Source organism: Mobula hypostoma, chromosome 8 (genome assembly GCF_963921235.1).
Source record: "Mobula hypostoma chromosome 8, sMobHyp1.1, whole genome shotgun sequence".
Taxonomy (NCBI): domain Eukaryota; kingdom Metazoa; phylum Chordata; class Chondrichthyes; order Myliobatiformes; family Myliobatidae; genus Mobula; species Mobula hypostoma.
The window spans coordinates 132,410,431-132,698,788 of record NC_086104.1 but is presented as its reverse complement, the minus strand read 5'-3'; the positions used below and the strand labels follow the sequence as shown (position 1 = coordinate 132,698,788).

At 45.7% G+C, this 288,358-nt stretch overlaps 3 protein-coding genes across 6 annotated transcripts in view; 1 reads left to right on the top strand and 2 right to left on the bottom strand.

Annotated features, from left to right (window-relative positions):
• Positions 1-2,859, top strand: part of tm2d2 (TM2 domain containing 2) — an 8,771-nt gene extending 5,912 nt beyond the window's left edge. The window contains exon 4 of the mRNA XM_063055300.1: positions 2,318-2,859. Within this exon, the coding sequence (XP_062911370.1) occupies positions 2,318-2,531 (214 nt within the window). The 3' untranslated portion in view covers positions 2,532-2,859. The remainder of the gene's footprint in view (positions 1-2,317) is intronic.
• A 5,431-nt stretch (positions 2,860-8,290) lies between these two features.
• On the bottom strand, positions 8,291-47,166 carry LOC134350973 (serine protease HTRA1-like). The gene is made up of 9 exons (XM_063056912.1): positions 46,519-47,166; positions 31,805-31,904; positions 29,072-29,276; positions 27,062-27,256; positions 20,113-20,145; positions 13,676-13,790; positions 13,000-13,057; positions 11,342-11,437; positions 8,291-9,078 (listed from the first exon to the last, which is right to left on the bottom strand). Exons 1-9 carry the CDS (start codon positions 46,913-46,915, stop codon positions 8,913-8,915), a joined length of 1,365 nt encoding a protein of 454 aa, XP_062912982.1. The 5' UTR covers positions 46,916-47,166; the 3' UTR covers positions 8,291-8,912.
• Positions 47,167-145,553: 98,387 nt separating this feature from the next.
• LOC134350972 (pleckstrin homology domain-containing family A member 2-like) lies at positions 145,554-271,122 on the bottom strand. 4 transcript variants are annotated; one of them, XM_063056907.1, is made up of 12 exons: positions 270,523-271,112; positions 237,418-237,581; positions 220,261-220,317; positions 213,157-213,205; positions 202,076-202,173; positions 197,241-197,381; positions 168,278-168,427; positions 165,983-166,051; positions 162,757-162,821; positions 162,600-162,663; positions 152,973-153,056; positions 145,554-146,000 (listed from the first exon to the last, which is right to left on the bottom strand). In XM_063056907.1, the coding sequence occupies exons 2-12, from the start codon at positions 237,556-237,558 to the stop codon at positions 145,617-145,619; spliced, it is 1,302 nt and encodes a 433-aa protein (XP_062912977.1). In that variant the 5' UTR covers positions 237,559-237,581; positions 270,523-271,112; the 3' UTR covers positions 145,554-145,616. The 4 variants fall into 4 exon arrangements, with proteins under 4 accessions (XP_062912977.1, XP_062912979.1, XP_062912978.1 ...); XM_063056909.1 differs by lacking the exon at positions 270,523-271,112 and adding an exon at positions 270,300-270,445; XM_063056908.1 differs by lacking the exon at positions 270,523-271,112 and adding an exon at positions 253,264-253,638.
• Positions 271,123-288,358: the final 17,236 nt, after the last annotated feature.

Below are 288,358 nucleotides of genomic sequence, written 5' to 3'. Positions count from 1 at the left end.
TCAACCTCACAGACATTGGGAATATCTACATTAAGATAAATGGGACATATTTGTAAAGTTATACTTTCCATCCAATGTCTGGACCACTCCGTCAAAATGGTTGGGTATGACGTGTTTCATTGTCAGGATAGATCCATGGGAAACAGCAGTGGAAACCACAAGACGTGAGGATATAGGAACATGAGTACACCATTTGGCCCATTGAATCTGGTCTGCCATTCAATTATGGCTGTTTTTTTAAAAAGCGCAGTCCTCTGTAAATGCACTAACCCAAGAGCAGCTGAATGGCAACTGGCTTGTCTCCTAATTCCTCAAAGCCTTTCTGGTCCTTGCAAGGTTTTCATACATGCAGTTCCAATGTGCACAACCCTTGAGGACAAAGCAGCCCCATCTACCTTGTCGACACAGTCACTCCTCGACTATTAACTGCAGTATGCACCATTTAAAGATTTTTAGTAAACTACCACAGGTTTTTGCACAACTCTGTCAGTGTATGTCCTTGAACACCAAGAGAGAGAGGGACATTGGTGATTCAGATGCCCTGAGCAAAACAATGCATTCCCAAGAAAATGTTATCCTGCCTTGGAAATATTTCACCATTTAAATTTCACTTGTCACTTCTAGAGTTTCCTCACCAACAACATGATGGTCACTGGCCTTTGAACTTGTTACTATAACTAAATCCGGGCTGTGGGAAGCTGCTTAGCTAAAGAGAAGAGGATGCTGCTGTTTCCATCAGGTCCCAGCAGGAGATGCCAGTAGGGATTGGGATCCAGGGTCTGTCAACACATGGAGTAGGTGTTGCCCTCGCTGCTAGCATTATTTGTGTTCCTGAGCCCATAGGCCTTAATGCCAGGTGGTGCGTCACGCACCCTGGGCCACACCCTGCTGTACACCGTCCATTGCTAAGTTTGTTGCCAGTTCCTGGCATGGCAGTGGGGATAGTGGCAAGCTTGGGCTAGGTTCCTGGCAGATGCTGCCATCAGTGAAGTATCTACAGTCTGCAATTCTCTAATGCTGTACAACGGTTCCCAACCCTTTTTATGTCATGGATCCTTTCCATCAACAAAGGGGTGTGAGAACCCCAGGTTGGGTACCTCTACTCTAATGATTCCTTCAGCAATCTCATGCCTGAGAACACATCCTTAGCACTAAGACAGGTACTCGTGAACACTTGTTATTATTTAACTCTTAAAATAATTATGCTTGTTTGAAAAACTTTAAAAAATTGTCTCAGGTATGGTTCATGACAATTAAATAAAACACAATGCATTTTTAAACAGCTTAAGATTACTTTAAGTATTTATGGGAAAAGACCAGGCACTGGGACTTCAGTCTCACACTTATTGGAAATGTATGCACGGATCTTGCAGAACTTTAATGTTCAGAATCAGGTTTAATAACACTGACATATGTTGTGAAGTTTGTTGTTTTGCAGCAGATGTACATTGTAATACATAATAAAAACATTTATAAATTGCAATAAGAAATATATATAAAAAAAGTAATGCAAAAAGAGCAAAAGAAAACACAAAATAGTGTGGTAGCGTATATGGGTCCATTGTCCATTCAGAAACCTGATGGCAGTGGGGAAGAAGCTGTTCCCAAAACATTGAATGTATGTCATTGGGCTACTGTACCACCTCCTTAATGATGGAGGGCATGTCTGGGTGATGGGGGTCCTTAATGAGAGATACTGTGTTGTCGAGGCATCACCTTTTGAAGATGTCGTCAGCACTGGGGAGGCTAGTGCCCATGAGGGAGCTGGCTGAGTCTGATTCACTGCCCTCCCCCATCTCAGATGATGATGCAACCAGTTAGAATACTCTCCATGGTCCATCTGTAGAAATTTGCAAGATTCTTTGATGACACGTCAAGTCTCCCCAAACTCCTAATGAAATATAGCCGACGTTATGTGTTCTTTGTAATTCTATCAGTATGTTGGGCCTAGGATAGCTCTTCAGAGAGGTTGACACTCTGGAGCGTGAAATTGTTCACCTTTCCACTCCTGATCCCTCGCTGAGAACTGGTGTGTGTTCCCTCCATTTCTCCTTATTGAAGGCCAAAATCAATTCCTTCATCTCACTACGATGTCCAACACCACTCAACCATCAACTATCTCACTCCTGTATGCTGCCTCATTTCCATCTGAAATTCTGCCAGTGATAGTTATGTCAATGATAGAGCTGTGCCGAGCCAAACTGTTTAATGTTAATGTATAATCTAATCCACAGATGAAACTAAAGTCTTAGTTGATGAACTGAGTAATTTGCTGTGAGTTTATACTAATCGAGCTCTTGTGTCTGTTGCCTTGCAGGTACACTGGACATTACTTTGTGACAACCTTGCTCTATTCCTTCTTCCTGGGCTGCTTTGGCGTTGATAGATTTTGCTTGGCACACACTGGCACTGCAGTGGGCAAGCTACTGACCCTCGGAGGGCTGGGGATATGGTGGTTTGTGGACCTCATTCTACTCATCACAGGAGGCCTGATGCCCAGCGATGGCAGCAACTGGTGCACTTACTACTGAGGCTGAACTCAAGCTGAATTCCATGACACCTCTACAGGCTTGGAGATAGGGCAGTGTGTAACAGGTGCCTGTGTATCTTGTGAATCCACCTAGTTATCTTTGCAGACTCTTGCCTGAGTCCCAGGCCCTAGAACTTGTGCTTTTTGTTACATTTTCCCTTTCTGATTGATTCCTTCAGGCATGGTTAAGACAATGGACGTTTCTTGTAAGGTGGATTAGTCATGTATATCATTTTTATGAAGTCTGTAAATGATGTAAATTGTGCAATTGCACTTTTCTCTCCTGTACTTTGCTTAACTTACAGTAGGAGAAATTAAGTACACCCACACCAAGACAGATCTCCCTGGAATATTCAAGTTAGAAATCATGATCTACAATGCTTTCAACTTGTTTCTGGGTTTTGAAGCTGGTTGTAGCTGCCTGTAACTTCAGTGATTTCAACACAAAGTTGTGGTGTAAGTTGTGCAGGAATTAAGGATACACAGGGAAGGTGTAACGTGGTCGGAAGAAAGTCTAGAGCTGCTAACAAATTTGTTTTTACCTGCATGATGTCCACCACCAGAGGGCGCAATGCCTCATCATTTAGCAGCCTAGAAAAATACAATAAAATATTGACTTTTTCAGAAAAATGTTCTTATTTTGTGTTCTTAATGCTTTCATTTTGCTATTGTGGTTTACCATGATGGACCAGACTTTAGGAGTTGCAGTGGTGAATGATACGGCCAGTTATGTAAGGGTTCTGTTGCTAAGAATTGACTGCAAACCAATTTCTCTGTAAATCAGAAATGTTTCCGCAGCAATTCATATTGCATACATTTGCTAAAACCTTTTCATTGAATAATCACTCTAATACCACTCATCATTAATGGAACATCTGTTGTTTCCAGTCATTAAATGCCAGGAAATACTTTTTAGCTTAAAAAATGGTATAAAAATATGTGGCAGCATTTCCGTAGTCAGATTTCCACAAGTAATTTGTAACCTGGGAGTCTCTATATACTTTTTATTTTGTTCATTAGTATCAATATCCAATTTATCAACGTGTGCCAGATACATGGTCACTGTCAAACAGCTATGATGCCAACGGGCTTTATTTTTAGCCAGTGTCTGTATTCTCATTGTTGGAGACATTGTCATAACTTAAAAATTGTAGTCACAAAGTCACATACTTGAATGCAAACCTGTACCAGGAGTGGAAAATGATGCACTTTTCATTATTTGCCATCCATCTGGTGTGTTCCTCATTCTCTATCAATTCTGATAGTATTGTCAGACCTTTTCTTTTTGTGATGACATGGCTGTTTTCATGCTGTCTAATGGACCTTACTTAAAGGCCATGTTTTATCTTGGCCACACGAAGGTTAGCATAGTTTCACCGAGAGTGCTGGCTCTGATCCAAATTAATTGCTAAATAAGGGATAGTGATTTTGAAGAAAGACATTGATCCCATTTAAGATACACTAATCATATGCAGAGTCTGGAGATTTTCTGTCCCAGAATCGGGCTGGTCTTCTGCACTGCTGATTTTATTGATAATTATTATTCTGGCTTGTATCAAAGATTTAGTATCATAGCTGTATCTTTAACCTGTAATCTAAAATTTCAACCTTCAGCTAATAGTCATCATTTGTGTGTAACTTTAAATTACCATACCTGTATTGTTTCAATGCTGCAATTTGCAAATTTGATGTGTAGGAAAAATATGAACATTCTAATAAGCTATTGTAAACCAGTGAAATACATTCTTCCCTTGAATTTCTGCCCTAAACATACTATCTTGGAAAGTTCCTATCACCAGTGTTTTGTTTACAGTACTTAGATTCTTGCACCTATGGGACAAAGAGAATGCACAGGAAATTTTGGCCAATGAAAGGAAGGTACAGGGGTGGTACAGGAGAGAGGGTGGAGGGTGCAAAGTGAGTAAGTATGCAGAACAGTAAAAGGAGAGGCTGGGAACTGGAGACAGTTGAAGCAGCAGAGGACAGATGGTCAAACAGACAGGCAGAGGGGAAACTAAGTTCTGAAAGTTAGAGGTATATAGAGGTAGAATATGAGGGAAGGGGGATAGGAGAACCTACTGAATTGCTCAGATTTATTCTGCTGTTCAATGAAATTGGGACATAACCATATACAGACATCCCACCTCTCCCGGAAGTTCCAGGAGTCTCCCCGCATATTGATAGCGGCTCCCTGACGCCCGCAAATGATGTACAATATCCTGGAAATTGATATTTTTGAGAGAGAGCAAGTGACAGATGTAGTGAGAGAGTGACAGAGAGAGCCTCCTGATAGGTCTACTTAGCACAAAGAGAGACCAATCGGTTTTCTCTGTGGGTGGGCTTTACAGTCAACCTCTCTCTCTTTCATTGTCCATCAGTTCAGTTTAGTGTCCTGCAGCACCATGGCAGAGTGTTCCAAAAAAAGAAAATGTAGAACATACTTCACCCCAGACTACACTAAATTGTACTCCTGCCTAACAGGGGTCATAAATAATGACAGTGTTGCTCGCTGCATTGTTTGCAACAGTGTCTTCTATTGCCCATGGTTGGTTGAATGACTATAAAAGACATGTTGAGGTGAGTTTAACAGGTGTCATTCGTTCATTAGCATAACTAACGTTATTTAAACTAGCTGGCTAGCTGCTAAGGAGCTACTCTACAAGGAATACTCAATATGTGTGTGTGTGTATATGTAAATAGTTTCAATATGTGATCAAATAAATAGTTGTGTTCTTTCATAATCAAATATCCTGTACACATACACCCTTGGAGGTCGACTGGAGAGGGGGAATATGGAGTTGTGGGGGGCAGAGGTGGTGGTGCTACCTCCCTGAAATGAGATTTTGCAGGGTGGGATGTGCCTAAATCATATCTCTCAATTAACCTTTGAGCTGGAATCGAAAGCTGCATCTGAAGTGTAAGGTGAGAGAAACATGCCTGCACTGTCACTCACACACGGAGGGCAAGTTGGCCAACGTTGCGGATTTTAGTAGTTCTTGGGGGAAGGTATGGTCCAGTCGAGAAGAGATGAAACAATCCCGTATTTAATGCATTCTGCCAAGCAGAGTAGAGTGAGAGTGAACAGAGAGTCTTTGAGGGAGAAAAAGGTGCATGTTTAATAGCTCAGAGTCCACGATTCAGTGTCAGTATAGATATCTGCAATTTACACCAGTGGGTAGGTCATCCTCTGATACTCTTTCCGTTCTGCACCCCATTCCTTAGCTATATTTATAAGCTGAGTATGTGTGCAGCAAAACACAAATAGAAGCTATGCTTCACTCTGGAAATTTAAGTTTCAGGAGTACTTTCTCTATAAAGGTTATGGTTTTGGGAAGTTACGTAAAAACTTACTAATACAGGAACAAGAATACATTTTTTAAAAATTTCCAATTGACAGATCGTTGTTGATTAACCCCAAAATGCCCAGTTCCTAGCTGACACCCCAAGTGTCCTCCTGTTCAGTGTATATGTTAAGTGCGCAGTCTTTAAGTATATCTCAAGCATATAGGGCTTGATGTGGATATTAATCTGGCTGGGCAATTCTATTACATGTTTAGTATCTCCTCAGTGCTAACCACATAGACGAGGAGCTGCAGCTGTGTATGAAGAAAGAACTGCGTGATCTCGCATGAGACTGGCAATTGAAAACTGCTCCACTTGCCAGAACTGTTGGCTCTTTATTGAAAGGAGAGCCATTGAAAGGAATCTAACTGCTGGCCTGGTCTGTTTCAAGTTTGTGACTTGATATAGAAGTGTTCTCGGAGAATTGTTAGCAACAGTTTTGTCAGCTGTAAAATTATCACAGTCAAACCAATCAGTGCAGTGCACCTCTGTTGTAATTCCTGAATAAATAGCCTGGAAATTCCTCAACCAAACATTGCAAACCTGCGTCTTCAAGGCTCAAGCAGAGAGACAAAGTCAACAGTCATCTGTCTCTGACAGAATCCAATTCCACCTGCAGATGATTTAAGGATGTAAACAGATTGAAAAATAGCAGAAATTCTTCTCAAATTGCAGTGTTGCAATTGCTCTGTAATTTTTGTCTAGCTTTAATTTATTGTATAGCAATGCAATAATTTATCTTGAATGGTTACAAAATTTCCTGTTACCTGAGCCAATTGTACCGAGAGCGAGTTGCACAAATGCAGACCAGTTAACTTGCATACAGGCACGCAAATGATCTGTGAAGTACAGGCTTGTCATAAAGGAGGGGAAAATACAGGAAAAGGTGGAAGGGCCTGGTTCAGAAAAAAGGGGGGTTTTGTTATCGCTTCCATGAGAAATATGTACTTAAACACCATCAAAAACATCTGACTGGCCCACTTTGAAATATTGTGGGAAACGGTGCCAACTTTCCTTCCAGTTTATGGATTAGACCATGTTTATTCAGATGTGGAAGGGCTGCTGTTCATTATTTTATCTTGGATACTTGGTAAGACTCAACAGAAATAATAAACACAAGAGATTCTGCAGACGTTGGAAATCCAGAGTAACACAAAATGCTGGAGGAACTCAGCAGGTCAGGCAGCATCTGTAGAAAGGAACAGATAATCAATGTGTTGGGCTTCATCGGGCTGGAAGGGAAGGGGGAAGGGGAAAGAATACAAGTTAGAAGGTGACAAGTGAAACCAGGTGAGAGGGAAGGTTGGCAGATGAGGGAAAGGGGGGATGAAGTGTGATGCTGGGAGGTGATAGGTGGAAATGGTAAAGGGCTAAAGAAGAGTCTGATGAGAGAGGAGAGTGGTCCATGGGAGAAAGGAAAGGAGGCAGGACACCAGAGACAGGCGAGGAGAAGAGGAGAGCCAGAGTGGGGAATGGAAGGAGGAGGAAGGGGAAGGTGAAAAATTACCAGGAGTTAGAGAAATCTATATTCACTCCATCAGGTTGGAGGCTGCACAGGCTGAATGTGAGGTGTTGCTCCTCCAACCTGAGAACATTGAGAACCCAACAGAAATAAATTTCCATTTTTTTCCAATAGTCCGGGTGGATAATGCACCTCTAGGCATGATTCTCTTTCTTGATCAGTAGATATTACAAAACTTTAAATGACAGTGCAAATTACGTGCTCATTTTTTTTCCTTCTCTGGTGTATTTATAATATTGCTTTCCATTGCCTGACCTCTATCTCTCGCTGGCAGGTCATGGAGAGAAAGCCTCAAGTTTTTTTAAATTATTAAATTTTTGCTAAATGTCTAAATGTCCCTCAGGTAATTTTGATGTGGGATGATCTGTTTGCCTCTCCCACAAAGAACGCACACCCTTAGCAATATTCTCTTGAAACAGGTCATGAATGCCTTCCATCTGTGAAATTATGTGGATGTAAATGTAATCACCAAAGGGAGAAAAGCCTAAAAGACAACACATCTAGCATCTCCAAGCAACTAAAAATAATTAAAATAGTGTGATATTTAGAACAATGCATTGTAAATCTACACTGGTGGTGCCAATGCATATGGTTTTGTTGATCAACAGGTAGTTCTGCCAGAGCGTGTTCTATAACACAAATTGGATATAACAATTGACGAACTGAGGAACAGAGTTTGTATCATGCAGGCCAAGTTGACTATAGGTGATTTTGATCAGGAACTAGACCCACAGTAATCAGCGCAAATTGTGCCTTACACAGGATGTTGGTTTCTTTAAAGGAGGTCACTGGAAAATGATGAACAATTCTGTTCTCACACATGCAATGATACTCTTATTAAACAATGTAACATACAGCTTTTGGAATATTTAGCTTGCAGTAATAAAATAAACATAGTTATTAAAAACGCCTTTATTTCTGAAAATCCTGGAAAAATAACTTTTTTTATTGCAAGTCTGAAACTCTGTGGCCCCAACCCCTTTTTTCTCCCCAATGACAATCATTTTTACAATGCAATTTTTCTAGAGTTTTCATAGCAAAGCATCTATTGCATTACAGCAGAACTACCTGTATATACGAAGTACCAAGTCCAAAGAAAGATGCGAAGAACTGCAAAGTGGAGTAAGCATTGTCGCTGGGACCAATCTTGCGCCAGCAATGAGTTTGGAGAAGAGGCAGGTGAATGCCAGTCAGGATGAATTGTAGGATAGGTTGAGTTAAATTGGCTGACCAAACTCAGTTGCTGCGTTCTGTCACCCTGGACTTAAAAGCAAATGTGGAAGAATACCCTTCGATATGCATCGTCCAATTTTCCAAATGTTGCTTGAAGTGTTTTCAGGCAAGTATGACAGTAGAGTTCACGTTTTTATTTATAACTACAAAGCCCTTAACAGACACAATTAACATTGAAACTTTCTTAAGAGACTATGTATGGTCAACATATTCAAGTAGAACAGCCTTTATATCTGGTTATGCTGATCTGCGATTAAACAGGTTTCATTAAAAAAAGTATCAGTTCTACTCAATGATGTCAGGTACTACAGTGATCATCAAGTCTTCATTTCCACGCCGCACAACAAGGGACAGAGTGTCGTTGTTTTTGATTGCCTCACTGACTTGTTCAGAGGAGGTGATTGTATTTCCGTTGATGCTGATGATAATATCACGGTCTTTTAAGCCAGCACTGAAACAACAGTGTAAGAGTATTACCAGCTTAGTCATCATTGCAGTGAGAGCCACAACAACTAGTATTAAAAGCAACTAAATGCATTGGTGATAATCATGGACAACAAGATGCTGAATAAGTGCTCTGTCCTGGCTCCACTTTCCTCAGAAAACATTCCCCTCATAAATGCCCACGCCGGCCCCCTATGCGTTGGTGTAGTAGTAGTCATAAATGCATCTACTGTTCTTTTTATGGACAAGTGGTGATGGATAAATAAGCTATTTAAATAATATAATCTCATTATTTACCTATGGTTTAAAAGGCAAGTGCATTCACTGAGGTTGCAAAGGACATATTAAAACATTACAAGCAAATATCCATGTTTGAATCTTCAGGGAAAACCACTTATAATAAATCAAAGTATAGTATCTAATGTCACTATTTCTCTAATACAGAGGAGACCATGCCGTGAACACCAAGTGCAGTACACCAATTTGGATAAATGAAAGGCTGTTCGGGTACCTGGACAGTAAGAAGGAATGAGGTGAAAGGGTCTGTGTTGCACCTCTGGCCACTGTATGGCAAGTACCCTGAGAAATGAGGTGGGGAGAGAGAGAAGAGCGATCCAGGGAGCTGGAGGGACAGGTACCCATGGAATCCCGGAGCAGAGAGGAGAAGGGTCTGGAGATGGAATCTCAGTGAAAGTGCTGAAATAATGGTGGGTGATATATTCAACGGTGAAGCTGGTGATACAGAAGGTGAGGAGTGAAGAAGTCATACCCTGGCCAGGAGAGAAACCATGCCAGAAAGAAATTGTGCTTGAGTACCTCATCAATCAAGGTGATGGGAAAGCCATGCTTTATATAAAAGAGAGGAAGTCATCTCAAAGACTCTGGTGTGAAAAGTCTTGTTACCAGTACAAATATTGAAAGAATGGTTTGGAATCCCTGATGGAAGCAGAATGGGGAGGAGTAGTCAAAAGAGCTGTGGGAGTCTGGGCTTGTCAGCATGCCGGTTGATAACCTATTTCCTGGGATTAAGATTATGAAAAGGATCCTGTAAGGTGGGAGGAGGGAGAAATTGACAGCAAAAGTTATAGCATTTGAGTTCTGTGCAGATCCAGTGATCAGCACCAATACATTCATTAACATAATGGAAAGAGTTGAGGGAGGGAGCAAATGAGGTAAGGGAGTCAGTGCGGAAGGGGTGGGTTAGTCCTCTGTTCAAGGAAAAGCCAAAGGGTTTTCAGACCATTCCAGGCATGGGCCAGAGATGTAGATGGACTTGACATGTGACATGAAGATGAACAGTCTGGGATGGGAGCTGGAAGTTGTCAGAGAACAGCAAAGGTGGCCAAACATTTTAATTCCAATTTCCCATTCCTGTTACGACATGTCGGTCTATGGCCACCTCTTGTGCCACAATGAGGCAACCCTCAGGGTGGAGAGGCAACCCAATGGTATGAATATTGATTTCTCCTTCTGGAAAATAAAAAAATCCCCTCCCTCCCCTCTTTTTCTACTCCCCACTCTGGCCTCTTACCTCATCTCCCCTGGATCCCTTCTTCCTTCCCTTTCTCTTATGTTCCACTTTCCTCTCCTTTCCAGCCCTTTACCTTTCCTACCCAGCTGGCTTCACCTACCACTTCCAGCTATCCTCCTTCCCATACCCCCACTTTTTTTTTATTCTGGCGTCTTCCCCTTTCCTTTCCAGTCCTGAAGGAGGGTCTTGCCTTGAAACGTCAACTGTTTACTTATTTCCATAGATGCTGCCTGACCTACTGAGTTCCTACAGCACTTTGTGTGTGCTACTTTGAATTTCCAGTATCTGCAGACCTTCCTACATAGAGTTTTGCTGTGTCTACATCTTGCACTTTCAGTATTTACTTTCATTTCTCCCTTCCTCCATTGACCAGCCAGCACCAGCACTAACCTGGACAACACACTAATTCCCTCAGTTCTCTCCATCCTTGCCCTCCTCCACAACTTAAAACCCACTCACTTACCACTATTTCCAATTCTCGTGAAGGACAATTAACCTGAAGTGTTAAGTGCTCCTCCCTCGACTGAACCCCAAAATACCTTCAGCACTTCAGTTTTTTTCCAGATTCCAGCACCTGCAACTCCTCGAATTTCAATTATCAATACAAACATCATGTAACAAGTTCAGAAACCAGTTAACTTCTGCACTGGCAAGTCCAAACAGCAGGAAGATTTCTCACTTCTAGCCTTCACCCAATGTTTTGATATGATCAGCCACGGGTTAATATTGAATTACTTACCTTGCTGCTGGTGTTGCTGGAATGACTTCAAATATGTAAACCCCAGCGGAAACATCAGGGAAGTCTTTGTCACGCATCTTCAGGTCACGCAAGAGACTGCAATGGAATAGTATTGATTACAAGTTTGCAAACTGCATTCACCAAAATTTTGACAAATCCAGGATCTTATGGTTTGTCACTTCACTAAGTTTTGTGATGTGAGGTTTGCAAAGCAACAGTATGAATCAGAATCAGGTTTAATACCACCAGCATATGTTGTGAAATTTCTTGTTTTGCCGCAGCAGTACATCGCAATACATAAACTGTAAATTACAGTAAGTATATATATATATATATATATATATATATATATATATCTTTTTTTTAAAAAAAAGTTAAATTAAGTAGTGCAAAAAGAGGGAAAAACAGTAGTGAAGTAGTGTTCATGGGATAAATGTCCATTCAGAAATCTGAGGGCAGAGAAGGAGCTGTTCCTGAATAGTTGAGGGTGTGCCTTCAGGATTCTGTACCTCCTCCCTGATGGTAGCAATGACTCCTTGAAGATGTCCTTGGACGTTGGGGAGACACCTGCCCATGATGGAGCTGACTGAGTTCATAACTTTCTGCAACCTATTTTGATCTTGCAATGACTGCCGATGGGAATACTGGGATTAACTTCCCTCGATAATGGCCAGGATTTAGCCTACAACCAATTCATTTTCCCTATAGCTCAAAGATTTAGCAGGTCAGGGTCCACATGGTCCTGATTCAGACCATCATGTTTGACAAATGTGAACCAGGTGACTGTGGTGTTCCAGAACAATCCCTGCCTACAAACTCCTGTGCAAGATTTTGGCAGAGGACTAAGCCATAACAGCACAGCTTTGCCAGCTGTCGTGATTTAAGTGCATCCTACTATCTTAAACATGCAAAATTCAATTCAAGGTTAGTTATTATTACAGAGACAATTATTATAAATTACAGAAAAAAAATTTAAAATGTTAGTTCCTTTCTCACAGATCTAAATGAATATGCTTCCAGATTTGGTACTGAGACTAACTAGGGACGGACGCCAACAGCAGGAGAGTGTTGGAGAGTTTGTATTAGTCCCCCGTTCTGTTGTTGGACTCCACGGGCCAGTGTCAAAACACAGTTAGCAGACTTAGCATGCGTGATCAAATCCGCATCCTTGTAGAGATCCCAAATCTTGTGGGCACTTCATTAAGGAGTTCTGTCAGTTCTTGGTGGAAATGATGGGAAAACTTCCTGTGGCCGTTCACACTGGTTCTCAGAATCACATCATTATCACTACTGAGCAAAATCCATTAAGATTTCATGTTTCCCACATTGGAAAAGGAGGCCATTTGGCCCATGAAGTCTGTGCCATCTCTGAGCAATCCCATTCCCCTACTTACTTCTCTGTAACCTTTTCTATCTCACATGTTCATCAACTCCAATTCTCTATTAACTCTTGGGAATTTACAGAGGCTAATTAATTGTGGCACAGCAGTGAATTGAGATGTGGGAGGATCCCACGTAGTCACAGGGAGAAGGTGCAAATTCCTCTAGGACAGGACCAAAGATCAGCATTGAGGGTAGGTAGATGCAGCCCTAAGGCAGCAGATCTACCTGCCATGCCACAAAGTCGAAGTTAATGCCAGCAGATTCTGGACAGTTACCTTGGTGTTAGGGCCACCATCCTTATCCCCATGTATTTCTTCTTTGGTGATGTGTTTCCTGTTGGCAGAAACTGGAATTAGTTCAATTGTTGTACATGAAGGATTCTGTCCACATGTGGAGATGGTGTCACCCCATTTTCCTTCTGAGAGCATTGACTTTTGCTAAGGCTCAATTGTCACCTGCTCTTCTCAAGATCTGGGAAGCAGCTGATTTTGTAGGCGATCTGGGTGGAATATAACAGCCCAACCTCTTCATAGATGCAATTTGGAATCCCTGTTCACTGGCCAAGTTAATCCCAAATCTACCCTCTCCTTCAACTGTAGCAGACATCTTCCCAACCTTCACCACCCTTCTGCACTGACACAAGAAGAACAAAACAAGCAAGGGGTTAAAATCTTCTCACTTCTGCAACCGTGAATTAATGGCACATGAATATGGGGGCATGGGGATTTGCATTAAAGAAAATAACGGCTTTGCACTGGCACTTTAAAAAGCACGGAAGTGAGCCACAAATATGCAGGGTCTTTCCTTTCTGCTTATTTCACAGTTTTCAGAATCAAAACCAGCTGATGTTCCCCCTTGACTTCGCATTGAGAGCAGCAGCTAATGGTGAACAGTGAGACAAAGCACAGCTGGTTGCGATCAACGACAACCTGCTAACTCAGTGCCTCGTACCTTTCTGCTGCCGGTCGTGGGACTCGGCGAGGAACTGCTGAATCCTGTGTGCGGGGATTGCAAACGATATTCCGGCAGTCACCTTGAGCGTGTTAATGCCGATAACCTCTCCATCCTGCAAAGTAGAAGGGAACAGTAATCAAACAGCCCGGCATTAAACTGCCTGCGAGCTGACGCTCTCTCCACATTGAAAGGCTGAGGACATTGTACTCACTTCTCAAGTCCTACATTTTTACTCCTATGTGTTTAGACCAAATCGAGAAAGGGGTTTGGGTGCAATGAAATCCCCAAAAAACATCGACTCAGGTTGGGTGAGATGAGCTTCATTAGCAATCCTTAGGCTGAGTCAACAGGCCATCTCCGTCCAGAAGACAGGCCCTTCATATACTTAATTGGAGAAGATCCAATGCATCACTTTCTTTCCCCTCCTTCTCCTACAAGAACACCACTCCATTTTTCCAATTTACCCTGTTGTGGCCCTGGCACTGCTGTCTGTAGTGACAGCCCTGTACTCTGTATTTTCATTTACAACCTTGATGTATGATCTGTCTGGCTGGCATGGAAACAAAAGCTTTTCACTGTCACATGATACGTGAATGTAATAAACCAATGCCAACCCATTGCCCTCCTAGCTTTCCCGCTCCGTCCCCTCCTTTCCAAACCTGGACAGACTTCCATCCTCCTCCATTGATCTCTATGAAGGCCCCAAAGACATCTCCAAACATTCTCTCTCTCTTCCATAATCATGTCTTCCTTTCCTACATTCACCAAAATGCCCCCACCATAACCCCTGGCTCTCAATCAATGTCACTTCCAGAACCTTTTCTCCAGCTTCCACCCTGATATTTGTCCATCCATCCCTCTCCCAACTTCTTATCGCTCAGGACAACCACACCCCAGTGCCAAACTCTCATCTCTCCCCTCCTCTCAGCCATGGTCCTCTGCTGACAGTCTCTGGCTCCTGACCTCATTTTCTGCAGCTCACAAGCAACGTCCATGGCAGCAGCTGGTGGGAGCCAGTGATCTCTCAGTCTTCCAGCTGCAAAGTGCCTTCCGCTTCCCCATTTCTACTGGAGCCTGAGAGTCCACTGATCTAGTGGATACTTGTAGTCGTATCCCCTCTTCGGAAACTGGAGACCAGATCCTGTTTCACATGGTTCCCACCACACCCCGTCAACATGACAGTGCGTTAACTGGCAGCTGCAAGTTGACCCAAGATGATTAAGTGGCAAATGAATCAAAGGGGGGGGGGTCAATGGAGAACAGGTACCGTGGTTCTGGGGAGAAAGAGGAAGGAGAAAACCAAAACAAGAGAAAATCCGCAGATGCTGGAAATCCAAGCAACACACTCAAAGAAGGGTGAAAACTGAACTCCCGTTCTGGGGGATGATACCAACCCAAATGGCTGAGTGTGCTTCCGTGCTGTAATATTGAAGCTCAGATATTTTATAGTGCAAAGAGGCTGCCACTCAGTCAAGAGGGGGACATAAATGGAGTTTATTGTCATGTACGCAAGTACAGTAGGGTAAAGATACAATGAAAAATCTTGCTTGCAGCAGTATCACAGGCAGGTAGGTACAAACATCACACAGAATATTAAGGCATCCGTTAGTCTTGCGAGACCATGGATCTACGCCTGGAAAGTCTTCGCTCTCCAGGGCACCCACCTGGGCAAGGTTGTACGGAAGACCAGCAGTTGCCCATGCTGCAAGTCTCCCCTCTCCACGACACCAATGTTGTCCAAGGGAAGGGCACTAGGACCCATACAGCTTGGCACTGGTGCCGTCGCAGAGCAATGTGTGATTAAGTGCCTTGCTCAAGGACACAACATGTTCCCTCGGCTGGGGCTCGAACTCATGACCTTCAGGTAGCTAGTCCAATGCCTTAACCACTTGGCCACGTGCCCACACACACAGAATATAAATTATCCATAAATTGTATCGTGACCAATATTTATCCCTCAGTCAATACAAAATAAAAGGTCACTATCACAGTGCTGTGGTTAGTTGTTGCATTCGCTTACAATAGTGGTTAGACTTTGTAAGGAGTACTTCACTTGATACCACAAGGTCAAGAGCAGATGTACAATATAACGTTATATTAAATCGTCAGCAGATTTTGTGAAGTCCAGTTTGCTGGCTCGCTGCCAGGTGACTGAAGTGGAAGATATTTAAGAAGAGGACAGATTTTCTGGAATAGAGGACAAGATGGACTGCTAGTTACTGGAAAGGGACTGGGCTACTGGGAATGCTGGGTAACTGAAATATCTGACTTGTGCCTCCACTATCTCATAACATTGCTGCTGGCACTCGATCCCCTGGAAAGAGCTGAACAGTTTACCCATTCACGAAGAGAATCTGTTTTCATTCTCAGTATGCACGTGGACATCCCTGGTGTCCAGCATTTAAACAAAGGTTTATTTGTCGACGTGTTTCATGGAACTTCACTGAGGCTCCAAGAAGCACGAGCAAATATTAATAGTTGACCTCTTTGGGCCCAAGTCATTGCTGAATTTTGCTGGATCACTTCTAAATAAACTTTCCCATTCCATGGCTAACCCAGCTACGAGCGTTATAAAAGAGTGAACCATTGGAATGGCATGTGGTGCTGGCTGTCTTACAGCTCCAGTGACTCAGGTTCAATCCTGACCTCTGCTGCTGTCTATGTAGAGTTTCCATGCTCTCCCCAAGACTGACTAGGGCTCTTCTATTCACTCCAGTTTCCTCCCATATTCCAAAAAAAATGCACAGGTTTGTTGGTGCTGCTGTCAATTACTTGTTAGCAGAGATAAATGGCGAAAGAATTACAGACATTGACAGGTATGCAAGAGAGAAATAAGGAGAAAGAATGGGATCTACTGGAGTTGCTGTACTGGGAGTTAGCATAGATCCAATGGGCTGAATGGCATCCTCTTCACAGCGACCCATCAGACTGGAGGTGCAAAAGCCCGAAGTCCTCCGCCATTAAGTACAAGAGCAGCTACTTCCCTTCAACTGTTCGGGTGTTGAACCAGCCGGCAAAGCCCTAATTGCTTTGACACTTTGGGAACAGCTTCTTTCCAACTGTGATAAGACTGCTGAACGGATCCTGACCCGGATCTGGGCCGTACCCTCCAAATATCCGGACCTGCCTCTCAGTTTTTTCACACTGCCTTACTTTCCATTTTTCTATTTTCTATTTATGATCTATAATTAAAACTTATAATATTTACAAATTTTTACTATTTTTAATATTTTTAATGCTTAATATTTGTAATCCAGGGAGCAGGAAGCGCAGAATCAAATATCGCTGTGATGATTGTACGTTCTAGTATTAATTGTTTGGCGACAATAAAGTATAAAGTATAAAGTATTAGTTTGCTCTACAGGGGATTTTGCCTCTTTTTAAAATTGTGCTCTTTCTTGTAAAAATTGTGTATAATTAATGCTTAATTTATACTTTTCTTGTGAATGCTGCTTATATGATGTAACACACCTGTGATGCTGCTGCAAGTACGTTTTCCGTTGCACCTGTGAACTTGACCTTGACCTTTCTGGTGCTATGCGCCTGTGATGATGCTGCCGCAGGTTTCCCACCGCTCTTGTGCATATGACAATAAACTTGGCTTTGGTTGTTTCCAGTTGACACAGGCACTTCCAGTGCTTAACAATTATAACATTCAGGGAGGTCATGTAAACACCAACCATCAACACAGTTTGGTGGTATTATGGAGACCCTGATTAAGACACAGTGGCAAAGAGACAAATCTGCCATTTGCAACAGGAGTGGAAAGAGTCACAGAGGAGCCCTGCAGTACCACTAACCTTCCTAGCAACACTCTGCTTCCCCCACTGCCTCCAGGTAAAAGAAGCACATTCATTAAGGGAATGGTGTCTGGAGAATTTTTTTAAAATAAGAGATCAGTAGTCATAGCAATGGCCTGGTTCCAAGCAGGCCAATGATCAATATTTGCTCTGAGCCTTCCAAAAGTTCCATAAGTGTGTTGACAAGTAATAACTTAGTTTAAGTGCTGGACGCTGAGGTTCTCTATGTTCCAGTACAGAGGCAGATTGAGGGGATAGCCCAACCTGAACCTGCCCTGGTTGGGACAGGGTCATAAAGCCAGTCTAACCAACTGAAGCTCTCCTGCAAGTCCCACAGCAGGGAAAGGTCCAGAAGCAAAGCCGGGCCACTCAAACATCGTAAACACAAGAGGTTGTGCAGATGCCGAAAATCCAGAGAAACACACACAAAATGCTGGAGGAGCTCAGCCGGTCAGTTAGCATCTATGGAGAGGAATAAAGAGCCGACGATTTGGGGCGAGACCTTTCTTCAGGACTGGAAAGCAAAGGGGTGTAGGTTGGAATAAGAAAACAGGCCGATAGGAAGGAATACAAACCAGGAGGTCATTGTGTGTGAGTGTCACTCAGAGATCCTCATCCCTGCCACACACCAGCTCTGGTTTCCACAAGAACGCAATCCCGATTCTTTAAATAAAAATAACCACAGCTTTTCAGGAACGTTTCACACAACAGGGAAAGAACATCAGCTGAATTAAATCTGGAGCTATACATGTGACCCAGGGGATTAACCTCTGCTGTGGGGGTTGCAAGCTCTCATAAACCGCAACTTAGCATGCCCAATACCACACTGCTGAAAATGGTGCCTGTTATTTATGGTCACAGGGGAAGTATTGTTTAGGATGTAGCAACAACACAGAACAATCATAATGGCCCAGCCAACCACATGGTGGCCGTGGTCTCCACTGTATTACACAACTGCTCCTTGAAAACATCAGCAGACTTCACCACAGATCTCACTAGAGATAAGCTTGCCCCAGTATTGCAGGCTATTCCAAACATTCAGACTGACTCCCACATCCTCACTCCTTGCCTGAGACTTAATGATATTGGTTTATTTTGGTTTACAAATGCTCATGATAAATGATCAGCTAATGTTCTTGTTCTAATGAAAAAATATAGTAGCAAAGTTTCAAAATCTCTTGTCCAAGAAGCGTGAGGTATGGGAAGTGTGGTGGAAAGAGGGAACAGAGACTCCTGCCCTCCTCCCCATACATAGAAACATAGAAACATAGAAAATAGGTGCAGGTGTAGGCCATTCGGCCCTTCAAGCCTGCACCACCATTCAGTATGATCATGGCTGATCATCCATACCCCCTGATCCCTTTAGCCACAAGGGCCTTATCTAACTCCCTCTTAAATATAGCCAATGAACTGGCCTCAACTGTTTCCTGTGGCAGAGAATTCCACAGATTCACCACTCTCTGTGTGAAGAAGTTTTTCCTAATCTCGGTCCTAAAAGGCTTCCCCTTTATCCTCAAACTGTGACCCCATTTAATCACTCAGCATGATCCTGAGGTGGGTGTGAATTTGTTTCCCCTTATGGGAGAATCTAGGACTCGGGATCACTGTCAAACTATCAGGAGTTTCACAGATATGACAGACAAAGGGAAATAATGCAGGTCAAGCAACACTGATGGAAATGAATAGATAGTCAACATTTCGGTCTGAGGCCCTTCTTCAGGACTGAGAAGGAAGAGGGAAGATGCCAGAATAAAAAGGTGGGGGAGTGGGGGGGGGTAGATTTTGCTAGAAGGTGATAGGTGAAGACAGCTGGGTGGGGAAGGTAAAGGGCTGGAGAAGAAAGAATCTGATAGGGACCATAGGAGAAAGGGAAGGAGGAGGGGACCAGGGGAAAGTAATAGGCAGGTGAGAAGAGGTAAAAGGCCGGAGTGGGGAATAGAGGAAGAGGGGGAAGAAATGCTTCTTTTCAAGGGATGTGAGAATTAGGAAATCTCTACCTCAAAAAGACAGTCCAACTTTGAATATCTAAATCATAAGCAGACAGATTTGTGATAATTGAGAAAGTTATCATAGAAACATAGAAACATAGAAAATAGGTGCAGGAGTAGGCCATTCGGCCCTTCGAGCCTGCACCGCCATTCAGTATGATCATGGCTGATCATCCAACTCAGAACCCCGCCCCAGCCTTCCCTCCATACCCCCTGATCCCTTTAGCCACAAGGGCCATATCTAACTCCCTCTTAAATATAGCCAATGAATCATAGGCTCGAATGTTCAGATAAGCCTGTGGTCAAATCATCCATGATCTTATTAACTGTTGGAGCAGGATCAAGGGCTGGGAAACAGTCATTCACACCTGTTCCCCATTTATTCGGCCATATTAATATTTGCAAGCAAGTGATTCACGGAGCCCTCAGGTGATCAAATCTAACGTCTGCCTAAAGTGCCTATTAGCATTATTAGCATGAATTTAATGTCTAAATTTCTAATAGCACATTTCATCATATATCACATATGCAATTATAACACTCTGCTGTTTTCTTTACCTAGCTAGTATTAATCTAAAAAACATTTCTTCAAAACTTATACTGTGTGCAAACTTAAATAAATACTATATATTAAAAAGCTGCTCACCAGATTGACAAGTGGTCCTCCTGAGTTTCCATACTGAAATAAAAATGAGAAGTTTCGTGATTTTAATAAATTATTTTATAAAATCCGCCCAAGATATTACTTGCACAGGGTTTATTAAAATGTGAAATGTTGACTTTAAACCCGCAATGTAAAATGTTGCAGAAGAGTTCCTATTTGTTTGTCTTGGGACGGCCTTTCCCAAGGCCTGTAATAATTACCCAGCTCAACGTTACCCAGATGACTAATAATACACTTTAAATGGAGTCTAGTAGCAGACCAAGTCAACACACTACGTAATAGTCTGTATGACCTACTACATTGTAATTCAACATTCATGTTTAGAGATTTATTCAGTTTCTTTTAAATGTCCCTGCACTCTCCACTGACGTCATTAAGTTGCTTCCTTTCTTCTTGTAGTTTATTTACATACTGCCCGTTATGACGCTTGCCGGTTAGAAGAAGCAAAATGCCTGAACTCATGAGAATACTCTGGCTGTGGCCCTGATATGAGGCACTATTCAGGCAAGACGTCAATGAATTGGCTGCAGTGGTGGGAAAAGGTCACTCCAGGGCGTGGAGCTCGTTCCGTGGAGGGACGGGAGTCAGTTACACAAATCCAGCATCGACAGATTTTCGTATGTTAGTTATATAAATCATTTTCTTTTTGAAGGAAACAGGTAAACTATTTCTGGTCTTTGGTGAATCATAGGTAAGGGAACAGAGAGTAAATATAGTAAACGGAGGGGCAAGGAAACATTTCAGACACAGTGGTCTGCTGAAATCAGGAAATTACAACTCAGTTATTTATTTTAAATCAAATTGTAGATTTTGTTAAACAGAAGTATTAAGAGAAAGAAAAAGAAGACAGGTAAGTCACAGATTAGTCTTTCTGCACTCCTGGGTGATGCTGGTGAGGGCTGCATGTGGAATATTGTGTCGCTTGGCTATAGGAAAGATGCCATCAAGCTGAAGAGAGTGCAGAGGAGAATTACGAGGATGTTGCTGTGTCTCAAAGAATTTAATTTTGTGAGGGTGAGCACTCAAACTTTATTCAATGCAGACAGAACAGGCAGGTGACCTTACAGGGCTCACAAGGGGCATGGGTAGGGTGAATGCATGCAGTCTTTTTTCCAGGGTTAGCAAATTAATAATTAGAGAGTACAGTATATGTTTAAAGTGAGAGGGCAGAGATTTAATAGTAACCTGAAAGGCAACTTCTTCCACACAGAAGACAGTCCTTATAGGGAATAAGGAACAGGAAGTGGCTGCAGCAGGTACAGTACCAACATTTCAAAGACGGGTACATGGATAGGAAAGTCTAGAGGGATCTGGGACTAGCTTCAATGGGAAAATTGACTGGCCTGGACCAGTTGGTCCAATAGGGTTTGTTTCCATTCTGCAGGATACGACTCCAGTACCCTAAAAGTGAACAGACCGGAGTTCTCTTCCTTTTTTACTCTCAAGCTAAGCTGCAAGCCAGAGGTTTGCCAGCAAACAACCAGGATAAGTTAGTCCTAAATAATCCATTTTAAATATTAATTTATGTTGTATATACAGAGGCAGCAGGGGAAGAGGGAAACTTTGTTCACAAGTTCAGAATTCAGAAGCTAACATGTGCATGTGAACTAGTCCCAAACATTTGGACATCAGAGCTCTGCGGATTTGGAGGGAAATCTGTCTGCTGAATTCACACCAGGTTGGAACAAAGGTACAAAGGGAGAGGAACAGCTACAAGGGAGAAAGTGCAAGGTAATTTACATTTTTTAATCAAATTAATTCGATTAAATTGAAATGTTTGGCATTTTCTAGTGTTTATAATAGAGTCAGCACAGAAAAACCCATTAGATCCATGCAGATCTTCTGCCCATCTATATTTCATTGGGATTGTGTCCCTCTATGCTCTGCTTATTTATGCAATCCCTAAATAACTCTTAAACATGCAGTAACAACTTATCAGTTTCCACCAACTCCTCTGGTAGCATTTTTCAGATAGCCAGTTTTTAAAAAAACAACACATTTCCGTGTTTGATAGTTAACATTTGTGAATCTCAGAAACTTCCAGAAGCATGGGAGTTCATTGACAGTTTAGGCTGTGGGGGTCTCCCAAGTTTTTCTGCGGACACGGATTACTAGTTATCCCCAATGTCGTGCGCTGCACAGATGCTTTTCTGAGCGGCCTCCTGGAGGAAATGTGTGCTGGGAAACTGACATGAAACAACTTCAGATTTTAATGGGCAGGCAGCAACAAATTAACTTCCCTGGCAAAAAAAAATCATTCGAGTCCTTTAAAAACAAAAGAGCAAATACAAACGGTAGTTCAGATCTAGACAAGGAGCAGTTTCATTCACAAAAAGATGAATCTGTACATTCAGCAAAAAACTGCTTTTGTTCAGTACCCAACCTTGTTAGTAAATATACTTATTTTTTTAAGGTTAAGTGTAGAGAACTGCCATTCAGCCCAAACATCCATGCTGGTAGTTATACCCCATTTTGAGATGTCTCTGGACTTTTACTCATCCAAATCCATCAGCATTACCCTCTATTTCTTTCTTCTATGCATTGTTCAGGCTCCCATTAAATACATCTAGACCACTTGACTAAACCACTGTCTGTGGGAGTGAGTACCAAATTCTCGTCACTCCCTGGCTAAAACAGTGCCTTCCTAATCCTATATTATATTTCCACAGTGAATGTTGTACATCAGTGAGTGTCTGCTCAGCCCCACAAGTGAAAATATTCTCTCTTCATCCACTCAAAAGTTCTGACCATTTTAAGGGCATCTACTGGGAATCTTCTCAGCCCTTTTTTAGTCAAAGGAAGAAATTAAATTTGTTTATCTGTTCCTGATACATATAAATTTGCACTTTTGGTATAATCCCTGCAAAATCTTCCCTGTACTCCATATCCTTTTCTGTAATCTAACAACCAGGTTGGAAGTTACATAACCAGACATGACACAGATTCCATCCCTCCAGAAATAAATCCCAAAGCATGGTTTGCTTTTTAATGACCCTTCTAACCTGAGGCACAACTTTTAGTGATTGTTCCGTATGTTCCTTTACCCCATCTACATTCCGACCAACCAAGTAGTCAGTATCTTTCTTATTCTCCTACCAGAATGTACTCACATACTTACATGTTAAAGGTTATTTGCCAATTAACTGCCCACTCTACAAATTCATCAATATCATCCTGTAATCTACTACAATCCTCCTCCATACTGACCACTCACTCAATTTGATTGCGCCTGCAAATTGAGAAATGGTGCTTTGATTCCAAGCCATTAATGGAAATTCAGAAGAGCAGTCCTTCTGGCCCTGACCCACACAAATCACCCCCACTCATGTGCTCTGTAAATGTCTCCCCCCCAGAACTGCCAGAAATCTACTCTGCTACCCACTCCCCAACTCAACACTCTTTCACGTCATTCATTGGTCCTTTATCGAACACCTTATCAGCAGCCTTTTGGAAGATCAGATGCATTACCTCTCTTTCTATTGGTTCATTATGATTCCAGATGTTCATTATGATACTTTGCCACTAGACGTTCTCCTATTCCATCATTTGAAAGGGATTCCATTGGATTTCCTACTTTAGTTGCCAGACCATGTTCTACTCTCCTTCCTAAACGTAGGGATTACACTAGTCATCCACCAGTCTTTCTGCGTTCACTTTTCTCAAACAAATTAAGTGCCTCTTATCTCTTCCTTGGAGTCTCCTAAAACGGATGCAATCCATCTGGGCCAGGGGTTTTTGTTTCCAAGTTTAAATGCCTTATGTCCTATTTCATTCATCATCTTTCTTTCCAATATCTATTTGTGCTTCTCCCTGGTGAACGCCAAAAGTAAAATAATAATTTAACCTTTCTGTGAACCCTTTTTCTTAATCCTGCACTGTCCGAAATAGGCCCCATTTCCAACCCAGCCTTTTTTGTACTGATGCTGAATATAAAATAGTATTTAACAATCATGGTTTTCTTTGTAACTTAGATTCATACATCCTAATCATTTTAACCTCCTTCCAAATCCCTTTATAGTCTCCCAATCATTCACTCCTCTAACCAACACACACAAAATGCTGGAGGAACTCAGCAGGCCAGGCAGCATCTACGGAAAATAAGTATAGTCGATGTTTCAGGCCGAGACCCTTTGGCAGGACTCACATTCACTCCTTTGCTACCTATGCATTTGGTGAACACCTTTTTACCTGCCCCAACTACTCTGTAAAGTCTTCCTTCATCCATTGAGTCTCACGTCCATTTAATTTCTTTTGTTTTCAGCAGTGCATTCCTTCTCACTCCCTTGAGTATCACTTTAAATGATAAGCTATCGCCCAGTTATTTTTATCCGGTATTAAGCAGATCCATTTGACTCCCATGAAGTGGAACATTTCATTATTCAGCAAAGTAAAATTGAAGTGCTCCTTGACTTTGTGCTAACGAAAGCCAACAGCAGTAAATTCATCGCATTTTTTCCCTTCTGCTTAATACAACTTGCAGCCCAACATGTGGCTTTTGAAACGGTTCCAGCTGCAGCCAGATGTGCTTGAAACCAGAACCAATCACCTCTCTTAATCAGAAATTAGGTTGGTATTCTATTAACTCTAAACAAAACTGTATAGTTTGCAAAAAAAAATGCATGCCGGCAATTATGCAAATGATTCCCTGTCTATTAGAGCACAGACCAGTGATGACCAAAGCTCTTTCCTGCTTATATCTCCCTCAGGCACAACTTGTTGTTCACCACTCTCATACATTTGTCTCCTCTGCTTCCCACTCTATCGCAATTCTTCCCTAGTTTACTCTGCCCGCCCATCCTCTCTCTTTCTTTGCAATTTAAAACCTGCTCTGCCTTTAACTTATCGCAGTTCTGATGAGAAACAGTCCCTCAAAGACCCACACTGTTTCTCTCCCCTCAGATACTGCATGAGCTGACAAGCACTTCCAGCCCTCTGTTTCAATTTCAACTTTCCAGCACCTTTGCTCCTAAATTACCGCGGCCTCTCGGGAGGAATTTAGAGATTTCCCAATTCTCTATCACATTGTTCTCTTTGTCAGTTCACAGCTCACATACACCAGTCACTGTACGGCCAGTGTCATGGATATCCATTGAGGAATTCTCAGCAATGCTAACCATATCCGTTGGTCCCACAGACCTTGTCACTCTCAAGACAAAAAATAATTTGATATAACTCAATTTCAACATGTTCCATTAGTGGGAGTAGGCTGGAATGAAACATTGGTTTTCAACAAAATAAACAAGCTTATCAGCTTAAAAATTTGGGAGTACACTTACAAACAAGGCTAGACACCAGGAAGCAAAGACATATTTTTTCACTCATACTGTGCAGCCTCAGGATATAAGGACGTCTCGTTGGAAAAGAGATGAAGAGGAATTTCTTTAGCCAGAGGGTGGTGAATTTGTGGAATTCATTGCCACAATTGCTGTGGAGACCAATCCACTGGGTATATTTATAATGGAGTTGATAGGAACTTAATTTGTAAGAGCATCAATTGTTATGGGGAGAAGGCAGGAGAATGGGGTTGAGAGGGAAAATAAATCAGCCACGACTGAATGGCAGAACAGTGTTGAAGGGGCGAGTGGCCATATTCTGCTCTGTGTTTTATGGTCTTGCGTACAGATCTCTGCCTTCTCCAAGCAATACTCCTCCAAGCCTAAACTTTCACTTATTTGCTGCTCTGCTGCACTCAAAGTTTTATCCCCATTTTTCCTGAGTTTAATTTTTTAAAATGCGCAGAAAGTTACGTGTTTAACAAGCATAGGTCTCTAGGGAGAGCACCCAAAATAACTTGAGGAAAGCAGCTGGACTTCTGGATCAGAGCAACCCAGACTGCCACCACTATGGCCATACTGTCTGGAGGAAAGTGTGAATCCTTCTTCAGCAGTTGGGGAAATAAGTAACTAATTAAATCTCGAATTGAAAGGAAAAGATTAGACTTGTTACCAGTACAAAGCTATCAGACTGACTAATGTCCCTCGATGGAACCTGCCATCGTTACTCTGTTTGGTGTATGGCTGACTGCAGACCCACAAATGTAGTTGACTCCTACCTGCCCCCTCAACTCAGGGACACAGAGAGGTGGATAACGGCAACACTCACAACACACTGGAGGAACTCAGCAGGTCGGGCAGCATCCGTGGAAACGGTCAGTCAACGTTTCGGGCCGGAACCCTTCGTCACGACTGTAGAGGGAAGGGGCAGAGGCCCTATAAAGAAGGTAGGGGGAGGGTGGGAAGGAGAAGGCTGGTAGGTTCCAGGTGAATAACTAGAAAGGGGAAAGATAAAGGGGTGGGGGAGGGAAGGCAGGAAAGGTGAAGAAGGAATAGGGGAAAACACAATGGGTAGTAGAAGGAGGCGGAACCATGAGGGAGGTGATAGGCAGCTGGGGGAGGGGGCAGTGTGAAATAGGAATAGAGGAAGGGAGGGGGAGGGAATTACCGGAAGTTGGAGACTTTCTATTCATGGTTTTGCCTCCTTCTACTACCCATTGTGTTTTCCCCTATTCCTTCTTCACCTTTCCTGCCTATCACCTCCCTGCTTCCCCTCCTCCACCCCTTGATCTTTCCCCTTTCTGGTTTTTCACCTGGAACCTACCAGCCTTCTCCTTCCCACCCTCCCCCCACCTTCTTTATAGGGCCTCTGCCCCTTCCCTCTACAGTCCTGACGAGGGGATCCGGCCCGAAACGTCGACTCATCGTTTCCACGGATGCTGCCCGACCTGCTGAGTTCCTCCAGCGTGTTGTGAGTGTTGCTTTAACCCCAGCATCTGCAGAGTATTTTTTGTTTTTGAGGTGGATAATAAATGCTCGCATTATCAACAACAACCACATCCCACTAATAAATTCAAGGACAAGTTCTGTTCTATTCATGGATAAATCTTACAGCTTTTGTATCTTTTGTTTACGGGTGTTCTACCCGTCGACCTTACGTTAATGATGGCATCTGTCTGGATGTATTCCATGTCGGAATCCTTTAGTCCCAGCTCCTTGCCGCCTCGCTCGGTCGTGCTGACAATTCCCGTCGTCACCGTGTTCTGCAGCGAGAAAGGACTTCCGATCGCCACCACAAACTCTCCAGGTCGCAGGTCAGAGGAGCGTGCCAGCAGAAGTACTGGGAGCAGACTCTGTTCAGAGGGAACAAGAATGGATTAATGCTCATTTTGTGGAGTGTGAAATGGTCCATCTCAAAGGCGTGCATAGTTTCGAACAGAAGTGATAATTAAGATCAAACTCCAAGGATCAGAGTTGTGATCAGTGACACACTTTTGACTCATTAAAGCCTCTGAGAAGGAATGTCAAGTATGTAATGGAATACACTTGTCTGGACAAGTGCAGCTCATTAAAACCAGGCAGTCACCAGAACAAAATAGTCTACTTGATCATTATCCCACCCAATAACCTGAGCATTCCTTCCCTCCGACCCCATGGCTGCAGTGTGTACTGTTTACAAACTATACTGCAATTATTTGCCTTGAATAGCAATTCCCAAATCTGTGGCCTCCAACCATCAGTCAGGAGGATGAGGGTAGCAGGCACAGGGTGAACCACCATCTGCGGATCACACACAATCCCCACTAGAGAATATATTGTTGTTCCTTTGTTTAAATCTATGGGAGCATCTTTACCAGAGAGGTTCAAGGCAGCCACCATCACCTTCCCAAGGGCCTCTGGTACATCTTCCACAGGCAAAACAAAATAAAAAGAATCTGACCCAAAGGGTACGTAACTGTGCAGAACTATGTCTTCCTCACTGTACAGGTGCCAGCAGGTGGCAAAATTAATAAGCTTGCCCAACTCCTGCAAGCTGCTTCATTTCAGGCACTGTTAGTGAGCTGAAACAAAAGCAGGGCATATTGCAATTAATCAGCAAGGCAGGCAGCAGTAAGGGGAGAGGCAGAATTAATGTTTCAGGTTGACAACCCCAACACCAGTGGGGCAGCTGATCTGTTTCTCACTCTACACAATCTGCCTCGCAGTTTGAGAATGGCCAGCACCCTTTATTTCAGATTTCCAGCAGCTGCAGTCTCTTCAGTCTTACATCATCATCCAGCTCCATTTTGACTGAACCTTATTCATTTCTATCTCCTTACTGTCTTCCGGATTGTAACAAATCATGCATCAATAAATAACCTATTCCTTTGCCAACAATCTAAATTTTCTGTCCCCCTCTCTTCCTTTCCACTTTCAAAGACTCTTTACAATTCATGTTTTCAGTATTACTTTTATTTGCAGTTTGTTTTCTTTTGCAAATTGCATACTGGCATTTGTCAATCTTTGACTGTTTACGTATAGTCTTACCTTGCAAATGCCTGCAAGAAAATTAACCTCAAGGTAGTATATGGTAACCTATACTTACTTCGATAATAAATTTACTTTGAACTTTGAAAACTTTATATTTTGCTTTAATGTTAACTCAAATCAGTTGAAATATTACGTCAAAACCCGAATTAAAAAGAAGCCAAGAAAAATGCGGAAATACAAACAAGTGGAAACCATCATCCCCACAGTTTAGTCTGGGTTTGAATCCAATGTCTCGCTCCTGTAGAGATCATGTTCCAAATCAACCTGTCAACCACCTCCTAACTGGCTCAGTTTCATACTGGGAAAGAGCTATGTTCACTTGAGAGCCAAAATATCAACGTCTTTGGGATTGCAAGGTGTTTTGTGGAACAAAGTATGTATGGGAAAAAAAACTGATTAAATAAATGAAAAAGAAGGTAAACTCTGATAGTCCACCATTTGATTGTTTAGAAATACTGGTGGTTTGATATGCGGTTACCAGAATTCCTTGATCCTCACTAGGTTCATTAGAAATTTCATTATGGTACTGTACAGAAGTTAGTATTCTGGCACCAAAGTCTGGAGATTGCAAGATTTAATTGGAGTTTTACTACACATCACCAATTCGGAAATGATGATCCCATCTCCTGCAGACTTACCTTTGGGTTGATCTTAATTAGGGCTATGTCTGACTTTTGGTCAACGTCCTTGACCTTTGCTTCATATGACTCTCCGCTCTTCAGCTCCACCTTAATTTTCTGCTTATTGCTGAGCACGTGTGCGTTGGTCACAATGAGGCCGTCCTCTGATACAATGAAGCCCGAGCCGCTTGCCACGGAGATTTCACGGCTACTGAAGGGAACCCTGTAGAAGAAACACAATTATCCTCAGAGCAGAATCAGCGCTGATGGTATAACTCCACAACATGTTCGTCTTCCCCACACTTCCAACAATTTTTGTTCCCCATCAAAGTCTACCCTTTTTCCAGATTGCTTACTCTATGAAAATACATTGGAAAAAGTGTGGAGAATACACGGATAGCTCTTCTCAAATTTGGTGTGGTGTACATGGACCAAATGGTGCTTCATTTGGGACATCCTGCAAAGCTATAGTGTTGGATATGGCGGGCCTCGCTGGAAAACACTGCCAGGGAGAGTGGTGGAATCAGAATTACTGGAAGCAGCTAAGAAGCACCTAGACAAGCACTTGAATCGCTCAGGCATGGAAGGCGATGGCCAAGTGCCGGAATATGGGGTAATACAGATGGTCAGTATCGATGTGATGGATCAAATGGCCTCATTCTGTGCTGTAATACTATAAGAGAAGCCATTTGACTAACTCCACCAATCAACAGAATCACTGCTTACCCATTTTCTCTCTCTTCACCATATCCCCTTTAGCATCCAATTATCTTCCTCAGTTGAATATACTCAACTGCAGGTAGATGATTCCCTGAACTTATCCGCGGCACAATATTTTTGTTTATATATATCTGCTCACAGGATATGGGCATCAGTGAAGATACACATTGCCCATCCCTCAACAGCCCCAAAACTGAGAGGGTCATCTACAAGCTAATTTACAATTAGCAGAGGACTTCCGTGCAAAAGGGTGCCCGAAACACAGGTTATACCACAGGTCAGAAAGTAAGTGAAGGGTTCCAAATGGAGGGCCACTCGGAGGCTCACCTACTTATCATGCATCAGTTCCTCGGCCAATTGGTAAATAAGTTTAGTTATGTGCAGTACTTTGTAAGTATTTACATTATTTACATTGTGGCTTACAAGACTTCCAGAGTTGAAACTTTTCAGGAATAAATTTAGTAATAAATTTGAAAGGAAGACTTTCAGAGTTGAATCTTTGAAGGAATGATTTTATTTATCAGTTAGAAAGCAGAAGACATCTTCCAATTCACTGAAAGTAACCACATATGAACTTTGCTGTGTGGGAAGCTGAGAATTTGGAGAGAGCAGGAATTCACTGTAGAGGAAGAAGGAAGTTCTTCCAGTTACCTTGTGAGGCAGTGGTGGTTTGTGGAAGCTCAGGAGAGTGTTTAAAACTAAGATGAATAAGTAAAATTCCTGCAATTTGCCATAATTCTTCATGCTTCTCTTATTCTGTTAAGGCACAAAGCATAATAAAGTAGGAGCAGGAGTAGGTCATCAGCTCCTTCAATCTTGCGACACCATTCAATATGATCATGGCTGATCTACGCTGACCTCACCTCCTCTGTGTCAGTTCCCTCTACTCCGCAATTGATTAATATTTATCTACTCTACTTTACAGACGTCAGACGATCCAGCTTCCACCGCCCCTTAGGCCAGAGAATTCCAAAGATTCACCACTCTCTGCAAGAAGAAATTTCTGTGGTCCTTAGTTTTAGAGTAATAAACCCTTATCTTGTAGATTTGTATTCCTTTTATGATCTATACTTCCACTTACCAAAGCCCAAGATCCTATAGTCTTAGAGACAGAATCACACACCAGAGAAACCAGAGATGGCCCTTCAATCCATCATATCCATACTAACCACTGGGTGCCTAATAAATATCCAATTTACCTGGCTCGAAATTCAAGACTGCAGACTTAAATGGCACTGGAGTCTCTGCCTCCACTGTCTCCTCAGGCAGTGTGGTCCAGACTCCAATCACCCACTGGGTGAAAAAGTTCTCTCAGAACCACACTAATCTTCTTACCCCCAAATGCAAGGCTCCCAAAGTTAGATTTTGAAATAATTTTCATGGTCTTCTGCCGCCTTCAAGGTGCACGTCTTCCGGCCCCAGGTCCCTCAATTTCATCAACCCTTGAAAAGTTGTGCACTTAGTTATGCCACACGTGCTGCATAACTTTAACTTGCCCAATGTTCTGCTGAAGCTTATCCAAATTTCTCTTGACTATTTAGTGCACTTCCAAGTTCTGTGATCCCTAACTTGCTTCCAAGTCCAGTTCCAACTCCAATTCCTACATCCTCATCCCCCTCCAATGAAATGTATCCAGATCGGCCCCTGCGTTACACACCTAGAAGCTCCATGCTCCAAGTTTGAAACTGTCGGAAGGAATACATTGTGAAGGACTCAATTTGTCCTGCACACTGCCACAAGCCAGATCTATCCAGATTTCTGACTCATTGCATATCAATTTATATCTATGGTGAATGTTTCTAAGGTAGGAATGCAAGTTTTTAACAAAGGAATTTGGGGAAAGAAGATTAAATTTTCTTTGGAGACAATTCACATTATCCCATTACACTTGGTCATTCAAGACATTAATAAGCTTATAGAAACAGTGGTCCTTGCACCAAAGCTTGGGGAAACACCACAATATACCCCACTCCAGCCCCAATTATGTCATTGGGCAGTGCGTGAATGTGTGTATAGTTAGTGATTTCTTACCTCCGAAAGAGTTCAAGATGGACAACGGCAGGAGCGATTTTCTCCACCACGTCTGCAATGAAGTTAAACTTGTTTCTCATGCTGTCGGGATGCTGGAGATCTAAAGAAGGCAAGGTTTTAGCATTTAGTGAAAAGAAGCACAATACTGGCAGTCTGCCACTTAGTGGGGTTGGGGGGAGCGGAATAAGAGTTGATCAGAATTATTTCGATTTTGCTTTTCATTGAAGGAATGATCACTGGACTTTGTGCCAGTACATCCAAGCCTTTTGCTTCCTCACACAGTGGGATTGCTGCACATTCCTCTCCCAAGACCTAACTTTCCCTTTCACTGTGTTGTCTAGTTAAGCACCCTCCCTAGACTGGTACCTGTTGCAGAGAATTAAACTACAAGGCATTGCACCAGGCAAAGGTATTCACATAAGTTTCCTCACACACTTTGAAGCCTCATCAGAACTGTGCCGGGCATAGGCGAAGACACATCTGGAGAACTGTGTACAAGTGTGATCTCCTCATTTAAGAAGGGATTGAGTAGATTGAGCCTAGATTCACGGGAATTTAGAAAGAAAGGGGTTCCTTACTGAAGCAGAGAGTATTCTAAATAGGTTCCATTTGGCTGAGTGCAGAGGATGTTTCTCTAAAACGGGGCTGGAGAGTTGAACAGAATAAAGATGTCAAGCATTTGGATGGAAATCAGGAGACAGGAGACTGCAATTGCTGAAATCTGCAGCAACAGACAATCTGCTGGAGGAAATCAGTAGGTCGAGCAGCATCTATGGGGTTGGAAAGAAGGAGCTTTTTTTCTCACAAAGGGCCAAGGTGGTTTGTGGTTCTTTGCTTGAGAGAGCTGTGAAGAAAGTAATTATTGAATATTGGATGTATTCAAGGCTGATGTAGACTTGTGATTTGATTGCAAGAGATGTCAAGGGTTATGTGATCAGGCAGGAATGTGGACCAGGAACCTATGTGGGATCAGCTCAAGAGTTCTTATAGAGAGGCACCAAGAATCCAAGACACAGGGAAAGAACTTGCAACATTCCTTGCACTATTTCAGTAAGAACCAAGATCAAAGAGGCTACAGAATAGCCCAGGAACAGAGAACCATTGTTGCTGCAAAGCAAAAAAAAAACAGAAGGCTCATGACACCTCGTTGTATCTGCCTCTACCACCACCCCAGCCAGCATATTCCAACCACCCACTACTCAGTAGATAAAAACACTTGACTGCACATCTTTACCCCTATCATTTAAATAGAGGCCCTCTGGAATTCGACATTTCACCATGGGAGAAAGATACTGACTGTCTGCTCTATCTCTCCCTCTCATAATCTTATAAATCTCCATCAGATCTCCCCTCAGCCTCCACCACTCCGGAGAAAACAAAGTTCACCATTCCCCATCCCCTTTTTCCTCTCCTCTCCTCTCAGAGGGACCATCGCCTCCCTCTGGTGTTCCTCCCCCTTCTCTTTCTTCCATGACCTTGTGTCTCTTTCACCAATCAACTTCTCAGCTCTTTACTTCATCCCTCCCCCTTCAGGTTTCACCTATCATCTGGTGTTTCTCTCTCCCCTCCCCTTTCTTTTAAATGTACACCTCAGCCTTTTTTCTCCAGTCCCATCACAGGGTCTCGGCCTGAAACGTCGACTGTACTCTGTTCCATAGATACTACCTGGCCTGCTGAGTTCCTCCAGCATTTTGTGTGTGTTGCTAAGTTTGTCAACTTTCTCCATGTTAGCACATGCTCTCTAAACCAGGCAGCATCCTGGTAAACCTTTCCAGCAACTTCTCCAAAGCTTTCACATCCTATAATGGGGTGACTAGAACAGAGCACAATACTCCAGATATAGCCTAACTAGAGTTGTATAAGGTTGCTACAAACTTCCTGACTCTTGAACTCAATTCCTTGACAAATAAAGGTAAGCATGCCATATGACTTCTTTACCACTTTATCAAACTATGTAGTCCTCAGGAAACTATGGACTTGAACTCCAAGATTCCTCTGAACAGCAATACTGTGAAGGGTGCTGCAACCAACAGTGTATTGTCTCTTTACACGTAACTTCCAAAATTCCAGCACTTCTTATTTGTTCCGGTTGAATGCCAACTGCCATTTTTCTGACTGTATCTGCAACTGTTCTGTGTTTCAGTCATCACTGAACACTATACCAGATATGCTCAGGTTTTTCTTACCAAGGACCAGACGGTGTCTACAGTGGCAGAAGTGTTATGGAGAAGTGTTTCACCTATTATGGCCTTCCCATTGCTAGTCCTCTACACCATCCACAGCACCACCAATCTTTATATCATCTACAAACTTACTAGCCTTCCCATCTATGTTTTCATCTGGGTCATTTACATATATCACAAACAGCAGAGGTCCAAGTACAGATCTCTACAGAGCATCACTGATCGCAAACCTGCATCCGCAATAAGCCCTAGTGACCACTACCCCTTGTCTTATAAAAGCAAGCTAATTTGGAAATTACACGGCCAAAATTCACCATGGTTCCTAATCTTCTGGATGGCTGTCTCATGAGGGACTTTTTCAAATGCATTATTAAAGTCCATGTTTACAACATCCACAGCTCTGCCATTATCACATTCTCGAAAGATTCAATCAAGTTAGTAAAACATGATTTGCCCTACATAAGAACAAGACGGTCATTCCTAATTAGGCCATGGTTTTCCAATTGTTTATAAATTCTAATCCTAAAGAACCTTTCTAGTGACTTCCCTAGCACCAAGCCAAGGCTCACTGGTCTATGGATTCCAAAATTATTCCTGTTTCCCTTCTTAAATAATGAAACAACATTAGCCCTCCAGGGCCTCAACCCTGGCTGGAGAGGACATGAAGACATTGGTCAAGGCCCCAGCAACCTTATCTCTTGCTTCACTCAATAACCTGGTGTCCTGCAACATCCATGTGCAATGTCCACCTTAATATTCTTTAAGAGACCCAGCACTACCTCCTTTTTTTTATTTCAAAATGTTCTTGCAACTTAGAATGCTCCACACTGATCTCCCTGCCATCCATGTCTTTCTCTTTGGTAAATGCTGATGCAAAGTACTCATTTAGGAGCTCTTTTATCTTTGAGTAGACCTGCCCTCTCCCTAGTTATGCTCTTGCTCATGATCTATGTACAGAATGTCTTGGGATTCTCTTTAATCATATTTGCCCAGGACTTTTCTGACTCCTCCTGGCTTTCTTAATTCCATTCTTGAGTTATTTTCTGGCTTATTTATAATCCTCAGGGGCTCCATTTGGTTTTTAGCATCCTGTACTTTACAGATGTTTCCTTTTTCTTCTTGATTAAGTTTATCATCTCTCCCAACATCCAAGGTTCCCTTACCTTGCCATCCTTTTCCTTTCTTGTCACTAGACCATACCTATCCTGTACTCTGAGCAGTTGATCTTTAAATACTTCCCACATGTCGGATCTGGACTTGCCCAAAAGCAGTTGTTCCCAATAACTCTGCTTAGTTCCTGTCTAATACTCGCATAATTTGCCCTGCTCCAATGTAATACTCTCTTGTAATCTCCATACTTATCCTTATCTATAACCATCTTAAAACTAAGGAGTTTTGATCACTGTTTAACCCCCCCCCCAAGTAGTATTAATGAATGTCCTGGCCATGACATTGGTTCCCCTCCATTTACAGTGCAACCAGTCCCATTTGCACCGGTCACCACTGCCCCAGAGGAGGTTCCAATTATCCAAAAAAGCTGAAACCCTGCCCCCCGCACCAATTGCTCAGACACACAGTCATCCGTGTTATCATTCTATTCCTGTTCTGAATAGCCCATAGCACTGGGAGTAGCCCAGAGATGACCGGGGAGGGTCGATAAGAGAACATGCCTTGCTGTAATCACTGGGATCTCATGCTTTCCTTACTGATGAATCGAGGAAGAACTGATGCTGGTTCACAGACCGAGGTGCTGAAGGGAATCATGAATCAAGATCAGAACTGTGCATCAGGTGTGGCCCTGAACCAATCCAAGTCTCAGATCTGTACTTTCATTCCTGGGCTCCTCTACGCATCTGCAGTTACCCGGTTGGTCACTTCCACCGCAGTCTAACTGAGACAGCACCAGTGACCCAGGTTCAGCTCTGCTGCTGTCTGTAGGAACTTGTAAGTTCTCCCTGTGACCACGCCTTCTCCGGTTTCCTCCCACATTCCAAAGATGTACATGTTAGTCGGTAAATCGGTCATGTGGGTATAAGTTGGGTCGTGTGGGCCTGTTGGGTTGGAAGGGCCAGAGGGGCTGGTTACCATATTGTGTCTTCAATTTAAAAAAAGATCTCAGGGTGTGTCCTGTCCCAAGTCAGACGAGGCTGTTCAGGCTTCATAACAGGAGCTTGGATCAATGGACAGCAGGGTAAAGTCATTGTACGGGAAGATTAGGGAGGCACAGTGGATGGCTTAGCTGCCTCACAGCTCCCTGTGCGGCAAGATCAAAACTGACCTCAGGTGCTCTCCCCTGCGGCGTTTACATGCTCCTCCAGGGATCCACATAGCAGTTCCCAAATCCTCCCACATCCTGGTTCTGCTGGGAGGTGAAACAACTACTGAAAGGCACTGACGTGTACACAATGAGTCAAACAGCCTTTTAGTGTGTCATTGTAAGACTCTGGCCTCAATATAAGGAACTGCCCGGACTTGCTTCTTGCAGCTGCTATTAAGGTATTTGTGGCTGTGTTTTCAAACACAGGAAGAAATAATTCTTAAACCTTTAAAAGTGTTAATGGAGTGACAACTGAGAATGAAAATAACCCAGATATTACTGTTTCAGTACATTTAATCAGAGGTCTCATTAATAAAAACTTCAGCTAAACAGCAAAATCTTGGCATTCCAAGCTCCATCCAAGAATAATATTCCATTCAGCCTCAGACAGGAAGGTTTTGGCAGGATCTACATACAAGGCTTCCTCCATGTGCTCCAGTAAGATGTGCGAGTCAGTATGTTAATTGGCCGCTGTAAACTGCCCCTATTGTGTGGTAGAATCTCAGGCGGGTTAATGAGAATACAGAGACCAGGGCTCCAGTGGAAAAAAAAACAACTGGTGAATGGGATTGTTCTGAAAACAGACATAGATCGGATGGGCCAAATGGCTTCCTTTATGTGCAACACCAACCAATAACCACCTCCCCTAACTTGACTCTGTCTACAATTCCTATTGCCACAGGGATGCATCAAACGTAATCAAGGACTCTTCCCATTCTTGTCACTCTCTCTTCTCCTCCCCTTTGGGCAGAAGACACAAAAGCCAAAGAGAATGGACTACCAGGGCCAAGGACAGCTCCTATCCCACTGTTATCAATGGACCTCTCATACACCAAATGATGAACTCCGTATCTCCCAACCTACCTCACTGTGGCCCTTTGCATTGTCGATGCCCACTGTAACTGTAACACCATGTATTGCATTCTGAGATTAGAGACATTATCTTTATTTGTCACATGTACATTGAAACATCACCTTACGTTCTCAATATTTATTGCTTATTTATTTATTATTATTATCTCTTTCTTTTTGCATTTGCACAAATTGTTGTCTTTTGTAGACGTGTTGAACACCTAAGTTGGTCTTTCATTGATTCTGTTATCCTTATTATTCTATTATAGATTTATTTGTATGTCTGCAAGAATATGAATCTCAGGGCCGTATATGGTGACATTTATGTACTTTGATAATAAATTTACTTTGAACTTTGAACATTAAAACATACATTGAAATGTGTCTTTAGTGCCAATGACTCACACACTCTGCTGGAGGCAGCCCACAAGTGTTCCAATGCTTCCTGCACCAACATAGCATGCCCACAATTTACAGACTCTAATGAGCTGTCCTTTGGAATGTGGGAGGAAACCAGAGCACCCAGAGGAAACCTACGCAGAGGACGTACAGATAGCAGCGGGAATTGAGCCCAGATCCGTGGACCGTTTTCCTTTTGCTGCCTTGATGTGGTTACAAGATGGTGAGGTGGAGATACGCCTCAGCCAAAGGAGGTGTAAGGCACTCCTCCCCTCTGCTAACCTGCAAGTCACCCTTTGGCAAGGTGTAGCACATGCATAGCCCCCTGATCAGGGTTACTGAAGCCAGGGGGGCAGGTGGTGGATGGTCGTATGAGCAGCTGATGCACATCACAAGTCCTGGTTTTGCAACACCTCTGACGCCAGGCAGATGATCTCTGCAGAGTATTGCTAATGGCTGGGGTCACCCATCTTGTAAAGACACTGCCCAGAAGAAGGCAATGGCAAACCATTTCTGTAGAAAAAAATTGCCAAGAACGATCATGGTCATGGAAAGACTGTGATCGCCCACGTCATAACTATACGGCACATAATGAACAAATGATACGGTTATGTATGGCATGATCTGTGTGGATGACAAACAAACAATAGCTTTTCACTATATCTCAGCAGACGCATTAATAATAAACCAATAGATTACATAGAAGCAGAGTACCCACATCATCTCTGCCTTGCAATGGTTGCTTTTCTCACTGTCCAAAATGAGAACAGCCATAGAAGTAGCTGTTGAACAACTGTCAGCTGGTGGCATAATGGCATCAGCGTCTCCGGAGCGAAGGCTCCCGAGTTCAAATCCAAGTCAGGCCACCCCGCCGAGCACGCTTTCCATCCGTGCCGGGTTGAGCGTCGAGCTAGCCACTCGGCCTCGTAAAAAAAAAAGGGTTGAGTCAGGAACGTTCGTATCGTGACCCGGTTAATCCGAAAGGAGACCAATCCTGACACCACGCGCCAGACAAGAATGGCTGACTGTCTGGTGCGACACGTTTAAAAAAAAACTGACAGGAATTCCACGGCCTGCAGAGGCAGGTGGCTTGCATATTTAAAATACTTCGCTGCTCTCAGTGCTGGCGAATTTGCTTGCTCCCAGATGAATAAGACAAAAACTTTAAATCTTTTTCGGAAGATGTTAAATCTGCGTTCTGCCCGCCTTTCTCTCTCCCGCCATCTGAAATCCCACAGCAATCAGCAAGCGGCGTAAATCTTGCAGAGGGGAAGAAGTCAGAAGACACACAAGGATGAACATCACTGGCTTCCTCGAGACAAGTTCATACATCGAGGAAGGAGTTGTGTCCGAAAGGTAAAACAGCCCAAGGGGGGCCCGTCCTCTGTCCCGTTTTCAAACAAGGGCAATAAAAGAAAAACTTACGTTGGCATGCCTTCTTTGTGATTGCATCAAGGAGAAATATTTCTAGGGATGTACGGTGGAAAGCACTCTAACAGGATTGCAAGGGGCTACAGAGGATGTAAACTCAGCCAGCTCCATCAAAGGCACAACTCTCTCCACTACCAAGAGCATCTTCAAGAAAGCAGTGGCATCCATCAGTAAGGACCCTCACCATCCGGACCATGCCATCTTCTCAGGGAGGAGGTACAGGAGCCTGAAGACCTGTACTCAACGTCCTGGGACGAGCTTCTTCCCCTCCACCATCATATTTCTGAATGGTCAGTGAACACTACCTCATTATTTGTCATTACTCTATCTATCTATCTATCTATTTATTTTAGTAACTTAATGTTTAAGTCCTGCAATGTACTGCTGCTGGAAGACAGATTTCTTGTCCTATAAGACTGCTCCCTGCCTCCCTGGAACAATGTCAATACTGACTGCAGCTGATGAGTGGACTTCACGGGAACATGAGAGATAAAGAGAAAAAGAGCCTGTGGTTTTTCATGTCAGCTCCACCATTCATTGGGATCACAGCTGATCTTCCGTTATTGAGGTATGACCTTCATATCCTTTGAATTCCCAGAATCAAGGTTCGGGACGAACAGAGACTGACCCTTCGTATTCTACGCAGTAGAGAATCTGAGATCCAGCACCACCTGGGTGAAGAGATCTCTTCACTTATTTCCTAAAGAGCTAGCCCTTATTTTCCAGCTGTTTCCCTGGTCCTAGACTCCTCAGTGAGGGGAATCGTCCGCTTTGTAACAAGCCTGTCAAGGCCTGTAAGAAGTTCGGAAGTATTGATGCATCTATGAAAGACAGGTCCCAGCTACTTCTGCAAACTTCCTCACTGCTTGGAGTTTCGAGGGCATGGCAAGGTTATTTTTACAAGGCCACTCTACTTCCTGCTGAAACTGAATAGAAGTGACGTCACGCAGCTGCTGATAATGTCACAGCAATTCCAAGCCTCGTCAGCTAAGAGCCAGTACAATATGGCTTGCTCCCAGCAGCATTGTGAGAATGACATCCCTGCGACTTAACACTGGGATTTAGCTACCAAGATCTCTTTCTACGAAGAGGTGGGGGGGGGGGGGATTCCCTGTTGCACAGTTCCCATTTTTGACAGACGGCGGGAAGCCAAAGACGGCCATTTGCAGTGGTGATCTCTCAGCTGTTGAAAAGTGATCCCTAGCATCACCAGGGAACCACATGCTCCAAAGGACACACGGTCCAGTCACGTGAACAAGTGTCCTTCCTCGGACAAGCGGGTAGAGTGCCTAGAAGTCCTAGGCAGCACGCAGACTGTTGACCAATAGCAATGATCAGAAATGCTTGCACCATGCAAGACTCCCAGAAGGTTAATTTCCAGGTTGAGTCTGTGGTAAAGCCGGCAAATGCAATGTTGGCATTTGTTTCAAAGGGAATAGAATATAAAAGCAAGGAAATAATGCTGAGGCTTTATAAGATACTAGTCAGGTCACAATTGGAGTATTGTCAACACTTTTGGGCCTCTTATCTCAGAAAGGATGTTATTCATTGGAGAGAGTCCAGAGGAGGTTCACGAGGGTGATTTCGGGAATGAAGGGATTAACATAAAAGGAGCGTTTGGCAGCTTTGGGCCTGTACTCACTGGAATTTAGAGGAATGCATGGAGATCTTATTGAAACCTATTGAAAGGGATAGATAAGGTGGATGTGGAGAGGATGTTTCCTCTGGTGGGGGTCTCCAAAACTAGAGGGCAAAACTGAGGGGTGACCTTTCAGAACAGAGGGATGGAGAAATTTTTTTTTACACGGAGAGTAGTGAACCCGTGGAATGCTCTGCCACAGACTGCAATGGAGGCCAAGTACGTGAGTATATTTAAAGCGGTTGATAGTTTCCTGATTGGTCAACGAATCAAAGGATATGGCAAGAAGGCAGGTGTATGGGGTTGAGTGGGATCCGGGATCTGCCATGATGGAATGGCGCAGCAGACTCAATGGGCTGAATGGCCTAATTCTGCTCCTAGGTCTTATGGTCTTCCACAAACTTGAGATGTCACAAGCGGCAGAATCGGGTTTATCATCACTGACATACGCCATGAGATTTGTTGTTTTGTGGTAGCAATACAGAGCAAAACAAAAAATTACTGTAATTTACATTAAAAATTAGATAGTGCGAAACAGGAATAGTGCGGTAGTGTTCATGAACAGATCAGAAATCTGATGACAGAGGGGAAGAACATGTTCATAAAACATTGAGTATGGGTCTTCAGACTTCTGTACCTCCTCCCTGATGTTAGTGATGAGAATTACTATGGAGTTCGGTTGTAGTTAGGCTTGTAGTCCAGGAGGGGTCCAGAAGAAGCAACAATATAATCATTGCATCTGTAGCTGGTGCAATATAGAGGCCTGTGGCATTGATCAGTCCCAGCGCCCTGCCTTTTCTCCCTCGACCCTACAGCTTTCACTCCAAGTACCCACTCAAAGCCCCACAGAGGGCACTAAATGAAGCCGGAGGATCAGCTACAGTTCAGGTTTTCCCAGTGCGAGCTGTTGTCCCCATACTTCCATGCCCTAACCTCTGGCTGTTTCTCTCCCTCCAATTGTTAACTTGCATTGTCTAAATTCCACCAAGCTTCCTCCGGATCTCCCCCGCTTCATGGAAAACATCCCCGGCTTTCTGGAATCAGCATCCTACGAACACAGGTAGAGCCAAGAGGAGGTCACTCAGCCCTCACACCTGCTCTACCTTTCAAGCAAATCACTGTGGATCTTTCAGCTCAGCACCACATTCCTGCACTAACCCCTTCAATTCCCTCAATGCTGAAGGAATCCATTAACTTCTATATTGAATAGACTTAGTGACCAAGCCTTGGTTAGGAATTGAAGGTTCAGTGCCCCTGGGTGAGATTCACTACCCCCTGATCCCTTTCACCTGGAATGAAATAGCTTCTGTGATGAACAGAACACGCATACATCCATCCCATGATGGTGTCTCCAGGACACAAACCTCTAGCTGGGGATTAACCGCCTTTGTGCTGTGCAATTACAAATCCCAGGATTCGTCACTTTCCCAAAAAGACCTGCCACTCCCCATGGTCTGCACACACGTGTACTCTGGTTTCAAAAACTTGCCGTACAAAATCAAGCCCTTTAGCCCATTCCAATAACGAAATCCTTCATGGAAATATTTGTGCCTGGTGACAGCAGATTTCAACTTTGTAGTCTTGAATCCAGTAATTCTGCTTTTGACTTCGACGAACCTAAGCCTCTGACCAGGTCACTTAAAGCAGACTGAGTTATCTCAAGAGGCTGACTCAACATAAAGGGTGCAAAATCTGTATCAGTATCAGTGTCTTTTTGCATTCCTGGCTCGAGCATCATGGCATCTTCATCTGCCTCCTCTACACTCCATGTCCTGTTGTTCTAAAACTTGTCCTGCCATGCAGCATGGACAAGAAAGAAAACTTTTCAGCTTACGTTGTGGGCAACATTTTAATTGACGAATTATGACTTGAAATAACAAATATAGACAATTTCAAAAAATGGTGCGTGATAGGGAAAATTCATGGTGATTTTCACGATCAGCAGCCCAAAATTCAAAAGTGAACAAGAGGAGCAAAATCTTTTGTTGTGCAGTGTAATCACATTAATAACACTTAGTCCATACCTTCTAACCTCCAGTGATTCAATTACTCGTCAAGATGTTATTTAAATGTTGGAATGGTTTCTGTTTCCACCTTCCCCTCAGGCAGTGCATTTCTACCACCAACTATCCACAGGGTGGAAAGGATTCTTCATCATATTCCCTCTATACCTCCTAATCCAGAACCTAAACTTACTTATGTAGTTTTTGACACCTCTACAGTGGAATGGGTGGCGGGGAGGAGATACAGTGTCTCTCAAACAAAGGAGGTGTAAGGTGCTCCTTCTCTCTGCTAGCCTGCGGGTCACCATTGGGCTAGATGTAGCACCTGCTTAGTCCCCCAATCAGGGTCATGTGAAGCCGTGGGAGCAAGTGGTGGATGGTCACATGAGCAGCTGGTGCACATCACAAGTCCTGGTTTTGCGACCACTGACGCCAGGCAGACAATCTCCGAAGAGTATTGATAATGGCTGGGGTCACCCGTCTTGTAAAGATGCTGCCCAGAAGAAGGCAACGTAGAAAAATTTGCCAGGAACACTCAAGGTTGTGGAAAGTCCATGACCACCCACGTCATGCAGCATGACACATAACGAATGAATTTTGGAATAAAATAGATGTTTTCTACTGTCTAGCCTGTATGCACATTGATGATATATACCTCCTCTGCTCCAAGGAAAAAAACTCAGTCTATCTAAACTCTTCCCATAAGTGAGACAATCCTTCCCAGGCAACATGCTTGTGATTCTCCTCTGCATCCTCTCTAGGGTAATTGAATCCTTTTTTAGTGTGCTACCAGAAATGTACACAGTACTTTCATGTCTTGCAGTGCTGAACTGTAACCTCCCTGCTCTTCTACTGTACCTCCCAGTTATTGAAGGCAAGTTACCACATGCCACCTCAGTAGTAGTACGATCACTTGAATTGAGTATAATGTTCTCCTACGGGATTGTCTCCAAGATGTCAGGAGGGGCAAGACTTTGTTTAACATGGAGGGGGGGTGTTGATGTACTGGCAGCCACCATACGTTCCTTGACAGATTGGGGTCAGGGCCCGGTGGCACTGAATACAAAATATGACTGCCTTCAATGCCATTGTGATGTGTCAACGTTTTCTGTCAGCTCCACCACCGGGCTTTTGGATGGATCGGTCTTTGTCTGGACCTTACCGCCATGGGCAACCCTACCAGGAGCTAAGCACCAAATGGCTAAACTCCAGACGGCATCACCCTCGGGATCTCAGGAACTCAGAAGCTTCTCCACCACAACGAAGTGAAAATTCTCGGAAAAGTCCCATCTTATTAACTGCCTTCCTAAAGGTTCTTTGGACTGATACACCAAGAATCCTCTGCTCCTCAGTACTGCATTGTTGGCCTCCTCAATCTTCCCACCCAAATGGGGGATTAATATTCTCCAGAACAGATGGAAGTACTTGCATCTTCAGGATTGCACTTTGGGTTCTTTTACGTCAGCCGGATAGGTGTCTTACTCCTGCATCCATGACCCTTCAGCATACCTACTGGTGCTGCACAAACCTGGATCATATGCTGCAATCTCTAGAATGGGATTTAAAGCAGAAACTGCTCTTGAAGTAATTCCCACTCAGGCACACAGACTGAAAGATTGCTGCATTACAGGCAGGGAGTTAACTTGTTGGACAGCTGACCATGATTAGCTTGTTTAATGCAACTGGCACTACTACTGAGGTCAGACAGATATCAACCATCGGCTGTGCATTTGGCAACTCCTTCCACAGAGGCAATAAAATCGTTATAAACAGCAGATTGGAACTCTGTGGGCTGAGTAATCAATTTGAGTCTGCTCACTGCCAGCCACACCAGATTCTTAAACAAAGCAGATATGTTGGCTTTTGTTGACTTGGCTGTTTACGATGACATAACAGGAGAGGATAACTTTCATTTATTAATACAATGGATACCAGTTAATTGGGCCATCGGTTAATTGGGAAAGTCACTTATTTAGGCCATGTCTTTTTATAAACAAAATCAAATCAAGAAAATAGTTGGGATTCCCTTTGTTTATTTGGGACACTATGCTGATTAATTGGGATAGGGGACTGCTGCAGGACATTTTCTAACTAGCATTAGTTGCGTGTGTTTGTGTTCAAATAGCACAGATTTTTTGTCACTGACATTTGGAGAGAAGTAAGCAGTAAGGCAATTTAGTACTGTTTTGCTCCCTGCAGTTTCAAGCATTCAGGCTTGGAGATGTCAGAAATGGCCGGGAATGTAAATAAAATGATTTTACTACTTCAGCAAGTTAGGACTACAAGGAATTTGAAGGCATCGACAATCATTTTGAATGTTACAATGATAATGAAGATTTGGAGGATGTAATTATCCAAAGAATTGTATGAAGGCAGTCCATTATCTGCACTAGGTGTCTGCACTGATTTTGCTCACCATGTCAGTATACATTGGATGAGTTCCTCAGTAGATAACAATTAGGAACTAATACACAGGTTTATATACTGTAGCAGCATTGGTAGTGTTCTAATTTGTTCTGCATTTCATTTAAATACATAATTTATTACTCAGCTAAATTATTGTCTTTTTTATATACCATTTTAACTATTTCAATGAAACTTCAGCTCACTGGGGCAGCCACTTAATTGGGCCAAAATGTACTGGTCCCAATGTGTCCCAATTAGCCGGAATCCATTGTATAATCTTTAAATGTGTCCCTCCTGATATCCATTCCAAAACCCACTGACATTGCCAATTTAGAATAGCGAATCTGTTGAATTTGGTTCTTGTTCCATGAGCAGAGAGGGGGTGTACGGTCATGTTCATGTGAAGCCAATGCTTAGTTAGTTCAATATGCATCTGTTTGTCTTTGCTGGATATTTGGAAACTGCCTGGTAGCTGCTACCATTCCATCTCAACGTGTTCATCCAATCCTGGAGTGCATCTGCCCATCATTTTCCACAAGAATACAGCAGTTAACTGACCTGGCAGCCTCTTAACATTTCACAATGCAAGAAAATTCATTTCCTCAAAGTGATTTTGGAACTATTGATTTCAAACATTTTTTTTTGCCTCTGATGAAAATAAAAAATGAAGTTTTGTTTCCTGAACTTTTTCACCAACTTATTCCTTCTGGGGTTGAAAGAAGCCACAAATAACAGATTCTGATGCTTGAAGTATACACGGGTCAGCATTGGAAGAATGGCAAGCATGCACCACAAAATATTAGTAGGATAGAGACTTGTAACTTTCAAAAACACAAGAAATTCTGCAGGTTTATTCTTCTCCTTAGACTCTGTCTGACCTGCTGAGTTTCTCCAGCACTTTGTAACTTGCAAGATCAGCCCACTGCCAGCCTCAAGGAGTGGAAAGGGTAATAGGCAGCAAAAGGCTAGGGAGGTGTTGGAAAAAGTGCTGGCATAAACAACTTGGACCTGGGGAAGAGGCAATGTGGGACATAGGATAGTCTTCGGAAGCCTGCTGATTAGGCAGAGTGCTCACGCTATAGTGCTGCTATCAGCACGATGTGCCCATTACCCCATGCCTAGCTCCAACCCTTGGCTTGTCAGTACCCTCCTTTCCCAGGCCTGGCAACCCCTCCATACCAATCTACATACTCAAAACCCCACTCCAACTAACCCTCTCTACTCACCCCAGGCTTGGCACACCTTACACACTAACCCATTCTCTACCCTTTCCAGGCTTGGCATTCACCTCCATACTAACTCCCTTCCACAAGCCCAACCAACGTTCTCTACCCTTCCTAGGTATAGCGCCTCCTCAGTACTCACCCACCCACACACAACTTCCCACTTAACCCTCCGATTAATTCCTCTCTACCCTCCGCAGGACTGGCACCACGCCTCATGTTGACCCACCCGCGGGCTCTAGGACCCTCACCTCTCCGTACCTGCATCGCACGCTCCCTTCTGGATGAGGATGACTGGCAGCGCGTTGGACGCCTGCTGCCCGCGACTGGCCGCCTTCAGGCTGCAGATGTTGCGGTAAGTGCGCCCGTCACTGCCGCACACCGGCTCCTCCTGACTGCAGGCGCAGATGCCCTTCTTGCGCTTGGTACCGGCGAACGCGCACTGGAAGCCCTCGGCGCACACCCCGTGCCGCCCGCCGCAGCTCTCGCCCTCGGCCGCCGCGCACACCCAGCAGCAGCCGCACGAGTCCTTCACCCGGCCCTGGGTGCAGTTCACCAGCATCGCTGAGCACCGGGATGGCTGGCACACGTCCGGGCACGGCTTGCCACTCACCGCCGTCAGGCAGCAGAGGCACAGCAGGATTCCGGCGCGCAGCATTTTCTCGGTCCGAGCCGCGATCGTCCGGCGGTGGTAGCTGGGAGCCGGTGTGCGAGAGAGAGGGTGGCGAATGCCGCAGACCTCGGGTGCCCTTGCGCGGTGTGCAACCTTCGCCAATGCGTTAACTCACAGCCCCTGTCTGTTTTGCAGACTGCGTTAGCGCACTGCCCCCTCTCCGCTTTCCAAAATGCGTCAACACTGTGTGGCTCGCTCCTGCTCCCCACTCCCAGCCCCTGGCGCTCCGCTGCAGTTTGTAAGCTGCGGGAATGCACCAGAGCCAATGAACTCCGTGCCAAAAATCCTCTGCGTCCCAGCTATTGGATCTCTGCGTCAAGTGAGCTTTGGAGATTAGTTTAACCCTTGAAAAGGTTATCCGGCCGTCCGCATAGGCTCGGCCGATGAAGAATAATCGTGAGTCCATGCGAAGATTAGTTGGCCTGCCTAATGCTCTTAAGGGAATGTCTCCGTCACACTTGTGCAAAGGGCAGACGCGAACTGCAGAAATCCCAATGCACCATTTATTCGAGAAACAGGGGTAGGCTATTCGGCCCCTCACATTTGACATTTCGGTCTACTTCCATCAGTGCGACGACAGTGGCTGCACCCGGTCCCGAACTTGCGAAGAACGTTCCAAGTTGGTCGTCTCGCCACTTCACAGAGCCGGACACCCGGGTTCAATCCCAACCCCCGGCACGTTCTCCCTGTGACCCCTTTGATAGATTGGAGCTACAGGGAGGTAGTCACCGATAGGTTGCAGGAGGCAGGTGACTGGGTGACTGTCAGAAGGAGGACAGGAAATGGGCAGCCACTGCAGAGCATCTCCGTGGCTGTCCCCCTCAATTCCGATACTGTTGGCGGGGACGACCTACGAGGGGGGAGCCGCATTGACCGGGTCTCTGGCACTGTGTCGAGCGCTGCGGCTCAGAAGAGGTGGTGAGGACTGCAGTGGTGATAGGAGGCTCTAAAGAAAGAGGAAACGAGGCGAGGTTCAATGGGCGCGATAGAGACACCCGGATAGTATGTTGCTTCCCAGGTGCCAGGCTGGGATCTGGTCCACAGCATTCTCAAGGGTGGAGATTGAACAGCCAGATGTCTTGGTACATCTTGGGACCAATGGCATTGGTAGAAAAGGTGAGGAGGTCCTGAAAATATATTTTAGAAAGCTGAAAAACAAGCCCTCAAGGGCAGTAATCTCATGATTGCTGGCCGTGCCATGCGTCTGTGAGGGTACGAATGGGATGATTTTGCAAATGGATGCGTGGCGGAGGAACTGATACAGGGGGCGGAGGTTCAGGTTTATGGATCATTGCGATCTCTTCTGGAGGAGGTACGACCTGTACAAAAGGGATGGGGCTACACCCGAACCCGAGGGGGACCAATGTCCTCGCGGGCAGATTTGCTAGAGTTGTTCTAGAGGGTTGAAACTAACTTGGCGAGGGGATGGGAACCGGAGTGATAGCGCAGGGAATGAGGTAGTTGGTTTACAAGCAGAAGTGTGTAGTGAGACTGCTAGCAAGGAGAGGCTGATGATAGGGCAAGATTGCAGTTGACAGTAAGAGTTGCAATGTAAAAGGCGGACAAACTCGAAAAAGGTGAATACTGTGCAGGGCTGAAGGTGTTATGTATGAATGCGCGCAGTATACGCAGTATGGCACAGCTACTTACAGCACAGTTGCAGACTGGCATCTATGACTGGTAAATGTCATTAGGATTGGCATATGGTTGGTAAGCAGAGGGGTGGCTTTGCTCTGTTGGTAAAAAATGAAATCACATCATTAGAAAGAGGTGACAACAGGCCTGAAGGTGTTGAGTCGTTGTGGGTAGAACCAAGTAACTGCAAGGGTAAAAAGACCTTGTAAATTGGAGTTATATACAGACCCCAAACAGCAGGAAAGATGTGGTCCACAAATTACAATCCAAGATAGAAAATACATGCTACAAGGAACCATGTGCTGGATCCCAAGAGGGAGAATTTCCAGAATGCCTACAAGGTGGCTTTTTCGAGCAGCTCGTGGTTGAGCCCGCTAGGGGATCAGCTATTCTGGATTAGGTGTTGTGCAATGAGCCGGAATTGATTAGGGACCTTAAGGTAAAGGAACCCATAGGAGGAAAGTAATCATATGATAGAAATCACCCTGCAATTCAAGAAGGAGAAGATGAGGTCAGCTATATCAGTAGTACAGTTGAGTAAAGAGAATTACAGAGGCACAAGAGAGGAGCTGGCCAAGATTGATTGGAAAAGAACACTGGCAGGGATGACAACAGAGCAGCAATGGCTGGAATTTCTGGGAGCAATTCAGAAGGCACAGAATATATGACGTGGTGGCAATGAAGACCACCCCTCCTCCAAATGACCAGGTGTTGTGTCTTACCGTGGCCGATGTGAGGAGAACCCTGTGCAGGGTCAACCCACGGAAGGCTGCTGGACCAGACAATATTCCTGGCAGAGTGCTTAGGGGATGTGCAGACCAGCTAGCAGAGATTCTCACTAATATCAACATCTCCCTGAGCAGCACCATCATTCCTATGTGCTTCAAGGTTGCCACCATCGTCCCCATGCTGAAGAAGTCTTCAGTGTCCTGCCCCATTGCACTCACATCCACCATCATGAAGTGTTTCAAGAGGCTCGTCATGAGGCACATCAAGACCCTGCTGCCCCCCTCACCTGAACCCTGCAGTTCACGTACCGTCCCAACCATTCATCAGACTACGCCATCACCACCATACTCCGCCTGGCCCTTACCCACCTGGACAAAAAAGACACGTACGTTCGAATGCTGTTCATAGACTTCAGTTCAGCATTCAACACAATCATTCCTCAGAAACTGATTGGAAAGCTTAGCCTACCGGGCCTGAACACCTCCCTCCGCAACTGGATCCTAGACTTCCTGACTGGGAGACCTCAGTCAGTCCGGACTGGAAGCAGCATCTCCAACACCATCACACTGAGCGCGGGGGCCCCCCAGGGCTGTGTGCTCAGTCCACTGCTGTTCACTCTGCTGACCCACGACTGTGCTGCAACACACAGCTCGAACCACATCATCAAGTTTGCCGATGACACGACCGTGGTGGGTCTCATCAGCAAGAACGATGAATCAGCATACAGACAGAAGGTGCAGCGGCTAATGGACTGGTGCAGAACCAACAACCTGTCTCTGAATGTGAACAAAAGAGATGGTTGTTGACTTCAGGAGGACATGAAGCGACCACTCTCCACTGAACATCAACAACTCCTCCGTAGAGATCGTTAAGAGCACCAAATTTCTTGGTATTCACCTGGCGGAGAATCTCACCTGGTCCCTCAACACCAGCTCCATAGCAAAGAAAGCCCAGCAGCTTCTCTACTTTCTGCGAAGGCTGAGAAAAGTCAATCTCCCACCCCCCATCATCACCACGTTCTACAGAGGTTGTATTGAGAGCATCCTGAGCAGCTGCATCACTGCCTGGTTTGGAAATTGTACCATCTCGGATCGCAAGAACCTGCAGCGGATAGTGAGGTCAGCTGAGAAGATCATCGGGGTCTCTCTTCCCACCATCACAGACATTTACACCACACGCTGCATCCATAAAGCAAACAGCATTATGAAGGACCACACGCACCCCTCATACAAACTCTTCTCCCTCCTGCCATCTGGCAAAAGGCACTGAAGCATTCAGGCTCTCATGACCAGACTATGTAATAGTTTCTTCCCCCAAGGCATCAGACTCCTCAATACCCAGAGCCTGGACCAACACCAACCTACTGCCCTCTACTGTGCCTATTGTCTTGTTTATTATTTATTGTAATGCCTGCACTGTTTTGTGCGCTTTATGCAGTCCTGGGTAGGTCTGTAGTCTAGTGTAGTTTTGTGTTGTTTTACGTAGTTCAGTGTAGTTTTTGTATTGTTTCACGTAGCAGCATGGTCCTGCAAAATGTTGTCTTGTTTTTACTGTGTACTGTACCAGCAGTTATGGTTGAAATGACGATAAAAAGTGACTTGACTTGACTTGACAATAGGGAAGAAATATTTTAAAGGCAGGATGTGCAACCATGGCTGATAAAGGAAGTCAAAACCAACATAAAAGCCAAAGAGAGGGCATATAATAGAGCAAAAAATAGTGGGAGGTTAGAGGACTGAAGGCAGCTAAATAGTCATAAAGAAGAAAAAGATGGAATATGAAGGTAAGCTAGCCAATAAGTTTTGAAAAGGATAGTAAAAGTTTCTTCAGATACAGAAGGGATAAAGGAGAGTCGAGAGTAGATATCGGACTGCTGGAAAATGATGCCGGAGAGGTAGTAATGGGGGACAAGGGAATGGCAGATAAACTGAATAAGTATTCACATGAACCTTCACTGTGGAAGACACTAGCAGCATGCTGGAAGTTTGAGTGTGTCAGGGGGCAGAAGTGTGTGAAATTGCCATTACTAGGGAGAAGTTCTTGGGAAAGAGAGAAAATTAATTAATTAATCATTTATTAATTAATTAGGGATGGAGTAAGAAGGGGAGGAGGGGTATTAGCGGAAGTTAGAGAAATCAATTCCGTTAATGCCCTTCCTCCCCTTTTTACCCCATCCCTATTTATTTATTTAAAAAAAATTTCTCTCTTTCCTTCTCACAATAACTCCTTGCCTGTTCTCCACCTTCCTCTGGTGCTCCCCTCCCACTTCTTTCTCCCGAGGCCTTCCGTCCCATGTTCCTCCCCCTTCTCCAGCCTTGTATCCCTTTTGCCAATCAACTTCCCAGCTCTTGGCTTCATCCCTCCCCCTCCTGTCTTTCCTATCATTTTGGACACTGTTGGCTTGGCTAACCCTAGTGTACAGGGCAGGGTTAGAATCTGGTGCAAGTCATGGGAGTGTTAAGAGAATAAACAGGATTATTAATGTAGGATAGATGTCAGTGGACTGCAAGGACTAGAGTCATCGAGTCGTACCACATGGATACAGACCCTGAGCCCAACTCATTCATGCCTACTCCGTTGCCCAGTGAGCTTGTCCCAATGGCCTGCATTTGGCTCAGAGCTCTTTAAACCTCCCCTATCCATGTAGGGATGCTTCTGTAGATGGCTCTTAACTTTTGTCGATGTGCCCTCCTTTTTGCACCAGCTCACTGCAAATATGCACCACCTTTTGTGTGAAGAAGCTGCCCCTTTTCAATCTCTTGCCTCTGATCTTAATCGTGTGCCCTCTTGTTTCTTGCAGCCCTTCCCAGAGAAAAAGACAATGTGCTTCCACCCTTTCTATGCCCCTCATGATCTTATACCCGACTACGTGGTCACCCTTCAATCTTCTACATTCCAGGGAATAAAATCCCAGCCCTCGCAACCGCTTTGTGTAACACAAGCCCTTTATTGCTAACTTCTACAGGTCAAAACGAGGAGGCCTTGTTGCTTTTCCTAAATCGGACATTTGGAGGAATATTTAGTAGATTCCGTGGGTACACTTGGGACTACTGTTTTGTCTCTGGCACTGGCCTTAACTGGTCCTCATGTGGATGATCCCTTGGACATGGATAAGGTAGGGGCAAATCCTGTCGAGAGTGGTCAGCAGACTGGATTTTGGGGGAATAGTTACAAATTAACCTGCTTCCTTGGGGTGGGTCTCAATACCAGGGGGTATCGAGTAGGCTGGTCTGTGTTAAGAAGAATGAGTGTCAGCACTTTGAAACTTGCCAAGTTCTAACAGGGCCCAGTAGTGGCTGAGTGGCTCAACATTCCCATGATTGAGGAGTTAATAAAGTTCAAATTTCAAAGTACATATATGTCATCATATACAATCCTGAGGTTCGTTTTCTTCTGGGCATTCACAGTAAATGCAAGGACCGTTCAGGACTTGAACAGAATTGCTTCACCGAAGGCTGATGAATTGTAAAAATCTCTATTCCGGTGGGCTCTGGGGACTCGATCACTGAATTAATTCACAACAGAGGTGGACAGGTCTGAATGGGAAAAATCAAAGGATATAGGGACGGTGCAGGAAAATGGAGCTAAGGTTGAAGATCAGTCATGATCTTGATGAATGACAGAGAAGTTTGAGGGGCCTAAATTCATGTACGGTATGTTTTTTTTCATTCCATAGAGAACAAACTAGGGATTGAATCACAGACATTGGATTAAGCCAAAAAATGAAAAATCATAAACCTGAAAATAATTTCCACTAAACTGAAGTTCAGTTGCTATTTCATCACTCCACAGACATTAAATCAACTGTGAGGACCACAGAGGTGGTTCATCAGTAATGATGTCATGGTAAGATGTTAAAAACACAGTGTGAACTAATTCACTGCGAGTCAGATGATCTGCTGGAGGAATTCAGCAGACCAAGCAGCAGCTGTGATTAGAGATGGACAGACGACATTTCGGATCGAGACCCTTCATCTGGACAGAGCAGAGGGGAGATAGCCAATGAGCGGGGAGGGCTGGAGCCAGAGCTGAAAAGCGATAGGTGGATCCAGGTGAGGAGGGAGTGATTGGCAGATGGAGTCAGGCATGGGAGAGAACGATGGGAGGTGACATGTGGAGGCAACGAAAGGGTTGCAGATGGTAGTATCTGATGATGTGATGAGAGACCTCGGTGAGGATTGTTGGACCAAATGCTGGAGCACCTGAGACTGGAATGAGAACAGAGTACTAACCTAGACGCTAGATGACAATCCAAGTAGAGTTGACGATTGAACACTGAACCCCCATTCAGGTGCTCCTTAAAAATGTAGCTGCCAATCAGCAGGATGGTCCTGAAACCTTAAAGGGGCCATCCAGCTATCCCCCCTCCAGAGAGTTCGAGCGTCACAACCGCAGAAGCTGGCACAGTTGAGTGCGTGTCGTAATGATGGGAAAGGAGTCAAATGGGGGAGGTGGAGTGGGCAGAGGGGAAACTTTTTGGGGGGGAGGGGACCCAGTGTGAGTGACGGAGAGAATGGAGGAGGGAAAGGAAACAGGTTGATGACGTGTTTATGGTGTGAGTAGGAGGACCAGGGTAGATCAGGATGAGAGAGGAGGGACAGAGGGAGAGATGGTTATGTGAAATTGGAGAATTCAGACCCAGAATCAGGCTTATTAGCACCGGCATGTGATGTGAAATTTGTTAACTTAGCAGCAGCAGTTCAATGCAATACATAATATTGAAGAAAAAGAACAAAATAAAATAATAATAATAAATAAATAAATACAGTATACGTATATTGAATAGTTTAAAAATCATGCAAAAACCATAAATGATATATATTAAAAAAGTGAGGTAGTGTCTAAGGGTTCAATGTCCATTTAGGAATCGGATGACAGAGGGGAAGAAGCTGTTCCTGAATCACTGAGTGTGTGCCTTCAGGCTTCTGTACCTCCTACCTGATGGTAACAGTGAGAAAAGGGCATGTTCTGGGTGCTGGATGTCCTTAATAATGGACGCTGCCTTTCTGAGACACCGCTCCATGAAGATGTCCTGCGTACTTTGTAGGCAAGTACCCAAGATGGAGCTGACTAAATTTACAGCCCTCTGCAGCTTCTTTCAGTCCTGGGCAGTAGCCTCCCCGCCCCCTCCCCACCCCCAATACCAGACAGTGACGCAGCCTGTCAGAATACTGTCCACGGTACATCTATAGAAGTTTTTGAGTATATTTGTTGACATGCCAAATCTCTTCGGACTCCTAATGAAATATAGCCGCTGTCTTGCCTTCTTAATTCAATGTTCATGTCAACACACATAAAATGCTACAGGAACTCAGCAGGTTAGGCAGCAGCGGTGGAAGAAAATGAACAGCTGATATTTCAGGCCAAGACATTTCATCAGGACTGGCTCACCTTCCCGGGTACTGTTGTTCATTTTCCTCCACAGATGTTGTCTGACCCATTTAGTTCCTCCTGCCTTTTGCGTGTGTTGTCCATATTTCCAGCATCTGCAGTCTCTCACGCCCCAATGTTCATGTTGTCGGGTTGTAGACTCCCAAGGCAGAAGTTCGGGTGCTGTGTTCGGGATCTAACTCACTGTCCTTCCATTATGAGAATAAGATGGAAAAGAAGTCTGTGATTAAAGAATTTGACTTGGTGTGTGCTGGCTGTACCAGCACTCTCTGTATAAGGCCAAGGTCTCACTGCTGGCATACTCTGAATTCTTGAGATTAATTGCATGTATGAAGACTCTACAAATTCCTGTCACTTTTTCCAAGTAATAATGTCAAAGGATAATATCACATCATTATTCTAAATGCAAATTCTGGGCCAGAGCGAACTCCTCTGTGCACCTGTCTGGTTCAAATGGTCTAAATCCTGCCTCCTCTAAGACAAAGCCAGCATTTCAGTAAAATCTGAGGCTCACAACATCATTATAAAGTAGGGGCATCCCACATTCTTAAGCAATTCTAGTGAAGAAAACCGAAATATTTGGCCATATACACATTAGTTATATGTGGGATCTTGCTGTTTAGTGGTTTGTGGTGGACCTGGGCCTCCAAATGATAGGAAATGCACATCAAAAGTAACATTGGTTGCAAACTGCAATAGAATATTCTAAAGGCTTAAAATAAAAATTGTAACCTATCTAATGCTGCTGCAATTGTTTAGTGAAATAAAAAGAGAGATGCTACCCTGAGTGACCTCTCTACTAGGCACATCTGTACACCTGCTTTTTAATGCAAATATTTAATCAGCCAATCATGTGGCAGCAACTCAATGCATAAAAGCATGCAGGCATGGTTCAGTTTGTTCAGATCAAACATCAGAATGGTGAGGGAATCTGATCTAAGTGACTTTGACCATGTTGGTGCTAGATGGGGTGGTTTGAGTATCACAGAAACTTCTGATCTCCTGGGATTTTCACACACAACAGTTTCTACAGTTTGCAGAGAAAGATGCGAAAACAAAACCATCCAGCGAGCAGCAGTTCTGTTGGTGAAAATGTCTTGTTCATGAGAGAGATCAGAGGAGAACGGCCAGACTGGTTCAAGCGGACGGGAAGGCAACAGTAACCCAAATAGTGACATTTTACGACAGTGGCGTGCAGGGGAGCGTCTCTGAGCACACAGCACGTCAGACATTGAAGTTTATGGGCTACAGCAGCAGAAGACCTCAAACAAGCACTCAGTGGCCACTTTATTAGGTACAGGTGATTCCTAACAAAGTGGCCACTGAGTATATCTTTTTATTTATTTTTCAGGATATAAGCTTTGCTGGGAAGTTTGCCCCTCTCTAACTACCCTGAACTGGGTGTTTTTTTTTCTGGCCCATTTAAGATACAGCTGCATTGGTGGGACCGAAGTTAAACCAGTACAGGTAAGGACAGTAGGTTTCACTTCCTGACGGACATCAGTGAACCAGATGGGATCTCAAGGCAATTCAGTAGCTGTGGAACTGTCATTATCAAGGCCAGCTGCTTTTTAAAATTGCAGATTATTAACTGAATTTAACTTCCACAGCTGTTGCGTGGGACTTGAACTCAGGCCCCTGCGTTCTTTGTTCGGACCTCTGCATTACTCAGCCACAAACTTAACCGCAGTACCATTACTGTTCCTTCCACAAATTCAGGGCCTGCCAGAACATTTGTAACCACTAGAATACATATGGAATATTTTTCAGAAGTGACCGGTCCTCACTAGAATTTAGAAGAATGCATGGGGATCTCATTGAATATTGGAAGGACTAGATAAGGCGGATGTGGGCAGCATGTTTCCTATGGCGCAGGCATCCAGAACCTCAAAACAGAGGGGTGACCTTTTAGAACAGAGGTAAGGAAGAATGTTTTTAGCCAGAGAGTAATAAATTTGTGGAATGCTCTGCCGCAGACTGCGGTGGAGGACAAGCCCGTGGGCATATTCAAAGCAGAAGTTGGTAGTTTCCTGGTTGGTGAGAAGACAGGTGTAAGGGGGTGAATGGGATCTGGGATCAGCCATGATGGAATGGCAAAGCAGACTCGATGGGCTGAATGGCCTAATTCTGCTCCTCTGTCTTATGGTCTATGGCCTTGTTAGAGTCAGCAGCACAGAAAAAGGCTCTTCAGCCCATTGCATCCAAGCTAATCTTTTAGCCAATTTACACTAATCCTTTTTACCCTGTGTTAAAATCGTGTCCTTCTAAGCCTTGCTTAAGCGCCTGCCCAAATGCCTCTTGTTTAATGTGATTCCACCACATCCTCTTGCAATGCATTCTAGATAGCAACCACTCTCTGTACAACAAATTAGATCCTCTTTACATCTCCTTCCATTTACCCTTTTGCCCTTTTGTTTTTGATGTCCCTAACATGGGAAAACAAGTTTGACTATCTACTCCAATTGTATACTTTCATCAGTTCTTTTTTTTTCTAAACTCAGCCCACTCAATCTCTCCTCATAGCTAAACTCCTCCAATCCAGGCAACATACTGGTGAATCTCACGGTAAGCAAGCATGGTTCGCCAATGTTACACAGCAGCGAACCTGCCCCAGTAACAGAGTGGAAGGGATAAGTATTGGCCTGGGTTTCTTGCCCTCCTACACTGTGGTGTCATGAGGACCAACTCACACAAAATGCTGGAGGAACCTAACAGTTCAGGGAGCCTCTATGGAAATCAATAAACAGTTGATGTTTCAACCTGAGACTCTTCATCGGGTCTGGTTGACGTTTTGGGCTAAGACCCTTCATCAGTGTCATGGGGTCTTTGACGTAGAATCAAAGGAGCAGGCATTACCATGATTTAGCAGTTTTCAGTAGCACATCAGGTTGCATCCAAGGTTAAACTGTTGTAAAAATGCACAGATGCCTCAGTTGAAACGTTTTGTCCCGCAGACTGCAGCTTTAATTCAGTGCCAATCACCGAAGATAACTGAGCAGCAGTGCTTCAGAAAGCGTGACCAAGATGTGACTTATGTGTTCTCACACAAACACTGTTGAAACACTCGTCAGCCCAGTAGCACTGGGAGCAGTTTACTGGAAGGGCCAGGAAACAGAGCTGATCTTGCCCAGTCACCTTAGCAGACCGGCTGTGAGAGACACGTTATCCATAGTGTGTGATATAAGGTCGAGGGCCTTTTCCTTTGGAGTGTAGGTGACAGGGAAGTGATCTAATTGAGCAGTATAAGTTCATGAGAGACATAGATAGGGTGAATATATTCATTCTTTTTCACAGGGTTGGGGAATGAAGAACAAGAGGGTATAGATTTAAAGTGAGGGGAGAGATTTAATAGGAACTTGGGGAGCAGCTATTTTACACAGAGGGTGATCGTATATGGAATGAGCTACCAGAGGAAGTGGATGAAGCAGGTACAATAACAATATTTTAAAAAAATAGTTGGACAGATGCTTAGATAAGAAAGGTTTAGAAGGTTGTGGGCAAGACACAGGCAAGTCAAACCAGATTGAACATCTTGGTGGGCATGAACCAGCTGGCTGAAAGGCCTTTCTCCGTGCTATATGACTCCATGACCATCACCTGACCGTTCGCTGTCACTATAACGAGTACAGATGGTGGTTTATGGGCCTGTGGTGTAAGGGTGCCACAGATTGGTTGTTCTGTCACCATAGTGAATGCAGGCCATGGTTTATGGGCCTGTGGTGTAAGGGTGCTACAGATCGGCTGTTCTGTCACTGTAGTGAACACAGGCCATGGTTTATGGGCCTGTGGTGTAAGGGTACCACAGATGGAATGTTCTCTGTCACTGTAGTGAGTACAGGCCGTGGTTAGTGATATCACTGCACACTACCACTGCAGAAGCCATGGCCTGTGTAATATAAACTGTCCTTACTACTCATAAGATTCAAGTGTCGATAGTCAGAAACTAATTTTATGGGTACCGTGACAATGAATTATGAAGAGGAAAACAAAATTTTTTGAACGATTGTTATTAAAAGAAGGCGAACCACAGAGCTATACACTCACAGCGGGTGCACACTTACACTGGGGCATTGCACACACACTGAGGGGGTTGCACACTGATTGTAAGTGTTCTACAATTGCACTTTGGCACATCACACACATTGCTGGGCCTTGCACACTCACAGTGGGTTTCACTGAAGGTCCCATAAAGCCACTGTGAGATTCTCACTGACCGTTAGGTGTGGACATTTAGTGTTGAATGTGGCACTCTCACTGCTGGGTTTTCACACACTCACTTTGAGCATCACATACCCTCTTTGAGATGTTGCACACTCACCAGTGTGTCGCTGCACACTCGATAGGGCTTTGCACGTTCACAGAGTGGCATTGCACTCACATTACTGTGCATTGCACACTCTCTACTGAGTACCACACACTCACTGCGAGGTGTTGTGCATGCACCGTGCGATGTTGCACACTAACTCTGGTTAACACATAATCCTTACTCACTATGGGGCACCTCACACTCACTGCTCGGTGTCACACACTCAATGTTGCACGTTGTACACTTGCTGTGAGTGTTGCACACTCACGGTAGGACGGTCGCTCACTCGCGGCTGGGCATTGCACGCTTGCTGCAGGGCTTTGCACACTCGCAGTTGTGCTTGGCACAGTTGCTGTGGGCTGTTGCACGCTCATGGCAGGATGTCACACACTGCTAGGCTTTGCACACTCATTGTTGGGCATTGCACACTGTCTGTAATGCAGTGCACACTCAATTATTTCTGTGCCATGGCCTTATTCTCCAGTACAATAAAGCATCAACTTTTACTTCTGCAGCTCTAGTCTCTTTAACATATCCACAGAAGTTCTCGCAATCTGTTTCCATGTCTGTTTTCCACTTTTCTCTTCATTATCAACCCCACGGCTCGAACTTCTGAATTCTTTTCCTGTTCCCCAGGCACACAGGACTTCTCTTGGCAGTGATATACAACTTTTTCTTTGATATCTGTGGCCAAACCACTTTTCCTGTTTTCTTCTTCTTGCTGCTAGGGGGAAATATGTTGCTCGCAATCTTTGTAGTTTTTCTTTAAAGGTTAGTCCTTGGCTGGCTTAAAGATATATTCCTTTCAATATAGTTTCCCAAACTGCTACGGCCAACCCAAGTAATATACCCTGTTTTATTCAGATTTAAGGCCCTTACTTCAGATTTAACTTGGTTATTTTAAATCTTTAAATAAAATTCCTCCGAGGATGTTGTGGTTTGGAGGCTTGCACGCTTCAACGATCCAGAAAGCTGTGCTGCCTGGAGTCCGGGCTTTATGCTTCTGCTCTTGGTTGGGTCACCCACGCCAAACAAGCCAAAGTGTAGAGGCCAGGCTGAGAGTGGTCTACCAGACGGGGTTCAGCTCAGGGCTAACCACCCTGAATGGTAAAACAAAATTGTTACCGAGGCACCGATGCAGAATCCTTCCACATCTGCTGTTGTTGTTCCTCTCTGTGCCATTTGGTGCATCAGGCAGCAACTTTGCCATTTCTTCACTATTTGTCTGTTTTTTTTTGTGAGGTTGAGTTGCTAGCTCAACACTCAACTCAGCAGGGATGGAAAGTGCACAAGGAGCCAGCAGGGTTCGAACCTGGGACCACTTGCCTGGAAGTCTGATGTGGATGCCTTGCCACCGTTGGCCACTTTCTACATCTGATTGTGACAGAATTTCCGGCTCTTCACATGGGACTTGCATGACTGACAGTAGTGAAAACCATGAGGAAGTTACTGACATGCTGAGGAAAGCCCTGAACACCACCAGAGATAGAGGATCTAATTGCTGCCCTAAACACCAGTGGTATAATGGGCCGTAAGTAAGTAAGTTAAATAAAGTTGTATCATATTATCATAGATTGATCACAAAAACTCACTTAATGATCAGATACATCCTAATTATATAGATCCAAAGTAGCTCCTTCCCAGATTGGAAATTCCTAATAGGAATTCCCAAATTCCTGAACATGCTGAACTACAAATCTCTTTGTGAATTCATCCACATCCTTCCATGCCTGTGCATTTTGTTTTCTGAGTCCATCTGTACATTAAGGCTGTCCACCCTTGTTACATGAACCTTTAATTTTACACTATGCCCAACATTACCCCCATTGTTCTAGGACGTTGTATATATACAGGTAGCCTTCCCCTAGCTCTCTTGAACTGCTTGATCTCCCGAGTTAGGAATCCTTCTCTCTTCTGCCCTTATTCCAGTTGTTTTTTTTTAAAATCCCGACAGCCCCATCTCTTTTTGTCAGTAACACAAGAGATTCTGCAGATGCTGGAAATCCAGAGTAACACACTAAATGTTGGTGGAACCCAGCAGGTCAGGCAGCATCCATGGAAATGAATAAACAGTCGACATTTCGAACCAAGACCCGTCATCAGGACTGTTATTTTATAGGTGCTGCCTGACTTGATAAGTTCCTCCAACATTTTGAGTGGGTTACTCTTTTTTTTTTAGTTCTGTCTTCTAAAATATTTAATTCCAAACCTTACACGAGGAATTAAAAAACCCCAACCTTGTTCACCTTGCAACTATATCTCTACAATAACTCGCCAGTCTTGCTTCTAATGTTGCCCACGTTCATGTAAAGAGCCTTCAGTTTTGCCCTTGCACCATTTTTCTCTGCTCTAACTGACTGGAGATATAATCATTGTTCATAAGCTCTTTCCCTCCCTGACGAACTGCCCATCATTACCCATTTCGCTCCCCTGCACCATCACTTTGTCCTTTCTCTTTAACCTCCTAAATTTGGCCTCGTCAGAACCTACACCACCATTGCCTAACCAGGTAATTAGTTTAAAGCCTTACCTGTAGCCCAAGTTATTTCATTCATTGCGATATGGGTCCCAGCATGATTCAAACAAAGCCTGTCCCAGTGATCATCACGGCCTTTCCCCATCACTGATACCAGCGACCTATGAATTGAAACCTGTTTCTCACACACCAGTCTTTGAGCCACTCATCCAATTTTTGGATCTTATTGACCCCATGCCGACTTACAGTGGGCTCAGGTGGTAATTGCCTTTGTGATTTTGCTTTTTTAATTTGGACCCCAGCTGTTCATATTCCTCAGCTGAACGTCCTTCTTCATCCTCTCCATGTCGTTGGTTCTTGGGTGGATCTTTCCCTTCCTATCCCGTTTCTCCTTAACTCTCTGAAAATGTTCTGATAATTGGTAATTGGTTTATTATTTTCACATGCATCGAGATACAGTGATAAACTTCATTTTTATGCCATCCAGACAGATCATTTCAATAGGTTTCAATAGGTACATTTAATGTCAGAGAAACGTATACAATGTACATCCTGAGATTCTTTTTCTTTACAAACATCCATGAAAACAGAAGAGTGCCCCAAAGAATGAATGACAGTTAAATGTTAGAACCCCAAAGCAACCCCCCAGCACCCCCACACATAGACAGCAGCAAAGCAACAAACCCCGCCTCCCCCACCAGCATAAAATCATCAGTACCCTCCACCAGGCACTCAAGCATGCAGCAAAGCATCAGTAAAGACACAGACTTACAGTACCCCAAAGACTACCCGTTCACCCGGTAATTCGACATAACACAGGCTCTCTCTCTCTCTCTTTCTCTCTCCCTAATAAGGGAAAAAGAGGTGTTTCACAGCGAGAGGGGAGATATAACAAAAACAACTTGCTGATTTATGGTGTTTGAATTCTGTTGCGTCACTTTTTCTGAGCTCTCTGCCCAAAGACCTTGGGTCCCTGGACACACAGCCAGCAGCCAGGTGGCTGTTTTCGATCTTCCGTGTACTCCCATGACACATCAGGTGGCGGCACCGACCTCAAATCCGCCCGCCTCCAAAGTCACGAAAATCTGGCACCCTGAAGGCACGCTAGTCTTCCAGGCTGCATCCTTGGCATGTCGAAAAGTGGCCGGATGTGAAGCCCTGAGAGCGGGTCCCATTTCCGCAAAGAACCAAAGTCAACGTGTAACTGCAGGTCAGGGTCTTCAATAGAACCCTGAAAAGGAGAAAAAAGAGATAATAAAGATAGAAATAAAGCTGTTTCTAGGTAATAGAAAAGAAAACTCAATAACAAAATGCAGAATATAGAACCACAGTTACAAAGAAAGTGCATTACAGGTAGACAGTAAGATGCAGCGTCCATGATCAGGTAGATACAGTGTGATAGAATCTGTCCGTGAACCTGATAGTGTGTGTTCTTCAGCTTTTGTACCTTCTGCCTGAAGGAAGCGGGGAGAAGAGAGAATGTCCGGGGTGGGTGGGATTGTTGATTATCTTGGCTGCTTTCCCAAAGCAGCGGGAAATGTGGACAGAGTTCTTGGAGGGGAAGCTGAGCTCTGTCCACAACCCTCTGCAACTCCTTCTGGTCTTGGGCAGAGCAGACGCCATAAAGAGCCATCACGAATCCTGAAAGGATGCATTCTATGGTGTATGTGTAAAAATTGCTGACAGCCCACAGGAATGTGCCAAATTTCCTTAGCCTTCTGAGGAAGTAGAGGTGTTAGGGTGCTGCTTTAGCCATAGTGTCCTTGTGGTTCTGAACCCTGGCTCCAGGTGGGCAGCCTTGAGCACTCATGACCTTGACTGTGGAGAACTGCATTCTTTGAATGACCACACTGCGTTCCTGTCCATTTCCCAACCTAAATGGCTGCACTGCACCACAGTGCTGTGGTCACTTTGCACAGTGGAGCTGAGGGTGATTCGACACCAATTCTGGATCCTCATACCTGCCTCCTTCAGTCACAGCTTAATGAACGATCATTCCACAGTACAGTGTGGCCAAGTCATACATTCAAGTATCCAGGTACCTCTCCTCTTCACTAACCCAAGCTCAGGCTCAAGCTGCAATCACTTCCTGTGGACGTGGTCACCAAGGGTTACAGTAATTTCCATTAACTCCCACATTCTTCACGCCACTTTTAAATTATTTAATTTAAAAAAATCATTTTATCTAATTCTGTCACCATAGCACTTTCTTGCTTACTAAAATCTGCACTTCCTTGGAGCTGAACTTTAAGCAGTCTGATTTAAATGAGCACCGAACACAACACACATTTTGTTCAGGCCTCAGTTTTATATTCTTAGGTAACAGCCTTCTGTCTCACTGAATTAATCAATTGTGGCTCATTACACAACTACCTGGCAAGTCTGATACTCATTTATTACTGCAGTTTAACATTACTTATCTATAAAACTAAGTGAAATGCAATACTCTATGGTAGCCATGCCCAAACTACATCATTCAAACAATATGAAACATAGTTTACTAACTGCAAAGAATGCTCACCTTTCAAAATTTAATTCATTCTTACCAATGCATATTTCACTTTCCACTAAGTCTCATTCTCCCATAACAAACATCACTCCTACTTCCAATGGGTCACTCACTCACTACAGGGCATCATTCAATGACCTGAAAGCATCAGGAATTCTTTCGAAAATAGCACTCACTTACCAAAATATCACTCATCACTAACAAACTACCAGTTCAGCATTCACCACTAATAGATCATCACTCACCACTAACAAATCATCATTCATCACTAACAAACCATCACTCAAAACTACCAAATCATCATTCACCACTAACAGATCATCACTCAGTCACTCTAAAACATTACACACTCACTGCAAAGCATCAACTGGTCCCTGCAAAACATCACTTACACTGCAATACTTTACATGTTTGCTAAAAAAGCATTGTTCACTCACTGCAAAGAACCATTCACTTAGCACAAAGCAAAACTCCTTAATTGCACTGGGTCAATGAGTCAGGGCAACATATCATTCACTCATTTCAAACCATCATTAACTTCGCCCTCCATTGGTCGGGCTTCACCATAGATGTTGTGTCCCACCTGCCTATGTGTCATGCAAGTCAGTATGCAAACCAAGGCAATACAATATGGAAAGAAAGCTGTTGCGCATGCAGCAAGCTCTCCCTCTCTAAAGAAATGTCAGAAATTGATACAGTTTAGTACCAGTGGCATTGCAGTAGTTACTATTGGATTCTACGTAGGACTGCGTTAGGGACTCCAGCACCAGAGTTTTCCTTGGGGTTTACTGCTGAAGCCTTCCCCATGAGCGGGTGTAGCTGCAAGGCAGTGAAGATGCAAGATCAGAGTTTTCCTTCTCCTAAATGAACTCCCAACCAGAGCTGATGAGTCCTATCTGCTCAAAGTGACTGGTATTAAGGCACTAGTAACCTGCCTTAGCCCTTTCTCCTGTCAGTATAAATGGCTCTGTTGGGCTTAATAGCTAAGCCACACATGAAGGCTTGGAGCTGGAAGTAATTGCCAGAGGCTATTGGAGCTACACATTATTGAGAGCATTTTACAGGTTGTGGGAGATTATCCCGCTACCTTTCCCACTTATGATAACCTTAAGCAACCTTAACTTAGCACAAAAACAGTATGCATCATTTGCTGTGTCAGCATTTACCACACAGTGTTCTTTAGCACTCAGTGCAACAATTTGTTGATTGACTACAAAGATTTTGTTTGTTGGTTTAATAATTACTGATTTATACACACAATTGTTTTGCAAGTTTTGGGGAGCTGGAAGGAGATGTTATGTAATTCTTGGAGTCTGATCTTGCGATAATGTTAAAGGCATAGGCACTGGCACCTGTTGCATTAAATCATTATCAAACAAGAAACTGCAAATGTATCAAGATCACCCATTTAAAAGCAAAGATGCAATGCAGGTGCTTTAGGAGGCATTGGGCAGACTGTACTTGGAGAATTCTGAGCAGTTTTGGGACCCTTGCCTAAGAATGGATGGGCTGGCATTGGAGAGCATCCAGAGGAGGTTCACAAGAATGGTTCTGGGAATTAAAGGATTAACGTATGAGAAGCATTTGCTGTACTCACTGGAGTTTAGAATAATGGGGGGTGAGAAGACCTCATTGAAACCTATCCAATATTGAAAAGCCCAGACAGAGTGGACATGGAGAGGATGTTTCCTATAGTGGGGGAGTCTAGGACCAGAGGGTACAGCCGCAGAATACAAGGATGCCCTTTAGAACAGAGATGAGGAGGAGTTTCTTCAGCCAAAGGTTGGTGAATCTATGGAATTCATTGCCACAGATGCCGGTAGACTATGGTAGGGTCTAAATGAGATCACTGGGTGCAAAGAAAAGGCTGGGAATATCAATAACTGTGGCGCTTCTCTTCCTGATGAACTTAACGTATTCTACGCAAGATTCGAACAGAAGAGGAGCGTCCTGCTCCCCCCAAATGAACCGGACCTGGTGGCATCAAGATTCATTGTCACCGAGGAGGACATTAGAAGGGCCTTCCTGAAGATAAATCCAAGGAAGGCGATGGGCCCAGATGGCGTCCCGGGATGGGTTCTCCGGGCCTGTGCGAGTGAGCTAGCTGGAGTGTTTGCTGACATCTTCAACTGCTCCTTGCTTCAGTCTAAGATCCCCTCATGTTTTAAGAAGACAACGATAATCCCAGTGCCGAAGAAGAGCAAGGTGGCATGCCTGAATGACTATCGACCTGTGGCTCTGACATCAATTGCTATGAAGTGCTTCGAGCAATTAGTTATGGCACAGGTCAACCACAGCCTACTGGTCAACCTCGACACTTTGCAATTCGCCTACCGGAGCAGCAGGTCAACGGCAGATGCCATCTCTCTGGCCCTATATTCCGCCTTAGAACACCTGGAGAATAAAGATGCATATGTAAGGCTCCTTTTCATTGACCACAGCTCTGCCTTTAATACCATCATTCCAAATAAACTGATTCCTAACTCCGGAACCTGGGCCTTAGCACTCAGATCTGCAGCTGGATCTTCAACTTCCTCACAGACAGGATCCAGGCTTAAAAATAGGGGACAAGCTCTCCTCTACAATCACTCTGAGCACCGGTGCCCCACAAGGCTGTGTACTCAGCCCCCTGCTGCACTCACTGTACACCCATGATTCTGTAGCCAAGTTTCCATCGAACCCAATATATAAGTTTGCTGATGACACCACAACAATTGTAGGCCGTATCTCGGGTAATGATGAGTTTGAGTACAGAGAGGAAATTAAGAACCTGGTGGCATGGTACGTAGACAATAACCGATCCCTCAACGTCAGCAAGACGAAGGAATTGGTTGTTGACTTCAGAAGGAGTAGTGGACCGCATGACCCAATTTACATCAGTGGTGCGCAAGTGGAACAGGTCAAAAGCTTTTAAGTTCCTTGGGGTCAATATCACAAATGACCTGACTTGGTCCAACCAAGCAGAGTCCACTGCCACCAGCACCTTTACTTCCTGAGAAAGCTAAAGAAATTTGGCCTGTCCCCTAAAACCCTCACTAATTCTTATAGATGCACCGTAGAAAGCATTCTTCTAGGGTGCATCACAACCTGGTATGGAAGTTGTCCTGTCCGAGACCGGAAGAAGCTGCAGAAGATCGTGAACACAGCCCAGCACATCACACAAACCAATCTTCCGTCCTTGGACTCATTTTACACCGCACGCTGTCGGAGCAGCGCTGCCAGGATAATTAAGGACACAGCCTACCCAGCCAACACACTTTTCGTCCTTTTCCCTCTGGGAGAAGGCTCAGGAGCTTGAAGATTCATACGGCCAGATTTGGGAACAGCTTCTTTCCAACTGTGATAAGACTGCTGAACGGATCCTGACCCAGATCTGGGCCGTACTCTCCAAATATCTGGACCTGCCTCTCAGTTTTTTTTGCACTACCTTACTTGCCCTTTTCTATTTTCTATTTATGATTTATAATTTAAATTTTTAATATTTACTATCGATTTGTACTCCAGGGAATGAGAAGCGCAGGATCAAATATCACTGTGATGATTGTACGCTCTAGTATCAACTGTTTGGCGACAATAAAGTAAAGTAAAGATGTCCATGGTGGACAAGTTGTTAGATATATTTAAAACAATGTTGATAGGTCCTTGATTAGTAAGGGTGTCAAAGGTTACAGGACGAAGCCTGGAGAATGGGATTGAAAGGGATAATAAATCAGCCATGGTGGACTGGTGGAACAAACTCAATGGGCTGAATGGCCTAATTCTGCTCCTATGTATTGTGGTCTTGTGTTTGTTAAACTGAAAATCACTTAATCTTCTGTATTACCTCTAGCAACCTAGCCCCAGAACATCAGCATCAAAATAAATGATACAACTCAGAAATCTCAAGTGCCAGAGTCTCAAGAACCACTCAGAAACAGCTCTTCTCAGACAGCAGCTCAAAAACATTGTGTTGACTCCAACAGATGTGCAAAGTGTAATAGTGTATGGGCTGCCCCGGGCGTCCCACCATTACTGATACCTGTGGAGGCTTTTCTACCACAAAGAACAAGTACAAGTTCATGAGACTGACCTGGAGATCCAGGACCTAATTATCTAGGATGGAAGCTCCACCAATCCCCAAGGGAAGAGAGATATGTCCAGTGGAGATCCTATGGTGTAAAATGAGCTGCTTGGTGGAGAGGGGCAGGAGTGACAACAACTTACCAACAGCTATGATATATTTGGGTTCTTCAGGACCGTCAAGATCATCCAAGGGCCTAACCCACTGGGAACCAGGAACAGGGGGTGGATTTATCTAGGACATTGAGGCAGCTCATTGTCTACTAGAAGGAAAATCTCAAAGACCTCCACAACCATAACTCTGTTGTTGATATGATCTCCCTTCACCCCATCCAACTACAGGTTTAAAAAAAAGTGCATAACCAATTGTGTTGCAGATTGTAGCTCGTCAGTATGAACTCTGGGTGGCCCAATGGCCGCAGTTCATTCCTGGGTGACCCAAATATTTGCTGGTATCTTGCAGTGGAAGCAAAAGTTTTGGTACCTTGGTAGGTTTTCTGTGAAATAAAAGGGTGACTTCTGCTTGAGGAATCAGTACATGCCATCTTTTCCCTCACACACATATAATGCCCTGGTTAAGATTTCTACTGCTATGCTGTAGGTATTTCAATTTAGAAGTTTTTTTGCAAAAGCTGGTAGTCCAATCGCAAACAAGAGAAAATTTGTAGATGCTAGAAATCTAAGCAACACACACAAAATTCTGGAGGAATTCAGCATATGAAAAAGAGTAAACACCTGTGGAAAAGGGTCTTGACGAAGGGTCTCAGCCGAAAACATTGACTGTACACTCTTTTCCATAGATGCTGCCTAGCCTGCTGAGTTCCTCTAGCATTTTGTGTGTTTCCTGCTGGTAGACTGTTTTGGTTTCAGCTAAAAGTAAGGTTCCATGCTGTTCAACTTGCGTATGTTGTGTCAGCCAATCAAGATGGTGGGATCAAAAGAAAGTTCTAGAGAGAGTGGGGCGGAGAGAGTTTGGTGACGGATAGTAGTCCAGTTCGGGGTCTTTTGGCAAGAGCTGCAAAGCAGGACAATAGGAAAGATGCTTCAGAATGCCTTTGGAAGGGGAGTCCCTGTTACACAAAGTGCTTTGTGCAGATGAATGGCTCCAAGGAGGAAGGGCAATACTCCCAAGAGAGAGCCAGTTCATTCGAGGTGGACTTTAAGGGAAGTTCGGAATGTGGCGGGTGCTTTTACTCTGACTGTGGGTCCGGTGCGTGAGCTAAAGATGACTACAGTATGAGCTACAACATTATGTGCACATTTAGACTGGATTTACTGTAATGGGCCTTTTTTTTCTCTTATTAAATGTTTGATAAAGTTGAAATTAGTAAATATACTTCTTTAATAATTTTATGCGTTGTACCATCTGTTATTTCTTGCCGACCCATAATTGTGTATGGCAGTACTTACACAGCATTCGCTCAAATCGAGGTTCCTTTAATCGGAATATCAGAATCTTCCTATTTTGGTTGAACCCCAAATCATATCGAATCAAATTGAATTTCTTTCTTTTTAAATCTTTTTATTGAGTAAGTATACAAAAAAGGTAAGCCATATAAACATTAATACAATGTTAAAGTATAATAAAATTCCAAAAGATATCAATACCAATAAGAAATTACTGCAAACAATGTAATTTAAACATAAGAAACCAAGATAACATAATAGTATACTAAATTTTATATATATCAATGGAAAAAAAAGAAAAAAAAAACCCCAAAAAAAAACCCACCGTGCAGCTAACTAAAAGCAAAGCAAAGCAATGGGCTAACTTGAAACCAAACAGAGTTAAACTTAAAATCACGTCCTCAATCCCGACCTCCATTAAAAACAGTGAAAAAAAAACAAGAAGGGTAAATATTACATTAAATGAAAATATCGAATAAAAGGTCCCCAAATCTGTTCAAATTTAAATGAAGAATCATAAAGGTTACTTCTAATTTTCTCCAAATTCAAACATAAAATCGTCTGAGAAAACCAAAAAAAGGTAGTTGGAGCATTAAGCTCTTTCCAATGTTGTAAAATACATCTTTTCGCCATTAAAGTAAGAAATGCAATCATTCTACGGGCTGAAGGGGAAAGATTACTAGAAATTTTAGGTAGTCCAAAGATAGCAGTAATAGGGTGAGGAGAGATATCTATATTTAATACCTTAGAAATAATATTGAAAATATCTCTCCAAAAAGTTTCCAAAGCAGGGCAAGACCAAAACATATGAGTTAAAGAGGCTATCTGCCCCGAACATCTATCACAGAAAGGATTAATATGCGAGTAAAAACGCGCTAGCTTATCTTTGGACATATGTGCTCTATGAACCACTTTAAATTGAATTAGGGAATGTTTAGCACAAATAGAGGAAGTATTAACTAATTGTAAAATCTGCCCCCAATCATCCACAGAAATGGTAAGCCCCAATTCCTGTTCCCAATCTACCCTAATCTTATCAAATGGAGCTTTCCTAAGTTTCATAATAATATTATAAATCATAGCCGATGCACCTTTCTGACATGGATTAAGGTTAATTATCGAATCTAAAATATATGTAGGAGGAAGCATTGGAAAGGAAGAAAGTATAGTACTTAGGAAATTTCTAACTTGTAAATATCTAAAAAAATGTATTCTTGATAAGTTATATTTATTAGATAATTGTTCAAAAGACATAAGGGAACCATCTAAAAATAAATCCAAAAACCGTAAAATACCCTTAGTCTTCCAAGTTTGAAAAGCGCGATCCGTAAAAGAGGGAGGAAAAAATATGTTACCTAAAATAGGAATCGCTAACCCGAATTGATTAAGATCAAAAAATTTTCTGAATTGAAACCAAATGCGCAAAGCATATTTAACTATCGGGTTAGAGACCTGCTTAAGACGTTTCGAATCAAAAGGGAGAGAGGAGCCTAAAATAGAACCAAGTGTATAACCCTGAACAGATTGTAATTCCAATGCTACCCATTTAGGAATAGATAGTATGTCCTGGTCAAGTAACCAAAATTTCATATGTCGAATATTAATAGCCCAATAATAGAATCTAAAGTTAGGTAATGCTAAACCTCCATCTCTCTTAGCTTTCTGTAAATGTATTTTACCCAGTCTCGGATTCTTATTCTGCCAAATAAATGAAGAAATTTTAGAGTCAACTTTATCAAAAAAAGATTTTGGAACGAAAATTGGTAATGCCTGAAACACATATAAAAATTTTGGCAAAAAAAACATCTTAACCGCATTAATACGACCAATCAAAGTTAAATATAAAGGAAACCATTTAGATGAAAGTTGAGTAATATGGTCTATTAATGGTAAAAAGTTAGTCTTAAATAAATCTTTGTATTTACAAGTAATTTTAATCCCAAGATATGAAAAGTAATTATTAATCAATTTAAATGGAAATTTATAATATAAGGGAAGATGTTTATTAATCGGAAAAAGTTCACTCTTACTAAGATTTAATTTATAACCTGAGAAAAGACCAAATTGTACTAATAACTCTAAAACAGCAGGAATGGATCTCTCAGGATTAGAAATATATAAAAGTAAATCATCAGCATAGAGTGATAATTTATGGGACTTTAATCCCCGAGTTATCCCAGTAATATTTGAAGATTCTCAAATAGCAATTGCAAGAGGTTCTAATGCAATATCAAATAATAGGGGACTAAGAGGACAGCCTTGTCGAGTACCACGAAAGAGAGGAAAAAAAGGTGAGTTTAAAGAGTTAGTACGAACCGAGGCTACAGGGGAGTGATATAACAGTTTAATCCAGGATATAAATCTCAAGCTAAAATTAAACATTTCAAGCACCTTAAAAAAATAAGGCCATTCTACTCTATCAAAAGCTTTCTCGGCATCTAAAGAAATAACACACTCAGGAACATTTTGTGAGGGAGTATAAACGATATTTAACAATGTACGAATATTATAAAAAGAGTAACGACCTTTAATAAAACCCGTTTGGTCTTCCGAAATAATAGAAGGAAGTACTTTTTCTAGTCTATTTGCTAATAACTTAGAAAAAACTTTAGAATCAACATTTAATAAAGATATTGGTCTATAAGATGCACATTGAGTAGGGTCTTTATCCTTCTTTAGTATTAGAGAAATTGATGCTCTATTAAAAGATTCAGGAAGTTTACCAAGTTTCAAAGAAGCCTCAAAAACCCTACCGAGCCAAGGAATCAATAAAGAAGCAAAACATTTATAAAATTCAACGGTAAACCCATCAGGGCCAGGAGCTTTCCCCAGATTCATAGAAAAAATAACATTCTTAATCTCATCCATTGTAATGGAAGTATCTAATAAGGAAGACATATCCTGTGAAATCTGAGGGAAGTCTAACTTATCTAAAAAATCATTCATATATTTAGAATCTCGAGGAGACTCTGATTGATATAAAGAAGAATAAAAATCACAAAAGGTTTGATTAATCCCCACATGATCCAGTATCAATCGATCATTTTGGTTATAAATCTGATTGATTTGAGATTTAACATAATTAGATCTCAATTGATTAGCCAGCAGCTTGCCAATTTTGTCACTGTGAACATAAAAGTCACTTCTTGTTTTCTTTAATTGGTTTACAATCGAGGACGAGAGTAGTAAACTGTGTTCCATTTGAAGTTCAGTTCTTTGTTTATATAACTCCTCAGAAGGAGCCATAACATATTTCTTATCAATTTCTTTAATCTTGTCCACAATTACCATCTCCTCCTGCTTCTGTTTCTTCCTCAAAGCAACAGAATACGAAATAATCTGACCCCGAATATAGGCTTCAAAAGTGTCCCAAAGAGTGTTAACCGAAATATCTTCTGTATGGTTAATTGTAAAAAAAAAGCTCAATCTGTTCATTCATAAAATTAACAAAGTCCGAGTCCTGAAGCAACAGCGAATTAAAACGCCATTGTCTATTATTCGGTATATTGGCCATAATTTTAATAGAAAGCTTAAGTGGAGCATGATCCGAAATGGTTATAGAATCATAATCACATTTAATCACTGAAGGAATAAGACGAGAATCAATGAAAAAATAATCAATTCTTGAATAGGAATGATGAACATGTGAAAAGAAGGAAAAATCTTTTTCCTGAGGATGCAGAAAACGCCAAATGTCCGTCGACCCAGAATCAGAAAGGAAAAAATTAATCAGATTTGCAGATTTATTAGGTAAAGTCCGTAAAGGAGCCGAACGGTCCAAAGCTGGAGACAAACAGGTATTAAGATCTCCGCCCCAGATCAATGAAAACTCGTTCAAATTCGGAAACTGATCGAACAATGATTTATAAAATTCCGGACAATCCATATTAGGAGCATAAACATTAACCAAAACTACTTTTTTATTAAATAGTAAACCACTAACCAATAAAAATCTACCATTCGGATCAGAAATAATATCCTGTTGTATAAAAATAACTGAGGAATCTATAAAAATAGAGACGCCTCGAATCTTAGCATTGGAGTTCGAATGAAATTGTTGTCCCTTCCAGAATTTGAAAAAACGTAGTCTGTCCCCCCTCCGTACATGGGTCTCTTGTAAAAATAAAATTTGTGCTTTAAGTCTCCGGAACACTTTAAAAACTTTTTTCCTTTTAATAGGATGATTAAGACCATTAGTATTCCAGGAGACAAAATTAATGATAGACTCCATAAATCCTAAAGTCAACCCACAACAAGGAGGATTGACGATAGGCGCGACCCACAAACCCGGAGAGGAAACAGAACATACAAAAGATACCGGGAAAAAGGACGCAACCAGTACTTCAATAATGTATATAGCCCAAAGAGAAACAAACTAAAACGTGAAGCCCCTCCCACCACCCCCCACCCCAAGACCCCAAGGCAAAATCTAAAGCAGACCAGCCAGAAAGAAGCAAGCGCTAAAACTACCCCCATGACTTCCGGTATACGCTCCCTAAAAAAAAAGGTATAAATATGAAAAGGATCAGCTAATTGTAAAACAGTAAAAAAGTAAAAAAAAAAGGTAGCTCAATTAAAATACACACAGAACAGAACAAAAGCCGGAAAATATATATTAAAAAAAACCACAATAAACCTCAAACCCATGAATAGACACAGCAACAAGAAACAATAAGATTATTGACATAAAGTGGTTATAAAAAGCAAAACAGAATAAAATTAAAAAAAAACTACAAAATTTAAGGCCACACAGGAAATACGTAAGATGACAAAAGGGAAGTAACCACCCAGAATCCCCTGGGAAAAGAAAGAAATGACGCAGTTAAAAAGAAAGTTTAGCAACCATATTAAGAAATCGAATCAAATTGAATTTAATTGATTTTATTACTTACATCCTTCATATACATGAGGAGTTAAAATCTTTATGTTACGTCTCAGTCTAAATGTGCAATGTGCAATTTATAGTGATTTATAATAAATAGAAAGTACAACAATATAACATAGAAATACAGTTGTATCAGCATGAATTAATCAGTCTGATGGCCTGGTGGAAGAAGCTATCCCGGAGCCTGTTGGTCCTGGCTTTTATGCTGTGGTACCATTTCCCGGATGGTAGCAGCTGGAACAGTTTGTGGTTGGGATGACTCAGGCCCCCAATGATCCCTTGGGCCCTTTTTACACACCTGTCTTTGTAAATGTGCTGAATAGCAGGAAGTTTACATCTACAGATGAGCTGGGCTATCCGCACCACTCTCTGCAGAGTCCTGCGATTAAGGGAAGTACAGGTCCCATACCAGGCAGTGATGCAGCCAGTCAGGATGCTCTCAGTTGTGCGCCTGTAGAAAGTTCTTAGGATCTAGGGGCCCATACCAAATTTCTTCAACCGTCTGAGGTGAAAGAGACGCTGTTGTGTTTTTCACTGCACAGCTGATGTGTACAGACCACATGAGATCCTTGGCGATGTGGATGCCAAGGAACTTAAAGCTGTTCACCTTCTCAACCCCTGATCCATTGATGTAAATAGGGGTTAACCTGTCTCTATTCCTCCTGTAATCCACAACCAGCTCGTTTGTTTTTGCAACATTGAGGGAGAGGTTGTTTTCTTGACACCACTGTGTTAGAGTGATGACTTCTTCTCTGTAGGCTGCCTTGTTATTATTTGAGATTAGGCCAATCAGTGTAGTGTCGTCAGCAAATTTAATTATCAGGTTGGAGCTGTGAGTGGCAACACAGTCATGGGTATACAGAGAGTAAAGGGCTTAGGACACAACCCTGAGGGGCATCTGTATTGAGGGTCAGAGGGGCAGAGGTGAAGGAGCCCGCTCTTAACACTTGCTGGCAATCTGACAGGAAGTCCAGGACCCAGCTACACAAGGCCACCCTAGACACTTATTGTTTTTGAAAGATGCCCTTCTCACTGCTGAGTTCTGCGACTGTCAGCAGAATTAGCTATCGAGTCAAGTTTGCCTAGGAGCCCAGTGAGAGGGTTACACGCACCAGGTGCAGTTTTGGTATTGAAGTGAACTATCACAGTAATTCTAACTGGGGAGACTGACATAGCAACACTCTTGTTGTCCTTCTCACTTGCTCAGGTTCTTCAACCATCTCATCAGTATTCATTCTTCTCCAGGGAAAATTTCTCAATCCTTGATCTGACCAGAGGTGGAAAATGTCCTTACAAAAGCAACCTAGCCTTTGGAACAGGTGGCAATCCTGCTGCAGTTTTAAACTTGGCAGTGAATAGCTTCATTCTTAGTGGACTTGTTAAGGATATACCTGGGATCTCAAAAACACTGTAAACATGATGTGATTGTCAAGAAAGGAGACAAGGGCAAACATCTCAGAGGGTCTTCCAGCTGCCCGTCACAAGGAGGGAATTGCACAGTCAGTCTCAACTGCCTCCGCTTGGTGCTGCCTCTGGCACAACATGGATTCATTTCTCTGCTCTGTGGAGATGTTCTTCACCGTGTGAGAAATGCAGGGAACAGCAGCAACCACAATCTGTGGCCTTTTTCAAATTCTCTGGTGCTTTGGATTCCATCAATTGGGAGCAACTATGACCTTCCTCAAATTCAAGTGCCAACAGGGATTCAATTGAATCTTGAGTAACACGTTCAAAATGCTGAAGACTCTTGACTTGAAATGTTGACTGTTTATCCCTTTCCATAGGTAAGTCTGACCTGCTGAGGTTCCTCCAGTATCTTGTATGTATTACTCTGGATTTCCAACATCTGCAGAATCTCTTGAGTTTTTCATTTGGATCTTATATGCTTCGTGACATTGTGCAAACAATAGGTCTTTCGACATAACTAATGTTTGAGAAGACTGGTATTGAATGAGACTGTGCCATTGTTCCATCACTTTTAGTCTTTTTCTCCACAATGTGGCACCTCTCAGGGAGTCATGGAGACAGAAGCAGACCCTTCAGCCCAACCAGTTCATGCTGACCAAGACGCTGTTCTAAGCTAGTCCCATATGGTCCAAATTCAGGCAAATGGTACGAGTGTAGATGGGCATCTCACATTATTTAAACAAATAACCCACAGGACTGGGGTCAATCTATGGTTGAGTGAACTTGTCCTTTTCTCCTTGGAGCAACACAAGATGAGAGGTGATCTGATAGAGGTGTATAAGATAATAAGAGGCATTGATTGTGTGGATAGTCAGAGGCTTTTTCCCAGGGCTGAAATGGCTAACATGAGAGGGCACCGTTTTAAGGTGCTGGGAAGTAGGTACAGAGGGGATGTCAGGGATAAGTTTTTTATGCAGAGAGTGGCGATTGTGTGGAATAGGCTGCTGGCAATGGTGATGGAGGCGGATACAATAGGGTCTTTTAAGAATTCCTGGATAGGTACATAGAGCTTAGAAAAATAGAAGGCTATGAGTAACCCTAGGTAATTTCTAAAGTAAGTACATGTTTGGCACAACATTGTGGGCCGAAGGGCCTGTATTGTGCTGTAAGTTTTTTATGTTTCTAGAACTATTGGGAAATGATCCAACGACAGTGAATGCACTCCAGAACCAAGAGCACACAGACCTCAGCTGCTGAGATGCTTGCTTAGAGGCCAAGCTCCAAGCCATCGTTGACTTGTTCATCCAAGTATAGAAGAGAACGGAACTTTACACACAACATCCACAGGTTCTCTCCTAACCTGCCCCCACTGTTCAACAGCACACTCATTCGACACCCTCATTCTGGACTGGATCTGCTGAGAGACCCATTCGTTAAGATCATGGCTGGCGGAGTATGACCTAAGATCCAAACAAATCTCTGGAATTTGAGGAAGGAAGGTCCACAGTTCCTCCCAAATGATGGAATAAAAAGCTTTAGAGAATTTGAAAACGGCCACAGATTGTGGCTGTTGCTGTTCCCTGCATTTCTCACATGGTGAAGAATGGCTGCAATTTCCATGGCACGTTGTCCGTTTGCATTGCTTGGGTGTGATTCCAGATCACCTTACTCTTATAGTATAGAAATAGCTCCTCAGAGTGGGCCTGACTTTGAACACTGTCTGCTCCATATCCAGAAAGTGGCAGTCACAGTATTCCCTGCCGACCTGTGGTTACCCTATCCCAGTGGAGCTCTAATGGGAAACCACAAGTTAAGCTTGTATGAGGGAGGAATCTGGCAACATCTGGTACTGTCGGGCTCGCAGAGCCTCACTGATACCACGGGAAGGTCTACAGACCAATTAATTTCAGCGGGATAAATACTGACAAGCTTCTAAGACAGAATTGCAAATAGCAAGGCAGACCCAAAGAGCAAACCCCTTAAGTGTTCTCATTTAGTGAGCACAGTAGATAGCGATGTGCTAAGTAAGATTATTATTTGCTTCCAGTAATATTAGCTTCCGGTGACTATAGGCAGTAGGAGTAATTATTTACATTCTGTAAGAAAATCTAATTGAAGTGCAGGGAGGAAATTCCAGAGTTATTTGTGATGGTAGAAGCTATTTAGTAAGTAATCATTACCACAGCTCAAAGACGTAATTAATTAGGCCCATATCACACAAGCATCGCATATCCTGGGAAAGTGTTTCTCTGTATCCTTACCTCACTTGTTTTTCTCAAACTGTAAGGAAAATGAGAAGGATATTGTCCTCTCTCCCAGGCAGCCTGTGGCCCAGACTATTTGGGAATATGGTATGCATTGGGTCACTGGCCTGTGCAGTGGATGGTGCCCAGTTTTGGGCCTTTCGAGTGCCAACCAGCAGGCAGTTCTGGCCTTATGGTCAAGGAGGCCGATCAGCCCATTGAGTCAATTGTAGCATTCAGAGCAATCCCATCCGTCACTCTTCCTCACTTATTTCTGCATTGGCCTTTTCTCCAGGGGTGGGGAATCAAGAACCAGAGGGAAAAGGTTTAAGGTGAAAAGGGGAAAGCTTGGTTGGGGCCAGAGGAGCTGCTTTTTTTTTTTGCAAAGAGGGTGGTGAGTGTATGGAATGATTTGCCAGAGGAAGGGGTTGAGGTAGGCACAATAACAACATTTAAAAGACAGCAGGGATGGCACTGTACATGGATAGGAAAGGTTTAGATATATATAGGTTAAATGCAGATGAACAGGACTAGCTTGGATTGACATCTTGGTTGGCATGGACAAGATGGGCTGAAGGGCCTGCTTCTGTGCTGTATGACTCTATGCCACTAACATAATGAGTTCTAAACAAAATGATCGGACTCAGGAGGTTAATGACTCCCTTCGGGAGAAGAGGACAATATACTAGACTGATTCGTTCTCAGAGAAGAAGGCTGTTCAGCCTGTTGAGGCTATGCTGGTCTACTGAGCAATCCCATTAATCCCATTCCCCTGTTTTTCTCTGTAACCCATTCTCTCCCACCTGCCTATGAACTTCTACCATCCACCTACACTTGGGTAATTTGCAGTCACCAATTATCCTAACAGCATAAGTGAATAAAATTTTAATGGGGGTTGAATGGGGTTTTATTTTATTCATTTTGAGACGGTTGTGAACAAAGTTATTAGTGAAAGCAGAAGCATTCTGGAGTGGTGATAACCTTATGATGTACAGTGGAGCACGGAGAGAGAAACAGTTTCATTGATTCAGGTTAACACACACAAAATGTTGGAGGAACTCAGCAGGTCAGGCAGCGTCTATGGAGGGGAATAAACAGTCAATGTTTCAGGCTGAGACCCTTCATCAGGATAGGAAAGGAAAGAGCAGAAGCCAGAATAAAGAGCTGGGGGGTGGGGGGGGGGTAGGTAAAGAAGTATAACTTGTTATGCAGTTTTATCTATTTATCTGTCTATCAAATTTATTTATTTAATGAGACAGAATAGGCCTTTCTGGCCCAAAATGCCACACTGTCCAGCAACTAAACAATTTAACCCTAGCCTATTCACAAGATAGCTACAATGTCCAATTAACTTACTAACCGGTATGTCTTTGGACTTTTGGAGGAAACCAGAGCACCTGGAGGAAACCCACGCACTCACGGGAAGGATGTATTAAACTCCTTACAGAGGACACTGGAATTGAACTCTGAATTCCAACGCCCTGAGCTGTGATAGCATCACAGTAACCGCTACACGACTTTGATGTAGGTGAGACCACGTGAGGGGGTAGGTGAGGTTGTGAGGGAGGGGGGAATGAAGTGAAAAGCTGGGAGGAAAAGGTAAAGGGCTGAAAAAGAAGGAATCTGATAGGAGAGGAGAGTAGACCTTGGGAGAAAGGGAAGGAGGAAGGACACCAAGAGAAAGTGATGGGCAGGTGAGGAGAAGAGATGACTCCAATCTGACGCCATGAACATCGGGTTCTCTAACTTCTGCTAATTACTCCCTTCTCTCTTTCTATACCGCATTCTAACTCCCCCCCTTACCCCTTCTCTTGAATCAGGTTTAATATCACCGGCATATGTTGTGAAATTTGTGGTTTTGCGGCAGCAGTACAATGCAATACATAATAATAAAAACTGTAAATTACAGTAAGAATAGAAATACTGTATATACCGTATAAGCTGTGCAAAAAGAGAAAAATATAATGAGGTAATGTTCATGGCTCAATGTCCACTCTGAAATCTGATGGCGGAGGGGAAGAAGCCACTACTGAATCGCTGAATGTGTGCCTTCAGGCTCCTGTATCTCCTCCCTGATGGTAGCAATGAGAAGAGGGCACGTCCTGGGTGATGGGGGTCGTTAACGATGGATGCCGCCTTTCTGTAGCATCACCCCTGGAAGCTGAGGAGGCTATCTGACTGAGTTTACAACTTTCTGCAGCTTATTTCAATCTTGTGCAGTGGTCACACCCCGTGATGCAGCCAGTTAGACTGCTCTCCACAGTACTTCTGTCAAAATTTGCAAGGGTCTTTGGTGACATATCAAGCTCCTAATGAAATATAGTCACTGTCGTGCGTTCTTTGTAACCGCATCGATATGTTGGGGCCAGGATAGATCCTCAGTGACATTGACACCCAGTAACTTGAAATTACTCAGCTTTCAACTTCTGATCTCTCGATGTGGACTGGTGTGTGCTTCCTCATCTCACTCTTTCTGAAGTCCACAGCCAGTTCTTTGGTCTTACTGATGTTGAGTGCCAGGTTGCTGCTGCAACAGCACTCAACCAGCTGATCTATCTTGCTCCTGTACGCCTTCTCATCACCATCTGAAATCCTGCCAACAATAGTTGTGCAGCAAATTTATAGATGCCAGTCTAGTTTCTGCCCCCTTTCTTTCCAGTCCTCATGAAGGGCCTCAGTCTGAAATGTCCCGACCATAGATGCTGCCTGACCTGCTCAATTCCTCCAGCATTTTGTGTGCTTTGCTCCGGATTTCCGGCATCTGCAGAATCTCTTGTGTTGAGGATTCAGGTTGATGTCATTCAACAGTACCTATTGGGATATTCCAGCAGAAACTTTCTTTTTAACTTTTCACTGTTGTTATTAGACTAGACCTTCTTTAAGTTGACAACACCAACACAAACTTCTGCTTCACCTGGGCACCAACAATAATTCCACATCCCAAATTTTCATCATTACATCTGGTAGCTGTGAAATAAGCTATCTAAGCTTGGAGTTTAAAAACGCAAACACGAGGAAATCTGAAGATGCTGGAATTTCAAGCAACACACATCAAAGTTGCTGGTGAACGCAGCAGGCCAGGCAGCATCTCTAGGAAGAGGTACTGATGAAGGGTCTCGGCCCGAAACGTTGACTGTACCACTTCCTAGAGATGCTGCCTGGCCTGCTGCGTTCACCAGCAACTTTTATGTGTGTAAGCTTGGAGTTTTCAAATTCTGCCCTTAAATGTCTCTCCCTCTGATCTCTTAAACTCCTTAATTGTTATCTATTCAGTACTTTTCAGAGATCATCCCCCCACCCCCATTGTTTAATCTCCAGAGCCATCCATACTGCACTCCTCATACTACCCATTAACCTTTCATTCCTGGGAACATTCTCGTAAATCTCCCTTGAACTCTCTCCAATGTCAGCACGTCCTTTCTTAGATGTGAGTCCCAAAACTGCTCAAGATACTCAAAACGTGATCAATGCTTTATAAAGTCTCAGAGTTACATCCTTACTTTTATATTCTAGTCCTCCAACTAGAAGTGGAAAGCGTGAGCAGTTTCAAGTTCCTGGGTGTCAAGATCTCTGAGGACCTGACCTGGTCCCAACATATCGATGCAATTATAAAGAAGGCAAGACAGTGACTATATTTCATTAGGAGTTTAAAGAGATTTGGTATGTCAACAAATACACTGAAAAACTTCTATAGATGTACCATGGAGAGCATTCTGACAGGCTGCATCACTGTCTGGTATGGGGGGGGGGGAGGGACTACTGCCCAGAACCGAAAGAAGCTGCAGAGGGTTGTAAATTTATTCGGCTCTATCTTGGGTACTAGCCTACAAAGTACACAGTACATCTTCAAGGAGCAGTGTCTCAGAAAGGCAATACCCATTAATAAGGACCTCCAGCACCCAGGGCATGCCCTTTTCTCACCACTACCATCAGGTAAGAGGTACAGAAGCCTGAAGGCACACACTCAGTGATTCAGGAACAGCTTCTTCCCCTCTGCCATCTGATTCCTAAATGGACATTGAACCCTTGGACACTACCTCACTTTTTTAATATATATAATTTTTGTTTTTTTGCACAATTTTTAATCTATTCAATATATGTATATTATAATTGATTTACTTATTTATTATTATTTTTCTTCTAGATTATGTACTGCATTGAATTGTTGCTGCTAAGTTAACAAATTTCATGACACACGCCGGTGATTCTGACTCTGATTCACAAAGTGAATACTAGTTGTGCATTTACACTGACCTGCAAGTGTCCCTTTAGGGAATCCTACGTGAGGATGCCCAAGTGCCTTTGCACCTCCGAGTTCTGCATTTTATCTTTTCCTTTTTTTTGATCCAGGGAGTCACATTGGCTGCTTTCCAGCCTTCTGGTATCATAATGGAGTTCAGTGAATAACGAAAAATTTCAGCCAATGGGTCCACCATGTCTTAGTGACCATGGCATTTAGTCCATCGAGTCCTGGTGGCTTGATAGACCTTTAGGTGTAAGGGTTTTCCTGTATATTATCACAATCAGTAATACTGCTGCCACAAAATGGCAAATTTCTTGACGTGTATCAGTGATGGTAAACCTATTTCTGACTCTGATGTCACAGAAGTAACAGTGCAAAAGAGGAACAGTGGGGGTGGTGTTTATGGGTCCATTCACCATTCAGAAATCTGATGGCAGAGGGGAAGAAGCTGTTCCGAAAATGTTGAGTGTGGGTCTTCAGGCTCCTACGCCTCCTTCCGAATGACAGTAATGTGAAGAGAACACGTCCTGGATGGTGAGGCTCCCTGATTTTGGATGCTGCCTTCTTGAGGAACTGCCTCTTGAAGATGTCCTCGGTGGTGGGTGGGTTGTGCCCATGACAGAGTAGGCAGAGTCTACAATCTACTGCAGTCCCTTTCAATCCTGTACACCAGAGCCTCCATATCCGGTGCTAATGCAACCGGTCAGACTGCTTTTCATTGAATATTTATACAAATTTGCAAGGATCATTGGTGACATATCCAAATCTCCATGTGTAGACTCTAGCTTACCTTCTTCATCATGGCATCAATAAGTTGGGTCCAGGATGGGTCCTCTGAGATGCTGATGGCCAAGCACTTGAAGCTGCTCACCCCTTCCACCACTGACCCATCAGTAAGGACCTTTGTGTGTGTTTCCCTGTGATGGGGATTGTTCTGAGTTACAGAATAGGACACAGACAAGCATAGTACAGGTACGGGTACTCTGGGATGTGATGATTCTGCTGAACACAATGCTCATCTAAATTCCATTTAACTGCACAAGATTCCTTTCCCTGTATTGCAGGTCTCTATATATGTCTGTCTATATTCTTCAGAAATGTTAATATCACACCGGCTTCTACCACTTGCCCTAGCAGCATATTCTATAACGTGATTTGATATTGGACCACCTGATATCTTGGGAATATTTGTGATGTCTTTACTCAACATATCTGCCATCCGTATGTTTGCTGCCATTAGTATAGCAGCCTCTTTCTCCTGACGTCCACATTTACCATAGCAGCCTTTTGTTGGAGCCGCCAACATCGCGGCCTCTCTCCCAGATGAGCTCAGTCCCTCTCACGCTTGGTTCGATGTCGCTAACTCTGAGCCTCCGAGGAAAGCCACCACTACAACCTGCAAGCCGGTCACCTCTGAGGCTGGGGTTCACAGATGTTTCCAATGAGTGGACAGTCGCAAAGCTGCGGGACCGGACGGCATCCCAGAGCGGGTACTCAGGATGTGTGCAGCACAACTGGCAGATGTGCTTACAGTCATTTCTAATCTCTCCCTCTCTCAGTGTAGAGTGCCCTCCTGCTTCAAATTATCCACTATTGTTTCCATCCAGGGGGTCAGTGTAGACATGGTGGAGGATTACAAATACCTGGGGATACGAATTGACAATAAACTGGACTGGTCAAAGAACACTAAGGCTGTCTACAAGAAGGGTCAGAGTCGTCTCTATTTCCTGAGGAGACTGAGGTCCTTTAACATCTGCTGGATGATGCTGAGGATGTTTTACGAGTCTGTGGTGGCCAGTGCGATCATGTTTGCTGTTGTGAGCTGGGGCAGCAGGCTGAGGGTAGCAGACACCAACAAAAGCAACAAACTCATTCGTAAGGCCAGTGATGTTGTGGGGATGGAACTGGACTCTCTCACGGTGGTGTCTGAAAAGAGGATGCTGTCCAAGTTGCATGCCATCTTGGACAATGTCTCTCATCCACTACATAATGTACTGGGTGGGCACAGGAGTACATTCAGCCAGAGACTCATTCCACCGAGATGCAACACAGAGCGTCATAGGAAGTCATTCCTGCCTACGGCCATCAAACTTTACAACTCCTCCCTTGGAGGGTCAGACACCCTGAGCCAATAGGCTGGTCCTGGACTTATTTCCTGGCATAATTTACATATTACTATTTAATTATTTATGGTTTTATTACTATTTAATTATTTATGGTGCAGCTGTAACGAAAACCAATTTCCCATGGGATCAATAAAGTATGACTATGACTATGACTATTGTCCATGTACCAAAAAAGATCAAGGTAACATGTCTGAATGACTGGCATCCTGTCACACTCACCTCAATAATAAGCAAATGCTTAGAGAGTCTGGTCAAGGATTACATCTGCAGCTTGCTACCACCCAAACTGGACCCCCTACAATTCACCGACCGACACAACCGTTCGACAGATGACACAATAGCCACTGCTCTACAAACCGTTCTTACACATCTGGAGAAGAAGGATGCTTATGTGAGAATGCTGTTCTTGGACTACAGTTCAGCATTCAACACCATAATTGCCTCCAGGCTCGACAAGAAGCTCAGAGACCTCAGCCTTGACCCTGCCTTGTGCAGCTGGGTCCTGGACTTCCTGTCAGATCGCTGGCAGGTGGTAAGAGTGGGCTCCCTCACCTCCACCCCTCTGACTCTCAACACAGGAGCCCCTCAGGGCTGTGTACTAAGTCCCCTCCTTTACTGCCTGTATACCCATGACTGTCTCACCACCCACAGCTCTAATCTGCTAATTAAATTTGCTGACAACACTACATTGATTGGCCTAATCTCAAACAATAACGAGGTAGCCTACAGGGAAGAAGTCCTCTTTCTGACAGAGTGGTGTCAAGAAAACAACCTCTCCCTCAATGTCACAAAAACAAAGGAGCTGGTTGAGGATTACAGGAGGAATGGAGATAGGCTAACCCCTATTGACATCAATGGATCTGGGGTTGAGAGGGAAAACAGCTTTAATTTCCTTGGCATACATAGCACTGAGGACCTCACATAGTCTGTACACACCAGCTGTGTGGTGAAAAAGACACAACAAAGACTCTTTCACCTCAGACGGTTGAGGAAGTTTGGTATGGGCCCCCAAATCCTAAGAACTTTCTACAGGAGCACAATTGAGAGCATCCTGACTGGCTGCATCACTGCCTGGTATGGGAACTGTACTTCCCTTAATCACAGGGCTCTGCAGAGGGTGGTGTGGACAGCCCAGCATATCTGCAGTTGTAAACTTCCCATGATTCAGGACACTTACAAAGACAGGTGTGAAAAAAAGGCCTGAAGGATCATTGGGGACCCGAGTCACCCATCCATAATCTATTCCAGCCGCTCCCATCCGGGAAATGGTGCAGCAGCATAAAAGCCAGGATCAACAGGCTCCAGGACAGCTTCTTCCACCAGGTCCTCATGTATGTGAAGGATGTAAGAAGTAAAGTCATTTCAATTCATATGTCTTCTCACACCCAGCCACATAGACATCATGTTGAAAAAAGCTTACTAATGCCTCTACTTCTTTAGGAAGCCTGAGAAATTTGGCATGTCTTCATTGATCCTCACCAATTTTCATTGATGCACCATAGAAAGCGTCCAGCCTGGACGCCTAACACCTTGGCATGGCACTGTTGTGTATGTGACCGCAAGAAACTACAGGAAGTTGTTGACACGGGTCAGCACATCACAGCAAGCAGCCTCCGCTCCATGGACTCTGTCTATACTTCTTGCTGTCCAAGTAATGCAACCAGCATAATCCACCCTCCCCCCACTTTAGACATTCTTTCTTCCTTCCTCTTCCATTGGGCAGAACATACAAAAGCCTGAAGGTGCGTACTGCCAGGAACAACTCCTACTCTGCTGTTATAAGACTATTAAATAGTTCCCTAGAATGGCCAATTGGACTCTTAGCTTCCCAATCCACACCGAGTATGAGTTTGCACCTCATTGCTCATCTGCATTGCACTTTCTCTGTAGTTGCTACACTTTATTCTGCGTTGTTACTGTTTAACGTTTTTCCACCTTAATGCACTATGTAATGATCTGATCTGTATGCACAATATGTGATCACAAAATCTGTATTAATCCTCCTTCATTGTATCAGACCCAATATAAAATAGCCCATTCCTGGGTCAGCTCTATAATAACCATATAACAATTACAGCACGAAAACAGGCCATCTCGGCCCTTCTAGTCCATGCCGAACTCTTACTCTCACCTAGTCCCACCGACCAGCACTCAGCCCATAACCCTCCATTCCTTTCTTGTCCATATAGCTGTCCAATTCAACTTTAAATGACAACATTGAACCTGCATCAACCACTTCTGCGGGAAGCTCGTTCCACACAGCTACCACTCTCTGAGTAAAGAAGTTCCCCCTCATGTTACCCCTAAACTTTTGCCCTTTAACTCTCAACTCATGTCCTCTTGTTTGAATCTCCCTCACTCTCAGTGGAAAAAGCCTATCCACGTCAACTCTATCTATCCCCCTCATAATTTTAAATACCCTATCAAGTACCCCCTCAACCTTCTACGTTCCAGAGAATAAAGACCCAACTTGTTCAAACTTTCTCTGTAACTCAGGTGATGAAACCCAGGTAACATTCTAGTAGATCTTCTCTGTACTCTCTCTATTTTGCTGACATCTTTCCTATAATTCGGTGACCAAAACTGTACACAATACTCCAAATTTGGCTTCACCAGTGCCTTGTACAATTTCAACACTACATCCCAACTCCTATACTCAATGCTCTGATTTATAAAGGCCAGCATACCAAAAGCTTTCTTCACCACCCTATCCACGTGAGATTCCACCTTTAGGGAACTATGCACCATTATTCCTAGATCCCTCTGTTCTACTGCATTCTTCAATGCCCTTTTATTTACCATGTATGTCCTACTTTGATTAGTCCTACCAAAATGTAGCACCTCACATTTATCAGCATTAAACTCCATCTGCCATCTTTCAGCCCACTCTTCTAACTGGCCTCAATCTCTCTGCAAGCTTTGAAAACCTACTTCATTATCCACAACACCACCTATCTTACTATCATCTGCATATTTACTCATCCAATTTACCACCCCATCATCCAGATCATTAATGTATATGACAAATAACATTGGACCCAGTACAGATCCCTGAGGCACACCATTAGTCACCGGCCTCCAATCTGACAAACAGTTATCCACCACCACTCTCTGGCGTCTCCCATCCAGCCACTGCTGAATCCATTTTACTACTTCAATATTAATACCTAATGATTGAACCTTCCTAACCAACCTTCCGTGTGGGACCTTGTCAAAGGCCTTACTGAAGTCCATATAGACAACATCCACCACTTTACCCTCGTCTGTAATGTACTGTTCTAAATAACAATCTTTTTCTAAAATTTCATATTTTTTCCTTGTACAATACCCTTGCTAATTTTGTTTCCCTTCCAATCAATATGTAGATTGAAATCTCTCATGGTAATTTTAGTTCCCTTCAAATAGGTCCATTTATGCTCCAACCTATTCCGAGGTGCCATTTTGGGGGTGTAGAGGTGGGTCGCATTCATGTTGTCCTCCCCCTGCTATTCATGATTTCATCTCAAATTAATTCCATTTCACCACCCACTGCCTTTACATCACAACTTAGTACTGCTCTGGTACCTTGCTTGATTAATAACATCACCCAACCTTCCTTCTCCTCTGGCCAAATTTGTAACAAAACTGTGCTTCCTTTAAGTTTGCAAGAACTGCCAGCTAAAGCAGAACATGGCACTTGAATTCCTGAGAAATTATACTAGGAACACCAGTTAACATGGGACATAGAACATTACAGCACAGTACAGGCCTTTCAGCCCACAATGTTGTGCCAACCTTTTAACCCACTCTAACAATAATCTATACAGACCATGTCTCAAATGACAAAGTACAAAGAACCATCGCCCAGCACATGAGACACTACGAAGATCTACTGTCCACAGTAAAGAAGAGGAAACTGAGATGGTATGGCTACATAACAAGATCAAGAGGACTCTCAAAGACCATTCTTCAGGGAACGGTGCAGGGAAAAAGAAAAAAGGGGCAGACAGAGGAAGAAATGGACAGATGACATTGCAGGGTGGACCGGAGAGAGCTTGGCCGCAATCCAGGCACTCGCCAACCGTGAGAGGTGGAGACAACTCACGCAGTACTTATCTGTACAGCGCTCCTATGCCTCAGGCGGGCTGCGGTATCTGTAACCAGGAGATTAATCTAACCCTTCCCTCCTATATAGCCTTCTAATTTTCTATCATCTACGTCACTATATAATGTCCCTAATGTATCTGCCTCTACCACTACCCTTGGCAAGGCTTTCCACACACCCGGCAATCTCCGTCGCTTACCTCTGCCATTCACCCTATACGTTCCTCCAATCACCCCAAACCTATCTCCCCTTGTATTAGCCATCTCCTCCCTGGGAAGAAAGCCCTTGGCTATCCACTCAATCTTTGCCTCAATTAGTCACATCTCATTCTCTTTCTCCTCAAAGTTGTTGCTGCTTTCCAGTTAACGAACAAGCCTCAGGATGTGGGTAAGTTCCACAATAATTCCAAACCAGTGAATCTGCCATCAACACTGTCACTACGCACTGACTCAGACAGACCAGCAATGAGTCAGAAAACCAGCCGTCGCTTGTCTGCATTGTGCCAGCTGATTCAGATCTGAAAAATAAAGACATCTTGTCGGAAAGGATTTCTGCAGAGAGATTGCTTTTAAAAGAGAGCACCACAAACTGCACCAAAACAAAAGTTTTAACATTTGCAAGAACATGCCACTTATCTCCTGGTATTTGGCGTGCCCAAACACAGTATTCCTTTAATCTCTGCTTCCTTGGAGTTATTATGAAACTAATAAGTACATTTTGGTTTCCTTTTTAGTGGTGACCTTTTACATGCTAATCTGTTGGAAGATAAAATGCAAGAGGATAGTACACAAGATTTTATCAGAGGGAGCACTGGGTGCCAATCTATAGCTCCATGAGAGTGATTGATAAACCAGCCATGATGGAATGGCAGAGCAGAGTCGATGGGCCAAATGGCCTAATTCTATGTCTTATGGTCATATGGCAACACTCAATGACAGGATAGTAAGGAAGGTGTAAGGCACTCTTGCCTTCAACAGAAAGGCTATTGAGTATAAAAGTTGGGAGGTCATGTGGCAGCAGTATAAAACTTTAGTTCAATGAAAGGTTATGATCCAAAGTGCTGACTGTCCATCTCCCTCCATAGATGCTGCCTGACCCACTGAGTTGCTCCAGCAAATTGTGTGCCACTCCAGTTCCAGCACCTGCAGTTCCTTGTGTCCCTAAAACTTTAGTTAGGCTGAATTTGGAGTGTTGCATGCAGTTCTGGATTACAGGAAGGATGTGGAGGCTTTGGAGGCGGTGTGGAAGAGGCTGACCAGGATGTTGTCTGGATTAGTAATAAGGAGAATTTGGACAAACTTGGATTGTTTTCCCTCGAACATCAGAGACAGAGTGGTCAACTGATAGATGTTTATAAAATTATGAGAGGTATTAATAGGTAGATGGTTAGAGTCTTTTTCCTGGGGTGGAAATGTCAAACACTGGAGGGCATAAGTTTAAGGTGAACTGGTGAAAGTTTAAAAGAGACTTACAGGGTAAATTTTATTTGCACAGAGAGAAGTGGTTGCCTCTTAGAAGCGGACAAAAAAAAATCAACAATTAAGAGGCATGTAGACAGGAGCATGACCCCAAGGAAATGGAGGGATCTAAAGTTTAAATGGACATCATTGTCAGCCCAGGAACACAGGCATAGTGGGCCAAGGGACCCACTCCACAGCAGTATCCCTTCTGCGCTCTGTGCTCTACTCTCAGCTTTTGAGACCTGGACACTCTGGGAAAGGTTCATGAGATGGTGATGGTCTTTTTGAACTGTTGCACACCCTAAGTGTTCCCATGAAACTGTTCCCCGTGCCCTGCTCGCTGAGGGAGGTTGCAGGTTTGGAGGATGATGTCAGGCTGCCTCCGTAGCTGTCAAGTATTCTGGGACTGGGACATGTTGCGGACTCGGTTGCCCTTGCCGAAGGCAGAGAGCGTTCAAGGTGGTGGACTTGGTGTCCGTCCAAGCAGGTAGAGCCGCATGCATCCAAGCAATGGAGAGTATTCCATCACAGTCCTCACTTGTACCTCATAGATGGGGAAAATCACAGAGTGAGTCACCCACCGCAGGTCAGCTCTGCTGTTGGTGGCTTGTACTCAATCAGCAGTAATCCCACCCCACCACTCCCTGCTGAAGGGTTTCGGCCAGAAACGTCGATTGTACTCTTTTCCTAGATGTTGCTTGGCCTGCTGAGTTCCTCCAGCATTTTATGTATGTTGTCACCACACCCAGGATGTTTGAATGCTTGTTTGTCTATCTATCTATCTATTTATGTATCCATCCATTTATTTACTTACTTGTTTGTTGCTTATTTATCTGTTTATCGATTTATCGGTCTAATGATATATCTGTCTATTTATTTATCCATTTATTTATTTCTTTGCTTGTTTCTCTGTTTATTCATTTTGAGAAACAGCTTGGAACAGGACCTTCAGGCCCAATGAGCCATGCCACCTAGCAACCCACCTATTTAAGCCTCGCCTAATCACAGGACAATTTACAACGACCAGTTAACCTGCTAACCATCACCGGGGAGGAAACCCGAGCAGCTGCAGGAAACCCATGTGTTCACAGGGAGGAAGTACAAACTCCTTACAGATGGCACTGGAATTGAACTCTGAACTCTGACGCCCTGAGCTGTAGCAGCGACTCACTAACTGCCATGCTGCCATGGCGACCAGTTGTGGGGGACTTGCCAGTGGCGGTACCATTGAATGTCAGGGGTAGGTTCAACTTTAGCTTGTTGGAGATGGTTGGTGCCTAACACTCTCACGGCGTGAGTGTTACGTGCTGGTTTTTGGCCATTTCTGAATGCTGTCTAGCTCTTGCTAAGTGCATTTGGTGACTGGTTGATTCAAGATTCAACATACAGGATTCAAGATTGTTTTTTGTCTTTCTTCAGTACACAAGCGTAAGGAGAACATAATGATTGTTGTTCCGAATCCAATGCAGCATGTAAAACTACAACAACATAAGGAACAGACCAAATATAAATACATAAATTTAGCTTATATACATAGATTGATTGCAAGTACATAAAATGGTGCCAGGACAGGAGTGACTCTGATAGGGAACGATAAAGTAGTGGTTGGTGGGTTAATGGGTGGAGATGTTGATCCCAACCTGATAGCTTTGGAAAGAACGACCTTTGAGTCTAACAACCCTGGGGTGGAGGCTGGGTTGCCTCTTCCCTGATGGGGGTGGGACAAACAGCCCATTGACCAGGGTGGCTGGGATTCTTCATGATATTGCTGTGGAGGTGGTGAATGCATCAGCAAGCATTCCTACTTCTTGCCTTATGGGAGGTCATTGAAGCAGCTGACGATGGCAAGAGTCAACCCTGAGGAACTCCCTTCTTTCTTTATTAATCTTTTTATTGATTTAAAAGGAGCATAAATACAATCAAGAGGAGAATTATTTCAGATATACATATCAGTAACAACATAAACCGAGATTAAGATAGACATTGTCAAAATCTTAGATATTGTTAAACTAGTATAAAATATATAATAAAAAAATGAAAATAACAATTCTCCTCTTACCAGTATGTGAAGAAGAAAAAAAACATTGGGTTTCAAATGAAAAGAAGAACACCCCACTACACTATAGAAAAAAAACAAAAAAAAAACAAAAGGAAAAAGGGACTGGACTGTCCATTTTGAGGATACCACCAAAAAAAAAGAAAGAAAGACTTCCTGATCAAATCTAAAACTTCGAAAAAAAAGATTGAAAAGGTAATAAATCAAATTAAATGAAAATATTAGATAAAAGGTCGCCAGATTTGCTCAAATTTAAGGATGTATCAAATGTCCGACTTCTTATTTTCTCTAAACTTAAACAGGACATAATGGAGGAGAGCCATGAGGAACTCCTGTGGTGGTGTTCTGGGGCTGGGATGATTAACCAGATTCACTGACAACTGTGACTTCCCTTGGATAGCCACTGGAGTATTTTCCCTTTGATGCCCAATCACCTCAGTTCTACCAGTGCTCCTTGATGCCCCACCCCGTCAAAGGCCATCTCAATGGCAGGGGCAGTCTTTCTCCCTTTACCCCTGGACTTCGCTTGGACAGGGCAGTGAGGAGATCTGGAGCAGATGGTCCTGGTCAAGACCAAACTGGCTCCAACGAAGTGTGTAAATGTATTGGTGTATAAATGCTCCTTAACAGGCGTGCAAATGATTGAGGATAAACTGACTGGGTGTTAATTAGTTCGAATGGATTTATCTTGCATTTTAAAATCAGGATATCTCTGGCCAATGTTTCATATTGTCCATGTTGTAACTGTACTGGAACAGCTTGGCTGGGGGTGCAGCTATTTCTGGGTTACTACTAGGATGTTGCCTGGACTACCGTTCCCTCTAAGCTGCGCGGCTGCACGGTAACCAAAACACTCTTGCCTTTGTTGCTGCGCAGATGGATTTTCCTTTATGTAATGTTAGTATTAAAATGCCGCACAGTTTTCAGGCTGGGTAAAACGTTCCTGCTTAGAGCAATGTTTGGTCTGCGCAGCTGTAAAAAAAACACAGGGAATGTTGGCTTTGACCCATAACCACTGCTGAATCTAATCTTCTCATCCATTTCTTGATAATGTGCAGAGTGAATTACATTGGTTGAAGCAACAAAAAAAAAAGCACTGGAGGAATTTAGCAGGGCAGGGAGCGACCATGGTCAATAAGCATATAACCATATAACAATTACCACATGGAAGCAGGCCATCTCGGCCCTTCTAGTCCATGCTGAACTCTTACTCTCACCTAGTCCCACCGACTTGCACTCAGCCCACAACCCTCCATTCCTTTCCTGTCCATATAGCTATCAAATTTAAACTTAAATGACAACATCGAACCTGCCTCAACCACTTCTGCTAGAAGCTCGTTCCACACAGCTACCACTCTCTGAGTAAAGAAGTTCCCCCTCATGTTACCCCTAAGTCTCAACTCATGTCCTCTTGTTTGAATCTCCCCTACTCTCAACGGAAGAAGCCTACCCATGTCAACTCTATCTATCCCCCTCATAATTTTAAATACCTCTATCAAGTCCCCCCTCAACCTTCTACATTCCAAAGAATAAAGACCCAACTTGTTCAACCTTTCTCTGTAACTTTGGTGATGAAACCCAGGTAACATTCTAGTAAATCTTCTCTGTACTCTCTCTATTTTGTTGACATCTTTCCTATAATTCAGTGACAAAAACTGTACACAATACTCCAAATTTGGCCTTACCAATGCCTTGTACAATTTCAACATTACATCCCAACTCCTATTCTCAATCATATGATTTATAAAGGCCAGCATACCAAAAGCTTTCTTCACCCCCTCTCCACATGAGATTCCGCCTTCAGGGAACTATGCACCATTATTCCTAGATCCCTCTGTTCTACTGCATTCTTCAATGCCCTACCATTTACCATGGATGTCGTATTTTGATTAGTCCTACCGAAATATAGCACCTCACATTTATCAGCAGTAAACTCCATCTGCCATCTTTCAGCTCACTCTTCTAACTGGCCTAAATCTCTCTGCAAGCTTTGAAAACCTACTTCATTATCCACAACTCCACCTATCTTAGTATCATCTGCATACTTACTCATCCAATTTACCACCCCATCATCCAGATCATTAATATATATGACAAACAACATTGGACCCAGTACAGATCCCTAAGGCACACCACTAGTCACTGGCCTCCGATCTGACAAACAGTTATCCACCTCTACTCTCTGGCTTCTCCCATCCAGCCACTGCTGAATCCATTTTACTATTTCAGTATTAGTACCTAATGATTGAACCTTCCTAACTAACCTTCCGTGTGGAACCTTGTCAAAGGCCTTACTGAAGTCCATATAGACACCATCCACCACTTTACCCTCGTCAATTTTTCTAGTAACCTCTTCAAAATATTCAATAAGATTTGTCAAACACCTAAAGAGTTGACGGTGGATATGCAATGGCAAGCATTTAAAGATCGCATGGATGAACTACAACAATTGTTCATCCCAGTTTGGTAAAAGAGTAAGTCAGGGAAGGTAGCGCACCTGTGGCTGACAAGGGAAATTAGGGATAGTATCAATTCCAAAGAAGAAGCATATAAATTAGCCAGAAAAAGTGGCTCACCTGAGGACTGGGAGAAATTCAGAGTCCAGAAGAGGAGGACAAAGGGCTTAATTAGGAAGGGGAAAAAAGATTATGAGAGAAAACTGGCAGGGAACATAGAAACTGACTGTAAAAGCTTTTATAGATATGTGAAAAGAAAGATTGGTTAAGACAAATGTAGGTCCCCTAAAGACAGAAACAGGTGAATTGATTATGGGGAGCAAGGACATGGCAGACCAATTGAATAACTACTTTGGTTCTGTCTTCACTAAGGAGGACATAAATAATCTTCCGGAAATAGTAGAGGACAGAGGGTCCAGTGAGATGGAGGAACTGAGGGAAATACACGTTAGTAGGGAAGTGATGTTAGGTAAATTGAAGGGATTAAAGGCAGATGGTCTGCATCCCAGAGTGCTTAAGGAAGTAGCCCAAGAAATTGTGGATGCATTAGTGATAATTTTTCAAAACTCTTTAGATTCTGGACTAGTTCCTGAGGATTGGAGGGTGGCTAATGTAACCCCACTTTTTAAAAAAGGAGGGAGAGAGAAACCGGGGAATTATAGACCGGTTAGCCTAACATCGGTGGTGGGGAAAATGCTAGAGTCAGTTATCAAAGATGTGATAACAGCACATTTGGAAAGCGGTGAAATCATTGGACAAAGTCAGCATGGATTTGTGAAAGGAAAATCATGTCTGACAAATCTCATAGAATTTTTTGAGGATGTAACTAGTAGAGTGGATAGGGGAGAACCAGTCGATGTGGTATATTTGGATTTTCAAAAGGCTTTTGACAAGGTCCCACATAGGAGAAGAGTGTGCAAACTTAAAGCACACAGTATTGGGGGTAAGGTATTGATGTGGATAGAGAATTGGTTGGCAGACAGGAAGCAAAGAGTGGGAATAAACGGGACCTTTTCAGAATGGCAGGCAGTGACTAGTGGGGTACCGCAAGGCTCAGTGCTGGGACCCCAGTTGTTTACAATATATATTAATGACTTGGATAAGGGAACTAAATGCAGCATCTCCAAGTTTGCGGATGACACGAAGCTGGACGGCAGTGTTAGCTGTGAGGAGGATGCTAAGAGGATGCAGGGTGACTTGGATAGATTAGGTGAGTGGGCAAATTCACGGCAGATGCAATTTAATGTGGATAAATGTGAGGTTATCCACTTTGGTGGCAAAAACAGGAAAACAGATTAGGAAAAGGGGAGGTGCAACGAGACCTGGGTGTCATTATACACCAGTCATTGAAAGTGGGCATGCAGGTACAGCAGGCGGTGAAAAAGGCGAATGGTATGCTGGCATTCATAGCAAGTAGGATTCAAGTACAGGAGCAGGGAGGTTCTATTGCAGTTGTATAAGGCCTTGGTGAGAGCACACCTGGAGTATTGTGTGCAGTTTTGGTCCCTTAATCTGAGGAAAGACATCCTTGCCATAGAAGGAGTACAAAGAAGGCTCACCAGATTAATTCCTGGGATGGCAGGACTTTCATATGATGAAAGACTGGATCGACTAGGCTTATACTCGTTGGAATTTAGAAGATTGAGGTGGGATCTTATTGAAACGTATAAAATCCTGAAGGGATTGGACAGGCTAGATGCAGGAAGATTGTTCCCGATGTTGGGGAAGTCCAGAACGAGGGGTCACAGTTTGAGGATAAAGGGGAAGCCTTTTAGGACCGAGATTAGGAAAAACTTCTTCACACAGAGAGTGGTGAATCTGTGGAATTCTCTGCCACAGAAAACAGTTGAGGCCAGGTCATTGGCCGTATTTAAGAGGGAGTTGGATATGGCCCTTGTGGCTAAAAGGATCAGGGGGTATGGAGGGAAGGCTAGTGCAGGGTTCTGAGTTAGATGATCAGCCATGATCATACTGAATGGTGGTGCAGGCTCGAAGGGCCAAATGGCTTATTCCTGCACCTATTTTCTATGTTTCTATGACTTTCCATGCACAAATACATGTTGATTGTTCCTAATCAGACCCTGTCTATCCAGTTAATTATATATACTATCTCTAAGAATACTTTCCATCAATTTACCCACTACTGATGTCAAACTCACAGGCCAGTAATTGTTAGGTTTACTCATAGAACCCTTTTTAAACAATGGAACAAATTGAGTAATACGCCAATCCTCTGGCACCATCCCCATTTCTGATGACATTTGAAATATTTCTGTCAGAGCCCCTGCTCTTTCCACATTAACTTCCCTCAAGGTCCAAGGGAAAATCTTGTCAGGACCCGGAGACTTATCCACTTTTGTATTCCTCAAAAGTGCCAGTACTTCCTCTTCTGTAATCATCATAGTTTCCATAACTTCCCTCCCTGTTTCCCTTATCTTACACAATTCAATATCCTTCTCCTTAGTGAATACCGAAGAAAAGAAATAGTTCAGAATCTCCCCCAATTCTTTTGGCTCCATACATAGCTGTCCATTCTGATTCTCTAAGGGACCAATTTTATCCCTCACTATCCTTTTGCTATTAATATAACTCTAGAAACCCTTGGTTTTATTTGGGATTTATTTTCACCTTACTTGCCAAAGCAACCTCATATCTTCTTTTAGCTTTTCTAATTTCTTTCTTAAGATTCTTTGTACATTCTTTATATTCCTCGAGCACCTCATTTACTCCATGCTGCCTATATTTATTGTAGATATCTCTCTTTTTCCGAACCAAGTTTCCAATATCCCTTGAAAACCATGGCTCTCTCAAACTTTTAACCTTTCCTTTCAACCTGACAGGAACATAAAGATTCTGTACCCTCAAAATTTCACCTTTAAATGACCTCCATTTCTCTATTGCATCCTTCCCATAAAACAAATTGTCCCAATCCACTCCTTCTAAATCCTTTTGCATCTCCTCAAAGTTAGCCTTTCTCCAATCAAAAATCTCAACCCTGGGTCCAGACCTATCCTTCTCCATAATTATATTGAAACTAATGGCATTGTGATCACTGGACCCAAAGTGCTCCCCAACACATACCTCCGTCACCTGACCTATCTCATTCCCTAACAGGAGATCTAACACTGCCCCTTCTCTAGTTGGTACCTCTATGTATTGCAGCAAAAAACTATCTTGCACACATATTTGCAAACTCCAAACCATTCAGCCCTTTTACAGAATGGGCTTCCCAGTCTATGTGTGGAAAATTAAAATCTCCCACAATCACAACCTTGTGCTTACTACAGATATCTGCTATCTTCTTACAAATATGTTCCTTCAATTCACGCTCCCCATTTGGTGGTCTATAATACACCCCCATAAGTGTTACTACACCTTTCCCATTCCTCAATTCCACCCAAATAGCCTCCCTAGACGAGCCCTCTAATCTATCCTGCCAGAGCACTGCTGTAATATTTTCTCTGACAAGCAATGCAACACCTCCCCCTCTGGCCCCTCTGATTCTATCACACCCGAAGCAATTAAATCTAGGAATATTTAGTTGCCAATCAAACCCCTCCTGTAACCATATTTCACTAATAGCTACTGCATCATACTTCCAGGTATCAATCCATGCTTTAAGCTCATCCAATAGTCAATGTTTCTGGTGGACACCCTTCATCTGGACCAGTGTGGATGTTCTCAACTGAAACATTGATTATCCATTTCCCTCCATAGACGCTGCCTGACCCATCGAGTTCCTCCAGTGCTTTGTGTGGTTATCCAGATTACAATATCTCCAATCTCTTCTGTCAGCATTAGCTGGAGAATGGCTTCGGCATTGTGGAGATCTTAGATGGTAACTCAGATGAATCATTGGGCTCAATGTGAGGATGAGGTTTTGCCTCAACGAGGTTGGTACTCAAAGATTCAATGTGCATTCATTAGCAAAGTATGTATGCAGAATACAACTCTGAGATCCACCCTGCGGCAGGCAGCCACCAAACGAAGAAACATCATGGAGCCCGTTTAAGAAAAAATCAAACACCCAATATACAAAAAGAAATCGTGCAAATGGCAAAAAAAGAGCCAACAGCAATAGAGAGAATGTCAAACATCAAACCAGGAGTCCAGTCGTATTCAGTTTAGTTCTGTTCAACACTGCGTCACTAGCCTACTGCAGGGAGTAGGGCCATTCTTCGTCAAAGCACCCCGTCTGCATTGATCACCCCGATGAAACTGCTCAAAAACAGCAAATAAAGAATAACCAGAATCTAGAAAGACATACAACATGATCCTCAAGGTTACAGGCTCAATGTGGGTCCCAAGAGTCCTGCACTTTCCTCCAACAGCGGTTAGCAAGCGGAAAGAGGTCAAACGCAGGCAGATAGTGCTGAACACCAGCCCGTATCTGTTCTAGTCCTCATTGCCTTCAGCCTTGCTCGACACCTCAGCCCTGGAGAAACAATGGAATCAATCATGGTCTCCAGGCTTCCAGACTCCAGGCCACATCCTCCCCTCCAAGCCTCACTGAGTTTCCTCAGAAGTAGCAGAGCACCAGGTCGCTCAGTTGGCTCAAAATCACACCAGCAAAACGTAAATCACAAGTTCCAATCGTACGCAGCTCAGTAGTAGAATCATATTTGAAAGAAGAAGTAAAAGAAGTAAAATTAGTTTTGTGATCTGTCTGCAGGGCGCGGTCATTTGTCGCGTTGTTCACAAAGCACCATCTTGAAGATGAAGATGGTAGGTGGTCACTTCTACCAATACTGCCATGAACTAATGCGTCTTCCTAGGGCTGATTGATGTGTGAGGAGGCAATTGGTTTACATTGCTTTGGGGCACTCTCTACCTTCTGCAGAGTTAGTCTGGGACCTGTGTCTCTCAGAAGTGACTCATGATGGTTAACTCTTTCTGATGGACATTGAAATTCCCACTGTGTTGTACTTCTTTCAGTGTTTTTTTCTGGTGTTAATTCAAAACAGCGGAGTATAGATTGATCAGGTGAGGGAGAACATCGGGAGGAGGTTTCCTTTCCTGTGTTTGACCCAATACCATGAGGTTTCAGGTGTGACCAGATTAGACATGAATAGTCAGTGTGCCCACTCTCCCAGATGACTCTGAAGAGGAGTGTGCAAGATGACCGTTGTCGTGTCCAGGTTTGGGGTCAAAGATGTTACCAGGTGGCCCATCTTTCAATGATAGTTATGGGTCAGCCACCTTGCTCTTGGACTGCAGTCGTGTAGAGACTAGATGAAGGTTCTGACTTAGGTGACAACAGGGCTTCGTTTCTAGATGCTTCCTGTGCTCACTTTGACCGTGAAAACTTGGAGGAGTCATCACGAACTTCCACAGCACCTGATGACCCCGTGTTTTCAGTGTCTGCATCCTTCAGGAGGGTGAACCCATAAAAATCACCCGGCCCAGATGGGATACCTGGCTGAGTGCTAAAAAGCTGTGCTGATCAACCGGCTGGAGTCCTCACTGATGTCTTTAGCCTCTTGCTTCAGCAGCCTGAGATATCCCCCTGCTTCAAATAAGCTTCAATTATACTGGTGCTTAAGAAAAACATGGTGACCTGCTGTTGTGATGGAAATGAGACAGATTTCTTGGTTCTCAAGGCAAGGATTCTGGACACACAGTTTTAACAATAAGGAGTTTATTTACAAGGGGAGAAGAGCTTGGGGACAACACAAGCGGCTACAATATTCGCACAAATGTGATTAGAATAGACGAGCGTGTGAACAATCGGGTTGGCAGTACAATACACGGGAAAACGGTGTGGGGTCAGAGTACAGGTACATATACAAGCAAGGGAAAAGTAACTACGCTACCTGCCACCCCTTGACTATGGGCTGGCATGGCTCTCTGTTACAGGGACAACAATAAACGCTCCCAAAACCCTATTCAATGCACAGCTCACCACGGGTCTCCAGCACTGTTCTGCAGTCTTCAGCCTGGATTGAAGCAGGGTGATCCCTCGAGGATGGCAAAAAAGAGAGCGAGCCAAGCAAATGTAGCACCCTTTATAAATCAGGGGGCTGGAGGGTCCAGCCCAGGTGATTCACCAGGGGGTGGCGGGGCAACCGCTTGGTGCTAGACGGGTTAATCCAATTAAGGTGGCCAATCGTTAAGTGTGCATTGATTAGTTGGGAGGGGTGAAATGTTGACTGGCATGTGGTGTGCCTTCCGAGCAGGTAGAGCGCAGTGCTGAGCCGTGACAGGTACACCTGGATACACCTGTCTCAATGACTATCATGCAGTAGCACTTACAGTAACTGTGATGAAGTGTTTTGAGAGGCTGGTAATGAAACACATCAACTCCTGCCTGAGAAACAACTTGGATCACTCCATTTTTTAACCAGCAGAACAGATCCAAAGCAGATGCCATTTTATTGGCTCTCCACTCAACACTGGAACATCTGGACTGCGAAAATGCATATATCAGGATGTTCTTACTCAACTGCAGTTTGGCATTCAATACCATCATTCCCTCAAAACTAATCAGTAAGTTTCAAGACCTTGGTCTCAATACCTACTTGCGCAATTGGATCCTTAATTTCCTTACTTGCAGATCCCAATCAATTCAGAATTGCAACAGTACTTCCTCCGCACTCTCCATTAGCGCTGGTGCACCACAAGGCTGTGTGCTTGGCCCCTTGCCTCACTCGCTTTATACTGATGATTGTGTTGGTAGGCACAGCTACAATACCACATTTAAGTTTTTTGCTGACCCCACTGTCATTGTCTGAATCAAAGGTGGTGAGAAATCAGCATACAAGAGGGAGATTGAAAATCTGACAGAGTGGTGCCACAACAACATCCTCTTACTCAGTGTCAGCAAGACCGAAAAGCTGATTATTGACTTCATGGGGAGGAAATTGGAGATCCATGAGCCAGTCCTCATCGGGGGATTCAGAAGTGGAGAAGGTCAGTAACTTGAAATTCCTCAGTGTTTTCATTTCAGAGGACCTGTCCTGAGCTCAGCACATCAGTGCAATTGCAAGGAAAGCATGTCAGTACCTCTACTTCCTGAGAAGTTTGTGAATATTCAGCATGACATCTAAAACTATGACAAACTTCCACAGATCTGTGGTGGAGAGTATATTGACTGGTTGCATCAGAGCCTGGTATGGAAACACCAATGCCCCTGAATGGAAATTCCTACAAAAAAGTAGTGGGTACGGCCTAATCCATTAGGGGTAGAGCCCTCCCCACCATTGAGCGTATCTACACGGAGCGTTGTCGCAAGAAAGCAGCATCAATTATCAGAGAACCCCACCACCCAACTCACGCTCTCTTCATCAGGTCAGGTACAGGAGCCTCGTTCTCACTCCACCAGATTCAGGAACAAATATTACCCTCAACCATCGGGCCCTCGAACAAAAGGGGATAACTTCACGTAACTTCACTCGCCCCATCTGTTCCCACAACCAATTGACTCACTTTCAAGGACTCTTCATCTCATGTTCTGGATAATTATTACTTACTTACTTATTATTGTTATTTCTTTTTTTTTCTTTTGTATTTGCACAGTTTGTTGTCTGTTGGTTGTTTGCCCGCCCTGTTGGGTGCAGTCTTCCGTTGATTCTATTGTGGTTCTTGGATTTACTGAGTATGCCTGCAAGAAAACATATCTCACCTTTATATGGTGACATGTATGAACTTTGATAATAAATTTACTTTGAACTTTGACTCAAAGCATTGACAGTCCATTTCCCACCACAGGTGCTGCCTGACTCGCCGAGCGGTTTATTGGTTGCTGTCACATGTAGGCCAGACTAAGTGAGAACAGGTTTTCTGCCCTTCTGTGCAGTGGTGAACAGAGAAATATAGAAAACCTACAACACAATACAGGCCCTTCGGCCCACAGTGCTGTGCCAAACATGTACTTACTTTAGAAATTACCTAGGGTTACCCATAGCCTCTATTTTTCTAAGCTCCATGTACCTCTACAAGAGTCTTTTAAAAGACCCTATTGTATCTGCAGCCCATTCCACGCTCTCACCACTCTCTGCATAAAAAACTTATCCCTGACATCTCCCCTGTACCTACTTCCGAGCACCTTAAAACTGTGCCCTCTCCTGTTAGCCATTTCAGTCCTGGGAAAAAGCCTCTGACTATCCACATGATGAATACTTCTCCTCATCTTGTACACCTCTATCAGGTCACCTCTCATCCTCTGTCACTCCAAGGAGAAAAGACCAAGTTCACTCAACCAATTCTCATAAGGCATGCTCCCCAAACCAGGCAACATCCTTATAAATCTCATCTGTACACTTTCTATAGCTTCCACATCCTTCCTGTAGTGAGGTGACCAGAAATGAGCATAGCACTCCGAGAGGGGTCTGACCAGGGTTCTACATAGCTGTAATATTACCTCTCAGCTCTTGAACTCAATCCCATGATTGATGAAGGCCAATACACCATATGTCTTCTCAACCACCAACTCAACCAGCGCAGCAGCTTTGAGCAACCCATGGACCCAGACCCCAAGATCCCGCTGATCCTCCACACTGCCTTACCATTAAAGTCTTACCATTAATACTATATCCTGCCATCATATTTGACCTACCAAAATGAACCACCTCACACTTATCTGGGTTGAACTCCATCTGCCATTTCTCATCCCAGTTTTGCATCCTATCAATGTCCCGCTGACAGCCCTCTACATTATCCACAACACTCCCAACCTTTGTGTCATCAGCAAATTTAATAACCCATCCCTCCACTTCCTCATCCGGGTCATTTATAAAAATCACGAAGAGAAGGGTTCCCAGAACAGATCCCTGAGGCACACCACTGGTCACCGACCTCCATGCAGAATATGACCTGTCTACAACCACTATTTACCTTCTGTGGACAAGCCAATTCTGGATCCACAAAGCAATGTCTGCTTGGATCTCATACCTCCTCACTTTCTCAATCAGCCTTGTTTGGGGTACCTACTCAAATGTCTTGCTGAAATCCATATACATTACATCTACTGCTCTACCTTCATCAATGTGTTTAGTCACATCCTCAAAAAATTCAATCAGGCTCACAAGGCATTACCTGCCTTTGATAAAGCCATGCTGACTATTCCTAATCATATTAAACCTCTCCAAATGTTCATAAATCCTGCCTTTCAGGATCTTCTCCATCAACTTGCCAACCACTGAAGTAAGTCTCACTGGTCTATAATTTCCTGGGCTATCTCTACTCTCTTTCCCGAATAAGGGAACAACACCTGCAACCCTCCAATCCTCCGGAACCTCTCCCGTCCCCATTGATGATGCAAAGATCATCTCCAGAGGCTCAGCAATCTCCGGTCCCAGAGACTTATCCAACTTGATGCTTTCCAAAAGCTCCAGCACATCCTCAAGCTTTCCAGTCAGCTGGAAGTCATCCCGACAATCAATAAGATCTTTTTCCGTACTGAATACTGAAGCAAAGTATTCATTAAGTACCTCCGCTACCTCCTCTGTTTCCATACACACTTCTCCACTCTCACACTTGACTGGTCCTATGCTGTCATGTCTTATCCTCTTGCTCTCCACATACTTGTAGAATGCCTTGGGGTTTTCTTTAATTCTGCTCGTCAAGGCCTTCTCATGGCCTCTTGTGGCTCACCTACGGATTGTTTAGAGTAATCCCCGATGGTTTGCGGTCGTCATTACTCACTACCTTTTAATAGGTTCAGGTAATTATTGGATTTAAGTTCCCCAGCTGCTGTGGTGAGATTTGGAGTCAGTTCCAGGATTGTTGCAACAGGCCAGTGTCGTAATTCAGTTGCTGTTCCATGTCTGTACGCTGTGACTCTTCAATTAACCCCATAAATCCTTCAATATTTATTGCCCTCACCTCGTCTTTCCCCATTTCCCTTACAATCAAAAAGGGCTCATGTTCCTGTGATGCAGTTGCAAGTTGCCTCACAGGTGCTTCAGGACTCAGACCACCAGGTTCAAGAACAGTTACTACCCCTTAACCACCAGGCTCTTGAACAAAAGGGAATAACTCCACTCATTTAAGCACTCTGCTATATTGTTATTTCATGCTCGTTATTTATTGTTAGTTATTTGTATCTGCATTTGAACAGTTTGTTTGCGGTTTACAGATCCTGTTCTGTAGACTTGCTAAGTACGCTGGCGTGAAAAGATTCTCAGGGTTGTGTGTGGTGACATGTATGTACCCTGAGAATAAATTTTACTTTGAACTTTGAAATAAGTTTTTCATGGCACCTGTGTATAGACGTATACGACAATAAACTTGACTTTGACTAATAGAACAGAACAGATTGACAATAAGGTGCTCTAGGACCAAGAAGAGGTGAGAAAAGGTCAAGAGTGGCCCTGGAGTGTGAAGTAGTGATGGTCAAGGAATGGCCTCACACTGGGGGAGGGAGATGGAATTGGTTTATTATTATCACATGTACGGACATACAATGAAAAGCTAATTTAGTATAATGGTCATCTAAATCAGATGCAATTGAGGTAGAACAAGGTAAAACAATAACAATGCAAAATAAAGTGTACTAGTTACAGAGAAAGTGGAGTGCAGGTAAACAATAAGGTGGGAGATCATAACAAGGTAGATTGTGAGGTCAAGAGTCTATCTTATTGTACCAGAGACCCATTCAGTATTCTTATCACACCAGGGTAGAAGCTATCCTTGAGCCCGTTGGCATTCACTTCAAAGGGGTCAGCAGCTAAGAATGAGTGAGTGTGTGAGGGTGGATGGGGAAGGCAGAGAAAAGACAAAGAGTTGGTGAGGAGAGGGAGATGGAGCTGAGGAGGCCAAAGGAGGGAGGGAGAGGGAGGTGGGACAAGGGTTGAGGGAGGGGTTGTATTAGTGCTGTGTGTGGATGAAGTACATGTGCATGTGGTACAAGTTATATGAAAAGATCGTGCAGCCTAGGGTTTTATTCCTTGGAGCTTAGGAGACTGTGGGGTGACATTGTAGAGGTGGATACAATCATGAGGGGCATAGATAGGATGAATGCACACCATCTTTTTCCCAGGGAAAGAGAATCAAAATCTGGATTGGCATCGATTAAGCGGAGAAAGATTTAAAAGCCACCTGAGGGGCAACTTCTTCACGCAGAGAGCGGGGCAAACATGGAATGGGCTGCCAGAGGAAATGGTAGAAGTAATTACAATAACAACACTTAAAAGGCGCTTGGACAGGTACATGGATAGGAAAGGTTTAGAGGGGTATGGGCCCAATGTAGGCAAATGGGACTAGCTTAAGTAAGAACTAAGTCATGGGTGAGTTGGTCTGAAGGCCCTGCTTCTGTGCTATATGACTCTGTGACTGTCAGTAGCAGTGTGGAAGTAACTACATTCCTACTAAAAGAAAGCAACTAACTTCTTAGCAGGATAGTCCATCATCAGCATTTCTAATTTAACCCACTTGCACAATAGTGCCATCTAGCTTTTTACCAGTACTGGCCTGTACCCATTCACACTCACCTTTGGACCTTGTGTGCATGTCTTCAGGTGCCTTGGGCTGACTTACCTTGGTAAGGCCATGTGCCCCAGGAGATGGTTGGCAGGACGATGGAAATAAGTTTGATCTTCATCTCAAGTTCATTCACCTCTGTCCAGAGACCTCCTTAATGAGGGTGGACTCTTGGCTATTGTCTAACCCCCAACCCCACCCCCTGCCACTCCAGGTCCATGAAGGAGACAATAATCTTCCCAGACAGAAGGATGAAGGAATCTAAGGGGTGACCTGATAGATCATGAGAGGCATAGATGGCGTAGATAATCAAAATCTTTTACCCGTGCTAGGAGTATCAAAAACAAGGGGATACAGGTTGAAAGGTGCGAGGAAGAAGATTTGAAGAGGATCTGAGAACTGGATGAGGAGGTGGTGAAATCAGATAAAATACCTACATTTGAAAATATCCAGAACACTTGAATGGACAGGGCACAGAAAGATGGGAGCAAAAGGGATTAGTGAGGATGGGCAAAAATGTCACCATGAATGTGATGGGCTGAAGGGCCTGTTTCTGTATTGCACAAATCTATGACTTCATGACCAGCTCAGGTAGGAAGGGCTGAATGATCTCCTTCTGTATCATAAATTTTCTCTAACTCTACAATCTGTCAGCAGTGTATGACACACATGAAAAGCAGGGTTGTATTCCCTTGGCTAAAAGCCAGAACTGAAGGTGAACAAGCCCCTGAGTCAGCCTGGTGGAGCAGCATGGATGAGACTCCAGATCAAGTCGATTTGCCGATACAAGTGACAGGGAGCAACCACTTTCCCTCCTTGAGCCAAGCCTCCTCACTGTGCCGCAGCTGAGCCCTCCACCCATGTGAGGCAGACACACGGACACAGAGTGGAAATACGTCAATCAGGTTAAAGCAAGGCGTTTACACTGGTCACACACAGAGGCAGGAAACAACTCGAGCTTTACTGAGACATCGCTGGAATTAATAATCAGGGGAGTGACTGCAGGTGGCTCAGTCTTAGATGCAATACAGCAACCTTACCCGGCCAGGAAAATGGAGTGACAACTAAGCTATTTTCTGTAGTTCAAGAGTTCCTACTTGGAAGAAGAACTGAGAGTAGCAAAGAGGCAGGTGGTATTTTGGGTGGGGACATTAATGTTTGTCTCCGAAAGCCAGCCACCACCGTCCCGGCCCTGAAGGGCACGGTTGTCAGATTTAGTCGATCCCGGTAGCGGGTGAACCATTTCATGGAACTCATGCTCACCAGTCACATCACTTCTTTTCCTGGCTGGCAGAGTTGGTAATTGGTTTATTATTGTCCCACGTACTGAGAAACAGAGAAAAAATTGTTTTGCAGCTGTAAGACTCGCTTTGCCTCGTAGCATGGTGGTGACCACTATCCGGCCAAACTTTAGCACTCTCATTTGGGTGGATGTTGCGTGTTGTGCCCCCTAGGTAACATCAGTACCCTGAAATAACATTCAGTCCACAATGTGCGGTTAAATGATTAAGATTTTATATTTAAGTATGGGGTTAGTAGAGAAACAGAAGAAAAAGAAAGCAAATAAAAGGCGCCAATAATCTCATAAACATGTCCAGTGCACAAACGTTGGAGCTTACGGATTCCCTTTCGCTGATCCTCCTTCGCTCGTTGGCCCCCAGGCTCCCGCCCCGAGCCCAGTCCCAGCGGGTCCGGCCACCGTCTCCTAAGCCACGTCTTCTTTCTTCATCCTCCTCGCACCTTCTCCCCGAAGCCTGCGCAAACTAGCAGCTTTCACACAGGCAGAAAGAATAACATCTATCCCAATTGGTTAGCGAATGAATACAAGTCCCGTTATCACTAATTATAACCCAAACATACTGCTATAGAGAACCACTGTCTCAGCAGTTAACAGTACAGAGAAGCCATTTTATTCACCTTAGCAGTAACGTAAAAGAAGAAACCCTTACACAGCCATCCAGAAAGATTTCAAGCAGTAGTACATCAAGGCAATGTCTAGAAAACGTTTCGCCACTCATCTGAAAGGCTACTTCAGCTCTGTTCCACGGTGCGTAGTTTTCTGGCTTATAATCTCTGTTCAGGGATGGGTTTTCCAGTATGACAAAGAAGTCTTTTTTAAGCAACACACATAAAATGCTGGAGGAACTCAGCAGGCCAGGCAGCATCAATGGAAAAGAATACAGTTGACGTTTTGGGCCGAGACCCTTCAGCAGGACTTACCCCTCTTTCAAACCATCTGTCCCCTCTGTCCAAAATATACATATCGTTATCATCTTGTCCATTAGATGTAGATATGGAAAAGCCATCCCTGAACAGAGGTGGGGTGGGGTACAACACTACCTATCAGCTACTTACAATGCAGTCCTAACATCTCTACTCTGGTGTCTCCACAACAGTTCACACCTACATTCACGCAAAGACTAATGACCTTCTCATTACCTCTATGACTCTTAATGGCTCTCATTTGATTGCAAAACTTTTAAACAACTCACAGAGTTTATAAGCCGGAAAACTATCCACCAAGGATCAGAACTGAACAACATCCTCTGATGAGTGGTGAAGTATTTTCTAGACAACACAGCAAGTCCAATTGCCTTGATTTACTACTACTTAATATATCATCAACAATTGGGAAACCAATGCCAAGGACAGGAAACTCTGGCAAGCCATCATCCGAGAAGGAACAGCAACTTTCGAAGCCAACAGAGGTGCAGAATTGGAAGAAAAGAGAAGAAAATGGAAAGCAAGGCAGCAACAACCAAAGCCCGATCTGCCATCTGGAATGACCTGTCCTGAATGTGGAAGAACTTTCAAAGTCAAGATTGGACTCATAAGCCACTTGAGAGCCCATAAATAGATCAACAGAACGAAGACCATCATCCTCGACCTCGACGGATAGCCACGATGACGATGATACAAATCACCTGGATATTGAGAACCTTCAAAGGCATCCAAATAGATTGTTCCAAACATACTGTAAGTACAAAAGGAAAGATAGAATACAGAATTATACTTACAGGAAAGTGCAGTACAGTTAGACAAGTAAAATGTGAGGGCCATGATGAGGTAGACTGGAAGATCAAGAGTTCACACACAAATTGCTGGAGGAGCTCAGCAGGTCAGGCAGCATCTGTGGAAATGAATAAACGGTTGACGTTTCAGACTGACACTTCATCAGGACTGGAAAGGAAAGGGGAAGATTCCAGAATAAGAAGGTGGTGGGGGAAGGGATGAGTTCATCTTTATCATACAAGAGGTTTGTTCAATGCTTTTATTATGGTAGGATAGGAGCTGTCCTTGAGCCTGGTGGTGCATGGTTTCAACTTCTGTGCATCCTACCCAATGGGAGTGGAGAAGGAAAGAGAATATGGAGTGGGAAAGTTTAGCTGCACTCTCAAGCAGAGTCAGTGGAGGGGAGACTGGCTTGCAGGATAGACTGGACAGTGTTCATAACCCTCTGAAATTTTTTGCAGTCTTTGGAGGAGCAGTCGAGCAAGTGGTGAGGCGTGGGATTGATCCTAGGGTTTCGGCCTGATACTATTTATTTAAGTAACTTGGGTAAAGGAAGCAAGATGTGGTGGCTTCACACAGCGGCATTCCTGTTAAAGAGCTGGAGTCTCGTGACCGGAGCAGGACAGGCTGGTGGACTTTGATCAGCTTGAAAGGCAGCTGATAGAACAGAGTCGCCGAGCCAGTGAACACAGGCAGGCCTCAGCATCTACAGCTGTCACAGAGGCTTTCCTGTGGTGTCACTGTCCCAGATAACCTCTTTGCTAAATGTTAATTGCAGTGTTGCAGCCCCTGGGTAATTGCAAGAAAAGTCTGCTAAAACAACATGACTCTTTCCATTACATTCAAACAAATCCACTTCAACTTTGAAGTATGGCCTGTTTGGAACAGGTTGTGGTATAAGCAGTGCTGCTTGCTGCTTTGATCTGTAGGTAAGGCATATTTCACATGAAGCAGTGGTCTGGCTGAAGTCTTGGTTCATTTTTGGCCAGTTCATCACCTCATGATCTCTTTGTTTACACTTTTCCTCCCCAAGTGCCATTCCTGTATCTTCTGGAGCATTCCCTTGCATAGTGACACAGGAATCACAAATCTCTTCCCTTTTGAAGACCAAATCTTCCACTACTGACAGTTGAGCTCTGCATGCCCAATAATCCCAAATGCACATTGGACAGTCATCCCTAGTTGCTGGCCATCTTTTCTGTGTTGTCTCTGAGTACCTCCATTGTTTCATCTGTCCCTGCTGCTGTTCTAATCTTCTCTGTTCTATCAGGAGATACCGGAATGGAGGTGACAATCATGTCAACATAAGCCTGTAATTGGTCACTCTTTTATTTCTTATTGACTGTTTGAGGCAATGCATCAGCAGCAAACATACATTTTCCTGGTGTGTAGGTCATCTTCACATCATATTTCTGCAGCCTTATCAACATGCACTGTAGCCTCATGGGACAGTCATTCAGAGGTTTAGATATAATTGAGACCAATAGTTTATGGTCTGTCTCCACTTCAAAAGTTTGTCCATAGATATACGGATGGAACTTTTCACGTGGATATGTGCTATCAAGAAGCTCTTTCTCTATTTGAGCATAGTTGGCTTCCACACTTGTTGAAGCCCTTGATCTATAGGCTACGGGTTGCCACGTGTCATCATGCTGCTGTGGTAGTGCAGCTCAAAGGCCGTACCTGGATGCATCAGCTGAGATCCTAGTACATCTTTTCAGATCATCAAACCTCAGCAGGGGCTCTTCAGTTGGGGATTCTTTTCAGCCCCTGGAAACACTCCTCTTGCTCATGAGACCAAATCCACTCACTTTGCTGCTCAAGGAGTGATCTAAATGGTGCTGACACAGTAGATTGTTGAGGGGTAAACTTCACCAGGTAAGTCACCATCCCCCAGGAAACATCTCACCTCCTCTTTGTTTCGAGGCCTCTCCATGTTCTCAATGACTGACGTCTTCCATGGGTCAGGCTTCACTCCCTCTTCTGCTATGACATCTCCTATAAAAAGCAGCGTCTTAAAAATGAAACTCGTATTTCTCTTTTATTTAATTTCTGATTGACATTCCATGTCAAGTCGAGCGCCTGTCTTGGAAGAGCATCATGTTCCTCCTTGGTGGACTCCCAAACGATGATGTCATCCATCATGGTCTTGACACCATGCCCTCGAAGAACACGAAGATGATTTTATGGTAGAATACTGATGCAGACAGAATTCCATACGGTAATAAAGAAAACGTCATCTTCCCTGTTGTGTGTTAAAAGTACACAGTCTCAAACTTGACTCATCAATCTTCAACTGCCAAAACCCAGATGACGTGTCAAGTTTGCTAAACCACTTGGCACCTAGAAACTGGGATATGATCTCCTCTCATGTTGGCAATTTAAAATGCTCTGCCTTGATGGCTTTGAGATCTCTTGGGTCTAGACATATCCTCAATGCTCCATGTTTCTTTTGCACAGTTGCCAGTGAGCTCACCCAATCCGTTGGTTCTTCAATTTTCTATATGACATTTATGCATTCCATGCATGCTAGTTCTTATTTGAATTTGTCTCCAAGTGAAAACAGAACGTTCCTGCATGCAGGAACAACAGGAGCCACTGTCTCATCTACATGAGGTAAGGATTCAACCCCCTCAAACACATCCGCGTACTCTTCCATGAGCGAAGTCTGGTCATCTTTGGTCTGTGAAGCTCAGTAAAAACTCCTTTCACCAGGCTGAGCTTTTCACATGCACTCAAACCTAATATTGGCTGTACTCTCTTTTCTACAGTCAGTGGCTCTGCCTTCCTTGTGGTTGAAGTTCACTAAACAGCCCCCTTTTACTGGAACATTCTCTCCAGTGTAGCCTGTCACTTTTAATTTCCCTGGGTGGATCTTGTTCAGACAACAGATTCAGCTGAGCTCTGGTGTCTAGGTTGAATGGAATTACTGTCTCATTCACAGTTACTGGAACAACCCATTCTGTCTTACCAGCACCCGCAGTCTTTGGAGATTCTACAAAGACTTCCTCCACTTCTTCAGCAACCGTATGCACCTCTCCCTTGGTCGCTCCCACTTTGCAACACTTTATAAAATTATTCTTCTTCCCTCAATTATTACAGGACTTTCCGTAAGCAGGGCACACCTTTGGGATGTACCTACGTCTACATTTGCTGTTTGAGCCTACCTTTTTTGCTTTCCTGTTGCTTTGTGAAATGCCTTGTGCTCTGCCCTTCTGTTTTCGCAGCATGTACTATTGTGTCTGACCTGTGCAGTTCCTTCGCTTGAGATCCTGTGGACCCTGCTGCCCTGCATTTATCCACAGCCTTTTCCAGCGTTAAATCTTTTTCACGGACTAATCATTCTCTGATTAGTCCGTGAAAAGCTCAGCGAAGTATTGGTCAAAGCTGACACTTTGCTTCTGGTCATAAAAGAACTTGTATCTTTCAAACGTCCTCATCCCACTTCTGACACCATGTGATGTTTGTTCTTAATAAAGACAAACAGCACGGGTAAAAATGCTAGCCATATCCATTTACAGTTAATGGCTTCCAGCTTAATAGGCGTGCATGCAACCAGTTGCTCATCAACGTCACTTCCGGTCTCTAGTGAACCACCTGCCTTGTCCCCTGGAACAGTAGTTCTTTATTTTGTACATGCGTAATAACACAGGTGGCTCACTTAAGACGGAGGTGTGGTCAGTATTTCTCTCTCAAAAGGTCTCAGGTCTTTGTAACTCTATTCCTCCAAGGGTGGTGGAACTGGAGCCTGAATATTTCAAGGCAATAGTAATTAGGTAAATGTAAGGTGGGAGGGCGTGTAATTTCCTATAATTTCCAATGAGCCCTCCTCCCACTACCACACCTCACCCGGAATGTGGGGGAACTCGCTCACTACAAACTTCACTCAACCCGGCATATCCCCTGTAAGGATCCACACATTCAGTCTCTACTGTAGGAGGGGAAAGCACGATATGTGAGAGGAAGGGAGGGGATAGGTTAACCACCTCAATCTGTCCAGCTTACAGATGGAGAGAGCCTTCCGAGTGAACAACCCATACAACTCCACTCCTCTCCGCTGCATCAGCTAGATTGCAGAGACCTACGATGCATACTGTACAAATGACAACCTTACCTCGTTCGTATCTGAAGGTAGGAAAAGACTAAGGTGTTTTGATAAGTCTGATTTTGCTACAGCTAGGTTATACAACTTTCTTTTGACTTCCACAGCCACCGTGCCTACACGTTTGTGTCATCAGAGGTTCAAGGGGTTGATTCTTGTGTGAATATTTCATCTCTGGGCTATCTGGAACCCAGTGAAGGAGGAGGCGAAGAGAGATTTCATTGCAAAGTGGCAAATCTTTGGAAATTTGCTTCGGGGGGCAGTGGATATTGAGCCAAGGTTTTGGCTAGTAGATTGGTGGACTCTGTGTGCGAAGGGTTATTATAACTGGAGAGAGGAATGCTGTTAAAGTCTAACCAAATTCTTTAAAATTAATTTATTGATGGGATGCAGATGTTGCTGAAGCCAGTATTTATTGTCCTTCCCTAACTACCCGGAACTCAGGAGCAGACATGAGTCAGCCACAGACACACAGATTCTGCAGAATGCTGTGGGAACTCAGCAAGTGAGGCAGCATCCTCGGAGAGGAACAGTTGACGATTTGGGCCGAGACCTTTCAACCACCTTGGTAGAGAATGGAGCAGGTTGGAAAAAGTCCATGGGCATCCTTCTGCATTCGTAAACCAGATGGGTTTGCGTGACTATCCACTATTAGTTTTATGATCATTATTACTGGAAATTTTTAAAAATGCCAATTTATTTAATTATTTTAATGTTAATTTCACGGCTATTGTGATGGGATTTGAACCAACATCATTGTTTTAATGCAAAACACGAGGAAATCTGCAGATGCTGGAAATTCAAGCTACACACACAAAATGCTGGTGGAACGCAGCAGGCCAGGCAGCATCTATCTCCGCCAGAGAAAGCAGGATCTCCCAGTGGGCCACACATTTTAATTCCACGTCCCATTCCCATTCTGATATGTCCATCCACGGCCTCCTCTACTGTCAAGATGAAGCCACACTCAGGTTGGAGGAACAACACCTTCAATTCCATCTGGGTAGTCTCCAACCTGATGGCATGAACATCGACTTCTCTAACTTCCATTAATGCCCCTCCCCCTTCTTACCCCATCCCTTATTTACCTATCTGTTCATTTATTTATTTATTTATTTATTATCCTTCCCCCCCCCCCCGCTATTTCTCCCTCTGTCCCTCTCACTATATCTTCCTCTGGTGCACCCCTCTGCCTTTCTCTCTCCCTAGGCCTCCCATCCCATGATCCTCTCCCTTCTGTAGCCTTGCACCCCTTTTGCCAATCAACTGTCCAGCTCTTGGCTCCATCCCTCCCCATCCTGTCTTCTCCTATCATTTCGGACCTCCCCCTCCCCCTCCAACTTTCAAATGTCTTACTATCTCTTCTTTCAGTTAGTCTTGACGAAGGGTCCCGGCCCGAAACATCGACTGTACCTCTTCCTATAGTTGCCGCCTGGCCTGCTGCGTTCCACCAGCATTTTGTGTGTGTATCATTGCTTTAATGGTTTGAGCCTCTACATCATCATCCAGTAATGTAATCAGTCAGCCCCTCTCCTCTCCAGTATGATCATGGCTGGTCTTGTACTTCACTATCACGTTACCTCATTGAGCCCGTGCTCCTTAAAGACCAAAAACATGGCGACTTCTGTTTGGAATAAACTCAGTGACTGAGCATCCACAGCCCTCTTGCATAGAAAATTGCGAAGATTCACCACCCTATCATAGTGCAGTCCCTTGTAACCACAGGAGACTCACACCTGTCCTTTTATCTTTTCCATCTTCACCATCCAGGGATCCATACAGTTCCTCCTCTACTGATTCACTCATACAATGGCCAATCCATTGGGACCTTGGCCTCTGCCTCTTTTTGTCAAAGCCTCAGTTCCCCACTCCAACTCTTTCCCACTAACACTATGGCTGCTCCCACAACGGCCACTCTACTTAAACCTCATTTTTTTTATGGACCCATGTGAGACTCGCATGCCAGGACAGATGCTCTTTTCAATAATTCCCACAACTGCACAAAGATTGCTCTCGCTACTCCAAGGTGAAAGAGTCTCCATTCTAAATGCCAACTGTCCATTTCCCTCCACAGATGCTGGCTGACTTGCTGAGTTCCTCCCCGATCTCGTGTGTTAAATCACCCGGCAACCCTGGCTGCACCCTCTCAGGGCGATTCCCTTCCCGAATTCTCTCTGCTTAGTAGAGAGAACTTTTGTTTGTCTCTTTCCCAGCCCTGCTGAAGGGTCTTTGACATGAACTGTTGACCGTGTTTTTCACTCTGCTCATGCCCTTGAACCCACTGAGTGTTTTCTTCTGCTTGTTAAGGAATTGCTGCCTCTTCTTTATCTTTTCAGAAGGGCATACTGCTTTCTACAGATGACTTGCTGAAAATTCTATGGCAAAATGTCTTTGAATCGCTTCTACAGGAGTTCATTAAGTCCTGATATCTTGATGATTCCTTTCCTCCCACAGATGCTGCTTGACCTGCTGAATTCCTTCGCCAGATTGCTGGCTCCATTACGTCTACCTGACACTGAAATAACAGTCCCGCTCTTCAACAGGCTGTACCTCAAATTCCAGTGACCTGACCTCAGTTATCACAGTTGTGGATTTTGCATGTTCCCTCCGTGACTGAATGGATCCCACAGACAGTCAGGTTGGTAGATAAACCGGCCACTGTAAGGTCCCCCTAGTATGTAAGCGGGTGACGGGTGAATCGGTGTGTGGGGGGTGAGGGATGAGGTTGGTGAGGGCGCTGGAGTTACTGAGCACGTGAGAGAATAACCAACAGGAAATTAAGAGGTGAAAAGACTTGATTAGACAAACGGCTTCCTTTTTTAAAAAATAAGAGATCGTAGATTAGAGGAATTATTTTAAACCATTACCTTAACACGTGAGCCTCAAAGTTAAGGATGGCATTAGGAATCCAGATTCCTACTTTGCTCTGTTTTAACCGTGCAGGTATTGTTCCCACAGATCAGCACCCCCTCCCGCGTCTCTGCCCTCGTCTCCCTGCGCCAGACCCTCTCCACCCCGTACTCCTCTCCTTGTGACTTCCACCCCACTTTCTAGATGCGAACGACTTGCTGCTGGAACGTACCAGCCGGCTGCAGTCCGTCCAGCTCGCATTCTAGGACAGCACGCTGGCTGCGGGAAGCGGTTCAAACGCGGCGAGGCACAGACGTGCGAGAAGAAGGCGAACCTTTTTCCAGGAGGGATGTTATTCAAAGGCGGAATGCCTTTGTGAAGTCTGCCTGATAGGGCCAAGTTCAATGGATGAGTTTAATATTTTCCTTCCTGTGCTTGGCTCACGCTTCCTTCTCTTTGTCTAACGCGGCCAGATTATCAGGTGGGAATTAGTGAGAGGCTGCATCTGTTGACGATTAACAATGAAAAGTGTGAGAGGTGGGGAGGGGAGGGGAGGGGGGAGAGGATGGGTGGAGGGGTCCCTCTTATTTCGTTAGAAAACCAGGCACATAACCATCAAACCCTTTCCCACAGAGGGAGGGAAAATTAGAGAGTATCAGGATGATATGGGCATTAAGAACCCTTTATGATTTAACGGGTTTACAGCAATCACTGATGAAATCTGGGAGTGATTGAAGGGCGTTTCTCCAAGTTGAAGGGTTCCTGCATTACAGGGGTAGGTGTTGTAATAGGTCCTATCCTGCTGTTATAAGTCTACTGAATGATTCAATTAGACCATAAGGTGTCCTGACGAAGGGTCTCGACCCAAAACGTCGATTGCACCTCTTCCTATAGATGCTGCCTGGCCTGCTGCTTTCACCAGCATTTTGTGTGTATTGCTTGAATTTCCAGCATCTGCAGATTTCCTCGTGTTTGCCGCTTGACCTCACTGTCTATCTTGTCATGACCTTGGACCTTAATGTCTGCCTACAATGCACTTTCCCTGTAACTGTCACACTTCGTTCTGCATTCTGTTATTGCTTTCCCCTTGTCACACTTCAGTGCACTGATGGGATGAAATAGAAGGCAGGCAAACAAATTTAGTGAAGAAGCCTCAACTGCTTCCCTGTGCAGAGAATTCCACAGATTCACCACTCTGTGGGAAAAAGTTTCTCCTCAACTCCATCCTAAATCTTCTCCCCTGAATCTTGAGGCAATATCCCCTAGCATCTCACCTACCAATGGAAACAACTTTCCTACTTCTATCTTATCTATCCCTTTCAAAATTTTCTATGTTTCTATAAGATCCCCTCTCATTCTTCTGAATTCCAGAGAGTATAGTCCCAGGCAATTCAATCTCTCCTCATAGGTCAACTCCTTCATCCCTGGAACAAACCTGGTGAACCTCCTCTGCACTGCCTCCAAAGCCAGTATGTCCTTCCTCAAGTATGGAGACCAGAACTGCACACAGTACTCCAGGTGCAGCCCCACCAGTAACCTGTTTAGTTGCAGGATGACCTCCCTGCTCTTGAATTCAATCCCTCTAACAATGAAGGTCAACATTCCATTTGCCTTCTTAATAACCTGCTGTACCCGCAAGCCAACTTTTTGTGATTCATGCACAAGCACTCCCAAGTTCCTCTGCACAACAGCATGCTGCAATCTTTCACTATTTAAATAATAATCTGCTCTTCTATTATTCCTTCCAAAGTGCATCATCTCACATTTACCAGCATTGTATTCCATCTGCCAGCCTTTGGCCCACTATTGATATCCCTCTGCAGACTCTCCACATCCTCTGTACAATTTGCTTTTCCACTCAGTTTAGTGTCATCAGCAAATTTTGCTACACTATACTCAGTCCTCTCTTCCAAATCATCAATGTAAATAGTAAACAGCTGCAGGCCCAGCAGCACCCCACTCACCACTGACTGCCTACTGGAGAAACACCCATTTATACCAACTCTCTGCTTTCTATTGGTTAACCAATCTACTCTCCATGCCAATACACCTCCTCCGACTCCATGCATCTGTATCTTACTTATAAGTCTCTTCTGTGGCACCTTATTGAATGCTTTCTGGAAATCCAAGTATATGACATCCACCTGTTCCCCTCTATCCACTGCACTCATTATGTCCTCAAAGAACTCCAGTAAGTTTGTCAAACAGGACCTGTCCTTTCTGAATCCATGCTGTGTCTGTCCAATGGAACCACTCCTTTCTAAATGGGAGAGACTATTTAGCCCCGCACATCAAAGTTGCTGGCTGTATGTAGACTTAACCTCTTCCTAGAGATGCTGCCTGGCCTGCTGCATTTGCCAGCAACTTTGATGTGTGTTGCTTGAATTTCCAGCATCTGCAGGTTTCCTCGTGTGTGTGAGACCATTCAGCCCACAGAGTCTATGCCAGCTCTCAAATCAATCCTCTATCAGTCTTACTCTGTTCTCTTTCACATGCCCACTAACTTCCCAGTGTCTCTCCATCACCTGCCTACACTTGTAGTAATTTATAGCAGCCAACTAACTAATCATCTCATTGCATTAGTAAAGCTTGCCTTGCTGGACATGTCCAATAACCCTTCTGTTAGCAACACATAACAGGTAAAGGAGTATCATCGGAGTCTAGCTGCCGTTTGGTCTCACAAATGGTCCAAGACATTCCATTCACTCTGCTTTTCCTTCCTCCATCTCCCAGTTTTGACCAAGAGTCTTGGAGAGAGTCACGGGGTTACACAGCTCGAAAACAGGTTCTTTGACACAATTCATCCATGCCAATCAAAGAAGCCAGACTGATTTAGAGTCATAGAGCCTGAAATTTTAACTGTGTTTCCTCTTCAGAGATGCTGCCTGACTTGCTGAGAGTTTTCAGCTTTTTCTGTTTTTTTTTCAGATTTCCAGCAACTACCATTCTTTTATCCTGCAATTAACCTTTCAACCTGCATATCTAGGTGATGTAGTCAAAATCTGGAGCCCCCAGGGAAAATTCATGTGGTCTCAGGGAGAACATGCAAATTCCACACAGACAGCAACCACAGGTCAGAACTGAATCTGGGTCACTAGAGCTATACAATAATGGCACTACCTGATGTATCCTAACAACTAGACCAGTCAACTAAACACATCATTACCCCCGAATCGAAGAGAAATATCATTACTTCCAAGACTTTAAATAGTTGGAAGATTCTACCTCAAAAAGCAGTGGTTGTCTAGTATGTTTAGTGTTGAGATTGATATCGAGCACCATTTCTTCATCTACCAAAGGGATGTGTTCCTGGAAAACATGAAATGTTGAAAATCCAAAGACTTGGCAAAAAGCATTAGGAGCATTTAGTGCAATTTGTTCCTATGGACGAGATAGTAACAAATGATAGTTTCTGAAAGACACGTGCCCAAATGACACCAATTGAAAGAGACAGTGGGGTTACTGCGATAATTTGTCTAGTGCTTGTAAACCTCTAATGGGAGCATATGGAAACTAACTGGGAAAGCAAATGAAGCACAGGATCCACTCTAATTATCAGAGCAAGCTCGAGGAGATGTCCTGCTCTTGTATTCGAGCATTTGTTAAAGTGCAGCAGCCCTGAAGTTCACGCATTTAGATTTAAGCATCTTTAGTTAAAAGGTGGACAGCTCTACTCAAAAAGATTCATATTTTATGGGAGCAAGCTCTTCAGCCCAATGGGTTGATGCTAACTGAGAATCCCCATCCAAGCTAAACTCATGTCCCTGTCCAAATGTCTTTTAAAATTTATCATTATACCTGCCTCAACTACTTCCTCTGGCAGTTTATCCACATACATACCACCCTCTCTGTAAGAACAAAGATGCCCCTCAAGTTTCCATTAAATCTCTCCCCTCTATACCCTCTAGTCCTTGATTTGCCAGCCTTGGAAAAAAGATTGAATAGGGTAAAGGCACACAGTCTTATTGGTTATTTAGAGCAAGGTTGGTTAGAACTCTTAGTTCGAAGGCAAAAGGTTTGAGGTTTAAATTCTATTCCAGAAAATTTTGCGAAAAAATGTGTATTGATAGCAGACTAGTGTGGAGGGACAGCTGAACTGTTGGCGGTTCAAATTTTCAGATGGGATGTCGAGCTTCTCTCTCTCTCACACATGGACGTACAAATATCATGTTGCCTTCAGAAGCAGAGAAGGAATTTCTTTCTGGCACCCTGGACAATATTTAATCCACACTTCTAAAACTGAACACATTGTCGTCATCTGATTATATTTTGCGGCAGCTTGCTGTACATTAACTGGCTGACACATTTCCTGCATTTCAGTAACAATTCTATCTCATTGTCAGTAAAGTAATGTGGGGTTTTCTGGGAGGTCTTGCCTTCTGTGAAGCTGGGGCGAGTATTGATTACAAATGTGCTTTGTCCTGGTTTTAATAAAGACCTCACTGGTAGGTTTCAGGAAGGTGCTCCCTGTTGCTAAATGCATGCCTTCATTTAAATAGCAATAGAGTTCAAACGTTCCTAGAGATGAAAGAAAGAAGGCAAAGATAGGTTAGCTTCAACTAGTGCCCGTCAGAATGTGAATCACTGTACAAATAGGCTAACTCAGCAATTTGAGATGTGACTGTACTGGCTCAGTTACTCTTGTCCCTGAACATGATTTTTCCACCCAGAGCCAGTAAAATGAACCGTGCGTGAGAAGTCTGCACAAATATAATGCCGACACAGACACAGACACAGCACACACACACACACCTGTCCCCTCCTCCAACGCCCACGCACTCACATGTTACATGTACAAAATACAACTAACCTCCAAGAATCTAGGGTCTAAAGGAAGCCCCATTGTTCCTTACAGTGTTTCTGACTTTCTGTTTTTCAGATGTGACAGTGGGGAGTCTGTTAGTGGCCTGATCCAGAGGGTTGCAGGTTCAAATCCCACCTTGGAGGACTTGAGCTTAAAAGTTCAGCTGTCCAGTGTTATGCTGCTCCAGGAAATCACCGACTGGTGAGCCTCTCGTCAGTGGGGAGGATACTTAGCCATAGGATTTATTCTCTTTTGGAAAAGCAGAGTCTTATTAGGGATGGTCAGGGCAGAGATAGAATGGTGTTGTCTACACGGACAAGGTTTCTCATGTTAGGCTGACCCAGAAGATTAAGATGCATGGAATCTTAGTCGACTTAGTAGATTTGATCCAGAACTGGCTTGGCCATAGAATTCAGAGAGTAGTGGTGACTGGATGTCCGTGACCAGTGGTGTTCTGCAGGGAGCAGTGCTGGGGCATCTGATGTTCGTGATATATATATAGGCACACAGGGTGCTGAATTGCTGGAAACTTTTTAGATTTGGTTTGAAGTTACTTAGCAACAGCAAGAGGAAAATTCCCAGAAACTATAATTATGAGCAATTGATTCAACTTTTTGATTTTTAGATTGATTAAAGCATGTATGCTTGGGTGTACAGGGTATAGTTTCCATGTCAAACTAGGAGTCAGGCTGAAACATGAGGAGTGTTGTTAGCGACTGCAAACTAGTGGATTGGATGGTTGAAGGAAAATGAGAAATGTTAGGTTTTATTTGGATGAACGAAGGGAGCCATTGTAAGCAAGAGGATATAGATATAGATATAGGAACAGAGGGAAGGGAGACAGAGAGAGAGAGAGAGAGAGAGAGAGAGAGAGAGAGAGCGAGAGAGAGAGAACGAACACAAACTGTTGAAAGTAACAAGACAGAGTGAGGTGGCTGAGAAAGAAAGTTGCATCCTAGACGTTATCCTGTACATACTGATCTACATTGGGGCATTGAATCAGAATCTGACTGCCACACTTTAGGAAAGGTAACCATAAGGCATAGGAGCAGAATTAGGCCATTCAGCCCATTGGGTCTGCTCCACCATCCAAAATGGCTGACTTATTATCCCTCTCAACCCCATTCTCCTGCCTTCTCCTCAAAAGCTTTGATGACCTTACTAATCAAGAATCTATCAACCGCCGCTTTAAATATACCCAATGACTTGGGTTCCACATCTGTCTCTGGCAATGAATTCCTTAGATTCACCGGCTTCTGGCTGAAGAAATTCCTCCTCATCTCTGTTCTAAAGGGACATCCTATTCTAAGGTTGTGCACACTGGTCCTAGACTCCCCCACCATGGGAAAAATCCTCTCCATGTTCATTCCATTCAGACCTTTCAATATTCGATGGGTTTCAATAGGATCCCTCCTCATTCTTTCAAATTCCAGTGAGTACAGGCCCACAGCTATCAAATGCTCCTCTGAATGGGAAAGATGGGAAAGCTTTGGGAGAGATTTCCTGAAATGATCCCAGAATGAGGGGTTTTAGGTCCATTGCTGGAGCAAGGAAGCTGAAGTATGTTGGCCTTCCTAGCAAGGGAATCTGAGCAAAAGCAAAAAGGCTGCCTTGTAGGTATACAAGCCCTTGGTGAGACAACACCAGGAGTGCTGGAAGAAAGCATACACTTGCCACAAAGGGACTGCAGTATAGGTTCACCAGTCTGACTCCTGGGATGTCAGTTCTGAGATACGAAGAGACTACATTCAATCGAGAGGAGATCTAATTGAAACATAAAAACTCTGACAGGTTTAGATAGACAGTAGAAGTTGCTTTCTTTGACTGGAGAGAGTTCTGAAACAAGGGACCTTCACCTCAGATTACAGGGCAAGAGGTGTAGGATAGAAATGAGGAGATATTGTCTATAGAGGATAGTGAAATTGTCTACCACAGAAGCCATAGGGAGCTGGCTAAGTATTTTAAAGGGAATTATTGTGGAGCAGTTGAAAGCAGGGTTTAACTGGATTTCTCCTGCGGAAAACTAATATTTAATAGATGGACTAAATGTCCCCTTTCCTGGGTTAAGATTTTTCCATGATCAACTTTTTACTTACAAATGTGTTTGTTTTTTGCTTAGTAAGTTGAAGATTTTCAGAAGTAGAAGCAGATGGTTGTTTGACGAAGCTCAGTGTTTGACAGACTGGTCAGCAGCTTGAAAATTTGGCTGCAGAACAGTTGTTTTGGAAGAGTTTGAAGGAGAACATTAACTGATCTAAACTTTGGCGTGTTACCACTTACCCCTCCTTCTGTGGTGACTGACTCACGTCCTGACTCCCCAAACCCTGAACACCACTGACACAGACTATGATGCAACTTTCTCTCCACTTTATCATCGATTCCAGCTTGAACTCACGAAACCGAACATACTCCCCAAATCCCCTTTGGTTCATCCACCAGAAGCAAGGGGTAATTTAAAGTTGCCAGTTAATTTACCACACCTTGGTTGGATGTGGGATGAAACCAGAGCACTTGCAGGAAACCCACACTGTTACAGGGAGAATGTGAAGACTCCACGTAGATGGCACCACAGTAGTTTAGTGGTTAGCGCAACGCTGTTACAGCTCGTGGTGGTGCGGATTTAATTTCCGGTGCTGTTCTGTAAGGAGCCTCTGTACGTTCTCCCCAGAATGTGTGGGTTTTCCCTGGGAGTTCTGGTTTCCTCCCAGTCCAAGGGTGTACCAGGTAGGTTAACTGGTCGTTAAATTGTTCCATGATTAGGTTAGGGTTAATCAGGGTTGTGGGGTTGCTGGGACGGTGTGGCTCGAAGGATCTACTCCATGCTGAAACACGAAGCAAAACAAAACCCAGTTCTCTGGAGGTGTGAGGCGGTGGCTTTACGTTTCCATTCAGACCATGGCTGATTTTGACTCCCATAGCACTGCGCCAGCCACGGTTAGCTTGATTCTCTTAGTAACTAAAGATCTATTGACCTTTGTCTTCAATATACTCAGTGTCTGAGCCTCCACGGTCTTCAACGATAAAAATAACCCCTCGGAGGACACCCTTAGGGTGAAGAGGCTTCTCCTCATCTCAGCCCTGAATGGCCACACCCATAGTTTTGCGATTGTGACCTTCGGCTCAAGGCACCTTGGCCAGGTGAAGCCTCAACCCCATGTCTATCCCATATATGAGATCCTCCATCATTTTGTGTGTCTTGCCCTGGTTTTCCAGCACCTGCAAAATCTCTTCTGTTTATCATCTTTCATTTTTCTACTTAAAAGAGCACAGGTTCAGACTGTTTAATCCCACTTAATAGAGTCAAAGATTCAAAATAAGTTTATTGTCAACGTACATATGCAACCCTGAGATTCACTTTCCTGCAGGCATTCAGAGAAAGTGAAAATAATAATAATAGTAATAGATAAGCAATAAATATCAAGAATATGAGATGAAGAGCCCTTGAAAGTGAGTCTATAGTTTGTTAATTCAGTTCAGTTTTGGGGTGAGTAAAGTTATCCCCTCAGGTTCAAGCGCCTGATGGTCATGGGGTAATAACTGATCCTAAACCCGGTGGTATTGGTCCTGTGGCTTCTGCACCTCCTTTCTAATGGCAGCAGCGAGTATGGCCTGGATGGTAGAGGTCTTTGATGATCATAAGACCAAAAGACAAAGGAGCAGAAGTCAGCCATTCGGCCCATCGAGTCTGCTCTGCCATTTTATCATGAGCTGATCCATTCTCCCATTTAGTCCCACTCCCCCGCCTTCTCACCATAACTTTGATGTCCTGGCTACTCAGATACCTATCAATCTCTGCTTAAATACACCCAATGACTTGGCCTCCACTGCCGCCCGTGGCAACAAATTCCATAGAGTCACCACCCTCTGGCTAAAAAGATTTCTTTGCAAATGATGGATGCTGCTTTCCTGCAACAGCGCTTTGTGTAGATATGCCACTCACCCCAGGAGTCCATTTGGTGAATCTGCACTACAACTCCCTCTACTGCATGTATGTCCTTCCCTAGGTGGGGAGGTCAGAGCTGTGCTCAGTATTCCAGATGTGGTCACCACAGCACCATGTGTTTAGGGCAATCTCTTGCCTTGTACTCAAGTAAAGTCACACTAATGCCTTTCGCACTAGCTGTGTGATGGTCTGGTAGGGCAATAAAACTGTGCAGGAACTTAAGGGTGTTGTGGACTCTGTCCAATACATCACAGGCACGTCCCTCTCACCCATAGGAGGTATTTACGGGAAACAGTTCTCCAAGCAGACAACATCAATCATTAAGGACCTGCACCATCCATGCCATCTTCTCACAGCTACCATCAGGCAGGAGGTACAGAAACCTTTAGTCTCACACCACCAGGTTCAAACACAGCTACCTCCCTTCAACGTTCTGTTTTTGAGCCAACTCACATAACACTAATCACTGGAGTTTAGTAACACTGACCACTTTGATCATTTTGCACTAAAATAGATCTCTTTTTTCGTTCTAATTGTACCCTGTCTTATAAACATTGTGCTTGATTGTGCTGCATCACAGTCTGGTACGGAAGAAGCTACTGCAAAGGGTCAAAGTAAGCTGCAGAGAGTTGTAAAATTAGTCAGCTCCATCGTAAGACCATAAGGTACAGAGCATTTTGGTCCGCCATTTCATCATGGCTGATCCGATTTTCCTCTCTGCCCTAATCTCCTGGCTTCTCCCCATATCCCTTCATGCTCTGACCAATCAAGAATCTATCAACCTCTGCTATAAATATAGAGACTAGGTCTCCACAGCTTCCTGAGGCAAAGAATTCCACAAATTCACCACTGGTTAAAGAAATTCCTCCTCATCTCCATTCTAAAAGGACGCCACTTTATTCTGAGTCTGTGCCCTCTGGTCTTAGACTCTCTCACCATAGGGAACATCCTCTCCACATCCACTCTATCAAGGCCTTTCTTGATTTGATAGCTTGCAATGAGGTCACCCCTCATTCTTCTGAATTCTATTGAATACAGGCCCAGAACCATTAAATGCTCTTCACATGACAAACCATTCAATCCTGGAATCATTTTTTTGTAAACCTCCTTTGAACTCTCTCCAGTTTCAGTGCATTCTTTCAAAGATAAGGGGCCCAAAACTGCTCACAATGCTCCATGTTATGCTTCGCCAGTGCTTTATAAAGTCTCAAACATTTCATTCTTGCTTTTATATTCTAATCCTCTTGAAATGAATGCTAACATTGCATTTGCCTTCCTCACCACTGACTCAAACTGCAAATTAACCTTTAGGGAATCTTGCACAAGGGCTCCCAAGTCCCTTTGCACCTCAGTTTTTTTGTATTTTCTCTCCATTTAGATAATAGTTAACCCTTTCATTTCTTCTACCAAAGTGCATGACCATACACTTCCCGACACTGTATTCCACCTGCCATTTCTTTGCCCATTCTCCTAATCTGTCTAAGTCCTTCTGCAGCCTCTATACTTCCTCAAAACTACCTGTCGCGTCACCTACCTTCATATTGTCTGCAAACTTTGCAACAAAGCTATCAATTCCATTATCGAAGTCATTGACATATAACATTAAAGAATCGGTCCCAACACAGACCCCTGTGGAACACAGTTATTGGCTCCCTGTATTCCCACTCTTTGCCTCCAGCCAATCAGCCAGTTTTATCCATGCTAAAAGCTTTCCTGTAATACCATGGGCTCATAGTTTGTTAAGCAGCCTCAAGTATGGCACTTTGTCTAAGACCTTCTGAAAATCCAAGTACACATCATCGACCAATTCTCCTTTGTTGATTCTGTTTGTAATTTCTTCAAAGAATTCCAACAGATTTGTCAGGAAAGATTTTCCCTTGAGTTTATCGTGAGCCTCTAAGTACCCTGAGACCTCATCTTTAATCATGGGGGCTACCCTCCATAGTATCCAAGACATCCCCAAGGACTGCTGCCTCAGAAAAATTGTGTCCATCATTAAGGGCCCCCACCACCCAAGACATGCCCTCTTCTCATTGTTACCGTCAGGAAGGAGGTACAGAAGTCTGAAGGCACACACTCAGCGATTCAGGAACAGCTTCTTCCCCTCTGCCCTTCGATTTCTGAATGGATATTGAACCCATGAACACCACCTCACCAACTTATTTCTGACTTTCCACTATTTAACTATTTAATATAAATATATGTACTTACTGTAATTCACATTTTTCTATATTATCATGTATTGCATTGTACTGCTGCCGTAAAGTTAACAAGTTCCATGATGTATGCTGGTGATGTTAAACCTGATTCTGATTCCTGTTTTACTTGTGAATGCTGTTTATCTCCTGTGGGCACGTTGCCAAGTGGTGAAGGCATTCGACTAGTGACCTGAAGGTCGTGAGTTCGAGCCCCAGCCAAGGCAGCGTGTTGTGTCCTTGAGCAAGGAACTTAACAACACAGTGCTCTGCGACCACACTGGTGCCAAACTGTATCGGCCCTTGCTCTTCCCTTGGTCAACATCGGTGTCGTGGAGAGGGGAGACTTGCAGCATTGGCAACTGCTGGTCTTCCATACAACCTTGCCCAGGCCTGTGCCCTGGAGAGTGGAGACCTTCCAGGCGCAGATCCATGGTCTCGCAAGCCTAACGGATGCTGTTTATCCGATGCTGAGTGCCTGTGATATTCATCGTCACTCTTGTGAATACACGTGTTTGTGCTTATGACCATAAACTTGACGTTGACCTTCAGTATGTCATTGGTAAGCTAATACTCCTCCTCCCCCACCCCCAAATAAATATCATATGAGAATAAGGAAGCCTCCTCGGGGACACTCAGTCATGAGGTAAAACTGTAAACTGTGCTGTTAAACTGGAAACGGTGCTAAAAAGATTTACAAGGATGTTATTGCGCCTTCCACCTACCACCCCACCAGCCTCCGGATCCAGCACATTATCCTCTGCAACTTCCGCCACCTTCAACAGGACCCCAGCAGTAAGCACATCTTTCCCTCTCCACCCCTCTCCGCTTTCCGCAGGGATCGTTCCCTCCCCACGGATCTCCCACCCGGCACTTATCCCTGTAAGCGTAAGTGCTGCACCTGTCCCTACACCTTCTCTCTTGCCACCATTCAGGGCCCCAAACAGTCCTTCCAAGTGAGGCAACACTTCACTTGTGAGTCTGTTGGGGTCATCTATTGCATCCGGTGCTCCCGGTGCGGCCTCCTCTACATCGGTGAAACCCGACGCAGATTGGGGGACCGCTTTGTCGAGCACCTCCGCTCCATCCGCCACAACAGACAGGATCTCCCGGTTGCCACCCACTTCAACTCTGATTCACATTCCCCTTCGGATATGTCCATACATGGCCTCCTCTACTGCCATGATGAGGCTAAACTCAGGTTGGAGGAGCAACACCTCATATACCGTCTAGGTAGTCTCCAGCCCCTTTGTATGAACATAAAACTCCCCAACTTCTGGTAATTCCCTCCCCCTCCCTTCCTCTATCCCTATTTCACTCTGCCCCTCCCCCAGCTGCCTGTCACCTCCCTCATGGTTCTGCCTCCTTCTACTACCCATTGTGTTTTCCCCTATTCCTTCTTCACCTTTCCTGCCTATTCCAGCCCTGCTTCCCCTCCCCTATGCCTTTATCTTTCCCCTTCCTGGTTTTTCACCTGGAACCTACCAGCCTTCTCCTTCCCACCCTCCCCCCACCTTCTTTAAAGGGCCTCTGCCCCTTCCCTCTACAGTCCTGACGAAGGGTTCTGGCCGGAAACGTCGACTGATCGTTTCCACAGATGCTGCCCGACCTGCTGAGTTCCTCCAGCGTGTTGTGAGTGTTGCTTTGACCCCAGCATCTGCAGAGTGTTTTGATGTTATTGCACTGGACTGTTGAGTTAGGACAGGCTGGAGAGAACATAGAAAACTACATCACAGGATCAACCCTTCCTCCCATGGTATTATACCAAATTAATTAAAATAGTAATTAAATACCCAAGTAAACTAACTCCTTCTGCCTACACCTTGCACATATCCCTCCATTCATGTGCCCATCTAAGAACCTCTGCTGTATTTGCCTCCACTACCACCTCTGTTCATGCATTCCAGCCACCCACCATTCTGTGTAAAAAAAACCCGTCGCACACTTGTCCTTTAATCCCCGCTCACCTTAAATGTAAGGCAATAGATATTTCCAACCTTGGGAAAAAGATACCAGCTGTCCACGCTGTCATAATCCCATAGACGTCTATCAATCTAAAACATTTTCCACACAGAGGGTGATGGCTATTTAGAACGAGCTGCCAGAGGTAGAGGCAGCCGCATTGACAAAATTCAAGGGGCATTTTGCGCAGATACATGGATAGGAAAGGTTTAAAAGGATGCGGGCCAAATACACACACAAATAGGACTAGCTCAGTTGTCCTGGACCAGCTGAGCAGAACAGCCGATTTCAGTGCTGTACAATTCCATCTCTCCATCTGTGAGCACCACAGAACTAGCAGGAATATGTTGGCCTCATATTTCATCCAAAGCGCTGCAGCAGCTAAATGAGTTCAGCTGAAGTGTGGGCTCCATGAACAATTAAGATAGTTGGAATCAAGTTGCAACTTCTGCTTTTAATCCTTCCAAGTCTCAACTTTGCAGCTTGGAGCATCGGATTTCGGAGTTCAACCCTGGTGTCCACTGTAAGCAGTTTGTACGTCCTTCCACAAAATGCTGGAGGAGCTCAGCAGGCCAGGCAGCATCTATGGAAGAGTACGGGCAACGTTTCGGAGCGGTACTCTGTTCCTGGATGGTGCCCGGCCTGCTGAGTTCCTCCGGCATTTTGTGTGTGTTGCTCGGATTTCCAGCCTCTGCAGATTTTCTCTGGTTTGCTTCCTCCGGCCGCATCGGTTTCCACCCGCAGTGCAAAGGTGAACCAGTCGGTAGGTCAATGGGTCATTGTAAGTTGTCCTGTGATTAGGCTAGGGTTAAAGCGGTGGGTTGCTGGGCGGTGTGGCTCGTTGTGCCGGAAGGGCCTCTTCCACGTTGTAACTCTAAATAAATAGATAAAGCCCCTCAGTACGGCCTTTATAACGCAGCAGGAGTTTGAGATGGACCACAGTTTTCACTTTAGAAGTCTCAGAGCTTCAATCCTAAACTTTAAGCAAAAGGCTCGCATCTCTGACCTGAAATGTTTTACACAGTGAGCAACGCTTCTGCCCCACAGCTCAGAAATAATGGAAAGAATTCACAGCCAGATTGCACGAGTATTAATAACCAACTGTCATCAAACTCATTTTCAATTCATCCGCCAAAGCATAGTCTGGCATGGCATCTTCGGCACCGAGCAACCGGACAAGCAAGAGGTGGACAAGGGTTTAGATGTGTTGGAAGTATCAGCAATGAAACACAGATTCAGAGCCAGATATCATTGCTACTTCCACACCTGAGTTTACAGCATTGACACACAGGTAGGGCATGTTCCTGAGGATGTTATTTTGTGCACAATTATTCAAACCCAAGTCTGATTTTAGCCAGGCAGGTTTGCTGGGGACGGTTTAAACTAATTTTCCAGGGAGATAGGAACCGGAGTGATAGGATAAAATTGCAATCAGTGGGATGGGTTACAGTGTGAAAGGGGGACAGTATTGGAAAGGGGGACAAATACACAACTGAAGGCGTTACATTTGAATGCACGCAGTATACGAAATAAGGTAGATGATCTTGTTGCGCAGTTAGAGATTGGGAGGTGTGATGTTGTGGGTTTCATGGAGTCATAGAACATAGAATAGTACAGGCCCTTTGGCCCACAATGTTGTGCCAACCCTCAAATCTTGCCTCCCATATAACCCCCCACCTTAAATTCCTCCATATACCTGTCTAGTAGTCTCTTAAATTTCACTAGTGTATCTGCCTCCACCACTGACCCAGGCAGTGCATTCCACGCACCAACCACTCTCTGAGTAAAAAAACCTTCCTCTAATAGCCCCCTTGAGCTTCCCACCCCTTACCTTAAAGCCATGTCCTCTTGTATTGAGCAGTGGTGCCCTGGGGAAGAGGTGCTGGCTGTCCACTCTATCTATTCTTAATATCTTGTATACCTCTATCATGTCTCCTCTCATCCTCCTTCTCTCCAAAGAGTAAAGCCCTAGCTCTCTTAATCTCTGATCATAATCCATACTCTCTAACCAGGCAGCATCCTGGTAAATCTCCTCTGTACCCTTTCCAATGCATCCACATCCTTCCTATAGTGAGGCAACCAGAACTGGACACAGTACTCCAAGTGTGGCCTAACCAGAGTTTTATAGAGCTGCATCATTGCCTCACGACTCTTAAACTCTATCCCTCGATTTATGAAAGCTAACACCCCATAAGCTTTCTTAACTACCATATCCACCTGTGAGGCAACTTTCAGGGATCTGTGGATATGTACCCCCAGATCCCTCTGCTCCTCCACACTACCAAGTATCCTGCCATTTACTTTGTACTCTGCCTTGGAGTTTGTCCTTCCAAAATGTACCACTTCACACTTCTCTGGGTTGAACTCCATCTGCCACTTCTCAGCCCACTTTTGCATCCTATCAATGTCTCTCTGCAATCTTTGACAATCCTCTACACTATCCGCAACATCACCAACCTTTGTGTCGTCTGCAAACTTGCCAACCCACCCTTCTACCCCCACATCCAGGTCGTTAATAAAAATCACAAAAAGTAGAGGTCACAGAACCGATCTTTGTGGGACACCACTAGTCACAATCCTCCAATCAGAATGTACTCATCTCTGAGTACCAGGACCCTCTGCCTTCTGCAGACAAGCCAGTTCTGAATCCACCTGGCCAAACTTCCCTGGATCCCATTCCTTCTGACTTTCTGAATAAGCCTATCATGTGGAACCTTGTGAAATGCCTTACTAAAATCCATATAGGTCACATCCACTGCACTACCCTCATCTATATGCCTGGTCACCTCCTCAAAGAACTCTATCAGGCTTGTTAGACACGATCTGCTCTTCACAAAGCCATGCTGACTGTCCCTGATCAGACCATGATTCTCTAAATGCCCAGAGATCCTATCTCTAAGGATCTTTTCCAACAGCTTTCCCACCACGGACGTAAGGCTCACTGATCTATAATTACCCGGACTATCCCTGCTACCTTTTTTGAACAAGGGGACAACATTTGCCTCCCTCCAATCCTCCGGTACCATTCCCATGGACAACGAGGACATAAAGATCCTAGCCAGAGGCTCAGCAATCTCTTTCCTTGCCTCATGGAACAGCCTGGGGAATATTCCATCAGGCCCTGGGGACTTATCTGTCCTAATGTATTTTAACAACTCCAGCACCTCCTCTCCCTTAATATCAACATGCTCCAGAACATCAACCTCACTCACATTGTCCTCACCAACATCAAGTTCCCTCTCATTGGTGAATACCGAAGAGAAGTATTCATTGAGGACCTCGCTCACTTCCACAGCCTCCAGGCACAGCTTCCCACCTTTATCTCTAATTGGTCCTACCTTCACCCCTGTCATCCTTTTGTTCTTCACATAATTGAAGAATGCCTTGGGCCTTTCCTTTACCCTACTCGCCAAGGCCTTCTCATGCCCCCTTCTTAAGCTCCTTTCTTGCTTCCTTATATTCCTCAATGGACCCATCTGATCCTTGCTTCCTAAACCTCATGTATGCTGCCTTCTTCCACCTGACTAGATTTTCCACCTCACTTGTCACCCATGGTTCCTTCACCCTACCATTCTTTATTTTCCTCACTGGCACAAATTTATCCCTGATATCCTGCAAGAGATCTCTAAACGTCGACCACATGTCCATAGTACATTTCCCTGCATAAACATCATCCCAGTTCACACCCTGGCTGAAAGATGTTTGTAATTGCAGAGCAGACTCAATGGTCTAATACTGATCCTACGCCTCACGGTCTTCTGGTTGGGAGCTTAACATCCAAGGATACACTGTCTATTGAAAGGACAGGCAGACAGAGGAGGAGGAGAGGCTCTGCTGGTAAAAAATGAAATCAAATCTTTAGAAACAGCTGACACAGGATCAGTAGATGTAGAATCTTTCTGGGTAGAGTTAAAATATTGCAAATATAAAAAGATCTTGATGGGAATTATTTACAGGCCTTTGAATAGTAACCAGGATGCGGGCTACAAATTACAGCAGGAGATTGAAAAAGCATATCAAAAAGGCAACGTTACGTTAGTCATGGGGGATTTACGTATGCAGGTAGATTGAGAAAATCAAGTTGATGCTGGATCCCAAGAGACAGAATTTGTGGAATGCCTCTGAGATGGCTTTTTGGAGCAGTTTGTGGTTGAGCCCACTGGGGGTTTAGCAATTCTGGAATGGGTGTTGTTTTGAAATGGGTATGATTTGGAGCTTAACGTAATGGAAGCCTGCAATTTGAGAGGGAAAAGCTAAAATCAGATGTATTGGTATTACAGTGGAGTATACCGACAAGAGAGAAAAATTGATTGGAAGGGAACTCAAGCACAGATGACGGCAGAGCAGCAATATCTGGAGTTTCTGGAAGCTACTCAGAAGGCGCAGGATAGATACATCGCAAAGAAGAGGAAGTATTCCAAAGGCAGGATGATGGAACTGTGGCTGACAAGAGAAGTCAAAGCCAACATAAAATCATAAGCAAATGCATATAAATAGAGGAAAAATTTGTGGGCAATTAAACAATTGGGAAATTTTTATAAATCAACAAATAAAAAACTATGAGTGGGGGGAGATGAAATATGAAGGTAAGCTAACTAACAATATCAAAAATACGTTTGTAATACCAAAAGCTTTTTCAGACATATAAATAGTAAAAGAGAGGTAAGAGTAGATATTGGACCACAGGAAAATGTCGCTGTTGAGGTGGTAATGGGGGACAAAGAAATGGCAGAAGAACTGAATAACTATTTTGCATCAGTCTTCACTGTAGAAGACTGTCAAAGGGCAGAAGTATGTGTAGTTGCTATTACTAGGAAGATGGTGCTTGTGAAATTGAAAGATCTGAAGGTAGATAAGTCAGCTGGACCAGATGGACTACAACCCAGGCTTCTAAAAGAGGTGGCTAAAGAGATTGTGGAGGCATCAGTAATGATCTTTCAAGAATCAATAGATTCTGGCATTGTTCCAGAGGACTGGAAAATTGCAAATGTCACTCTACTGTACAAGAGGGGAGAGAAATAGAAGAAAAGAAATTATAGACCAGCTAGCCTGACCTTAATGATTGGGAATATGTTGGAGTCGATTGTTAAGGATGTGGTTTCGGGGTGCTTGAAGGCACATGACAAAAAAGGCCAAAGTCAGCATGGTTTCTTTAAGCGAGAATTTTTGCTGGGATTCTTTGAAGACATAACAAGGAGAATAGACAAAAGGAGAATCAGTGGATGCTGTGTACTTAGATTTTCAGAAGGTCTTTGACAAGGTGCTGCACATGAGGCTGCTAAACAAGATGAGGGCCCAGGGCATTACAGAAAAGATACTAGCATGGATAGAGCATTGGCTGATTGGCAGGAGGCAAAGAGTGTGAAAAAAGGGAGCCTTTTCTGATTGCATGCTGGTGACTTGTGGTGTTCCACAGGGGTCTGTGTTGAACCACTTCTTCTTACCTTATATGTCAATGATTTGGAAGATGGGGTTGATGGCTTTGTGGCCATGTTTTCAGGTAATAAGGTATGAGGAGGGGCAGGTAATGTTTAGGAAGCAGAGAGGCTGCAGAAGGACATAGACAGATCAGGAGAATGGACAAAGAAATGGCAGATAGAATACAATGTTGCCAAGTGTATGGTTATGCACCTTGGTAGAAGGAATAAAAGCATAGACTATTTTCAAAATGCGGAGAAAATTCAAGAAATCTGAGGTGCAAGGGGACTTGGGAGTCCTCATGTAGGATTGCTTAAAAGTTAATTTGCGGGTTGAATCGATGGTGTGGAAGATGAATGCAATGTTAGCACTCAGTTCATGAAGACTGGAATATAAAAGCTAGGATGTAATGCTGAGGCTGTATAAGGCACTGGTGAGGCCTCACTTGCAGTATTGTGAGCAGGTTTGAGCACCTTGTTTAAGAAAGGTGGAGCTGTCATTGGAGAGGGTTCCAATGAGGTTCATGCGAATGATTCTGGAAATGGAAGGAGCAGCCGTCACATGAGCAGTTATTGAGGGCTCCGGGCCTGTACTCGCTGGAATTTAGAAGAACGAGGGGGAGGAGATCTTATTGAAACCTATCGAATGTTGAAAGGCCTCAACAGAGTGGATGTGAAGAGGATATTTCCTTTGGTGGGGGAATCTAGGACCAGAAGGCACAGCCTCAAAATGGAGGGAGGCCCATCTAGAACAGAGACGAGGAGTAATTTCCTTAGCCAGTGGGTTGTAAATCTGTGGAATTCATTGCCACAGACGGCTGTGGAGGCCAGTAGAACACTGGATGCATTTAAGGCAGAGGGTGATAGGTTCTTGATTAGTCCAGGGCATGAAAGGTTATGGGGAGAAGGCATGAGAATGGTGGTGAGGGAAATTAATCAGCTTTGATGAAATGGTGGAGCAGACTTAATGAGCCAAACGGCCTAATTCTCCTCTTATGTCTGATGAAACTTTATCTGTATAGGTGTGACCTGTATGTGTGCATCTTTCACTTTAAGCGTGTGCCGAGCTGCATGTGAATATGTGCATGTGTGTGTGTATATATGTTAATATACATTAATAAGTTAAGAAATCGCAAGGATAAAAGGATCCTGCTGGAAGTCATATACAGGCCTCCCAACAGCAGCTGGGATGTGAACCACAGACTACAACAGGAAATGGAAAAGCTGAGTCAAAAGGACAGTGTTATGATAGTCATGGGAGATTCTAACATGCACATTGATTGGGAAAATCAGGTTAGAAATGGATCTCAAGAGGGCGAGTTTGTTGAATGCCTGCAAGACGGCTTTTTGGAACAATTTGTCATTGAGCCTACTAGGGGATCAGCTATACTGGATTGGGTGTCATGTAATGAACCAGAGGTGATTAGGGAGTTTAAGGTAAAAGAGCCCTTAGGGAGGCAGTGATCACAATATGATTGAGTTCAACTTGAAATTTGATAGGAAGAAAGTAAAGTCTGTTGTAGCAGTATTTCAGTGGAGTAAGGGAAATTACAGTGTTATGAGAGAGGTGTTGGCCAACGTAAATTGGAATGAGCTCAGCAGAGCTGCAATGGAATGTGTTTCTGGGAAAAAATGAGGAAGGTACAGAACAGATTTATTCCAAAAATGAAGAAATACTCAAATGGGAAAATAGCACAACCATGGCTGACAAGGGAAGTCAAAGCTAACGTAAAAACAAAACAAGAGGGCATACAACAAAGGAAAAATCAGCAGGAAGATAAAGGATTGAGAAGCTTTTAAAAACCTACAGGGAACAATTAAAAGAAGCATTAGAAAGGATGAGATAAAATATGGAAGTAAGCTAGCAAATAATATCAAAGTGGATAGTAAAGGCTTTTTTAAGTATGTAAAAAATAAAAGAGAGATGCGAGTGGATATAGGACTGCTAGAAAGTGAAGCTGGAGAAATAATAACGGGGGACAAGGAGATGACAGATGAACTAAATGAGTATTTTGCATCAGTCTTCACTGTGGAAGACACTAGCCGTGTGCCAGATGTTGTAGTGTGTGAAGGCAGAGAAGTGGGTGCAGTTACCATTACAAGGGAGGTGGTGCTCAAAAAGCTGAAAGACCTAAGGATACACAAGTCACCTGGACCAGATGAACTACACCCTAGGGTTCTGAAAGAGGTAGTGGTAGAGATTGCGGAGGCATTAGAAATGATCTTTCAAAAATCATTGGACTCTGGCATGGTGCCAGAGAACTGGAAAATTGCAAATGTCACTCCGCTCTTTAAGAAAGGAGGAAGGCAGCTGAAATGGCTTTGTTGCCAAGTTTGCAGATGGTGTGAAGATTGGTGGAGGGGCAGGTAGTGCTGAGGAAAGAGGTAGGCTGCAGAAGGCCTTACACAGATTAGGAGAATGGGCAAGAAAGTGGCAAATGAAATACAATGTTGGGAAATGAATTGTCATGCACTTTGGTAGTAGAAATAAATGTGCCAGCTATTTTCTAAATGGGGAGAAAATCCAAAAATTTGAGATGCAAAGGGACTTGGGAGTCCTTGTGCAAAACAAGGTTAACTCGCAGGTTGAGTCAGTGGTGAGGAAGGCAAATGCAATGTTAGCATTCATTTCAAGAGCTCTAGAATACAAGAGCAGGGATGTGATGCTGAGGCTTTATAAGGCACTGGTGAGGCCTCGCCTGGAATACTGTGAACAGTTTTGGGCTCCTCATCTGAGAAAAAATGTGCTGGCATTGGAGAGAGTTCAGAGGTGGATGATTCTGGGAATGAAAGGGTTATAATATGAGGAACGTTTGATGGCTGTGGAATTGTACTTACTGGAATTTAGAAGGATGAGGGGGATCTCATTCAAACCTTTTGAATGTTAAAAGGCCTAGACAGAGTAGATGTGGAAAGAATGTTTTCCATGGTGGGGAAGTCTAGCACAAGAGGGCACGGCCTCAAGATAGAGGGGCGCCCATTTAAAACAGCGATGCAGAGAAATTTCTTTAGCCAGAGGGTGGTGAATTTGTGGAATTTGTTACCACAGGCAGCTGTGGAGGCCAGGTTGTTGGGTGTATTTAAGGCAGAGTCTCGATAGATTATTGATTGGACATGGCATCAAAGATTATAGGGAGAAGGCTGGTGAATGGGGTTGAAGAGTGGAATAAAGGATCAGCCATGATTGAATGCTGGAGCAGATTCGATGGGCCAAGTGGCCTAAGCCTCCTCCCATGTCTTATGGTATTAATGTATATGTGTTACTCTGTGTATGTTTTGTGTGTGAGATCACTGTGCAAGTTGTCATTATGAATATGTACATGTCTGTCTGCCTGTGTGTGCCTGCATGTGTCTACCTGTTTCAAATAAAGAAAAACAAAAATATTTTCAGTGCATTTGCGCGATAAGTTTTCAGCACATCTGTGATAATTGGGTGTGGCTGTATTGTTAAAGGTTCCAATTTGGACATTGTGAAATGGGATTATATAGGAAGCAGCTAACACCCAAATCTCTGTCTTTCCCCTGATTTTCACAGCTGCTGACTTCACTTCATTGGGGAGGGAGTGTAAAGCAGAAGAAAGAAATGGAGGTAATGCTGCAGCCCCCTGATCTTTCCACGGAGTCTCTTTTTGCCTATAATCACCAGGACCCTGCCCGGCTGGTGAAGCGAATGCCCTCCACTTGCATGGTCAGAGTGTCAGTGGTTACCCACACTGCCATTCTTCCAGTCAATCAGGCCCCCACTACTGGAATGTGCTTTCGCCAAGCCGCGTTGGTGTTGGTGAGGAGGTACAGGGCTATTTGTTGAAGATTGTTTGCCCTAATTTGTCACACTAACACAGGGCCCAGTGCCATACAGGATGTTCCCCAGGACATAGACTGAGACAAGTGCCAACTTCTGCGGGAAGTTACTCTCTGGTCCACCCAACACTCAATAGCTTTCCCTGTCATTTACTTATTTATTGAGATACAGCACGAAATGGGCCCTTCCAGCCCTTCGAGCAATCCTGCAATATATCCCTAATCACAGGACAATTTACAATGACCAAATAACCTACCAACAGGTATGTCTTTGGACTGTGGGAGGAAACCTGGGCACCCGGAGGAAACCCATGCGGTTACAGGGGAGAATGTAAAGAACTCCTTACAGGCAGAACTGTGTCGCCGGTACTGTAAAGCGTTGCACTACCGTGCCAACCCAATCTTCACAATGGACTTATTCTGAGGTCCTGGACTTTGTGTTGAGAGACATACTAAAAGCTGGGTGTAGCCAGTGAGAAAGCTGAATGGGTAAGGATCAGAGTTTGAAGAGCCCACGTTGTTACACACCAACTGTCTGAGATCTTTCATAAAGTCCCACAAACTGTTTGCTCAAGGAATGTGTTTAAAAGATAACCAATGTCATGCTGCTATTAAGTGGCTGGAAGAAAATGACATGATAAAAATGTTGAACTTCATGTTCTGCATTAGAAACATTCGAAACTGATTTATATTTAGAACTACAAGTCATCAGCAAAATTCACACTGACACAGAAAGATTGTTGTGGAGCTGAAACACATCAAAAAAATTGCTGATACTGAAAATCTGACATGAGAGCAAAGAAGGTTGTAAACACTGAGCAGGTGGGCAGCATCTGTGGAGAGGGAAATGGCTAAAATGTCAGGTCTGGGACTCTTTGTCACTACTGCGAAAGACAGGAAAAACTCTTCTCTTCTTTAAAGTTCTGATGAAACATCCTCCCAAGCTGAAATGTTAACTGTTTCTCTGTCTGCGGTGAAGAATTTCATTCGCAGTCTTGGACTACAAATAATTCAAAGCGAACTGTGTGGTAGATGCTCTAACTGGCCAATCACGGGCTGCTGCATCATTTCGCAAAGTGTAAATGGGTGTGCAACCCCAGAAGCATGTTACTTCAAAAACTTTAATCCTCTCAACCATTTTAGGGTGGAACTGTGGTGTACTGGTTAGCGTAGCACTATCACAGCAACGCGACCCAGGTTCAATTCCCACCGCTGTCTGTAAGGACACACGGGTTAGTAGCCAAATTGGTCTAATGGGTGTAATCAGTGGCCTGTGCTCGTTGGGCTAAAAGGGTCTGTTACTGTGCTACATCTCTCAATAAATAATCCATAAAGGCACTCGATTTTTTGATCGGGGAATACGTCGGACGTGATATCTTCATCTTGCCTCATTTGGAGCATAGCCTGACCTTCCACAGGAAAGCTTTGTTCAGACAAGCTGGCTGCAGTCATAAAGATCACTAACAACAGGTCCAGATGTTCCATATTCAGAGGGCAGCTGTTCGCATATTTCAGACTGCCTCACGGTTTATTATCCAGTCTGTCTCGGCACTAGATCACCCTGGTAAACCTGCAGCGAACTGCAGTTCACAGCCCTTTCCACCCATCCCATTCCCGTTGGCCACTTAGGAGCCAGTTGGCCTAATCCCAGTTACAGGCCCTTACTGCATTGATTTGGCAGAAGAGAACAATTCCAGAGCATTTACAGATACTTTTCAATGTTGTGATCCTCTCTCGCACCCCTACCAGACCCAACCCTCCGACCAAAGTCTTCACGACGCTCCTCCTTCTCCCACTTGACCCGCCATTCGGCCCCTCTGAAGGCTGATATCAGTATTCACTCTGTGCATTAAATTAACCCTGCTAGGTCTGTCAATCTGAAACACAAGCAGGAATTCTGAGAAACTCTCAGGTGCGGAACAGCGAAAGAGAAACAAGAGTTAGTTCTTCAGATCGGAGTCATTCAGTATGGACATCCTATAATGTGGAAGGGTTCCATTCAGCCCATTCAATCCATGCTAGCCTCCCACCAGTGGCGTAATCATCGGTTTCACTCCCCTCCTTATTTCCCTGCAACTTATTTTCTCTCACTTGACCACCAGTTCTCTTCTAGATCATGAGGGCCAAAAAAGGCCCAATGTGCACACTTCTGGGATGTGGGTGGAAACCGGATCACCTGGAGGAACCCATGCGGTGGCAGGGAGAACTTGCAAACTCCACACAGACGGCAACCAAGGTCGGGATTGGACCTGCAGCCCCGGCACTGAGAGACGACAGCACTACCCGCTGCACCACCCTGCCACCCAAAGCCCTGCTGCTTTATAAATTTCAATTAAACTTCTCCTCAGCTGACTCTATTTCTAAGAAAACAATTCCAAATTAGCCAAAGTTTCTTTATAACTAGAGCTCTCCAGTAAGTTTCATCTGATCCCTCCCTGGGCTGATCACACCTTTCTCGTAACTGTGGCTAGACCGGAACACATTACTCCTGCCGTGCGGCTGCTGTTTCCGTTCAGCATCTGGGTACCACCAGCAACGCCAGCATTTATCGCCCATCCCTAACTTGCCTTGACAGAATGCCGGCGAACCGCCTGCCTGAACCTCTACAGTGACAGTGGCTGGGCAACAACTAGAAAGTTCCGGTGGGCAGTTAAGAGTTAACCGCGTGGCTGTGTTTCTAGGGGCTAGGGCCGCAGATATCTGTTCTTGCAACAAGAGTGAATCAGATGTCTTTTCAGACCAAATTATTGAGATGAACTTTTCTTAGAATAAACCTCCCACAGACGCACTGCTGGGAATTTGAACTTGTGTTGCTGGCTTGCTAGCTCAGTGATTTAACCGCTGCTCTGCATTTTTTACTGTTTAATTATTTATTGAGATACAGCACGGAACAGGGTCCTTTCATCCCTTCAAACTGGCGCCGCTCAGTGACCTCTGATTTAACCCTAGCCTAATCATGGGACAGTTTCCAATGACCAATTAACTTGTACGTCTTTGGAACGTGGGAGGAGACTGGAGCACCTGGAGGAAACCGACGCACTCCACGCGAAGGATGCACAGACTGATGCTGGAATTGAATTCCAAACTTTGACCCTCCCCGGGCTGTAATGGGGCAACGCTACCGTGACGTCCAGTGCTGAAGCACAACTTGGATTCTGTGCCGTTTTCCCTTCTTACCCACCTCACCTGCTCATCCAACCCCCATGGATGGCACTTCACAGGTCATCTACACTCCTCAATCTTTCACCATTTATTGTGCATCCTCCCCCCTCCCGCTCGGTTTCTCTTTTCCAGATGCTTTACTGCCCGCTTCATCAGAGGTCATTCCATCCTGTGAGCAAGGCTGGCCATACAGGAGGAGCAGATACCTGCGACACCCACCTAATTGAAACACTTAAAAGAGGGAAGTCATGGCAGGTAGCAAGCATGAACTCTTTGAAGAGCTCGTAGGTACCCAAAGGTGTTTTTGCTTGGGGAATTTCACATCACTTCAGTATTTTTTTTTGCCTTGCTGCAATCAAAAGGCCAGCCTCTCCATTACCCTTTGTCTGAGCTGGTGCACCCACTCGTTTCGTTCTTCCATCCACCAAAGCAACAGAGGGACCGCAGAAGAGGCCAGAAAGGGTATTACCAAGGTTGGAGACATTTGGTGATGTGGAAAAATGGTCCTGGACTGGATAGATATGCTTGGAACAGAGGAGGCCGGAGACAAAGCACAAACTGTTGCCTGAGCTCAGCAGGTCAGACACCATCTGTGGAGGGAAAGAGATGGCAGGCCGAGACCCTGCCTCAGGACAGTTTGGAGGGGAATTTGACTAAGGCGTATGATGTGCGCTCTGTGCAGAGAGATGGTTTATTCCCTCCTGCAGAGAGCTTTGTAATTAGAGGACAGTCATTCAAGACAACTTGCAGCAAAATTAGAGAGGAGCTGAGGGAATAAATTGTTGAGATATTACCTCACAGCTCCAGTGACCTCTGACCTCTGACACGTTCTCCCTGTGAGCATGTGGCTTCTGATAGGTCCTCCGACCTTCTCCCACATCCCAAAAACAACTGGTAAGATTGGATATTCCAAAGTAACCTCTTAGGTGGGAGAATATGGGACAATTTGAAGAGCATTTGAGAGAGATTGCAGGGAAATGATAGAATGGGATTGCTCTGAAAACCAGCATAGATTAGATGGGCTGAAAAACTTTCTTCCATCCTGTCTAGAAATGTTAATTGCAACACAAGAGTCTGTGCTCCCTCAGCTGCCTCCGATCCCAAACAAGACCACCAAATAACAGTCTGTGCTTGAATTATTTTTCTCCGCCTTCCTCAACCTCAGCTACGCTCTTATACAAAGGGCCAAATAGCCTGCACCTGCTCTTTGCTCTACACCTGCAACCACCTTCTGGCGACTAAAGATCAATTAACAACTGCCCAGCTCTCACTTGCTCCTCTGCAAACTTGCCTTCGAGTCGCTGAGATTCTCACAGCCAGTTCAAAGTTCAAAGTACATTTATTATCAAAGTATGTATACATTATACAACCTTGAGATTCATCTCCTTACAGGCAGCCACAAAACAAAGAAACCCAAAAGAACCCTTTAAAAAAAAGACCGTCAAAGACCTAATGCGCACAGAGACAAAAAATAAAACACAAATCGTTCAAACAATAGAAGTAAGCAAACAGCATTCAGAACTGAAGTTTTACTGAAGTGAATCCAGGCGTCACTGCAGCCGGAACAGGAACAGGCCGCAGCCTCAATTCAGCACAGAGCCGAGTAAACGTTGCGGAGCAGCGACCAGAACCGGCTCGTCCCTCGCCTCCGGTCCCAACACCCTGACCTTTTCAATCTGGCATGGGGCTTAAATTGTCCAAACATCCTTGCTCCTGCACCGCCCTGAGGCCTGGCCCTCACCTACACAATTCGGCCCGGCACTTAAATCAACCAAACCTTGGGCCTTTCCTCAACCTCGGGGACAGGCCTGGGCTCTGCCTCATCTCCCCATTGTTGGCAGTGATCGTTTACCAGAAAAAGTGTTATAGTATAGTAAAGTACTTCACATCAAAGTTGCTGGTGAATGCAGCAGGCCAGGCAGCATCTGTAGGAAGAGGTGCAGTCGACGTTTCAGGCCGAGACCCACACTCACTCTTCCTTCAGTTAGTCCTGACGAAGGGTCTCGGCCTGAAACGTCGACTGCACCTCTTCCTACAGATGCTGCCTGGCCTGCTGCGTTCACCAGCAACTTTGATGTGTGTTGCTTGAATTTCCAGCATCTGCAGAATTCCTGTTGTTTGTGATAGTAAAGTACTTAGTTGTTTTCCTTGCCGCTGAGAGTAGTCGCTGGGCTTCACCAACGCCATCTTAAATAGACCCAGTGGTGTAATATTTCCACAATTGGGAAAACATTTATGATGAATATGGATGGATTTGAGGCACATTTATGACCTGTCCCCAGTATTTGAATATTGAGAGTCTTCCTTAAGTTTAATGAGTCAGGGAGTGCGATATGGTGACATTCATGTACTTCGATAATAAATTTACTTTGAACTTTGAAATGGTGATGGAAGGTGAGCTAACAACAGCACATCTGATTCAGATGGGCTGTCTGCTTCACTCTTCTAGCCGTTTCTTAAGGTACTTAGAGTGATTCTGGAGAAGCAAACAGAAATGGAACTGATGGTTTTATGGCCAAGTTGATGGATGATATTGATGCAGGTGGAGGGGCAAGTAGTGTTGAGGAAGCAGGGATCAACCAAAGGTCTTCAATTGGGAGAATGGGCTAAGAAGTGGCAGATGGAATATACTGAAAGGAAGTGCATGGTCATTCATTTTGATACTACGAATAAAGGTGTAGACCATTTTCGAAATGGGGAGATGATTCACAAATCAGAGATGCAAAGGGACTTGGGAGGAATTGTCCAGGATTCCTACAGTTTAACTTGCAGCTTGAGTCGGTGGTAAGGAAGGCAAATGAAATGTTAACAGTCATTTTGAGGGGACTGGAAGATGAGCGCGAGGACATGAAGCTTTACTTTGAGTATTGTGAACACTCTTGGGCCCCTTAGCAAAGAAAGGATGTGCTGGCATTGGAGAAGGTGCAGCTGATTTTGACAAGAATGTCCTGGAAGTGACAGGGTTAATACAAGAAGAGCATTTAATTCTCTAAGCTTTTACTAGCTGGAGTTTAGAAGAATGAGGGGCATCTCAAATACTGAAAGGCCTAGGAGGATAGAGTGGATGTAGAGAGGATGTTTCCTTTAGTGGGGGAGTCTACAAGGCACAGCTTCAGAATAGAAGGATATCCCTTTAGAACAGAGATGTGGAGGAATTTCTTTAGCCAGAGGGCGGTGAATCTGTGTAATTCATTTCCATAGAGGGCTGTGGAGACCAAATCATTGGGTATATTTAATGTGAAGGTTGATAGGTTCTTGATTAGTAAGGGCATCAAAGGTAGGTGAGTGGAGAGGGTAAATAAATCAGTTGTGAACGAATAGTGGAGCAGACTCGATGGGCTGAATGGCCTAATTCGGCTCCTAAGTCTTACGACTCTGATGAGACAACAACGTCCTATCCCAAGTACGAATGATCAGACACAAGTAATAGATCAATGCATACACCTGATTTAGGAATTGCAATGGCTTCTCCACACACCCAATCCTCCAATACGAGGATTGGTTGAACTCTCTGGGCAAATTGATTCACATCTGTTTCTAGGTACAAGAACCAGGATCGCAGCCCATGTGACCATAAGATACGGCAACATATTAAGGCCACTTGGCCCATCGAAACTATGCCAGTGTTCAATCATGATTGACTTCATCTTTTGTCCCCAATCTCCTGCATTGTTCCAGCAAGTACTAAACCCCCACCCCTCACAAATCAAGAACCTATCAATTTCTGCCTTCAATACATGCAATGACTTGGCTTCCACAGCCTTCTTTTGTGACCAGTTCCACAGATTTACCACCCTGATTGGAGAAGTTCCTCACTTTAAAGGGAGATCAGTTTCATTCTCTGGCTGTATCCTTGGATCCTAGTCTCTCCTACTACTAGTCTCCACATGCACTCTATCCGGGCCTTTCAGTATCCTGTAGGTTTCAGTAAGATCCTCACTCATCCTTCTGAGCCCAGAGAGATCAAATAATCCTCATATGGTAAGCCTCTCATACTTGGGCTCCATCTTGTTAACGTCCTCTGATCCCTCTCCAGGGCCAGTAGGTACTTCCTGAGATATGGGGCCTAGGATTGCTCACGGTATTCCAAATGTGGTCTGCCAATGTCCTATAAACCCTCAGCTGTACGTCCTATCTTACACCCTCTTGTGTGGGATGCAGTATCTGCATTGCTGATTCCTCAAAAGACATTCAGTGGCAACAGGGATTTTAAAATGACACCAGCTTTAATACATTCCTTTCAACAATGCATCACGGACACTCATCAACTCTATAAAGGTAGTGCTAGGCAATTTCTTCCCCTGAATTTTCAGGTGGTAAAAAAAAGTGAACATGGTTGTGCAAAAACTCAAGCCACCGTAGGAATGCAAAGTCCCAACAGAAGCTCTTCAGCTTCTCTTTAGCAGTTCTCTTCCAACGCAATGTCACAGTCCTACCAACGAGCGCTGGAGCTCTGGAGATAAGGACGCCAAGCTAAGCGATGTGAAAGCGACACTTTGGCCAGAGTTACTAATCCTAGGAAAACCAAGCGTCAGGAAGGACATCTGGTTAGACGTCTGATGTTCGGATCCCGTCGTCGTCGATGCTGTAGACGAAGTGGTGCTCCTTCTGGGGAGCCGGCTGCGACCGGTGCCTGCGTCGCTTGTCCTGACCGTTCACCCCCGCCAACTGCGGGCCAGGCTCGGCGGAGGGCGCCTGCGCTTCGCTGTCGTGCGGGCTCTCCTCCGGTGCCGACGAGGCGGGCGGCCCGACGGCCGAGGGCACAGGGGTCCACGGCTGCCATGACGACACCATGGAGGTGGACTTGGTCAGAGGTCGCTTCTCCTCGCCGGGGGTGGCCACGCCGCCGGACGGTGGCGAGAGCGGGGCGCCGGACGGGTCGGCCAGAAGCAGCGAGTTGGCCCTGGTGAAGGTCGCTTGAGCCGTGGATGCCTGCAAACGAGAAACGAGAAGGGCAAAGGTGAGAGGTTTTATTTCCACAGCCCTATCAAACAGCTCCTCCCACCGGGACCTGTGGATTCTGCGCACATTTGACCACAGCCAACACCTCTCAATCATGCAAACACGAGGAAATCTGCAGATGCTGGAATTTCAAACAACACACATCAAAGTTGCTGGTGAACGCAGCAGGCCAGGCAACACCTATTGGAAGAGGTACAGTCGACGTTTCGGGCCGAGACCCTTCATCAGGACTAACTGAAAGAAGAGCTAGTAAGAGATTTCTCTGCTTCCCAAGAAGGCATTAAACATTTGAGCACGTTTTGAAATGATTCTAGTTGCGTATAAATTTCTCCAACTTTATCCCCCTGCCCAACTGTGTCACCTTCTCCAGCACAGAGCCCCTCTGAGATCTGCACGCGCCCATGCACCCAAGATTCTGCAGACGCTGCTGATCTTGAGCAAAACACACACAGAAAATACCAGTAAGGCAGCAACTATGGCGAGGAATAAACAGTCGACGTTGCAGGCCGAGGTCCTGATGAAGGATCTCGGTCATAAACGTAGATTGTTCATTGCTCTCCATAGATACTGCCTGACTTGTGGAGATCTCTGTGCTTCCAGTCTGTCCCATGATATACTCAAAGCTGCTGTGTAAGTTGCAAGGGTGGTTAAGAAGGTGAATGGTGTTTTGCCCTTTCTTAGTCGAGGGATTGAGTTCAAGTGCCACGAAGTAATGTCGCGGCTCTATAAGAGTTTAGTTAGACCACACTTGAAGTATTGTGTTGAGTTCTGGTTGCTTCATTATAGGAAGCAGATGTGGAGCTTCAGAGAGGGTGCAGAGGAGATTTACCAGGATAATGCCTGGATTAGAGACGTCTAATGAGGAAATACTAAGTCAACTGGAGCTTTTCACTTTGGGGTGAAGGACAATGAGAGGTAACTTGACTTGTAAAAGATGATTAAAGGCACAGACAGAATGGACAGTCAGCATCTTTTTCCCGGGGCAGAAATGAGGGGGTATAATTTCAAGGTGAAAATTTAAAAGGAGGAACGTATAGACGGGAATGTCACAGGTAGTTTTTTTAAAATAAATACACACAGAGAGGTGTGCATGGAATGCACTACCAGAGGAGGTAAGTAAATTAGAAGAATTTAAGAGACTCTTAGAAAGACACATGCATGAAAGAAAAATGAGGGCTCTGTGGGAGAGAAGCATTATTTTGAACTCGGTACAACTGGGCTTTTACTGAGTTGAACTGTTCTATGAAGCACATTTGGACTTCACTACGCTGAAGACTCAATGCAAATGAAAGTTTGTGGAGAGATATGCATCCAGATGCAGCCTGACCACACACAGAATTGTCAGCACTCTCACCGCCTGCTGGTACTGTCCTGTTGGAAGGCACGCACAGGGTCTGAAGAGATGAGCGTGTACAGTTTCCCTCAGCGTGGGCACCAGTGCCTGGTACAGCCCGTCTCCATGTGTCCCGATAGCTCCTGGCCAAGAACACCACATCTCCGCAGCAGCAGATGTGAATTAATTCAGTTCCAGTGAAAACCATAGCCCTGACTCACCTCCATGACAACTCAGACAGTGGGTTTGTGACTAATCATCATTTACAGAAACTCCCTGCCTCAGCTGACTCGTGGAGTAATCAGACTGCCCATCAGACAATATGGCACTGTTTTCTGTGCCAACAATAGATGGTATACATGGGGGGGGCGGGAATCTGGGGTAAAACCTGTGTCAAAACTTTCTTGCTCCTACTATTTGTCCCATTCATTCTAGTTCTGTCAAAAGACTGGCTCTTGCCTGTTGCCAGTTCTGAAAGAGGATCGACCCCTTTGAGTAACCAGCCTCTCCAGTGCAACATGGTCAGCCGTGGGACCACTGCCGGCGTGCTCAGGTGTGGGAGAGACTGTCCAGCACTGGGAAGAACAGGAGTCTGAGAACTGACCCTGACTCACAGGCTGCCTTGCCAGGAGTGTCAGCGACCGTGTGAATGGCAACGAGCTCACAATGATCAACAACCATTAGTGAGACTTGGTTACAGGAGGGGCAGGACTGGCAGCTCAATGTTCCAAGGTTCTGTAGACATGACAGAGTGGGAGGGATTAAAGGAGGGAGGGGTGCTTGTCCTTACAGGCAGTGCTCAGTTAGGACAGACTGGAGAACTCATCTGGTGAGGTGTTACAGGTGGAACTGAGAAATAAGAAGGGTCTGACTGTGTTAATGGGGCTATATTACAGACCACCCAACACTCCTAGGAACTTAAGAGGAACAAATTTGTAGGAAGATCACAGACTGTTGCAAGAAACAAAGTTGTGATAGTAGGTGATTTTAACTTTCCACATATTGATTGGGACTCCCATACTGTCACAGGGATAGATGGGATAGAGTTTGTAAAGTGTGTTCAGGAAAGTTTCCTGATGTCCTAATGAGAGTGTGTGCGATGCTTGATCTGCTATTAGGGAATGAGACAGTACAGGTGACAGATGTTTGTGTAGGGGAACACTCTGTGTTCAGTCACCACGATGCCATTAGTTTGAAAGTAAATATGTAAAAAGATAGGTCTGGTCTGCAGATTGAGATTCCAAATTGGAGAAAGGCCAGTTTTGATGGGATCAGAAAGGATCTGGCAAGAGTGGATTGGGACAGGCTGTTCTCCGGCAAAGGTATACTTGGTAAGTGGAAGGTCTTCAAAAGTGAAATTTTGAGAGTATTAAGCTCGTGTGTATCTGTCAGCATAAAAGGTAAAGGCAACAAATGTAGGGAACCTTGGTTTTCCAACAGATTGTAGCCCTGGTTAAGAGAAAAAAGGAAATGTATAGCAGCTACAGGCAGGTAGGAACAAATGAGGTGCTTGTGGAGTATGAGAAAAGCAAGAGAACACCTAAGAAAGAAATCAGGAAGGCTAAAAGGAGGCAGGAAGTTGCTCCAGCAGACAAGGTAAAGGAGGATCCTCAGGGATTCTACAGATACTGTATGTTAAGAGGAAAAGGATTGCAAGGGACAAAATAGGTTCTCTGGAAGATCAAAACGGCAATTCATATCTGGAGTCGAAACAGATGGGGGAGATTTTCTTTTTAAATCTTTTTATTAATTTTTCAAAATTATAAACTCAATAACAAAGTTGGTACAAAGAGATTGGAGAAATGTTCAACAGCATATATAAAATGAATTTTAACTAACATAGAAATAAAAGACTTCCAAACTCATAATGAGATTAAACATTAACAAAGAAATAAAAAGAAAAAAAAATATATAAACAAAAAAAAACTCCAAAAGAAAGAGAGAAAAAAAACGCCCAAAAAAAGGCAAAACAGGGCTAGACCAACAACTTGTATCAGACATGATCCATAATGTCGTTAACTCCGCTCCTCTCATCATATAATTTTAGAAAAAAGATTCGGAAAGGTCAGATTACATCATATGAAAATGTTGCAGATTTTAAGTAACTTTTTTTGCATCTGTATTTACTTGGTCTATAGTAATGAGGCAAAGTGGAATCATGGACCCCGTACAAATTACAGAGGAGGAGATGTCTACTATCCTTAGGCAAGTCAGATGGATAAATCCCCAGGGCCTGACAAGGTGCTCCCTTGGACCCCAAGGGAGGCAAGTGCAGAAATTGCTAGGGCCCTGGCAGAGATTTTTAAATTATCATTAGCGACAGGAGAGGTACCAGAGGACTGAAGGATAGCCAATGTTTAAAAAAAAAGGCTTTAAACATAAACCAGGAAATCATAGGCCAGTGAGTCTGTCATCAGTTGTGGTAAAGTTATTGGAAGGTATTCTAAAGGACCAGATACATAGACATGGACTGATTAAGGATGGTTAGCATGGCTTCATGCATGGACGCTCATGTCTAACCAGTCTTATAGTTTTTCAAGGAAGTTACCAGAACAGAGGATGGAGGCAAGGCAGTGGATGTTGTTTACATGGACTTTAGCAAGGCATTAGACAAGGTCCCACGTGGGAGGTTGGTCAAGAAGATTCAGTGCTCAGCATTGAAGATGAAGTAGCAAATTGTCTTTGTGGGAGAAGCCAGAGTAGTGATAGGTGTTTGCCCTCTGACTGGAGGCCTGTGACTAGTGGTGTGCCACAGGGATCGGTGTCAGTCCTTTGTTGTTTGTCATCTATATCAACGATCTGAATGATAACGTAGTTAACTGGATCAGCACATTTGCGGATGACACCAAGATTGGGGGTGCAGTGGACGGAGAAGAAAGCTTTTGGCATATTGGCCTTCATAAATCAATGTTTTGAGTATGTTATGTTGAAGTTGTACAAGACATTGGTGAGGCCTAATTTGTAGTATTGTGTGCAGTTTTGGTCACCCACCTGCAGGAAAGTAGTAAGGAAGCTTAAAAGAGGACAGAGAAAATTTAGACGGATGTTGCCGGTTCTGGAGGTAAGATTTCATGGGCGAAGAGGCAATTTCAAGTGAGGTTGGAGGCGACATTGCATGCACGGCAACTCTGGGAAGGTTTACAAGACATTACTTCCTACAAAGTGAAACCCAATGGTATGAATGGCAGCGATGCTTCACTACCAGATGAACTCAACGCCTTTTCTGCCTGCTGTGAAAGGGAGAATATAACTACAGCTCTGAAGATCCCTGCTGCACCTGATGACCCTGTGATCTCTGTCACAGAGGCTGATGTTAGGCTGTCTTTAAAGAGAGTGAACCCTCGCAAGGCGGAAGGCCCAGATGGAGTACCGGGTAAGGCTCTGAAAACCTGTGCCAACCAACTGGTGGGAGTATTCAAGGACATTTTCAACCTCTTACTGTTACAGGTGGAAGTTCCCACTTGCTTCAAAGATTATACCAGTGCCTATAAAGAATAATGTGAGCTGCTTTAATGACTATCGCCTGATAGCACTCACATCTACAGCGATGAAATGCTTTGAGACGTTGGTCATGACTAGACTGAACTCCTGCCTCAGCAAGGACCTGGACCCATTGCAATTTGCCTATCACCACAATAGGTCGATGGCAGACGCAATCTCAATGACTCTCCACATGGCTTTAGACCACCTGGACAACACAAACATCTATGTCAGGATGCTGTTCATCAACTATAGCTCAGCATGTAATATACCATCATTCCCACAATCCTGATTGAGAAGTTGCAGAATCTGGGCCTCTGTACCTCCCTCTGCAATTGGATCCTCGATTTTCTAACCGGAAGACCACAATCTGTGTGGATTGGTGATAACATATCCTCCTCGCTGACAATCAACACTGGCACACCTCAGGGGTGTGTGCTTAGCCCACTGCTCTACTCTCTGTATACCCATGACTGTGTGGCTAGGCATAGCCCAAATACCATGGATAAATTTGCTGACGATACAACCATTGTTGGTAGAATCTCAGGTGATGACGAGAGGGTGTACAGGAGTGAGATATGCCAACTAGTGGAATGGTGCCATAGCAACAACCTGGCACTCAATGTCAGTAAGATGAAAGAGCTGATTGTGGACTTCAGGAAGAGTAAGACGAAGGAACACATTCCAATCCTCATAGAGGGATCAGAAGTGGAAAGTGAGCAGCTTCAAGTTCCTGGGTCAAGATCTCTGAGGATCTAACCTGGTCCCAACATATCGATGCAGTTATAAAGAAAGCAAGACAGCGTCTATACTTCATTAGGAGTTTGAAGAGATTTGGCATGTCAACAAATGCACTTAAAAACGTCTATAGTTGTACTGTGGAGAGCATTCTGACAGGCTGCATCACTGTCTGGTATGGAGGGGACGGGGTTACTGCACAGGATTGAAAGAAGTTGTAGGTGGTTGTAAATTTAGTCAGCTCTGTCTTGGTACTAGTCTACTAAGTACTCAGGACATCCTCAAGGAGCGGTGTCTCAGAAAGACAGCATCCATTATTAAGGACCTCCAGCACCCAGGGCATGCCTTTTTCTCACTGTTACCATCAGGTGGGAGGTACAGAAGCCTGAAGGCACACACTCAGCGATTCAGGAACAGCTTCTTCCCCTCTGCCATCCGATTCCTAAATGGACATTGAACCTCACTTTTTTTAATATACAGTATTTCTGTTTTTTTGCACAATGTTTTAATGTATTCAATGTACATATACTGTAACTGACTGACTTATTTGTTTTCTTTTCCTTCTATATTATGTATTGCATTGAACTGCTACTGCTAAGTTAACAAATTTCACGTCACATGTCGGTGATAAGAAACCTGATTCTGATTCTGATTGTATTCTTTAGAACATAGAAGATTGAGGAGATTTGATAGAGGTTTACAATATTATGAGGGGTTTAGATAGGGTAAATGCAAGCAGACTTTTTCCACTGAGGTTGGGTGGGACATAGGCTAAGGGTGAAAGGTGAAAAGTTCACAGTGAGCACGAGAGGAAACTTCTTCACTCAGAGGGTCGTGAGAGTGTGGATAGAGCAGCCAGCACAAGTGGTGTTTGTGAGCTTGATTTCTCTGCTTGAGAGAAGTTTGGATAGGCACATGGATGGTAGAGGTATGGAGAGCTATGGGCCCGGTGCAGGTCAATGAGAGTCGGCAGTTTAAATGGTTTCAGCATGGACTAGGTGGGCCAAAGGGCCTGTTTCTGTGCTGTACTTCTCTGTGACTTTGGTTTATGCACAAGGGTTCTTCAAAATAACAATTTAAAATGTTGTTTAGAGAAGAGGCGAAAACAGCAATAATATAAAGGTCTGAAGTGAATAAGGTATAACCGTTCACACTCACCCACCCACTCACTCACAATCATTGTCTAATCCACCTCTCCGTGCCTCTCCCATGACTACTATATCCTTAGCCTTCTTACAGCAGCAAGTCTCAGCACTGCTCACTCCCCAGTACTGCTGTTCGTGGTCACCAATAGCACAGCCACCACGGGCAGTTTTGCATAGCCTTCACGTGGCTCCAACGTCAACCTGCGTTTTTAACAGTAGTGGATGTTTAAGTTTAGAGGTACGTACCATGGCATTGCTCGAACCTTTCCACAGCTTAATTGCCTCGTTGATGGCTTTTATCCAGCTTTCCATCTCTGCAGGACTGTCCGCCTGTTTAAAACAGACACAGGACAACGATCAGACATGTTTTTTATTGCCTTCTCCTGCATACATAAAACAGTGAGGCTCACACAACGCGGACTGTCACTGCTCAGCTGCCCAACGTGCCAGAATCCTTTGCGGAGTCGGAGTTTGGTTGGTCACCATAGTGCACATTGATCATACGGTTTCGGGAGAATCCCGATGACGGTCCGCTGATCACCAACCTTCGGTCAGATTGCGCGCTCTGCCATCAGAAACGGGGGGCAAGGTACACTTGGCAGGGTAGCTCCCCCGCTCTGCCGCTACTGCCTGCCCGTGCCACACTCACAGCTGACAGACCGATCATGCCAGCCTATCTACGTGACCCACCAGAGCTCAGTGCAGGCAGGCCGCTGCACTCGCAGAAAGGCTTGGACAGCTGGTGATGAGCCCAGCCCACCAGCCCGCAGAGCTGTCACCGGTATTGAGTGACTACACAAACACTAAAAGCTTTTTAAACAGATAAAAATGGATGTCTCCTTTCGTGGGAGAACTTAGAACCAAGGGTCACTGCTTAACAATAATGGGTGGCCCAGTAAGGACGTCAAAGATTATGGGAGAAGGCAGGAGAATGAGGTCGAGAGGGATAATAAATTGGCCATGATGAAATGGCGGAGCAGATTCGATGGGCTGAATGGCCTAATTTTGCTCCTATATCTTATGGTCTTATTTCAGACTGAGTGCAGATGATCTTCCCCCTCCCCCCACAGATACTTTGGAGTTGTGGAAGCACAGTCTTTGCAGAAATGGATGAACTCCTGTTAAGATAGACAAGGTCATGTTGGGTTGTGTGGTGGAGGTGGGTGTGTTCACAGTGAACAGAGAACAGTGCAGCACAGTATGGGATCGAAAGCCTACAATGCTGCGATGATCTATGTATACCTACTCCAAAAATCAATCTAACCCTTCCCTCCTATACGGCCCATAACCTTCCATTCTCTTTCACCCACTAGAATCCCTTAAATGTCCCTCATGTGTCTACTCAACCATCACCTCTGCAGTGGTTTCCAGGCACCCACCACTCTGTGTAAGATAATGTACCTCAGACACTGCATTCCCTTTAAACAGCTGCTCTGGGAGAAAGGTGAGGGCTACGCACTCTATGCTTTTAATCATCATCTTACATGCCTCTATCAAGTCACCCTCTTCTCCTTTGCTCCAAAGAGGAAAGCCCTATAGACGCTCCCTGGGCTTCCAGACTGGGTACAGGAATCGATTTTAACTGGTGTTTCGTTGACAAACTGCCTTCTTCGTCAGGGAAGATGGCAGAGTTTGCCATTGGAACGTCGGTTCAAGTCGATACCTGTACTGGGTTGGGAGCGTTTATTCGTCATATACGCTGGGAGAGCACTGTATCCTTTTTCAGGAAAGCTCCAGTTCGAGCGGAGCTTATACTCAGAGAGGTCAGTGTTGTACAGTAAAGGAACTGGCCCTTCAGCCCGACTTTTCCATGCCAACCGAGTAGCCTACTTCAGCGAGCTCTACTTGCCTGCATTTGGCCCACGTCCCTCTAAACATTTTGTATCCATTTACCTGTCCAAATGTCTTTTAACCATTATAATTGTACCAAATCTCTACCACTTCCTCTGGCAGCTTGCTCAACACACCAACACATCATGTGAAAACTGATTGAAGGCAGAGTTAGGGTGTTACTTCAGTAGTGAAGACCCCGAACCTGGTCAGAAGCATCATTTCCAACTCCCCTCCAGACTGACAGGGCTGTTACACACCCACTCATGGGCCCAGGGCTGCGGGCTGACCCAGCCGCATCTCTTCTGTTTCTTGTTACCACCAAGGCTGTTTCCCAAAGGTGAAGAGAAAGGGAATCACAAACTACAGGGCGTAGGTTTATGGTGAGAAGACTTAACGTTCAAGGGAAAGATTTAGAAGGGATCTGAGGAGTAGTATACGCGTTTCCTGAATAAGCTGCCAGAGGAAGTGTGTGAGGCAGGAGTACTAACAACATTTAAGAGATGTGGATAGCTCTGAGACTGGGAAAGGCTCAGACATGGGCCAAATGGGACTGGATAAGACAAGCACACACTTATTTCTTCAGAGATACAGCACGAAACAGGCCCTTCCGGCCCGAGTCGCACTGCCCAGCAACCCACCTATCTAACCCTCGCCTCATCACAGGACAATTTACAATGACCCGTTAACCTACCACCGGTACACAGAGTCACAGACAAGTACAGAACAAGCCCCTCGGCCCGTCTAATCCGAGCCGAGACGTATCGGGCTGTGGGAGGAAACTGAAGCACCTGGAGGAAACCCACGTGTTCACGTGGAGAGCGCACAGACGGCGCTGGAATTGAACTCTGAACTCTTAGGGAGTCCTGAGCTGCAATAGCATCACGCTACCTTGGAGTCCATCTCAGTCAGCACGGTCAAGTTGAGCTGAAAGCCCTGCTGTGGTAGTCTACAACTCTACCCATTCTGCATTACAGCAAGACCTGGACGACATCTACCTTCACTCTGACAGCCACATACTCTCAAGCTTCGTACCCTCAACAGAAGTAGGACGTTTAAAGGGATGGACACGGATTAGATGGGCCAAAGGCCCTGTTTCTGAGCTGCTCTTTTCCATGACTCTATGATAGCCTGGTAAGCGGCAAGTAACAATGGTGCCAGGGTGGGATGCCGGTTGCTTTACTGGAGGCGCTGACAAGTATAGATGGAGTCCATGGAGAAGGGGCTGGTTTCTGTGATGTGCTGGGCTGTGTCCACAACTGTCTGTCTGCTGTTTCTTGTCGTCGAGCACAGAGCAGTTGCCAGACAAAGCCGTTACGCATCCAGGTGGAACGGTTTGTGTTGTAACAACGGAAATGCTCAAGGCTCGATGGGGGCAGGCCAAAGCTCTTTAGTGAGCTTCCTTGTCCACGGATTGGCTCTGTTCACCCGTGAACCTGACCCTCTCAACCTCAGCTCCTCTGATGTAGGCAACAGCATGCGCAATGTCACCCTTTCTGAAGTCAATACCCAGCACCTTGTCTCATTGACACTGAGGGAAGTCGTCAGAATAAAAGTTCATCCTGACATCTGGAGGAGGTATTCTGAGGTAACTGTGTTGGGACTCGTTACAGAGCAGATGATGCGTGGATGACCTGTTTTAAATACTGTTGCTGCCACACACTCTGTTCCACTTGTTGATGCAGTCTGTACATTGGACACAAGCCCAGGTAAAGTGTCCCAAGGTGCTGGTTTATTAAATATACTTTGAGTGGTTTGTTTTCGTGCCGAGGGACAGGCTCCTTGCTACAGATAAAGCCCTGTGCAGCTGCCTACAGAGGCTCAGGGAAACCGAATCTTCCTCAAAGTCGAGTTTCTTCTCTGTGCAGGTGAATTGCGGCAGGATCGCTGGTACACAGCATCACACAGGCAGCAGATGCTCTAAAGTCTCCCTGTAGGGACAGGCTCTCCATATTGATCGAAGGACAGGACCTGGGCTTGAAAACGAGGCACGGGATTCTAGTAAACCTCAAGAGATCACTGTTTCAGCCGCGCCTGCCTACAGTGCCCAGCCTGTGGGAGACACGTGAAGGCAATTTCATACTTCCTTATGACATCCAAGGAGGCCATTTCTGCCCATCAAGTCAATACTGGCTCACAGTGCAACCCCAGTTCCCTGCTAATGCTTCCTGGAATCAGACTCTACACACACCTGACCAATTAATTCCCCGATCAACCTACATGTCTGCTTGTGAGAGACTAAGTCTCCTCAACTGCCAACGTGACAGATTCACCAGGAGTCGGTCTGGGGCACGGCAGTATAGTGGTTAGCACGATTTACAGTAAAGGCGACCCGGGTTCAATTCCTGCCACTGCCTGTAATGAGTTTGACTGTTCTCCCCGTGACCGGCTGGGTTTCCTCCAGATAATCCAGCCTCTTCCCAAGGTCCAAAAGTGTACCACTTGGTAGCTTAACTAGAAATTGTCCCGTAAGCTTAGGAGGAATGAACGCGCCCTACAGCGACTCCTTTGTTTGCATCATTAGATACAGCTCTATTTCTACCTTTAATATCTCTTTTTTTCCCTTTCATGGTTCTTCGGAAGACCCTGACCTGGAGTTACACACAGGCTTCTGTTCTTTGCGGGAATGGGACCCGTTCTCGGGGTTCCACAACTGGTTGCTACTCGACATGCCAAGGGTTTGGCCTGAGAATCTCGATTGTGTTCGGAAGCCTAAGATCTCGGGGCTCTGGAGACGGGCGGATCGAGGGTCAGTGTCACGGCAGGAGACTCGTGTGTCGTCAGGGAGGCCGGAAAATCTTTTGCTGTGGGCCCGAAGACCCAAGGTCTTTGCGATCTTCGGACACAGAGCTCGGAAAAAAGCGACGATACAGACTTTTAAGATCGTAAACCAGCGGGTTGTTGTTATGTCCCCCGATCGCTGTGAAAATGGGGGACACCTCCCTCTCCTTTACCAGGGAGAGAGAGAACCTGTGGTTTGTCAAATTTCGGATGAAATGCGAAGCCTTTGGGGTAACTTTGCTTAGCACACGCTTGGGCTCAGTGGTAGCACTGATGCGTTTTTTTTGCCCGGGGGGAGGGGGGATCGTTGTTCACTGCCGCTTATGTGTGGGGGGGGGACATCGGGGTTCTCACGTTTAACTGTCATTCGTTTTTTGGGGCACTTCTCGACCTTTGAATTCGTGTTCGGCACGTGGCCAAGTGGTTAAGGCGTTCGTCTAGTTACCTCAAGGTCGCTAGTTCGAGCCTCAGCTGTGGCAGCGTGTTTGTGCCCTTGAGCAAGGCACTTAATCACACATTGCTCTAGTGTCTGTGCGAGGAGTGGCGCCCCACACAGACTTCCAATCTGTGCCTTGTAAGGCATGAAAATGCCCGACGCAGGCCTCTCATGGTCTGAGTCGACATTCCCTCGTTTGAACCTTTGATTAGGCTAGGATTAAATCGGGGATTGCTGGGCGATGTCACTCAAGGGGTCAGAAGGGCCTATTTCATGCTGTATCTCAATAAATAATTTTAAAACTCACTCCTTAGGAAGCATAAGCATTTTAGATGATAACAGAATAGTAGCAATGTTCATAGTGCAGTCTCATGAAGACCCTGAGGAACAGTCCTCAGTTACCTTCGACTCAAATGCTTTTATACTAACGGCCAACATACTCGCTACCTTTCTAACTATTAACGCACCTTCATGCCGGCTTCCAGTGATCGAGCTCACAGACACACAGGTCCCTTTGAACATTAACGTCTAGCAGACTCTCACCATGTAAATATATTCAGCAAATACTCGCATTTCCCCACGTTGTAGTCCACATGATGCCATTACCCCACCTCAACCAGCTTGTCCAGAACCCGTGAAGCCTCTCTGCATCACCAATGCAAACCAACAACCCACTGAGCTTCATCTCCTCCATAAAAATCCTCCCTAATGGTCAGTCCTCACACACCTTATCACCTTATCTCTATGGAGACTTTTGTCTAACACTGAGCTCCTTCCCCCAGTTCTGTTTTGAAAACTGTGACATCCCCTCCCTTCTCCCCCAGATGAAGCATTATCTTGTTTCCCTTCGCACAGATGCTGTGGAACAAGCTGAGGTTTATGCAGCATTTCTGCTTTCGTTTCAGATCCCTGCATTGGTGGGTTTTGCTCGTTTTTCCTTCCTCCCTCCCTCTCTCCATGTGCAAAAATGACAGGATGGTATTCTGCAGTGTGTATCGTCCACCGTGAACACTAGCCTTCCCTTCATGGACTCTGTTTACACTTCCCGCTGCCTCAGGGACGTAGCCGGCATTATCAAACTCCCACCACCTACCTCTGAATTCTCTTCTCCCCTCTCCTATTCAAGTGCAAGGTTAATTCTCATTCAACCATGCACAAATACAGACAAATGAAACAACATTACTCTGAGACCAAGGTGCAAAACACAACACCAACAGTCATACACAGCACAAAGCACACATAAGGTAGCAGTAAAATAGTCACACAAAAGATACAGTCCAAGACCCAGAGTCCATGAACGCAGAGAATTCTGCAGTCGAGCGAACACCAGAGGGCAGCACTGACTCCAACTTGGGCACTGCACCCCCGCCCCCCCCCCCCCCGTGGAGTGCACAGACGTCTCTCTCTCTCTCTCTCCTGGGCGGCTACAGACAGGTGACACAGCCAGATGAGGCCCAGTCCTCGCTACAACTGAGACCACAAAGCTCCCCAGTAAGATATAAAAGCTACTGAGCAGAATGTGTGAAAGCTCGAAAGCACGCAGCACCGTGATCAAGTTCAGCTTCTATCCCGCCATTGTAGGACTCTTGAACAGATCTCTTGTATGATAAAGATCAACTCTTGACCACAATTTACCTCATCGTGGCTCTTGCACCTTACTGCCTATGTGCACCGCACTTCCTCTATAACTGAAACACTATTCTGCATTCTACTTTTGCTTCTCCCTTTATACTACCTTGATATACAAATGGTTTGAAATTATATGTCTGAATGGCATGCAAAAACCAAGTTTTTTAACTAAATATGTAACAGTAATAAGGCAATGTCCAACTGAATGTGGCAGCATGTACCTACCCATCCTGTTGGACAACAGTGAACCCTGCTGACAGGACAGTGATATTACAGGAGCTTTTCCGCAGTGTGGCCTCTTCACCACTGTGTGGCGCTGCGGTGCTTTCACAACCACGAGCACACTCCAATTATTTATCATTCTCTTACCCTGCCACTTATCTGCAAATCATACTTCATCTGGCAGATGAAAATATGAGAAGAACATAACAGAGGGGCGTGGCTGTAGTGCAGCAACCTTGGAGGTGCCAGATTGTATAAATTCAATCGGTCTCCCATCACCCCCTGAACTGAGACGTGAGATCGAGGCCACGTTTAATCTCTCCGGTAGGGCGTGCTCACAGGTGTCAGAGCAAATGTTGACCCCCACCCCCACCTCACTCATCATTACCAAGCCCCAAGCCCCAGTGAGCCGCTGTTCGAGCCCGACTTCAGGCGCTGTGTCCGCGTGAGATTCCCTCTCGGTGCTGTACTTGCTCCTCACGTTCCAATGGCATGTGGCTTGGCAGGTTCGTTGGCTACCATCCATCAGAATCAAAAGCATGCTTAAATCAGCAGCATATATCCTGAAATCTTTTTGTTTTTACAGCAGCAGTACAAAGCAAAACGGGGAATTACAATAAAAGCATGTATATATGTACACACACATACATACACACATATACACAATTATTTAATTTAATCAAATAAATATCTATATATGTCGTTGAGTAGTTGAGAATCATTAAGGACTCTTACCCTCTTCTCATTATTACCATTGGGCAAGAGGCACAGGTGTACAGGAGCCTGAAGAACCACATTTCAGGTTGAATTCAACCGTACACACATATCCCACCAAAGGAAACAACATTTCTTCAGACCAAGATGCACGGCACCGGACATATATCTCACACACATAACTCGAGATAACATTACCACATTACGGCACAAGTTAAAAAGTAATTTGTATGATGCTGCTGGCATTTCGTACGCGATGAGACCCGGGTGGTGGCAGGGAGTTCAGCAGTCTTGCAGTCTGGGGAAAGAAGCTGCTTCCCATCCCAACAGTTCTTGTCCTTACGTTTTAGAAGCAGCTCCTTCCCCTCTGCCATCAGATTTCTGAACGACCCATGAACCCATAAACACTACTTCGCTATTCTTTTGTCCAATTTATTGAGTTTTTAAAACAAAAATTGTAACTTGTAATTTTTATGACTTGCACTGTACAACTGGCATGAAGCAATAGATTTCACGATATGTGTCAGTGATAGCGGGACTGCACGGTAAGTGTAGCGGTTAGCACAACGCTTTACAGTATCGGCGACCTGGGTTCAATTCCCACTGCTGCCTGTAAGGATCTCCCCTGGTGCTCCGATTTCCTCCCACAATCCCAAAGACCTATCAATTAGAAAGTTACATTGGTCTCTGTAACTGTCCCGTGATTAGGCAAGGGTTAAATCTGCGGGGGGGGGGTGTTGAAAGGTCTACTCTGTGCCTCAATGAATAATAACCAGCCACCTACACTAGGGGTAACACACAAAATGCTGGTGGAGTTCAGCAGATCAGTCCAGATTAAAGGCCTTGACCTGGAAACGTCCACTGTCCATTTCCTTCCACTGATGCTGCTGAATTTTTCCAGCACACCTGTGTGCAGTCTTAGATCTCAGTTTGTGTGCTGTCTACCCCTGGTGTAGGTGGACACTGGGAGAATAAGGGAAGTGATAGTGAAAGGCAACTGAGACAGGATAGGTCACAATCCGGGGAAATCTCTGAGAGCTGGGCCGAATTGCTCCCTGCTCTGCCATTGAGGAAGTACGATCATCTGTTTAGTGCTTACGAGAGCTTGCTGTACACAAATCCATGGCCGCATCTTCTTTCCAATAGTAACTGCACTTTGACAAAAGTGTCATTGGCTGTGAAGCAATCGGGGGTCTGTGAATGGACATGGAAGTCTCTAAGGAGATGTGGGTGCAATGGGGACTGAAGGAGACAAGTGGGCTCTTTCTGTGCTGCATCTGATTGGCCACAGAAGGTGACAGTGCAGGGGGTGTATGTGACCCCTCAGCCTTCCACGGATCATTGGCAGGAAGAGACTGGCGCTGACCTCCAACTTTCATAAGGAAGGATCCTCCTATCACTCACATATTTCCTTATTGCAGGGAAGGAGACAATTTGGCCCACTGCATTCTTAAAGAAATCCTATAGTCTCACTTTCCCTGCAGTCCATTCTCTCCCACACGTCCTTCAATTCACCTGTCTTGTACCACCACACAGGGGCAACTTACAGCCACCAGCTAACCTACCAACCCACACGCCTTTAGGATGTGGATGGGAGCATTTGATCGCTCTGGGCCCAATACTTGCTGGAGAATGAAGGGAGATCTCACCGAAACCTACTGAATATTGAAAGTACTAGATAAGAGTGAAAGAGGACAGGATAGAGTGGAGTTTCTGACAGTGGAAGATTCTAGAACCAGGGGACACAGCTTCAGAATGGAGATGCATCCCTTTAGGACAAAAAAGAGGAGGGATTTCTTCAGCCAGATAATGGTAAATCTGTGAACTTCATTGCCACAGACAGCTGTGGAGGCCAAGTCATGGGTATATTTAAACCAATATTTAAAGATAGGTTTTTGATTAGTAAGGGCATCAAAGGATATAGGCGGGAAGTCAGGAGAATGGTGTTGAGAGGGAAAATAAATCAGCCATGATTGAATGGCCCAATTTTGCTCCTTTGTTTTATGGTCTTTTGGAAACTGGAGCACCCAGGGGAGCATCCAGTGAGGGACAGACCATGCAAACTCCACACAGACAGCACTGTACGTTGGCACAGAAGCTCCCATTGCTGGAGCTGTGATGACGCACACAGGTTCAGGGTTACTGCTGCTTTCCTAACTGGTCCCATAGTTATGATTGCTCTCATTTTCAAATGGTCCATGCTTGTTCACCCAGCTATGTAAATCCAGCGCGAAGCATTTCAATACTCTTGACAGAATTACCTGAATGTAGAACGTTCTACTCGTCGTTACTAATTCAAATAAATTATCCCTCATCAGTGCTTGGCTGGAAGCAAAAGGAAAGACAAAATGAGTGAAAGAGCAGCTCACAGAGTGGAGAGAGTCTCGAACGGACTGCGTTATAAATCGCTTCATTTACCTGCAGCTGCAGTTCTGAGCTTTCTGAATATCCTTCAGTGGGATCGTCCGAAGTGGTTCTTTTTCCTAAAAATAAAACATCTCTGTTAAACCAGGAGGTGTCTCACAGTCAAGACTGTAAGAATTGCTACAACTGTACAAGATGTTGGTGAGGCTACATGTGGAATATCATGTGCCCTTTTGGTCAGCCTTCTATAGGTTTGGTTGTTGTGCACCGTGGGCGATCGTGGTCTTTCCGCGACCATGACTGTTCTTGGCAAAATTTTCCGACAGAAGTGGTTTGCCATTGCCTTCTCCTGGTCACTGTCTCTACAAGACGGGTGACCCCAGTCATTATCAGTACTCTCCAGAGAGTGTCTGCCTGGCGCCAGTGGTCGCATAACCAGGACTTGTGATGTGTACCAGCCGCTCACACGACAGTCCACGATCTGCTCCAATGGCTTCACATGACCTCGACAGGGGGGAGGGGGCTACACTTTGCCTGAGGGAGGCTAGCGGAGAGAAGGGGCACCTTACACCCCCTTTGGTAGAGACGTATCTCCACCCCACCGCCCTCCTGGTATAGGAAAGATGATATTAAGCTGGACCATAACAGGGTCTCGGCCTGAAACGTCAACTGTACCTCTTCCTGTAGATGCTGCCTGGCCTGCTGCGTTCACCAGCAACTTTGATGTGTGTCGCAGAGTGTTATTATCACAATTCAGCACATCACAGTAACCAGCCTCCCCTCTACTTTATCACCGCCTCAGTAAAGCAGCCAACATGATCATAACCCGGCCTGGACACCCTCTCTCCCATCGGACCAAAGATACAAAAGCCTGGAAGCACATCCCACAAAACTCAATGACAGCTCCTATCCTGCTGTTACCAAACCTGTACGGTCCTCTTACACAACGAGATGGAGTCTTGGCCACGCTATCTACCTAGTTATGATCTTGCACGTTATCATCAGGTGCACCTTGTCAGTAGCTCTCACACTTTATTCCGACTGTTACTGTTTTACCCTGTTCCACCTCAATCCACGGTGTAACGATTTGATCTGTATGAACAGTAGGTAAGACATGTTTTTGCACTGTATCTTGGTACGTGTGGCAATAATAAAACAATTGGAGGGGTGCAGAAAAAATTCACCAGGATTTACTGGGACGGGAGGGTTTGAGTTACAAGGAGAGACTGGATAGACCTGGATAGACTGGGACTGTTTTCCCTGGTGCGTAGGAGGCTAAGAGGTGACCTTATAGAGGTTAGAAACACAGGTAAGGTGGATGGTCCAGTCTAAAACTAGAGGCCGTAGGTTGAAGGTGTGAATGGAAAGACTGAAAGGGACGTTGATGAGCAGTTTCTTTTCTACATAGAAGTTGGTGGGTATGCAGAATGAACTGTCAGAGGAAGGTGGTAGAGACAGGTGCAACTCAAAGATTTAAAAGTTATTTCAACAGGTTCATGGACAGGTCATGCTTGGAAAGATATGGACCAAATGCTGACTAAAGCAGGGCCTTGGTCAGCAGGGACAGGTTGGGCGAAATGTAGATCTGTGACTATCATCAAACCAAGTCCTTGCAGGAGGCAGGCCAGGTCACCCAGGTTTGCTCCAGCACAGCGTGGAGGGGCAGAGCTGGAGAGAAGGCTTGACAAAGACAAGGATCTTGCCAGCCAAAGGGAATGGCAGTTAGACAGGAGCTGGACCGCGAGGCAGCAGATTATCTCAAAGGGCTTGTCCCTGTGCTGTCACTCCACGGGGCGTGCGGTCACCGAGATGGTGAAGGGTCAGATTCCGAGGATCGAAGGGTATGGGCCAGAACACAGAACAGTAGAGCACAGGAACAGGCCCTTCGGCCCATCATGGCTGTGCTGAGCTCAATGCCAATTAAACTAAATCCCTTCTGCCCACATGTGATCCATATCACCCCCCCATCCCCCTTGGCTCACATGCAGGGAATGCATCCTAAGCACCTCCATCAATTCCGCATTCACCATCACCCCCAGCCGCGTGATCCAGGCACCCGCCACTTTCCATACATCTCCTTCAAACTCCCTCCCTCTTACCCTCAGAAAAGGACTGTCCACCCGATCTATGCCCCTCGTAGTTTTATAAATCTCAGCCTCCGACACTCCAGGGAAAACAACCTTAACCTTGTGTGATGCTGGCGACATGTAACAGGAAACGAGGAAGTTACCGAGCCCGGGGTTCAGGGCTGAGGACCAGTTGTGCATTGTGACACAGAGCAGGAGACGGAGCCCGCTTTAAAGGGGCAGTTCCCCAGTGCCAAATTCTATTGGCTGGGTTCGGCTCGCACAGGTGCCCTTTAAGAAAGGTCAGGGCAATGCTGAAGCAATGCTGGTATCTCACCACTGGACGTTAACCCCGGGAGAGGGTCTGGGAGCAGGTGCTGGACCCAAAGATCCACGGCAACTCACTGCCTTAAAGTAGTTGGGCACAGGGAGTAACGTTAGACACTATTCCATTCACAGTTACATGCCCAATCCTGTTTTATTTTACTGATAGTCAGCTCTGTTGATTCAAAGAGCAGATCACGTTGACTTGGCCGGGGGGGCGGGGGTAGGTGGGATCTCACGGAAACATTCTGGATACTTACGAGTGGTCGTGGAGATGATGTTTCCATTAGCAGGACAGTCCAGGATCCATGGGCGCAGCCTCAAAGTAAAGTATTTCCATTTAAAACTGGGATGAGCAGGAATTTCTCCTGCTGCAGGGCTGGTGAGTTTGTCAAATTAATTGCCACAGGGGAGGCCAATCCACTGGCTGTGCTTAAAGCAGAGACTGACTGGGAAGGGGGGTTTACAGGGAGAATGCAGGAGGGTGGCGATGGAAAAAAGAGCCAGCTGTGACTGAATGGCAGAACAGACTCGATGGGCTGAACGTCCTCATTTAGTTTCTCTCTCTTGATGACGCACAGTGTGGATGGTATCAGCTGACTGATATCCAGGAATGCACTCAGGATTAATCCGGACTCTCTGAAGGGAAACGCCAACTGACTAGTCTCCCTCTGGGTCGCCAGGGTAAATTGGAGGATAATTTTTAAACACCAGGTGACTGTGTTCAGCCTGCACCCCTCTGCTTCTGGGCAAACATGGCCCGCCACCTCCCCTGTCATTCCTTTTGCCGTCAATCCAAGGGCCATTTCACCTACGAGACTGCTTTGCCAGAGTTAACCCCCAAGATGCCGAAGAGCTCTCTGTGAAGCACTGTTCCCCACAGAACTTACCATTTCACATTTGAAGTAACTGAAAGAATTTTCATCCAGTGTGAAGTACCTCCTCTTCCAACTTTTCCTCTGCAGCATTAAAGACAAACATGTCAGGCGCGCGTTAAAGCTCCGTGGGAAACATTAAACGCTGAAGGAGCGTTGAACCGATGCCCTGGGGGAGACGACCCTACTGTCACAGGGTCATTCTGTTCACCTTGAGATACAGCACGGGAACCGGCCACACAATTACACCTACCTGACCGACTAACCCACCAACCCGCGCGTCTTTGGGACGGGGGAGGAGACCAGATCACTCGGAGGAAATCCACGCGGTCACCGGGAGAACACGCAGACTCCTTACAGACCCTGACAGAAATGAACCCGAGTCACGGGCGCAGTAACTGAGTTGCGCTAACCAGTTTGCTGCTGTGTCACAGAGAGGGAACAAACCTTTCCAGCTATCCACTCTGTACCAACCATCGACCACCATTATTGTATTGGAGTCAGAACATAGAAATAGGCCCTTCAGCCCAGCATGTGCATGCTGACCTTTGCACCCATCTACACTAATCCTACTTGACTGCATCAAGACCGTTTCCGACAATGCTTTGCTAGTTGAGTGTTAGTTTAAATGCCCCTTACACATAGTGACTGTACCTGATTCACCATCCCGTCTGGCAGTGTGTTCCAGATATCAACCCCTTCTGTTATAAAAAAACTTCCCCTCAGATCTCCCTAAATGCACCTCTCACCTTTGACCTATAACCTTTTATTTTTGACACATTTGGCACAATGAAAAGATTTTGACCACCTACCCTCTCTTAACCTTATGCACCTCTACCAGGTCACCTCTCAGCCTCCTGATGAACTACAATCCCACTCCTCCTCCTCACTGATCCTTGTACAGAGGAGCCTATCCCAACATTGAAATGACACCCTGACGGGGGCTTCCAAAAGTCATAAAGTCTTCATAGTTAAACTTCGAGTTACAGTGCAGTTCAGGCCTGAGGTGTTGGGCAATTGGTGGCCAAGTCCAGCAGCACAAAACACCAAAGCTCAGGAAACCATTGAACCCTAAAGTTATATATAAAAGGCCATTCAGCCCATTGAAATTCCCACAGCTGAGGAAGAGCTTACCCTATCCACACTAATTCCAAGGGATGGCATGTTAAAATATGGGGAGGATCTTCTACCCTTTAGACCAGAGGTCTGCAACTTTTTTTTATACCAATCCCACTAAGCAGGTTGGGCGCAACATTCCTCTGATTTGTAACGACCAGCGTACGCGGGAATCTTGTGCCGTGCACTGTTTTGCCCAGTGACAACAACGTGTGCGCACTGAACTTTTAACTAAAAGTAAACCTGAAGCTATTCTAAGGATAATAAGCCACTCGGCTTTAAATGAACCAGCAATTCCTTTGCGCTTCATGCCCTGTGCTTCTTTGGAATTCGACATAGTGAATCAATAATTTCTTCAATAAAAACAGTTTAAGTAAGCCAGTTCTAAATTCTGCAGCCAAATCATCGCGAACGCCACGTTGTCAACACCGTCCGCATCAGAAACCGGGAAAGGAAATGTAATTGTGTACAATCGTGAACTATACTTAACATGCCAACGAGGCAGAGTGACAACCTTTTGTGTGCAGTTTAAATTCCTTTCCGTGCTGGTAGGAAAAGAGGTGTGCACGCGCAGGCACGCAGCTTAGAGTGAACATTGGTTGGGAGCCCCTGTTTTTAACAGTGAGGGTTAGGTAACTATTCTCTGGGTGTTAAAATGTTTCCTGATTTGCCCTCTGACCCCTCTACTGATTACTTTCACCTGGAACCCCCGGTTTTTGACTTCCTAAGCGAAACAGGCCCACAGCGAGGATCCCTTATGTTAGATGCAATCGTACACACACAGGGCACTTTGCAAACCCCAAGTCCTATGGCAACTTGTCCTAACTGGAGTCCATATTCACATGTTCAAGGCCATTCAGCCCACAGATTCCATGCCAGCTCTAAGGAGTCTCCCGTCTACTCTGCCTATTCTCCTGCCACCAACAATATCCAGGATAACTTACAGCGGCCAGTCAACCGATCTGTACGCCCTTGGGATGTGGGAGGGAACTGGAGCACCCGGGGGAAAAGTCAGGGAGGAAGTGCAAACTCCACATAGACAGCGCTGGAGATCAGGATCGAACCCGGGTCGCTGGAGCCGGGAGGCGGCAGTGCAGCTGTCACCGACATAAAGCAGCGGTACTCTCTAGTCTGGAAGGCGGGACCGTGTGACGGCTGAGTGTCAGACCCAGCTACGAGACCCGCAACACTCACCACAATGCCCTGCTTCACACAGAAGCCGCTCTTCAACACTTGCGGCCCCGACGTCTGCTTGCTCCCGGAGATTGGAATGTAGCTGATGGAGCGCTTCAGGGCGCTGTGTGCAGTGGGCTCCGAGGCCTCCTGACCTTCTCCCCCGTTCACCTTTGGAGCAAAGCAGAAAGACAGAGTACAGAAACATATCCAGCCAAGGTGGGGCGGGGGTGAGGGGTGTGAGCGAACCGCAGATGAGTATTGGCAACGTTGGTCAGAACATGACCGAGCGCTATCACTCCATTCACAGGTCATGCTCTACAGAAGCTTAATTAAGGGTCTCAACTCATCCACTTCCTCCCATGGACATTGCCTGCCCCACTGAGTTCTCCCACTGCGTTTTCAGTTGCTAAGATTCCAGTATCTGCCATCCCGTGTGTCTACTTCAAACTTGTTTGTCTCCTGAGAGAGCCGACCAATCTATCATCCCAGCATCCAGAATGGAACGTGAGGAGGGAGGGATGGGAGAGAGGCGGGGAGGGACGGAGACAGGAGACCGCAGATGCTGGTATCTGGAGCAGCAGTTTTTAGGAAGGTCACGCAGCATCTGTGGAGGGAGAGTAAAGGCTGATTTATACTTGTGCGTACGGGCTACGCTGTAGGCCTGATTTATACTTTTGCGTGGCCCTACGCCGTAGCGAGCATGCGTAGTTGTGTCCGTGTCGCTCTGCAATTCACTGCCAAAACGCTAGTTGGTGGTGGGGTTTCTATGCCACTGTGTTGAGTTTCTCCGTGAGAGACATGGACGAGGAAATGCATTTTAAATATTTTCGGATGCCGGCAGGTAGATTTGACGATTTGGTTCATCGTCTCCAACCGTTTATTTCGCATTGGTGTACAGACATGACGGAGAAAAGCAACTGGAAATGTGTAGGAAGAAATGCAATGCTACCAAGTGGACCAATCACAGTTGTTGCGGTCTGCGTCGCCGCGACGCGTGAGTTACATTTTTGGGGAGGTGCACGTCACCCTACGGCGTAGGGGATGCGGTACCTACAGCATACATTTGACGCAGAAGTACACATTGGGCTTAAGTATCGACTGAGAACTCCACTCTAAAAGCCACTTTGCATTTAAGGAGTGGCAGACCATACTGACTTGGAGGCAACTTCACAATGTCTTTGTTTGCAGATCTCTAACAGAGGTCAGTCTTGATCTACTCTGAGCCGGGTTGCTAAGCAACTGTTCCCATAGCAAAGGTTCTGGACAAGATGCAGTATGGCTGCCGAGGAATTGCATCACTGACCTTCAGGATCTGAGTGACGTATTATTCCCATTTAACTCTGCCTCTCCTCCCCCAACCCCTCCACCGTTACTGACCTCGGTGATCTTTCTTCCAAACAGTCACAGAAGCGTTTAGCACAGAAACAGTCACTTTCGGCCCACCCCGTCCGCGCCGGCCCTGATGCCCCTCTCTGCTAATCCCATTAGCCTGCATTAGGCCCATTCTCCCTCCTTTTTTCCTGTCCACGTACCCATCCCAGTGTAACTATCTCCCTCTGGGAGCACGTTGTGGAGAGGCACCATCCTTTGTTTGTCCAAGTTACTCATCACATCTTCAAAATTTCTTCCATCTCACTTTAAACCTGTGCCCTCTAATTCCAGACTTCCCTGTCCTGAAGAAAAAATCCTGACTATATATCACAGGTCTTAGAATAGTACAGTGCAGTACAGGCCATTCAGCCCATGATGTTGTGCTGACCCATATAGACCTATTCCACGATCAAACTAACCCTTCCCTTCTACATCAGCCTCTATTTTTCCTATTAAGAATGCCTGAAACATCCCTATTGTAACTGTCTCTACCACCACCCCGGCAGTACATTCCAGGGACTCAGCACTCACTGTGTGGAAAAAAAACTACCACAGATATCTCCCCTAAATTCCTTCACTCAGTTAAATGGATGTCCTCTGGTACTGATCACTGCCACTCAGGAAAAAGGTGCCGACTGCCCACCGATTGTCTCACAAAAGCTTCCACACCTCTAGCAAGTCACCTCTCATCCTCCGTCACTCCAAAGGGAAAAGCCCAAGCTCTCTCTATCTTTTCCTCATAAAACGTTCTCTAACCGAGGCGGCATTGTGGTAAATCTCCTCTGCACCTTCTCTAAAGCTTCCACGTCCTTCTTACAACGGGGCGACCAGACCAGAACACAATTCTGTCGGTGTGGTCGAACCACAGTTTAATAGAGCTGCAACGTTACCTCACGGCTGTTGACCATGATCCCCCGACTACTGAAGGACAACACACCATATGCCTTCTTAAAGATTAAAGTCTGTCATGAGCCTTGTGGCCCATCAGGCCACTGCTTATGCTGGTTTCCATGGCGTGAAGTGACTGAGAGTACGAGACCCTCCCACCCACACCCCACCAGATAGGACGCCAGTCTGTCGCAAGGTTAACCCCCAGCATTTTTGCCAGTACTCATTCTCCGCTGGGTAGACTGGAGCATTGTGTGGTTAAGTGCCTTGCTCAAGGACACACACGCCGCCTCGGCCAAAGCTCGATCCCACGACCTTCTGATCGCTAGTCCAACGCCCTACCCACTTGACCACGCATCACATATGCAACATACACTCTATTAACATGTGTGACAACTTTGAAGAATCTATTCACTTGGACCCAAGATCCCTCTGTTCTGATAAGTTCCTGGGTGTCAAGATCTCTGAGGACCTAACCTGGTCCCAGCTAAAAAGAAGGCAAAACTGCAGCTATATTTCATTAGGAGTTTGAAGAGATTTGATTTGTCACTAAAACACTTGAACACTTCTATAGAGGTATTATAAAGAGCATTCTGACAGGCTGTATCATTGTCTGGTATGGGGGGAGAGCAAATGCACAGGACTGAAAGCGACAGAAAGTTGTAAAATTACTCAGCTCCACCTTGGGTACTAGCCTCCGTAGTATCCAAGACATCTTCAAGGAGCAGTGCCTCAGAAAGGCGATGTTCATCATTAAGGATCCCCATCACCCAGGACATGTCCTCTTCTCATTGTTACCATCAGAAAGGAGGTACAGAAGCCTGAAGGCACACACTCAGCGATTCAGGAACAGCTTCTCCCCCTCTGCCATCCGATTCCTAAATGCACATTGAACCTGTGAACATGACCTCACTTTTTTCAATATATATTATTTCTGCTTTTGTACTTTTTAAAAATCTATTCAATATACATATACACTTTCTGTAATTGATCTGCTCATTTATTTATTTTTTCTTCTATATTATACATTGTACTGCTGCTGCTAAATTAACAAGTTTCACGACACATGCCAGTGATAATAAACCTGATTCTGATTCAGAATCTTGGTTTTAACCTTGCACTCTGTCTCCGAGTTTGATCTTCCAAAGTGCATCAGTTACGACGATAAGATATGGGAGCAGAAGTAGGCCATTCGCCCATCGAGTCTGCACCGCCATTCAATCATGGGCTGATCCAATTCTTCCAGTCATCCCCACTCCCCTGCCTTCACCCCATACCCTGTAATACCCTGGCTAATCAAGAACCTATCTATCTCTGCCTTAAATACACCCAGTAACTTGGCCTCCACAGTCACTCATGCCAATGAATTCCACAGATTTACCACCCTCTGACTAAAGTAATTTCTCCGCATCTCAGTTCTAAAAGGACATCCTTCAATCCTGAAGTCGTGCCCTCTTGTCCTCCAATCCCCTACCATGGGATATCTAATCTGTTCAGGCCTTTTAATATTTGGAATGTTTCTATGAGATCCTCCCTCATTCTCCTGAACTCCAGGGAATACAGCCCAAGAACTGCCAGATGTTCCTCATAAGGTAACCCTTCCCACGTTTCTAGATGGATCTCTATCTGCTACCTACATATCCTCTATAAAGTCACCTCTCTTTCCTTATAACCCCAATTCCAGGCGAAATTCTTCTGCACTTTATTGCTGTGGACATTCTACCTGCGGTGTGACGAGCAGAACTCTGCACGATACTCACTGCGGTCTAACCAACGTGGTGTACTCCTACAGCACAACATCCCTACTGTTCTACTCAATATCTCGGCCTGTGCAGGCAAGCACACAAATGCCTTCTTCACCGCCCTGTCCACCAGTGTCGCCAGTGGCTTGGTCAAACAGAAATGTCTGACCAGTCACATTGCCTAAATTCAGTACAAAAATGTCCACATATTTCAAGGTGAACATGCATTGCACCCAATCACCCCATCACACTAAAAGAGCACCTCCAGTGATCAACTAAGCAGGCCCACAAATCCTCTACCACCTTTCCATTTCTGTACAGACTGTGAGGGTTATGTTGCAACAAGGAGTCACACAATCGTCCAGTATTGAACCACGCCACTTGGCCAACACATCCACGCCATCCACATCTACACCAGTTCCATTTATCTGCATTCAGTCTGCAGGCTTCTGTTCCTTAGGCAGTTCAAGTTTTGCTTTAAACGTCTCATGTATGGAGAGAGTCCAGAGGAGGTTCGCGAGGATCATTCTGGGAATGAGAGGGTTAACGTACAAGGAGTGTTTGGCAGCTTTGGGCCTGTACTCACTGGAAGTTAGAAGAATGCCGGGGGTAGGGGGGATCTCATTGAAACCCACCAAATGTCGAGAGGACTAGATAAGATGGATATGGAGAGGTTGTTTCCTATGGAGGCAGTCTCCAGAACTAGAGGGCACAGCCTCAAAATTGAGGGCTGACCTTTTAGAACAGAGCTAATGAGGATTTTATTTTTAGTCAGAGGGTAGTGAATCTGTTGAACGCTCTGCCACAGACTGCAGTGGATGCCAAGTCAGTGGGTATATTTAAGGTGAAAGTTGATAGCTTCCTGATTGGTCAGGGCATCGAAGGCTTTGGCGAGAAGGCAGGTGTATGGGGTTGAGTGGGATCCGGGAATAGCAGAGCAGACTCAATGGGCTGAATGGCCTTAATTCTGCTTCCTATGTCTTATGATATGAAGCTGCTTAATCCATCACCCGGCAGGTGGCTTACTGCAGTGTCCAACCACCCTCACTCACCAACTAAACCTCCTATCTCGCACCTCAAACCTGTCGCCTTGTCCTGGACACCCTGTACCTACTGCCCACTATGTCGCTGGCGTTCAGGGGAGGAATGAAGGTCCTCCATCTCTGACTGTCCATTCCGTCACACACAGATACACTGCAGAAGGACTCTTCATTGCTGTTTCGGTAACAGTTTGCCTTTGACCAGTTAACCCTGAGCTGAACCCCAGAGCCTGGATATCCGCTGGACCGCTCTTAGTCTGGCCTCTACCCTTTGACCTGTTTGGCATGGGTGCCGCTACCAAGAGCCAGACTCCAGCCAGCATGGCTCTCTGGACCATTGAAGCATGCAAGCCTCCAAACCCTACGACGAAAGTTGTGGCTTGGATACCCCTACCATGGGAAAAAGAACTGTTACCATACACCCTAACTACGCCCCTTACAGTTTGCATACTTGTATCAGGTCAACTCTCAGCCTCCTCTGCTCCAGGGAAAACAAACCTGACCACACTGTTTACTGATCAGAATTCCATCAGCCACAAATGGCTTCTGGCTCGGTGCACTGCTCCCCTGCTGAGGTTCCAGACCGCCTGACTTCTTGTCCCCACACCCCAGCGTCTACAGCACAGTCAGGGTTAATACTGGTGGATATCCGGGTGGAGAATCAGTGAAGAAAAGAGTGCGGCAGGAAACCTCAGGCTCTGTGCAGAACAAAGGCATTTTGGCTAGCACTACTTCCACATGGCTCTAGAGGCCCAGGTTCGATCCTGACTCTGGGAGCTGCTTGGATGGAGTTCGCATGTTCTCCTTGTGACCGAGAGGACTCCGGGAGGCAGAGGCAGCGTGGGCGAACCCCGTGGCGAGAGGGCTGCGAGCTGATGTTTAATTCCATTTTGATGATTGAAGCTTCAATTGTTTGCTGATTAAAGCAATGAGCGACATTGAAACATTTGAGGTGAATGCACAAGGTGAACGGCGGCTGCCTTGCTTTTGATCGCTATGGAATCGCTCTGCTACAGAGAGGGGAAACTGCCTTTTGATCACTCGGGGGTCACTTTGCTGTCAGAGGGGGAGACTGCCTTTTTGATCACTGGCTGGATCACTCTGCTGCTGGAGAGAGGAGCCTGCCTTTTGATTGCTGGTGAGATCGCTCTGCTGCCGGAGAGAAAAAGGCCAGCCGCTGCGCCTGAAGAATGCTACTCAGGTTTTCTGCGTTTTGGATATGGACTTGGACTGTGGACTCTCCCCCAACAGACTTATAATTTTTTTAAATATTCTGTGTCTTTTGCCCAATCTTTCTCATTTTTTGTGTGCATGGGGGGGGGGGAAGAGGGGGATTTGGGCATCGATGTGCCTGTTTTATTTTTGATCACTTTTTTGTGTGGGGCGGAGGGAGTTGGGGGTTGATGATTGTGCTGACGTTCTTTTCTTTCTTGGTTTCCTGGCTATCTGGAGAAGAAGGATTTCAGAGTTGTATACTCTGATAATAAATGAACCTTTAATAGCATTAGCCCAGATGGGCCGAGTGGCTTCTATATGCATTATTACAAGGCATTTCCAGTGGTTTAATGCCTACTGGAGATCTGGTGTATGGTGGGATTGCCAGGGTCTAAGTGTCAATGATGAAGTGAACAGACATGAAAGACCAGAGAGCCACAACAGGGCTGGGGGTAGGAATGGCAAGAACCTGAAAGAATTTGAAAATGCTGCCTTTGGGAGGGCGGGTTTCAAGACAAGGAACAAAGAGCAGGTGGGGTGGTGGGGGAGAAGGATGGGAAAGGCTGGAAGACAGAAGCAGAACTGCAGTGAGTCAAGTAGAGCTGAAGGCAGCAGCAGGCCTGGCTCATGCCTGACTGGTTGCCCTTAGCAACCACTCACCCAGTCCCATTTAAGTTCCCAACACCTCCAGGTAAATGCAGGGTTAACACTGCATCTTGGCTTGTATCAAAGCATCAACAGCCCAGCAACATCACAATTAAATAAGGCTACTGTTCAAAGAAAGTCAGGCTTGTCACAATGGGGACACAAGACAGTGAAACACTGGAGGAACATAGCAGGTCGAGCAGAATCTGTGAGAGAACGGGAATTGCCAATGTCCCAGGTCGAAATCCCACAAGAGAACTTTTCTCAATAGCCGCCAAGACATATTATCTGATAATTCTGGTGAGATGTTTTAAAGATGATGTTCTGGAAGACAGGCATGGTATTTGCCCAGGGTGATAAGGGCTCAACACCATAAGACAAAGGAGCAGAATTAAGCCTTGTAGCCCGTCAAGTCTGCTCCGCCATTTCATCTTGGCAGATCCCGGATCCCACTCAACCACATGCACCTGCCGTCTCGCCATGACCTTTGATGCCCCGACCAATCAGGAAACTATCAATTTTCACTTTAAATATACCCACAGTCTTGGCCTTCACAGCTGCCTGTGGCTCAAGGAAGCTCCTCATATCTATTTCGGATGATGCTGTTGCAGGCAGAGCACTTGGTACGATTCTGGGCCCTGAGCTTCAGTACAGGCGTGGACAGGCCAGCAGTGTGGGAAGCAGCTCCCCCCGACCCAAGGTGAAGAGGAGATCTGAGAAAAGCATGATGGCGTAGATAAGCCGGGGATGGCCTGCTTCCGGTTACAGCAACAGTGCCCGGTTGCCGCAGATGTAAGGTGATTGGAACAGAGCCGCAAAGCATCAGGAGGAAGCGCTTTATTTTTGCAAAGCGGATTGTGATCAGGAATGAACAGCCCTGAAAAGGAAGCAGAAGAAACAGCAGCTTTTGAAAGATCAAAACGGCCACTCAGTTTATGTTCGTGGGTCGTCCGCTGCGCGAGCTCATCCACTTCAATGATCGACCTGTTCTGCGTTCATTTTGTTGTCGAAGTATGGACTGTACAATACAACTCTGATATTGGTCCTCCCCAGACAGCCATGAACTACAGAAAGACCGTGGGTGCTGATGAAAGAAAAGGCGTCAACTCTGCAACCCCCGCACGGAAAAGAAAAGAAACAAAACTCTCAGACCCCAAAATTCCCCCCACCCCACAGCAAAAAAACACTGCCACAATAACAATCACCAACCTGCTACACATAACAATTCTCGATCCCCTCACTCGTAGAGAAGAACAGTGGCAGTAGCACCAAACCCCAACTGTTCCCCCCCCGACATACAAAAATTAACAATTCACCCACTTGCCAATCGGCCACAAGAAAGAAAACATAGAGACGTGGAAAAGCTACAGTACAATACAGGGCGTTCGGCCCAGAGTTGTGCCAAACATGTCCCCCCCTTAGAAATTACTATGTTTACCTACAGCCCTCTATTTTTCTAAGCTCCATGCACCTATCTAAAAGTCTCTTAAAAGACCCTATCATATCCGCCTCCACCACCGTTGCCGGCAGCCCATTCCACGAACTCATCACTCTCTGAGTAAAAAACTTACCCCTGACATTTCCTCTGTACCTACTCCCCAGCACCTTAAACCTGTGTCCTCTTGTGGCAACCATTTCAGCCCTGGGAAAAACCTCTGACTATTCACACAATCAGTGCCTCTCATCATCTTATACACCTCTACCAGGTCACCTCTCATCCTCTGTCGCTCCCAGGAGAAATGGCCAAGTTCACTCAACTTATTCTCATAAGGCATGCTCCCCAATCCAGGCAACATCCTTATAAATCTCCTCTGCACCCTTTCTATGGTTTCCACATCCTTCCTGTAGTGAGGCGACCAGAACTGAGCACAGTACTCCAAGTGGGGTCTGACCAGGGTCCTATATAGCTGCAACATTACCTCTCGGCTCCTAAGTTCAATTCCACGATTGATCAAGGCCAACACACCGTGCGCCGTCTTAACCACAGAGTCAACCAGCGCAGCTGCTTTGAGCGTCCAATGGACTCGGACCCCAAGATCCCTCTGATCCTCCACACTGCCAAGGGTCTTACCATTAATACCATACTCTGCACTCGTAGAAACATTGAGTAACTGGAGGAAACCAACAGAATACTGTCCAATAATCATATAAATCTCATACTATGAGAAACGTCTTTTCATCTGCACATGAGGAGAGCAGCCGCACCGACTCAGTCCTTCCGTGAAGGGCGACAGCTCTCCAGACACAGCACCACGCTGGATCGAGTTCCAAACTGCACGTCACGGGCTCCAACAGTTTCCAGAACACAAACAAGATGAAAAGTACAAGCAAATGGTGTAGAAAACGTGACATAGTTGGATAGATTTGCTATCTGAGAGATGTCGCCTGAGGAATTGTTGCTCGCTGGCGCCACCCTGACTGGAAGATCAGAGATGCTCTTCTGAACACCGCTGTTTGAGGTACGCCTGCCTTCCTGTCAGTTTGAACCAATCTGTCTATGCCCCTCCGAGCTCTCTCACTAAGAAAGCCCTTTTGCCCACAGAACTGCCTCTCACTCCATGTGTTCTGTTTTTCCCTCCATTCTCTGTGCCTGTTGTATGTGAAAATCCCAGGACAGCAGCAGTTTCTGAGATACTCAAACCACCCCGTTTGCATCAATCAATCAACCCATGGTCAAAGTCACTTAGATCACATTTTTTCCCCATTGTGATGCTAGGCCTGAACAACAACTGAACCTCTTGACCAATGTCTGAATGCTTTTATGCACTATTGCTGCTAAATGATTGGCTGATTAGATATTTACATTAACAAGATGCACAGGTCTAACTAATACAGTAGCCACAGAGTAATTGGTCAACTCTTTTGAAAAGTTACCACAGGCACAATGGCATCCTTTAACACCTATGATACCAATAGCTTAATTTCTCCTCTTTGGGTTGGTTTAACCTTTGTGGATTTTCAGCTTGACTGCAGTTCACTCTTTAATCAATTTCCTCTGGGCTGCAGCTGTGTAATTAACCACCATCTTCACTTCAAGCTTCACACCCTAACCAACCAGGAGCTTTCAGAGGGTTTCATTTTGTTGGGCCACACCGGCCTAGAGGAGCTTTTAGCTTCTGATATCAACCATCAGAATCTGCCCTGAAATATAAACATTAAAGTGGTTTTGGTGCACTGTAGCACACGCCCACACCATGATAAGACTCTCGACTTCTATCCACAGCCTCACTGGGCCCTCCTGACAGGCCCGTCCATTACCACAAGAGATTCAGCAGATGCCGGAAACCTTGAGCAGCACAGACAAAATTGCTGGAGGGAATCAGCAGGTCAGGCAGCGTCTATGGAGGGGAATAAACAGCTTGCTTCGAGCTGGGACCTTTCAGCAGGACTGAAAAGGAAGGAGACTGAAGTGAGAATAAGGTGGGGGTAGCGGAAGAGGTACAAGTGACTGGTGTAAGCGGGTAAGGGGGAAAGTGGAGAGAGGAGGGAAGAAGCAAGAAGCTGGGACAGGAAAATGCCTGAAGAAGGAGGAGATGGGTAGGTGAGGAGAAGAGCAGGGGTAAGAGGGAATTAGAATGGGGAATGGCAAAAGAGAGAAGGGAGAGGGGATGTAATTACCAGAAGTTCAAGAAATTGATGTTCATGCCATCAGGATGGAGGCTACTCAGACGGAATATGAGGTGTTGCCCCTCCAACCTGAGCAGGGCCTCATTGTGGCAGCAGTGGTGGCCACGGACACAGACACGTCGGCACGGAAATGGGTGGTCACCGGGGAATCCTGCCTTTGGCGGCAGAGAGCACGAAGGTGCTCAACGGGCTGCTGAGTGGCAGCGCCTCACAGAGACCTACCGCTCCCACTTTCAGATGTGGGGAGACCAGCATCCACTGATGATGGCGCCGGGCAGCCCTCTCAAGCCAATGCAGTCGGTGAATTCCAGGATGCAGCAGAAAGGCTCGGCCACATGTTCCCAAGTCGGAATGGTGTGGAGCTTCCAAATCAGAATTAGATTTTTATTACTGATTTGTATGACATGAAATTAGTTGTTTTATATCAGAATGGTACAAGGACATAAAGTTGCTACACATCACAGCCTTGGTGGGTCTGTGGCACAGGCAGGGATGAATTAAGATGGTTGAAGGGAAGCCAGTCAACGGCTAACTTAGCACTGAGGTGTCAGGCAGAGGTGTTAGGGTCAGATCCATGGTTGGGGAATAGAGGAGAATCAATCGGACAAAGCGGGAGAGTGGATGCGAAGATAAATTCTGTGGGGATTCGCTCTCCCCAGCAATTCCAAGCAGAGACCAGTGTACGCTCAAGAAGCACCACGATATCTCTGTCCATCTCCGACCATCGGGGCCAACACTGAATCCACCTGCTTGCTTCAGGCAGATGGCCTTCCTAGTCTGGGTAAAAACTGGCAGATCTGGTAAGACATCAACCACTTGTATCTCAGTTTTTCTCTCCCTCCATAGACACTGCCCAACCTGCTGGATAGGTATTTCTGAAACCCGCTTTTATTTCTGATCCCAGCAATCGCTGCCTTCCACAGCCGACCACTCCAGTGCTGTTCTTCCTCGCCTCTGCCCTCAGCTATCTACCCCCCCACCCCCACCTTCTACTTTTCCTGAGAAATAAGCCTCCATCAACCACACCAGACGCTAGTCAGTCTCTACCTCAGACTAGGCACTTTTCCTGGTCTTTGCGCAAACCACCCCATCTCTGCAGTGCAAAACGCGCTCCACTTTTCCCGATTAAAAAATGGTCCTGCACCCAGAACGATAACCGTTTCTTTCTCCGCGGATGCTGTTTGACCTGCTACGTGCTTCCAGCAGTTTGCTGATATTTCACACTTCCAGCATCTGCGGGTCTTTGCCTTTCAATCTATTTGTCCTCAGTGCCTCTGTGACTATGGGAGGCATGGACTTTAAAGTGGGGGGGGGGGGGAGAGAGTAAGCTTACTAAATCTGGGGTTGGGAAAGAAGGCACAGGGGTGTATGGGTCACACTGAGCTCAGCATCTTCAATGAGCACAGCGTACTGCCCAGAAAAGATACTGAGCACTTCTGAATCAGAATCAATTTTATTATCACCGGCACGTGACGTGGAATTTGTTAACTTAGCAGCAGCAGTTCATAGGAGGGGAAAAAAAACTAAATAATAATAAGTAAATCAATTACAGTATATGTATATTGAACAGATTAAAAATCGTGCAAAAAAAACAGAAATATATATTATAAAAGTGAGGTAGTGTCCAAGGGTTCAATGTCCATTTAGGAATCAGATGGCAGAGGGGAAGAAGCTGTTCCTGAATCACTGAGTGTGTGCCTTCAGGCTTCTGTACCTCCTTCCTGATGGTAACAGTGAGAAAAGGGCATGCCCTGGGTGCTGGGGGTCCTTAATAATGGACGCTGCCTTTCTGAGACACCGCTCCTTGAAGATATCCTGGGTACTTTGTAGGCTAGTACCCAAGATGGAGCTGACTAAATTTACAACCCTCTGCAGTTTCTTTCGGTCCTGTGCACTAGCACCCCTCCCCCCGCCATACTAGACAGTGATGCAGCCCCAGTGAGAACTATGGCAGGATGACACTCTCAAACGAACTGAAGAAAGCAAAAAAAAGCTAATGCAATATTTCTTCACCTTTGACTACAGTTCCCAGCATTAGGAAACTGAAGTGGTTTCACCTTGCGCAGATAAAATCGTGTTAAGCAAGTGTACGCACCAAATAAGGCAAAGATTATTCACACATTTGGTGAGAATATAATTGATTAAACTCAAACTTTTCATTGCATCCTGTGCAGCTGCCCTGAGTCATGCCTCTCACCCTTTCCCACCCCTCCGTGGCGAAAGCAGTTTACTGCTCATACGTCGTGTGCACATTGAGAATTAACAGTGGTTCTGCTTTGATCCCTGCAGGTTGGATTGTCGCCTGCAGAGTGAGGGGATTCTCTCAGCTTCCTGGGGCGCTGTCGAGCACAGTTGTCCCGGTGCCAGCGGGGGCTACCTCACACCGATGCACCTCCCTGCAGGTGATGAAGATCTGCTTATCTGCAGGAGCAGCCCAGCCAAAGATGTAGCTCTCGTGAACTGGTGTCCAGGCCCAGTGACCTGACAGAGTGCTCTCTCAGAGACAGTCCGTCAACAGCGTCAGCGATGTCCAAATGAGCATTTGAATTGCCGAGTGTTAGAAAATGGGATTAACATGAGCATGTGCAAATTAGTCAACGGAGGGCCGAATTCACTCTTTCCATGCTGTACAAGCCTATGACTACAGACCACCAAACAACGCACCAATCCTTCTGGTTCCTGGTCGTGAGGGGAGATAGACTGCCCCCTGGAGAACTGGGGGTCACTCCAGAGCAGAAGAGTGAGAGTAGGCCTCATTGAAATGTACAACAAATCTTACAGGACTTGACACAGTAGCCACAGGGAGGATCTTTGCCCTACCTGGGCATCTAGAACCAAGAGTCATGGCTCAAAATAAGGGGCCGATCACTCAGGACAGAGCTGAGAAAATTGTCTTGACATAGGATGTGAATTGTTAGAGATCTCAGTGCTGGGAGGTTGTGGAGACTCAATAGCTGGGTGTATAAGATCATAACATATAGGAACAGAATTAGGCCACTGAGTCTGTTCTATCATCAAATCATGGCTCATTCTAGTTTCTCAACCCCATTCTCCCACCTTCTCCCTGTCACCCGTAACCCTCTCAGCAATCAAGTACCTATCAGTCTTTGCTTTAAATACACCCAGTAACTTGGTCTCTGTGTCAACGAATCCCACAGATCCATTCTCTAGCTGACATAACTGCTCGTCACCTCAGTACCAAAAGGATGTCACTTTACTGAGGCCATGCCTCCAGATCCTCGATTCTCCTACTAAAGGAAGTGTTCTTTTCATGCCCACTCAGCTAGGTCTTTCAACACTGGGTAGGTTCAATGAGATCTCCCCCTCATCCTTCTAAACTCCATCCACTACAGACACAGGGCCATCAACTGCTCCTCCTGCATCAAGTCTTTCTTTCCCAAGATCATTTGTGTGAACATCCTCCGGACCCTCTCAAGGGCCAGAACATCTTTCCTTAGATAAGCGGCCCAAGTTGCTCACATAGAAACATAGAAACATAGAAAATAGGTGCAGGAGTAGGCCATTCGGCCCTTCGAGCCTGCACCGCCATTTATTATGATCATGGCTGATCATCCAACTCAGAACCCAGCCTTCCCTCCATACCCCCTGACCCCTGTAGCCACAAGGGCCGTATCTAACTTCCTTTTAAACATAGCTAATGAACTGGCCTCAACAGTTTGCTGTGGCAGAGAATTCCACAGATTCACCACTCTCTGTGTGAAGAAGTTTTTCCTAATCTCGGTCCTAAAAGGCTTCCCCTCTATCCTCAAACTGTGACCCCTCGTTCTGGACCTCCCCAACATCGGGAACAATCTTCCCGCATCTAGCCTGTCCAATCCCTTTAGGATCTTATACGTTTCAATCAGATCCCCCCCTCAATCTTCTAAATTCCAACGAGTACAAGCCCAGTTCATCCAGTCTTTCTTCATATGAAAGACCTGCCATCCCAGGAATCAATCTGGTGAACCTTCTTTGTACTCCCTCTATGGCAAAGATGTCTTTCCTCAGATTAGGGGACCAAAACTGCACACAATACTCCAGGTGTGGTCTCACCAAGGCCTTGTACAACTGCAGTAGTACCTCCCTGCTCCTGTACTCGAATCCTCTCGCTATAAATGCCAGCATACCGTTCGCCTTTTTCACCGCCTGCTGTACCTGCATGCCCACTTTCAATGACTGGTGTATAATGACACCCAGGTCTCATTGCACCTCCCCTTTTCCTAATCGGCCACCATTCAGATAATAATCTGTTTTCCTATTTTTGCCACCAAAGTGGATAACTTCACATTTATCCACATTAAATTGCATCTGCCACGAGTTTGCCCACTCACCCAACCTATCCAAGTCACCCTGCATCCTCTTAGCATCCTCCTCACTGCTAACACTGCCACCCAGCTTCGTGTCATCCGCAAACTTGGAGATGCTGCATTTAATTCCCTCATCCAAGTCATTAATATATATTGTAAACAACTGGGGTCCCAGCACTGAGCCTTGCGGTACCCCACTAGTCACTGCCTGCCATTCTGAAAAGGTCCCGTTTATTCCCACTCTTTGCTTCCTGTCTGCTAACCAATTCTCCACCCACACCAATACCTTACCCCCAATACATTTCTCACACATATAAAGGGAATGGAATGACGTACAGTTAGTGCAGAGTAGAGGTGCTGAGATAAAAGATTGGCCGTTATCTGACTTGGTGTGAGGGTCCAACTGGCTTTATCCCTTCTCCTATTGTAGACGTTCTTCTCAGTTATTGTGGGATCAGCACCAGCTTCCACCTCTGTACCCAGATATGTATTGGATGTATTAGAATACAGAAGTACTGAACTAAAGTGACACAAATGGAAGCCATTCGGCCCACTGAACCTGCGTGAACTGCATGTCCATAATTACATGATACACACAGTGGATCTACAAATCACTGAAGGGCAAAGAAAGAAAATCCCAGAGGAACTCAGCAGGTCAGGCTGCATCTACGGAAAAGAATAAACAGTCGACGTTTCGGGCCGAGACCCCTCCTGACTTCCAGCATCTGCAAGATTTTCTCTTATCTGCAGAGGGAACTGGGCCAGATGCAGGATTTTGACCCAAAATGTCGACTGCCCATTTCCCCTCCACAGATGCTGCCTGACCTTCTTGAGTTCTTCCAGCAGATTGTTTGTTGCTCCAGATCCCAGTATCCAGTCTCTTGCGTTTTTGGAAATGTAAGGCTTGTAATTCTGTCTCTTGCAATCTCCAGGCCTAACGGGTGCACCTAAAGCAGCATTGCATTCCTTCAGAGATGAATTCCAGGGTTGAGGGTAATTATGGAACCTGCTGATGAGAAGACTCAGTGTGTACCACTTCGGAGGAACTTTCTCTGTGGCAACTTTCCAGCTGAGGTCCAGATCATGGCCCTGACGTTTACCTTCCGGGCATGGTCTGTTCCATTGGTCAGGTCAGCACCGATTCCAAACTGTCTGGCCCCGTTAGAAGTTTTTGTGAGGAGACATCAATCCTGGGCAGCCTCCTAACTGTCACACACTCTCATAAGGGCTACATCATGGTTTCCGGCAGCATCACTTTAGTGGATCGAAGTCCATTGTGCAGGACTTTTCCAGGGGATCTCCAGCTTGAAACTTTGTGGGCATCCTGACTGGAATCCATCCTTCCCAGATCCCCAGGCACTAATCTCTACTCCTCGCTGACATTCCTTCAAGTTTTTCCTGATTCAGGAGTCTTCCCAGTTGATACATGCTGACATTACATTGAAATGGCTACAAGAAATTTAGAGCTGCTGCACTATTGTCTTTGAGTAGTGGGTGGTCATTCAAAATTTGTGTCTGGAAAAACAGGCAGCAGTTCAAAGCCAAAATAATTTCACTAAACTCTTGGCTTTGGACATCTAGTTTTTGGTGTGATTGTTCTCGTCCTTCAGGAGACTGTTAGTACATCCCCATGACTCTTTCATGTAACCCTGAACCACAATGCCACACTCAGATTATCAACGTCACTCAGATCAAACCCTTGTTGGTCTATGAATTGTCGAGATTACCAGAGGGGAAACAAGCCAAGTTATTCTTAGGTTTACCTGCTGAGTTGTGAGGATTCTGTCTCACAAGACTCAAAAGCAGAAGTTGCAACTTTCAAAAAGGAAGTATAATATTAAATAAGATATATTCGGTGGACTGCAAAGGAAAACAAGGGCTGGCCTGATTGGAGAGCCGGCACCAGCCTTAAGGGCTGAATGGTCTCAACCATTACAGTATGATAAGACCAAAATAAAGAAGATCAGTGTCAGGAAAAGGATGGCACAACTGGCAAAAATTGCCATGTATCACTCCGATTCAATGTTCTATTTATCACTGCTCCAGATATTTGCAGGTTTACATGCGTAATCACCATTTGCAGGTTTACATGCGTAATCACCATGTGAATACAGTGAAAGGTTAGGAAAGCCCGTGCATTAAGCTATTTGGGGAAACAGTGTGAGCGACAGGGGGAGGAGCCTTCCTTAAACTGCAGGTGGGCCGTAAATGAGTGGCCCGAGGCACAAGACAAGGAACTGAAGAGAACGAGAAGGAACTGCAAGCTTAAGGGGAAGGACCAAGGCGTGGGAGTGAATGGAGAACTGGCATGAGTTCAACAGGCCAAACAACCTCCTTTCAGGCCATCTCATGCTGTCAGCCAGGAGGTACAGGAGCCAGGAGTCCAGCCTCTCAAGCTTCAACAACAACTTCTCCTCCAATGCCATCAGGTTCTTGAGCTGACCTGAAAAAGCTAAACACTCCTTTGGACTATAGTTTTTTTCCCCTCTCTCACACAAACATGTTTATCTCCTCCACGTGTAGGACTGTATAATTTAATTTTAGTTTATGTAAACTTGTTTGTCCTCATGTTGTAATTTACAGTACTGCTGCAGCAAAAAGTTATTTTTCCATAACATATATAAACTATTTCTCCATGTCTGTGGCAACAATAAACTTGGCATTAATCTAGCCGATCCAGGTCAGAAAACTAATTTAGGTCCATTGGAACTGATGGGAACAGGTAGACAGAATCAGGGCCTTTGACCAGCCCGTTATCCCAATAATTGAAGGAACAGTTATCAGGCCCAGGAAGAGGCAGTTCATGAGATGTGAATGTCTTGGGACACCAATATATTTATTGCCTCCTGTGGATATAAGGGCAAGTGAGAGTCTCAGGGTCACACATAGCGGAATTGGCAAATTGGTAGGTTATTGTCGCACATATTCACGTGCAGCAAAAAACACTGTTTTGCATGCTGACCATTTCACATCAGTATATCGAGGTAGTGGAAGTGGAAGAAGGGAGATTCCCTTTCTTGTAGGTCAGTGGATGCTATTTCTTTAAGGCAGTGGTTGCATCACAGACATGGGGGGGACCGTTGCACAGGATCTGAAAAAGCGGCAGAAAGTCATAAACATAGCCTGCTTCATCCAGGACTCCTTCAAAAGGTGACAACATTCACTGAGGACCCCATCACCCAGGACATGCCCTCTTCTCTTTGCTACAATCAAGGTGGTGGTACAGGTGTCCGAAGACACACACTCAACATTTCAGAAACAACTTCTTCCTCTCCATCATCAGATTTCTGAACAGACAATCAACCCATGAACACTACCTCAGTAGAGATCACATTTTTTTCCTGCTCGCTTTTTTTGCACAACTTAATTTTTTTTTATATATACTTACTGTAATACATCATTTTTATTACTATATATTGCATTGCACTGCTGCCACAAAACAACAAGTTTCACATTTGCCAGTGATAGCAAACCTGATTCTTGATTAGCAAAGGTCAAAGGTCACCATGGGTAGGCAGCAATGAGAAGCCAAGCTCACAGTCAGATCAGTCGTGCTCTCACTGAATGGTGGAACAGGTTCAAGGGGCTGAATGGCCACCTCCTGTTTGTAATTCATAGCAGATGAACATGTACAACAATCTAGAAGTTTCACTGAGGCTCAATTTGTTATACCGCAGGAATTTTCCTTTATTTAATGATTCGACTTTCAGTTCCACAACTGCTGTGGCGGGATTCGAACTCATGGTCTCCTGGATCAGAGGATTAGAGCTCTGCCTAGCAGCTCAGTAAACTAGGCACCGTAACCCACACTCCAGACTGATGCAGAATGTCCAAACCCAGGGTGTGTCAGAACTAGGGGACAGAGCCTCAAGATTCGGGGGAGTAGATTTAGGACGGTGATGAGGAGGAACTGCTTTTCCCAGAGAGTGGTGAATCTGTGGAATTCTCGGCCCAATGAATCAGTGGAGGCTACCTCAGTAAGTTTATTTAAGACAAGGTTGGATAGATTTTTGCATAGTAGGGGAATTATGGGTTTTGGGGAAAAGGCAGGTAGGTGGAGATGAGTCCATGGCCAGATCAGCCATGATCTTATTGATTGGCGGAGTAAGCTTGACGGGCCAGATGGCCGACTCCTGCTCCTATTTCTTATGTATGTCAAGGTGCCCTGCAAAGCTTCAAACCAATACTCTGGAACCCAAATGGTTAACAAGCCTATCTTAGAAAATTAATGAGGGAAAAGCAACAGCGATGGGGAGCCAAATGCATTTTCTAGATTTGCACTGTGGTCGATTGTGCTGAAGAGATAAGGAAACAGAATTAAGCAGCAGTGCCCAGAGTCCTTAATGACTGAGCCCCACAAATTCTTGCAAGTTGCTTTTAACTTTGCTAGATTCTGAACAAATAATCTAGCCATTGCTGAATTATCGTTTATTGGTTTAAACAGCAGCGAGGTGGCTCTGTCTTGTCCTGAAGACGTCGTCCCCACCACAGTGCCAAGGCCATGGGGTTCTCAGGGGAGGCAAGGAATGACTGTGATGGCAATAAATCAGAGGAACCGGATGCTGGAGGGTCGCCTGTCCGCTACCCTCCACAGATACTGATTGACCCTGTGAGATCCTCCAGCGACCTGTCTGTTGCTCCCAATAGAGGGATATAGGCCAAACACTTGAAATTGGGACTAACTGGGTTGGCATGGACCGGATGGGCCACAGGGCCTAAATCCCTCGGGATCAATAAAGTATATCTATCTATCGCTCTGTGGCCTTCTCCGATTCCAGCAACTGCACTGCCTTCCGTGTCTTCAAAACTGGAACCAACCACAGGGCAGTTGGGAGGTCTTTCTGTATCGATCACCGGATTAGCAGCCCAGGATTAACTGAAGGAAACCAAATTCCATTAACTAGATCAATTTAGAATGTATTTGAAAAATAGTCTCAGTAGCTTCACTTTTACTGAGCTGTTATGTGACTTCAACCTCACGTTCTGCCTAAAATTCCAGACCCACAGATGTGTATGTGACTGTTGAGTGTCCCTGTAAATCACTCCGTTCAAGGGCTGTCTGGTGTGGCCTAGGCCCAAGCCACTGGGGCCTTCCAGTTGTCACCCACACCCCCCACAAGAATTTATGTAGTGCCAGTGCGCCAAGGAAAAAAAAAATCAGAGGACGTCATTCATCCCCACATCAGCCACACATAAGGAGCTCCCAACTTCACAGCCCGACTGTGGGGTAATTACAGATGCAAACATGTTCAGAAGAACTCGGAAAGTGCGGATATGGGAGCGGGGAAGAGGGAAAAGCAGCAGGAGGTACTGCTTCCTCTCAGCCTCAGAGATCCAGTCTTCTCCTGACCTCAGGTGCCCTGTGGAGTCTGCACATCTTCCCTGCGGCCACTTCAGTTTCCGCTCCCCCCCCCCCCGGATGCTCCGGTTTCCCCCCCACATCCCAAGAACGGTGGGGAGGGTTATTAAGCTCACTGGCCGCGGTAAATTGCCCCCAGTGTGTGTGGGTGGATGCTGGGTGAACTGGGAGCTGTTGATGGGATGATGAGAGAGGAAGCAAGTGGGGGCAAGGGAAGTAATGGATTGGTCTGAGGGCCAGCACAGACTCAATGGGCCAAATGCCCTCCTTCACTGTGGTAAAAAGATACAAAACATGTAATGGCCAGTGCAGCCAAATACAAAGTACTTGTTCTAGGCAAAATCCTTGCACCACTCAAGCTCCTGGACCCTGACGTAGCACACAGTCCGTTAACTCACCCTGGGCCTGGCCCTCCCTGAATTTTCTCTCTCTCTGCGCTTATTCAATGTAATGAGACATCACCTTCCACCCGGTCCAGGGGTCCTCCCCCACCAGACTCGCACGACCACTTCCACCATCCACCGAGCACGCTAGACACCCGAGCCATCTGTTATTTCCTTCCTCAGTGGGTCTCCCCAACACACCAAAGCATTCACTTTGCAGCCTTACAGTGACCTGCTACTCCTTCAACAGCCCAGAGCCCGTTACTCACCTTCGTTGGGCCTGGGAGGGAAATTCCTGTCTCAGCCATTCTCTTCCTTACTCATCTACCTCAGCCTCAAGACATCCCCTCCACTCATACTGTGCTTTCCCTTAATCAAGTACATAGCTTTGAACAGAGAGGTGGTTAGAAAGTTTTCTCTTCCTCCTGAAGCCCCTCCTATTTTTTCCTCAGTATTATTTATTTTTTTGCATAATTTGTCTTCTTTTGCAGATTGGTTGTTTGTTAGTCTTTGCTTATGTGTAGTTTTTCATTTTCCCCATAAATGCTTTCAAGAAAATGAATAATAATCTTCTATTTTTCCGTATATGAGGAGTGCTCATTTTCAACCCCAGGTACAAGTGTATTATTGTGAGCGAAGGCCCCAGTGCCAAGACCTGAGCTGTCCCTGTCAAACAGAGAGAAAAAGGAGAGGAATTCACTTCTATAGCATCCCTCACAACCCCAGTAAACTGTCACTATAGCATCCCTCACAACCCCAGTAAACTGTCACTATAGCATCCCTCACAACCACAGTAAAGCAGTCACTGTGCTCACAGGAAGCTCCCACAACCAGAAACCTCGCAATGGCCAAGACCACGTGTTTCAGAAACCTTCAGAATCCCAATCAGTTTCAACATCATGAGCTTTGTTAACTTTGCAGCAGCAGTACAATGCAATACACGATAATATTTAAAAAACTGTGAATTACAGTATAAAAAAGTCATGAGGTAGTGCTCATGGGTTCAATATCAGTTCAGAAGTCGAATGGTAGAGGGGAAGAAGCTGTTCCTAAATCGTTGAGTGGGTGTACCTCCTTCCTGATGGCAGCAATGAAAAGAGGGCTTGTCCTGAGGGATGGGGGTCCTTAATGATGGACGCCACCTTTTTGAGGCACTGCTCCTTGAAGATGTCTTGGATACTACGGAGGCTGGTGCCCACGATGTGGTGAATAAGCTTTACAACTCAGTGCAGGTTATTTCGATCCTGTGCAGTTGCCCTCCTGTACCAGACTGTGGAGGATAAACGAGATCTTGGGGTCCCTGTCCATAAGACAAAGCTGCTGCACAGGTTGACAGTGTTGTTAAGAAGGCATATGGTGTGATGGCCTTCAGCAACCATGGGATTGAGTTTAAGAGCCGGAAGATAATGTTACAGCTATACAAGACCTTAGTTAGACCCCACTTAGAGTACTGTGTTCAGTTCTGGTCACCTCACCGCAGGAAGGATGTGGATAATACAAGGAGAGTGCAGAGGAGATTTACGAGGAGATTTGCCTGGGTTAGAGAGCATGCCTTATGAGAATAAGCTGAATGAACTCGGCCTTTTCTCCTTGGAGTGACGGAAGATGAGAGGTGACCTGACAGAGGTGTGTAAGATGATGAGAGGCATTGATCGTGTAGATAGCCAGAGGCTTTTTCCCAGGGCTGAAATGGCCAACAAGAGGGAGCCTAGTTTTAAGGTTTGGAAGTAGGTACAAGGGGGATGTCAGGGGTAAGTTTTTCACACAGAGAGTGGTGGGTGCGTGGAATGCACTGCCGGCGGCAGTGGTGGAGGCAGTTACAATAGGGTTTTTTAAGAGACTCTTAAATAGGTACATGGAGCTTAGAAAAAGAGGATATGCGGTAGGGAAATTCTCGACAGTTTCTAGAGTAGGTTACATGCTCGGCACAACATTGTGGGCCGAAGGGCCTGTAATGTGCTGTAGATTTTAAAAAAAAAGACAGTGATGCAGCCAGTTAGAATGCTCTCCATGGTACATCTGTAGAAATTTGCTCCAACTCTCCTCAAACCTCTGACGAACTTTGACAATGAAGTCAGTTACATAGCACGTAAACAGGCCCTACGGTCATGCAGAACAAGGTGCCTTTTATACGCTGGTCTCACTCATGTGCCTTTAGCCCGTGTGCCTTTAAATATTTCCTACACACTGACCTTTTCCAGTGTCCTTTAAAACATGAAACTATGCCCACCTCTGTCACTTTCTTTGACAGCTCGTTCCGTACACCCACCATCGTCTGCAAACTAAAACTTTGCCCCACCGGTCTCGTCTACAGACCAAGCTTATTATCAAAGTAACAGACACGACCTTGACTTTCAGTTTTGCAGGCATTTGAGAAAATAACGGAACAGAAAAGCGTGGCAGCCTTGTGGTTAGCACAACAGTACAAGGGAGCCAGGTTCAATGCCCACCACTGCCTATACAGAGCTTGCGTGGTCTCCCTGTGGGATTCCTCCGGGAGTGGGTCATTGTAAATTGTCCCGTGATTGGGCTAGGATTAGATTTACGGAAAGCTATACATAAACAAACATTGACAAACAAGTACTGTACAAAAGGAGACAAGTTACGCAAAATAAACAAAATCCAATACCAAGAACATAAATTGCAGCGTCCTTGATTCTAGGTTGTAGAATCCACTCAGAATTGAGGTGAGTGAAGCTGTGCGCTCTGCACTGTTGCTTTAGACTTCCCTACCCTGGGGAAGCGATTGCCACATTCCACGTTATTTGCGCCTTGAAAGGACAAGGTAGAGCTAGGGCACCATGAGGGTGCAGATCTGGACAATCTCTAGCTGCTAGGCTAGTCCAGTAACTCTTTTTCTAAGCTCCCACATGTCGAGAAGCAATTTCTCACCCCCACCCCGCCCCCCCGCAACCCAAAACACTATTGGAGACTGGAGCCCCTTTGTGCACTGATTGCTTGCATTCACGAGCTTACACATAGGCATTTAAATGCATGAATACACAAGATGAACTGGTTGCTGAGACTGTGCCACAACTAGTGATATCTAACCCACTTCACATGAGATAAAGGCAGCTCTCTCACATGACACGCAATCATCTTTTCTTGCTCTCCTACTGTGTCATATTGCAAAAATAACCATCTGTCACTTTCTGCTAATGCACAAAAAAAAATAACGGTTTCACCTCCCACCTCTTTGTGTGAAGTTCCAATATCTGCTTCCTGTCACATGAAGCCAGTGTACTGAGAAGTTCGACTTGAAATCACCTGATCAGAACTGTTTGCAAACTTGGTGGTGTTTCTGACCACATCACCAAAGCCTCCATAGCATCATCCACCTCCATCCCGCTAATTAGCCCACCACCACCCCTCTATTCATGACCTGTCAACTGCAAACATGGTAAACCATTTGTTATAAATGCTGCTCACATTGTAAATTTTTATCTTCACTCTTTATAATTGGTGAACGTTGTTTGTTTGTTGCATGCCACACCCTGACCAACATACCACAGCAAACTCCTAGTACATGCAAATGTACAGTACTGTACAAAAGTCTGAGGCACATATATATAGCCAGGGTGCCTTAAGACTTTTGCACAGTACTGTAGTAATTTTATGTATTGCACTGTACTGCGGCCACAAAAAAAAAATCCTGACGTATGTGAGTGATGATAAATCTGATTCTGATATGGGTCTCTATTGTGGACTGACAATGGGAAGGGGGCAGAGAGAGTGGAATCAGGGTTGGGAAAAGGGGAAGGGAGAGGGGAGGGAGCAGGAAGCACCAGAGAGACATTCTGTAATATCAATAAACCAACTGTTTGGAAGCAGATGACCTTGCCTGGTGTCTCAGGGCTGGGTGTGTCTGCATCCGTGCCAGCCCATCTCTGCCACCCCTCTTCACTCCTCCCTCACCATTCCCAACATCCTTTGCTCCTGCCTGTTTTACAAACTCGCTCTCCGCTCCACGTTGACCAATACAGTACAGTGCAGAAATCTTCGGCACCCTAGCTATAGGCACGTGCCGAAAACTTTTACGTAGGGCTATATATGGTGAGTAAAGTTGATCCTTAATCCCTCAGGTAAACGGCTGTTGAAATCTTCTTCCACGCCTTTGTTACCTTTGGAATTTGCTGCAAAGCTCTTCTGAACCCATCGAGTAATCACGCTCAAGTTTACTGTCATGGGCGTACGTACCCAGGGTGTAAATGCCATGAAAGTTAGCTTGAGCAGCAGCACCACCACAGTACATGACAAACATAAGCTTAAATTAACGTAAATTACACACTACATAATTACACAAAAAAAAACAAATCTGTGTAAACTGAGGTTATCCGAAATTCCATTGCTGTGTTCCAATAACCCCATCACACCTGTGCTTTCTAGAGTCTCCTGGTTGAGCAATAAAGTTATTGCCTACTGCCGTACAGACTATGATGCCATCTTCCCCCTTTCTCTGTAATCTTCTCCAGACCAGGTCACCCCATACTGTATCCTTAGCTTCTGTTCCCTTCCCTGTCCTTACTGTATCTAATACTGCTTGCGAGCTCTTCTGTTGTGAAGGCCTTCAAGCTTTCTTCCCCTCTACCTCTCTTTCTACGGAAATAAACCTTCGGGCTGATAATCCTCCTGGGATGCCATGTTAAAAATGTCATATAAACAAAAGACAGTGTTACTGAAGCCCCCTTTTAAGCATTAAATCAAACTATCTCCCAGCGAATGACATTCTAACCCCATATTCAGAGTACATTAAATTTCATGCACCTTTATTATATTTTGAAGTAGATTCTACAACGTCAAAGCAGAGGGTTTTGACATTAGATGGATAGATAGATACTTTATTGACCCCAAGGGAGATTAGTGTCACAGTAGCATTACCAGTACACAGATATACAAATACTAGAAGAGAAGTACAAAATAATAAAAGATAAGTTACCACAGTCTATCAGGAGTGGGGGCATCAGTTCCCTGGCTATAGGTTGACTCATTATAGAGCCTAATGGCAGAGGGCAAGAATGACCTCATATAGCACTCTTTGGAGCAAAACAGTTGTCTCAGTCTATACTAGAAGTGCTCCTTTGATCAGCCAAGGCGGAATGCAGAGGGTGTGAAACATTGTCCAGAATTGCCAGGATTTTCCAGAGGGTCCTTTGTTCTATCACATCCTCCAGAGTGTCCAGCTGGACTCCTATAACAGAGCCAGCCTTTCTAACCAGTTTATTGAGCCTGTTGGCATCACCCGTGTTGATGCCATTGTCCCAGCACACCACCATATAGAAGATTGTACTTAGGGTTGCCAACTGTCCCGTATTTGCCGGGACATCCCGTATATTGGGCTAAATTGGTTTGTCCCATGCGGGACCGCCCTTGTCCCGTATTTCCCCCGCTAAGGTAGAGCATTCCTATGAAACCTTTCGTGCCGAAATGGCGTAAAGCAAAGAAGCAATTACCATGAATTTATAAGGGAAATTTTTTTTGAGCGTTCCCAGGCCCAAAAAGTAACCTACCAAATCATACCAAATAACACATAAAACCTAACACTAACATATAGTAAAAGCAGGAATGATATGATAAATACACAGCCTATATAAAGCAGAAATAATGTATGTACAGTGTAGTTTCACTGAACAGAATAGGGAAGATTAAGCCAAAACCAATTTGTAGAAAAAAAATCGTCATGTCACGCATGGGCACATCATGTATGCGTACGTTACGCATGCACACACAGGTGCCCGCGCAAGGCTTCATGGCCATGGTAGTCTTTCTCGGGATAAACACAAGTGTCCCATATTTGACTGCTACTTTGTCCCTTATTTGGGAGTGAGAAAGTTGGCAACCCTAATTGTACTGGTGTCAACAGAAGGAGAGGCCTACATACTCCAAAGACCCTCAGTCTCCTCAGGAAGTAGAAGCCACTTTGGCCCTTCTTGTACACAGCCTCTGTGTTGGTGCTTCACTAATGTCATCCTTTAGGGACCTTCCCTTAATTATCCAGCAGCCAAATAGCCAACATGCAAAGGGATAATAATCCTGGTTCTTCCTTTCTTGGAAGAGTTTCATGTAACTGTGCCAGAAGAATTTGAGTACAGTTTGCATAAACTTTAGGTGCAGGGCAAGGATGTACATTTCACACTCACCCACCACTGCATGCAAATCTGCAAGACCAGCAGTCTGCTTCCCCAGCTGCAAGAGATGCAAGCCTGCAATTATAACAATGCCGGTTTGAAGAACTATAGTGCAGCAAATCCTGTACCTTGGTCCCGTATGCGAGTCAAAGGTCAAATCGACTCCACACTTAAGCTGTGCACCACTGGACTAATGGGAAGTAGCTGGAGCAGAGTAGAAAGCACACACTTTCCAGCCATGTCTGACGCAAGGACAGAGACAGACTCCATTCCACTCTTTAGGCCCTCTGTTGATCAAGTCAACCACGGTTCAAATGATTCAACTTAATATCAGATAATGTATACAGTATACAAGCTGAAATTCTCATTCTCTCTTTTTTTTAAATCGTGTGAGCACGGATGTTGCATCCTAACTATCTACACAGGTACACAAATCAGAGCAGCATGATATGACGAGCCCACATAGCACAGCTCCCATTCTCCACACAGCTGATGAATCCAAAGGAACGGTACAGACCGACACAGTTTGTCTATCTGTGCTGCACTTTTTCGGTATAGTCTGCTTTTCTCCCCAGTTTGAAACACAGTACCTCAAAATCTGTCTGGATGGCACACCAACGAAAACTTTTCACAACTTAGCACATGGCAATAATAAACCAATTACCACCATCAATGTTCTCAGAATGAAACAGTTCCCACTGCAGATCCAAGCACCACTTTCTCTGTAACCTCAGAGTGTCACATGACACCCTGAACCACCCAGTCTCTGAATCCTAGGCCACACTCCCCACCTCTTCCTCAGTGTCACATGACACTGAACCACCCAGTCTCTGAATCCTGGGCCATACTCCCCGAATCTTCCTCAGTGTCACATGACACTGAACCACCCAGTTTCTGAATTCTGGGCCACACTCCCCGAATCTTCCTCAGTGTCACATGACACAGAACCACCCAGTCTCTGAATCCTGGGCCACACTCCCCACCTCTTCCTCAGTGTCACATGACACTGAACCACCCAGTCTCTGAATCCTGGGCCACACTCCCGGAATCTTCCTCAGTGTCACATGACACAGAACCACCCAGTCTCTGAATCCTGGGCCACACTCCCCACCTCTTCCTCAGTGTCACATGACACAGAACCACCCAGTCTCTGAATCCTGGGCTACACTCCCCGAATCTTCCTCAGTGTCACACGACACTGAACCACCCGGTCTCTGAATCCTGGGCCACACTCCCCAGCCCTTTGGCCCAACAACTGTAGGTTCAGCTTTTAGTAAATCCCTCCACTCCAACTCTCCACCTCCCTTCTCAATGCTCGGCTGCGCTGTGTTGATGATCACCTGCCTCTGGGTCAGAGCTGCTGGGCTCTGAGCACAAACATCAGGCCAGTATTTCATGCTCACTGCTTGTCCAGGCAGATGTAAATGAACTTTATTTTGATCACAAGGCAGAGAGATTTGATGGGTGGAATTGCCTAATTTACTCCCATGTCATATGGTTTTATTTACAGGGTACGGACAGTACTGGCAGTGCCAACACTAACAACCCATAAACAGATTCTTCAGATGCTGGAGATCCAGTGCAATACACACAGGATACTGGAGGAACTCAGCAGGTCAGGCAGCATCTATGATGGGAATAGACAGCCTACATTTTGGGCCAAGACCCTTTAGGCTGCGATGCTTTACTACCCGTTCCTAGATGGCCGTGAATTGAGAGTCAAGTAAGAGTAAACCAAAATGACGTGCCTGGAGTCACAAATAGGCGACACTAGGAAAAGAAGGAAGATTTTCACCTTTGAAGGAATGAGGGAACCAAATGGGATTTTTAAAACAATCTGTTTAAATACTCGCATTTCCATGCTGGGATTAGAACTCTCATCTCTGAATCAATGATCCAAAGCTCTGGGCTCCTGTCCTCCAAAGGGCTTCCTTGGTCATTCTCACGTGTTAACTAATGTGGGAGCTTGCTGTTGAAAATTAGCGATAACGCTTCCAGTTTCAACAATTGTGCTGTCAGTTACTACTCCTTGTGGCGAAGGGGCACCAAGAAATTCACATTTGTTTCTCTTCGAAGCCCATTCCTTCATCACTTCTGCTCTCTCTAGTTCCATCTACCACCCCCTCTGAGGCTTCTCCCATTACAGGGGCAATGAAATTCCAAGCAGTTGGTGAGAAAAGGGTTTCTGATCCATCAAGATAAAACTCTGCATGGTCTAAAAAGCACTTGAGTGGGTGGGAGAGGCGAGGAGGGCTTGTGGCGAAGAGGGTTCCTCTCACCTGAGTGATGGGCGTTTGCACTACAACGCCTCCAATGATTTCTGTCTTGTAGGGGATCTGTTTCCGCCCAGTCTGGGCTTCCGCTGGAGGTTTATTAATTTCGGTGCTCGGCTGAGGGTCATTTGCCTTGCCCTTTGGGACCTGCCAACATAAAAGAGGAAATTTACTGAGGAAGCCAAAAGCACCAGCAGCTTCCCCCTTCACTGTTGTTTGGGGGGGAGGGCGGGGGAGGTCCCACGTGGCCTGGCACTTCATCGGGTGTGAAGTCACTGGCCTGGTCAGAGAGGGGCCAGACGTGGGGTCTCGGGAGACTAATACAACGGCGTTAGCAGGAAGTAAACGTGAAGCACTTCACTGCCCCTTCTCTTCCTCTGCCCACCAGAAACGTGCAGAGGATGCATAGCTATTATTGCGGCTCTCCTTTCTCCCACTGAGTTTTCCCAAACCGTACAAGGCTTTCAATCCAAGGAAAATTTTCCCTGAACGTTCAGTGACTTGGGAGTGGTGCTTGCTCACAGCAACTGATAAAAGTATATTGAGGCCCGTGTTTGACCACAGTTGTCTCTAAACTCTTATCAGCACTACACCACAACTCAGAGGAATGAGAACCCTTGTACATGATCTCCTTCAAGGGTAACGTTCATCAGAATTAATCCTTAACCCTCGTGATCCAATTCTTTTTATAAACTGCTCAGCACGGCCACCCCCTTGATACCAACCCCAACACCACCCCTCCCACCCTGCCTCCACTTCTGAACTAGCACAATGGCTCTTTGAAACCCAGGACTGGAGTAGCAGGGATTTCCTAAACGCTGGGACAGTCGCCCTTTGCTCCCACTGCAAGCCCTGTTTCCCAATTTACTGACCCATCCCCGTTCCTGGCAGCTGCCAGAGCTGAACAGTGCACAGCCTCGCTTTGCCCGTGGCAAGGAGATGAGCTGCAGGTCTCACTGAGACCTCCGTGACCACACTCACCACATCAGCCAACTCGGGCTCAGTCTGTTTAAGACCCTCTGTCGTTTCTTTGGCCAAGTCTCCTGATTCCGAATCCCTTATGAACTTCAGCCCCACAGAGCTCTGCTGCCCAAGTCCCATCTCCCACAAAGTTGTTACTCCTGCCCCTCCACTGACCTACATCATTCCTGAAATCTCTCCACAGTCTTACACCTCCCTATACCCAAATCATTCTCCTGTCTCGTAACCGATTCATAATCCCACCAAAAATCCCGTCAACACAAGATCTCCTCCAGTTTCCCGGCGTTTTCTTGCTCCAATCTCAGCAGCCGTGCTTTCAGCCAAAAACTGCTAAGACCCCTCCAAAACCTGCCCCAGCTCTTTCTCTCCCCCACCTTAAAGTTGCTTGTCGTTGTTCCTTTCTGCGCCTTGTGGCGGATCGGGTGGCACTTTGCCGTTTCTTTGGCATTTTTGTCTGCTTTTTTTACTCGAGCTCGACACTCAACCTGGGACAGACAGAAAGCGTGGAAGGAGTCGGCCGGATTTGAAACTGGGACCACTGGCCTCGAAGTCCAGAGCTGATGACACTGTACCACTGGCCGGCTCCACGTTACAGACGTCCCATTAAAACCTAACCTCATAAAGAGTGTTTGGTCATTTGTCTGATGGTGTGTGGCAACAACTTTTCATCTGATAACTGCAACGTGTCTTGAGACATATTCTGATATGTTCTATGTTGTGTAACCTACCATCGTTCTCATGGGAGAATGTCCTGTTCGCCACTCCACAATCACCTGGCCACGATCACCATTTGGCCTCTATGACGCTCACCCACACAAGAATATATCAATGAGGGGAGCAGAGGGAGGCTGAGAACCGGGGTGAGGAGGGGGTTGAGCCCTCTCTTTGCAAATGTGCACAATGCAGAGCAAAGGCCATGGGTGACAGCAGGAAACCAACAGGGTGCAAGAACGCAAAACCACTTCCTGAACATGAAATAGCTCGCTAACGTTGCCCAGGCTGACCTGAACTAAAGACACCAGGGAGTGAGGCTGCTCAGGGTTCAACGTTTCTATGAGTTACCACTATAATGTGGGAAATATGACAGCTGATGTAAACGCAGAGCAAGATCCCCCTCCCCCCCAAAAAACAGTCACCTGTGACTGGCCAGAAACTGACAGCTTTAACATAGAACAGCACAGTTCGGGCGTTTCACCTGACAATGTTGCGTCAGCTTATGTAAACCTACTCCATGATCAACCTAACCCTCCTGCACAGCAGATAACCCTCCATTTTTCTTACGTCCATGTGCCCATCTAAGAGTCTTTTAATTGCCCCTATTATCAGCCTCTACTACCGTTCCTGGGAGTGTGTTCCAGGCACTGACCAATCTCTGTACAAGGAAACCTTCCTCCGACATCTTCCCTGAACTCACCTTAAACACACGTCCTCTGGTATTGGCCATTACCACTACAGGGAGAATGCTGCAGACTTACACTTTATCTATGACTCTCATAATCTTGTACGCCTCTATCAAGTTGCTTCTCATCGTCTCAAAGAATGCTGGAGGAACTCAGCAGGCCAGGCAGCATCTATGGAAAAGAATACAGTGGACGTCCTATTGATGTCCAACATCGGCCCGAAACGTCGACCGTACCCTTTTCCAAAGATGCTACCTGGCCCACTGAGTTCCTCCAGCATTATGTGTGTTGCTTGGATTTCAAGCATCTAAAGACTTTCTCAATCGCCTTTCATCCTCTGTTGCTCCAAACAGGAAGGCCCTAACTCGCTCCGACGTTCTTCACAAGACGTTCTCTCTAATCCAGGCAGCATCCTGGCAACCCTCCTCTGACCCCTCTTTAAAGCTTCCACATCCTCCCTAAAATGAGGAGACCAGAACTGTGTACAATATTCTCAGTGCGAACTTGCCAGATCTGCAAGCTGAGAGCTGCAACATTACCTCACAGCTCTTCAACTCAATCCCCCAAGCAATGAGGGTCAGCAAACCATAGGCCTTCTTAACAACCCCATCAAAAAGCTTTTCGTCGAACTCCTGAGATGGATGAATGCTGGGGAGGACCTTGGAGAGAACTTGGCTTTGGGAAATTTGCCAGCCACCTGGGACTGCAGTCAAGGCCACTGGGTTAACGGCCGGCCTATAATAATGCACCTCCCCTCAATACTGCACCAGAGCGTCAGTTTGTACGTGAGGGCTAGTTACACCCCTGGTGTGTTGGCTTTACTACCACCACACCAGATGTCCTACTCTGCCTTCTTGCAAACCGCGTCCCACAACGAAACTGGAACCATTGCCCTCTCCAGGTCTCTCTCAGTCCTGCCAAATCCCACCAACTATCAGTGCCGCAGAGGCTCAGAACTGCTTCCTTCCCACCCTGTACCATAGAAGCAAAAGATTACCCACACGCCCCACTCCCCCAACAATCCACAGCAGAGCTGAAGCTTACAACTAACTCCAAAACCCCTAAATGAACATTTGGCACAAAACAATCAAGCTGCCTGCGTACACCACCAAATCCTAGACTTACTTATGTTTATACTTGTGCGCTGGGTTAGCAAAGCATTTTTAATACAAAATACAAAGGTAAAGTGCAGGGAATACTCAGCAGGTAAGGCAGCATCTGTGGAGAAGGAAGGTTTCAGGCTGATAACCTATCAGAGTTTTTAAAGGGAGTTTGACTGCTTAAAGCACTCTCTGTGCCACTAACACCCAGATACCATTTGTGGAACGGGCATGTGTCTGTTGAGGAAAGGTTGGACGGACTCTACTGGTATTTCAAAAGAGGGACAGGGACCTCACTGAAGCACTGAAGATAGGGAAAGGGCCTCTCCCTTCCTCCTCAGGAGGATGAGGAGAGATAGTTCCCTCTTGGAGTATCTCAAATCAGGAGACTTGGCCAAGTGACAAGGACCAGCCCATTTAAGCCAGAATGAGACACATTTTCTGAAGGCCACGAGTCCTTGAATTTTTTTAAGGTGGTGATACATACTGTACATGTTTGATAAGTGGGTGAAAGGTCACTGTCAGTGCACAACACCGAGGTGAGGTTACAATCTGATTAGTTATGAACAGACTAAATGGCACAGCAGGGTTGAGGGGCTGAATGGCCTATTCCTGCCCCTAATTAGTTTGTGCATCGATAGAGGAGGCTGCCACGAACAACCCTACCTCCTCCAATCCCTACTGCTCTTGCAAAGTCCGAGAGTTACATCAGCATCACAGGCCTGTCCCTCGGAACAGCTGTGGACACAGCTCGGGATGGGGGAGGATACGTACCTACCTTCCAGCTGCCATACTATGCCGTTGAGTCTCGTGGTGAAAGGAAGCCACGTCCAACATGCAAACCTCCAGATTAGCCTCCCCACACAGTCGTCTTGCCTTTTCCCCGTCCCAACTCTTCCCTGATCCACGTTCATCCACCCCCTTCTCCACTGAGCCACATTTGCTTCATTCTCTGCCCCCCTCCCCACCCACCGCTGGCTTTGTTTGAGTGATGATGATATCAGACACAGGCCGGGGGGAGAGACACGACTGCCATGTCAGGTCAGGACGGGCTTTCTGTTGGTGGAGGGCAGGAAATCAAAGGGGAGGTACAGATGGTTGACAGTTTAACCAAAGGGTGGGGTCATCAGCAAGGGCTGAGCAGTCTTCTCCTGTTCACACCTGCCCCCACTCTTTTGGGGAAGGGTGGGGGAGCTGCCTCCTTGCTCAGAACCCAGAGGTGGGTGATCCAAGAGCGGATTGGTTGGGGGGGGGGTGAAGGAGCACAACTCCCCCACTATGCACAGTCCTCCCACTGCAACCACACAGGGGCTACCCAGGGGTGGGACCTCCACGCGGAGAAGTGGGAAGTAACACCTACTGTAATCTTGCAGGACTTGTTCAAGGCTTCCACCCAGTCCAGCAGATCCTTCCTGTCGTTGGCCTGAAGGAAGTAGCGACGCAAGCCTGCATTTATAACTGCAATCGAAACAGAAATGGTTTTGTTAGACATGTTGGCTCATAGTTCACTGAGACAGCAAGTAGTAACTGGATTCAGCTGGGAGTATGCAGGCGGCGGTTTCTACGAGCAACACACGAGATGCTGCAGCAACTCAGTGGCTCAGGCAGCATCTACAGAGGAAATCGGGCAGTTGGTGCTTCCAGTTGAGACCTTTCATTTGATTTCCTCAAGCATCTTCTACCTCTTGTGTTGCTCTCGATTATACTGTAACACCTCTTCCTGCGGGGAGTCTCTGGCTGGCTAAGTGGAGCTGACCAGCACTCTGCTGTCCTTCAGAACTCCCCAGAAGACAGGACCCGAGTTACAGGGAGAAGTTGAACTGGTTACGACTTCATTCCCTGGAGCGTTAAGAGAATGAGGGGAGATTTGATAGAAGTACACAAAATTACGAGGAGTATCGATGGGCTAGATGCAAGCAGGCCATTTCCACTGAGGTTGGGTGAGACCAGAACTAGAGGTCATAGGTCAAGGGTGAAAGGTGAAATATTTAAGGGGACCTTCCTCGCTCAGAGAATGATGAGCGCGTGGTACGAGCTGCCAGCGGAAGTGGTGGATGCGGGTTTGATTCCAGCATTTAAGAGAAGTTTGGATAAATACATGGATGGCAAGGGTATAGAGGGTTATGGGACAGGTGTGCATCAAAAGGACTAGGTAAAATAATATTTCGACACACACTAGACGGGCCAAGGAGCCTGCATCTGTGCTGTGGTGCTCGATGACTAAGTTCAACTTTATTGCATTTCAACTGTATAACGCCCAAAACAACAATCCTCTGGACCAAGGTGCACAAGGAAGTACGGATAATTCATACACAACATATAAGATAATATTACCTCAAATAAGTTAACAAATAATAAGGTGCATTTACAACACAAGTTATCAAGAGGTGGAGAGGGTCAGCAACTTTAAATTCCTCGGTGTTATCATTTCGGAGGACCCGTCCTGTCCCCAGGACTCAAGTACTTTTAAGCCTTTTCTTCCTTAGGAGCTTGCGGTGATTTGGTATGACATCTAAAACTTTGTCAAACTTTTATAGATGTGTGGTGAAGAGCATATTGAGTGGTTGCGTCATGGGCTGGTATGGAAACACCAATGCCCGTGAATGGAAAATTCTACAAAACGTAGTGGATACGGCCCAGTCCATCATGGGCAAAGTCCTCCCCACCACTGCGCACATCTACATGGAGCAGTGTCACAGGAAAGCAGCATCCATCATCAGGGACCTCCACAACTCAGGACATGCTCCCTTCTCGCAACTGCCATCAGGAAGTGGTACAGGAGCCTCAGGATCCACGCCACCAAGTTCAGTAACAGTTACTACCCCCTCAACCATCAGGCTCTTGAACCAGTGGGGATAGCTTCACTCACACCATCACTGAATTGTTCCCACAACCTATGGACTCACTTTCAAGGACTCGTCATCTCATGTTCTTGATATTTATTGCTTATTTATTTATTATTATTTCCTTCTTTTGGTATTTGCACAGTTTGTCGTCTTTTGAACATTGGTTGCCTGTCCATCCTGTTGTGTGGCCTTTAATTTATTCTATTATGGTTCTTGGTTTTACTGTGAATGCCCGCAAGAGAAAGAATCCCAGGATTCTATATGGTGACACGTGTGTACCTGAATAATAAATTTTCCTTTTGTTGAGCATTTGGCATTGATAGGACGCAGAGCTGGGCTGCAAAGTGGCAAATTGAGTTCAACAGGAAAAGTGTGAAGTCATTCATTTTGGAAGGTCAGTTTCAAAGGCAGAGTGAAGGGTTAATGGCAGGATTTTTAACAGCGTGAAGGAACAGAGAGGTCTTGGGGTCCACGTCCGCAGATCCCTCAAAGATGCTACACAAATTAATTACATTAGATTCAACTTTATTGTCATTGTGACAAGTACAAATACAAAGCCAATGAAACACAGTTGGCATCTAACCAGAAATGCAAAGAATAGTGTTATTTACAAAATAACTGTGAATAAAAAGTAAGTGCTACAGCATACAAATATAAAAGTACTGAGACAGTACAATATGGATGCAATACTGCTTAGCGCTGTAATGTGAGGTTCTGCAGGGTCACAGCCTCAGGGACGAAGCTCTTCCTGTACCTGCTGGTGTGGGAGTGGAGGCTCCTGTAGCGCCTACCGGATGGGAGGAGAGTAAAAAGTCCATGGTTAGAGTGAAATGCATCCTTGATAATGCTTTTGGTCCTGCCCAGGCAGCGTTTATGGTAGATGTTCTCAATGGTGGGCAATTGGGTGCCAATAATCCGCTGGGCAGTTTTCACCACACACTGGAGTGCTTTGCGGTCCGATACGGGACAATTGCCATACCACACTGAGATGCAGTTGGTGAATATGCTCCCAATGGTACAGTGGTAAAATTGATAGGATGGTTAAGAAGGCGTGTGGTGTGTTGACCTTCATTAGTCAGGGTATCAAGCTCAAGAGCTACTAAGTAATGTTGCACTCTATAAATCTCTAATTACACCACATTTGGAGTGTTGTGTTCTGTCACCTTAATAAAGGAAGGACGTGGAAGCTTTAGAAAGGATGCAGAGGAGATTTACCAGGTTGCTGCCTAGATTAGGGAGCATGTCTGTGAGGAAAAGTTAAATGAGCTAGGGGCTTTCTCTTTGGAGTGAAGGACAACGAGAGGTCTCCTGTTTAAGGAGTATACGATGATAGGCGTAGGTCAAGCAGACAGCCAACATCTTTATCTGTGGGCGGAAAAGGCTAATTAGAGCAGGCAAAATTTTAAGGTGATTGGAGGAAAGTGCAGTGTGGGACGTCTGAGGTCGTATTTTGACTTACACAGAGAGTGGTGGGTGCCAGGAACACACCAGGGTTGGTGGTAGAGGCAGATACATTAGGGACACCCAGGAGACTCTCAGATATGTAGATGGATGACAGAAAATGGAGGGTTCTGTGGGAGGGAAGGGTCAGCTCAGGGTTTTCCAACCTTTCTTATGCCACAGACCCCTGCCATTAACTGAGGGGTCCGTGGACCTCATGTTGATAACCCCTAGATTAGATGGATCTTGGAGTAGGTCAAAAGGTCCCCCTAACACTCTGGGTCGAAGAGTCTGTAGTGTTCTATGTTCTAATCGAAAGGAGTCTTAATAATTTTAGATAATCTATGCCCAATAAATGAAAACTGCAATAACAAGAAGATACAAAATATTTTTTTTGGGGGGTAAAAAAAAAGGCCTTCATCTCAACCAAGAGGAAGTGCGAAGGTTTGATGATAACCACAAAATGTTAAACCACTCCCAGCTCGTCAGCAGATAAACCAACCTGCAGCAACACCAAAACACTCGGGCTCGGGTTGGTACATGGCAAGAGAAATTTGCACCCCAAGTGTCAGAAAAATGACCATCCTGAACAGTAGGAAGTCAAACTATCCACCGTGCCAACACCGCATCCGCCCCCCCCCCCCCACCAGTGCTGAATCCACAGTCACAATCAGTTGATTCCATTGGGGCAGGCCACATCATTCACTTGCTTGGCACCACACCCCTATAACAGGGGCTCGTTGAGGCTCCATCACAGCAAGGGACTACCCACGGACAAATTAATTGATTAAGGGATGCTCTCAAAGCTCCATGAAGAAGGGCAAAGCACTCACTGATTCCCTGGGTAATGACCGGCCAGAAGTGGAGGAGGAGCATTTGGGATGGAATGAAGCACCTCAAACCCTTTGCACAAGCACAAGGGGAGGAAGCAGCACACCACCCCCCCCCCACCAAGGAACTCACCCACCAGCTCCTCCTGCCCAGCTTGGGTCAGAGTCTACACGTCTCATGTTGGGCTCAGCATCCATTTCAGAACCAAAGCGGAACAAAGCCACCATCAAGCTCGAGGGCAAGTTTGAGGGAGCATCTAACAAGTGCATCAAGAGCAGTGGGACTGGGCCTTACTCCGCTGTTGCACAAGAGGAGATTCAATTTTCATTGCTATGGGTTATGGAGATCTTGTGTTCAAACGTTACTAATTTGGTACTCTCAGGGAGTACACAACAGTGGGCATGGATAGAGACTGGCAAGCAACCAATGTACAAAAAACAAACCGTGCAAATACTAAAGTAAAAAAAATAGCAATAATAATAAATACATAAGCAATAAATAATGAGAACACAAGTTGTAGAGTCCTTACGAGTGAGTCCATAGGTTGTGGAATCAGTTTAGTGTTGGGGCAAGTGAAGTTATCCCCTCTGGTTCAAGAGCCTGATGGTTGAGGCTGATAGCTGATGCTGAATCTGGTGGTGTGAGAGCTGAGGCTCCTCTATCTCCTTCCTGAAGGCAGCACAGAGAAGAGAGCATGATCTGGGTGCTGGGGGCCCTCCATGGTATACGTTCCTTTCCTGCAACAGGGCTCCTTGTAAATGTGCTCAGTGGTGGGGAAGGCTTTACCTGCGATGGACTGAGCCACTACTTTTCTGTTCAAGGGCATTGGTGTTCCATAGCAGGCTGTGATATAACCAGTCAATATACTCTCCTCCACAGATCCACAGAAGTTTGTCAAAGTTTTAGAAGCTTGTGCTGATTCGGCATGTCATCTAAGAAAGTAGAGTGCTGCTTTCATTGATTCTGTTTACCATGAATACCCACAAGAAAATGAATCTCGGGGTAGTATATGGCAGTGGTCCCCAACCACCAGGCCGTGGACCGGTACCGGGCCGCAAAGCATGTGCCACCGGGCCGTGAGGAAACGATATGATTTGCCGATATGAAATGACACAAGTCAGCTGAACCTTTCCTCATTCCCTGTCACACACGGTTGAACTTCAAATAACCTACCAAATCATACCAAATAACACACAAAGCCTAAAATAACACTAACATATAGTAAAAGCAGGAATGACATGATAAATACACAGCCTATATAAAGTAGAAATAATGTATGTACAGTGTAGTTTCACTTATCAGAATCAGGAAGATTAAGCCAAAACCGTGTTGTAGAAAAAAAAATCGGTACGTACACGCATGCGCACACAGGTGCCCGCACAAGGCTGCATGGTCATGGTAGTCTTTCTCGGGGTAAACACAAGTGTCCCGTATTTGACTGCTACTTTTGTCCCTTATTTGGGAGTGAGAAAGTTGGCCACCCCACTTGAACCTTACTCACCTGGTCGGCCAGTCCGCAAGAATATTGTCAATATTAAACCAGTTCGCGGTGCAAAAAAGATTGGGGCCCCTGGTATATGGTGGCCATATATGTACTTCGATAATAAATTTACTTTGAACTTGGTGTTGTACTGATTTCAAACTCCACTGGTATCAACAGAAGCTACTTCTGAAATCAGAATACGCCACGAGATGCAATATCCCATTGAGTAGCACTGATCAGCGCACAGCTAATCATCTGCACGATAATAAATTAACTTTGAGCTTTGAACATACACACACTTTGATAAAGCAGGTAAAGATGATGCCTTGCAATGGAACCCAGCTTGTTTACCTCTTCCACCCACCAAATTCAACCCAGAAACAAAAACAGACATCATCACAGGATATCAGAAACTTGGAAATAAGGAGCGGATTATCCTTAACGAGTCAGATCATCTCCTTGTGGGGGCAGGGTACACCATTAACACGTCACCCCCTCCAAAGGAAGAGCACCGCCCAATTTAAGCGAGGACAGCTCACTTAGACTGGGTTCTGTGTCAAAGTTAAGTTCATTGTCATATGTATGGCCGTTAGAGGCACAACATTCACAAGAAAAACCAAATAAATTCTACAGAAGAACTAGAACAAAAAAAAAAGGCTCATTGTATTGAGAAGTAGAAGTAGCAGTAGTGACTAGGATTGTTCAGTTGGTTCAAGAACTTAATGGTTGAAGGGAAGTAACTGTTCTCGAACCTGGCGGTATGGGAATTCAGGCTTCGGCACCCCTTGCCCAATGGTAGCTGGTAGAAGATGGCATGGCCCGAATGGTGGGGATCTTTAATGATAGATGTAGCCTACTTGAGACAGTAGCTCCTGTAGATATCACCAGTGGTGGAGAGAGATGTGCCCATGACGTATTGGGCTGAACCCTCTACTCTCTGCAGCTTCTTGCAGACCTGTACATTTGAACTGCTGTACCAGACCGCGATGCCACCAGTCAAGGTACTTTGAGCAGTTGATCTGTGGAAGTTTGAGAGACTGTTTTGTGACACGCTGAACCTACTTAACTGCTTTCTGCACACTTTGTTTCTAGTCCCTGGGAGCATCCTGTCCTCCCCAGAATAACATCCAGCCAGCGACTCTGACAAAGTCGATCTCCAACTTCTACACTCCGACTGTATGAGAAGTATGCAGCCTACCTCTTGGCGGATTTTAAAGCTAGGGCTGAGAAGGGGTTGGGGAAGTGAGAGGAGTCTACAGGTCAGGGGCAAAGGGGTGTTTAACCTGGCAGACAGTTATGGAAGTGGGATCTGCAGCCACCCTGTCTGATTAATGTAGGGCACCCTGCCCAGAAGATGGCAGTACACCACACGCCAGGGCAGATGGCTGGCAGCTGCCTCAAGACCGAGGAGCAGCAGGTGGAAAAGTTGCCACACAACTTGTAAACCTGCTGGTAATCCATCCTGATCTTCAAAACTCGGTGCAACCATAGCAAAAGAATGTCACAACTAAATGCAACATTCTGAGCTTCCTATTTCTTGATCGGGAAGGGATATTGGCTCATATCTGAAATCTGTGTTACACTCAAGCTGAAAGGTCACATAAAGCAAACTGGTGGAGAGAGTTTGGTCAGCTTTAACAACCTGTCTATGTAGTCATTCACCCCTTCTTTTGTGGTTGGTTCTCAACACCTACTTTGTCTAGACTTTAATGCACACTAGTTCAGACACTGGTGTTACTTGAAACACTGGACCTACGGTACTGTGCAAAAATCTGAGGCCCATATACAGCTAGGGTGCTGAAGACCTTTGCACAGCACAGGACTGTAGTAACTTTATGCATTGCACTGTACTGCTGCAAAAAAAAAAATTCACGACCTGTATGAGTGACGATGAACCTCACTCTGATATGGGTCTCTACTGTGGACTGAGAGTGGGAGGAGGGAGAGAGGAATCATGGTTTGGAAAAGGGGAGGGAGTGGAAAGCATAACAGAGACATTCTGTAATGATCAATAAACCAAATGTTTGGAATCAAATGAGCTTCTCTGTTTTCTCAGGGCTGGGTGCGTCTGCACCCGCACCACCCACTGGCACTTCTCCTCCTGTCCCATGCCCCTCCACCCTCACCACACCTAAGATTTCTGCACTGCACAAAGTAATGCGAAATTATAAGTCTTGATCCAACAATCACAGAAACTTGTGGCTCAAGAGGTCTTTCAGCCCACTGTTTCCATACTGGCCAATAATAGATTTCATGCCATTGCCTAACGTTGAGGGGCCGGAAGGTGAGTCACTTGCTATAGAGTGACCTCCCTCATCTCAGTCTCAAATGACTGACTGTCATCCTAAAGCCATCCCTCATTCTAGATTGTCCCACAAGGCAAACGTCCTCTCCCCGTCCACAACCTTAAATTACAATAAAATCATCCTCTATTCTCCTCACAGTGTGTGGCCCCAATGGTCCAACCCTTCCTCATCAGACGATGCCTTCAGCCCAGGAACCTACACAATGAACACCATCTTTCCTCAGTCCCTCAGCACATAAAAAGTGTTATCATAGATACAGACAGACACAGCAAACAAATAGGGGAACAGTGGAGGAACTCAGCAGGTCAGGCAGCATCTACGGAGGGAGACAAACAGGCAACATTTCGCCAAAGATGTCTCCTCAGGGTCTCAACCTGAAAAGTAACCTGAGTATTCCCCTGCATAGATGCTGCCTGACCTGCTGAGTTCTTCCAGCGTTCTGTGTACATTGCCCAGGATTCCAGCATCTGCAGGATCACTTGTGTCAGCCCAGAAAACAGACCCTTGGGGGCACTGAATCTCTGCCACCCATCGATGGCAAATTGGACACCACTCCTACATGAATTCCATTTTATTCTCCCAACATCCCTGTTAGGGTATATAACAAATACCGAGCTGAACAGCAGCCAAGCTTTGACCTTTAACATACAAAATGTCACGTCAGATTAGGTCAAGCAAGTCTCTTCCCTTCTGTATCCACTAGCTTCAGTGTCTCTCCAGTTAATGGATCCAGGCATACATGATCAATAAACTCTTCCCGGGCTTCCAGCTGGGTACAGGTATTGATTATAACTGATGCTTCAGTGACAAACTCTGCCATCTTTGGAGTCTGTCATTGATTATAACCATTGATTACTGGTTATAATCGATATTTGACCCCGGCTGGAAGCCTGAGAAGAGTTTATTAGTCTCCCGGATACTTTGTTCATGTTACAACAATCCCCCAGTACATTTCCCCAGATTCTACCTCTCAGCTACACCCCAGCAGCAATCTATAGCCACTAACTACCTACCAACCCGGTACATCTCTGACACGTGGGAGGAAGCCTGCAGCACCCCGGGGGGAAGCAATGCACTCACAGACTGAACATGCAAACACCACACAGTCAGCAAGCACCCAAGGTCAGGGTTGAACTCTGGTCGCGGAAGTTCGTCCAGGGCCATCCCGATTTCCCGTCTGAACACACTAGCTTATCAGACCGGCTAGAGTGGGTTTAAACTCACAACTAGCCCACATTGGGAAAAGATGGCGGATTTCCGCAGTTAGCCAGATGCTTTTCCAACAATCCAGTGGTTTTGTGGTCATCGTTGCTAATGCTAGCTTTCCATTCCAGTTTTACTTTGTTACATGAACTTGAATGCAGCAGTGACCATGATGAGATTCAAACTCGTGTCACTGCACGAATCTGCCAGGCCTCTGTATGTGGCTCCAACCACTCCAATTAAGAACCGGACATTTGTCTTGTTTTATCTTTCGCCAGTTTGATTCCCCTCCAGCTGGAATAACGTAAGATTGAGACATTAGCTTTCCAGCTCCTATTCCTTACTTATGTTTACAGTATTCCTTTGAGAGCAGCATCTCTGAAAATTGAAGTTGGGCACTCACAAAAGCAAAGCCAGCATACATATAAATACTGCTGATATTGGAAACCCAACTGGAATGGAATGGGAGGGAAGGGGAGGGGAGAGAGGGCCAGGCCGAGGGGAGGGGAGAGGAGGGAAAAGGAAGGTGAGAGGAGGCCAGCCGAGGGGAGGGGAGAGGAGAGGAGGGGAAGGGGACAGAGGGCCAGGCCGAGGGGAGGGGAGGGGAGAGGAGAGGAGGGGAAGGGGACAGAGGGCCAGACCGAGGGGAGGGGAGAGGAGAGGAAGGTGAGAGGGGGCCAGGCTGAGGGGAGGGGAAGGGAAAGTGAAAGGGGGCCAGGCCAAGGGGAGGGAAGGGGAAGCTGAGAGGGGGCCAGGCCGAGGGGAGGGGAGGGGAGAGGCGAGGAGGGTAAGAGGAAAGAGGACCAGGCCAAGGGGAAGGGAAAGGGGAGGGAGGAAAGGGGAAGGGAAAGGGGAGGGAGGAGAGGGGAAGGGTAGGGAAGACCAGACCGATGGGAGGGAAGGAGATGGAGGGTCAGACCGAGGGAAGGGGAAAGAGGGGCAGACAGATAGAGGAGGGAGATGGATGTTTTTCACATGTGGTTTCATAGCTACCACTCATAGTTCTTAATGTATTGAATGAGTGGAACTGAAATCCTTCAGAAGTTGGGGGGTGGGGGGAAATTGAAGCCCATCACCATCATCAGTTGGGATCCCTGGATTACATGCCATCTGGGATGGAACGTTTCAGATGAGAATAGAGACACTGGGTTTATTTTCCCGAGGCTGAGGCTGAGGAGAGACCTGACAGGACTGTCCAAGTTGATATGAGACATAAATAGGGTAAACAGCAAGAAACCCTTCCCCAGAGTGCAGGCATCTAACACCAGAGGGCTGAGCTTTAAGGCAAGGAATGGGAGCTCAGAGCAGATCTGAGGAAGATCTCTTTTCCCAGCTAGAGGATGTCTGGAATCTGAAACACACTGTGAGAAATGGCGGAGGGAACGTCTACCGACAACATTTAATTATCCAGACAAGGACATGAGTCAGCAAGACAGGGGTCAAGTGCTGGAAAATAGCATTAGCATAGATGAGTATTTGATGGTTAGAAAGCAGAACAGAGGGCCGGCTGGTGGTGCAACGACATCGGTGCCGGACCCGGGAGTGGAGGTTCCCGGGTTCGAAACTAGTCGGGTCCGCTCCCGAGTACGCTTTCCATCCGTGCCGGGTTGAGTGTCGAGATCGCAACTCGACCTCGTAAAATAAAGGGAAACTACTGCAAAAATGTCTGTGTGAGGAGTGGCCACACAGTCTCTCTCTCTCACTCCGCGCCTTGGAAACGCCGTGAAAAAGACATCATCACGGACGCACGCACGGACACGCACGCACGCAGGCACATGCCGAAAGAAAGAAGGAAAGCAGAACAGCACAGAGACAGGCCCCTTGATCCAACATGCCTGTGCTTAACATAGCCAAATTAAACTAAATCTCTTCGACCTGTACAGGATCCAGATCCCTCCAATTCCTACGTATCTAAACCTCTTAAACTCCACTCTTATATTTCCTTTCCCCAGCACATTTCAGTAACGAACTTCCCCAGCATCTCTCTTAAACATTCCCCCCTCACCTTAAGCACATGCAAGACCAAAAAATATAGGAGGAGAATTAGGTCTTTTGGCCCATTGAGTCTGCTCTGCCATTTCATCATGGCTGATCCAAATTTTCCCCTTCGCCCCAGTCTGCTGCCTTTCCCCACATCCTCTATTATGGGTGGCACAGACATGGGATGAAGGACCTGCTTCTCAGCTGTACGGCTCTGTCATTCTATGAAGGACTTAAGCCACTAAATTATATCTACCATGCACGACAGCCACTTAGACTGGAACAGGATGCTTCAGAGACCCATGAGATGAGTGCTGGTATTTAATTATCAATGTCAAACATAAGCACTTACCGAAGCAAAATTCAGCTTTTGGTTTCTGCTTTGCTGTGGCTTCGCTGACCTGGAAACCAAGTAGAAATCACATTAGAAAATGTCCAACAGTGCATTCTCGATTTTAAAGAGACTAAGGTTTGGGGGCCTTTGAACAGAAACCGAGAATAGTTGAAACACTCAGCAGGTCAGGCAGCATCTATGATGGGTGTTAACCAGGGTGTTAACTCCTGGTTCTCCTTGCAGTTTGTTTTTATTCCAGACCTACGACAGCAGCAGTGTTTTTATTTCCCGAGCCCCTTTTAAAATCTGCTGTGGGGATGACAAGTGAGAGACTGAAAGGGCATTTTCTCCAGTGGTGGTATCTTGGCCAAGTGTAAAGGATCCAGATTATAACTCAGAATAAAGGACTGTGTATTTAATGTGGAGATGAGAAGGAATTTCTTCTCCCACAGGACTGTGAACCTTTGGAATTCTCCATCCCTGAGAACTGTGCAGCCTGGTATTCACTGGACTGAGAAACACAGATGCTTTGTCTATAGTGGGATCGAAGATTATGAGGATCATGCACGAAACTGAAAATGGTGGAAACCAACCCTATTCTCGCACTTTTGCCCTCAACCCTTAAACCAATCAATCTGTGCTTTGGATACACCCAATAACACGGCCTTCAGTCCCCTGTGGCAACAGCTTCCACAGATTCATCATCTGGCTGAAGAAATTCCCTTTTCATCTCAGCTATAAAGGAACATCCCTTTATTGAGGTTGTTCCGTCAGATCTTAGACTCCCCCACCACTGGAAACATCCTCTTCATGTTCACTATATCCAGTCCTTTCAGTATCCAGTAGCTTCCAATAAGATTCCCTCTCACCCATCTGAACTTCATGAACTACAGATCCAGAGGCATCAAACGTTCCTCATACATTAAGCCTCCACTTCCTAGGAGCATTCTTGTGAACCTCCTGTGGGCTCCCCTCAGGGCCAGCACATCCTTCCTCAGATACGGTGTCCAAAATTGCTCACAATATTCCAAATGCAATCTGACCAATAGCTTTGAAAAGCCACAACAGTAGATCCAATAAGAATGCTCAAAGTGCAAAGAAAATTTATCAAAGGACATACTGGATACCGAGATTCATTTTCTAGCAGGCATCCAGAGTAGAACTGAGAAATACAACAAAAACACTGAAATATTACACAAGCAAAAACTAACTTTGGATTACCTCCATGTTCTTCACTTCTCCTGTCCCTTAAATTTACCTCAACTGAGCTGGCATCTACTGTGATCTTTTAAAAAGTTAGTACCCTCTGACAAACCAAACGCAGGCAAATGGGAAGACCTTGGACGGTCATCTTAGTCGGCAAGGGCAACTATAGGCTGAAGGGCCTGTTCCAGTGTTGTGTGACTGACATCGTGACTATGTAATGGCATCCTATCAGGTCTTGCCCGTTCTCCCAGGAGAAAGCAAAGCGGTAGAGTTACTGCCTCACAACATCAGAGGCCCAGTTCGATCCTGGCCTCAGGTGCAGTCGGTGTGGAATTTGTACATCCTCCTTGACTGTACCCCACATCCCAAAAGGCTGCAGGTTAGCAGATTACTTGGCTGCTGTAAATTGACCTGCAATGTAGTTGAGCGGTAGGAGAACTGTGGAGGGTGGTGTACCAATGAGGGAGAATGGACGACAAATAATTAAAAGCGAATGAATGGCGCTAATGGGGCTCAGCAGCAACTTGATAGCTTCCTTGTGTATCGTAAGAACTAAGCCAATTGGTTGAGCAAGGCACTAGGTGCACTTCAAACCCATCCCAAAATAAGCCAAGCCCCAGCCTCACCCACGTTGGGATACACCCAAAGCCCATTCCACTTTACACTAATCCTGCCACCACAGGCTGCTCTCCGCACTTTGAATTAACCCTCGAGAGACAGGGTACAGCCGAACGGATTAACTAACTCTACTTGGAAGTGCCGTGCAGTTCAGACTGATGAAATCTTCCTCTTGTGAAACAGGCCACGGTTTGCGGCTGTGGGACAAGTTCAGCCACAGGCGAGGTCGGGGTGTCACCGCCCCGACCAGCTCCCTGACCTGGAGGTGCGGCACTTTGGCCAGAGGGGTTACAGCAGCTCACACACCCCCTTCGCAGCTGTGGAGGGGCCAGGACCCGAGCATCGTGGAGGGTTTAGGCATCAAGAGTAAATCTGCAGTGTAGGGCTGTGGGGAGTTGGTGGCTGGAGGACACCATGTTTATTATGGGTAAAGGGACTCCTCATCTCACAGTTCTCCCAAAGCTACTGATTCATTAGTGCAGACAACCGCTGCTCAGGAATAGTGGAAGAAAGGTCGAAGCAGGCCATTCAGCCCATCAGACCCTCACTGCCTTTTTGAAGGAACTGGTCTGCTTTGGAGCACGCCTCATTTCCTTCCTATTCCAAATGCATTTTAGAAAGTGTGGTGGAATGTAACTCCATCAGCTTTCTGGGCAAACCATGCACAAGTCAACCATCAGAATGGTCCATGAAATAACCAGCCATTTGTGCCGGGACAGTTCTCATTTCTCTTCTGGACACGTGGCTCATTTTGCTTTGACATCTCCTTTAGGTCTCCACCGCTCCAATCGCAATCCCCAACATCTGTTTAATTCCTGCCCCTCACCTCTCTACAATCCCAGTAAGTTACCTCCAAACTCTCCTCCAGGCCTCACTAATGAGCAAACTCTCCAGAAGCTGGAACACGATTCTGTGCTCCCCTTCCCTCCCACCAGGTCACAGAGAGCTGAGAACCCGGGGGAAGTTTCCAACATGCCCGCTTTCTTAGCTGGGGTTGCATCTGTCCCACACACGAGATAAGGTGACATGAGTGTACATGAATTGATTCCGACTACGAGAGAATCACCCAGCGATCTCCCAGTTTTGTTGTTACCCCCTTCTTGCCTCTGTTCCATTGCCTGTGATTGGACTCCCCATGGCTTCAGGGAGTGTGCACTACACACAATAGCAACAGCTAGTGATGACGAGTCAGGCACAGCATGTCTTTCTCTTTGTGTTGTTTTCATATTTTCATCAATCAATAGGACTCAGCCAGCACACAGGACCAATAAGAAGGGTGTGTTCAGAAACTGCATTCAGGTATCTACCAGCATCTCATTACATAGAGGGGTAAGTAACAACTAAACAGAGCAAACACTTCCCCTTGATCCAACCACACTTGCACTGAACAGGAACAAACCCCTCAGCGACTGGGTGCTCCCAATCTAGCTTTTTCACTTTTGGAACACAAAAGCCTCATTTATGGCCAATTCCTAACCACAGGTTGGGAAGAGAGTTCCAAAACTTTATCCCCAGGGATGCTACAGGGCCACTGATGCATTTCCGGGGCAAGACAGTGAGCAAACTGGAGGGGGAGGCCTGCAGGTGGTGATGTGCCCGTGCCACTGGCTTTCGGAGGTGTTGTCAGAGTAACCTGAGTGAGCAGCTGTGCCACGACATGGGGGGTGGACAACTTGTCGGTGAAGCTGGGTGACATCTCACATCTCTGGTCTTCGGCAGGTGGAGCATAATTTGTCTCAATCCCGACTCACAAGGCCACAAGGAGGACAATTAGGCTATTTAGCCCATTGTGTCTGCTTCACCATATGATCATGCCTGATTTAGTTTCCCTCTCAACCCCATTAACCTACCTTCACCCCATAGCACCTGACACCCCTACTAATCAAAAACTTGTCAACTTTCATTTTAAATATACCCAATGTCTTGCCCTCAGCCACCCATGTCACCACCAGCTGGCCAAAGAAATTCTACCTCATCTCTGTTCTGAGGGGACATCCTTCTATTCTGAGGCTGTGCCTCCTGGTCCTAGGCTCTCTCACTATTGCTAAACATCTTCTCCATGTCCATTTTATCTAGGCCTTTCAATATTTGATAGGGTTCAATGAGATTTCTATTCACTCTTCCAAAATCCAGCAATTTCAGGCCTAGAGTCATGAAATGACCAAAGTCAGCACAACTTTTCTCAGGTAAGGGTCCCAAAACTGCTCACAATACTCTGAATGTGGTCTAATTAATGCCTTAGAAAGCCTTAGCATTAAATCCTTTTATATTCTGGTCCTCTCAAAATGAATGCCAACATTGCATTTGCTGGATGTGTTTGGAATTGAGCAATGCTCTAGGACACCTCTACCTCTCAGAGGCCTTTATGGTCATGGTCCTTCTGTAGTTAATGCAGTTAAGTTGCTGGTCACTAGTGACTGCGTGAAGAGTGATGGTGGAGGACACTGAATGGCAAGAGAAGTTGGTTAGCTTCTCTCTCGTTGCAGATGGTCAAGTGTGGTTGGGCTGGCATCTACGCAGTCTCTTTCCCAGTTCTAGGGCCAGACCACACATGCCACCCCGGAGGATAAATCTGCTCTATACTCATGAATGTGTAGCTAGACACAGCTCAAACATCACCTATAAATTTACCTAATAACACTGCCATTGTTGGGTGAATCACAGGCATAAGCCTCCCCACCAGCAGGGACATCTCAGAAAGGCAATTTCTCAAGAAGGTGGCATCCTTCATTAAGGACCCTCACTGTGGGGAACATTACCATTATTACCATTGCAGAGAACATAGAGCAGGCTGAAGACAAATACTCAGCTTCCTAGGAACAGCTGTTCCCCTCTGCCAGCAAATTTCTGAACAGACCATGAACACTGCCTTTAGTACTACATATTTTTTATTGTAACCTTTTTAAAAACATCTTGCACTTGTAATTATTTTTTTTAAAAACAACAAACTTTGCGTTAGTGATAATAAACCTGATTGTGATTCTGTTGTCTTTATCGTCTCAAGCACACGATAAGGTGGCCCAGCTTCACTATCATCTCCAAGACCCAACTGGTCACTTGCTGGCCGTGCCCAAAGTGTTTCTTCACCTAGCGAGCTAAAGATGTCTCAATAATATCGGACAATGAGATAAACATCTCTGTCCAGTGCAAAACTGAACTTCTCGCCGGCAGAAACAGTTTACACTCCACCAGTGTACACCAGGAAATTGCTTCATACTTTGTCACTGACCTTCGTCGTCAGTGTGACACGAAAAGTAACTGAGCCACATCTTTCCACGCCAGAGCAAGAAAACCACCAATTGAGGAAAGTCCCAAGTCTAACAGGTTATTTCTTTATGCATAACCCTTGTAAAATTCCCACTTTCCCCTCAACAGGGAATTTAGTCAGGTCCAAGCCAGTGAGAATCCCACAATGGTGACTCAAACTTCCAACCGTCCTTGTGAAGACAATTGTTGTGTACTCCTCAATCACAGACTGTCAACATCTGACAGAAAAATCACAGCTGGCACAGCACTAAAGCAACTGCATCTGGACTGCCAAGCAGTGCACGTCAGAACTGTTTTTCACATGTTTGCATTAGCACGCAATCTATCTTTATCTTAATGGCTGTCGCCTGTCTTAATGCCTCCATCTTTGGCTTCTGGCCAAATGCTATCCAAGTTATGCTCCTTGGGACACTGCACAACATTTAGGGCATTATGCTTCCTTTCTCACAATATGAGTGGCCATCTGGCCCATCCAGTCTCTGCTGGCTCTCAGTGCAAAGCCAACAATGCAATTTCCTCCTCTCCCCCCCCACTATTTTCCCTGTAACCTCTTCTCTATCACATGCCTATCAATTTACCCCCGCCCACTCTCCTACCCAGTGACTACACTGGGAATAATCTATAATCTCCAAAGAAGCCATTTACAGTGGAGGTGGGAGAAGACTGAAGCACCTGGGGTAAATACCCACATGATCAGAGGGAGAATGTGGAAACTCCACACATACACACGGCACTGGAGGTCAGGAATGAAACCATTTCTTTACAGCTGCAGGGCAGCAGTACTAACTGCCGCTAGACAGCGTTGCAGACTAAACCATCACTGCCTGAAGTTGAGAAGAAACTCCGGCTCCATCTTCCTTTACAAAACCATAGGCAGCCGTGTGGCCAACCTGATACCTCACCTTCCCCTCAACTTCAACATCTGATAGGGAAAGAGCTGAAGTAAATTTTCTGCCCCAGTTTTTCCCTCTGAGGACGCACGTAATGCATGGTTCATGCACTATGGTAGCCCTTAGGCATCCGTTAGTCTCCTGAGACCACGGATTGGCGCCTTGGAAGGTTTCCAGGATGCAGGCCTGGGCAAGGTTGTATGAAAGACCGGCAGTTGCCCATGCTGCAAGTCTCCCCTCTCCAGGCCACTGATGTTGTCCAAGGGAAGGGCATTAGGACCCATACAGCTCGGCACCGGTGTCGTTGCAGAGCAACGTGTGGTTAAATGACTCAACACGCTGCCTCAGCCAAAGCTCGAACTAGTGACCTTCAGATCACTAGACGAACGCCTTAACCACTTAGCCACGCGCCAGCACAGCCCTTAGGGCATTGGGGTAAATCAGGGATATACAGTTCTGTGCAAAAGTCTTAGGCACATGTACAGTATACAGTTAGGTTGCCCAAGGCTTTTGCACAGTACTGTAATTTCATGTATTGCACTGTAATGCTGTCACAGAACAGAAAAACAAATTTCATGACGTATGTGAGTAAAAATAAACCTGTCTCTGATATGGGTCTCTATTGTGGACTGAGTGTGGGAAGGGGATAGGGAGAGGGGAATCAGGGTTGGGAAAAGGGGAAGAGAGAGGGGGGGAGTGGGAAGCACCAGAGAACACATTCTGTAATGATCAATAAATCAATTGTTTGCAACCAAATGACTTTGCCTGGTGACTCAGGGCTGGGGGTTTCTGCACCCATGCCACCTCCCACCCCCACCCCAGTACTCCTTCTCTTTCACCTGTCCCATACTGCTCCTGCAAAACTCCACCCGCACCATTCCCAACCTCCTTTGCTCCCGCCAGGTTTACAAACTCACCCTCTGCTCCACGTTTGACAAATACAGTACTGGGCAAAAGTCTTAGGCACCCTAACTACGCCTACGTGCCCGAGACTTTTACACAGGACTGTACAATTAGTGCAGGGAACAAGCACTGAAGTAAAAGGTCACTCACATTCTTACTGAACAGTACAGAAAGCACAATGGATGAATGGCCTAATCCTGCTTCTACACTTTTAACACAAACGAGGTAGATTCAATACCTTGGAGATGTATGGTAGCTGCAGACTGCCGACATTCCGAGCTCCAGGGGGCAGATTCTGAAAGAAAACGAAGCAGAAATGGACATTATTAGCCAGTTGTCCCCCTGTGGCTTCTCACGAAGCAGAACTGAGGTAAGTAGACCCTGGCAGGGTGAAGCGGGCACTCCTGCTGGCACACAGCACTCAGCACCCGTGCAGGCCCGAGGGTCAGTGGGGTGTCACCATTCACCATACAGAGAACACAGATATGTCACTGGACTGGTAACCCAGAGACCTGCACTAATAATCACATCAGGTCAAGTCAGGCATTTAGCTGAAGCAATCAAAGGAATGGCCATGCATCGCCACAGAACTTCCCAAGCCCTACACAGGGTGTTCTCTGCTGCGCTCCCTGTGACTGGTGTTGGCTAAGAAGGGGCAGATAATTTCAGGATAATCTGGTGTTTTGGGGTTAAATTCCAGTGAGGAACCGGGATGAATAAAGCACTGCCACTAGATCAATTATACCCACTCATCAGGGAAACCAGCCACAATCAAATGCCCATCTACGCCAATCCAACCCAAATGCCATTCTCTCCGCAGTCAAATCGACTTCCCTCCAACTCCGATTCTACCACCCGAGACAACACACCGTGACCATTCAACCGACCAACCAACATGCTGTTGGGATGCGAGAGGAAACCGGAACACCCGGAGAATAACCAGGGAGAACGTGCAAACTCCGCATAGACGGGAGTGTTGGATCGAACCTGGGATCCCGGAGCTGCCCTCTGCCCTGTGGGATGGAGAATTCCAAACATTCATTCGCCTCGGAGAAGAAACTCTTCCCCATCTCAAAGAGACCGGGTCACGCACTACAGAGACAGGCCATTCAGCCCACCGTGGCCATGCTGACCTGCTCTGACTCCATTTGCCCACATTAGGTCACCCTCAGTGGGCACCCCCTCATTCTGAGACCCTGCTTCAAACTTCTGAATGCTCCCATGGGGCAAAACAAAGGGACCTAATTGGCTGTGAAGTGTTCAGGACAGCCCTGGTGCTGCGCAAAGTTTAAGCTGAACGTGCGAGCTAAATCAGCTCAGGTTTGGGCTCTGGGTGTGGACAAGGTGTGGCAGTGAGGCCTGTGCCCACAAAGCCTGCTGTCACTGCAGCCACCCCACAAAACAGTGCTTTCTCTTTTTGCAATAAACGTTAACATCAAACAAAACCAGCGAGGAGATGAATGCAGGCTGTTGGTTTATAGATCGAGCTGTGGGGAGAACTTCCTGTACAAAGGACCCCACCCAGGCCTCGCTGGAAGAAAGATGTGCAGTCACAAGGAGCTGAAGTAGAATCAGTTACCTTGTGGCGTCACCTTAAGTTTAAATTTAAATCACCATTCTCGCTGCATTCCAGGCGCCATGACAACCGATCCTAGAAATTGTCTGAATTCTACATCACTCCCTCTGCTGGAAAGAAATGTGAAGAACGAGAGAGAGGCTGGCACCAGTCAAAAAACTAGAGGAACTCAACGGATCAGGAGGGAACTGGGCAGTCGATGTTTCAGGTAAACAACCCTCACCTGTCCAGAAATGACCTGAAGCATGGACAGTCCGTCTCCCCCTACAGACACTGCCTGACCTACTGAACTCCTCCAGCAGATCAGTTGTGCTCCAGATTCCAGCATCTGTAGTCTCCTGCCTCTCCAACAAACGTAAATTTATTATCAAAGTTATGTATGTGTCACCAAATACTATCCCGAGATTCAATTTCTTGCAGGCGTATTATATATACAGCACCATCGTTGCAGGAATTGTGTACAGGAACATCTGTGCTGAGTGTGGATTGGACACTCCCAAGTCCAAATGGGAAACACCCGGGAGGGTAGCAGAGAATGAGAAGAGCTGAGATCCTGTGAGACTTCCAAATACAGACTGATAAGCAGGTACTGGCCAACCAACCAGACATGGTAATATTGGACAAGGAACAGAAGAAAGCAACAGTAATAGATTTGGCAATCCCAAATGACAGTAACATCAGGGAGAAATACAAAAAGCTGGAGAAATACCAGACCTTGAAAGAGCAGATAGAATAAACTGGACAGGTCAAAGAACACTGAGGCGGTCTACAAGGAGGGTCAGAGCCATCTCTATTTCCTGAGGAGACTGAGGTCCTTTAACATTTGCCGGACGATGCTGAGGATGTTCTACGAGTCTGTGGTGGCCAGGGCTATCATGTTTGCTGTTGTGTGCTGGGGCAGCAGGCTGAGGGTAGCAGACACCAACAGAATCAGCAAACTCATTTGTAAGGCCAGTGATGTTGTGGGGATGGACTGGACTCTCTGACGGTGGTGTCTAAAAAGAGGATGCTGTCTAAGTTGCATGCCATCTTGGACAATGTCTCTCATCCACTACATAATGTACTGGTTGGGCACAGGAGTACATTCAGCCAGAGACTCATTCCACCGAGCTGCAACACAGAGCATCATAGGAAGTCATTCCTGCCTGTGGCAATCAAACTTTACAACTCCTCCTTGGAGGGTCAGACACCCTGAGCCAATAGGCTGGTCCTGGACTTATTTCCTGGCATAATTTACATATTACTTTTTAATTATTTATGGTTTTATTACTATTTATTATTTATGGTGTAACTGTAACGAAAACCAATTTCCCTCGGGATCAATAAAGTATGACTATGACTATAGAAAGGATGTAGAAGGTTAAAGCCAGAGTAATCCTGGAGGTGATAGGAACACTTGGAGCTGTGACACCTGGTGGGAGAGTGACTCCAACAAATACTGGGAACAACATCTGAGATACCAGTCCAGAACAGCACGCTACTAGGAACAGCAAGGATACTGTCCTGAACCCTCAATCTCCCAGGCTTCTGGTAGAGGACCTGAGACTGAGGGAGAAATACACATACACACCACCCGTAAGAGGTGAGAAAAAAATACCGAGAACACAAGTTGTAGAGCCCATGAAAGTGAGCCCATAGGTTGAGTTCAGTGTCGTGGTGAGCGAAGTTGTCCGCGCTAGTTCAGGAGTCTAATGGTTGAATCTGGCGGTGTGGAACCCAAGACTCCTGTACCTCATTCCCAATCACTGCTGGAAGGCTCCTCACCTCAGGGATCAAGTCCTGCTCAGATCAAGCAATTCCAAGACCCAGGAATCCCAGCTTCCACCACTTGATGAGACTGGAAGAAGCCTGGTCAGCCGACCCGATTCCAAGTGAACCAGATGTGGGAGTTTGAGTATTTTCACCACTGGACCTGCAGGCTTCTAAACCCAAAGGCTTCTAGTCCCTCACAACCTTCTCTCATATCTCTGTGACCGCACTGGCTTCCTCCAAGTCTCAAGCCCCACAGGAACAAGTCCACCATATTATTCACAGACAAGTAGGCTAGTGCCCACTGAGATGCTGCTCCACGCCCGCTGCCTTGCATGGCCCACGAAACAGGCATCAGCAGCAAAAGATTATGCTCTCACCAGACAGCACTGGCATTTATTACCTATCCCTGAATGCCACCTATTTAAGGGGGAAGTTATACGCAAAGCAAAAGCCACAGTTAGGTAGAGTGAGAAAGTACAGGAGACTTCCTTCAATAACAGCTATTAGTAAACTAGACAGGTTAGTAACAGTATGTGTTCAATACAGAGACAAAATGTTTTTCTTCACTGAACTCCAGAGATAATTAATCACTTGAAAGCAAAATAACCAGCTGCATTGGTGAGATTTGAACCTGCACCTCTGGATTCCAATGGTCTGACATTTCATTTCTAATTTAATTGTCCAAGCTCTGGCTTTTAAACTAGACCAGCCTGTGGGGCGTGGTTGCAATGTTGCAAATGGTGAAACCAGCCAGCAGTGATGTGGCCTGGGGGGTGGTGGAGACAAGGGACCACGGGAGGGAAGGAGCTTCTCTGCCATCTCACAGACAGGGCAAGGGTTTGGGCGCATCATAACATTCACCTCTCCAATCATTAGGAATATGAACAGGTTCGTTTAATGCAAGAACAGTAGTGCATCAGGGTCTGCCGATAAATTAGTGCCACTGGGTGAAGGAAAGAGGCAATGGAGTTGATGAACTGGTACAAAAATACACAAGCTGTTGGAAGGCCTCTGTGGATCTGCCAGGAAATGGACAGCTCCTTTTTTGGACCTTTCACTTGTCCATCTCCCGCCACAGGTATGCCCTAAACGGTTGAATTCCTCTAGAAATGTGTACTTCATTCGCTCCAACTTCCAGAGTCTGGCATTTCTTGCTTCTCCATGAAATGTTCTGAAGTTGACTCCAGTAAGGAAAGGCCAAGCCCGAGCCCGAGTGTGCAATCCATACAACGTGGTGCTACCCAACAGATCCTGCATTGCTTAGAGCTCTGGGGATGGGCCTGAGCCTCACAATCATTCCAGGACATCTTGAAGTTCAAAGCACCATAAGGCCTTGACAGAAGTAGGAGGCAAAACCCTGGCTGCCCGCTGTTTTCTTAAAAGGAATTCTTTTTTGTTGATCAGCTTCAGCTCTCTGAAAGTTGCTGGCTCAGACAACAGTTGATCTGCTCAAAGTCACAACTAGAGCCCAGAGTGGCGGAGGCTGCCACAGTGTGAACCCAACACCAACCGATCAGGAGGGAGTTACAGCAGCCCTCTTCCTGCACCCTTCTCTGATTCTACAAATTGTTGCGCTGATTAATTTCACTTCCTCAGATTCAGATTTATTTAGCACATGTAGATGGAAACACAGCGAAATGTGTCGTTGTGTTAACAACACAGCATGCCTGAAGTAGTTGCTTTGCATGTCGCACACACCGAAGGCACCACTTCACCAACAGCAATGGACCACACAAACAAAAAAATTGCCCACAGGCCCAACACCCACCCACTCCACTTCAGTGCCTGGGCCTCAATAGTTTTGATTTTACTTTCATCACACAATAACTAATGGTAGCCACCTCTGATCCTTCAATGTGGTTTTTCAATCAAGCACTGCTAGAGCACGAGTCAAATCAAGTCACGTTGAAGGCGTATAAAATTTTGGTATTGGTATCGTATTGTCACACGTACAGTGAAAAGCTTGTCTTGCACACTGCTCATACAGATCAAATCATTACACAGAGCATTGAGCTAGAATAAGCTAAAACAGTAACAATGCAAGTGTAAACGACTGAGATAGACTGCAGTACAGGTTACAAGGTGGACTGTGAAGCCAAGAGTCCATCTCATTGCACGCGAGACCCACTGACACTGGGACAGAAGCTGCCTTTAAGCCTGGTAGTTAACGTGCTTTTAAACACTTGTATCATCTGCCCAGTGGGGGAGGGGAGGAGAGAGAATGTCCAGGACGGGAGGGGTCTTTGATTATGCTGGCTGCTTCACTGTATAGACAGAATCCCTGGAGTGGAGGTGCTCGTTCAGTGACATTTGCCGCATCGTGACGCCGCGTTACAGGAAGTGTGAAGACCTTCACCAGGATGGAGCGTATTAGCTATAAAGGAGAAGTTGGACAACCCTGCAGCACTGGAGGCTGTGAGATGGTCTAATAGAAGTTTACACATTTCTGAGCAGCCCAGATAGGCTATATAGTCTTTCTCCCCTCTAGAATGGAAACGTCATAGCTTTAAGGTGAGATTCATAGGGGGATCCATGAGGCAAGTTTCTTTTTAAAAAAAAACTAGGAGCAACAGATTTTTGGAATGGGCTGCCAGGGGAGGTGGCGGAAGCAGATCTGATAGGAACATTTAGACGGGGAATGGACACATACAGACCATGTGTAGGCAAATGGGATTGGTTAGATCAGCGTCGTGCTCAGCACAGATACGATGGCACCACTCCAAGTTCAATGCCCCCAGATTTTAAGACAAAACAAGTTCAGATGTCATGCCGTCTGATGAGTGATGAGGCAACACATTGAAAGCCCACCATTGCAAATGGGTGATTCAAATCCAGTTAACTAAATCAATCTGGAATAGAGAACCGGTCTCGGTGTTGATGACCACAAAACTATTAACTTGTAAAACCCCACTGGGTTCACCCATGTCCCTACTGGAAAGGAAGTGTGCTGTTATGACTCAATCGGCGGGAGGAGAGAGAGCAGCGCGCCATGCGTGCGCAGCCCTCCGGTGAAAAATGATATCGTATCCATTAAATAAGGGCCGTGGACAATTCTGATTTGATGGAGACAGACGTGAAAGCACAGAGGAACATCTGGAGAAATTTCTGAAATGCTCGTTCGCTGCTGTCGTTACTGCGTGGTCGGGAATCTTCCAGAGGGAAGGCCTCAAAATCCCCGGCTTTGCCTGATGTTGGCGACCGAGATTGCGGTCCGATCGTTCGGACAGAGATGGCGCTCAGTACTCAGTGTCGGAAAGCTGATTCGGAGGCTTAACGTATTCAGATGACTTAGAGTCGGATTGTGGTCGGGCATGGCAGGGAGAGCTTTTCTTCCTTCTCCCGTCTGCGTGAGATGTGGGACATTTGAGAGACTTTGAACTTTTTACTGTGCTCATGGACTTCTTCATCAAGTTATGGTATTGTTGCACTGTTGTAACTATATGTTATAATTATGTGGTTTTGTCAGTTTTTCCAGTCTTGGTCTGTCCTGTGTTTTGTGATATCACACCGGAGGAAATATTGTATCATTTCTTAATGCATGCATTACTAAATGACAATAAAAGAGGACTGCGTGTCTTCATCTGTGCAGTGGAATTGACCTGTACGTGAAGTGACCTAGTAAACCCTCCTGTTGCATCAAACCACTATTAATTGCTCGAGCTGGCTTCCCAGCCTTGCTCTCACTGCAGCCACAACAAAACAAAATAGGGCAAACTGGAATTCTCTCTTGCTGGAAATGCACGCAGCACCAACCTGGTCCGCGGGTTACACGAACGATGAGAGAGGGTGCAGAGGAGATTCGTGGGGACGTGGCCAGGATTGTAGCTACCAGGAAAGTTTGGAGGGGATGAAGTGGTTTTCCTCAGAACAGGATGGCAGAAGTGAACAGAATGTTGAAGAGTCAAGGCCATTAGGAAGGACCTACACCTCATCACTGCGGGTTAAAATCAGAGCTTTGAGGAAAACTGGCAGAAACATTCAGAATCAGGTTTATTATCACTGGCAAGTCGAGAAATTGGTTGCTATGCTACAACAGTATAGCGCAATACATAAAAAAAAGTTACAAAAAGAATATTTTAAAAAAATAAATGAGAAAACAGCTCAAAATAGCAAGGACACGAGGAAATCTGCAGATGCTGGAAATTCAAGCAACAACGCACACAAAAAATGCTGGTTGAACGCAGCAGGCCAGGCAGCATCTATAGGAAGAGGTACAGTTGATGTTTCAGGCAGGGATCCTTCATCAGGACCAATGGAAAGAAGAGATAGTAAGAGATTTGAAAGAGGGAGGGGGAGGGGAGATCCAAAATGATAGGAGAAGACAGGAGGGGGGAAGGATGGAGCCAAGAACTGGAGAAGGGACAGGATCATGGGATGGGAAGCCTGGGGAGAAAGAGAAGGGGGGAGGGGAGCCCAGAGGGTGGACGGCAGGCAAGGAGTTATAGTGAGAGGGACAGAGGGCGAGAGAAAGAGAGAGGAAAAAAAAGGGGGGGAAAATAAAAAATATATAAAATAAATAAATAAGGGATGGGGTGTGAAGGGGAGGAGGGACATTAACGGAAGTTAGAGAAGTCAATATTCATGCCATCAGGTTGGAGACTACCCAGACGGAATATAAGGTGTTGTTCCTCCAACCTGAGTGTGGCTTCATCTGGACAGTAGAGAAGGCCGTGGATAGACATATCAGAATGGGAATGGGACGTAGAATTAAAATGTATGGCCATTGGGAGATCTTGTTTTCTCTGGCGGACAGAGCGTAGGTGTTCAGCAAAACGATCTCCCAGCCTGCGTCGGATCTCGCCAATATATAGAAGGCCAATTCACTTTGGGGTGCTCCAGAGTAAGCAGCTCGACCACACCAGAAACTGACTACATCGAAGACACGCATCAGAATCAGGTTCAAAGATTCAAAGTACATTTATTATCAAAGTATGCGTGTGACATTGAACCCTGATATTCGTCTTCCTACAACTCAGCCAGGAAACAAAGAAAACCATGGAACGCTTTCGAAGAAAAACATCAAATCCCCAACATGCAAAAGTACAAATCGCGCAAACACCAAAAAACGAGTGAAAAACACTGAATATTAAACATCAAACCACAAAGTTATTGAAACAGTCTAGGAACGGTCCGTTTAGTTTCGTTCAGTTCATTTTAACTCAGCGCTGTGTCGCTTTGTCTGCTTTGATGAAAATTGCACAAAATGGAAATTAAAAAAAAGGAGAAACCAGTAAGAGTCCAGTCCACGAACCACGTTGATTAAATCTTGCCCAAGACCCAAAACTCCAGCACCATCACATGTGAGGGAGAGAGAGACCAGTTGAACACAGACACCTTCCTCGGGGGAGCAGCCAGTGGGAACGAGAGACACATCGGTCACACGCAGGCACCTTCCTCCGGCAGTAATGAGCGAGAGGAACAGAGTGAGGGAGTGAGGGAGTGAGGGACACAGGCAGACGGCACTGAACACATGTTCGCTTTCCGGTCTTGTCTCATTGATTTCAATCTTCCTCGACATTTAGTCGGCAAGAAATGCAGCCGATCATGGTCTCGCGCATTATATCCAGGCTTCTTGGGCTCCAGGCCACGCACTTCGCTCAAAATCTCACTGAACTCCCTTGGAGACAGCAAAGCTGCCTGATTATTCAGTGGGCCCAAAAACACATCATCAAAATGTAAATCCCAGGTTCCAGTAGTAGCAGAATGATATGCAAGGGGTTTCTTCTTTTATGTTACTGCGAAGGCTAACAAAATGGCTTCTTTGATATGTTATTTTAAAAAATGGCTTTTCTGTAATAATAACTGCGATGTAAGGAGTTCTCTCTCTCTCTCTCTGCTTGTTTGGGTTATAGTATTGATAAGAGAGGGAATGAAACCACGAATGTCCATGTTATTCTATTGCTGGGTGATATTCTGTCTCGTATGGCTGGGAACTGTGTGGTTTGGCGGGCTTTTTCAGGAGGAGACCCGAAGAGGATGGACGCGCTGGAAACGCTCTAGTCAACCACCGTGGTTGGTTCCAGGCAGCGAGTCGAGGGGGTCGGAGGGGATCTCATGGTGGAGAGAAGACCCCGTTAATTGAGCTCCAATAGTTGTGCACGAAGTGGTTGAACTCTGATAAGTCTGGCGCCATTTACTTTCCCTTTTATATTGTATCTCTATTAATTACATAGTTCCAGTAAGATTTATAAAGTGTAATCTGAAAATCGTACATTGTGTGCTGTCTGATATTTGATGTGTGAGTTTGTACCAGGTGGCATTACACAGCAACGACGCAACCGTGAGACACAGTTTGGCGGGCGGATGGGGTTCCCCCTAGATAAACACGAGCCGATAGACCTGAGCGTTACAGATACATGAAAGAAGAAGAGTAAAATAAATAGTTTTGTGAACCATCTGAAGGATGTCGCCTTTGGTCATGTTGTTCGCCGGTGCCGTGTTCTTTGGCAAATCTTCAGATCTATTATCGTTGGGAAATTTGTTGTTTTGTGGCAGCAGTAACGTGCAGGACATAAAATATGCTATAAATTATAATAAGAAATATGAAATCAAATTCAATAAGTAGTGCAAAAAGAGAGCAAAAATAGTGAGATAATGTTCATGCGTTCATTGTCCGTTCAGGATCAAAGGGAAGAAGCTGTTCTTAGAATTTTGAGTGTGTGACTTCTGTTGTTGCTGACATCAAAGTTTATACAGGGCAGTGTGTGCACAGAAGGAAAAAAAGAAGAAAACAGAAAAAAAGGGAGGCACAACAGCCTTCTGCCTGTACTCTGTACCGTGGCAGAAGAGCGTTGAAAGCCCCAGTAAATCAGGCATGGGCTAGCATCCAAACACACACGTGCCCAAAATGGAAACAGCCCTCCAAGCCAACACTGAGTGCTTACAACTGGAGGGAGTTGGCCAGTAGTGTTGTTCTAGACATTAGTGTGATCCACATCTGGCAAACGGGGAATCCAGATGTGTCTAATTACACTGCTGACTGCGTAAAATAAACTGCGTTTGAGATAAACTACCAGTGAGCATCTAAACACCACCTACGCTGGTGAACTTCAACCTCCTTGTGTGTCTGTTGCTAAGAATGAAGAACAAAGCACGTGTGCTTTTGATGTCTGTGAGCTCCTTCCTTTCTTTCTTTGATGGCAGCAGCTGTTAAGTAAATCCATATCTGTGCTGTACAGTTATGGCACACTATAATACAACAGGAACTCAACTAGAAGCCAGTACATACTGACAGGTGGTAATACAAGGAATGAGGAAGATAGTACGCTGAGGTATATAATTAAAACTGCCCCGGATCCAGAGACGTCTGCAGAAACCTCATTTGGACATTAAACACAAATTAGATTCAGACAAAGATGTAAAAGCAACTCCCCAGCCCAACAGGAAGCCACTTGCCCAAACTCTTCTCACCCAACTGCAACTTTGGAGACCGACATTCAAGGTTTGAACTCTGGGCCTGAGCAAAGTTCTCGTCCTCTAATCTTTATCTATTACCCTGCCGAGTTAACACAACCTGCCACTACCGTTCCCCCTAAGCTGCACGAGTGCGCAGCCGCACAGTAACTTAAATGCTCCCGTGCACATAGCCTTTGTTGCCTCACAGCTGGAATTGGACGCAAGTGGACAAAGTTTATAAAACAGGAAAGATTTTCTTTGTTGTCCATCCCATCCAAATTCAATCAGCTCTGGAGGTCACAGTGAAGGAAGAACTTCACTGTGACATTGGGGGTAACAAGACAAAGTACAACACCTTTACTTACTACCAGCTCTAATCCTTAATCACATCCACTACACCTGCAAGAACTCGCTGCTGCTCCTTTCTCTGATTTTTTTTTCCTATTCTTACTTCGCTTTTTACGTTACTTGCAGCCCATACACAAACCCTTTCCCTCTCTCGTACTCCCTACCCTAGTCACTCCTAAGCTTTCTGCGTTTGCCCTGGGTGCTACCGAGCTGACGTTTGCTATAAAGGTGGGAGAGACACAAGAGACAGCTGATGCTGGAGTCAGGCACAAAATCTTTAAGAGTTTGTGCCCCAGGAAGATGACATTCATCATTAAGGGTCCTCTCTGTCTGGAACATATCCCTTTCTCATCAGGAAGGAGGTACAGGAGCCTGAAGACCCACACTCAACATTTCGAGAACAGTCTCTCCCATCAGGTTTCTGGACAGTCCGTGAACCACTGAGTGCCAGCTCTCTACTCCTCTTTCGCACTGTTAATTATATATTTTTTTAATGTAACTTACAGCAATGTCCTGCATCTTGCACTGCACTGCTGCCACAAAACAACTTTCAATGTCAGTGATAAAACCTGATTCTGAAACAATCTGCTGGAGGAACTCAGCGTCCGTGGGGAGACAGGAACTGTCAACATTTCAGGTCAAAACCCTGGGTTTCAGTTGTTGCCCTGAAATGTTGAAAATCCCACAGAGACTGCTTGACCTGCTGAGGTCCCCCAGCAGATTGTCTTTTGGTTTACTGTAAATCTTTGCTCCAAATCATTTCTTCTCTGTTGCCTAGAAGTCCATTCTCAGACATGTCACCAGCAGCAGCTCCATACTGGGCAAAGTCTCCAAAATTTGGTTTTGCTGGAACTGTGAGCAAAACAGAAAGGGATTTTGCCACCACAAAGTGTGCATTATCACTACTGACCCAAGAATTTCCAGGCAAGGCATCTTTCACTGTCACAGAGCTCTGGCTCGGAAATCCCGCCTTCCTCCAAGAGGGAAAGTACTTAATCTGTACCCGAGCAATCTCCCCTTTGGAAGTCTTCACTCTCATTGAATACATTCTTTACCTCCCAATCTTTTGAGGAGTATACCAGATCCACAACTCTCAACTTGCTAACAACAATCCTCCAGCTGATCATTTTAACAACTGGCTTTTTTCCCCTAAATCGATGACATTGTCACAATTCCCCACACACATTCTCACAGAAAAATGTTCCAAATTTCCACTTTTATTCCCCAGTACAGCACCGTTACTGAAAAGGAAGCATTCAGATCAAGGCAATTGCCCTGTACATTGCTTAGAAATTCCCCCCAATCTTTTCCCTACAGCTTCACTTCACTTTAGGATGATTAAGGAGCCCATAACGCCTGCTATTGGGTTCTTGCACCTTTCTGCAATATTTGCTCTTCTTGCCACCTCCCATTGTCTAGGGTCATCCTGTCACTCCAACAGCTCCATACTTTAATTCTAATGAAAAAGTCTGTCTTCAAACCTTTAAGAATATTATTTTTTCCTCTGCTACTCTTTCATCTTTGTTCAAGAATGCTCTATCAGTCCTGACTTACCAATATCCCTCATCTCTCCCATACCATTCAAGCAAACCCTCCCCTTGACAGACCAAAGTCTACCTTACTGCTGCTATATCACAACCCGCTATGCTCCTGGCTCGCCAGCCTTGTTGCTGAGCACTCACACACACTGTAAATCACTCCCCACTTGGCATTGCACTGCAACACAGGCAAATGTTGTAAGTGGATTGCTTCATCATACTTCGAATGTACATTGCCCCAGTCTGACGTCCTGCCCAAATATTAGTTGCAAATGAACTATATTTAATTCTCGGAGCCCGTTCTGAATTCTGCACGGGCAGACTGCTGATAAAACAGTGGCTGACAAGATGCAAAGCTGTGTCTCACACTTCCAGCAGACTGCTGCAATCAGACAGAGAGTCAGTGCTCACACCTTTAAGATCAGCCAGTATGAAAGCCACAAGGTGTGGTACCACCCACAACATGTACTGGGCTACAGGAGAGTGCAGGAGGACCTTCTCACCCTGAAGAACAAGTATTATTTTGCAGCCTAATCTCCACAAGGTGAATGCATTGAGTCATGCACCAAAAGAAAAAGGCACAATTGTAGCAGGGTTTGTAAAACTGCTGAAGAAAACTAGTTTTCCAACGTACAAATCTGTGCTGGGAGTAGGTCAGACCCCTCCATCTTGCTCTTTCATTCAGTGAGATCATGGTTGATCTAAATTCTGCATGTCTGCCTATCTCTGGTCACCTCGCACCACTTTACTTCAGAATCAAAATAATAGAGAGAGAAAAAACAATTACTGTGTGTGTGTGTGTGTGTGCGTGTGTGCGTGCGCGCATATGTACGTATTTACACACAGACACAAATAGGAAATTTAAAAAAGTACTGAGGTAGTAATGATGGATTCATTGGTCATTTAGGGGCAGAAACTGTTCCTGAATCATTGAGTATGTGTCCTCAGGCTTCCTGATGGTAGCAATGAGAAGAAGGCATGCCCTGGGTGGTGAAGGTCCCTAATGATGGACACCACTTTTCTGAGGCACTGTTCCTTGAAGATGACCTGGTTATTACGGGGGCTAGTACCCAAGATAGAGCTGGCCAATTTTACAACTCTCTGCAGCTTACTTTGGCCCTATGCAGTAGCCACCCACCTCCCCCCCACCCCACACCAGACGGTGATGCAACCAGTTGGAATGCCCTCCACGGTACACCTACAGAAATTTGCAAGAATTTTTGGTGAATATAGTATTGATGGTAAGACTCTTGGCAGTGTGGAGGATCAGAGGGATCGTGGGGTCCGAGTCCATTGGACGCTCAAAGCAGCTGCGCAGGTTGACGCTGTGGTTAAGAAGGCATACAGTGTATTGGCCTTCATCAATCATGGGATTGAGTTTAGGAGCTGAGAGGTAATGTTGTAGCTATATAGGACCCTGGTCAGACCCCACTTGGAGTACTGTGCTCAGTTCTGGACGCCTCACTACAGGAAGGATGTGGAAACCATAGAAAGGGTGCAGAGGAGATTTACAAGGATGTTGCCTGCTTTGGGGAGCATGCCTTATGAAAACAGGTTAAGTGAACTAGCCTTTTCTCCTTAGAGCGACAGAGGATGAGAGGTGACCTGATAGAGGTGTACAAGATGACGAGAGGCATTGATCGTGCGAATAGTCAAAGGCTTTTTCCCAGGGCTGAAATGGCTGCCACAAGAGGGCACAGGTTTAAGGTGCTGGGGAGTAGGTACGGAGGAGATGTCAGGTGTAAGTTTTTTTTACGCAGAGAGTGGTGAGTGCATGGAATGAGTTGCTGGCAACGGTGGTGGAGGCTGATACGATAGGGTCTTTTAACAGACTTTTGGATAGGTACATGGAGCTTAGAAAAATAGAGGGCTATGGGTCATTTCTAAGGTAGGGACATGTTCGGCACAACTTTGTGGGCCGAAAGGCCTGTATTGTGCTGTAGGTTTTCTATGTTTCTATATTAGTATGACATACCAAATCACCTCAAACTCCTAATGAAATATAGCCTCTATCTATATTTATAAATGTAGTTTATGAATCTATCTGCCTCCGGTTTGAAAATATTCAAATATTTAGAGTGACAGAGGCAGAGTAATAGAGCAGAGAAACAGGCTCACTTATCCTTGCCGACCAAGCTAATCCATGGGCCTGCATTTAGCTCATACCCCTCTAAACCCCTCCTATCCACGTTCTTACCTGAATGTCTTTTAAATGTTAATATTGTACATGATTCAACATCTTCATTCCATACATGCACTTTCTTCTGTGTGAAGTTGTCCCGTAAGTTCCTCTTAAATCTTTCCCCTCTCACCTTAAACCTCAGACCTCTAGTTTTTGTTCCCCTTCCCTAGTATAAAAGGCTGCACTCGTTCACCTTCCCTCATGATGATCAATCTCAGCCTCCCACAATATAAGAATAAAGTCCAAGCCTGGTCAACATCTCACAAGCCTTTGATTACTAGCAGCATCCTTAAATTACATCTGCACTCTTTTCAGTTCAATGGGATCTCCTTGAACATTGCCAGGACTAGAAGGCAGCAACTGGTTGGGCAGGTTAGGACTTTATTCCTTTGAGCGAAGGTAACTGGGGTGGGTGACCTTGTTGAGATGTCTAAGATCTTCAGGGCCATAGATAGGGTGAATGCATGCAGTCCTTATCCCCAAGGAAAGCAAACCCAAAATTAGAGGATATAGGCTTAAGGTGAAAGGGGGAAAGATTTAAAAGGGAAGCAAAAGGGCAACTTCATACAGAAGGTGGTTGGGACGTGGAATGGTTCAGGCGGGTACAGTAACAACACTTAAATGACATTTGGACAGGTATGAGGTCTGGAGCAGGGGTTCCCAATCTGGAGTCCATGGTTCCCTTGGGTAATGGTAAGGGTTCATGGCATAAAAATGTTGGGATCCCCTGATTTTGAGGGATATGGGCCAAGTGCAAGCAAATGGCTCTAATCTAGATAGGGTCAACATGGACAACTTGGGCTGAAGGGCCCATTTTGTGACCCTCTGTGACTGCTTCCACAACCCTTTGAAGGAAGAGAATCGTACAGGTTCATGACCTTCTGAGAGAAGAAACGAACTATCTACCTCAAACAGGTGATCACTCACTTTTAAAGTGACACCCCTAGGTCCAGATTCTCGTACAAAAGCTCCTCAACACGTGTGTCAAGACACCTCAGGATCTTGTATTTTTGAAACAAACTCTTCTAAGCTTTAAAAGATCCAAATCATCTGGTTACCTTTTCCTCCAATAAACGATCTGCAAAATGCTCTGAAACTTCAATTATAATGTTCTTCCACTGGGTTATTTTAATGCTTCAATGAATAGTGATGAAATTGGTAGAGAAAGGGATCAGAGGACAATGAGGACCTGTTCATTGCAAAGCTTTAATGGAGTGTCTATGTATCAACCAGGCAGGGTTAGTTGATATGGTGATGCTCTGCAGTTGGTTGCATGATCTCAATAAAGACTACTAAGCATTGACTTTGCCACGTTTATATTCTCAGAATTTAATAGTACAAAATTTGACATCTTCCATACAGTGATTCCAAACTAATCCACTGCCCTGCTCTCTGCCGCAAACATTTTTTTTTCCAAATATCCACTCTCTTCCTCTCATGAAAATTGGCTGGAACTTCTTGGGATTCAGAGACTTAAAAAGGATGAACTGACCAAGTGTTTTTTGGACCTTGAAGGAACAGACCACCTTCACATCCACCTAAGATGAAGGGTTCATAACTGCACACGGCACTCCAGATGAGAGCTCAATTAATCATTTTAAACCGGACGCTGGTTGTTGTGTACAAACTAAGCCCAGCGAAGGATAAGGAGGCTTAAAAAGTTAGGCCAGGAACGATCTCACACAGCAGAAGCCAAGTCAAGTCAAGTCAAGTCACTTTTTATTGCCATTTCGACCATAACTGCTGGTACAATACACAGTAAAAACAAGACGTTTTTCAGGACCATGGTGCTACATGAAACAATACAAAAACTACACTGAACTACGTAAAACAACACAAAAACTACACTAGACTACAGACCTACCCGGGACTGCATAAAGTGCACAGAACAGTGCAGGCATTACAATAAATAATCAACAAGACAATAGGCACAGCGGAGGGCAGTAGTTTGGTATTGCGATGGCTTGGGGGAAAAGCTGTTACATAAATAAATAGCTGAACGGCAGTGTCCGCAATCACGTCCGTTTCTGTACTCCTGCCGAGTATTTCATTGGAGTCGGATGTAGTCCAATTTAATGTCCATTGGAGAGCAGAATGGACGGGAGAGCTGGCCGGCTAGGGCTTGAAAGGGGTCAAGTGCTGAACACTCTCCTACTTCTGGTAAAAAAAATTGCATTTAGTCTTTGCTCTAGTTGCCCCCTGCGGAAAAGATCCACCAGGGGAACTTCCACTAAATCATTCTCTAGGCAAGAAATTTAATTAAGCAGAAATGGGAGCATTAAGACATCAAGAAAGGAGTACTCTCATACGTACTAAACAGTTAACAAAACAATGCATGTGCAATAAAGTGCAAACCTAAAATTTGGCTCCTTTTATGTCCATGAACCTAAAGAGTTCAAACAGCTTAAATCACTACACCATGTGCTTTGCTTAGAACCGAGGGGGCCAATTTTCAGATCTTCAGGTCACTAGCCTAGATGAAGGCAAGCGGTAACCACAAAGTACAGAAAGCCAGGCCACACAAAACAGCGCTCATAAAGCTCCTCCCTCCGTTTTATCAAAACGTTACCACACTACAAATAGCTGACGGTAGGGCGCACGTACCTGCGGGTTATCCATGTACCAGAAGAGTGCATTGTCTGATGTGTTCAAGATGAAGTACCGCCGCAGAAACTTCCCGCTGCCTTCCACCTCCTCAATGTCCAAGAACCCACAGACACGGCTGTATCGATCCACATAAGGCATTTCTATTCTCACTGATCATCACACTGAGGGAAAACAAAACCAGGTGTTAAAATGGATACCACTGTCTTAACGGAGAGCTAAATTGCAAAAACAGGAACGCGTATGGTCTTGAAACACAGCAGAGAACCGATCGGCTTTCGGGTCGGTTGTCAAATGAATGAAACACCATTGGCTACTGTCTGAGTGAATCTTTAAGAGTTGAAGTTCAGAGCTCCCTGAAAGTGGTTACACGGGTAGAAAGGCATCTGGCACGCCGGCCTTCATTGGTCACGGCGCTGAGTGCAAAGTCAGGGCGTCATGTTGCTGCTGGATGGTACTTTGGTTAGGCCGTACTTGGGAGTATCATGGGTGATTCTGGTCGCCTCCATTATAGGAAGGATGTGGAGGCTCTGGAGAAGGTGCAGATGTTTACCAGGATGTTGCCTGGATTACAGAGTACAAGCAACCAGGGGAGGTTGGACAAACTTGCGTTGTTTTCTCTGGCGCGGTAGAGGCTGAGGGGAGACCTGTCAGAAACTTACATAATTCTGGGATAGGGTAACCAGTCAGAATCTTTATCCCCAGGGTAGAAATATCAAGTAACAGAGGACATGCATTTAAGCTGAGAAATGGAAAGCTTGAAGATGTGTAGGGCAAGTTTTTGCTTTAAACACAGGCTGCCAGAGGAGTGGTGGAACCAGATACATTAGTGACACTGAAGAGGTTGTTAAGATACTTGTTATGCAGGGAATGGAGAGATATGGATTACGTACAGCTGAGGAGATTGAGTTTAATTTGCGAAGGGCCTGCTTCTCATTCTGCCCTTCGTTCAATCAACAGGACCCAGGTGCCGATGGGGGGGACAACTCATGGGTAAATTACAAGATAGCTATCAGTGCAGATACTAATCTACATTGTCATCTTCATGGGAACAAACGGTGCTTACAGGGAAAACAAATAATGGGAGCACTTTGGGAAACAGTCAAAATATTACAAAGTGCCTCTCCTGGAACGGGACCCTGTTCTCCAACTGTAGCTGAAACAGTGAGGAGCAACACCTTAAATTCTGTCTGAGTAGCCTCCAAACTGACGCATGAATGTCAATTTCTCCTTCTGGTTAACAATTCCCTCCCCTTCTATTCTCCATTCTGCCCTCTTGCCTCTTGCATATCACTTCCCTCTGGTCCTTCTCCTCCTTCCTTTTCTCCTACGGTCCACTCTCCTCTCCTATCAGATTCCTTCCTCTCCAGCCCTTTCTCTTTCATATCCACCTGGCTTCACTCATCACCTTCCAGCTAGTTCTTCTTCCCCTCTCCCCCACCCACCAACTTCTTTTTTTATTCTGGCATCTTTCCTCTTCCATTCCAGTCCTGAAGAAGGGTCTCGGCCTGAAACGTCGACTGTTTATTCATTTCCGTGGAGTGGGTGAGTGAGCTAGTGATTTATTGGTGCTCTCAGACTTTTTCTGCTCATTTCCTGCGACTCTGTTTATAAAGCTGGAGACCTCTGCTGTACATGTCTCTCCCACACTAAAAATAACATGACTCTTCCACATTCTTTTTTGTTTCTTTACCACACTTCCATCCATGATGACACAACAATCCCTACCCCTCGATTCCTCAAGGTTCAACCTTGGCAACAAGCCTACAATGAGGCACTGTATCAAATGCATTTGAAAACTCCATATATTACATCAACCACATTTCCCCTCACTCATCATTTCAAAGAATCTGTCTCCACACAATCTGTCCTTAACAAATAATGTGTCTTTTACAGGCTTTCTTGACACAATCCACAGTTGGCCTCCTTACTCACTGCTAATTCTGCCTGTGGATACTTTCAAAATGTTTCCCAATACCAAAGTAAGTTTTTAAAAGCTGCCTTAAGCAAGAAAGGATTTAAAACATCTGGCGATGAGACTGCTGTTACTGAAATGAAAACTCTCTTAAGATTTAATTATGTATCATAAAAAGGATTAATTCAGAGCTCATGATGGGTCAGAAGTCCAGAATACAATATCCATCCGTTGTTACTGCAGCTACAGTGAGGTTTTAATGTATTACCAAACTGCTGCCAGGCCAATCACCTCCAGTAAACCCAAAGTACAAAAGTTGGGAGGAGATTAACATTCAAGGGAGTGAAAGTCCAATGCAGTATCACACAGAGTGAATGCAAAGTTGCCAATGATTAAGATTGCTTTTTGATGCAAATTCTTGTGCCAGTTACAAATGTGAAAAGGCAATGCTTGTATGAAGGTAGTGAGGTGTGATTTTTAAGTCATTTCAAATACTTTGGTATTAAAATATCATGACAGCAATGCACTTCAAGCCTTGGAAGGTCAGTGTGATTAAAATCATACAAACCTTACAAGGCTGTAGGTGGCCATTAGGCCATCAGTCCAGTCTTAGACTTACTGGAAAATGTTAGAGGCTCCATTTCTAACTTTCGGCAACTGTATCTGGAGATTCAGCACCAGATTTGGTAACTGGTTTACTACTGACATTTGTACTGAGATACAGTGAAAAGCGATGCAGGCCATCCAGAGATCATTACACATTTATGTACATTGGGGCAATACAAAAGGAAAATAGAATGCAGAATATAGTGTTACAGTTACAGAGGAAGTCTAACTTTATCATGGTCATTGTACTGGAACAGCCAGTGACATATGGTCCATGGTGGGGTAGACTGGGAGATCAGGAATTCTTAATTGCACAAGAGATCTGTTCAAGATATGCTGAGGTACTCTTAGGTTTGCACATGGCGGCAGCAGCTGGGAATATTCAAGTGTCTTTTTTTGTGTGGGGTTTATAATCTTAGATGCCTGTTAGTCTTCTAACAGTCTGGAAGGCAACCAAATCCAAATTATCAAAAGACATGGTCAAAGTCTGTCTACGAACAAAATTAGGCTTAGTCAGCTGTTGAAGCTTTCATTCAAGGGGTTTTATGGGCAGGGCTTGTTCTCCCTTGTCCCCACCCCACTGCATCAGCACAGAGGGATTATGTGGCCACACCACACTGCCAATCCTCACTACGTTGAGGGAGACACCCATGGAGAGCAAGTTGATTCTGGCACATCTGGAAGTCCACATATCAGTAACCTCAGATGGTTTACAGTGATCTTGCGGCCCAACCCCAGACATTCAACTACTCATTCACAAATTGTCGGCGTCACCAGCCACTGATTCTCCAGCGTTGGCTGCCCTTGAACTGAGAGGACAGCTATTGTCGAGCGCGTTAGGCTTACTATCATATATGGGATACATCAGTCAAGGTAGGCCCCAGTGAATCAGATGGGTTACATTAGTTACCAAGACCAGATTTTCTTTTTAAAAAAAACCTAAAAGAATATTCCATATTTTTAAAATTACTTGAATTTAAATTTCGCAGCTGCTTCAGTGGGATTTGAACTCTCAGCTCTATATCAGTGATCCAGGCCCTTGGCTGCATCCAGTAACAATCACCTTCCTGCAAAAATGAGCCTTAGTCTCAAGTATATGGAAAATGACCTTTGAACTTCCATATGGATGCTAATCCCTTCAAGTCCATTCTAGGTTATAACACCCTTCTGTGTTAAATGGCTTCTAACGTTTATAAATCCACGCAATTTATTGTTTCCAACTCCAGCACCTATCTTAGGAGGCTAGAAACATCTTGGTTTTGGGTCTGAGCTGCTGCCAAGCCCACTGATCCATGGATGGAAGAGAACATCTGTAATCAGCCATGATTGAATGGCAGAACAGACTCAATGGTTGAATGGTCTAATGTTGCTCCCAGTCTTATCATAATTGTCCTTGAAGATCAAGACTACGGGAGCAAGATGGGGCAAAACAGCCAGGATTCTATTCCTGACAGTGTCTACTGGAATCGTGCCCATGTGGGAGTAGGTACTGTTGTGGGAGATACCCTCAGTATTCAGCCCAGATTCAGTTCCTCCGTCCATCCGAGCAAGGCAGGCATTCAGGAACAGAGTTTTAAAGTGACAACAACTCATTCAGTGATTATTATACCCAAAATATTATTACACACAACCAGTATCGTCCATTTCTAAGGTTAAACGTCAGAGATGAGCGCTGCCCTAACCAATCTCAGAAGAGACCCAGCCTCTGACCTGAAATCCAATCATAACAATGCATCCATTTGATTCAATCACCATGGCGTATGGCTCTGTGACTGAGGGGGTGGATTGTCTCAGGGATATCACAGCCAATCAAAGACATTCCCTTCAAGAGATCACTTGTACCCAATAAGCCTCAGTTCCTCTGCTATCTGTCTGTACTGACCTGTTACATCTCCCTGTGTCACTGCAGAGATTCATTGCTTTAAAGATACACCTAGGATCTGGCTTAAGTACATTGGAGTCTACATCGTATCTCCAGCACGGAGCACACCATTGCAGAGGTAAATTGAACTGGACTGGATAAGAAAGTTGAACCACACAATGCACAAAGATTCCAGTTCCGTCCACTTTACCTGTGGTGGCTCTTTGAATGAAGAGGTCCACTCCTCTGTCTTCATCCAGGGAAGGGCTGCTATTGTCTCACGTCCAACTTGCTTCAGCGTGATAGTTTCTTCTAGATTGCAATACCGCGCACACTTCAAAGGGCTCAAAAGGCTTTTGTGTTTCAGGATGTGTTGACAGGCAGTGATGCAGATTGTCCTCAACTTCCTCTTTCCAGTGTGAACTTCCAGCACTGCACACATGAATCTGAATTACACACCAATGTCAGGCAAGGCCAAAAGGGGATTGGTGGGAGAGGGAGGTTGACCTCTCTCGAGCGCCCACCCTCTCCAATTGATTGCCAGAACAAAATAGGATTTTGCCAGAAACTCAGAGATGACAGAGTCCAAACACCCGCAAGCAGAAGCCTGTTTCAATAGAAGTTCTTCTTCCGCTCAGCAGCCAAGCACTTATGAAATTATAACTAAGATCTGCAAAATCTAAAAGATTACTTTAAGGATGAGCCTACAAAATGACAATAGAGCTTCCTCTTTTTTTCTCCTGTTAAACAGCTATTGAAACGTGTCCATTGTCTAGAACTTTAGAGTAAATTCTGCTAGATCCCACAAAAACGAAGTTTATGTGTTTTAAGGGCTGGTGTTCACCCTTCCCTTTCTTCATGGTTTTGGGTTATATCAGCCTTGCCCTTTCACTCAACTGCTCCAGGAGATCTGGAGGCTTCCACCACCCCCAGCAGACTCAACATTGGCATCCTCCAAGAATGGGGCCACTTAGGGTGCACAGATTGAATGAGGGCCAGGAGATGCTCACGGCACCCCACAACTAATCAACCTTCTACCTTATAGTGCCATTCCCCTTATTTAAGAAGTACTAACCTTGGAAGAAGTCCAACAGATTCATAGGTTAATTCCTGGGGGGAGTAGGCTGTCTTATCATGAGCAGTTTAAAAAGATAACGACCGCAGGTGCCAAATCAGGCCATTTGGCCCATTAAGTCTTCCCCACCATTCTGCAATGGCTGATTTATTATCCCCCTCAACCCATTCTCCTGCCTTCTCCCTGTAACCTTTGACACCCTTACTAATCAAGAACCTGCCAACCTCCGCTTCAAAGAACAAAGATCTATGCTCTTTGTAATTTACAAAAATAAGTGGAGATCCTCACGAAACATGTTGCAGATGCTGGAATCTGGAGCAAAAAACTATTGGAGGAACTCATTGGATCGAGCAGCATCTGTGGGGTAAAAGAATTGCCAACATTTTGGTTTGCAACCTTCAACGAGTCCAGCAGATTGGCTGTTAGATCTTAAGGGGACATGACAGCATAGATATTGAGATGATTCTGCTTGTCTCAAATGAAGGGTCATAGTTACAGGACAAGGGGATGGTATTTAAAACCTGGGGTGCGTGGGAAATGTTTCTCACAGGGTGCGGTGAATTCTCTACCCTAGGGGGTTGGAGGCTGCAACAGAGACAGATAAATGTTTGAAAGAGCAGGAAACTGAGGGTTCTGGAGAATGGGTACAAAATGGACCAGCCATGAATGCACTGGATGGCAAGACAGGCTTGAGGGGCTGAGTGGCCTCCTATTTCCGTAAGTTTATACTGTCCGACTGCTCACAGCCCTACCCACTGACCACGGAGAGTTGGGATTTACAACCACCCCCACCTTCTCCTATCCTCAAGGCCAGAAGTCCAACTGACTCTGTGACCATGCCCAAAGCCAGCTGAGAATCAGAAAAGCCAGGCATATGGGAAGGAAAGGAAGATTTATTCATTTCTCCAACTCCTTAGCTTTAGAAGCATGGCCAGCTACAACGTCAGGAATGACCAACTCCTGCTTCCGATTCCTGATGTTCCTGGAGTGGGACTGGAACTCATGTCATACCACCTCACGAGAGCGGCCCAATAAACTTCAACAATAACAGTGTCAAAGAGACTCCGCTGAACCAAACAAGGTCCTTGGTATCACTGTTATACAGCAAGAAACAGGCCCAAGCAGCCATGAATGTCCAGAGAACATCAGAATCAGATCTAGTATCACCAGCATGTCGTGAAATTTGTTGCTTTTGCTGCAGCAGTACAATTCAATACATAATAAAAAAAACGGAATTACAGCAAATACATATAACTATTTAATACATACAAGTGCTGCACTTTTCTATGACTTTAAGTAGCGCAAAAAATTTAATAAATAGTGCAAAGTAAGTAAGCATCATCACTCCCTAGGTACACTAGGAGCAGAATTAGGCCATTTAGCCCATCGAGCTCTACCATTCAATTGTGGCCGATACATTTTCCCTCTCAACCTCATTCTCTTACCTTCTCCGTGCAACATTTGATGTCCTTATTAATCAAAAACCTATCAACATCCATCTTAAATATATGCAGTGACTGGGCCTCCACAGTTGTCTGTAGCAATGAATTCCCCCAGATTCACCTCCCGATGGCTAAAGAAATTCCTCTTCATCTCTGTTCTAAAGGGACCTCTTTCTCCTCTGAGGCTGTGCCCTCTGAACCTATTAACCCCTCCGTTTTAAATACAAGGTCTCGAACCCACTGCGTTTCTCCAAAAGAGCGAGTGAGGCCCAATGAACTGCAGAATGTCAGCATCAAAAGGCCTCTGCCGAATCAAACAAAGCCCTCAATAATCGCTCTCATCCAGCAAAAAAAAAGGTCCAACCACAACCATGAATGTCCAGGGTGCATCGCCATTCCCCTAGTCAAAGCACTGCGTCATGGTCAAAGCCAAACCACAACATCACTGTACAGTGTGCAGTGTCCGTGTCCATCACAGCCCTCCGCTGATCCTTAATCCTCAACGGGGCCCACCAGCAGGAAAATGGGGGCCCGGGAAAAAGAGGCCGTTGGTGAACTTGGGGCCCGTGAGCCTTCTGTTTTTGGCCGATGGAGAGCTGGAGGCCAGAGGTGGGATGATCGGCAGGCCACAGTCCAATGCCTTGCAGGTACTGGGGACAGAGGGAGGCATGGGGACGCAGATCAAAGTTGTCGTAGGCCCAGTGGAAAACGTCACAGGGTCAGGTTACTGCATTACACAGAGCAGTACAGCACGGGAAAAGTCCCTCCAGTCCACACTGTTGTGCCAAAATAATTATGCTAATGGACACCCAATTCCTTCTGCTTGTGCATGGTTCACATCCTTCCATTCCTTGCACACTCGTATGCCTATCAGAGGGCATCTTAAACACTTCTATTGTATTTGTCTTCACCACCACTCTTGGCAGGGTATTCCAGGCACCCACTGCTCTCTGTGCAACTAAAAAAAACTGGCCCCACACATTTCCTTTTAATTATTCCCCCTCTGACTTCATAAGACTTGCTCCCTAGTATTAGACAGTTAGACCCTTTGGTGATGGTGGGGAGATTCCAGCAGTCTATCCATGCCTCTCAATATTAAACTTTTCCTCAGCCTCCAGAGAGAACAGACCAAGTTTGTAGCTCATCGTAGCTCATGCCCTCTAATCCAGAGAGGGTGTCTTGGTAAACCCCTTCTGAAGTTGAAGAGCACAGGACGGATTACTGTAGTGGGTTCCCAGTCTGACATAACCACTGTGGCTCACCACAGTGTATTGTGGACCAACATGGGCATCGCCCCAATGAAACATCACTGCGTGAGGAGGGACACAACTTCACCAGCACAACATACAATAACCGCGCCAGATACGCGGGTGCAACTCGCGCGGGGGGGGGGGGTTGGTCCCAGAGGGATGCAACACAAGCCGTTCTCGAAATTCACTCTGGGAAAGGTGACCACGTTGAAGTAAAACAGGACCAGGCCAGTGTTCAACCTTCCACTAAATGTTTAACTGTAAAACCAACCCCAATGGACACAGTGGGAGGATATTTTGTCCAACTTTTCCCACTCAACGACTGATCGAACATCTCACATCTGCTGAGCGCAGGTCCAACCATCTTCCCCAGAACTGGAAGCACAGCCTTCTTGACCAGCTGCCAATAAACAGTTAAATCTGGCCAGCAAATGACTTCATTCATGTTAAGATGCAGTGCCTTAAAACATAATGCAGAGGCAGCTCCTGCTAAATACATTAACCCATGCCCTCCAAGAAACAATCCAACCTGGAAGTTTAATGTGAGTCAAACGGAAACCAATTCTACTTGGCACTGTCAACGTTCAGCAGCTCAACACTGTACCTTTCCACAATCTGTGAGAATGCAGTGCATTGTATGGAGACACGAGTTACAGCTGATTATCTGAAAGGGTTCCTGGTAATAGGAGAAGTGTGTTAATGTCATTGTGGCTGTCTTGTTTGATCCTGTATGCACTTCAGCAAAGATTCCACTTGTTTGCTCAAACTCATGACTTCCTAATGTTCAAAGGTCAATCAATATTTACATGGGTTTTTTTTTAATGGTTACGGTAATGGGAATACCATGGAATCTCCCGCACATTTCCCACTTGATCATGTGCAGACATGGGAAGAGCCCTCTTTGAGTGATTTACTCACTGCAATGTGACGATCAAGCACAGGAACACACAGAGTCAGAAAGCACTGAAGCAGACTATTCATCCTGACCATGTTTACCCATCTACACTGATTTTATTTGCCCTCAGTAGGTTCACATCCTTCTATGCTTTGCCTGTTTAAAAGTCAATTTGAATGCCTTCGGGAAGGGAGAAGGAGCCAGCGAATAACGCAGCCAAAGGCGGCCTCCTTCAGGTGGTTCATGAAACTTCTTTCACTTCCTTTACTTCACCTTCTTCTTTCAAACGTGGCTCTGCTACGGCCGGAGCCTGTGATTTACATTTTGGCTGACTGAGCGACCTGGCGCTTTGCTGTCTCCATGGAACGAACCTCTCTCAGGCAAGGTTTCGAGTGAAGCGTGCAGCCAAGAAGCCTGGAGAGCCCATAATCAACTCCATTTCTTGCTGATCCCGCTGATTAAAGCGTTGAAGATTGAAATCAACGAAGACTAGAGCGGAAGGCGAGTGGGTGTTCTGTGCTCTCTACGTGCATGTACGGTCTCTCTCTCTCTCTGCTCCCGGAGGAAGGTGCCGATGTACAAATGTTTTCTCTCTCCCTCTTGCTCAACGCTCCGGGAGGAAGATGCCGATGTAAGAACAGTCTCTGTCTCTCCCTCCCTCTCTTGCACAATACTGCCGGAGGATGATGCTGGAGTTTACAGATCTCGGGCAAGGTTTAATCGACACAGCTTGTGGAACGGACTCTTGCAGTTTGCCCAGATGTGTTTCTGGTTTCTGGATGCTCCCTTTCTGGTTGCTGTTTTGTGCAACCAGCACCGCGGTCTGCGAATAGCGAGGGACGCAGCATTGCATTGAACCGAATTGAATCTACCTAGACTCTTCCAATGCCTTTGTGATCTGATGTTTTGTATTCTGTGTTTTCCCCCTTCTTTCTCTTTTCTTGCCATTTGTGTGTTTTGGGGCTTTTCCTGTGCATTGGGGGTTTGATGTTTTTCTTTGAACTGGTTCCATGGTTTACTCTGTTTTGTGGCTGTCTATGGGGAAAATGAATCTCAGGGTTGTATACTGCATACGGACTTTGACAATAAACATACTTGGAACCTTTGAAACATTCTAGTTGTATCGGATTCCACCATTACCCCTGCAGCATGTTCCAGGCATCAACCATTGCCATGAAAGCTTACCCCTCAAATCCTTTAAAAACTCCTTTCGCTCATCTTAAAAATATACCCTCTTGGTTTTGACCCCCTCCATGAGAAATAGGTGTTAGCGATCTACCCTATCTCTGCTCCTTATTTGATACACCTCTATCAGATCGCTCTCTCAGCCCCGTTCACTCCGGGGAAAGTAAGTCCAGCCCAACCATCCCTCCCGATATCTGAAGTCTTCCAGTCCAGGTAGCAGCCTGGTGGACCTTTTCAGCAGTCTCTCCAGTGCAATCACATCATTCTGTAGAGTGGTGACCAGAACAGAAGGAACTACTCTTAACTATGCTGAGGCTTCAGGAGCCTCAGGACTCACACCACCAGGTTCAGGCGGTGACAGCTACTACCCCTCAACCATCCAGCTCTTGAACCAAAGGAGGGCAATTTCACTTGTCCCATCATTGAAATGTTCCCACAACCTATTAACTCACTTTCAAGGACTCTTCATCTCACGTTGTCAATATTTATTGCTTCTTATTATTATTGTACCTGCACAGATTGTCGTCTTTTGCACAATGGTTGAATGCCCAAGTTGGTGCGGTCTTTCATTGATTCTATTATGGTTATTATTATATTATGGATTTATTGAGAACATCCTCAGAAAATGAATCTCAGGGCTGTATACAGTGACATATGTACTTTAATAATAGATTTACTTTGAACTTTGAAAATAGACTGCATGGAATCATACTAAATTTATGACGAATGACTGTGGACATTTCAGCTTCCTGTGAACTTGCTTCAAGCCTCAACACACCATTCGCTTCTCTCAGGGTTTGATGTTGTTGTGTCACATTTCCATTTTTTGCCATTGGACTGTTTTTTTTAAAACGAGGCCAAGTTGCGAGCTTGACGCTCAGCGCAGCACGGATGGAAAGCCTGCAAGGAACCGGCCGAATTCAAACCATGACCGTTCGCCTCAAAGTCCAGTGCTGATGCCTGTACACCACCAGCCAGCAGTCGATCAGATGACGCCTAGATGTTAACCCAAGGTTGCACTGAGCTGAAAGTCCCTCACCTCTTCTTCATACCACTGCCAACTTACCTCTGCAGAGTCTTTCTAGCATGGCAAGGCAATTCCCCGGAGCATCACTAAGAAAAGTTTGAGCAGTCTCTGCAGGAGATTGCACAGAGTTCAGGAGGTATTTCCAGATGGGCTGGTGGAAGGGTTTAGGGTGGGGGCAGGAGCACTTGGAGCTGAGAGAGCTGTACGAACAAATGCCAATGGCAATAGGATTAAATCTGAGATAATTGAGGAAGTAACTGTTTTTTCATGATTCAAAAGCAAGAGGACATTTTTTAAGATGAGTGAAAGGTGTTTTTGAGGGGATTTGAGGGGTACATTTTTTTTATGAGAACGGTTGATGTGTGGAACGTGCTATGGAGGTAATGGTAGTATCAGATACAATTAGGATGTTTATTATTATCAAAGTCTGTAAGCAGTAAACAACCCTGAGATTCGTCTTTGCCACAGACAGCCACAAAACAAAGAAAACCATGGAACATCTTCAAAGAAAAATATCAAACCTCCAACGCACAGAAAAACAAATCACGCAAATGGCAAGAGATCCCCAAAAAGGGAAAAACCACAGAATACAAAACACCAGATCTCAAAGACATCGGAAGAGCCTCGGCAGGTTCAGTTCAGCTCAAACCAGCGCTGTGTCTCTTGTTAACTGCAGGCCGCAGCGCTAGTCTACCCAGATCACCATTGCACAAAACAGCAACAAAAAAAAAGGTCCACAGCGTATCGTTGCTGACAGAGCCCAGGTCCCAGTGCAAGGGACAACCTGATGCTTGGATGATTTGTACGCCGGCCTGGACGGATTAAAAAGGCAGGGTGCTGGGACCAAAGGCGAAGGTCGGGTTCGTTCTGCTCGCTCCTCCGCGACATTTATTCCACTCCCCGCGGCACTGAGGCGGAGGCTGTGGCTGGCACCAACTGCTCTAGGCTTTGTTTCTACAGACTCACTTTCACTCTGAATGCTGCTGCTTGCTTTTACTGTTTGCATGATGTGTTTCTTTCCTCTCTCTCTCTCTCCCTTTCTGCACATTGGCTGTTTGTTAAATCTTTTTTTTTAAATGGGTTTCCGGTTTCTTGTTGTGAGGCTGCCCGTAAGGAGACAAATCTCAAGGCTGCATACTTTGACAATAAACGTACTTTGAAGCTGTACCAAAATACAGTGGAAACCTTTTGTTTCCGAGTCATCCAAACAGATCATCACTGAGGTAGGAGAGAGCAGAATGCAGTGTTACTGCTACAGTTTCAGTGCAGGTAGACAGGTGCAACTGCCATGACAAGGTGGACTGGGAGATCTGTTCATCTCTTAGCATGTGAGGGGTATGTTCAAGAGTGATAACAGTGAGATGGAAGCTAGCCAGTGACATCAGATCCCAGTGCACGGCAAACTGTCGGAGACAGAGAGGGCTAAAGGATGAAAGAGTCTGAAAACAAGGATGAAGATTTTAAAGCAAGACAATGCTGAAGTGTCAATCAGTGTAATCTAGTGAGTACCGGGGGGGGGGGGGGGGGCAGGGCGGCAGAACTTCAGAAAGCTCCTGGATTACTGCGGGTGGCAGGATCAAAAGATGCCCACCACCTGGGCCATGCCATCTTCTCGCAGCTGCCTTCAGGCAGAAAGTACAGAAGCTGGAAGTCCCACACCACCAGGTTCAGGAGCAGCTACTGCCCTTCAACCAACCGGCAGAACACTAATCACTACAGCTTAGCAACACTACGACCACTTTGCACCGAAATGAACTGGATTTTGTTCCTGTTTCTAACTGCGTTCTTTCTTATAATAATTTGCATTTATGTCTTTCTTGTCAACGCTGCTTCATATGACGCTCCGTACCTACAGTGCCGCTGCAAGAACGTTTTTCATTCTATTGGCGAACACGTGAACTTGTTCACGTGACGATGAGCTCAACTTTGACCTCAGACCCCTTCAGTAAAGCACCCAATCAACCCCAGGTCATGTGACCCAGCAGCTGGTAGTGTTGACCAATGACATGGCAGCCCTGCCCAACTTCATTGCTTTCCTCCATTAACCAGCACTGCACTTCCTCGATAACTTTTACACTTTATTCTACACTTTGTTTTTCTTTTACCATCTTCAGCCTCGGTGCTCTGGCTAGTGACTTAATCTGCATGAACGGTATGCAAGACAAGCTTTTCACTCCATCTTGGTGACGAAGAATGCTGCAGGCCTGGTTCACTGGTGCGACCGACAGCCGGGGAACTGAGCAGCCTTGGTTGTAGCCCACAGACCCAGGCCCTCGTTTCATGGGTCGCCTGTCACAGACACCCAGGGGAGGAGACTCCAGTGGCAGGGTGGCGCAGCAGGCATGCTGGGTAGAGGACTGGCCGTCCTGTTGGTGTTGCTCTCCAACATTCGCTTGGTAGAAGAGCAGCTGGATTGCGTTCATCTGCAGCTGCGCTAGCGCGTGACAATTGGACCGCTGCGGACTTCCTGCTGACAACATCCCAGGCACCATCAAGCTACTGAACATGACACCGAGGACTTGGGTTAGATTATAATGCTTTTTGTGACTGTATGTTTACTGCTAGCATAACTATATGTGCCTTGCTCTGCGTGTGACTGTTGGTGTTGTGTTCTGCCCTTGGCCCCAGAGGAACGCTGTTTTGTTTGGCTGTATCCATGAGCATTAACGTACAGTTGAATTAAACCTAAACTTGTACATGAAACCAATACCAAGTGGAGTTTAAACGCAAACAACAGGAGTTCTGCAGATGCCGGAAATTCAAGCAACACACATCAAAGTTGCTGGTGAACGCAGCAGGCCAGGCAGCATCTCTAGGAAGAGGTGCAGTCGCCGTTTCAGGCCAAGACCCTTCGTCAGGACTAACTGAAGGAAGAGTGAGTAAGGGATTTGAAAGTTGGAGGGGGAGGGGGAGATGCAAAATGATAGGAGAAGACAGGAGGGGGAGGGATAGAGCCAAGAGCTGGACAGGTGATAGGCAAAAGGGGATACGAGAGGATCATGGGACAGGAGGTCCGGGAAGAAAGATGGGGGGGGGGGACCCAGAGGATGGGCAAGAGGTATATTCAGAGGGACAGAGGGAGAAAAAGGAGAGTGAGAGAAAGAATGTGTGCATAAAAATAAGTAACAGATGGGGTATGAGGGGGAGGTGGGGCCAAGTGGAGTTGAAGATTTGGATCCACTCTTCCTGCAGTGATCCCATCTGGAGCAATTCCCCTACTCTCTCCCTCCAACTCTGTTGCCACAGTAACAGGCCTGTAATAGTCAGCAGCACACTTAACCAGGACAGGTATCACCAGGCAGCCTTATAGGCACACACCGGTACCTCTAGATTCCCTACAGGGTTCTTCCCTCCACAGAGAGCAGGATTATAATGACCCGTACGGACAGTGTTCCTGCCCTTCAGGAAAGCAGCAAAATTGAGGCTCAGGCTTCTGGCCTATCACTCTCATGTTATTGCATTCAATCTTAAATACCCAGGAAAGATGCAAGACAAGTCGAGGAAACCCTTAATCATCGCTTGTAGCCTATTAAACCCCGGCACAAACTTACTCTCAGTTTAACCATTTCTTGACCATACTGTAGTTGCCTTGTGAAATGATTCAAAAACCAGCAAAGCCTGTCCCAATTTGCAGAGCTCAACTTTGAGGGAGATAAGGGCTCTAAAATCAGCATGTTGGGTCTACGGGACAACACGTGTTTTACTGGGAACCTGGTTCGCTGTGCTCCATCGCTGCATGTGGTGTAAACTCATAACACACCCTGACAGGGGCATACTCCACACTGTCCAGTCCCAGTTCAAACCACCACCATCAGTTCTCCAATGTGAGAGACATCCCAACAGCGGCCATTTCCCCACAAAGGTAAACCAGTGACCCTGGTTAACACACTGCTGTCCTCATCTGGCTCAAGGCCAGAGGCTGCAATGCTGGCGGCCCAGCGGTCACGGCAGGTGTACATACCCGCGACACGGTAGGATTAGGGGAGTCTCTAGGTCAAACCAGGAGTTCCCAGCGATCCAAAGTAGCCAGGGGCAAGGGCAGTTGGAGCTGGGGCAGGAGTAGGGGCAGAGCAACACGGGGAAGGGGATAAGTATAGGGAGGGGGGCACGGGGGAAGGGCAGTTTCTGACAGACAGGAAGGTCTGTGGGGCAGGAAAAGGAAGACCTTGGGGGCAGGCTGAGCTCGAGGGGCGACAACAACTAGGCCCAAGGAGCAGTGAGGCCGCAGAGCCTTTAGCACTGGTTAGCACCAGTAGCAGGGCTTCGGCCTGAGTGCATGAATTACTGCCCCTGCCTCCTCACCTATCACCTACTGAACCCTCACCGCATTACTGCGCCAGGGAGAGAATGCGGAGGCCCTCAAATATCCAGTCGAACAATGAGGTGTATTCACCTCCCACACCACGCCCCCCCCCCACCACTCACACACAGGGCCTTAAACATTTTAAAAAGTGAGTAAAGTATTTTGACAATGTTGGCCTTCAGTCCCTCTGTTGGAAACCCAGCCTCAAGACACAAGTCTTGGGGAGGATTCACCAGAGTGAACTGACCCCAAGCGGACACACAAGCCAGTGATTAAGCAAAACTTACCTCGGCTCTGCCCAAACATTCGCGGTCTCTGTACAGGCTTGCTGGAGGTTGCTTCTGCAACACCCTGGAACGCAGAGGGGTCAGTTTATCACTGTGTCAGAGCGAAGCACTTGTGACAGAATGGCACTCTCTCAGCTGACAGCAGGACGGGGCTCAACAGGTCAGTGAGCTCCGCGCACACCACTAGCGCCGAGATACCACAGGGTGACGCAGGGCACAGGATCCGCTGGGGAGGCCGGAGCACACAGCCTAGAGCTCAGTTTAAAAGTCAGGCTGCCGGGAGCTGGAGCCACAGCCCAGCTGCCTTCTGCACTTAGTCCCCGCAGAGCACCCAGCTGACTGACGGCCCGACTGCAGGTGCACATGACAAAGGAGGAAGCAGGAGGAAGGGCAGAGGGACAGCTGAGAGGGCGGTGATAATGGGACTTCCCCGTCAGATCAGTCCCTCTCTGAGCACCGGCCGGGTAGGCAAGTTTCACAAGAAGCGGAAGTCGCTATGGCGGGTCTTGTGATGCACCGCAAACTCGCTCGGTCCAGTGAAGCGAGCCTGCAGAAACCCAGCACGGGGATCCTGCTCCACTGAGAGCTGGGCCTCCCACCCAGAACGGGGCTCAGTGGGGCAGGGTTAATGTCAAAAGGTCCTCAGGGTGGCTGAGCAACGACCACACTCTGCAGAAGGGGGCAGCAGCCACAGGCAGATAGAGGGAAAGCCCTGCGGAGAGAGGGCGAAGGAAAAGCACAGAGACAGAGAACAAAGAGGGTGCCAACCGAAGGTTAAGGTGGGGGGGCCCCAGGCAAGGGTCAAAGTGGAGGGCAGGGGTGCTGGGCGAGTGCTAAGGTGGAGGGGGCACGCTGGGTGAGGGCCAAGGTGGAGGGGTGCATGCCAGGCAAGGGTTAAGGTAGGGGGGTTCATGCCAGGTGAGGGTAAAGGTTAAGGTGGGGGGGGGATGCCGGACAAGGGTAAGGGTTAAGATGGGGCGGGGGGGGAACACCGGGCAAGGGTAATGGTTAAGGTGGGGGGGGGGGAGACGCCGGGCGAGGGTAAGGGTTAAGGTGGGGAGGGCGAGCGAAGGTAAGGGTTAAGGTGGGGGGGGCGGGCGAAGGTAAGGGTTAAGGTGGGGGGGCGGGCGAAGGTAAGGGTTAAGGTGGGGGGGGCGGGCGAAGGTAAGGGTTAAGGTGGGGGGGGCCGGCGAGGGTAAGGGTTAAGGTGGGGGGGGCCGGCGAGGGTAAGGGTTAAGGTGGGGGGGGGCCGGCGAGGGTAAGGGTTAAGGTGGGGGGGGCCGGCGAGGGTAAGGGTTAAGGTGGGGGGGGGCCGGCGAGGGTAAGGGTTAAGGTGGGGGGGGCCAGCGAGGGTAAGGGTTAAGGTGGGGGGGGCGGCGAGGGTAAGGGTTAAGGTGGGGGGGGCGGCGAGGGTAAGGGTTAAGGTGGGGGGGGCCGGCGAGGGTAAGGGTTAAGGTGGGGGGGGGCCAGCGAGGGTAAGGGTTAAGGTGGGGGGGGCCGAGGGTAAGGGTTAAGGTGGGGGGGGGCCGCCAGGCAAGGGTGAGAAAGAGAGAGGGAGCAACTATATTGCGGACCTAGGATTTGTCTACTGTCTAGACAAAAAACGATAAATCTTACATTCAGGAGAGGTTGAATCGGGAAATACACCTCCACACAGGTCTTTGAGTTAGCCCCTGGTCTCCAGCAGTTGCTGGGACTGCAACCAGAGGTCATAGGTTAAGGGTGAAAGGTGAAAAGCCCTTTGTGTTGTGGGAGAAGAGTCAGTTATCACCGAGGCCACCCGGGTAACAGGAATCTTGTCTCCTGCAGCACTTCTTTATCAAGCAGCGGGTCTCTGGAGAGCCAGGCAGCCTGTTTCCTGCTCCACAGTCTCACTTTTGCAGGTGTGCACAAGCCCAAGTCACAACAAGGAGACTGCTTCCATTCTGGAAAGTGACATTCCAGGCACGCCGCAGGCTTTGGTTCCAACCCCACCTCAAATATCACAGTCGTCTCCATCTCAATCACCAATGCAGGAGGACGGGTTGCCTCAGAAACCCCAGGACAACCTCCACCAGATGTGCATCCTTGGCGTGAACATCTGCCTTATCTTATTCTAGGGACTTCAGCTGCAACAGACACCTTCTTCCCATCTTCCCTACCATCACCTCTCAGCATTTTCAAGCTATACCATTCCAAGTGGTCCTTCATTGTTTGTCATCTATATCTACGACCTGGATGATAACCTGGTTAACTGGATCAGCAAATTCACGGCTGATACCAAGATTGTGGGTGTAGAGGACAGCAAGGAAGGCCATCATGGTTTGCAGAGGGTTCTGCATCAGCTGGAAAAATGGCAAATGGAATTTATTGCAGACAAGTGCAAGGTGTTACATAGAGAACGGCAGGGCACTGAGGAGTGTGGTAGAACAAAAGGATCTGGGAATACAAGTCTATAATTCGCTGAAGGTGGCGCCACAGGCAGATAGGGTCATAAAGAAAGTTTTTAGCACATTGGCCTTCATAAATCAGTGTATTGAGTGCAAGAGATGGAATGTTATTATGAAGTTATACAAGATGTTGACGAGGCCCAATTTGGAGTATCATGTGCAGCTTTGGCCACCTCCCTGTAGGAAAGACGTAAATCAGACTGAAAGAGTAGAGAGAAAATTTACAAGATGTTGCTTGGACTGGAGAACCTGAGCTGTAAGATTGAAAGGGTTAGGACTTTACTCCTTAGAATGTATAAGACTGAGAGGAAATCTGATAGAGGTATACAAGAGTTTGAGGGATATAGATAGGGTTAATGCAAGCAGGCTTTTTCCGCTGAGGTTGGGAGGGACTATAACCAGAGGTCATGGGTTAAGGGTGAAAGGTGAAAGGTTTAAGGGGAACATGAAGGGTCATGACAGTGTGGAATGAGCTGCCAGCACAAGTGGTGCATGCGAGCTCGATTTCAACTTTTAAGAGAAGTTTGGATAGGTACATCTATGTTAGGGGTACGGAGGGCTATGGTCCAGTGCAAGTCAAAAGGAGTAGGCAGTTTAAAATGGTTTTGGCATGGACTAGATGGGCTGAAAGGCCTGCTTCCATGCTGTACTTCTCTGACTCTAAAATGATGGCCTTTCAATTTCTATCTCTTGATCAAGAAGCCATTTCCTGCACTGGACCAGTTTCTCCATTCTAGACCCGGTCCCTCTTCCCTCCGCTCCACCACACCCCCCATCCAAATCAACCTTCACCCTGGTCTCTCCACCTCAGGGAGGTGTTGGGGGAGGGATATGGAGGATCTCCTCACTGGCTCCATCTCTGTATCCAGCAAGGGGTGGGGGGTTGGAGCTGTTCTCTCCCCTTGACCACTGGCCTGGTCTGTCTACCCTGGGATGGAGCAAGGCTCTCCTCACGAGGCATGATCTCTCCCCCAAACCTCAGCCTGGTTTCTCTGCCTGGAGGCGAGAGGGGAAGACTCTCCTCATGGGCCTGGTCTCTCCCACCACCCCTCCCCCCAAACAACACAGCCAGATTGCTCTGCTCCGGTGGGAAAGGGGGTGGGTGGGGGTGTTGGTTGAGCAGGAAGCTCTCCACACTGGGCCAAACCTGCCCGAGATCCAAGCCAACCTCCTCACACCCTTGCAGAAACTCAGCCTCTCTGTTATCCCTCTTCCCCATGCCTGATGTTCTAGAACAGAGGGCCACAACTGGCTCGAGCAGGGGCTCTACCTTTAACCAGTGCTGGCCACCAGAACTGCAACCAGATTCAAGAATGGTGTCTCCCCCACCGCCGTCAGATTTCTGAACTCATCGCTCCATTTCATCCCTTCCCAGTGGATGCGAACACATAATTCCACCTCTTCCCTTGTCATCACTTAAGCATTTCTTTTTTCAGTGTTCCTTGCACTGTTCACTGTATTTATTGTTAGCAACTAAACTGAGCTTCATACAATCAAGAAATTTTGTTGCACACTTGTGTATAGGACAACAAAAGTAAAGAGAATGTGAAGCTGGATTTCCGAGGCTGTCCAGCGTAGCGAGGCGTTGGACGCCAATGGACAAGCATCAGGCAGGAGGGAGTCACATTGATGGCCACGCACGGGCCCTTCTCCCCCACAGCTCTTCTCAGAACCAACATCTCTAACAGATATCATCCAGCCGGGAAGGCACGAGACATTCAATGCCATTGCATACACATTTCTTCACGCAAGAACAAGCGCCCATCGGGAACTGGAGTCACCCTTGGCATCATTGGGCAGATTTCCTTCCCCAGGCAGTTGGTCTTAACAATCTCACAAACTTCACCTTCACTGGTTCAACTGTTGACTGACAACACCACAGCAACCAACGAAATGGAAGTGGGCCAAGTTTCTCACTCCCATGTATGGAATCAAGTTCCTAGTACGAATACATCTACTTTGGGGAAACTGACTAACGCTTGAGTGACAACTTTGCAGAAAACCTTCCTCCCTGAACTTCAGCTGCCTGTCACTAATTCTCCATCCACACTGATTTGATTTTAAAATAAAAAATTATAAATATATATAAAAACTAAATAGTGTAAAAAGACAGGAAAAAGTACTGAAGTAGTGCTCATGGGTTCATTGTCCATTCAGAAATCTGACCGCAGAGAGGAATGAGCAGTTCCTACAACACTAAGTCAGTGTATTCAGGCTCCTGTACCTCCTCCTTGATGGTAGCAATGGGAAGGGGGCACGTCCTGGGTGATGGGGGTCCTTAATGACAGATGCCGCCTTTTGAAGGAGTCCTGAACGCTGGGGAGGCTAGAGCCCATGATGGAGTTGGCTAAGTTTACAAATCCCTGCAGCTTTTTCCAATGTTGTACAGGAGACTCCCCCCACCCCCAACCAAATACCAGATGGTAATGCAACCACTTAGAATGCTCTCCACAGTACACTGGCAGAAATTTGCAAGCATCTTTCGTGGCTTACCAATTCTCCTCAAAAAAAAGGCATTGTTGTCTTTGGTGGCCTACTAATTCTCCTCAAACCTCTCAATAAAGTATTGTCATCGTCGTGCCTTCTTTGTAATTGTAGCAATATGTTGGGACCAGGAAAGATGCCCGGATACGTTGACACCCAGGAACCTGAAACTGCTCACCCTTTCCAATTCTGATCCCTCGATGAGGTAATAATTGTTCCTGAGCCTAATGGTGTGGGACCCAAGGTTTCTATACCTCTTGCCTGATGGTAGCACTGAGAAAAAGGCATTTTGACCCAAAATGTCAACAACTTCTACTGCAGTTGCCACTCAACCCACCAGAGTTCCTCCCGTCTCTCCTTACTGCTTCAGTGCAATACAGAACCTAGCCTAAATAACTGACCCCATCAGAGACCACAAGTTGTCATCACCCTAACAACGCTGTCCAGAGCAGCACGAGGGAGGGCAAGAGGACAGTGGATTATGCAGCTGTGTTGCTCACACTGTTTGTTATTGGGCAGCCAGGCAAAGACCACTTAAAGATATCACTAGCCTACGGTGAGGACTTCCACATTGGATGTGATGCCATTCATAGTCTGATTGTGCTCCAACTCCTCTTTGAGCCTGGTAATTGAACCCATCAACACCAAGATGACAGAAAGTATGGTCATCTCCAAAAAGACAAACATCCCACAATGTGTGATCGAAAGATCGGAAATACAAACATCAAACAAGTCAACAAATTCAGATATCTTGGCAGCCTAATAACAAGTGATGGCAGGTGCGACACAGATATCAAATACAGAATAGCAATGGCGAAAGAAGCTTTCCAAAAAAATGAAGACTATATTAACAGACAGAAAGATGAGCACGTACACTAAAAACAGAATACTGCAGTGCTACATTTATTCTATCCTGACTTATGGAAGTGAATGCTGGACCATTTCCGCAGCACAACGGAAAAGAGACTAGAGGCAGCTGAATTATGGTTCTACAGGAGAATGTTAAAAATATCACACACACATCAAATAAAGAAGTTCTCAGAAGTGCCCAACCAGTTAGATCACTCATACCAACAATAAGAGAAAGACAATTCAGATTCCGAGGACACACCATGCGGAAAGATGAACTAGAAAAAGTCATATTCTCTGGGAAGATAGAGGGGAGCAAACCTAGAGGAAGACCTCCAGAGGTACATCAAAGCCTAGCCAGGTGGCTACAGATCGAGGAACTGGAAGTCATCCAAAAAACAAGGGATAGATCTGTATGGAAAACCATGGTCATCAACGTCCGCCTCGGATATGGTACCTAGACAGACAGACAATTGAACAAGCACAGCTCCAGAAACCTGGGTTCATTCCCGGCCTTGGGCCTTGGCTGAATGTTGAATTCACAACGTCCCTGAGACTGCGTGGGCTTCCCTCGGTGCTCCGGTTTCCTCCCACACATTCTCGAAGAGGTGGCAAGTCAGTGGGTGAGGTGACCACTGTAAGTTGTCCTGCTGGGTGGGTGAGAGGTGGAATCTGCCGGGGAGTTGATGGGGATGCGCAGAGAACAAAATGGGATTGATGTATAATTGGGTCAGATGAGCTGGTGATGGCTGGCCACTAGGTGGGTGAAGAGACCTGTTTCTTTGCTGTGCAACTCAGAGACTGACGAATTGTGAAAAGGCCCAGCAGCGACACCCAGAATAAAATCACCTGATGAGGCAAGAACAGGGCATTTCGTCTCTCATTCCAAACCCACAAATCCCACTGCCGCCTTTAAGGAGTTTGTACACTCTCCTCCTGATCACATGGGGCTTCCTCCAGGTGCTCTGGTTTCCTGCCACAGACTGAAGATGTACCGTTTGGTAGGTTAATTAGTCATGGTGATTAGGCTAGGATTAAATTGGGGGGGGGGTTTGCTGGGAAGCATGGCTAGAAGGGCCAGAACTGCTTATTCTGTGCTCTAGCTCAATAAATAAATAAACTTTCCTCGCATTACAAAATCCAAGAGACTTTGCAACTGACTGAGCGCGTCCGTAATCACAGCTATTAAAAATACCCAAAGTTCAGCTTGGTGTGGCAACAGCTTTGCCCCAGGCCGCAAGGAAGGGCAGAGAACCGTGGACACAGTCCAGTTCATCAGGCAAACCAGCCCCCACCTCCTCCATTGACGTCAGCTACAATTCCCACTGCATCAGGAAAGCAGCCAACTAATCATGGACACCACCCACACCCCAGACATTCTTTCTCCTCCTCTCTCCCACCGAGGCAGAGGATACAAAAGTTTGAAAGCACATGCCGCCAGGCTCAAGGACAGCTGCTGTCTCACCGGTATCAGAATCTCGAAACGACTTCTCCTACACTGGGAGGCGAATACCCGATCTCCCGATCTATCTCATTGAGGCCCTGGCATTTTATTTGTGCACCTTCACTGCACTTTCCCCTGTAACTGTAACAATACTCTGCATTTTCTTTTCCTTTCACTGCCTCAACCTACTTATATATAGAATAATGTGTGCGAAATTCAGCCAAGCAAAAACTTCACTGTACCTTAGTACAGGTGACAATAATAACCCAATATCACAATATCTAATTTTAATTGGAAAGAAATGATCTTCCACAGAGCTTGAAACATACAAAAGGGAAAGGTATGTGAGGAATAAATGTCATACTCCCATAATGAAAATGGAAAAGGCTACAAACACCCAGACAGCATCTGTGGAAGGGATGACATATCTGTTACACTGCTCAACCTGCTACGGATGTCCCAACATTTTCAGAATCTTAGCTGCTTTCCTTTGTGGTTTTCAGACTTCCAAATATATTCCTACGAGAGGCTAGCAGGAGAGAAAACGATCGCCCAGTAACAGAGACAAATCTGTGTTGCTGTTTCACACTCGGGACAAGTCCTAGCCTTTCAGTTCAACATCGCCCAAAACATTAACTTAATTACATGTAAACACTGCACCAGGCCAGATCACTAAATGCTGTAGTGTTGCAAATAATAAGACATTTCAGCCTATCGATCGGTTCTAACGTCATCTGGCAGAAGCTTGCCCAGGCAAGATCTCCTCTGCCAGGCTAGAATGTAGCCGCGCCAGGAGCCTCCACGGTACCACACAGCGCCCAGAGCAGCCCAGGACAGCAGAGCACCCTCCCAAGTCAGACCCGGTCCCTTGGGAAAGGACACAGGCAGTGTCGGTGAGGTGCAGAAAAGTCCCATTTCAATTGGAGCGTGTACAGTAATTCACACTCCTCTGTACGGATGGGGTGGGGGGGGAGGTAAGGTAGAGATAATTGGGCCCATTGAACCTGCTCCACCACCTGCTGCCCACTTTCTACCCAGTCTCACTAATGTCCAAAACAACAGGAAAAGCTCAGCAGGTCAGACCAGGGAATGCTAACAACCCACAGATGCTGCCTGACATGCTGAATATTTCCAGCATCTACAGTTCTTTGCATTTGACGCTGAGGTTCCACAAGACCTGGCACTCGAGCAGTTAAAGTTTTACTACCCATTGTAAGGAACCTTCGAAATTTCTCATCCTAAACCCCTAAAGCCCCAAGGAGGCCATTCAGCCCATTGAGTCTATTATAGCTCTCAGAGCAATCCAAACATCAACCTTCTCCACTAATCTCCTATAACAGCTTCTCTCTCGCAACCCTGTCTACAACGCCTGATTCACCTACCAGTCATCTACAGATCTGGCAATTTACAGCAATCACTGACAATATGTTGCCGGCTGGTGGCGTAGTGGCATTAGCGCCGGACTTCGGAGCGAAGGCTCCCGAGTTCGAATCCAGCTGGCTCCCTTGCACACTTTCCACCTGTGCTGGGTTGAGCGTTGAGCTAGCAACTCGGCCTCGTAAAAATAAGAAAGCCTGCTAAAAAGAAAAAGTCATCATGATGGCGTCCCAACGACTCCACTTGCAGTTAAGGTCTTTCTTCTTCTTCACTGACAATACTGGAAAACTCTAGGTGAAGTGTCTCAACCTGAAATTTTGATTGTCCATTGCTGTCTGACCCACTAAGGTTCTCCTGCAGCTCTCGACCAATTCCCCCACCCGCCCACGTCTTGCGGCACTGGTGGGGGGGTAGCCACAGACAGAGTGTGCAGCAAATCTCACACAAAGCACTGGAGGTCAGGATTGACCTCAGGTCACTGGAATGGTGAGGATGCAACACAACCTGATTCAATATTCACTATTCTCCCTCTTCCCTCCCTCCCCACCGACTTTCTAAAATTCCCAGCCCGAAGGAATGTTCTGATGCAAGGTCCTTCCATGATTCAAGGGCAAGGCTGAATCTCATCCCCAGAAGGGAGCGAGGAACGAATGCAAGACCACCAAGTGTGCAGGCGACACTGATCCCTTTCACCACCTACTGCACTGGCTACACAGCTCCCCAGAGGTGAAAGGTGCTACACAAATGCAAGTCCTGCCTATGCCAAGCAAGGAGCATTCCTTCAGTGGGCGACACAGGGCAGGGTCACTGATCGGTGGTCACTGACGAGGGACAGTTTGCGTTCATTGCCCAACTGGGACAAGAGCAGCTCAACCTTCATCTCCCCTACAGATGCAACACAGGACTGGAGTTTCATCAGAACTGGGGAAGGGTGTCAAGCCGAAGAACTGACGGCCATTTCCCTTCCACACCTGCCGCCCGAGCCCCTCCGGCTGAGCTCCTCCGGCATTGGAGTGTGGCTCAACATAATTTTCACTCGTTGGCAATTCCAGAGCTGATGTTGCACAGTGAGGTCCCACAAGCAACGGTGACATGATTGAAGGGGGGAGTGCTGAGAGACCCCTGTTCTCCTTCAGCACATTGCTGCAGGGATTTCACACCCCGACATAATCGGCAGCGTCAGACCCGTGAACTGCGAGACTGCATCCCGGGCCGCTGCTCACACAACTTCGGGGGCGGGCTATGCATGAGGGGTGGTGGGGGGGGGGTAGTTGGGGTGTTGGATGGGACCTTCGTCCTCGTACCAACACAACCCAGACAAACTGTGGAAAGAGTGCGAGACACGCACCCAGACTGCAGCAGCCATCACCGGGCATCGGAGTGACGCTGAGCGCAGTCTCACAACCCCTGACCCGCTTTGGAACGCAGAGCATCCCCCCCCCCCCCGCCGGATGACCACTCGCTGCTGGGCTCCATTTGTGACCCCACCCCCCCACCACCCGGACACCGACTGCAAAGAGCACACGTGCACAATAAAGCCTCATTCCCCACTCTGGTTCGCACTCCCGAGGGAGGAATCAGATCATCAAGGCTGGGAGGCGGTTGGATACCATTACAATTCTTGTAACCCCTCGCGCCCCCCTCCCCCCCCCCAGAGTTACTGCTCTCACATGATCACAACACAGCAAAAAAATTGTTTCCATGCCATCCGGTCGTCTAGTACCTCGAGGTAGTAGAAAATGAAAACAAGATGAAGGCAGGACTATCTGGTGCTTACCCCCACCCCTTCTCGTTTTTCTTCCATTTCCCATTCTAGATACCCTCTCGCCCCTCTCCCTTCTCCTCACTGCCCATTACCTCCCTCTGGTTACCCTACTCCTCCCCTTTATTCCATGGTCCACTGCCCTCTCCTATCAGATTCCCTCTTCGACAGCCCTTTTCAGGTTTGCTATCACTAGCATATGTCGTGAAATTTGCTGTCTTTGAGGCAGCAGTACAATGCAATACATAATAATTGGAAAAAAATATGACTTACAGTAAAATAAATAATTACATACACACACATATATATATATATACACACACACACACACACACATATATGCATACATACACACACATACTAGTTAAATCTAGTTAAATTAAATTAGTGCAAAAATAGAAATAAAAAAGTAGAGAGATAGTGTTTATGGGTTCAATGTCCATTTTGAAATCCGATGGCAGAGGGGAAGAAGCTGTTCCTGATTCCTAGTTTCTCATAGCAGTTCCTCTCCCCCACCCACCTTCCCCCTCACCTGGTCTCACCTGTCACCTGCCATCCTGTACTCCTTCCCCTTGCCCCACCTTCTTATACCGACTTCTGCCCCCTACCTTTCCAGTCCTGATGAAGGGTCTCAGTCCGAAACGTCAATCATTTACTCCCCCTCCTCACACACCTGACTTGCAAAGTTCCTGCAGCATTCTTGTAGAGGCAGAGAGTGCAGAGCAGGTAGGCAAGGCAGTTTGGGAGATCATTATCGTCGAAGAGGTTTGTTTAAGAGTCTGGTAACAGCAGGGTGGAAGTTATCCTTGAGCCAGGTGGTGAGGCCAAGACTGAAAGTGCCTAGCAATACACAGATTTCAAGCTGATAATGTTGCAAGGTTGGTTAGGCAGACGGGAGGAGGAGGAGCAACAAGGGACCACTAACAGAATCAAAAAGAGGGGAAAGGTTATGGTGAGAAGGTTGCTTTTCAGTTGCAGATGTTTTAACCGTTAACACCCAGGGGAAAGATAGAAAGCAGACCAGACACAATCTTGGGCAAATTATGATAACCATCTCCTAACATAATGCCAATACCACCCCCTCGCCTCCACAAACTCAACAAATCACGTAATCAATTCATGTACTCCTGAGCTCCGTCTAGCTAACATCTTAGGTATATCAGGGGTGTGTGCACGCCGTCATGGATTTGAATACATCAAGACTGGCCCAAGGAACATTATTAATCATAACTGTGTGTAGACAGCAGCCTTTGGAAAATGAAGATCGATGATAGGAGTGCAAACACGAGGAAATCTGCGGATGCTGGAATTTCAAGCAACGCACATAAAAGTTGCTGGTGAACGCAGCAGGCCAGCATCTCTAGGAAGAGGTACAGTCAACGTTTCAGGCCGAGATCCTTCGTCAGGACTAACTGAAAGAAGCGATAGTAAGAGATTTGAAAGTGGGAGAGGGAGGGGGAGATCCGAAATGCTAAGAGAAGACAGGAGGGGGAGGGATGGAGCCAAGAGTTGGACAAGTGATTGGCAAAAGGGATATGAGATCATGGGACAGGAGGTCTAGGGAGAAAGAAAGGGGGAGGCAGGAAGCCCAGAGGATGGACAAGGAGTATAGTGAGAGGGACAGAGGGAGAAAAAGGAGAGAGAGAAAAGGAAAAAAAATAAATAACGGATGGGGTACAAGGGGAGGTGGGGCATTAACGGAAGTTTGAGAAGTCAATGTTCATGCCATCAAGTTGGAGGCTATCCAGATGGAATATAAGGTGTTGTTCCTCCAGCCTGAGTGTGGCTTCATCTTGACATAGAGGAGGCCGTGGATAGACATCAGAATGGGAATAGCTGTTAGTTTCATCCCTCCCCCACCTATCTTCTCCTATCATTTCGGATCTCCCCCTCCCACTCTCAAATCTCTTACTAACTCTTCCTTCAGTTAGTCCTGACGAAGGGTCTTGGCCTGAAATGTCGACTGTACCTCTTCCTATAGATGCTGCCTGGCCTGCTGCGTTCACCAGCAATTTTTACATGTGATGGATGATAGGAGACACATTTGCTTCCCCTTTTCCAGCATCATAAGACACAAGAGCAGAATGAGGTCATATGGCCCATCGAGTCTACTCCACAATTCCATCATGGCTGATTTTTTATCCTTCTCAACTCCATTCTCCTGCCTTCTCCCGTAACCTTTGATTCCCTTACTCATCAAGAACCTACCAACCTCTGCTTTCACAAGTTCACAGTACAATTTATTATCAGAGTACATACATGTCACCACATACAACCTGGAGATTCTTCTTCCTGCATTTAGCATACTTAGCAAACCTATAGAACAGTAACTGTAAACATGATCAATGAATATCAAATGGTGCGCATACAAATGCAAATAAATAGCAATAAATAAGATGAGCATGAAATAACAAGATAATGAGTCCTTAAAGTGAGATCATTGACTGTGGGAACACCAGAAATAGAATGACTGAGGTTCTCTCCTTTTGTTCAGGAGCCTGATAGTTGAGGGGTAGTAACTGTTCATGAACCTGGTGGTGCGAGTCCTGAGGCTCTTGTACCTTCTACCTGATGGCAGCAACAAGAAAAGAGTATGCCCTGGGTGGTTTGAATCTTTCTTGGTGAATACTACTTTTCTACAACAATGTTCCATGCAGGTGTACTCAATGTCTGGGAGAGCTTTACTCATGATGTACTGGTCTGAATTGAAAATTGGCTGGCTGACAGGAAACAAAGAGTAGCGATTAACGGGTCCCTTTTGGAATGGCAGGCGGTGACCAGTGGGGTACCGCAGGGTTCAGTGCTGGGACCGCAGCTGTTTACAATATATATTAATAATTTAGATGAGGGAATTAAAAGTAACATTAGCAAATTTGCCGATGAGACAAAGTTGGGTGGCAGTGTGAAATGTGAGGAGGATGTTGGGTGACTTGGACCGGCTGGGTGAGTGGGCAGATGCAGTTTAATGTGGATAAATGTGAGGTTATCCACTTTGGTGGTAAGAACGGGAAGGCAGATTATTATCTAAATGGAGTCAAGTTAGGAAAAGGAGAAGTACAACGAGATCTAGGTGTTCTTGTACATCAGTCACTGAAAGCAAGCATGCAAGTACAGCAGGCAGTGAAGAAAGCTAATGGCATGCTGGCCTTCATAACAAGGGGAATTGAGTATAAGAGCAAAGAGGTCCTTCTGCAGCTGTACAGGGCCCTGGTGAGACCACACCTGGAGTACTGTGTGCAGTTTTGGTCTCCAAATTTGAAGAAGGACATTCTTGCTATTGAGGGAGTACAGCGTAGGTTCGCAAAGTTAATTCCCAGGATGGCGGGACTGTCATATGTCGAAAGATTGGAGCAACTAGGTTTGTATACTCTGGAATTTAGAAGGCTGAGAGGGGATCTTATTGAAACATATAAGATTATTAAGGGATTGGACATGCTGCAGGGTGAGTCCAGAACCAGAGGCCACAGTTTAAGAATTGGGGGTAGGCCATTTAGAACGTAGTTGAGGAAAAACTTTTTCACCCAGAGAGTGGTGGATATATGGAATGCTCTGCCCCAGAAGGCTGTGGAGGCCAAGTCTCTGGATGCTTTCAAGAAAGAGATGGATAGAGCTCTTAAAGATAGCGGAATCAAAGGTTATGGGGATAAGGCAGGAACTGGATACTGATAGTGGATGATCAGCCATGATCACAGTGAATGGCAGTGCTGGCTCGAAGGGCTGAATGGCCTACTCCTGCACCTATTGTCTATTGACCATCTTTTGTAGGATTTTCTGCTCAAAGCCATTGGTGTTCCCACAGCAGATTTTTTATAATAATATACATAGTTTTAAAATCCCCCATTATAGGAAACATTTTCATGTCCACTCTGCAATACTCAATAGGTTTCAATGATATCACCCCTTAGTCTTCTAAATTCCAGCAAGTACAGGCGCAAAGCCATCGAAAATACATTAACCCTTTCATTCTTAGGTTCATTCTCGTGAACCTCCTCCAAACCCCCTCCAAGCTTTCTGATATAAGGGTCACAAATCTGCTCACCCCATATTCCAAATGCGGTCTGACCAACATCCTCAGCACGTTATGACAAACTGCAATTTTAAAAAAAAACAACCTGCCCGTCACTCCAATGCAGCACTGAGGGAGTACCGGTTTGTCAGAGGTCCCGTTCAATTTTCTCAAATAAACAAGCCTCCCACAGAACAGTTCTTGGCAAGCAGGGCTCTCCCAGGGTCTTGGGTAACATATAGACCTGAAGCAACAGCAGCCAAATGCAAACTAACTAACAGCCGACTTCTGTCAAAGTCTGACACTGTGCGGAGATTGCCAGTTGCATTTTCCACCGAGGAGCACTGCGGGACATCCCTGGGAGATGAACAGCACTATACAGCTATGCGACCTCTGGGTCCTGCAAAAACCTATTTGGGATGCAAACAGCACACTGCCTACAAATTCCAGTGCGAAGTTTTTGTACAGGGCGGGTTGTGGCTGGTTATTCCAAAGTAGACATCAATTCTTCGCAGTGTTCGTGGCTTTTTCCCCCATTCAGTCACAGGATGTGGACAGCACTGGCAGAACTATCATTTGCTATCCACCAGTAAGTGTCCTTGAACTTAGTTGGAAGTTAAGAGTTAACCTCATCAGTGGACCTGGAGTCACACATCAGTTAGGGAAAGCAAATTTCCACAGCAAATAAAATGTATTACACTATTTTATAGAACATAGAATAATACAGTACAGGAACAGGCCAATCAGCCCACAATGTTGTAAAAAATCATCTAAAAAGCAAATCAAAAACACTGAAACACTTATCCCTCCTACATGCACATGTCCATATCCCTGCCAATCTTCCTTGGAGCACAGTACAGGAACTTAGTGTATTTAAAACTATATTATAATACATTATTGAGAGGATCAGATAGTTTCATTGTTACTATTACTGAAAATAATTTCCTCTTAAAAAGTCTAGATGTCAATTTCTCAAATATAAATTCCCCTGTGGGTTTTGAACTATGTTTCCAGATCAGAGTTTCCAGATCACCGGTCTGGAACTTGGCTTCTAGTCCAGTAGCATCACTGTCCTACTGTTCTTAAACAGTCTCAATCCCAGTCACACCTCAAAGCAAAAATATCAGATATTATCAGCAAAGCCACAAGTGGGTTGATACAGACTCTATAACTCTACACCCAGCCCAAAATACAGAAGAGTGGGGGGGGGGGAAGAGTGGGGGTGGGGAATAGTGGGGGAGATCGTGGGGCGTGGAGGGGTGGGGAAGAGTGGGGGGAGATCATGGGGCATGGAGGGGTGGGGAAGAGTGGGGGGAGATCGTGGGGCATGGAGGGGTGGGGAAGAGTGGGGGAGATCGTGGGGCGTGGAGGAGTGGGGAAGAGTGGGGGGAGATCGTGGGGCGTGGAGGAGTGGGGAAGAGTGGGGGAGATTGTGGGGCGTGGAGGGGTGGGGAAGAGTGGGGGGAGATCGTAGGGCGTGGAGGGGTGGGGAAGAGTGGAGGAGATCGTGGGGCGTGGAGGGGTGGGGAAGAGTGGAGATCGTGGGGCGTGGAGGGGTGGGGAAGAGTGGGGGAGATCGTGGGGCGTGGAGGGGTGGGGAAGAGTGGGGGGAGATCGTGGGGCGTGGAGGGGGGAGATCGTGGGGCGTGGAGGGGTGGGGAAGAGTGGAGGAGATCGTGGGGCGTGGAGGGGTGGGGAAGAGTGGGGGAGATCGTGGGGCGTGGAGGGGTGGGGAAGAGTGGGGGAGATCGTGGGGCGTGGAGGGGTGGGGAAGAGTGGGGGGAGATCGTGGGGCATGGAGGGGTGGGGAAGAGTGGGGGAGATCGTGGGGCGTGGAGGAGTGGGGAAGAGTGGGGGGGAGATCGTGGGGCGTGGAGGAGTGGGGAAGAGTGGGGGAGATTGTGGGGCGTGGAGGGGTGGGGAAGAGTGGGGGAGATCGTGGGGCGTGGAGGGGTGGGGAAGAGTGGGGACGGGGCGGGGGGAGATCGTGGGGCGTGGAGAGGGGGAGATCGTGGGGCGTGGAGGGGTGGGGAAGAGTGGAGGAGATCGTGGGGCGTGGAGGGGTGGGGAAGAGTGGGGGAGATCGTGGGGCGTGGAGGGGTGGGGAAGAGTGGGGGAGATCGTGGGGCGTGGAGGGGTGGGGAAGAGTGGGGGAGATCGTGGGGCGTGGAGGGGTGGGGGGAAGAGTGGGAAGAGGGGGAGATCGTGGGGCATGGAGGGGTGGGGAAGAGTGGGGGAGATCGTGGGGCGTGGAGGGGTGGGGAAGAGTGGGGGGAGATCGTGGGGCGTGGAGGGGGGAGATCGTGGGGCGTGGAGGGGTGGGGAAGAGTGGAGGAGATCGTGGGGCGTGGAGGGGTGGGGAAGAGTGGGGGAGATCGTGGGGCGTGGAGGGGTGGGGAAGAGTGGGGGAGATCGTGGGGCGTGGAGGGGTGGGGAAGAGTGGGGGAGATCGTGGGGCGTGGAGGGGTGGGGAAGAGTGGGGGAGATCGTGGGGCGTGGAGGGGCGGGTGTCACGGAGAGTGGACGTAGCAGGTCGGGTGAGAGGAGGACTGCAGTTCGGAAGGATAACACCAGACTTCCTCGTCCCCACCCCAGCCTCTAGCTGAAACTCTGAACTGTGCAAAAACCCTAGGCTATAAAGGTCAGGGTCCAAACCCAAACATGTTTTGAGCGTCACCCACTCACCATACACCCGACAGCAGAACCCAGCACCCACTGCTCCAAACCTGTTTACTCTCGGCACATCGCCGCCAAAACCAAACCCCCTGAAGGCAAAATGCAAGGTGGCGAGGGCGAGGGCGAGGTCCGGGCAGAGTTTTGCACTCTTTGCTTTAGTTGCATTTAAGGCAAGAGGTCACTGGGAACACTAAGTCACTCCCTGTGCAGGAGACAACGTTCAGAAACTCACCCAACTAGCAGCCAAGAATCAGTGACATCGCAGTCCCCGCCGCTCTGGCCTCGGCTCACAGTTGAATCTTCTTTGCAAACACAAAATTCCAAACTTCTCCCCCCCGATGAGCTGCTGTTCAAAGGAATTTCTTGCTTGCCTCTTTTTTTAGGGGTTGATTTTTTTTTTCCGTGAGTACAATTGTCATCAAACCAGCTGCAGCCGTCCGGATGTGCCAGTCACCAGGAACGGGGTGCTTGCGAACGCGGTTCCCTCTCAAGATGCAAGCACTGGTCGGTTATTTTGCTTTCTCTTGGGTTTTAGCAACTGCACGAGGGAGTAAAGATGGGCAAAGAAAATTTCAGAGCTTTGGCAGCTTCTGTGCAGCTGGGCTAGAAGAGGGAGTGTCTACAAATGCAAATCTCATGCAGAGTTTGAAGGGGTTGGGTTGATAGTGGGTGCGGTCTAACAGATGGGACTTTTCTTCCTCATTGGTAACCTGGTGAAGAAAAGCTGTTGAATTTTTTTTTAAGATTTCATAGTGTTACTTCTGCTTTTACCCGCTAAGTTTCTGAAGCTCAAGAACTGAGCCCAGAGTACTCGCAGATTCCAGGCAATTCCGGCTTGATTGCCGATATTCAGTAAGCGTTGTGCCTTAAAAGGCAAAAGGGACTTTGCAGCCGCGTTTTATTAGCATTTTGCGTGCAAAACGAAACCGCCTGGTACGTGAACTCGAGGTTTTTACAACCTGTGTTTTGCAGGAACCGGGGTGCAGAGTTCAAACCTGAAAGCGGTGCCAACGCTACAGCAACTGGCTGCCAGGAGAGGCTCGGGTCGGCGCAGCCCCACAACGGGTCGGAGTGGAGACCCAATGTGAGGGGGTCAATCACCGGGACTTTATTATCCAGTCAGGGGCGCGAGTTCAAAGCCCATGCTCGCAACTGTGGGATTTTAAATTCAGTTCGTAACCGGAAGTTTTGAAAAAGTCTGCACACTAGTAATGATTAACCCATCTAGTTCACTAATACCTGTACACCTTTGTTGTTTAATCGCATCCATTCTGAAACTTGCGCCCCAGCACCAGTAACCCTCCACTGCTATCTCCACACAAGGGGAAGTGAGGCCTGTGGACTCGCAGATCAATCGCGTTTACCCGCTTCGCTGCAAACTCTTCGCTCCCCACTAGACTCCATCACCTACAATCCGGGAGCAATTTACAGCAATCCTTGGGTCTACCAGCCAAGGGAAACTCCATTCCCATAACCGACCCCACTCATCTTTGGAGTGTGGGAGGAAACCAGAGCACCCGGGGGAAATCCACGAGGTTACAAGGAGAACTCCACACCAGCAGCATCAAAGGTCAGGATCTAACCCAGGTGAGGCAGCAGCTCTGCCGACTGCACCAGGGTAGTCTCCCTTCTACATTAATTATTCAAAAACATTTATCTTGAACAAATTCAGTGACTGGATGCCTACAGCTATTCTGAATAAACAATTCCAAACAACCACCCCGTGGGTGAGAAAGAAAATTCTAGTTTCTGACCTGATTGGCCAAGCCATTACTATTTGAGACTGTGACCCCGGGGTCTACCAGCTAGGGGAAACTCGGTTCCCATAACCACTGTGTCAAGCCACATGAATGAAAACATGCATTCTTACCAAATGAAGAAGGCCAGGTCGTTGTGGCCGGCATGTGACTCTCCATCCAGTAGTATTTGTATGTAGTTGAATGGACAGCAGTGGTTGAGGAAGGAGCTTCTGAGAGGTCAGTTAGGATGGGAAATAAAATGCTCCCCATCTCTCTCCCCCTCTCCTCCCTCTTCTCCCCTCTCCTGTCCCCCTCTTCCCCCTTCCTCGCCCTTTCCTCCCCCCCACCCACGCACCTGTTAATCTTGTGAAGCCACTCAAAAAAAAAGGGTGTATTACCCCAGGGACCATAATAGTGATATAGTTTAAAGAATGCCAGTGCTGCTGGTTATAATGACCCTGAACATCGAAGTTCTGCACCTTCCTTTTTTTGTATATATTTTTATTATAAATAAAGTCTATGTTTGAAGCTTAGAAAAAAACTGTCAAATCAATCCCAAACATATGGCCATTGGAGCCAGTCTGCTCATGTGCTGGCAGTATTCTCAAGGTGAGAAAATCTAAACAGTGCCTGCAGTGGTGATGAGTTAAAGCTTTTAATGTCTCACCAAAGCAATCGCCCGTTTTAACCGTCAGTGATTCTGTCGAGCCAGCTGCAGCACACCTTGCCAAACCACAACAGACATCTTCAAATCATTAATTTCTCAGTTGTTGCCCAGTTAATGTCTGAAGCTCTAGTGGCAAAGGCTGGGGAATGAATCATATTATGTGCTGCTTTAAATTCACTGGTGGCTGAAATTGGACCCAGGTATTGTTGGACATACGCACAATTGGTTGGGTGAGACACTGGGAAACATTAATGTGCTTTACATCGGTCACTGCAAAAGAACATTATGGGTGCAGCTAGGATTTCCATCGCCCAGGTCATGCCTTGTTCTCATTGCTACCGTCAGAAAGGAGGTACAGGAGCCTGGAGCCACACGCTCAACGATTCAGGAACAGCGTCATCTCCTCTACCATCCCATTTCTGAATGGACACTGAACCGGTGAACTCTACCTCATGACGTTTTATGTCTATTTTTGCACTACTTATTTAATTTAACTATTTAATACTTATTGTATTAAGTACAGTACTGTACTTACTGTATTATATACTTACTGTAATTTTATTTTCTATTATTATATATTGCATTGTGCTGCCGCCACAAAGACGACAAATTTCGCAACGTACAGTATGCTGGTAATACTAAACCTGATTCTGAGGATAAATGAATGGTGCAAGAGATTTAGATTATATGGGACTTTGGAGAACCCACACCTGGAGGCACGGCCAACCCTGCAAACTGCCGTTTCCAAAAGCTCCCTCTGAAAAGAGCTATTAAAACAAAAAAAACTTCATGCCACCTTGAAAGCTTCTTCCTCCTGGCATCTAATCTGATCAACCATTCCAGTTAAGCACTCCACCCCTTCTATCTATTACCTCAGGCACTTAACTGTCAACACTTTAAAGCACTGTTTAGAAAGCTGTTTACATTGTAAATGCATGCTGGTATTTATGTATTTGTGCACATTTATTCCATATCTGTATTTCTAACTTTATTTGATAATTAGGTTCAATTTTGGTCCTCCTACATACAGGAGTATTGTGGCTGGTGGTCACACTTCCAGTTGGCGTTTGATGTGGTGGTTACCGTGCACCCCCATCCCCGGCCACCTGCTCTGGAATCCAGGACGTGCAGTCACTCTACACTGGGCAGGTGATCACTCTCCCCTGGCTGAAACTCTGGGTTGGACAATCACTCTCATAGCTGGGACCCAGGAGGGTAGTCACTCCTGCCAGAGTCTGGATTTGCTTGATCAGTCACCACCCCCCCCCCACTAGAATTCCAGGGTGGGTAACATCTCTTCTCGTGCCACAAATTTAATTGCTGTACTTGTTTTACCTCTCTTGAGGAATCTCAGAAAAACAATGAACAATGAAACCTTTAGAGTGCAAGATGTTTGAAGATACAGTGTCCTTTGTACGATCTCTGCTTTTGCACTCCCTGCATTACCCAACCTATTCAGAAGGGTCTCGGCCCAAATGCAAACTGTCTATTTCCCTCTATAGATGTTGCCCGACCTGCAGAGAATTCTGTCACTACTTTGTGTGCAGATCTCCAGCATCGGCAGAATCTCTTGTGTTTTTGAATTACTGTATATATTCTTGCTCTTTCTCCGTGTATACGTGTGAGAGTACTGAATGGCATGTGTTTCAATGTACTTAATTAGGCTGTGGCCATGTATATCACAGGAGTGTACCTGAATGCACTTGTTCCAGCCTCAGTTTCCAATCTGGTTCTTACCAGATGACTCCTCAAAGACCCTGTTAGCCGACCAATTCATTTTGATTGAATGAGCATTAAAAGAGTGGGTATTGAATTAAATTTGAGGAGATTGGTGATTACAGTGTGAATATTTATTTATTAATTGAGATAACTTATGGCCTCCAAGCCGCACCGCCCTTTTGTAATCACAGCCCAATCACAGGAAAATTTGCAATGACCAATTAACCTACCAACTGGTACTTCTTTAGTCTGTGGGAGGAAATCAGAGCACCTGGAGGAAACCCACGCGGTCATGGGAGGAATGTACAAATTCTTCGCAGGCAGTGGTGGGAATTGAATTCACTGTAAAGCATTGTGATAACCACTACACTACCATGCCGTCACAATGAGCCTGTGATGTAGTTCGCCATTAAACACTGTCAAAGTGCACTGGACTACTAATTTTGTCAGCCATCTGGGGGAATCAACAATGCATGGGGTATGAGCATGCGTGTGCATTTGCACATGTATGTTTGGGTAGGTCTTGTACGAGGGGTGATTGATAAGTTCGTGGCCTAAGGTGGAAGGAGATGAGTTATTAACTTCAAACTTTCTGCATTTTCACTCAGAGTTGAACTGCATGTGCATGTAACGAGAGCTGTATAACTCATCTCCTTCTACCTTAGTCCACAAACTTATCAATCGCCCCTGCTGCGGACCACTTCTACAAAGAAGGGATCCGTATGCTTCACGACCGCTGGACTAAGTGTGTACATGTAGGAGGGGACTATGTTGAAAAATAAATGTGCTAGGTTTTCTAAAATTGACTCCTTTTACCTTAGGCCACGAACTTATCAATCACCCCTTGTATGTGTGTACGTGAGGCCTATAGGACAGTGTGTGAGTGTAATGGCATGTATATTAGTGTGTTTGGTGGGTGAGTGTGCATGGTGCCATGAGTGTCGATGGTGTCTGAGTATACATGATATGTGTGTGTACGCACGCACCTGGATATGCAGACTATACATGTGTGTGCCATAGCTCATTATACCAGTCTGCATGTTGATGTTAGTGCTTCTGCTTATGGTTTGCAGATGTTCGGAAAGCTGGCTGTGGTTGTAACTCCAGCAGAAAGAAAAATGTCAGTGCCCAAGTTTCCCCGTTCATCTTTGATTTATTTCTCGCAGGTGCTGTAGACACAAGGGCCACAGGTACTTTCATGTTGCTCCAGTTTTGGTGAGAGTAGCTGTCTCAACGATTAGTCTGTCTGGAGCACCTTTGATTACAGTACTTACTTGCTTTCAGATATGATGGTGTTGCAGGGGTTAAATTATTGTGCTAAGAATCCAGGGGTCACTACGTTTGTTATGGAGTTGAAATTTTATTTCCAATCTTTACTTTTGGAAGTAATTCATTATGAATCATGCTGGCAACAAGACTGTCATAACAAAGCTTCTGATTCGCTAATCCCACTCAGGAGAGGAAATCTGCCTTGCTTGTCTGGTCTTGCCAAAAGCCCCTTGACCTCGCCTGGCAAGCTGAAGGACACTCTCCACCCTCTCAACGGGCATTTAGGGACGGGCAATAAATCCCCCAAAAGTGAAGGAGCAAGTTTGAAGCACCACAATGCACAGGCAATGTGTAATGAAATGCTTTTGGTGTTGCGTTAAATCAACCATACTTCCTTCTAATCAAGATTCCTACTTTTTGGAAGTCTTCAGAACATGCTACAAAGTGAGGTCATATGGCTTGTTTGATATATTTGTCCACTGATTCATTAATTGGAGATCTACAATCTGAACTCCCTGGTCATTGTAGGATGCTTGTTCAATTGGATCATGCAGTATCCAAAATCCCATTGGTTCTCACTGATGTCATCACCCAGTTGTTTCTGTGGGTAGACTGCAGACTTGATCGCAGGGTGCTGAGCCTGTTCGAGAGTTACAGAGGTCTAGACTGTTATCTCCTACCTGGCTGAGGTCAACATTTCATGATCAGATGTGTTTTCACCAAGAGCTCTGCTCCCTCAAGGACTCAGTTAATTGTGGTTAGGAGCAGCAAATAAATTTATCAGGCAGACACGTGAGTGAGAAGCCGGGCTTTGGTCTCCCGTCTGACGTCAATGTATTCTCAAGATCGGACGGTTTGGGTGTCTTCAGAAAACCAGCCCCACTGTTCTACTCCCCGAGTGCCAGCAAGTGAGCTAATTGTGGTTAGAAGTAGCAAAATTTACTCTGAGCCAGTTGCAGATTCGCCTCAGCAGCAGCAGACATCTGCCTGATGTGGAGCTGCCTTAACGTCTGTGTTCAGGCATTGCTCATTTGAAGGTTTGTGAGATCCTGTACCTCAGAGAGCACTGTCTTTGCCTTCCCTGAACCTGGGCATGTCCAAGGATGAAAGGACCCAGTTGGCATGCGAAGGATGCACAAGTACATGGTGCATAAGTGACTTAACCCTGTGCTCTGTGGGAATGCCATTATTCCAATGAAGACCACAGCCTGAGGACATAGGTATTAAATTCTACAATTTCGGGTAGCCTGCTTCCCCTCAAAGTCCAAAGTTAAATGTAAATTTATTATCAAAGTTTGTATGTGTCACCATATACTACGAGGTTCCTGAGGTTGTCATAGCTGGGGGTGGTAGTGGGGTTAAGTTCCCACTATCTATAAAGTGCTGCAAATGGCATGCATCTCTAACAGTCTCTGACAACCAAGGCCAACTCTTGGCCTTCCCGTGTGGCTTAGCTACTAGGCCCAGCGGAACTGTTTCTATTGACAAGAGAAGGGGCAAAGGCAGACCACTGGCGCCTCAAAACCAGTTGCTTCGGGCAGGATGGGGCTCGTCAGCCTTGGAGAAGGAAAACTCTGATTTTAAACCTCCACTGCCTTGCGACCACACCCACCCATGGGAAAGGCTTTGGGAGTAAACCTTGAGGAAGAAATCCGAAGCTGGGGTTGCTAAGGCAGTTTGATGTTGTTTACAATTTCACTCTGGCAACCTCTGCGATGACGCTGGTGCCAAGCTGTATCAGCGCTTGCCCTTCCCTTGGACTCCATCAGTGACATGGAGAGGGGAACCTGCTGCATGGGCAACAGCCAGTTCTTCAAATCGTCCCACCCAGGCTTGCACCCTGGAGCGGACACAGTCCACCACAGGCACAAATACATAATCTCCCGGAATCGACGGCTGCCTACTATACTACATTGAGATTCATTCTCTAGCAGGCATTCACCGTAGAACAGAGAAATACAATAGAATCAATGGAAAACTACACAAAAAGACTGGCAAATAACCAATGTGCAAAAGAAGCCAATCTGTGCAAATAAAAAAAAGATAAGTAAATAATTCTGAATATATGAATTGTAGATTCCTTGAAATTGAGTCCATAATTTGTGGAATCAGTTCAGAATTGAGGTGAGTGAAATTATCCATGCAAGTTCAGGAGCCTGATGGTTGAGTGGTGTTCCCGTGGCGGTGTGTCCCCCGCAGTCTCTTTGTTCTTCATCCTGATCTACCTCGTCCACATCATTTCTCCTCCTCCTCCTACTCTATCTCCACACCACTCACATGGTCCTCCCACTGCCCCCTTCCTTCCAATGGGACGAGGCCGATTCATAATTTGGCATGGACTAGATGGGCTGAAGGGTCTGTATCTGTGTCTGACTCAGTTACTCGGACCCAAATATTTCCAAAAGTGTGGGGACTGAGCTGGGAGTATGCCTACTTTTCCATCAGATTACATCATCTACAATCCTTTGTTGCCTTCACCCATCACTGCTCAGCCTCTGTCCCTTTCACCACCCTTCTCTCCTCCTTCTGGATCCACCTATCACTTGCCCCACATCTTCGTACTGGCTATCTCCCCTCTATCTTTCAGTTCACATGAAGAGACTCAACCCAAAACACCGACTGTCCATTTTCCTCCACAGACATTGCCTGACCTGAACAGCTTGTTTTTTTCTGCTCCTAATTTCAGCATTTGCAATCTGTATGTGTCCAGCATCATTTTGCACCTCCCAAGGGAAGTGGGCGCTCACTGGACCTTCCCTGGCCACTGCAGGCCGGAGGAGGAATTTGCATTGTCTCTGCAACACTCACAACACGCTGGAGGAACTCAGCAGGTCGGGCAGCATCCGTGGAAAAGATCGATGGACGTTTCAGGCCGGAACCCTTCATCAGGACAAAGGGTTCTGACGAAGGGTTCCGGCCCGAAACGTCAACCAATCTTTTCCACGGATGCTGCCCGACCTGCTGAGTTCCTCCAGCGTGTTGTGAGTGTTGCTTTGACCCCAGCGTCTGCAGATTATTTTGTGTTTTGCATTGTCTCTGGATTTAACAAGATGCTGCCTGGACTTTCACTAGGATGCCACCAGGATTCGAGGGTATGAGCTATAAGAAGGGGTTGGACAAACCAGGGTTATTTTCTCTGGAGCCTCACAGGCTGACAGGAAAGCTGATTGAAGGTTATAAAGAGGCATTGATAGGATAGGTGGTTAGAATGTCAACTACTAGCAGGGATACATTTAAAGCAAGAGGGGGAGCGTTTAAAAGAGATTTCCAAGGCAATTTTTTCCACAGGGAATGGTAGTGCTGGAAGCAAATACAATAATGGCCCTTACTCATGAATACACAGGGAATGGTGGGACATGGACCACATACAAACATAAAACATAGAAACATAGAAAGCCTACAGCACAATACAGGCCCTTCGGCCCACAATGCTGTGCTGAACATGTAATTACTTCAGAGGTTACCTAGGGTTACCCATAGCCCTCTATTTTTCTAGCTCCATGTACCTATCCAGGAGTCTCTTAAAAGACCCTATTTGTATCTTCCTCCACCACCGTGGCTGGCTGCCCATTCCACGCAATCACTGCTCTCTGCGTAAGAAAACTTACCCCTGATATCTCCTCTGTACCAGCTTCCAAGCACCTTAAAGCTGTGCCCTCATGTGTTAGCCATTTCAGCCCTGGAGAAAAAGCCTCTGACTATCTACACGATCAATGCCTCTCATCATCTTGTACACCTCTATCAGGTCACCTCTCATCCTCCGTCGCTCCAAGGAGAAAAGGACAAGTTCACTCAACCTATTCTCATAGGGCATGCTCCCCAATCCAGGCAGCATCCTTGTAAATTTCCTCTGCACCCTTTCTATGGTTTCCACATCCCTCCTGTAGTGAGGTGACCAGAACTGAGCACAGTATTCCGTTTGGGGTCTATGTAGGCAGAAGAGATTTAACTCAATTTTGCATTGTGTTTGGCACAGACATTGTCATCTGAAGGACCTATTCTTCCTCTGCACTGTTCTATTTTGAAGGCAATTGATTCAGCACCTTGTGGTTATGAGGTAGTGAGTGATAAAGCAAGTATCCTGTGGGTTTGGAACCTTCAGATTCAACACTTCCAGAGCTCCTCCGTTAGGAGGCGCACCCTCCTCCCACTCTGTTGCTGCCCCATCCCCTAACTCAAAGCAAGTATCCTTCACCTACTCCCCCTGTGACTCCTGCAGGTTCTCACCTGTGAACCTCTACCCGCTCCCTGACTCTTCCCACACCCTGTACGTTTCAGCTCTGCATCCTGCTTTCTTTGTCCCTGCCATCCCTTTTGCCCCAAATTTCTCCACCACTCCCCCATCCTTTGATATGCCTCTCTTTGGTTAACCTCTCCAATGTCCCACAACATAGCTCAGTGTCGAGTGCAAAGTGGGTTTGTGCTGGGAGGGTTTTGTTCCTTCTTTCTCCAACAGAAATGTACCCTGGGTACCACACAGAGGCTGGGTCCTCACCATCAGGAAATAAAAGTTTGAAAGAGAGAGGATCACTGCGGGGTTATTGTGACGGACCTCTCTGTCTGGAAATTGCACCTCTTCAGACAGTATGACCCAGCCAGACAGCATGCCGAGATGGGAAAGTAAGGAAAGTACAGGAAAACAAAAAATGTCTTTATGAAAAACGGTGCAGTCATGTGTTTCAATAGAGTTTCAGACGGCTGAGGGTTGGCTGGTTTCTAGTGGAGAGAGTCAGCAGATCTTCATTCCTCAGTCAGCTGCCTATCCTCAAATCTCTGGTACATTTCCACATTCAGTCATTTCCTCAGGCCCTCGAGAGCCTGAGGTTTTGGCATCTCTCTGCATAGATAGGACACCTAAACAATGGGCTAGCTTTTTGTTTCGATCTGGGGGAGGGGGTGGAAAGTTCCTTTCATCTGTCTGTCCCAGATGCAGCTCACCAATGCTGCCCACCTGCATTGTTCCCTGCATCCTGTGAAGATAAGTCTCCACTTTTGCTCCTGTGAATGGCGACTGGGAGGTGGCACAGGATGATCCAATCTCACGCAGGTGTAATGGGGTCATTAGTGGGCACCAAAGCTCCCTCTAAGGTGAGCGCGCACACATCTTTTCCTACGAGCACACAAAGGAATTTAAACTGCACACGAAAGGTTGCCACCATCTACCCCGTTGGCATGTTTAGTATATGTCACGATCATACACAATCACGTTTTCTTTTCCGGTTTCTGATGTGGACAGTGTCGACGACGTGGAGTTTGCGGGTCTGCAGATTTCAGAACTGGCTTATGTATCCTGTTTTTATTGAAGAAGTGATTGATTCACCATGTCGAATTCCAAAGGAGCAAAGGGGGTGAGGCGCAAAGGAACTGCTAGTTCACTTAAAGCCGAATGGTTTATTATCCTTAGAATAGCTTCAAGTTTAATTCCACTTAAAAATTCAGTGCACACACGTTGTTGTCACTGGGCAAAACATTGCATAGCACGAGATTTCTGTGCACGCTGGTCGTTACAAATGAGAGGGAACATTGGTCTCAGTTGTATTGAATACCCCAGCCTCTGGTAAACTGTTCCTCTTGATTCGCACAACACCTAGCACCCACTCTCTTTCCTCTCCTTCCCCCCTCTCATCTGCCCACCATCCACTGGTTTCTCTCCTCATCCCTCTCCCCTTTTGCATTGTTGCAACTTCTCCTGTCCGATTCCATCATCTTCCTCTCCCATCAGATTCATCATCATCGTCCCGATAAGGGGTCTCGGCCCGAAACGCCGGCTCTTTATTCCCCTCCGTAGATGCTGCCCTACTTGCTGAGATCCTCCAGCATTTTGTGTGTGTGATCAAGATTTCCAGCACCGGCACAATCTCAAAGAGAAAATCTGCAGATGCTGGAAATCTGAGCGACACACACAAAACGCTGGAGGAACTCGGCAAGTCAGGCAGCATCTATGGAGAGGAACAAACAGTCAATATTTTGGGCTGAGACCCTTCATTAGGTTTAGTTCTCCTCCTACTGGATTTCTGCGTGGTTGAATGAGTAAGGACGGAATTCGATACCTTCTTAAATTTATACAGAACAGGGTGCAGGTGGTGCTGGCCTAGGCCAATTGTTGAATGAAAGGACAAGCATAATTGACCAGCCCAAGGCTCATTTGAAGAAAGGAGCTCTATGAAACAATTTCTATGAGAGGCAGTGGGGGTGGAGAGGATAAGGCAGGGGATGCCAAAACTCAGGGCCAAGTCAGCTGAAGGAGATGGGGAAGAGACGTTGGAGGGTGACAGCAAAGCAGTTATGGGTGAGAGAACGGTGCGATTTCAAAATCCAGTTCTGGCTGAACCAGAAGCCATGGTCGTTTGGGAAGCATGGGATGATGGACAAGGGCAGAGTCCCGGATGGTCTCTGGATTTGAGCAGAGTGGATGGGGAAGAGGACATTCAGTAGTGCTTTGGAGTAAGGACACTAGGGGTTTTCTCCTGGGGGGGGTGGGAAAGGAGGATGAGAGGTGACTTGATAGATGATAAAAGGCATAGATCGAGTGGATAGCCAGGGATCTTTTCCCAGGGAGGAAATGGCATATAAGAAAGGTCATAACATTAAGGTGATTGGTAGAAAATATAAGGGGGATGTGAGAGGTATGTTATTTACACAGAGAGTTGTGGGTGTGTGAGATCCCCTGGTAGGGGTGGTGGGAGAAATGTACGATACATTAGGGTCATTTAAGAGGTTCATAGATAGGCACATGATTATAGAAAGATGGAGGGCTATGCAGAAGAGAAGAGTTGGATAGATCTGAGAGCAGATCATCAGGTCAGCATAACACTGTGCGCTGAATGGCCTGTCCCACGTTCTGCGTTCACACACAGACAGTGGCAAAGGTTTCAGCAGCACAGACAGACAGAGGTGGGGGTGGAATCAGAGAGGTGATGTGTTTGTCAGCAGTTCCCCTCTCTAAAGGAGGTGAGGACAGATGGTCCGAAGTTCCACTTTGCTGATCACTACAGTGTTTGGCACCCCTGGATCCAAGTTTCCCAGAGCTCAGCTCCCTCCACGTTGCTGGCATTTTGTCTCCCAATGTCCAGTGAATGTGACCGGCAGCCTCTGCTGATTCAGCTCTCCAGCCCGCTGCCTTTTGTGCGGATTTTCAACAGAAGTCTCACACTGATCGTCTGACTCAAACAGCAACCGTTCCCGTGGCAACGGGCTGTCAATGTCACATTTCAGGCCCTGCGCGGCGCTTATTCATTGGGCTGTGAAGTTTGCTCCGGCCTCGTTGCCCTGCATTCTTTCTTTGACTCTTTCAGCTGCCTGACAGTGTTTGAGCCGGCTCCTTCCCCTCTCTGACTTCATGTGATGCGTCTGCTTTACTAAACAGTTTGCTGTTGTTCTAGGTCTACCCCTGCCCCCTCCTCCAGCTCAGCTGTTAAACTCCCAGCTCAGTCCCCAGGCTTTTGGAACTGAGGATGGCTCAGAGAGTCACAGAGCACTACAGCACAGAAACAGGCCTTTCAGCCCATCTAGTCCATGCCTTCACCCTGCCTGTGTAGCTGGATCCTGGACTTCCTGTCAGATCGCCGGCAGGTGGAAAGAGTGGGCTCCCTCACTTCTGCCCCTCTGACCCTCAACACAGGTGCCCCTCTGGGCTGTGTACTAAAGCCCCCCCTTTTACTCCCTGTATACCCATGACTGTGTCGCCACCCACAGATCCGATATGCTAATTAAATTTGCTGACGACACGACACTGATTGGCCTAATGTCAAATGATAATGAGGCAGTCTACAGAGAAGGAGTCATCACCCTGACACAGTGGTGTCAAGAAAATAACCTCTCCCTCAATGTCACAAAAAATGGGCCTCCAAATCCTAAGAACTTTCTATAGGGGAACAATCGAGAGCATCCTGACTGGCAGCATCACTGCTTGGTATGGGAACTGTACTTCCCTCAATCGCAGGACTCTGCAGAGAGTGGTACGGACAGCCCAGCGCATCTGTAGATGTAAACTTCCCACTATTCAGGACATTTACAAAGACAGGTGTATAAAAAGGGCCCAGAGGATCACTGAGGACCCAAGCCACCCCAATCATGAACTGTTCCAGCTGCCACCATCTGGGAAATGGTACCACAGCATAAATGCCAGGACTAACAGGCTCCGGGACAGTTTCTTCCACCAGGCCATCAGACTGATTAATTCATGCTGACACAGCTGTATTTCTATGTTATATTCACTGTTTATATTTAACCATCTTGTTACTATCCTGTTGTACATACTATTTATTATAAATGACTATAAATTGCACATTGCACATTTAGATGGAGATGTAATGTAAAGATTTTTACTCATGGATATGAAGGATGTGTGGTAAACCATGTATATATGTTGTAACTCGGTTACCTGTCTGGACACACCCCTCTGCTGACTGCCCTTGTGACTCCTCCCACAGAGTCCTGTATAAAGGTGTTCGCCTTGCCCCTCCCCCTCAGTCCGGGGGCAGACACTCACTGTGGAGGTCGTATTGTACAGCGAATAAAAGCCTTTCAGTATTTTACCAAACCTCAGTCTTTTGGAGTAATTGAAGGTGCTTCAGGATGTAAGTAATAAAGTCAATTCAATTCAGTTCAATCTATTAATCTGCCAAGTCCGATGGACCATTGCCCTCCATACCCCACCATTCAAGTACCTATCCAAATTTCTCTGAAGAGTTGAAATCAAAACCGTATTCACCACTATTCATGATAATGTCATATGACAGAAGTCAACCCCGCACTGGTTCAATAATCTGGTGTCCTCACTAACCCAATAACAACCAGTACTCTGCTATATCTGATGTGAGTGATAAGATAATAATGAATGTTGATAAAATCTGTAATTAAAAGCAAAGCTAGTCTCAGTTACAGTGCTTGGTAACTAAAACCTCTTTTGATTCACTAGCATTCTTCAGGGAAGGAATCAATGTCCTTATCCAATTTGGTCACAATGTGTCTTCAGGCCATCAGAAACCAACTTGGGGCAGCATAGTAGTGTAGCTGATAGACTAGTACCATGACAGCACGAGTGACCTGGCCTCAGTTCTGCTGCTGTGTGTAAGCAGTTTGTATGTTTGCTCCGTGACCATGTGGGTTTCCTCCGGGTGATCCAGTTTCCTCCCACTTTCCAAAGACGTACAGGTCAGAAGGTTAATTGGTCATATGGGTGTGACTGGGCCTCGGGGGCCTGTTGGGCCAGAAGAGCCTGTTACTGCATTGTACCTCTAAAAAAATTAATAAAAACTGCCCTCTGAGATGGTCTTGTGGGGCATTTAATGATCAGCAGTAAATACTGGCCCAGCCAGAGACATCACTGTTCTGTTAATGAATAGAAATAAAATGTTATTTCCCAGCTCCTTTCTTTTTCTATGAACTATCATCCACTTTTTGACCATAAGACATAGGATCAAATTAGGCCAATCAGTCCATCGAGTCTGCTTCGCCATTCCATCCTGGCTGATTTATTATCCCTCTCAACACCATTCCCCGGCCTTTTCCTTGAAACCTTTGTCGCGCTTATTAATCCAGAAACCATCAGTCTCCATTTTATATAAACCCAATGAATTGGCCTCCACAGCCATCTGTGGCAACGAATTCCACAGATTCACCACCCCCTTGCTACAGGAATTCCTCCCGTCTCTGTTCTAAATGGATGTCCCTCTATTCTGAGTTTGTGACTTCCCCCACTCGAGGAAACATCCTCTCAATGTCCACTCTATCCAGGACTTTTAACCTTCAGTAGGCTTCAATGTGAGTCCACCTCACCCTTCTAAACATCAGCAAGCACAGGACAAGAGCTATCAAATAATCCTTGTACATTAACCCTTCTGTTTCCGCAGTCCATGCCAAAACTACTTAAACTGCTTACTCCCATTGGCTTGCGCTGGTACATACCCCTCCACATCCCTACAATCCACGTACCTATCCAAACTTCTCTTAATTGAGCTTGCATGCACCACTTGTCTTGGCAGCTCATTCCACACTCTCACAACCATCTGAGTGAAGAAGTTTCCCCTCATGTTCCCCTTAAACTTCTCGTCTTTCAACCTTAAACTGTGACCTCTGGTTGTAGTCCCACCCAACCTCAGTGGCAAAAGCCTGCTTGCATTTACCCGATCTATACCCCTCATATTTTGGTATACCTCTATCAACTCTCCTCTCAATCTTTTATGTTCTAAAGAATACAATCTTCCTTTACAACTCTGATCCTCCAGACTGGGTGATGTTTTCCTCGTGATCTTCTCCTTTAAAAAATACAGAGGATAGAAGCAAACACGCTTGTCCAAACGATATCTGGGGACTGGACTCAGTGGAAAAGGGACTGGAGGTGAGGATTGACCAGCACAAAGGTCAAAGTAAATTTATTATCGAAGTACGTGTATATCAGTGTACACAACTTAACCCTGAGATTTATTTTCTTGCAGGCATTCACAGTAAACACAAAGAAATAAGAATAGCAAACAAAATAATACTGATAAATGCATAAGCAATAAATAATGAGAACACGAGATGAAGAGTCCTTGAAAGTGAGGTCATAGGTTGTGGGAACAGTTCAGTGTCAGAGTGAGTGAAGTTATCCCCTCTGGCAGAAGAATAGGTCTCCCAGTGGCCACCCATTTTAATTCCACTTCCCATTCCCATTCCGATACGTCAATCCATGGCCACAATCAGGTTGGAGGAACGACATCTTATATTCCGTCTGGGTAGCCTCCAACCTGATGGCATGAACATTGATTTCTTGAACTTCCGGTAATGCCCCCACCCCCCCCGCGCACTTCACCATTCCCCATCCCCTTTACCCTCTCTCACCTTATCTCCTTGCCTGCTCATCACCTCCCTCTGGTTCTCCTTCCCGCTTTGCTTTCTTCCATGGCCTTCTGTTCTCTCCAATTAGATTCCCCCCTTCTCCAGCCCTGTATCTCTTCCACCAATCAACTTCCCAGCTCTTTACTTCACCCCTCCCTCCCCTCCCCACTTTCACCTATCACCTTGTGTTCCTCTCTCCCCTCCCCCACTCTTAAATCCACTCCTCATCTTTTTTCTCCAGTCCTGCTGGAAAGTCTTGGCCTGAAATATCGACTGTACTTTTCTCCCCCAAGATCAGCCATGAGCAACCCACAGTCCCAATTGCTGTCCATCACTGACAATCCACACACGATCAAGTTGTTTTCTCACAAAAATAACACAAATTTGCATTTATTCATTGTCATCCTTGTAGCAAAGTAATTCAAGACGCTTCATAGGAATATTCAGGAATGAAAACTAATAGGTTCATGTCAGTAGGTATAAAGGGAGAGGACATAAGATGGACTAAGTGAGTGAGGGTAGCTTTAAAAGGAGGGAAGTGAAATGGAGGCTTTTAGAAATGCAAGATAGGCAGCTGACAGCACAATCCCTCGTGTTAGACATAGAGAGATCCTGCTTAGAATCAGGCCCTTTGGCCCATCGAGCCCATACTGACCATGAAGCATCCATTTACACTAATTCTTTGTAAATCTCATGATCCTATTTTATTCTCCCCACTTTCTCCTCAATCCCCCCCACATTCTATCACTCATTCACACACTGGGGGGGCGAGGTGGTGCAGTTTACAGTGACTATTTCGTCTACCAACCCGCAGGCCTTTGGGATGTCGGAAGTAATTGGAGCGCTCAGGGGAAACGTGTCACAGGAAGAACATGCAAGGTGCAACCACAGGACTGAACTCGGGATTCCTGAGCCATGAGCCAGCAATTCTGCTAAATGCACCACTGAAAACACCCTTTATGTGTCGAACAGGCCCTTCTGGACCAGCAACCCACCATCTGATTACGGGACAATCTACAATGACCAATTAACCTACTAACCGATACGCCTGTAGACCGCGGGGGGAAAGCTGACTGCCACGGAGAAGTCAGCGCGCGCCAGGAAGGGAGGTGCGAACTTCCTTACGGAGGACGCTGGAATGGACCTCTGGAATTCGACTGTAATAGTGTCTGACAGAAGTGATCGAAGTGGCCAAGGATGGGGCTCAAAGGAGGAGGGAGAGGTGGAGGTGTTCAGAGATTCAAAGGAGGGTGCTGAAGGCAAAAGTAAATTCCTTTGCACATGCCCACTCCACCGTCACATGGGCTCCGGTGTGCCTAGGTTGTGCCCGCAGTCAAGTGGCACTTTCATTCACCAGGGAGCAGAGAAGCACTTCAGAAAGGGATAGATCACCATTCAGCTCATCATAATGCAGGCAGCCCTGGAAACATTCTGAAGTTCTGGAAGCCGTGTTTCTCAAAGTTCAGCCACTGCCAAGCTCCCTGAAGTCCATTCTGTCTCTGGGGACGCAATAGACTGCAGGTGCTGGGATTCGAAGCAGGAAACCAGACTGCTAGAGGAACTCTGCAGGCCAGGCAGCATCCATGGAGGGAAATGAACAGTCAATGCTTCGAGTCGAGAACCTTCAGTAAGTACTTGGTTTCTTCGCCAGTCTACTAATGCAGTTGCAAATCGTCTGCATGGAAAATGCAAAAAAATCATGTAGCAGATGAGGGAGACCCACAGGCCTGCACCCACTGATCTCCCTGGCACAGGTTCAAATCCCACCACGTCGGCTGTTCGGAAAGATCGCAGTTTCCTCACATCTGTCCAGATGCTGCAGCACACAGATATTGTGGGAATGGTCAGCAGCT

Excerpts from the sequence above, each read along its gene's own strand:
- LOC134350973 (XM_063056912.1), bottom strand. The coding sequence starts at position 46,915 with ATGCTGCGCGCCGGAATCCTGCTGTGCCTCTGCTGCCTGACGGCGGTG. Across the intron at positions 20,146-27,061 it reads AGACAGATGCCATCATTAAC|TATGGAAACTCAGGAGGACC; the intron begins GTAAGGTCGACG and ends TTTTTATTTCAG. Across the intron at positions 11,438-12,999 it reads ATGGTGGCCCTAACACCAAG|TCTCTTGCGTGACCTGAAGA; the intron begins GTAACTGTCCAG and ends ATTCCATTGCAG.
- LOC134350972 (XM_063056907.1), bottom strand. The coding sequence starts at position 237,558 with ATGCCTTATGTGGATCGATACAGCCGTGTCTGTGGGTTCTTGGACATT. Across the intron at positions 162,822-165,982 it reads GTTACTTCAAATGTGAAATG|GAAAAAGAACCACTTCGGAC; the intron begins GTAAGTTCTGTG and ends TTTTATTTTTAG. Across the intron at positions 146,001-152,972 it reads AAGGTTCGAGCAATGCCATG|GCATCCACGGCTCAAGCGAC; the intron begins GTACGTACCTCT and ends TCTCGTTTGCAG.